At 40.4% G+C, this 232,326-nt stretch overlaps 2 protein-coding genes and 1 pseudogene across 2 annotated transcripts; 1 reads left to right on the forward strand and 2 right to left on the reverse strand.

Annotated features, from left to right (window-relative positions):
• Positions 1–60,829: 60,829 nt before the first annotated feature.
• Positions 60,830–119,860, reverse strand: SPATA48 (spermatogenesis associated 48). Its single transcript, XM_004739397.2, has 9 exons — positions 119,096–119,860; positions 110,925–111,022; positions 89,548–89,624; positions 84,958–85,096; positions 82,985–83,052; positions 77,335–77,376; positions 75,917–76,024; positions 66,283–66,390; positions 60,830–61,059 (listed from the first exon to the last, which is right to left on the reverse strand). The coding sequence occupies exons 1-9, from the start codon at positions 119,652–119,654 to the stop codon at positions 60,936–60,938; spliced, it is 1,323 nt and encodes a 440-aa protein (XP_004739454.1). The 5' UTR covers positions 119,655–119,860; the 3' UTR covers positions 60,830–60,935.
• On the reverse strand, positions 91,197–92,160 carry LOC123394805 (annotated as a pseudogene).
• A 2,587-nt stretch (positions 119,861–122,447) lies between the features above and the next one.
• On the forward strand, positions 122,448–229,014 carry LOC101693045 (zona pellucida binding protein). Its single transcript, XM_004739400.2, has 8 exons — positions 122,448–122,616; positions 124,102–124,182; positions 135,366–135,491; positions 144,376–144,525; positions 156,673–156,891; positions 170,253–170,329; positions 193,349–193,526; positions 228,831–229,014. The coding sequence occupies exons 1-8, from the start codon at positions 122,487–122,489 to the stop codon at positions 228,923–228,925; spliced, it is 1,056 nt and encodes a 351-aa protein (XP_004739457.1). The 5' UTR covers positions 122,448–122,486; the 3' UTR covers positions 228,926–229,014.
• The last annotated feature ends 3,312 nt before the right edge of the window (positions 229,015–232,326 follow it).

A 232,326-nucleotide genomic window follows, 5' to 3' on the forward strand; every position in this document is an offset into this window, starting at 1 on the left:
GACTTTATCCATCCATTTTGTTCCTTTTTATTTAAGGAAGGACCTAGGAGAAGCCTTTTAAAAACAAAATGAGCCTGTCTCATTTTGTTTGTTAAAGTCAGAGTTCAGTAAATGATAGGATTCCTTTTCTAATCACTGCTTTAACTGGAATTAGTGACCAAGAAGCAAAATGTTTGCACTGTCAACATTTCTGAGATTGTAACCACATGGTATTATTCATTTGATTTCTCCATTGCAAATTGTATACACACACACACACACACACTACATACGCACATGTAAATGTTATCAGTGTGTGTGATTAAACTAAATTCTACTTTTGAATTCTGAGATGGTTCACAGACACTATCTGGGATCATAGAGTCAACATTGTTGTCCTGGGTGATGAACGGAAATACTATATGGGAATCAATTTCTTGGGTTGATCATTTACTATCTTCATAGTATTTCACCCATATATTTGAAGACAGGCATCTTAACTTCAGCTGTTTGATTATCTTTATACAAGCTACAGATGAATGTTCATTGCTGGTACTTTGGTGCATAGCTGGAGGAAGGGTCCCTCCTCTACTTCTCCCACTGGGGAAGGGGCCCTGAGTTCCCAGTGAGAGTCTCACTGTTCAGATGGCCACACCCCTGCCCACTTTCCATCCGGGTGCCTCCCCACAAACTAATCTTCTTTCCATTTCCTGCTGAGCTTCACGATTGCCTAGTCTCTGCCAGTGTTACCCCACTTCCTCTATTTGGAGGTACTCCTCTACCCTTTCCTAATTCATCTTCATGACGTGTGTCAAACTTTTCTACATGAAGCTGTCATTAATCCACTTTCCTCATGCAGGGAGGTAGAGAGGTGGGCCTAGATGGTGTTTAGTCTGCCCACTAGGATAAGCAAACTAGAGTAAACTACAGTGCTGAGAATGTGGTCTGGGACAGGAGAAGGCCAAACAGGAAAGTCCAAGGTCACGTCTCAGTCAGTGTTTTAAAAACACTGTCAGCTTCAGAGTGGGATAAGCAGGAGGTGTTAGGATCTAGTGGTAGATAGGATATAGACCATGAAATGGGTGGGATGGAAACATATAGAAAATTGGTTTCCAGAGACTAGGTTCAGTCACCTTGTGAGGTGTTCAGAGGCCAGGCCTCAAACTCCAGAGGTGCGAGCTCTGATGTAAACAAGAATTTTGGAGGACAGGATAGGAACCAAAGAGACCCAAAGTCACTGTCCACAGACAGGTGCACACGGGGTAGGGAGAGGCAGCCCCTGAGAACCTGAACAGGAGCTCTCCATTCAGCCCAGTGAGGGGAGAGATGATACTAAGTTCAGCCTGCGTGGGTGGGGAGAAGGAAATGGCTGCAGAACTTTGAGCACTGAGTTGCTCAGTCAAAAGTGATTTAGGAACTAAGGATGAGCTAGAGAGTGTGCATTTGCGTATAGGTGATTAAATTGAATCTTAAGAAAATATTGGGAAAAATACAGCATTGTGTCAGGAAAGGAGGCTCACCATCACCAGCTCTGGTCACTCAGTCCTTTGATGGCATTTCCAGGTCAACGATGAAGACCTCTTTCAGGTTGGAGAGTGTTGTCAATGCATCTCAAAGTACCCACATTCTCAGAAACAAATTCATGATGGTCAAACTCATAAAAAGCCAAATCATAATACAAGAATAGTTTTTTTTTGTTAATTTACAGTAAGAAATATTTCTTTCTAGTGATATTCATGCATGCTACCCAAATTAGTAGCCATCAGGATATGATTAGGGCACAGAATGATATTTAAGGAACCTGGGAAAACCCCCAGGTCAATTCTTGATACCATATAATTCTCTTGAATGTGAAAGCCTTCCCAGTCCCTTCTATCTGCTGACAAGCACCCACTCACACCTTGCCCCTCCTCCCTTTAATAAACCTTCTTCTCTGATATGTCACTACCATTGGTTGGACTACTGACCCTTCATTTGATTCCTGCATGGCCATGCTCTGTCTTGCTATACTTTACGGATGCCCTGTTTCCTGGAGACTAACACAGAGCAGTCATCTCCATTGAGTCAGGATTCAGACCATGTAAATTGGAAGCTCAGCTTTGGTCCAAGGACATGCTATTTTAACTCTTCTGCATTGATCAGGTGGGCAAAATATGACACCAGTCTGTCATAATTTGTATCCTTTGAAGACTTTCTGTCCTCAATAATTTTGGTGAATGGCAACGGCCAGATAGAGAGATGGACAAAAAAGCTCATGAAGTTAAAATTCTGGAGGTAATGCAATATTTATAATGGTTTTGACTTTCATGAACTCTCATTTTGTCTTCACTGTATTTGTTGTGTGCTTAATTATCACATTAGAACAGGAATTCCTCAAGGCATAATAGTTTATTATACCTCATTGGGCTTCCACTCCAGATTCTACAGATCCTTCCTGACCTGGGAACATGTGGCTGCCCTAGCAGGATACAGAGACTTGACCTGAAAGTGCACGAGGACCACAGAAAGGAAGGCAGACCCATCACTTGGGAATCTTGAAAGAATGCAGATTCTGAATCTGTCTGAGGTCTGAGACAGGGCTCAAGGATCTGCATTTCTATCCAACTCCCAGGTAACAGAAGTGCCACTTGTCTGCAGCCCTTGCAGAGAAGTGGTCTGCAGACTTTACAGACCTGCAAACCACTAGACAGGGGTCTAGTGGTTTGGAGACTCACTCTCCCGAGGGATTACTTCAGTTTCCTCCATCGTCAGCTTTGTGCCCTTGGGCAATTCCTTTCATCTCTCTGAGCCTTATTTTGGTTCTATAAAGCAGGAATGCTCCTCACTTCTCAGACTCTTGTGAGGATGGAGGTCATGAATATTTAATGCCTTTGATAATGTCTGTCATTTACAATCTTTCCTTATAGCCAATTTCTGGTCCTTATAGCTAGATGACCCCACAGGAGGACATGGGGCAGCTGTCCCTAAGGTTTTTTCAAAAGCTTTCAGTCTGCTCATGCACCAGCTAACCCATTGGTTTGTTGCCAGCTTCTGCTCTCAGTGGGGGTCACCGTTCCTCTAACCCCTGGAGCATGGTTCCCAACACCTGGGCTCTTCCTGAGCCTGGAAATTCTGAACACACCTGGCTTGGACACTCAGCATGTACAAATACTGTTGAAAGGTGCCTTATCTTTGTGACATCATTGGAAGAGGACAGACAATCCCTTTCTCCCACCACTGCAAGGCTGCTACCTGGGGATAGTGATAAAGTCTGGCTTCCAAACTGAATGGGTTTATGTTCATTTTGGGAATACATTTTCCTTCCCTGGGTGATTTACCCCTCTGAGAAGTTGGTTAATAGTCTGTCTTTTCCCCCCAAAATGGAGACCCAGATGCACTCTGGGAAGTGGTTCCTTTCTAGCATTTAAAGACCAGCCCAATTTCATTACCACGTGAAATGTGCAATCCCAGATTGCTGAGCAGAGCTTTGGCCACAGGTTTCCTGTGTACAGTAAGACACTAGAGTCTGGCATTTCTGTTTGAGAGAGTGCAGGATGCTCTCTTAGAGAGAACAAGGGGAAATCATCAAGTTGTCCATGATTACCAAAGGATATGTAAGAAATATGTTGTCTAAGGTGGAAATTGCTACCCTTGGGTAACAGGAAAAAGCTGGCCATTACATTATAAGTAGGAAACGGGAGGTAATGAAATAGAGGCCGAGCACACAGTGTAACCTCGATAAGAAGTTTGCATCACCGCTGCTCGATTCATCCTTTCAGATGGCCCTTCTCCAGGCCGTTGAAACTCAGTCTCTCATATCCATCGGTGAAATGAACAAAGAGATTTGTCCGGTTGTCGCTATTGTTATTGGAAGCTAATACCAACAAAGTGCTAGCAAAATATCCCCACAGCGTCCTATGAAATGGAAAGCACCCTGACAGACCCAAGCAGACCTGTGAGTGTCCATGTCTCTGAAGCACCGTGAGCTCTGAGGGCTGGTGCAAGTCACAGGGAAGTCGCTGTGGATCAGTCTTAATGGACTCAGGCGTCAAATAGTCAGCTTACACAGTCAGGGGGGATGGAGAGGCCATGGTAAAAATGCCTTCCCTGTGTGTGGCTTACAGCTCAGCTCCCTAAAGAGTTTGGGAGCATAATGCCTGGTTTGTTCCCTGGGTGTCCCAGCCGGCTGGCTGCTGGTAGGATTTCTGGCAAGAAATTAGGCACAGTGAACCATGCTCCCAAGATATTGGAAAAGCAACTCTGCCATAAGTGTCCTGAGAACATAAGGCTCTATTCACGTGAGGTCCATTCTGAGCAGTCATTACTACAGAATCTGTGCTGGCAAGTGCCGTGAAGACCACCTCCTCATTTTGCCCCTTTAGAACATGGGTCTCAGAGAGGGACGGTCTTTGATTGTACAAGTCGGGATGAAGGCTCCTGACCCACAATAGGTTCAGTAGGAACCCTGACATCACACCTCCCAGCGGCCCCTTCCCTGCTCTCACAGCTGTATAAAGGGCGGTGTCCAGTGGGGAGATGGGGGTGAGGCTTCCCCGGTCCCCAGTTCTGAGGCTGCCCTTCACAGAGCAGTCCACTGGACCAGCATCTTCTGGAATTATGCAGTGTACCCCCTAGGGCGGACACATTGCCTGTGCTTGGAAATATCTGGCCCAACTCAGACACATCAAAGTCACAGGGGTCCCAAGCATGATACAAGTGGTTGGAGGGAGCTCCTGCTTGGCAATGAAATCCAAGGGATCAGGCCTGGGCTCTTGACAACAGAACTATGGAGGCCTGAGGGCTGACCTGGGCCCGGGTGGGATCCATGCCCAAGGCCTTCAGGTCCGGGAAGGGGAAGTTTGGGTCAAACTGGGAAGTGGTTTCCCCAGTGCCACTCAGAGCATCACTGGGTGAGCCAGGGTGAGGACCCAGGGTTTCTGGGTGCTGGGCCCACACATTCTCCCCATGTTGCCTTAAATGGTAGTGAGAACAGTGCTCTGGGGATGTTGGCTGGAGACACTGATGGCCAGCAGCAGAGATCACCTCTAGCTAGCTGGAGAACAAGAGGACAGTTGTTACAGTGTACACAGGCATCTCTCTCTCAGCTTATAGGAATCTAGTTCGGTTCTGTCTCTCTCTCACCCAGACACATACCTGTGCATACACATTTCTGGCCATCTCTGACCCCTTGTTCCCCTATAGACCACTGCCATGGCTGAATAGTTTTTTTTCTTTTTCTTTTTAAGGTTTTACTTATTTATCTGAGAAAGAGAAACCATGATGTGGGAGACAGAGGGCGAGAGACAAGCACACTCCCTACTGAGCAGGAAGCCCACGGAGCAGGGGCGTCATACCCAAGACCCTGAGATCATGACCTGACCCGAAGGCAGACACTTCACTGACTGAGCCCCCCAGGCAACCAATGGCTCAATATGTCTTAAACCCAACCACCCCAAAACTCTTCTGATGCCATCTCCACATGGAGGCCCAGTTCAGAGGTGTCAGTCCCTGATCTGACCTGTGGTTGTAGGAGGACTGGCAAGACATCATCCAGAAAAGGGGACGAGGGAAGTTGCAGTTGAAAATCCTGGAAGCTGAGAGCATAGAATTATAAATGAACCCTGCAGACACTTCTGTAGGTGTTTCTGTATGTGGGGGTCTTCCTCCTACCCCCACACTCAAGGCAGCCTCATCAAGTCCGTGTCCTCCTTGGCCCCGTGTCTCTATCTTCCCCACTCACCTGATAGGAGCCCAGGGCCTGGAAGAGGGAACAGGAGATGTGGCCTCGTCCCTGCTCAGCTCTGCCCGCTGTGCTCAGGGCCCTGCCAGGAGCCTCAGGGCACCCTGCCCTCCCTGTAGCAGCTCCCGCACTAACAGCTGTGGGGCTCCTTCTTTGCTGTGGGGAGTCTGGGGCGAGCCAATGTGGGGTGTGTGGTGTCCGGGAAAGAGGGAAGCAACCTCTTTACTTACACACTGTGTGCCTTTGTCTCAAAATAACCTCAGACTCCACCTAAAACACAGGATTTGTTGTTCATGGTCCCTGAAGCCTGAGGGCGGGGGAGAGGAATGTGAACTGGGGACCCAGGAGTCAGCCTGATTCCCCTGCATGGTCAGGAAGCAAGCTGCATGGTGCCTTCAGGCCTCCTTGGCGGAAACTTTGAGGTGACCTGTCCTGTTGCTTTCAGCAACCTCCTCCCTGGTTCTTGTTCTGCCTTTGGGGTGAGAGAGAGAGTCAGTAAGCTAGTGGCGGGCGGTGGGGGAACAGAGGGAGAGTGAGAATCTCATGCAGACTCTATGTTGAGCATGGAGCCCAACATGAGACTCGATCTCATGACCCATGATATCATGATCCGAGATGAAACCAAGATGTGGACACCTAACAAGCTGAGCCCCCAAGGTGTCCCTGGGTCCATCAGTCTTTCTAAAGTGAAGCTCAAACTTTGTCCTCCCTTGTTTGAACACTGCCATGTCTCCCCAGGCCTTCCTCCTCCAGGATGGAGGCTCAAATCTGACAGAGCTCTGAAGCCCCATGAGAGCTGGTTGCAACTACCCTCCTGCCTGCTCCCCTGTCTTGCCCCCGAGAACAGGAGCCAGCACCTGGCAGAACGTCCATCCCAAACTGTTCGTCCCCTGTCCTGCAGATGAGGCCCCTTGCTTCTGATGTCCCAATAGCCACAACTGCTCAATCCTGTTTCAGCAGCTGGGTCCCTCATTGAGGGAGATGGCCCTGAGTCATGAGGGGACGTGGTTCTTTCCATCCTGCTCTGCAGGTCCCATTCAGATGGGGGAATTGTGGAGTGTTTGCTCACCAAGAACTTGGTCGCTATTCTAGCAATTAAAGGACACATGACCACATTTCTTCATTCTAACTGCTGTTAGTAAGACCCCAGGAGGTATGTGCCAGGGTCTGAAATGGCAGGAAGCTGTGTTTGAGGTCATTAGAAGGTCATGGAGGGGCTGAGATGTTCACATAAGTGGGATTGATGCCATTGCTACTCTGAGCCAGCCTTTACGCAGTGTCTGTGACAGATGATCTCAGAGGGACCCAGGGGAAAATTGGGGAACCACAGGGAAAGATAGGGGGAGTTTTGTGACTCCTAATATGTGAGAAAAGACAAGCCTCAAGGGAAAAAGATATAAGGGGAGAGGCACATCCATCACCCATCTGGTGATAGGCAAGGTCCTCCCCTACTCTCTTTGTGGCAAAGATGACACATCTGAGCCACGTGCCATGGGCCACTTCTCAGTGACTGGCCCAGCTCCCCAGATCCCCTTTGCACAGAGAGGAGCTTGGGAGACCCCAGAGAGCATAGGGGTGTGGCTGCTGTTCAACACCTGGGCCGCAGAGCGTCCTTCCCAGAGACACATCCCCCGGACAAGCACCTTGGCTACTTGATGGCGTGTCCCTTCCCTCTTTACCGAATTCTGGTAGCTGAGCATCTGCCAGTCCATGCTCTGGGGCCCATGTTCTGTGGCCCTCCTCACTTGTACACCCACCGATCGCCTCCCCCAGGGTGCTCACCAGGTCTCCTTGGACTTGAGGATGAAGGCTCTGCCTGACCTTGGCCTTGAACGGGCAACAGGAGGTGAGCAACCCCCTCCCTGACCCAATCCAGTGAGGCCAGGTCCTGAGTTAGTAAAGTAGCTCATGCTGCCTTCGTTGACTTTGTGGCCTACTGTGAACCAGGAAAAGTGATAATCTCACTTCATCTGCCATACCTAGTACAGTTCCCTGTTTACAGATGGGGAAACTGAGGCCACATCCTAGAGCATGGTTTCTGGGGAGTCTCCTCCAGCCACTGGGGTCTGATGATCCACTCCTCATTCCCCTGATTCCCCAGGAATCAGGAGTGAACAGATTCACTCTCTAAAGCCCTTTCTGGGTTTGATGCTGCCAAAGAAGGGCAGCCTGTATGCCGGGCAGACAGAAGGGATGTGCTAGAAGGAGGAATGAACCCATTTGAGACCAGGCACAGGAAGAACCCCCAGTTCCTGGTACAGAGAGCATGTCAGCACTGTGCTCTGCATTCTGTGTAGACCAAATGACTGGTTGTGTATGTGACATTAGGGTGCGGGGTGGTGCTGAATTCATATAGCCCCTGAAACATTGAGGAACAAAGACAAGGAATGAGGAGGGACAAAGCAGGCACATGTGGACAAGCCAAGAATAGCAGATGGGCTGAGCTCTCGAGCCAGGAGGAGAGCCCAGATCCCGCTGCGTTAAGCAGAGGCTGCTGGGAGGAAGTGGAGGCAGGTGGTGGAGACCAGGCGTCCTCCAGGGTTGGGCAGTTCCCCTCGTGTAGAAGCCAAGGTACGGATGTGGTTTCCAACTCTCTGGAGGCCCCAGAAGATGTGTATCCTGGCCTCATGCATGCTTGATTTAGAGATAAGCACTGGGCTGGAACCGGAGGGAAGGAGGGAGGGGTGCTGGGTGGGGGTCGATCCCCACTCCACCCAGTGGCTCAGGCGGATTCCCTGGCGCCCTCTCCCCTCTTCCCTCCCCCTCCATCCTGCATCAAGTTGCTATTTCCAGTCAGGCTCCGAGCACCTGCCCAGCTGAGCCCAGCCAGCCAGAGCCTGTGTAGGGACCCCAGACAGAGACCTCTTGCTGTCACTGCCACCATGACGGTGCTGGCTCTCCAAGCATTGGGAAAGTCCCTGGATTAGCAATGAAGGGGCTCAGCCTGAGGGGCCCAGGTGCACTGGGGGACTCAGCGCCTGCTTTCCTCAGCCTCGTTTCTTCCACACCATCCTTGAGTCCTATTTGCTGGCACCCTTGGTTGCCAGCACTTCCTTGTCATTCCTGAGCCACAGACTGGGGTGGGGCTCAGCCCACCGTGGCCTCCCTCTGAGCTGGGCTCCAGGAAGTCTCCATTCCAGCCCGGCCTCATGGACCCACTCTGCACCCTCTATCCTCACCCTCCTTCCTCCGATTGGTACCTCCTCTTCATGCACATGTCTATCTCCACCGGTACAGTGTCCCCTTCAAGACAGTACCAACTCTCTTCATCTTGTCATCACCCGCCCACTTGCAAAGCCCTTGCTGTCAGCTAGAAGTACTGGAACCCTCCAGGCTCTCCTCCGAGAGTCAGCAGCAGGCACACGGACTGTTTTTCCTCCCACGGGGTCCCAGGACATGGGAAGCCAGACCAGACATGTACCTCTCAGTGGTTACTGGCTTTTCTACCATATCCCAAATGTATCCTCCCCAGGACATGAGACTGCAAAATCACCCCCCAAATTACTCGAAACGGCAGCCTGGAGAGTATGGTCACCAACGCAGGAGCAAGGCTGGGCCAGCAAGACAGCAGGCATGGACCGAGAGGGGGAGGGAAGGCAGAAGGGAGGGAGATGCAGAAGGTGGAGGCCGGCACATCACTCTCGGGGACAGCACACTGCACCCACCTCGTCCTGGTCTTCACTTTCCTCAGCCTGGGAAGAGCCCCTGGCCCGTGGGGGTAGGTGATGGCAGCTCACTGTCTCTGAGAGCACGGAACATGTATGTTACAGTGAGTCCCGCTGTGGGGGCACCCCGGCTTCCACCTTGTCCCCTTGGTGGAAGGGGGAATGGAGCAAACCTTGTCAACTTCACATCTTTCCCTGAGTGTGGCCGCATTCCCCTCAGTCTGTCCTGAAGTGAAGGCGGCCCACCAACCTGGCTACTGGAATGAGGAGTTGAGTGCAAAGGACCCACCTCAGATGCCCTCTCTCCCTCCCAGTGGGGACCATGGGCATTACATTGATTGTTGTGGAAGCATATGGACTCCATGTGTCCACATCATGCATACTGTTAGTAGAGGACATGGGCTAAGTCATTAAACAAAAGTCATCAGGGACACCTGGGTGGCTCAGTCAGGTAAGGGTCTGCCTTTGGGCCAAGTCGTGATCTTGGGGTCCTGGGATCAAGCCCCTGCACTGGGCTCCCTGCTCAGTGGGGACTCTGCTTCTCCTTCTCCCTCTGCCCCTCCCCCTTCTCACTTTCTCTTACTCTCTCTCTCTCTCAAGTAAATAAATAAAATAAAAAATAAAGTCATCAATACCAAGCAGAGTTTCCCACATGGAGCCTACTCAATCATGCTTATCATGTGAATGAAAGAGAGGTCAAGCTACCCTTTTATTAAGGAGGGGTGCACATGAATCCACAGTAGAAGGGGGCACATGGGGAGCGGGGCAACACACACGTGCATGTTCACCTTCACTGTAGACCGCTCGTTTCTTCTCCATCCTACACACATGGCTGGCCTTCTAGATTCCACGCACAGGCACTGCATGATTGTAAGTATTCACTTTATTAATTATAGTCCTCCTCAACTGGATACCATTACATAGGTTTGTAATTTTCTTTTATAAATATTAATACCAGTCATTATTCAACATTATGAAATAGCATATTCTAGCATTTAAAAAAAAAACTGAGCTATTTAAGTGCCCAAACTCATTAATGGTACTTTAAAAAAATCAATTAGATAAGTTTTTTTTTTTTTAAATTACTGTCTGCGGTTGAACACAATTCCCAGTATTGGCCTCCCCCTTCACAATATAAGTGTTTACAATCCACAGGCTCTCTTGATCCCTGATACACCCTGTGAGGTGGCATGATTACAAATATTCGTTCTGCATCTGGTAGGTAACTTAGTAACTGCTCATTTGATCCCAGCTTCTGAAAGAAGACAGCCAGGTATTTATTAGGACATTTTAAAGAGGGTAAACTGAGGCCCAGGTTGAGGCACCTTGCCTCGCCCATCTGAAGGAGAATCAGAATGCATCTCTGGCTCGAGGGGGTCTCCCCAGGTGCCACCCCTCGCTGACCATGCTGTCTTCCAGCATTCGAGAAGAGTAGTGCCACCAGTGGTCTTGGGTAAGAGAGTTCTGGATGCAGCCGGATACAAGAGTTGCTTGGCCAAGCCACAAAGTGTCTTCGCTGGCTTGTGCCGGGCACACAGTGCAAAGCAGACACCACAGAGATAGGGGAGACCTGCATAGTTCCTCCCTGAGTTTGCATACATTCAACTTGACTTGGGTCTCAGACCACGAAATCGCTTGCTGATAGCAGAATTCAGCCAAAAGCAATGGCTCCCTCCAACCTCTGGGAGGTCAGTGTCTGGGTGGTCAGGTGCATTTCCTAGGAACAATGAGGTAAGGTTCCCTGTTGATCAGCAGAATGGACAACAGTTAGGACATGTTCTGGAGGCACAAAGATCCCAACCCCAGCTTCACCACGTTCTGTGTGACTCCGGGCAAGTGACTTCATGTCTCTGAGCTTCAGTTCCACATATGGACATGTGTTATTCCAAAGGTATGTATTTCACTGGGTGCCACGGGAGCAACATAAGGTGATGGATGCCAAGTACCAGAACCTCACAAGTCCAACCGTTGGTCTGTGCACCACAGTCACGGGAATGCAGGGTGGTGTCGGGACACACAGCCATCAGACAAGGCCTCGAGACCAAGGCCAACCCCCTGCACCCTGTTATTTGCTTCTTCAGTGTGAAGTGTGACTGACATAATATCTGGAAATATCTCTTCTGGAAATATCTCTCGTTAGTAGGAGGAGTGCATGGCTGCCTCCAGGCAGCAGCACCCCTTACCACCGGGGCATCCTTTGTACAAAGTTCGGACTCTCCCCATCACCACTGCGACCCCTCCTTCGGGGTCTGGCCACAGTCAGTGTACAGAGAACAATGTGTGGAAAGGACTGAGCTGACCTCAGAGGAATCACAGAATGTCTACGCAGTAGGGGGCATTGCAGGGAGACCAAGGGAATGATGGAAGAGGCTGTGCGGTCGCTTGGTGGGTCCCGCTGAGCTGTGAGCACCTGCAAAACCTCAATGCTGACACACCCAGAGATGATGACTTCCCTGGTGGAGAGCACACAGACCTGGAGAAGCGCTCCTTTTTTGAGTCTGGCCGCCTGGCCCATGGTCAGCATGTGACAGCAGTCGCCCTTCGCAGGAGAGATTTTCGAAGCCTACATCCCCTGAGGGTAACAGCCGAAGGTCTTTCCAGTAGGTTTTCATGAATGTACATGTTTCCTTTGGGTCCTCCAGCCCCATTCTAGGGTTCCACACTGGCTGTTCCATGCGACATTGCCAACAACACCCCTCCTACCCCGAAATCAGCCATTTCTGAGCCGAGTGCACAAACACTGTTTCTTCATTGGTGAAATGCACGCCTAATTTTATAGTTAGGGATGATTGCTAAAAATGCAACAATGTATCAAGGGCTCTGTTGTTTCCACCATATGTTATTGAGCCAGAAACCATGACTTTGCTTTTATGTCTTCGCTTTCCCCACCTTGCTCTTTTCTTAGGAAACCACCTCAAATCTGTTTAAAGTCCTTTCTAAGATTCTGGGACTGTATTCAAACACATTTGGTTCCTGAAAAATAGACACTAGCCCTTTAAGAGGACAGTGTCCTCTGAAAAATAGACAGTCAAATTCAGACAGTTGCCTATCAAGGAGGCACACCTCGGCTCTGGTTACGGCCACAGGATCAGTGGCAGGAGGAGCTTCTATCTGTCCTGCCATGTTTCTCATCCTGAAGATGGAAAAGAGAGCCGCTTCTGATCCAGCAAGACAGGGTTGTATGGTCCCTGGGGGCCTCATTCCACCTGCCACTGTCAGAAAGTATCCAGGACATGTTGGTGGCACTGGTAAAGAGGGAAGGGGTGGCTTTCATTAGTGCCAGGGACATCAAGAAAGAACTCATGGCTCCAGTGGGGAGAGATTGAAGGCAGATGGAAAATGGAGGGGCTTTCTCCTGTCAGTGTGTCCCTGGAGAAGGAGCCGTCTGTGCAGGGGACTGGGTGGGGACTGGGTGGGGACTGGGCGGGGACCGGGTGGGGTTGCCCACGCACCAGTGACCCAGGAGCCCTCACTGTATGTCCACACTTCCCACTCGACCTTCCATGAACCGAAACGTGGCTTTTGCCAGAAACCTCAGCTTGATCTGCCAAAGGTCTTGGATGACATCATGGGGCCATCTCTAGCTGTATGGTGCCGACATCATGCAATTGATCTTTTCTGGGCATTTCAGGACAGTTCCCCTTTTACCACCCATCCCCCTCTCCAGCTCATCTAATCCACCAGTGGGTTCTCACAGCCTGACCCTCGCTTCAGCAATGATCCAAGCCTTCATTTCATCTCCACTGCTGCAAATCCCAGTCCTCTCTCCACGGACCGCAACTGCGGCCTTCTCCTGGTTCCCCCACTCTCATTTTGGCCCTGCAATCACTTCTCCATACGGTGAGCAAAGTGGGGGCCAGACACAACCCTTGGTGATGTAGTTGCGTCAGACCGACCTAAAATCCTCGGCCGCCCCATTCTCAGAGTGTACCCTGTAGCCCCAGCCGGTCCAGGAGCCCCAGCTGAGGTCCCTGCTGGCTCCCACATCCTTGCCTTCAGCCTCTAGCCCAAGGGCTCCTCACTGCTGTTTCTGGTGCCTGGAATAGGGGCTCTGTCACTCAGTCTTACTCGAACATCTCTTCATTAGAGATGGTCCCTCAAAGAGGCAAGGACCTGGGGGACACCAGCCCTCTGTCCCTCCAGCCTCTCCGAGTCTGGGGCAGAGAGAAGAGTTGTGTTCACTTCCTCGGTGACTGCTCTTCTGTCCATGTCCACCTGCTCTCAATAGAACCCGACCTCCCAGGCAGATTGGGCCCAGGGTCCCCCAGGTGTACCGCAGTGCTCAGAGCAGGGTCGGCCTCAGGGTGCATCTCCATGGGTCTGATGGGGGCATGTGATGGGAGCAGCTGATCCCTCCCATTCCTGACCTCAGCTTCCACGGGGCACCCCAGGCTTGTGGCCAGGCTTCTCCTGAGCTCTGGCCAGGCACCTGAGCCCATCTGGGAGGCACAACGTGCCCCGGGACTTCCCTCTTTCGGAGTGCAAAGGTCCCTGTGGCCTGGCTGCTGCTCTCACAGCCCTTCCTGTTGGCCTTCTTTCTTGCATTCGTGGACCCAGGCATCCGGGGGCCACCCTGGGCACTCTGAGCACCTCGACTCTACATCTCTTTGCTCTTCACCCACATGGAGGACATGGTCCTGAACCCAGAAACACAAACTACAACACATTTCTGGAGGGTTCTGGTGTTTGCGGTGTGATGCACGGGACAGATGGTAATGGTGGCACTAGTGTAAGGGGAGAAATATCACAGAGTGTTGGTGGGGGAGAGCAGAGGGTCCCTGGCTTAGACCTGGGGGTCGGGGGTTGGTCTGGCCACCCCAGGTCCCTCTGTCTGTCCCTGCCTTCTGTTCATGGTTGTGGGCTCCATCCTGCTCCCCCTACACAGGAGGGGGCCCTGACCTCCCCATGCAGCCAGCCTGATGACCCGTGTGTAGACAGCCTGGAGCTGCTGCCCTGTCCAGTGGGTGCACATGCAGACGGCCACAGCTGGCCACCTGTCACTGAGCTGGCCCTGCACAGACAGCCTTATGTCTATTTCTCACTTGCCCTCCCTCCTCATGCACCTGCCACCACAGAGGCTTCCACCATAGGCTGCTTTTCTGCCTGGAAGAACCTCACCTTCCTCCCCAGCAAGCAGGTGTTAGTCACACCGACTTCAAACAGGACCCAAATGTCACCTCTCTTTGAACAGTGCCCCCTCTTCCTGGCCCACCCGCCCCCGCCTTGAGCAGGAATGCCCAAGTTCCTACGGGGCCCCAGGTCTCCCCACCCGCTGCAGGAGTGAGACAGGCTTACTACCGACCATGGGGCGCTCAGTCACCCGTGACAGCCCCGCCCCAGAGAAGGAGGGACATAGGACTGCAGCCCTGCTCACTGGCTGACCTTGGTACTCTTCCAGTGCCATGCCTTGGTTTCCCCACCAGGCTGGAGGTTTGTCCACAGGGCCAGGACTGGCAGATGCAAGAACCCAGTCACCACTGCCACCTGCTGGCCGTCTACCCCTCTGGCATGCTGAGCTCCTGCTCCATCTTTCCTATTTTTAGGTTGGCACAATCTCCACTCTCTCCCCAATCTCAGGGTAAGAAGAATTATCGAGGGTAAGGGGAGAAAATTTCCTCCCCATGATTTCCTCTCCCATGCTGCCACCCTAACCCATTCACTTTCCATAGCAACAGGTCCTGGCGGAATCAGAGCCTGGTTTTGTGGGTGCCTACAGCACTGGTCTGTTGTTCACACTTAGAAATCCCCCAGAGGAGAAGGGACACTTGCCAGCAACCCCCTCAGCTGAGAGCCTGGGCCCTGAGGTCCAGAGCAGTTGGGGTTAGGTAGGAGCAGTGTCATTTGTCCTGTGCAAGCCTTTGATAGCATTCAGTTTCACTTAGGCCAAAATGAAGACATTGTAAGAATGTGTATAATAAAAGCAAACCCAGCCAGCAACATGCTTGATCTAGGCCCTCAGATGCGAGAATCAAGTTCCCCTCGAAAGCCAGGGCCCTGCAGGCAGACTGATCAGACTGTCTGGAAGAGCAGCCGACAGGAAGTTGTAACTGGTCTGTGGGTCTCCTGGAAGGGGGGTGCGTCCTCACCAGGAAACTCTCCTGCCTTAGACACAGTTTTGCACTCTTGTTTTTCCCTCGTGTGCGTTCATTGCCACCAGATGCCTTTGGGAATAGTCAATAACCCCAACGTGGAAGTGCTGCCTGATGCAAAGCCTTGTGTGTGCTCTCTGTCTCCAAATTGTAGTAAGAAGTGGATGACACTGAACCTGGCACTGGGGGATATCTGAGGCAGCCAGCACAGGATTTAGATGAGCATTCCCTAGTCTTCCTGGGAGACACCACAAAAGGGACTCCTGGAACAGAGGCAAAGTTACGGGCTCCAGGTTAAAGCCACAAAAGAAAAAGGGGGTCAAAGATGGGCCCAAGCCTCCCAGGTAGGGGCATTACTCTGAGGTTAAGTCTTATCTTGGGACCCCACTTTGCCACCTGCAGGGGAGGCTCAGGGGATGTCTCTGCAGACCACCAAGGGAGATTAATTCATTCACTGATTCATCAGGTAATTACTGAGTGCGAAGGACAATGCCAGATGCTGGCAATAGGAAGTTGCGACAAGACCACCCAGTTCCTATTCTCAAAGAGCATAGAGCCTCATAAAGCAGATGAAGATTGATCTAAACATCACATAAATGATTGCATAATTACGCTGAGAATGCTACCAAGAAAAAATGACTTCTTACATGAGAACACAAAACAAAGGAACTTTATGTGGCCTGGGGCCTGCCAGACCTCCCGAGGAAGGAAGCTTTGCACAGAAAATAGAAAGATCAGTGAGAGTTAACTCAGTGAAAAGAGGGGAGAATGCCCCCAATAGAAGGACAGAGGCTCTAAGTCCCCAAGGCAGAGGGAGAGAGGCCTCTTTGAGGATCTGAAAGAAGGCTGGGTGAACTGGAGCAGGTAGTGCTAGACTGGGTGTCCCCCACCTGATCCCCAAGGGCCTGGGTGGGTGGAGGGGGTGGAACAGGAAGCCCTGGGTGCTTTCCTCCTCAAGGATGCATGGCAGACAGCTGCATGCATGGCAAGACAGGCATCTGGTGTTCGTGGAGAATCATACAGGCAGCACAGAAGTCCGTCACAGACAGCAATATCCACCTAGCATGGAGTCTCGGATGTGACAGGCGCTCTCTAAGACTGTGGAGTTAATGAATGAGAAGTTCCTCTGCCTGAAACTTGGGAGATGGTCTCCAGGGGAGGGATGCTCCCAAGTACTTCCAAGTTTTCCCTCGCCTCCCTTTGTCCCTGGGGTGGGTGGGGATGCTTTGGGATAGCTCATGTCCAGGGATATTAGTTGAGCTGTTTTGTTTCTGGTGAGCATTAGGAAGCAAGATACAATGTAAACACACATTACCTCCCACCCCCCTGACTTTCTGATCTTTCACTCTGGCTTGTGTTCTGTACTAGTTTCACCTTGCTGAACGCTATCCCCCTTCTCTTTACAGAGGTAAGAATGATGTTTTAGGTCTGGGCTGGAGAACCCAAACTCAGAAAGTGGCTTATTCCCCATGCTTCCTTCCGTGTGGGTACATGGTTTTCCTGGAGCCATTCCTCATGGCTTTGAGACTGATGTTGGCATACAGGGCTCCTCATGGAAACTCACCACTGTGGGAAGCTTGCAGGGGTCTGGGTCAGAGATTCAGGAGCTGTTCATGGATGTGGCCAATCTCCCCCTGTTCTATTTTAATTTCAAAGACTATACATGAGAACAGAGGGCACCAGAGGGGAGAGTCCAAGAGCTGAAGAAAGCAGCCCCACGTGTGGAGGTGTGAAAGAAGTTTCAGAAACAGTAAACCTCAGAGGGGCTCAGTAACCGTCTTGAGATCACACAGATAGCTCTTCTGAGTGGGGATGTAAGCTGAGGTCATGCAGGCTCCTGAGCTGTGTTCTGATGGCCACTCTGGTAACCTCAAGGGGAAAAAATGATACAGACACAGCTTACTGCATGCTCGTGGTGGATTGCAAAACATGGGCACGGATTCCTTCTAAAGAAGTGTGTGTGTGTGTGTGTGTGTGTGTGTGTGTGTGTCCCCTTGCAAGGTGACTCTGAAGCATCTGTTTCCCACCTCTGGAAGTGGGGGCATCCTGGGATGGACCATGATCATAACTGATAGTGAGATGATTGGAAGTGTGATTTTGCAAACTCCAGAAGCTAAGACCTGGGAGATCTTGTGATTTTTGCTTTGACCTCTTGAAACTCTGTTCAGAGACCACCGAGTCAGAATGCCTGGCTCATCCTCTGGAAACTGTCTGGTCACATGGTGAAAAACTGAGGCCAACACCCACTGCCAGACATGTGACCCCCAGCTCTGCTGACCTTGCAACTTGATGAAGCTACACAGCTGAGTTGAGGCCACACAGTCCAGAAAGCGGAGTCCAGCGGTTCTCCAGTCACCCCTCACACCCATGAGGTTGTCTAAAGCCACTAATTTTAGAGAGGTCTGTTATGCCTCAGTAAACCACTAAGACATCACCCCTTTGACATTCAGGACTCTCCCCTGTCATCTTTTTCACCCACGATGACCCTGCAGGTTATCCTTTTCCCCTTTTACAGATAAGGAAACAGCTTCACAGAGAGGCTGCAACTCCATTAAGAGACTAGGGCTAGAGTTTGCACTCATGTCTGTGTGGCCCTGAAGGCTACTCTTTCCACAATTCACTCACTTGTCACAAGCCACTGAGATGGAGGAAAGGAAAACACATCATCGTGCCAGAAGCAGAGGCTCAAGTCCCCATATGTAGGTGTCCTTAATTCTTCTGACCACAGAACAAAGGTCAGAACTGGGGAGTTAAGGAAAAATGCAGGGGTCCTCAGGACACTGCAGAGAAAGGGATGGACTTGGACTTGTGTTGACTTTATTAAGCAGACCCACAGGAGTCAAAGGCTATTGTGACTGAGCCCCACAAAGCTGGTACAGCCCTGGGCGGGTGGGTGCCAGAGCTTTTCAGAAAGCACTGGTGGGATTTGTATTAGTTATGATTCTGCTGTGTAATAGCTCTCTCCAAACCAGGCAGACAACCAAGGGAGGCTTGAAACTGCAGGGAAGTTGTCAGCCGGGTGGGAACATGGACGTCCCCTGCATGTGGCTGGTGGCAAGAGGCTTCCGTCCATCACCAGGAGGCTCATGACACAGCAGCTTGCTTTTCTGGGGCTGGGGGAGAAGGGGGAGATGAGAGGGGCTGGAGGAGGAAGAAAGGTCAGCATCTTTTAGAACTTAAACTTGGAAGCTTCCTACCATCCCATTATGCTGCTGATGACAGACCTTTCCCTGCCCATTGTGATGTGGGGCAGGGGCACGGTGGAAACGTAGGAGGGGGCGCGCTGGGGTTCTTGGAATGGCCACCTACCCTGGCTCCTAACAGCCCCCCAAGCATCAGCCACATCACCATGTCCATTCCTTCACGGGGGAGGATGTCAGCAAAGGGGTTCCAAATGATTTCGGGAAGTCTGAGGGTCTCTGCCCCCATCAGAGGGCTCAGCTGGCATTGCTACTTGTGACTGACTCACAGTGATGATTTTTACAGGCTTTCTAAAGAGGTACCTCTCTTCCATCTCATAATGCCATAACACACAGTGGAGGCTTAGCTGATAATTCAAAGCGAAAGAAAAAAAAAGTCAAAGTCAAATGACACAATGGACAATTTCCACAAGTTTCTAAACGTCTATGACTCTGCCAGCCTCAAAGGATTTAATGTTTTCCAAAAGGAAGTAAAGTCATGATTGAGCCTCAGTGATCTGGCAATTCTACCATCTCGAGTCTTTCTTCACAAGGTTGATGCCGCTCCCGGGACTGCCCCTTCCATCACCCATCCTCCAGGGGTCATGATCCCGCCTTGTCCTCCACCCTCTGCCAACCTAAGTAAATCTGTTCGTTAAAGGGGAAACATTCCCCACTCCACCTGTTGATCTGTGATCAAAGCATTGCAGGAGGCAGAATTATTCAGATAAAGCCAAGCAGACCAGAAAAAGAAAGGGAGAAGGGGTAGCACAATATGAGAGACGAGCTGAAGAAAGCCTCTGAGACCAGCCTGCTGCTGGCGTCATCATCTGTCTGTCTGTGTGCCCTGGACAAGTCTGTGTGCTCCAGGCCCTCCCAGGAGGGCTCGGCACAGAGGAGGACCTGGGACTCCAGGCCTGCGGGTTGTTCACAGAGCAGCTGGGTGTCCAGAGGCCAGAATGACCGTGGGGACACTGAACACCTTCCTGAGAAGCTTCATGTCCTTAACAACAGAGCCCACATTTCCAGCAAGGTGACACGTGCTGTGACCTCTTAGTATGGATGAATGTACTTTGTCTAGAATCTAAGACTGAATTATAACTAGAATTCCCGATACAGAAGAACAGTCATGGTTAAACACTGTGTAGGAAAATAAGGAGCTTCGCCGTTAAAAAATAAATAAATAAATAAAATCAGTGAGTACATTCGTATTGTTGTGCAATAGTCACCACCAACTACCTCCAGGACTTTTTCCCCAAACTGAAACCCTGTCCTCATTAAATACTACCCCCCCTTTCCCCTCTTGCTGCCCCTAGCACCCACCATCCTCCTCTACTGGTCTAAGTACCTCATATGACGAAAGCAGGCAGTGTTTGTCTTTCTGCAGCGAGTTTATTCAACTAACCAAGTCCTCAAGTTTCATCCAAGTTGTAGTAGGTGTCAAGAGGTCCTTCTTTCTTTCTTTCTTTCTTTTTAGACTTTATGCATTTATTTGAGAGAGAGAGGGAGCTCACGAGCATGGGGGGTGGGGCAAATGGAGAGGGACAAGAAGACTGTGCTGAGCACAGAGCCCAAGGCAAGGATCCATCACAGGAGCCTGAGATCATGACCTGACCTGATTCAAGAGTCAGACGCTGAACTGACTGAGCCACCCAGGTGCCCGTGTCCTTCCTTTCTAAGGCTGAGTCGCATTTCCTTTGTGTGTATAGAGCACATTTGTTTATCTGTTCATCCCCTGATGAACATTTGAGTTGTTTCTGCCCTTTGGAGATTGTGGATCCCAGTGTGTAAATACACGTTTCAGACTCTCTTTGCAATTCTTTGGAGTATAATCTGGAAGTAGAAGTCCTCGATCCTATGGGAAGTCTATATTTAATCTTTTAGAGGAACTGCCCTGCTGTTTTCCACAGTGGTGGCATCATTTTACGTTCCCAATAGCACGGAAAAGATTACAATTTCTCCCAGTCCTTGCCAATACTTGTTATTTTATCTTTACGTGTTTTTATTTTTTTATGGTAGCCCCCTCATGAGTGTGGATCTTCTTTGTTTTATAGAATAGAAAACCAAGATTTAGTAAATTGAAACAGTTTTCTTTCTGTGGTGTTGCTAATCAGCGGCAGAGTTGGGAACCGTATGGGATTTTCTTCCATTCTCTTGCCGGGTTAACAGTGCCTAAGCTCGGGCTTACCAGGCTCCTACCCCTGGGAGGGAGCTCTGCTTAGTCTACATCGGGCTGATGAGGAACACATAAAAATATCTCTATCAGGTACCAGGGAGTCTGCGATCGGTTCGGTCAAAAACGAGTCAATAACCTGGACCAGATAAAATCAGAATAACTCCTGACCTTTGGTGCAAATGCCAAGGGACCCGAATGTGGATAATTTTGGAAGCCAACTGAAGAGTTGAATTATTACTTGTCTCAATGCTTCCTGCTTTCAGTTGGGACTGGAAATGGAAGCGCCAGGCCCTGCCAGGAAGTCTGCTCTCGTGGTTTTACTGGTCAGGGCTAATTTAGGAAGTGCTGGAAATCTCGCAGAACCCCCTTGGGAAATTTTTACCTTGTTTTCCTGCATAAAAAGTTCCACTCAGTTAAAAAACCTCAGAAATGACATCTGGTCCTTCCTACTGGCTTATCTGGGTTCAGCCTTGTGTTCTTTCCCGGTGCAATTCAGCGTTGGGTGGCACAGCCCGGGGACCTGTCCCCCGCAGGGGCTGGGCGGGGAGAGAGCCAGGCATTCCGCGGGCTCTCGCACACATCTTCCCCTCTCACCCACACGTTGCCCAATGGAGTGCCTATTAATGTTTGCATGTCACCCTGGAAGACCTCGAAACTCCAAGAAGGTGCGTCAGTTGATCCAACATCGCCCCTGCGAAAGAAATGGTCACGACATGAAGCTGGCAAGATGGCACCTTGGTCCTCACCCCTCTCTTGTTTCAGAAGTATCGCAAATCATTCCTTTCTCAAAGGAGGTGTGAATTCTTACCACGAGGGGTGGAAGTTCAAATTCCATCATCAAACAGAAAATGTACACGAGCATTAAGTCCAAACTCAGACCACCACCCTGGCCCAGGATCCCACCAGGAGATCACCTCCACCTGCAGCCACACTGGGTCCTCTCTGCTCCCAGACAAACCTGCACATCTCTGCTTCCCCACGTTTCCTCAAGCCGTTCCTTCACACACCACATCCTTCTGACCTTTTGAGGCCCTGCCCAATGGATCGTGAAAGAAGCCATTCGCCTTCTTTCTTTCCAATGCCCACAGTTCGTGAGTCAGACCTTCTGTGTGTCTCCCTGGGAGCTGCCCCCGGGTCTTATCTGAGCTAAGAGAAGGCATGCACCCAGAACACGCTCCCAGCACAGTGATGACTCGTTGGGGTGTTTGGAAGAGGATTCCATGAATTATGAGTGAAACAATGAGTGGAAAAGATCTATGCAAATTTAGGGGGAAAGAAAATGTGAGCTTGAAGCGGAAAATGAGTCAGCTTTAGAAATTAAGATTTGAATGGTTGAGAGTCGAGGCCAGAGGACCCTGGGAGGCAAGAGTGATGGAAGTAGGAAGAGGTGAGTGAGAAGGAGGCCAGCCTCCGCCCTAGCAGCACTCCCTGCCCCCGCCACCCCGGGAAAGGCAGGGGCTCCCGCAACACGAGACACACACAGTGGACAGACTACAGATCCTCATCGTCTTTAAGGAGTCATTTGGCATTCCTTTGTAAAACAGAGAGCAAAAAAGGAAGTGCATGTTACCCTGCGTACCTGCTTAAAATCAGCCATTCCTCATTCATTTATGCAATAAATCTCTTTGAGTGTTCACCATGTTTGGTAAATAGACGGGTTTCTGCTTTCATAGAACAAGTAGTTGAGCCCAAAGGATCCAGATCAAGACCACACTGTCTTTTTCCTCGACGTCCGTTGAGGAAAGATGCTTAGCAACGGGCAGATTTGAACAAATGGATTAATCGTTCGATCCTGGACAACGGCGTACCCCCGACTTAGTCTGAGTGGTACCAAAGCTGTCATCACAGTCGCTGGTGGGTCCTGAGTAGGAGCAGAAGACCGAGGGATAAAATTCCAGCTCAGTTTTCCTCCTTGAAATCAGTTTTGATCACTAAGACCTGGCTCCCATGACAGAGTAACCCAATTCTATTCCTTTGAAAAATTAACAAGGAAAACTTTTGTAATTGTTCTTGGGATACTCTTATTACAAAGGGGTAAGTGACCCTTGGCATCTTCTCTTATTTTGCAATTCAAATATATTCTAGGCTATTTGGAAAATGTATGTAAGGTTTTTCAAACACAATTTATATGTCCAGAAGCATCTTGAGCTGAAAAAAAGAAAGTAGAATCAAAACATCAACTTTTCTCTGGAAAACAAGACACCAAGGCTGGTGGCTGCCTCTCCATTACTCATGGCCCAATTTCATACGCCCACTCTGCAGGGCATGAAGTGCTGGGTGCCCACAGAGGTGGGCGGTGAGTCAGAGCAGCTCTGATCCTGTCACCCACCTGGGTCTGGCTTGCCTGTGTGACTCACCTGGGGCCAGCCCCTGGGAGCCTCCGTGGGCCCTCCTCAATGGGGCAGGAACTTCCTGTCACTCCATTCCCAGGCCCTAGGCTGCTGCACACACAAAGCACAGCCCACAGACCTCCTCTCTCTGGGTCAGGGATGAATGAGCTAGTTTTAAATGGCGATCAGTTTCTGGAGGTCTCAACAGTCTTGGGGGCAGGTGCTATCTCTTTTCTCGGAGGCAAAATGATTTGATCAGCTTTCCAGTGGTGTTGGGGCTTTCAACGGAAACAGCGTTTGGTAATAGTGGGAAACATCTATTTTCCTGGACACATCTATTTTCTGCCCAGGTGACAGTGATGATGAAAAGTCAGTCGTTCCCCCCTTCTGTGGTTATGGAGGCAGAGCCGAGGTGGGGACAGGTTTTGGGAGTCCTGAGGATGAAGGAGTAGGCCCAGCCAAAGGGCGGCAGTGTTTGGATTGAGTGAGAGCCACAGGGGTGAGGCGGAACCCAGCCAGGAGTGGGAATTGCTGACACCGGCTTTAAGTTTTCCTTTCGACATTGTAATCCTCTTATGTTAAGTGCAGACCTGAGGACAGTCATTAGAAATGACAGTCTCAAGTTTAGCTGTGCCTCGAAGCTAAAAGGGATCAACTTTGACAGTGATTTCATGGGAAGCAGACCAGATACTGCTGGAAACATGGAGAGCTGACAAGAGCCGACAGCCCCTGTCAGGGTCGGTGCCAGGGAAAGGAAGGCTTGGAGGCCGGGGCTAACCTGCTGCTGGCTTAGGGGCTGGTGGAAAAGGTGGAAAAGGTGTCAGGTTACACAGTCCTCATCATTTGATGCAGTTCTAGAAGTCCATTAAAGATCAGAGGTCAAGACGTCCTAAATTTAAGGTCTACTCATAGCCAAGGCTGGTAAAGAAACAAGCCTAAGAGCACATCCCTGAAGGTCAGCTCAGCCAGAAAAGCAGACACGCCCAGAGGTCTGAGGAGCCCTGAGAGAACTAGAGCAGGAGCGTGTGGCCGAGGACACCTGGGGAAAGGAGAAGGGCCAGTCCACAGCCCTGCAGACTGCCTGGGGCTGGAATTAGTCCATATTTAAATACAACTATATGGCCTCAGCATTCTGACCTTTCCACCTAAGTTAATCACCCAGACGTACCACAGAAATGGAATGTCTGCCTCTTTACTTGCTGTAACTATTCATGACGTGAATCAACTTCGCTGTTATTATGACCCGTTTTGGGGTTATAAACCACTCTCGGCTCTTATGTGAAGGTGTTTTTTTCTTGTTTGTTTTTAGATGAGATTAGCACTTAAATCAGGAGACTTTTCATAAAGATGACCCTCCAAATGTGGGTGGGCCTCACCTAACCAGTTGAAGGCATGAGGAGTAACCACCTGAGATCCCTGCAGGAAGAAGGAACTGTGCCTCCAGACTGCATTCGGACTTGAGCTGCAACATCAGCTCCTCTCTGGGCCACACGCTTACTTATTTTCCCTATTGGTTCCAAACTGGCCAGCCCCTAAATTCACATGAGCCAGCTCCTTAGAGTAAATCTCTCCCTTGGAACATACACATCCTACTGGTTCTGTTTTGCAGAGAGCTGGCTAATACACCCAGCATCTGTTACTTTCCCTGGTCTGTCTTGTGCCTTTGATTGTACTTTTCTCAATCTTTGTCTCTCCTTGTCCTCCTTTACTTAGGCTAAGACCCTCATGTCCCCTTCCCTATGCGTCCACCTTGTTGGGACACCCTTTCACAGAGCACGATCCACCCGGCACAGGCAGAGCTATGCGGAACCGGGGCTCTAAGCTTGAACTGCGGTGAATTAGTACATGCCCTTGGGCATACCAGACTGCAGGACTCTTTTTATCTATAAAATGAGAGGCTTGGTCCGAATTAGAGGTAGTTTAGGTTGGAAGGTCGTAATGTAGGTTGAAATCTTAGAAACTGTGTTGGAAATTTTGTGTTTCCGGGGGAGAATGTCCAGTGTTTTCATCAAATTGGAATCATTTGAATAATTAATCTGGAGAAATAGAAACAGCCTTTTCATTATTATAACTATTTATTAAGTTTCAGGAAAAGGAAACATTCAGTAATGTTTGTGCGTGTGTGTGTGTCTCTGTGTGTGTGTGTGCATGCAGGCGCGCACAGAGTTAACTCGTACTATTTCGGAATTTTGGTCTTGAGTACATTGAATGAGTAAGAATTTAAACTGATAGCAGTAAGAAGAGTTAAGAGGTAATATTTTAAAAGCTGTGAGGGTAATTACATAATCTTGAGGATGTGCAACAGCACAGACACATGCCCTCTCCCCGTCATAATAGAATCACCCCCAAAGACAGCTGAACAGTCATCCCTGGAATCTTGACCATGAGTCATTACAAGGCCCAACGACCTTGGAGGGTGTAACAGTGACTGCTAATCAGTGATCTTAAATAGGGAGAGTACTCCAGATTTAACCATGTCAACCCTTAAGAGCTGAGCACATTTTCTGGGCAGAGGCAGGACATGCCACAGAAGGGGAAGTAGAGTGAATTGACGTACGCAGGGGACTTGACTTTTGTGCGGGGACACACCTGGAAGCTGTGAGCAGGAATTGGGCAGCATCGAGGAGCAAAGCCTAGCCCCACTGACAGCCATCAAGGGATGGGGGACCTCCATCCTACAACCACAGAAACCGAACTCTACCAACAATCGGGGTGAGGTGAATGCAAATCCTTCCCCTCTCCCCCTGCCAGAACCTCCAGCTGACTCCCTGATTTTGGCCTTGGAGACACCTGAGCAGAGACCAGAGTGGACTCTGCCCAGTCCCTCCAGTTGACACCCCCCCTTCCCCATGAGGACTCTCCAGTGTGCGAGGATCTCCAGCAGAACCCAAAGGGCATGCTGTGTGCTTATCTAATAAAACCTCTTTAAAAAAAAAAATATATATATATAATATATATTTAATTAATTTATTTATTTGACAGAGAGAGAAAGAGCAAGAGCCAGAGCATGAGCATGAGGGAGCCAGAGAGGGGGAAACAAGGAGCCTGATGCAGGGCTCCATCCCAGGACCTGGGATCATGACCTGAGCCGAAGGCAGACGCTTAATGACCGAGTCCCCCGAGCGCCCCCTAATAAAACCTCTTGACACAATATTGTGTCGACAGAACTCAACATCATTTCCATTTTGGGAGGGCTTCTTCTGCAGGCCTCTGTGGTCCCTGATGCCTGTGCTTTCACTCTGATCTCAGATCGCTTTCCATTCTCTTTGCTTGATGCGGCCATGCGGCCTCTCATCTAGGTCTCTGTCTTCCTGACCTGCTCTCAGCCGAACTGCATCCAGGTCTGTGTTTCCGAATACCATATTGCTGGTTATGCTCCTCTTCTGATTGTCCAGATCTGGGCTCTCCCGGGGGAAATCTCAGCTTCCCCCCGCAACCTTCCTCCACCCCACTCTCCCAGCACGCCTATGGGGACACATCCTGGGCTTTCACACTTATGGCCATAAGGATGGAGCTCTCGGTTCTCACCTGTCTCGAGAAACAGATTCACCAAGTAGCTAGGGCCATAAATAAGTATGACTCTTTTCTTTTTCTTCCCTTCTTTTCTGGAATTTGCCACAGCTTTATCAGGACAGGATTTCATAGCCTAAAAGTCACTTATTTAAATTGTACAATTCAACACTTGTTTTTTGTTTGTTTGTTTGTTTTGTTCTTAGTATATCCAGGAAGCGGTGCAGCCATCAGCATGATCTAAGTTTATAACCTTTTTATCACCCCAGAAAGACACTTTGTACCTCCTGGGGAGCACTCATCATACCTCCCGCCCCTCGTCCCCCAGGCCCCCCAGCAACGAGTCATCCACATTATGCTTCTACAGCTGTACCAGTTCTTCACAATTTGTAAAAGTGGACTTATATGATACATGACCTTTCGTGGCTTCTTCCACTTAGCAGCATGTTTCGAAAGTTCTCCGTGTTTTGCGTGTAATGGCACTTTATTCCTTCTATAGCCAAATGATATCCTGTGATTAGAGCACATTTTGTTCATCCATCCACCTGTGGATGGGCGTGCTGGATTTTGGTCCTTTTTGGATCTTGTGAATTGCCCCTTTTGGCAGAGTATTGGTGTTACAGACTTTGTGGCACACGTGATTTCCTTTCTCTGGCTACATACCGAGGTGTTGCGTCCCTGGTTCATGTCTCGATACCGTGCTTGCCCATTTGAGGAATAGCCAGAGAGTCTGGCAAAGCATTTGATCCACTCTCCGTTATCACCAGCAGTGTGGCGATTCCAACCTCCCTAAATGCTGGCCAGTCTTTGCAGTCCTCTGTCTTCTGATTCTAGCCATGCCATACGTGTAACTGTTTTGGCGTGTGTTAGGAACTGAATTTGTGCCACTTCTTCTCCCATCCCCCCCAGAATTCCCACATTGAAATCCTCACCCCCAATGCCATGGAGTTAGGAGGTGAGGTTTTGTGGAAATGATTAAGTCATGAGTGTAGAGCCCTCCTGAATGGGACCAGTGCCATTGTAGAAGAGACCCCCAGGAGGGTCCTGGCTCTCTTTCTGCCATGTGAGGACATAGCAAGAATGTGGCCATCCATGCACCAGAAAGCAGACCCGCAGCAAACAGCAAACCCTTGACCTTGGGCGTCCAGCCTCCAGAATGGTGAGAAATAAACGTCTGTTGTTTAAGCCCCTGCTTTCTAGCATTCTCTTGACAGAGCTAAGACAGGGGGCAGAGCCTTCCTGTTCCACTCCCCACTGCCCAAGTTGTGGAAATATCCATATGAGGGACATAGTTACCCCGCCAGCAATGTCTCTTGAATACCTCCTCTGGGCAAGTCATTTTGTTGCTATTCCGAAAAAAGGAAATGATTAAGGCATGATCTTTGCTCTAAAATAACTTCCAAGCTTGTAAACGAAATGCATTCACACTGACTGGTGCTTGGGGTCAGGTCATATAAAATCCAGTTGAGGGAACCAGTGGCAGTTTCTTCTGGGACTTGGCATTTGAGCAGATGCTGGAAGGCTGGAGTAGATTTCAATAGCTGTGGATGGAAGGGACATGAGAAACTATTCACCCTTCTGCAGGGTTTGGCTCCGACGGTTTGGATAAAGTCCAGGATACTAGTAATATCTCGTTGCCTGACCTTGGAAGCTGCTCCTCATGATGTGTGGCCACCATGACTGCCAGGTTGACAGCCTGGACAGTGAGGACACGTGGGCGTTCATTTGTGGTTCAATCCCTGATGCCTTCCCCATCTCACGTCTTACCTCATCATCCAGCTTCCCTGCAACACTGCTTCATCTTCGTCCAGTCCAGTCCCCCATCTCACACCCGGACTTCACCTGAGGCCTCCATCACACAAATGAGAAGAGTCATAATTAGAGTTTCTCCTGGAAGATCACATAGGTTCTGCCCACCGCCACCACAAGGAGTCCTATCAAAAGGTCTTACTTCAGGTTCAGCGGTGGAGGGCATGGAAGGAATTGCTGAGCTGACAGGGAAATTGCCCTCATGGAAGGTTCTGGAATGGGCGGAGGTGGACTGGCACTATGCTCCTATGCTCGGAAAGACTGGTGTGGGGACAGTGAAGGATGGTCAGAGAAGCCAGGTGAGTGGCCAGGTAAGGAGCTGCCATCCCAGTGCAGGTAAAGTTCACGAGACTATAACTAGAGCAGCAGAAGGCCATTGCACAGGGAAAATAGGATGAGACTCTAGATGGACTGGATTTCAGGGAGGGCTGGGAAAGCCAGGAAGATTCTCAACCACCTTTCCCTCATGTATACTATGAGATTTAAGTATGGGAGATAATATAAGATTTTGCTCTTACATATAATTGGGCACTAGTATTTAAACAACATCTCACTGATGTTTAAATTGTATTTATTTAATTGCTTCCACCCCAACTTCGTGTGGCAGAGGTAGGAATCCACTTTGGAAAAGCTCTTGGTGAAATCATGAGTCCTCTGAGCAAAATCTGTTAGAGTGCAGGAGGATACAGTGTGACATTCGTTGGACTTCAATCACGGTCCCATCCGTCGGGGTCGAGAGCCCCATTTAGGTGAAGAGCTCAAGGCCATTGGGCGTGAAGCGATGAGGACCTCAAGCCTCTCTAGCTAGGGTTTAACTAACACCACTGCTGGGAAAGGAGCCAACTCAGCTGAAGGTCGGGGGGCTGAGCTGATGCTGGCTGCTTTGCTGGCTGCCCAAGACCAGGGATGAAGGCAAGCCATGCTGGGAGCAGTGGATGCACGTGGAAGGTGAGCCAAGGAAGGTATGATCAAGGGGCCCAGGTGGACACCCCTGTGGCCCCTGCCAGTGCCCAGAGCAGCCCAGAAGCCAGTGCAGAGTGACGCAGCCCTCAGCGTGGACAGAACTGGTGTCTAGCTACAAGCGATGGCATGGAGAGGACTGGCCACGTATCCTATTCTCCATCCCTCTGCTTGGAACATGGACATGACAATGGCCCCCTGGACCACGTCAGCTGCAGCGGGGAAATGTGGATCTTCTTGCTAATAAGAGCAAGGGGAAGCTTACGCAATTCCTAGGAAAGTGATTTAACTTATACCCCAGGCTGATAAAACTGGTCATATTCAGATATCAAAGAAGAAGAAGGAGAAGGAGAAGAGGAGGAGGAGGAAGAAGAAGAAACTATTTTCTACTCCAATATGTACAAATAACTTTCTTCTTCAGACCCAGTTAAAGGACCACTGTCACTCACAACCTATGGAAGGAGGCGTGTATTCTTAAATTTTCTGTTTTGTGAGGGAATTACCCATGGGTCTTACAAAATGTTAAGCAAGGACAGAATTGTGATACGACTGTGTGCTGCCTTGCCTTCCCCCAAGGACGCCCTCCTCCACTCACTTGGAATCCAGGCCTGACCTTCGGGTCCCTGGACTGGTGCCAACAACCCTACCCGCCACTGGATAAATGAGGCACGCCTTCCGTGGTCCTTTGTCCTGGGCCTGCACCATCCTCCTTATAATGGCCGTGACTTTCCTTCAAGAAAGAGAGGAGGCAAGCCTGAAGAGCGGTCCCCAGGTCGATGATCACAGTGTATTGTGTGAAATCTCAGCCATATGAGATCGTTTCACTGGGCTTCGGCCATTTATGCGGAAGGGATGCGTGAGACTCAACGATACGAGAAGCCAAGGTCGCCTCCTTCCTCACGTTACGGGCAGCTCGGAAATCGTTCGTCAAATTGTATTTATGGTTAGGCAGGTTCACGCAGTGGCTTCAGAGTCACCCGTCTGGAACTATATTGGAAATGGAAGACAAGGGAGCAGGAGAATAATACAGGGTCAGTTAAGGCTCCGGGGAAGAGAGGAGAAAAAAGCAAAATCAGAAAGAACATTAAAAGGAATCAGAATTTATTTTTCTTACCGATTTAAAATACCAAGGGAAAGGAGTGCATAGACACAAAAGTCTCCACCAGCACGTGGACAAAGCAAACCCAGAAATACATTGGAGTACCAGGCTGGTGTTCACTGCCATCAACTCGGGGGTCAGCTCTGCCTGGCTGTTGGGCGTAACTCTAGCTGCATGTGTCGTGAAACTGATGTTAGTAGCCCAGTTTCACAGGTAGTGACAGTGGGGTGAGGGAGTTGACCCGATCTGCCCAGATTCACCCAGAAGCCACTGATGAGCTGGTATTTGAGCCTCGGCTTCTAATTCCTAAGCTCTGCTGTTTCCACCGGACACTGCCTCTGGCGTATGGACAAGGACGGAAACGCTTTGCACATGCCGGCCCTCCCTGGACCTGTCACTGCACAAGTCACGTGCAATAGCACTGAGCCCTGGCATGGATGGGGGGTGGTCAGGTCCTTCTTTCCAGAGAACCAGCCTGGATTTCCAGCACTTCTAGAGGGAGGCAGACAGAGGCAGGTACTGGCAGCAACTCTGATAGGAAACTGGCCATGGCAGAGGCCAATAGGTGGGAGCTAAGAGCAGGTGTGGGACACTCCTGTTACCAGGTGAGAAGCAGTCAGAGCTACTCATGACCCATCAGGAGGACTCACACGCAATTAGGCAGTTCTTTTCTCAAAGATGGTAACTCTCCAGGTTATAGGAAGATCAAGGGTTGTCTCTTCCAGGTGGGACATTCACATAGGGCTTTGCAGTTTACAGAGTGCTTTCCTGCACAGCAGCTCCTCTAGTCCTCCTGGAACTCAAGGGCTCACTGCTGAGAGCCATTTTACCAAGGAGGAAACAGAGGCCCCCAAACTGCTGGTGAGTGAAGGAGTAAAGTCCAGAGCTCTTCTCACCTTACTAACCTCGTGCAGTGTTCACCATTTCGTGCACATGTTTTCCTAAACATTAGTGATATTTCTTTGCAGATAAAATCCATCCCAATTCCTCAACACTGGGTCTGGAAGGTGAGCAGTGTGCTCCACATTGTGGTGGGCGGGGTCTTGGGGAGGATGGGGGAGCCGTGGTTTAGGTCTTCCCCAGGAGAAGGTGCTCCTAGTTCTTTGTTCTCATTCTGCATCTTGAGCAGAGGATGCCATATCAATGCCATTACCAAACAAACAGCCTGATGAAGGTTTCACGGCTGATGTTATGTACGATCCCGATTCACGTATCACATCTCTTTCCTGAGTACCTGCTACACGCCAGACACATGTGCCAGGGAGTATATTCAGCCCCACAGTCACCCTTCCAGTGGGGCCACCTGTGTCTCCAGTTTGTAAATAAGCCTGAACACAAGGACGTTGAGTACTCCCTGGGCGCGGCCAACAGCCGGCCTGCCCGGACTCCTCGATGGTCCCACTGTTCCATCGCAGGGAGTGGGGGATGGGAGACATTTGGGAGAAGCCCCTTCTCACTCGTTGGGAAGAAGTTATTTGTTCAGGAAACGTAACTTATATCTCCGTGTTGGGACAGGCTTCTCTGTCTCTAACCCACTGTCCCACCACGGCTGTCCCCGAGCTATGGCCACATGGCAGTGGGACGGAGGTTCAGGGGTCATGGCCACGAAGTATTCACTCATGTTTATTGAGAATGCACTATTTTCCTGGATTGTGTTCTTTGTTTCCCAAGACGGGTATTATTATTACTCCCATTTCACAGACCAGGAAACCAAGACTTTCAAGGGTTAAAAATCATGCTCAAGGGCAAAAGCCCAGGGATGAGTAGAGCTAAGATCCGATGCATATAGCCTGTGTACCAGACCGATGAGAGGTCAGAAAAGAAGGAGGTGGAGTTTGTCTTAAGGATAGCAAGGTCAACAGGACTTGTTGCCTCCCAGAACAAATGCGGGCAGCGACCAGCTTATGAGGGCTGGAATAGGAAGTCGTTTTATAAAGCTGTAAGAAGTTGTTAAGGATGGAGAGAAATGGTTGGCCTGTTGGCACCCCAGCACTGCCTTCCAGTGAAGAGAATGTGAGCATTTTAGAGCAGGTGTCCTACCAACTGTGGCTTCCTTGGTCTGGGAATCTGCAAATCCAGAGGCAAAATGTGGGTGTGAAAGTTATGTGAGTACGCAGAGGGCAGACTGAATTCAAGGCTGAACCAAGATGGTCATGGGGAGAGGGATGCAGGACACAGGGGGACCAAGGGTGCAGAAAGGGTCGTCTGCGTTTCCGTCTGCAGGCACCGTGCCGATGGCCGGTGAAGGATGGTGAGTGTAGCTGGGGATGGTCAGTCACCGAGGGCTGTGTGCTGAGGAGTGTGGTGGAGGGGCCGGTGATCTAAGTTTTGTTCTGAAGGATCGCTCTGGTCTCAGGGCAAGGCTAGAACACATGGTGCCCGTCCACCACTGTTGTGTTAACAGCATGGGTTGGCTGTTGTTGGGTGTGTTAGGAGGAGCTGTACTGAGCTGAGAGTAGCAGTGAAGATGACAAGGAAGGTGATTGACAGGCAAGGTGATGGCCTGGCTGCCCTCAGTGGCTACACGGCAGGGAGTAGAAGCTGAGTTCCCACCAACCCCAGCAGCCCATGAATGTCACACAGTGGTAGCTCTCCAGGGTGGGGGAGACGGCTAATGTTTCCTAAGCATTTTCTCATTGTGGCTCTTTATATTAGACACTGTGCTGGACCTCATGATGCCTGATCTCATGAATGTCTTGCAGCAACCCTAGGTGTCAGCTGCGTTTTGACCATGTCCAGCCCATGGATTGAGCACAGACATGGAGGTGTGGTCCTAGCAAAGTCGGGAGAAGCATTCCTCCTCCGGGATTTCCCTAAGAGGCAAGTGGAGCATGTGTCCGGGTGAGCCTGGCATCAGGGATGAGGCACATTCTCTAAAAGGAGAGAGGTTTGGGGTTTTTGTTTGTTTGTTTGCTTGTTTGTTTTTAACAGGTCCATGTTTTTAACAGGTCCATGCCCAAGCCATGGGGCTTGAATTCATGACCCTGAGATCAAGACCCGAGCTGAAATCAAGAGTCAGACACTTAAGCCACCGAGCCACCCAGGTGCCCCTAAAAGGACTGAGAATTTTAATAGGTATGTATCATTAGTACTAGCGGTTTACTGGATAATGGGAGATGGAGGGTCTCAGGAGATGAGCAAAGTCAGCTTGGTGCCTTCGGTGGTGCCTACTCTCACACAGGAGGCAAGAGTTTGTGTCGACAACAGGGGAAGTGTGTGGGACAACATGAGCCATGGAGGAACTGAGAAAAGGAATACCCTTTCAGCTTCTAGGCCACGGCCCCACCAGCTGAAGGCTGGGAGTAAAGGGTAGCCAGCAAGTCGTTGAATGTCTCTGGGCATGACTGACACTGTACGCTTAGACCCTGCTTCTCCCGGATTTTGAGTTCTCTCTCTCCACAGCCATCGGAAAGGAAATCACCATTCTTTCTTTTTTTTTTTTTAAATTTCCAAGATTTTATTTATTTATTTGACAGAGAGAGACACAACAAGAGAGGGAACACAAGCAGGCGAAGCGGGAGAGGGAGAAGCAGGCTTCTCGCTGAGCAGGTAACCCAACGCAGGGCTCGATCCGAGGATCCTGGGATCATGACCTGAGCCAAAAGCAGCTGCTTAACAACTGTGCCACCCAGACGCCCTGGAAATCGTCGTTCTTATTATGGCTACACATTCCCAATCAGGCTGTGAGGCTTTACCAGCTGAAGGTCCCTGGTCTTCTTCCCTCTTAAGACAAGAGATTATAGACACATGTACGATTAGTATTAGTATAAATCATTAGAATAGAATGAAAACTTCTAAAACCTCTTGTTCAAAATTGTAGTATTTTAATAATTTCTGAGCTACCAAACGGAATTTATTTAGGCTAGTTTAAAGGCTAATTGATACCATTTCAATTTCAAATTGAAACACTACTTATAATGCATTGTCATTCAATGTTAATGTGTTAATGTTGAAACATAATTTGAGACTCTTGGAATAAGAGCATCGTTAACCCCATTATTGCTGATCAATGTACCGAGATGTTGAAACCCAGATGCTTGTCCAGTGTGATGGAACACATAGTCTAGTAGCTCCAATCCCGAGAATTTCTGGAAGTAGAAGGAACCGTCTAAATACATTGGCATCTAACTCTTGGGTGAGGAAGAAATAAACAAGAAAACACACAAAGTGCCTGGCCTCGAGCCTGGAAGGCAAACAACACTCAATAAACAGCTTCCATTTCTTGAGTAGATTGTAACTTGTACAGCTCTTTTCCAAACGTTGTGTTTATTTTTCTTTTCTCACTGGATTTAGAATGTATAAGACACAAAGCATCTTAGGATACATATTAATTACAATTGCCACAGGCTGTGGAATGCTCTGTACATGACAGGTGCCCACTCCTCTTACCCAACAGAGGAACCATCTTGCTGGCAACCCCACAGAGTAGGTATCCTTATGCTTTTTTACATATGAGGACACTGAAATTTTTTTTAATTTTTTAATTTTTTTAAGATTTTATTTATTTATTTATCTATTTAGAGAGTGAGAGGAGGAGCAGGGGAAGACAGACAAGCAGACTGTGCTGAGCACAGAGCCTGACACAGGGCTCCCTCTCACCGCCCAGAGATCGTGACCTGAGCCAAAATCAAGAGTCAGAAAGGTAACTGACCGAGCCACTGGGGCACCCCATGTTTTTAAACTGAAGTGTAGTTGACACACAATGTTACATTAGTTGCAGGTGTACAGAGTGATGATTCCACACTAATCATGTTACTAAATGCTCATCAGGGTTGGTGTCACTATACAAAGTTTTACAGTATCATTGAGTCTACTGTCTATGCTGCACTTGGACACTGAGGTTTCGAGTCCCCAGACTCACACGAGGTGCCTATTAAGTGGCCGAGCTGAAATTTCATCTGATCCTGTAAGTCCTTGTTTTTAACAGTGACACTGCCCAGCACCTGGAAGGATCCCCGAGGATGGGGAGCCAGTTTCTGCCTCTGGTCAATGTACACGATGCTCCGTAGGTTTCAGAAGATAGAAGTGTTCTGTGGGACAACCACTGCCCTTCCCACTTCCCTTTGCCTCGGGCCCCTTTCACCTGAGGGGCCCCAAACCCCTCACTGTGACCGTTTCCCTGAATTGACTCCCAAGGGCTTCCTCACTGTCATCGAGGTCATGGTAAGGTCCCAACGCAGCTGACTATCAACCTCATGAGCAAAATTCTGAAGGACTCCCGAGGACTCCAGTGTCAGGGTTCATGTGTCTTAGTGTTTTTAACCATCTCTTCAACAGCAAAGCCCACCGTGACTGGGTCTCTGAAACCTACCCACTGTCATCTTCTCTTTCTGACAGATTGAGGAGGCAACACATAGGTGTTTCCTAGCGTGGACCCGTCAAGCCTGGTTTTAACTGACCATGGAACTGACGTCTTTCAAGAGCGTGTTATATAGCACAGCTCCCAACGCTGGGCACGTGCTCCTGCAAAACTCAGCATCTGATATGAGAGACTTGCCTGATGTGTAGCGCAGACGTGCAGGTATAAGCAGTGCAAAGCCGTAAGAGAATTACTGTGATCGCAATATTTCATTTTTGTCGAGCCCTAGGTGGTAAGTATTGAACGAATAATCTCAATCCATCCTCACAGGGGACTGTGTGAGGAAGGTAATGTTCCTGTACCACCTTAAATGGGAGGAGACTGATATCTACACAGGTACACGGACTTCCTTACTATCATTTGGCCATCAGGAGAGAAGGTCTGCATCTGTGTCTCCTTAGTCTGACTGCAGAGCATGAGTCTTTAATCACAGCTTCACACAGCTCCACGGTGGGTCCAGGGCAGGGAGAGACAGAGAAGGCTGCTTGGACGAGACAGTGTTTGATGGGAACCTTAAGTCTTGAGTAAGAAGTGGACAAGGGAATCAGAACAGATGAAAATTCCTAGCTGAAGAAACAGTATGCACCCAAACCTGAATGTCAAGGTCATCTCATGTTTTGGGAACCTCGTGTGGTGTTACTCAAGTGAACTTCCTGGTGAGGGTGGGGCAGTAGGGCAGGGAGCGGAGGGGAAGTGGCAACGCGATGCGGGGTGAGGTCACAGAGGCCCTTGTGGGCTCTGCAGAGCCTGGAGGTTTGGTCCTGCTGGCTATGGCAGCCCTTGAAGAAGGTGGGGCCTCAGAAGCGGAGGGATCGAATGTGTGTGCAAGGGGGGTTGCTGTGCCGTGTGCACAGGCAGCAGGAGTGGGGTGGGCTGTAGAGACCAGGTGCGTGGGTGTGGGGACAGAGCAGATGGCTCCTGTGCTGGCCTAGGTGGGGCAGGATGCGGGCTTTGAGGCCGTGGCCAGAGGGAAGAGGATTGACCCATCAGGGCCATTTCACGGGCAGAATGATCAGTACCTGGTGCCTGAGTGCATGGGCGCGTGCGGTGGGAGGTCGACTAAGGTTGCCGTGCCCCACGTGACATGCAGCAGAAACTGACTAACTCGAGCCAAAGAGGGGAGTGCATCTGACGGCTGCCGGCTAGCACAGCTCAGAGACGAGAAGAGTTGGAATCCCTACCTCAGTGGAGCATGAAATTCTTGATCTCAGGGTTATGAGTTCAAGCCCCACGTTGGGCTTAGAGATGACTTAATTTAAAAAAGAAGGAAAAGGGATCACTGGATGGCTCAGATGGTTAAGCATCTGTCTTTGGCTCAGGTCATGATCCCAGGGTCCTTGGACCGAGCCCCACATTGGGAGAGTCTGCTCCTTTCCCTTTGCCCCTCCCCCTCAAACTGCTCGTTCTCACTCTTTCTTAAATAAATAAATAAATAAAATCTTTAAAAAAGAAAGAAAGAAAGAAAGAACTGAGCCTTCTTACAGGCAGGAAACCCAATGGTAACATGTTGCAGCTCCTACTAAATCCAGCAGGGACACGGTTAACCCGGACTGCTGAGCCATGTGCCCTTCTGTGGGGCAGAAGTCGGGAGCCACACTCTGGGACAACCTGCCACGGTGGAAAGAGGAAGCTCTGCCTTGTGTCTGTGCGGTCGGTTGGGGGCGGGGGTGGGTGCAGGGTCTGGACAGCCGGGAAAGCAGCAGCCCAAACTTATGGGAGTCAGTAACACTGTCGATGGAACATGAAGTGATTTGAGAGACTAGACGTGTTAACATGGGTGCCTGCGATGCATGCACCTCCTACAGATAATGCGTGGAGGGTGTTAGATGAAATGATTTTTACTGGATGTCTGAAGGCGCCTCGCAGAGCGTCTGACCCGTAGCAGGTGCCGGTAACCGTTTGTGAGTAGATATCTGACTGGCGGAGGGAAGGACCCAGTAGGTGCTAGAACCCAGACTGCAGCAGTAACTAACGAAGCAATGCCAGTTGTTCCAGCTGGTTTTGGGGTGGTGCAGGTGGATCTAGGCCCAGCGGTGACCCAGCACTCCCACTGGCATAGCCTGGCAGCTGAGAATGTGGATGCCGGTACCAGCCGTCCTGGGTTCAAATTCCAGCTCATCCTCTTTGAGCATGTTGCTTTATTCTCCATACCCGGGTTTCCCCCACTGTAAAATGGGATAATAACAGCATGGGGTGTGTGTGCGTGTACGAGTGCACACATGCGGGAGCACATGTGTGAAAGGAATCAATATACGTGAGAAGCTTAGAAGCGCGTGAGCAGAGGGTAAGTCTCTGAGGTTATTAGCTATCAGTGTTAGCTGTAATGGGAGCTGTATTCAGACATGTATTTAATAGCCTAAGTCCCAAATATCTCTGAAGTAGAGACAGGCATAACTACTCCAGAGAGGGCCAGGAGTAGCTACCATCATCTGGCCCCAAATCTCCCTTCATGCTGCTCCCAGACTGTTTCCCAGACCACCATTTACCATGTCGCATCGCCTGCGTCTCTGCTTCCTTTTTTGTCCCTCACAGCTTAAAAAACGACTCACAGGGGCAAGTAGGTTCTTAAATAAAATCATGTAGAAAAGTTCAAAGACTTGAGTGCTTCCCAGGCAGAGACGTGACCATTTAGCAAGGGCCGAACGCCCCTCCTCCCATCTAACCCCAGTGTCATTTCTCGATGTTTGGCCTTTATCTTCCCCGTTTATGGAGCGGCCCTTCATCCCAGGGGGGCTCCGCAGTCCCCACAAACACCCCACCGTTGCCAGGAATGGAGGAATTCGGTGTCCACCCTGAGCCATTGGGAAGGATGAAGCCGGGTGGAATTCCAGAACCTTCTCCGGCGCGACCACTGCAGAGGCCCCCGGGGCCCCCAGCTTCCTCCGCAGAGGGAGAGGGGGAATTTCCGGCTGGGACCCTTGGGCAATCCCCCGGCTGTTACCCAAACAGTCACAGGGCCGGCCGCGGACACAGGGTGCGAGGCCTTCTCTGAAGGCGCATCCTCAGAGGAGATGTGAAGGGGGCAGAGCGACTGGATAAAGGGAACTTCTGGGCTGGCTTTGTCCAGAAATTTCCTGTCGAGTGTTTCACTTCACGTTTAGGAAAGGATTGAGGAACTCTTGGGAATCTGGTTAACAAGGTTAGACCGGCTGAAGAGAAATTCTACCCCCGAGTCTCCCTCCCCGTGGCCTCCCACAATCCGGCGTAGAGGCAGGAGCCAGTTTCCAGAAAGGCCCTCGGCTTCCCGTCTTGTCTTTGTGCCTCAGCTTTGTGGTGGTCCTCGCATGCACTTGGCATTGTCTCCCCCCAGCCCCCACCCCCTCCCAGGGTGTATAAAAAAGAGAAAAAAAAAAAACAGGAAATACAGGAAGTGGCCCCTCCGCCTGCATGCCCTGGGCTCTGTGGACTGCACCGTCCCCAAACGCTTTCTCAATGCTTCCAGCGCTTTCCACCAAAAACCTTCCCCGACCCCCACCCGAGACAGGCAGGTGGAAATAAAGCACCAGGCCCAGCCAGCTAAGAAAATACTGGGATATCAAGCATGGCTGAAAGGGCGTGCAGGAAGAGTACACGGTGTTCAAAGCCGGTGTCTTCTCGGCCCTCCTCCCTGGGTTTTTAAAGAGCAGATTTGGGAAGACCGGAGAGAAAGAAAGAGTACGGGATTTTCTTTTCATTTCATGGATCCTTAACCCATATTTAATGCAGACTCCGGATTTTAGACACAGCAAGTGTGCTTGTAATTATTTCAAACAGTTAAAAAAGCTAGTTAATGATGTTCAACATAAGTAATCATGTTAAATAGTAAAATTTAATTTCTTAAAAACTTAAATCCTCATATCTTCTGGAATGCATTGTACTGTAGGATGTCTGAGTAAATTAAATTCTCTCCCGCACACTAAAGCATCAATTTCCTTATGGTAATTATCTGCTAGATTGGATCTGTCAGAGGCAGGGAAGCAAGCCTGACATTATACCCTCTTTACAAAAAATGATTACAAAAAATTAAGACGAATGAGTAAAATTAAGGCCGCGGCTGGTAAGCCTCCATAAAGCTCTCATGGATCACTCTACATAAGATACCATTGTGCTGGGGACTAAGCTTTTAATGACTAGCCGTATAATCAGGGAAGTCCATTAAAGGACAGGAGAAGTAACCGATCACAAAGATAACAACCAGAAATGATTTTCCGCCAAGGAGAAGCAATTTATTATACACAAAAACGCATTTCTAACGGAAGTGTCTAGAGAGAGGAGCAACTCGCTGGAGATGGCAGAATTCCTGTCCTGGGAAGTTGGACAAGGGGTTGGTGGGGGGACACTTGGGGTCTGGCGGGCTCTGCAAGGTCCCCTGGGGCGCTTCGCAGGTTCAGAGACCGGAAGTCCCCTGGGACTACAGAGCATGCTGGCCTCCTGGGGACCCCTGCCTCTGGGATCTCTGGCCTGGATGTCTCAGGAGCCGCTGATTTGGACACAGAAAGGCTCAGTTTGAGGCTGGACTCACACTGGCTGTGCCGCGTCGTTAATCTGCTGGGTAAAGCCAGCCATGTGTGAAAGCACTCAGGGAATCTAATTGCTTGGCTATCACGGCCTGCACATTCCTGTAATTAACTTGAAGGCTAAGGAAAAAGAAAAATCCCCATGGAATCCCAAGGAGAGCTGCCCTGTCTCCAGATGTCAAACAACAACAACAACAACAACAACAAAAAACATGACTTGGCATTCAAGGCCCTGGAGCGTCCACCACCCGTCACCTCCAGCTCTCCCCTCCTCACCCTCCAGATTTTTCTCTCTGCCAGCCCCACGCATCCCTTTGTCTGGGCTTCTCCCTCTACCTGTCCATCTCGAAGGACACCCGCGTCCCTCTGTATGATGGGATTGTTGCTTCTGTCCCTCTCCAGCAGCTGTCTACTGCATGATTTTCTGCAAGTTACCCATCTTCCCGGGACCTCAGCTTTCTGATCTGTAGAATGAGATTGTTATGACAACACAGCCTCTTGGGTTGACTGTGTGCATTAAGGATGCACTGGGCTCGATGTGCGGTGGGCTGTACGGAGCCCAGGTGGGGTTTGTGACAAACCGTGGCCTCACCTGGCTCTGTGGTGCCTGTGCCCATCACGGGCCCTGTGAGCAGAGAATGTGTTTCATCATAGTTTCAGCACCAAATACAACCACTGACAGGTAGTATGTTCTTTAAAGGATGGTCCAATGAAAATGGAAAGGATTGACATTTTTCTCATCTTGAGTGAAAACCAGGGGCAATGAATTCTCATGTCAAAGCCTCAGTTTACCAGCATTTTGAAAGCTCTCGAGGAGCTGGTCTGTGCCTTCTTGGGTGTCGGGCACTCGGGATTTGCTCTCTGACACTGCACTGTGGGAGATGATTTCTCCTTGATCACATTGGGAACCCAGATCGCTTTATTGGCCAGGGACACACAGGGCAGTTCTGAGGTGATCCCTGGGAGCCAAGGCAGCCTTCTTTGGGTGGCCCCTGGTGGGGCTTAGTCTTGCTGAGCCTGCTCCCGCCACCTCTAAAGAGTGTGCCCAGTCCAAGGTCTCTCTACATTGCTCGTGCCCTGCACACAGTGAGAGCCTTTCCGTACCACAGAGATCCCTGCTGATTCTGAAGCTGACTTTCTGCATGATAACTTCTCTCTGGTGTGCTCAGGGAAAAAGAACTGCTTTCCCTGAACTTTGGTAATATTTCCATGAGACCATTGATGAAATTATAGTGCCGGCTAACTGGATATGTGCCTGTCTCCCCAGGTAGCTAGCTAGGGAGAGAAGAGTCACAGGGTGTATTTTCTATTCTCCATTTACATCCAAATGTTCTGGAAGCCTGTCCTGGTGTAACCCAACACCCAAGAGAAAATCAGTGTACTCTCAGGTGACCATGAATATACCAGGCTTTCAAGAGATGGTGCACCTGTGCAGAAGTTGTGTACCTGTCCAATGGAGCAAGTGTCCTTCCCTCTTAACCCTGGCACCCAGGACATTTGCTCATTCCTCTCCAGCCTTCTCCCATCTGTCTTACTGCCAATATGGCTCATTTCTCTTAGCACAAGCTTTTTTACTGTGGTAAAATACACCTGACATGAAACTCGCCATCTTAACCATTTTAAAGAGTACGGTTCAGTAATGTTAAATACATTGACACTGTTGTGCAACTTTCAGAGCTTTTCCATCTTGCAACACTGTAGCTCTGTCCCCATTAAACAATAGCTCCACTTCTCCCACGCTCCCAGCTCCTCGAAGCCACCACTCTGCGCTTCTGTCTCTATACATCTGGCTTCTCTAAGTACCTCGTTGATGGAGTCACACAGTATTTGTCCTTCTGCAACTGGCTTATTTTACTAAGTGTCGTGTCCTCAAGATTGCTCCATGTTGTAGCACGTGTCAGAATGTGATTGCTTTATAAGGTTGAATAATATTCTAGTCTATGTGTATCGAACCTTTTGCTGTCCATTCATCCTTGGGTAGACACTTGGGCTGCTTCCCCTTTTTGGTTATTGTGAACGATGCCAGCACGCATGGGTATGCCATTACCTCTTTGAGAGCTGCTTTCAATTTTTTTGGATATATACCCAGAACTGGATGGCTGGATCAAAATTTTAATTTCTTGAGGAACTGCTATAATGTTTTCCATAGCTGCTATCCCATTTTACATTCCCACAATAATGTGCAAGAATTCTCATTTCTCCACATCTTCAACAACACTTGTTTTTTTTGGGGGGGGGTTGTCTTTTTTGTTTTTGTTTTTGATAGTAGTCATCCTAAAGGGCATGTGGTAACATCTTACGGGGGTTTTAACTTGTATTTCCCAAAGGAATATTTTTATGTGCTTGTTGACCATTTGTGTATCTTAGTTAGAGAAATATCTATTCAAGTCATTTGCCCATTTTTTAAATTGAGTTATTGTGGTGTTGAGCTATAAGAATTAGTTATAAATCCTATCCTTATCAGATACATGATTTGCAAACATCTTCTCCCATTCTGTAGGTTGCCTTTTTCACTCTGTCAGTTGTGTCTTTTGATGCACAGATGTTTTTAAGTTGATATGGTCCCACATATTTATTTTTAAAATTTTTTGTCAGTGCTTTTGGTGTTTGGCCCACAACATAATTGCCAAATCCAAATTCATGAGGTGTTTTCTTTTAAAAGCTTTCTAGTTTAGATCTTATATTTAGTTTTATTTTATCCATTTGGGGAAGTTTTTAACATGATGTAAAGTCAGGGTTCAACTTTGCTCATAGCAGAAGTTTTGTCCTGACAAGTTTTAGACTTTCCCCCCCCCATTTATAAGACACAACTTCCCCGTAAAGGAGAAGGAAGTTTAAAGATGAAAAGAATATCCTCACCCCCAAACTACTAGAACTCATACAGCAATTCAGCAACGTGACAGGATACAAAGTCAATGTGCAGAAATCAGTGGCTTTCTTATACACTAACAATGAAAATAAAGAAAGGGAAATTAGAGAATCGATTCCATTTACTATAGCACCAAGAACCATAAGATACCTGGGAATAAACCTAACCAAAGAGGTAAAGGATCTATACTCGAGGAACTACAGAGCACTCATGAAAGAAATTGAAGAACACACAAAAAGATGGAAGACCGTTCCATACTCTTGGATCGGAAGAATAAACATTGTTAAAATGTCTATACTGCCTAGAGCAATATATACTTTTAATACCATTCCGATAAAAATTCCACTGGTATTCTTCAAAGAGCTGGAGCAAATAATCCTAAAATTTGTATGGAATCAGAAGAGACCCCGAATCGCTAAAGAAATGTTGAAAAACAAAAATAAAGCTGGGGGCATCATGTTACCGGATTTCAAGCTTTATTACAAAGCTGTGATCACCAAGACAGCATGGTACTGGCATAAAAACAGACACATAGACCAGTGGAACAGAGTACAGAGCCCAGATATGGACCCTCAACTCTATGGTCAATTAATCCTTGACAAAACAGGAAAAAATATACAGTGGAAAAAAGACAGTCTCTTCAATAAATGGTGCTGGGAAAACTGGACAGCTATATGTAGAAGAATGAAACTCAACCATTCTCTTACACCGTACACAAAGATCAACCCAAAATGGATAAAAGACCTCAACGTGAGACAGGAATCCATCAGAATCCTAGAGGAGAACATAGGCAGTAATCTTTTCGAGATCAGCCACAGCAACTTCTTTCAAGATATGTCTCCAAAGGCAAAGGAAACAAAAGCGAAAATAAATTTTTGGGACTTCATCAAAATCAAAAGCTTCTGTACAGCAAAGGAAACAGTCAACAAAACAAGGAGGCAACCCACGGAATGGGAGAAGATATTTGCAAATGATAGTACAGACAAAAGGTTGATATCCAGGATCTATAATGAACTCCTCAAACTCAACACACACGAAACAAGCAAACATATCAAAAAATGGGAAGAAGATATGAACAGACACTTCTCCCATCAAGACATACAAATGGCTATCAGACACATGAAAAAATGTTCATCATCACTAGCCCTCAGGGAGATTAAAATTAAAACCACATTGAGATATCACCTTACACAGTTAGAATGGCCAAAATTAACAAAACAGGAAACAACATGTGTTGGAGAGGATATGGAGAAAGGGGAACCCTCTTACACTGTTGGTGGGAATGCAAGTTGGTGCAGCCTCTTTGGAGAACAGTGTAGATATTCCTCAAGAAATTAAAAATAGAACTTCCCTATGACCCTGCAATTGCACTCCTGGGTATTTACCCCAAAGATACAGATGTTGTGAAAAGAAGGGCCATTTGTACCCCAATGTTTATAGCAGCAATGGCCACGGTCGCCAAACTATGGAAAGAACCAAGATGCCCTTCAATGGACGAACGGATAAGGAAGATGTGGTCCATATACACTATGGAGTATTATGTCTCCATCAGAAAAGATGAATACCGAACTTTTGTAGCAACATGGAAGGGACTGGAAGAGATTATGCTGAGTGAAATAAGTCAAGCAGAGAGAGTCAGTTATCATATGATTTCACTTATTTGTGGAGCATAACAAATATCATGGAGGACAAGGGATGTTAGAGAGGAGAAGGGAGTTGGGGTAAATTGGAAGGGGAGGTGAATCATGAGAGACTATGGACTCTGAAAAACAATCTGAGGGGTTTGAAGTGGTGGGGGGGGGGGAGGTTGGAGTACCAGGTGGTGGGTATTATAGAGGGCACGGATTGCATGGAGCACTGGGTGTGGTGAAAAAATAATGAATACTGTTTTTCTGAAAATAAATAAATTGAAAAAATTAAAAAAAAAAAGAATATCCTGAGGCACAAAGACAGTCTCACTCTGCCAATATTGGTATCCACAACACCCAGCTAAACAGACCTTTGTAGAATGAGTACAGATTTCTATGGGGATAAAGACCAATGCATGCAATGGGCTTGCACCACAGTCTTCCCAGCTCGAATGCTTTGTGTGTAGACCAGAATCTTGCTCCATAATGGGCATTTCTGCCTGGTGAACACCCCCATCATCCTTGTGGGCTTGGGGTGTGAGGGGAAGTGCCCTTTCTGATGTCTGAAATGGGTGATCAGAGTCCATACACCAAGGCAAGGCCCTTGAGACTGGAGAGAGTACAGGTAAGTTGCTAGCTCAGTGCATAGGAATGAGACCAGAAACAGGAAGGAGCCAGAGAGTGGAGAGCTGTGAAGACCTAGGAGCCCGTCAGAACAGGTGGAGTGGCCGTGGGATGACTGCCATGAAGCCCATTATTCCTGCCTCTTGTGGGCACCCCTCCGGAGGCCAAAGGGCACCAAGTCCTTGGATCCTGGGAAAGATGGCATGGGCAGTCCCAGGGAATGGAGACCTGAGCAAGCTGGCCTTGGGGTCTGGCCATGGGTTCTTGAGAACAGCTGGCATAGAAACATAGCTGAAGCTGACTGGATACCCTTGGGTTACTTTTCTCTCTGCTACCCCACCTGCATTCCCCAAAGCCCCACTCAGTGACCCATTGGGTGGGTCTTGGTCAGGGCCTTAAGATTGTGACCTACACCCTGAAAATATAAGAACTGATGTCCATGTTCAGCAAAACCCCATGACCCGGCTTTGTGGCCAGCACACGCCCTATGAACTCCGCCTGCAGGATTCTGTTTGGGGAAGTAGATGCATGATCAGAAAAAACACACAGATGTCCAAGTAATCATCAGTCACTCATACCTATAAGCCCATCAGGCACCTAAGGTATGATATCTTTCTTATGGGTGCTTCCTAGTTGGCTGATAGGGTCAGGAAGATTCTAGTTACTCATGGTATCCTCAAGACAGAGGTGGGAAAGGACTTAGAAAATCCTCAGAACCAACCTCCTCAATCTGCGGAGGGCATCTGAGGCCCAGAGGTGCCCTGTGACTTGCTGGAGATCATGCAGCTTGCTGACAGTCGACGTCACTGACTGAGGCCAGATTTCGTTTCTGCTCCTATGATTCCTTATCAGCCAAATGGCAAGATGTAAGGATTTCTGAGGCTAATGTAAAAAAAAAAAAAAAAAAAAAAGGCAAGCATACTTACTAACTTATTATAGCAAATCCTTTGCCTAAATAATTCTGTATTATTTACCTAAGTTGTAATTATTTAATTGGCTGAAAACAACATTTTGACAGGATAGCTGTGCATACACAGCACTCAATCATTGTGTAGCAATCTCACTAACAGAGAAGCACAAAGTGTGCTTCAAAGAGAACTCCAGAATGATCTGGTATGTTCAGACGAGATCGTGCCTGCAACAGGATATCGAGGGAGCAGGTTTCCAGCAAATGACCAGATGGGGACTCTTCTTTTGAGCTAAAATATCCGAAAACCAGTTTCACGTGGAAGGCTATGGAAAGATATGACAAGAACCACCCATGCATGACCTGGATGTAAGAGAGGGACCTCGGTGGCATAGGAATGTTTGCAGAACACAGCTGGAATCAAGTCATCACAGCCCATTTTGCCATCAGCGTGCAGCCTCTGGAGTCAAATGCATTATATTTTTATTGGCTTCCTCTCCTGATCAGCTCTCTCTGCCAGACTCAGACGGGAAACTCCCCTATTTTGTTCTAAAATAAGCTGGCACAGTAGCCCACTGTAGGGCGGTTTTACATGTGTCCTGCATTGTGACTCTTCACCTGCCGACAGCCCAACCTTTACCTGTTCTCACCTCGTGAGCACCTCCAGTGTGCAAACCTCGTCAGTCAGGACACAACTGCTGTCAATTCCACGTAAGATTTCCAAAGGCCCGTATATGTGGCTCTAGATCAGCATTCTTTTCAGCCAGGTATGTCCCAGGGCCCATTTCTCTCTCGATGCAGAATATACGGTTCCCTTTTCCTGGGATGGGGTGGGTTTTTAATAAATGTTTCCTAAAGTCGTGACAGATTGAAGTAAATAAATTTGCAATATTCCCCGCTCATCTTCAACATCCTAGGACTCGTGTTAGATACGATGGCAGAGGTGGAAAGCAGATGCCATCTTCTATCTTTCATATACATGATCTTCAGATGACTTCTCCCAACATCAGCTGTGTTCCCAATATGTGTTAGGCAATGTCTCTCCCTTCACAGGATGTAGTTCCCAGACTTATGGGCCAAACAAGTATACAGGTAAACAGTTATGAAACAATCCATTAAGTAGATAGCTGTAAGTACAAAGTGCACTACAAATGAGAATCAGTAATGGATTCCCCCAGGGGGTTAGGAAGACCTAGGATATTACCATTGGGTCTTTAAGTTTACGGTGAGGAAGCTGGCAAGGAAGACAAGAGAGCCCATAAAAAAGTGTAAAATGAACGCTGGCAGCCTGCGCAGTGGCAGTATGGGATGGCTTGGTGGCAGGGAGAAGATGAGCCTGGAAAGGAAGGCAGGAGCCATGTCTCGAGAGACCTGCTGAACTCAGCTGAGGGCAAAGGATTTGTTCTGGGGTTTGGTGGGATTGCGCTGAAACTAGAAGAATTCCTATCAAAAAGTTAAATGAGCAGATGTGTGTTTTAGAGCCAGCATCTAGCAACAACGAGGAAGGTGGATTTACAGAGGGCAGAACTGGAGTGAAGGAGGGAGGAGGAAGCAGAGAGCACTACCGCAGACCACTAATTATGAAAGCGTCAGGAATGGAATGAGGATGGCCTGAGCTGGAGGCAGACCAAAGGTGGCAGTGGAGAGAAGAGAAGTTAAGACATTCGGAGTGTTGGGTCCGTTATCAAAGGAACGAGACTGAGATCAAGTTACGCAAAGCCTTATTCTATGCCAAGCATTAGAAGTCAGACTGACCAGCCAGGGCCGCCTCCGAAGAGAGCGACCCACCCCCCCCTTGGTCTTACAGGCTAGTTTTTATAGGGCACAATCGCAGACATCTGCATACGTGGCTTTGGCTGATTGGATGTCTCCTACTTGTGTGTTTTAGTAATGGTTACCTGGAACCGATACTAGTAACTGTTGAGGCATTTATTAAACAACAAAATGGCCTTGTTTTAGTTATGTGTTTTAGTAATAGTTACCTGGAACCGATATAAACAGAATGGCCTTGTTTTAGATGTGTGTTTTAGTAACATTGACCTGGAACTGATATCAATAACTGTTGAGGCCATGCCATGAGAGTGGGTCGCCCCTGCTGTTACTGCCTTGTGGTCAGTCTTTCTATTCAAAATGTCCTATACCCCAATTCAAAGTGATGTTATTACACAGTTCTTGACCATCTTCATTTAAAGTCCTTATGCTGGCATATAGGGATCCTTCAAAATCTGATGCTGGGCTGACTTCTGTTATTTCTTACAGACTCCCTCCATCAGCAGTTCTCAAAGAGTCATCTGGGTGACCTTGGGGTACCCGATATTCTTTTGATATGCATGAGGTAAAATCACAGATGGACAGAAGATCCATTTGGAATGTGGATCTGGTTGAAGGATCCAACAAGAAAAGCAGAAACAGGGACATAGATATATATACATGTACAAATACAGATGTCCATGTATATGGACACACACATTTTTAAATTTCACATTTTTTTTTTAGAGAGTGTGTGTGCATGTGTGTGAGAGAGAGAGAGAGAGAGAAAGAAAATGAGAGGGGAGGGTCAGAGGGTGAGGGAGAGAGAGAATCTTAAGCAGGTTCTATTCTCAGCACGGAGCCCAACACTGGGCTCGATCTCACAAACCCTGAGATCATGACCTGACTCAAAATCAAGAGTCAGACACTTAACTGACTGAGCTACCAAGGTGCTCCACTCACACACACCATTTTTTGGTGAACTTGCTACAGAAGGGTGTTGGCCAAGCAGCCTGCACCAGGCTGTCCCCTCTCTGATGCTGCTGGAGCCCCCAGCCCACCAGCAGGCCATTGGGAAGGAAGATGAGGAGGAGACCAGTACCCACAGGGCAGAGTTGGAGCCTTACAAGGACACACTGAAACCCATGTCTGTTCTCGTGGTCTCTGATCTTGGGGGTGTGGGTATCCTGGGGAAGCCCCTTCCTCAGGTAACTCCACACACATAGCCCAGGAGTCAGAGAGACAGAGGAAGAGCTGAGCAGGAGGGCCTCTATGGGTAGCATTTGCTTCATTAGTATTTGAATAACTGGAAGACAGTGCTACAGAATGATGGCAGAGCAGTCATCACCTGCATTCCACCTCGAACTCTGGGGAGAAAATTTCCCTTACAGCTCATCCCAAGGGGACATATCCTAGAACAGAGACTCTGGGACCCAGAGTCTCCATGTTCACAAAATGGGGGAAGGACCCATTGATTTTCAGTGGAGCGTTGTTCTACTTCTACATGGCATCTAATCTTGAAGAAACTACCACTTGATTTTCTAGATAGAATCAAAGAAAAACATCATGGTTGCCTGAAAAGGCTGCTAAGACACGCCTCTCCTTACCAATGGTGTGTGTTCACATTTTCCCCATACATCAACCAAAGACAAATCTATTGCCATAGATTTGCAGTCCAGAAGCAGATGCAGGAAACCTGCTGCCTTTTAGTAAATGAGACACTAACAAGATTTGCAAAAATTAAAACAAAACTCATTAAATTTCTTTTTATTTTCTTTCTTATTTTTTTGCAAAGTACTTATTTTTCATAAAGAATGGGTTGTGTTAATGCATAATGACTTTATTTCTATGGCTTTAAAATGAATTAATAAATATTTTTAAATTTGTCAGTTCTAACTTCTAATATAGTAAATATCGATGGTATGAGCCACATGAACAAATTCAGAATCTTAATAATTTTTAGGAGTGTCAAGGACTTCTGAGACCATTGTTCTGGAAAACTACCAGCCCATGTGATGGAGGAAGTCATCAAGTTGGGTCTCTAGTCCAGCCACATATCTTCCTTCTTTGCTCTGGCTCCCATGTTACCTGGAAGGTTCTCCCCTCCCCTTCCCTCCCCTTAGTGAAGTTCGTGGCATTATTCAGGGCTCAAGGTCATGAGCCCCAGGAAGCACTGTCTATTCTGTCCTCTGGTAGACGTCTTTAGTTATACCTGTGGCACCCAGAGCCTTACCTTACCTATACTGTTTGTCTCTGCAGCTGAAACACAGCACATCATACCCCCCTGTGAACCTAGCTGTGCTGGAGTGAGCCCCCCACAGGTGTGTTGGCTGAGTAACTGAATGTGCCCTCAGATCTGTGCCCAAACCTGAGACATACACAGGAGTTTTATTAAAGACGAAGGTGGAGGGTGCTCATCAATTCAGGCCAGTGGAGCCTCCTCCCTGAGAATCAGGCCGAGGACAGTCACTTTTCCTGAAATGGAACACACAGAGTCAGAGGTCACTGTTCTGAAGGAATCTGGCAGTTCCACCTGACTTATCAGAATTGTTGGGTATTTTCAAAGAAGTGTTTTCTTCTCCTACAGTCAGATTTTAAATGAGTGGTACTTGATTACCCATAGCTCACAATAATTTGCAATCAGAATAGCAATCATTTGAGCCTGGCTCAGCACAGGCTGTGGTGCTGACCAACCACAGAGGCCATGGGTGCTGAGGAAGCCCCCCCTTGGGGAGAATTCTCATCCCACTGTGAGTTAACGTGCTACCCTGCAGACCTGTCTGAAGTCTAGGTCTTCATCTGTGAACTGTATGAAAGAACACATACCTTTAGAGTAGCTGGAGCAGTTAAATGAAATAATACTTGGACCTGGCACACAGAAACATTAAAAGGTTGTGGCATCCTCGCTTCCCTTCCCTTCCGTCTGCCCAGCCCCTCACTGAAACTGCAAACTCTAATTAGTTTGTGATGTTGTTTGCCTCTTCACTTGGCAAATTCAGAGGAAGTATACTAAAATTATTCAAGAATCCTGAGCATTAGGTCCAAATCAGTGAGGTTGTACTGGATAGAAAAGGAAAATATTTAAAAATTGACATTTGAGATCCTTCTTTATTTTCATTCAAGTTTTAACTCCATGTCCTCATCTTATACAGTTTTTCCCAGCTGCCCTGACCTACAAGTTTCTTTCTTTTCTCTAAGGCTATAAAATGTGCACAATCTACACTATGCAATTTAGCCCTTAGTAGAAGAACTTGATGTGTTCTGTGTCCCAGTAAAATGTGTGTGCACAAGGAGACTGCCCAGAGTCCTGGTGAACCATCGTCCCTCCACCCATCCATCCGTGCATCCATCCATTCACCCATCCACGTGTCCCTCCATCCTTCCATCTGTCCATCCATCCATTCACCCATCCATGTGTCCCTCCATCCATTCACCCACCCATATGTCCTCCATCCTTCCATCTGTCCATCCATCCATTCACCCATCCATGGGTCCCTCCATCCTTCCATCTGTCCATCCATCCATTCACCCATCCATGTGTTCATGCATCCATGGACCCCTCCCTCCATCCATCCATCCCTCCATCCTTCCATTCATTTATTTCACAGACATTTTCAAGTATTACCTAATACATGTCTGGCTAGGTGCAGGGCCCTGGTTGATATGAAGATAGATAAAACATGGTACCAGACCTCAAGGATGGGAAAGAGAAATACATAAATGTGCCTTTTCATTGTATTTTGCATTTGTATTTTCATTGTATTTTGCATACAAAACCAAAGTAAGACAATATGAGGGTCACAGGCATAAGCGGACTTATTTGACAGATGTATTAAAAGCCAAACTGGGTGTAGGATGACTCTCAACTTCTGGCTTTGGCACACGGGTGAGTCATGGTGTCACTGGCTCATCAGGATTGTTGAGGTGGAGCAGGATCAGAGGCCATAGGATGTGGACGGCGGGGGCTGGGCAGGGTGGGGGAAGGGCTGCCTGTTACATGGACAGCACATACAACACAAGAGGGGGAGCTACGATCTGTTTCAGAGGAGAGTCATTTTTAATAATAACAATGTTATTATGAGTTGAATGTCTCTACTGTGCCTGGTATTTATGTATGTTCTCTCCTTGAATGTCCTCAACAACACAGCAATTTTTCTGATACAAAATGTGAGCATCAAGGATGTAAATTTCTTGCCATAAATCAAGGAGAGTACCAGAGTCTGTGCATCTCCCCAGCCGCAATGAGGGGACACTGACTTTGATGTGGACCAGTGTGTCGGCTGCAAGGGTAGGGCTTAAATGCACAGCCCCTTTCTAAGGGAAGAGATCAAAGTCTTCATGGGATATCATGTGAATATTTAGAAAGTTAGAGAAAGAGGAAGATAAAAGATTCAACCAAGAGTAATCAAATATCAAATACCACATTCGGTGGCCAGACCCCAGGAAGGGCAGTGGTGAGATTCATGGTCCCTCCGTACACAGCATGGTTTCTTCCCTTTTGATCCTGGTGAAGACCCTGTCCTGCCCCTCCCTGTCATCACCCTCCACTTCAGCACACACCGCAGGAAGTGAAAGTGAGCAACTCCCTCACAAGGGGTGCTTCTGATGGAAAGGGCACCTCTCTGTAGAGCCTGTGAGAAAGGAAGGGGGGGTTGAAGTTTTTCTAAAGAACAGAACCTTTTTCAGGAGCCTGAGTCTCCTGGCACCCGCAAGGACAAACCATAAAGAATTCAAAGGAACTATGATCAAACCACAGTCAACATTAACAACATCACTCCCCACCTTAGCTAACCTCACCTTTTAAGCAGAAGAGGTCAAGGGTTTTGCAAAGGTCCCTGTGCTTTGGAGAATTACGAGGAGCTGTCACCTTCCTGGTTTGATGGTCTCCATGTCTGAGCTCTTGGGAGCCTTCCCTGGGGGCAGCCAGCATGCACCTTACATAGGGTGTAGCTGTCCAGCCAACATTCTTGGGCCTGGCACAGCCTACCACAACAGCCTTTACAGGAGTCAGTCTCCAACTGGAGGAGCTGGAGGGCTCCTCCATTGTTCTGTGGAGCCAAGAGCTGAATTCGCTGCACAAAAGATCAGAGCTACCCAAGCAGCAGCAGCAGAACTCGTTGGGTGATACGGAGCCCTATCTGTGTTGCTGACAGGAATCACATGTGGGGGATGTTTCCAACAGACTGCCCCTGAGGAACATTGGGAGCAGGGCGCACCCACACCTGTTCTTTCACTATGCACCCTGCAGGCCCTTTGTCCTCACACACTCCTTCAAGAAACAAGTTTGCTCTGGTGCCCTAAGCCGGGACTGACATCCTGGTCATTCAAGTCACCCCTTCCCCTCTACCCAGGGTGTGTGGACATCAATCACCTGTCCCCTTGTGCTCAGAAGGCCTCCTTGAAAGTTCATAGTCCCCGTGTGCATTTCACTGCTTTGTGTGTAAGGTTGACTCCAGAGAAGTCCTTTTATTTCTCAACTGGTAAATTCATTATGAAATAATTCTTGGAGAGATACAGGCCACTGATTTTCTGCAATTTGCAACACCACACTTTAACTTGCGCTGAAAGCTGAGCCTTTTGGTCCTCTGTTTTAGAAGTATATTAATATTTCTGTGACCTTTACCAGATGGCAGTTGAGACATAGTCTTTTAAATAACAAAACTAAGAATACCAATAACCTAAAATACATATTACTGACCCTAGTTTGATGAGCAAATTAGGAGAGATAAGTCTTTTCCTAAAAGGTAAAGAAAGTCAAAAGGTCTTGTAAAGTTGAAGTAGAATGATTAGAGATACATGAATGGATGGATGGGTAGATGATAGATAGATAGATAGATAGATAGATAGATAGATAGACTGATGGACAGGTGAATGGATGGATAGATGGATAGAAAGATGGAGAGATAGACATATGGACAGATGGATGGATGGAGAGACAGATGGATGGACAGATGGATAAACAGACGGATAGAGAGAGATAGATGGATAGGTAGATGGATAGATAAATCCATGGATACATAGATGGATAGATAGACAGACAGACAGACCCTGTTATTTTCAGACATGGATCCAGATTCATCTTCTGGATATGCAGTAGCTCTTTATATACTACTGCATTCTATACTGTATTGTAGGTAATTTCCTTGATTACACATTTAGTCTGCATCTGGATGACAATAAATGTGAGAGCAGAAAGCCTCCTGGGAGAGTGCTGGCATCTGTGCTGCCACAGACATGCCAGCTCCAAGCATGTCACCAGCTACGGGGTTGAATGCCTCTCCATTTGCACTGGGGTTGGCCAAGGCAGTCAGTACCTCATAGGGCCAAATCTTCCCTCAAGACATGGACTTAATTTTGAAGCCCTACACCTCCTCCCTGGTGGGTCCAAGTGGCTAAGTGCCAGCATTTTCTCCCACCAGGTCTCTGCTGTGTGCAGAGTTCAGTGTAAGGTGGACAGAAATCCCAAGAGCTGAGACCAAGCGGAGGCCACGCCAACCAGAGTCATGGTGAATAGAGAGGACAGAAGGGCCAACATTCCCTTAGAAATGTCCATGTCCTCCCCCGGAATCTAGAGTGGCTGTGATCAAGCTGTCTTGGTCTTGTTCAGTGTTTGAATACGGCATCTACGGTTCACAGTGGTCTCAGAGCCATGTCATGAAGGACACGCAAGACAGCTGGCTGAAAATGTGACTACTGAGGGACCCTCTCAGGGAAGACTTTTGTTGCCTTTATCATCTTACCTAATTGCACATAGATGAACGGCCTACGCCATTAAATGTTAGGGGGTATTTACCCGACACTCCAATTTGTGTTTGGACTCTCTGCTCTGCAGAAATCAGACCACATGGTTCCAGGACCTCCTCTTTCCACTCCAGCTGAGTTTTCCCTTGACTCTGCTTTGACCTGCACAGAAGCTCACAATCCCACCTGGGGCCTCAGGGCTGCACTGGGAACTGGACCACCCCACCCCTTCCTTGATCCTAAAGCAGATCCAATGGACTCTCCCTGCCAAGGACCCCGTGACCCAGGGACCCCACACCTGCCCTCCACCCTCCCCACTGCATTGCCAAGTCTCTTCTATGTTGTATCTCGTGGCTCTGCCAACACAGGAAGAATAGATTAACACTGACACTTTATGGCTTTACCTCCAAAGTGCAAAGGCAAGGAAGTAAAGCTGTTCTCGTTTACAGTTCACAGGGTAGAACCAGTGGGGTTTGCCCTCGAAACCCACTCTGGGTGTCTGCGTGTGGGGGTAACACTCAAGAGATTTTCCTGTGTGTTGTGATCCGTGGGTGTGATGAACGAGCAGCCCGACCTTTCGAAGTCAGTGTTCGCTGTGTGTGGGGAACTAGGTTTAAGGGATAGGAAGTGCTCTGGTGTTCACACTTGTGAGTACATTCAAAACAAACTATCAGCACACCCAAGGGCTTGATAAAACTGCAGGAGAGCATCTGAATACCATTTGGAGAGAAAGCCCAAGGATCTTCTGTAATGCAAAGTCAGAGAAAACCCTGAGACTGTGGGGCCTGGATCAGAACACTCGGCTTCATATGCGGGTTTATTGAGAATTTATTGTGCTCTCATTAGATGCCCAGCGCCTTATGGACTACCAATTGCTGCTCCCACATCCCAATATAATGAAATAATTCCCCCTTTTCAGAAGGACTATTAATATGGGTAAACCTTGCAAGGTCTCTTATGGTAAAGATACAGAATTAGTTCCGCTGAATCATTCCTTAAATGTGTGTGTGTGTGTGTGTGTGTGTGTGTGTGTGTGTGCGCACCTGTGTGCACAAGCACCTTTCTTGTGATAGGAAGTCATATTTTTATTTGGAAAAATGCCACATATTTTTTAATGCAGCATAATGTTTTGGAGAAAAATGGACTCGACTGACTACACGAAGGGTTTAATTTTTGTATTTTTGAGAGATTATGCATGTTGGTGCTCTCTGGAGCCTCCTCAGCGCAATCAGTGTTTAATGACTTTTTCGACTGCCCCCCTTGGCTTGTTGACACAGACCCCACAATATCGGCAAGGACCCCGTGGGATCCTGACCACAGGCTTGGCACACACTGCTGTGTCTCGGGGGACTTGTGGAAGGACTGAGTGGACTCGGGAAGAGTGTGGATCACCTGCCCATGTTAAGTCAGGTAATGAGATTCTCCGTACTCTCAGGGCTACTGTTAGACCCGTGTTTATCATTGTAATCACAGCATCATTTCCATTGTTCCATCAGGCCAGTGTTATTTTTCTCCCAGAAGCTATGGCTCGGACCTGGAGAGCTGGTTGGTGCCCTTTCAGAGCGATTGTAGAACCCCTCCTCTGAGTCAGAATGCCTCCTTGCCTCCCAGGGATTATGTGAGATTGGTCAGAGAAAACCCCACCTTCAAAGCAGATATTTTTAAAAAATTGACCTTGAAGCTATATATTTTCTGTAGTTAGTTGTAGCTATTTGTCATTTTTCTTCCTTAGCAGGTTATTGATTATAATGCAGAGCTCAAGATTCCCAGAGATGAAAACTATCCAGCCTGCTTGGGTTTTGTGGAACAACTGGGTGTAATTTAGAAAATTCTCAATTATTAGAACATGGCCCCCAGTGGTCAGGTTGTTCCTGCTACCGGATCGTTGGCGTCTCTAACCCCAACCACCGGCTTCCAGCTGCACCTTCGGGGCGGGAGGGTGACCAACCATGAAGACCCACCCCATTTTCACTCTACTGTCCTGGAGTGGATTTCCCTTCCATGGCTCAGTGCTCCATCTAGTGCGTGAAACACATTGAACATGTCTAATGTGATCTGTGACCTACTGATTTCCCCCTAACAGTCAGGCATCTCCCCCTATCACAAAGATCTTAAAATTAAAACAGAAAAATCTGAAACTGTGTGGAAAGGGGAAAAAGCACGTAGAAAAACAGTGGTTCTCAGACATGCCACGTCCCAGAATGACTCAAGAGGCTTCCTTGGGTAACAGCTTTAAATGCAGAACCTTGAATCAAGTTTATTAATGTCTCTAAGTTCATGTACTGATTTAATTCAGCCTTGAGCTTCCTGGCAGGCATGGGAAAATGGAAGCACTTTCCATTTTAGCATTTTCCATTTAGGGCACCTAAGTAATTTCACACCTATCTATATTACAAACCACCAAATTTTAGAGAAGATGGAGGTGGGTGGCTTACATAATTCTCACACTCAAGACACCTGCTCTTCAGGAGAGCAAATGTCTCCTTGGTACTAAATTCATTAAAGGAAATATCTGATAGTTTAGGGATATAGGTTTTTTTTCTATAACTTCTCAAATTTTCCAATTTTAAAGAAATACATGTCAGTATAACAATATAAAAACACACAATTACCACTAATGTGTTTTATATCTCCCCACATTATTCTGTGTATACCCTTTTAAAATGAAATAGAATAACTAAATACATACTGTTGTAAAATCTGCTTCTTACACTTCCCAATAATTGCATGTACATCTTTCCGTGATAATAGAGACCTCCATTATCTTTTGAATGCACTATTGTATCTAGTATATTCATGTACTGCAATTTATTAAATTTTCTCTCAATGGGCATAAAGTTGTTTCTAATTTTTCTGTCATAAATTGCCACGCCTTCAATTTCTTTATATAAACGTATTTGCTCACTGGTGTAATTCTTTGCTTGGCAAAACCCTAAAAGCAAAATTACTAGGTTTGAACCTTTGCCAGCTGGTAAAGCTCTGGAAACAGTGCTGAATGCCCTCCAGAAAGGTGTGATCAGTGTCGGGTCCTACTCCTGGAAAACGAAGCTGTGGCTCTTTTCTTACCAGTACTGATTGGCAGGTAGAATGTGAAATACTACAGGCATGTGTCTAGTACTCCTGAGATGATAATACATCATTTGGTCTTCGGCCACTTGTATTTCATATTTTTTGAGTGTATTTATTAATATCCATTGTCTTGTTTCTATTGTTGTAATCTCTTTTCCCCCATGATGAACTGCTTTTATAGTGAGGATATGAATTTTTGTCTGACATATTTTGCCAACAGGTTTTTCTTTAAAAATTTTTGGTGGTATTTTTCAAGTTAAAGTAGTTCATTTTTTTCTTCATAATTTCTGGCTTTAGTGGACTCTGGAAAAATTTTCCCACCACCTCATAAAACTAATTCTCTCGAATTCCCAGGTAACATGCCTAAGGCTGTCAATTATCCACTTAAAGCTCTATTCCAGAAGCAGTTTACTTTTGATTTATGGGAAAGACCTGATGTATTTTTCTGTTTTGTTTCCCAAGAGTTGTTTCCGGATCATCTGTTGAAATAAATCTATCCTGTATTCAGGGGGTTGAGATGCTTTCTTTATCTGTTTCTCTCTAGATTTCATCTTCTCTATCAGGAGTATCATACTTTTTGTATTATTGAGTTTGAGTAACATAGTTACAATATTACATTGTAATATCACTATCTTCTAGAATAAGCTTATTGGAATGCATTATCTCTTATGGACGAGCTCTCTAAGACTTTTGAACGCTATATTCCTCCTAAGTGTTATGGAAACTGCAGGGGTTCTCTGTGTTTGGGTCACCCCTAGGGATAAATAAAAGCCTAAAGAGTAAAGCTGTAGGAAAGCCTATGTTCTGGGGAGAGAAGAATGAGCAAGGGGCTAATCCAAGAAGGCACAGGTACATCCATTCCCAGTGCATCAGACTGACCCAAGATCAGACTTCAGAATCTGAAAAGCAGATCCATATCCATTGGGTGCTCTTCCTTGATTTTTACAGTTTTCTTTTAAACAGCTAATGAGGGAAACTGGAATAATACAACCGACAGTCATAGGTAAAGGCCAGGAATTTCTAGGGGCTGGGCTGGTACTTCTATGTTGGCCTCGGATTCAAGATCTACGGTGAGCAGGATTTTCATTTTCTCTTCACAGGAAACAAGTCTGGGCTAGTTATGGTGCAACTGGAGAGCTGCCATCTTTCTTCTGTTGGATGTGGCTTGAGAATGCTGCAGACAAAGCCAACATTCCTCTAGAAGCAGCTTCAAAGGTGCTCAGGGCTCCGAGAGGTGTCCAGTCACCTGCACTGTCAAGGATGGAAGTCATTATCTTAAGCTACAGAAGGTGAAGGTCAGATGCTGCTGGGACTGTGCTATAGAAAGGCCCAGAACAACAAACAGGTGCCCCTGATTTTGAGCAGTAACACCTCCTGACAGAGTGACCTGCCAGGGATGTTTACCGCAAAATGTGATCTCTGGCCCTTGCATTAATTGACTTCCTGTACAGGGCTAATCCCTCCCATTTGCATTTGGGTGAGAATCTTCCAGAGATGAAGATTTTTGTTATGGTCTGATTTTTTTTTTTTAAACAGATTTGCTTGTTCTGAAAATAATTTGGCCACAACACTGGGTTCAGTGAAACCATTCCTTTTCCTTGAAGGCAAGTCCACTTCCCAGAATGAATGGTCACAAGCCTTCCTGTTCTTTCTGGAAGAAAGGAGCTCATAAAGATGGTCTGAAGAGCCAACATCCAGATCTACAGATGTCAACTGAGGCGATACCCAATCCCCAAACAAAGAGCTGATTTTGCCTTTTTGGAAGAATAAGCAGGGCTTACACATTGGCTTAAAGCTCCATAGGATCACTATCTCATTCAGAACCATTTGGAAGAAGAAAGCAGGAAAAACAAACAAACAACAAAAAACCTGAGAAATACCTCTAAAAGGTCTAGGAAATAGGGAATTTTTTTGTCTTTTTTTCTGTTTCTGTTTGTTTTGTTTCTGAATAGCTGTGAAGGCTATCCAATCTGTAGAGAAATGGAGCCACAGTATCTCTATTTGGAAAGCCTGGGTTCTAGTTCTAACCCTACCAATTATTAGTAGCATGAACTGAGATAAATACTGCACTTTTCCTTGCCTTCGTCTGGCTGTTCATAAAGTAGCAAGGATCTTAATGCTCAGAGGATCCCAAAGCAAGGACCATAGAATGCTTATTATGGGTTTTCAGGATCACATGAGCTTAAGGTTTGGGAAAGCACTTTGCAAACTCTGACGGGATCCACAGATATGTGTACACAAATAGAAATAAACTTCACATGTATACAAGTAAAGCTACATTTGCCTGGCCAGAGGGACTCCGCATAGCCCATGTAGTGATTCTGGAGCTGGTGCAGTCTTTGGCCAAGACCCAGGCAGCCCACACACCAACCCTAAAGTGGATATGACTGCTCACTGTTGCCCTGTGAGCTTCATGGAGCCTGGGGGATGCTTCTTTTTCTGAAAGAGAAATATTTCGGCCAGGTAAAGGATGGCTTTGTCCTTTGTTGTCATAGAAGTTGTCCCCATGTGATGCCATATGTGGGAAGAACATACCCTTTTCACTCTCAGCCACTCAGTCTTCCCATTAAGAATATATGGGGTTTTGATTGGATAGTCTGTGTTCACAAAATATGTGATCTGTCCTCTGCAGTTTTAATCACTGCATTAACATGGCCAAGACATGAAGCCTCTAGGTAGACTTGGCATTCCAACTCTAAAGAGGAATCTTCTAAAATAGAATCGCTGCTACTGACGGCTTCCAGAAAATCTTGGCTGCCATCATGGAATGGTGGCACTCCAGGGCCAGGTCAGGTCAGTGACTGAGGTTGGAGCCCCAGACACTCTGCCTGAGGCAAAAAAAAAAAAAGCACCAGACCTCATCTGATCTGTATGAACACACCCAGAACAAGCCCAGGTCTTTTATTCCCCCATCACACCAAAGGCAGTGCCTCACCAAGACTGAGATTTCTAAGTCCTACTCAGAGGGCAGGCCTTTGTCAGTAGCCTACAGTTTCTTGTTGCTTCTTATTGAAGGGATTGTAGGGTTTTACATTTGTGACCATTTGAGACAGTGGTGCCTGGTGACGGAAGACATCAACCTTCATTTCTTTCCGTAAGATGCTATAACAGGGTGGAGAAAAAAAAAAAAAAGAAAAGAAAAAAAAGAGCCATGAAATAGATGTTAAAATATATAACCTGATCTGTTTTCCCACTAATGATACTCATGTTCAGGAGAGGGAATGAGGGTCAGGAGTGCTCATAACAGAAAGGGAGACTGGGGATGATTAATCCTTGTGTGCATTGTTTCATTTGTTTCTTTATTTGCATTCGGCTCCATTTATTGCATTATATGCATCATATTGTAATCAGTTTCATTGACTGAAAATCCGTTCTGTGCATAGAATTATAGTCAGTGCTAAGAATGGATAGAATAGAAAATGTAGTCAAAAGGAGGTACTCAAATGTTATAACAAAAAGTCCCTATGGAAGCAAGCCGGGGCCAAGAGGCATAGAGAGTCACTTCTCTGGGCCAAGAAAGATACCCCCAGAGTCTGTGTCAGTGAGGGGTTAAGTGAGTCATGATGAAAGCAGGGTGGTAGATAAAGAAGAGGTGCATGGAGACAGAGGTGGGAGGCCATAGGGGATGTGGGGAGAGGTTCAGGGTGCGGGTGGGACGGGCCACATATAGGGCCGAGAGTGGGTTTCCCCCTGCCAGTGGGGTTAAGCTGACTGCTCTCACATGACATCCTTAACCTCACATGTCCTAGTTTGCTCTTTTAGCCAGCAGGAGTAATGTTGTCTACTAAGTCTGTTGGAAGAATTAAAAGAAAATAAAAATATAGAACTCCATGCAAATAATGGTTTCCCAACCCTGTTCATACCCTGAGGCAGTCTTCCCGGTATGGACACAGGTCATGCCAACTCTCTTGAACAACTACATTTTGCTGTGAATTTGCTGCTGTTTGAATCACACACATTCCGTGTGGTGTTTGTATGTGGCAAAAGTTACAGAGCCACAGCAACTCAGACTAAAGTGGCTTTTTAAAAATACTATGATTTTTTAAAAAGATTTTTATTTATTAGAGGGAAAGAGAGAGAACATGCACAGGGGTCGGGGGGGGGGAGTAGAGGGAGAGCGAGAAGCAGGCTTCCAGGACTCCAGCATCGCGACCTGAGCTGAAGGCTGACGCTTAACCAACTGAGGCACCTGGGTGCCCCTTTTTAATGCTATGGTTATCATGAAGTCATCATTTTTTTAGTATGTTGTGGGAAAAGTCTGTTGAAGGACCAAGTCAAGCTTCTGCGCAGGTGGTATTCTGATGGGAGGGAATGCAGAGGAAACTCTGAACTGTCCTGGAAACAGGAATGAGGAGAAGCCCCACGGGCATTCCCTTGCTCTTGAAATTGGAGATTCAAAATGTCAGTGTCCTCTACTCCCTACATCCCTGCCCCTCACTTCAATCTCCTCCACTAATCTCTTTCCTTGCTATTCCATGTCTCACTTCAACCTCAATCTAAGGCACACTTGATGTCCTATACCTTGCTTAAAGTGTGTTATTGGGACCACATGGACTGCAACCCCTTGGCATTGACATTCAAGACCTAAACGCTTTAATCACAGACCACTACTGCAGCCTCCCGGGCACAAGGATCCACAGCAAATGCACCAGCGCGCCCTCTACATGAAGAGGTATCATTGGTCCCTTCTCTCCTGGTAGTCTCCCCTGCCTACATCTGGCAGGCAGGAGCATTGTTGACTGGCAGTTTCAGAATGCAGACTCAGGGAGGGAGAGAGTGGGCTGGAAGGGCGTGGAAGCAGACATGGCAGTGGAGACTGGGTGTCCGCCTCTGAAAGAAGCTTCGAAGTGAGAGGAAGGAGGGCAGAGAAAGGGATGGCTTCTCAAAGGGGGTGTCTGTGATTTCTACAGGGGAGGTGGCTGGGGTGGGAGGCAGTAGACTTTCTTCTCAAGCGACAGGAAGGGAGCTGGGTTGAAGAGGACCTGGTGCTCGCACGGAAGACCAAGACCTTGTCTTTGGCGGGAAAGGAGACAGAAGCGATGGTGGGAGGAGAGATTCTGATGTTGGGGGCAGGGAGGGGAGAATTCACCAGAACACCTGGAGATGGGCTTCAGGCACCGGGCAGTGCAGGCTCCCAGCAGCACGGGGGTTACAGAGCAACTGTGAGGCTGAGTACCAGAGCCTGGGCTCAGGAGTGCCCAGAGCATGGCCTGCGTGCAGACAGTCTCTTAGAAACAACAGGAAAAACACAGCAGATCAGTCAGACACCATCAGGAGGAAGTCAGCTCACTAAGCTCTCATGATACTCATCAGAGAGAGACTTCAACTCCCACTTTCATGGAGAATTTTCAGCAAAAATACATTAAAGAGTGTCACAAAAATTGAGAGGTGATACACCAAAGGTCTGATGTTCTCTGATCTCAAGGGCCAGGGAGGTCCTCGTGCTACAGAAAGCTTTTTTTTTGTTTGTTTGTTTGTTTTGTTTTTTTAAGATTTTATTTATTTATTTGTCAGAGAGCGAGAACAAACAAGGAGCAGCAGGTAGAGGGAGATGGAGACGTGGGATGCGATCCCAGGACCTTGGAGCATGACGTGAGCCAAAGGCAGGCACTTAACTGACTGAGTCACCCAGGCACCTCAGAGAAAGCTTTTTAAAATCTGAGTGCCCCACTGTGTTTTCTCACGGCCAAGCCTCAGTGCCTGTCACGCACCTCCATTAGGGGTGGGCACAAGAATGGAGATCTGGAGATCTGACTCAGCAGAGGCTGGTCACTTCCTTGGGAGCGACCCTTGAGTTGCTGCCACTATCTGTGTTTCAAGAGCCCATGTGTACCCCAAGAATAAGAACCCCAGAGAAGCCACCACAGAGGGTCCTCGGTCCCCAGTCTGAGACAAGATGACAAAGCTATGTGCAGCACGTGGGGAGTGATGAGTGTGGGGCTGCCCAGGGCATGTAGCAGTAGCAACACTGGGGGCAGCGGGAACAACAGGAGCAACATTAGTAGCTGTAGTAACAGTAGCGGTAAGTAACAGTAGGGAATGGTTTTCCACTTGGAAAAGCAGATTTCTTTGAAATACAGTGGAACATGGATCAGCTAGATCACATGGTTGGGGAAACATGCTAGACCCACCAGGTGTCGGAGCTGAGGTCGAGACATGTGGGGAGAGAAGATGGATCCTGAAAGAAGGATGTGAATGTTCCCATGAGCCCTGGGAAGACACCGGCCCGTCTCTCCTCTGTCCTTAACCACCCAGACACAATGTATGATTCTAGTTTTGTGGACACTATGTCTAAACAACAGACATCAGAATGTATTTAATTTGCCCTCCTTACTTCAGGACTTCTAGTGAAATAAAATACATGCATTATCTAAATTTCCATCAGTCCTGCCTTTGCAAATGGACCTGTGACACTGGAAAACGTGCCCTGCTTTTCCCTCCACTCAGTCGCTGCCTGAGGGACCAGGTCGTGCATACAGGGTGTGCAATGATCTGGGCATCTCATACACAGGTCCACACAACGCCCTCCTCTGGTTTCACGGCTGCGTGGTGAGGTGCTTCCTGTGTGGGATCCCTGGGACCAGTCCTTTCACACACAGCGTGGCCTGCAAATATCTGTGAGACCAGGGAGTCTCTTCCTCCAAGGGTCACAGTATGACCTGCTTCCTCTGTGAAGCCTTCCTTAGCCCCCTACGCAGATCCCCTGGACTCTTCTGTTTGCCTCATTGTCCTGATCTGTAAAATGGGGGGAAAAGAGCACCACCGTCACAGGGTTTCTGGGTTGGTGACATGAGTTTTTGAGTACAAAGCACTTGGACAGCCTGGTGTAGATGAAGTACTCACCCACATGAATGACAGTACTCGGGTGATAGGCATCATCCTCTACTATCACTGTTTTCTTGTTCAGTGCTAGAATGTGAGCTCCTTGCAAACTGGGACTAGTTTTTGTGAGTTCCAGGAGCACCATGAATGTCCATTGACACAGGGAAAGAACATACAGATGAACCAGTAAAGTCATGAGTGAATGGGAGAATAAACAGCTGTACGGGGGCACCTGGGTGGCTCAGTGGGTTAAAGTCTCTGCCTCCGGCTCAGGTCATGGTCCCAAGGTCCTGGGATTGAACCCCAAATCAGGCTCTCTGCTCAGCAGGAAGCCTGCTTCCTCCTCTCTCTCTGCCTGCCTCTCTGCCTACTTGTGATCTCTGTCTGTCAAATAAATAAGTAAGATCTAAAACAAAACAGCTGTATGAACTGACCATTAGGGCCCAGAAGGCTCTCCCCACTTGCTGCCTTTTGGAGCATATACGAAATCCAGTGGGATGGCTTGGAGTCCACCTGTAGGTCACCTCCTCCCAAAGCCCTCCCTGATTGCTGAGGTAACTCAGCACCCTGGCCAGACTACACCCGACTACACTGTCCCGCCTTTTATTCTTCAAAGCACACAGCATGCTTTCAAATCATTTTATTTCTTCAGTTACTTGTGTGCTTTTGTGCTGTCACATCAGAACGTAAGCTCTTGAGAGCCAGGATCATGCCTGTTGGGCCTTCGTGCTCAGGGCCTTTAACGGTGCCTGGCCCAGAATGCATGCTCAATAAACATTTGACAAATGAACAGATGCTCTACCGAAAGGAGAAAAGGAGCCCTTTGTGGGAGAGCTGCCTCCCAAGCCCTCCAAAACACACAGCGACCTCCCGGGATAGCTTATGTATTTGCAGGAGCCTGCCACTGGACCTGGTTAAGACCACATTTGCATTTCCAAGACTGTGTCATCTTATTTGCAAGCCCAGGACGTCCGTCAAATGTGTTCAGATTTGAGTCATAATGAACAATAAGAAACGCGCTGCTTCTCTCTGGCAGCTCCAAATAAGAGTCCGCGAGAGCCTTCTGTCTGACGTCTCCTGCTTTCAATGTGGAAAACGGTGTTTAAAAATATATGTGACATTCAACAGAATGTTGTCTCTTACAGAAACTAAGGCGGTGATTCACGGGGAGTAAATATGGGGTGCATGCGTTGGGCTCCAGGCATCCACGCATGTTCTGCTGGTTATGCGGAAGGGTGACATGCGTGCAAAGCTGTGAGTCCGAGAGGTAAAGATGCTGCTCACCTAACAGGCTTTAAGCATCTTTGCATGCTCCTTTTAGCAACAGCAGGAACGTGAACACCTCTGTCTTCTGGACTTGACACCCCAGTTTTAATATGATGTAAATTTACTCTTTAAATTGTTCTTTAATGGAATAACCATAATGAGGATCCACCCCGCCCCCTGGCCTCCCGACCACTCCTAGTGTGTCTGAGCACATTGAGTAATAGGACTTGGACTTACCGGTGAACTTCTGAGTCCGGTGATGGGGCTGTTGATGGAATGTCAGAATTGGCAGGCTGTCTGGCTGTGAAATGAACCTTCCCGGTGTATCCTGGAATATTGGCAGAGCTGAAAGAAAGAGTTAAAGATGAGAACAGAGGAAATGAGAAGAGGCATTTGTGAAATAGCCCTGGTCGCCAGCACCCACATACGAAAGTACAAAGGATGACTCGGGAAATTGGGCTGGCAAACAGGAAAGGGTGCAGGTGGGGGCATGCCGACTCGGAGATGCAGATAGCCGCTCTCCTCTAGGACTGAAGAAACTGACTTCCAGCCCATGTTTTTCCTATTATTTGAATTTGCCAGTATTTTACATACATGATTCACCCCTGAGCTGTTTCCTAATGGAGGAGGACATGGATTCTTTACAGAACCCCAGACCTGTGTTCCACACATGACTCTGTCTTGCAGACTCCAATCCTAGTGGACACGCAACTGTGGGTTTTTTGTTATTTAGAGATATTTTTAGAGATATTATGTATTTATTTGGGACAGACAGATAGAGCAAGATAGTGAGAACAAACTGGGGGAGCGGCAGGCAGAGGAAGAGGGAGAAGCAGACTCCCCACTGAGCTGTGAGTCCTATGCAGGTCTCGACCCCAGGACCCTGGGACTACAACCTGAGCCGAAGGCAGGTTGTAGGGACTACAACTGACTGAGCCACCCAGGCCCCCACAGAGCTGTCTTTACAAAATAATGTTTTCTTACCACCATTGTTGTACCACATTCTTGATTTCACATAATTTCTTGAAACTGCACAGATTTAAACAAGCACTGGCTTGTTCAGTTCTATCCCGCTTAACTCTGCTGCCTTCTCTGTCTGTCCTTATCCCACCAGTGAGGGGGAGAGAGACCACACGGGAACATATGGGAAGGTGTTTCACAGCAGATATAATCTCCCTACATGAAAGGCAAGCCAGTATTCCAAAGAAGTATCTTGATAAGCAGTTCGGAGGCATATGAATAATAACTAATATCTTTATGGGCTCAGTCCCTGCTGCTGCTTACGACCTGTGGCCGTGGCCTCCACGGCCAGGGATGGTACAGAATTTAACGTGTATTTCAAGGAGCAAGAACCCAGTACGTGCAAAGCCTGATGCTCGCTCAATTAGTACCCGGTCTTTGTGGACTTGAGCTCCTAGTGTCCTGTTGGTGCTGGAACCTCAGCTTATCGTGTGTGTTCGGGAGGGAGAGGGATGGCTGCCGTCATCATTCATACACCAGCGGCGAGGAAAGGGCCAAGACCACAGGCAGCAACTTCCAAGTGAAGCTTATCCAGCACGGGCAGCTGAAAAGATGTTCAGACAGTGGTTTCCAAATGTCCCCACACACTGAAAATTCATGGGGATTTTTCGAAGGTACCCATGCCTGACTCCCAGCCCCCAGACATCCTGATTTAACTGGTAAGGGAGTGTGACCTGGGATGTGGGGTCTTTAAAAGCTCTCCAGATAATTCTAGATAAGTGATGCTTCGAAGTTTGGAAATCCCCGTGTCAGAGCTACATTTTCAGGTTTGTTGGAGGGACCCGGGTGATCAAATGAGCATTGCTGAATTCTAGGCAGTGCCCTTTAGGATTTCCTGGAATTTTCTTGAAGAAGTGTGGCTGTATGTCAGAGAGGTAACCAAAAACGGGGCAAAATTATTCATGTGTCTGTCTTTCCCCCAAGCATTCTGTAAAGCTTCCATGCATGTTACAGAGGAAATCCCCTTCCTCTGTGTGAGATGTTTTTTTTTTTTTTTTTCCACTGCCTCCGAAACACCTGCAGAATTACAATGCCTCTAAAGTCACGGCCTTCCAGGAGAGCAGTTAAGAAGTGAAAGATGGAGGCAAGTGGTTTGTCCATCAGGAGGAGAGCTTGACAGAGGACATCATACAGCTCTATGTGCCTCGTGGGAGAGGTAATTGATGTGAAGGGATATTTTACACTACATTATAATGATATGATGTTACCTTACATCACATCCAATAACAACAAACCATGAGCCAGAACACTATGTTAAAGATAAGCCACTTAGGCTTAAGAAATGAAATCAGTTGCATAATAAACCAATTTTGAAGTTTGGGCAAATATTTGAAAGCAGAAGTCCTCACCCATACCGCTTCTAGATCTATTCCATTTACCACCTGCCCTTTGTAGGCACATCACGGGGGGACTTTTTTCCCATCTTCAATGCAACATGTTGACCTCCGATCAAGAAGAGAACAGTCTCTGGGGGACAGTCTAGAGCCTTGTTGCTGAGGGTCGACGTGGTTTTCTAGGGGGAGGAGACAATCTGTGAAAGGCTCTAGAATGTGAGGGCTTTGAAATGCACCTCTGGGTGGGTCCCATGGTCAAAGGCCCCCCTGCCCCACTTAAGGGGATCCGAAACAAGCTGGAACTCATTTAAAAATAAGACAAGTCTCCATTGTTTGTCTTTGCACCAGAGCTTCTAGGCCCTTGGGCCCTTCTGGTGCACCCTGATTCTGGAGTAAGCCGGGTACGTGGGAAAATATTATCACCTACATTTGCGACTAACTGGTTTTGTTCTATCTAGTGAAATAAAATACAGAACAGAGAACTTTAGACCATAGCTTAGTGAGCCTCTCAGGAAAGGGAGCACAGAAGGTGTGTGATTCCAAGCTAAACAGGAAGAAAGAGCAGGTTGGGTGGAGAACACAGGTCGTGTGCACGTGGGCTGGAATCTTGGCCTGCACACAGCCTCCTCGCTGTCCCACGGATGGGAGGCCCGCTCACCGAGCCAGCTCGGTTTCCCAGGGGCCATTTGAAAGGCTCGAGGGAATTGACTTAATCCTCACAAGAACCTGTGTTGTAGGTCCTAGAATCATGCCTCTGGTGCAGGTGCAGGAACGGAGGCTGCAGAAAAAGTCCAAGGAATGTGTCCAGAGCCTTGGGGGCCTGCGGGGGCAGAGCCACCCCACCCAGAAGGCCGGATGGAAGGACCGAGGCAGGAGAGCTCTGCTGCCTCCAAATGGTCGCATTTACTCAGGGCGTGGGTTCACACGCAAGTTCCAGTCGATTCGATGATCCGTCATGGAGAGCGGTTAGTGTCGGGTGCACGTCCAGGCGGAAATCAGCCAGGCCTGCTCCTGACTCCTTTCACGTTAGTAAGAACGGTTTTAAATGCACGTGCAGAGATTTGAAGAGCCCAAGTGGGGTGAAGACCACCAATGCAAAGTTAAGGAGAGACGGAAGGGGGTGAATGGGAGGGATACAGAAAGAAACTGGCATGAGGTCAGAGGCAGAGGACAGAGAGGGTGGCACAGAATCCTGGGACTGCGCCTACCAGCCGCAGGGCCTTAGACAACAGAACTGACGCTCTTGGAGCCACACTGTGCTCTGGTCAGGGGACTGTCGTTCCCCTGGAGGGGGCAGCAAGGGGAGGGGTCACGGCTGGCCCAGAGCAAGAGGGTGGGGCGGGGTCAAGACTGGGCCTTCAGGAGCGGGGAGAGAAGGGGGCTGCCGAGCTTCGAGCTTCGTTGGGGAGCCCACTGCTGGAGGGGAGAAGGAAGGAGGGGCTTTGAGCTCGGATGTACTTGTTTTGATTGTTGGGAGAGAAATATAAGTAAGACCACAATCATTTTGGACACTGGGTTTTGTTCCTCAGAATTGAAGCTATTTGGGCCCCAAGATCTTCCCAGAAATTACAGTTTTATTGTTATCCTTATCCACAATAACATTGCTGTTGTTACCATTTACTGTTAACTCATTTTTCCTCTGTTCTTAGACTCTCCTAGAAGGGAAGGGGACACAGAAATAACCCAGAGGCTTCAAACGCCAACAGGGCTGGAGTCTACACCTGATTCCGAAATGTGTCCTTGGGGGCAGGGCACGAGCCTGACCTGGGGGTGAGGGATCCCGTCTCTCAGCCTCTCCTGAAATGAATGCTCTGGGGCTCTTTACATCATGCTCTCCGGCCTCAGCCTCCTCATCTGTAAAATGGGGACCAAACCAGTTCCCGGGCCTCATCACATTATTTTGAAAAACAAATGAAGGAGTAGATGTGAAAGTCCTCTGAAAAGGCAGAAGTGTGGCTAAGGTAAGGAACTACTATTCATAGCCTCATTCTTGAACCTGGGTTGTGGTAAGGTGTGTGTGTGTGTGTGTGTGTGTGTGTGTGTGTGTGTGTGTGTTTAAAGGTGCGGCACACCTTGGTGCCTGGCAGGAAGGCCCCGCCTTCTCCCATCCCAGACCTTCTTGAGCACCTGTCTGAGGATCCATTTTGGACAATCACTGCTTCTTTCCAAATGCTTCATCGCAGAGATGATTAAGGTGAAGTCACAGTAAATATGAAACTGTGTATAGTCCTGAAATGAAGGACTACAACTCTGTGGAAGGCAGCCCCGTGGGGGGATGGGGCCTGGTGGGTTTGGGAAAACAGGCCCATGGCGTCTGGAAAGCACCAGGTGTGGGGGCGGGAGGCACGGGTCCATGGCCAGCTTCCACCTCGCTGGGTTCACTGGGCTGCGTCAGCTGGACGAACACCTCTCCTTCTCTGAACCTGTTTCCCTGCTGGTAAAAGCAGGGCTGGGCCAGGTGAGAGCCACCACCTAAGACCCCAGTTACATAGCTCCAACAGCTGGTTCTTGGCAAAAGAAAACCCACTTCCAACATTTCCTTAGGAAAGAGCAGAATTGTGTGCCTTTAAATCCTGCCTTGGCACAGACAGGCTGTTCCCGATCATTCCCACACTTGGTGCTTTTCACACCGATGACCCACGAATGCAAAGCACTATGGAACCATATGCAATCATAGGTAATTACTAAAAGAAAACAAGCCTCTCGTCAACCTTGCTCATGAAGCTCTTGCTAAGAATATAGCTCTTGCATTCAAGAGAAGCATAAAAAATCAGATTTGGAGGTCAAGGGGTTTCCCTAGTTAGCTTTTCCTTATGTTAGTTTTTGCCTTACTTTTTTTGCTTGACACAGATTCTAAGTGAGAAGTGACTTTGTATTTTTTTTTTAAGTCCTGAATAGTATCCTGATGCAGTAAATAGTACGTGTTTCCCGAAGGAATGAAAAAGCCATTTTTCCTGAGCTTTAGGATTTCCTGTTGAACTCAATGGATATTGTGGATTCACTTAGTTCCTAAACTAGTCTCAAGTTACAAGTTGAACTACAATGCAAACTGCATTAATACTTTGAGTTCCTCAACTGTAAATGTTTTGTCATATCCGAGCACTCCTACAAATCAAAAAATACCTCAATTTTAATGAGAAAACTCTGTTTTTAGGGATTTATTCTACATAAATGCATGCATAATTGTGCAAAGATGTATGCAGAGGTATTTATTGTTACATTGTTCACAATAGAAAAAATGTGTACTAAGCCCTTGGCTTCTGTAAACTATACTATAGCCTTTCAGGCAGCCATTGGAAAGATTTTAATAGTCCTGCATAATGTCAGGGAGACCGTGCGTTGCGTATTTCAACTCTATACCCATCACAAATGTACGCACACAACAATGCACACGGACCTATACTTTGCAGATGCTCATGTGTGTGTGTGGGGGGGAGAGTAAGAAATATATCGAGTTTTAATTTTGGGGTTGAAAATGGAAGAGATGTTTACTTTCCACACTTTAAAATTATTCGAATTGTTTTTTAGTGAAATCATTTGGATTAAAAACAAAAAAAAAAAAAAGATGTCGGGTGAGTTTTAACCCTAGCATCAAAGGAGAGCACAAACATGCAGAATAAATACTTGTTCTGTTATAAAAAATTTCACTCCCAAAAAATGAGTTTGCAACCTGCTTAAGAATGTTCAGGTGTTTTGACTCCAAAATTCACTTGGAGGAGTCTCCCTTAAATAAACAATCCCAAATCATAAAAAAGAGTCACATAAAAAAGTGCTTGTAAAACATTTTATATAAAACAACATTATCTATAAAAAAGCATTGTTTATCATAACAAAAAAAAATACAAAGGAATTGCATATGTCACCTAGTCACGTAAACTAGTCAATGACAAACACATCTACACAAATAAAAATTATAAGGAGTGCATAATAAATGTACCCACAATACTGTTGTAATGTTAAGGTGGTAAATTTTTTTATAATTATAATTTATAATTCAAATTATAATTTATAATTCTAATTATAATTATATAATTATATATATTATAATTATAATTTATAATTCAAATTTTTACTAAAATTTATATCTGTATACAGAATAAAACATTTTTATAGTGGTTATCTTTAACTTATGGAATTATGAGTTATTTCTTTTTACAATTTTTTATTTTATTATTTATTCATTTGATTTTTTTTTAAATTTTAATAAACATATAATGTATTATTAGTCCCAGGGGTACAGGTCTGTGAATTGCCAGGTTTACACACTTCACAGCACTCACTAAGGTGGTAAAATTTCAAAACGTAGTATGACCCAAGCTAGTAAATATAGGAAAGCAAGACTAAAAGTGCATAGGACAGGTGGGACTATGTCAAAACCTTAATAATGGTTGTGTGTTTGTGTGACAGTGTGGTTAAATTTTTTATTGTGACCATTTTCTCTGTGCTTTTTCCCCCTTAATGATCAGATTTAGTTCTATAATAACTTTTTAAGCTCTTTTTTAAACGATTGGTACAATCACTGGCAATTTGAACACCCTGGCTGCATCAGATGACTTGGTAACCAGAAAGCAGAATCTGAAATTAAGGAGGGCAATTTGAAAGATGGTCACTCTTTCGGGAGACTGGTGATCCCAACAGTGGAAGCACCTGAAGGAAAAGACAGTGACCTTGAGCCTCTGAAATCTGGCTTCTGTTGATGGAGTGAAGAGTGCACTCAGCCACCACAATTAAGTCTCACGAACTATGGGGAGAATCCTGATGGTAATACCATGAAGACATTTTCCTTTAAGAAAGTTTAAGATAAGGAATTAAGAGAAGAGTCATATTTGCTTTGGTATAGGATGGCACGCTATATTCTGAACTTGACGCAAAAGTAGTCAAGTTTGTGCATTTCTGGGTGTGGGATTTTATGTAAATGGCATCCTATGGTGGTGTCTTTTAGCTCAATGTAGTTTTGAAAAAACAACAAAATATTTTGTTTAAGGGTCGGTATATATGTAGTAAAACTATCAAGCAAAGCGAGTGAAGGCTAAGCATGCAGTCTGATGGGAATGGCTTCGGGGCTGGGAAAGGGGACCCAGAGGATGGGTTGGGAGGCTCACAAGTGGCTTAAAAGATATTAGCAAAATGTTATCTCTTTATCTAGGCAGGAAGGCTCACGCATTTATATGTTATTTTACTTTATATGTTACATAGGCCACTACATATTTTGGTACCTATCAATATTCCAAAATAAGCGCAAAGCATTTCTTTGTGTTAAAAGGTTACAATTACGTGAAAAACTAAAAGCTGATGGGAAGAAGAAACTTCGCGAACTTGGTGGCCCTCTAGTGCCGAAATCGCACAAGTACAATACACGTCTTCTTTTCAGAGATCCAAGCACCCTTTCACTTCCTTAAAAATAAAAATCAACAGCAAGACCAGGGAGAGTGGCATGGTCCCAAAGTTACTCAGGTTAGATGGTATGTCTTACATCAAATTTTTAAAATACTGCCCGGCTGCTCGTCACTCTCTTTGAAGAATGACCCAAGACCATATGTTTTAATTATTTGGCAAGAATGTTTCATAAAATGTTTCACAATTTAAAGATACATTTCAAAAGAAAAACAGTATTAAATTTTTATACCTCTAGGATCTTTTCTAATTGGTTTCACCCCCATGTCCTTCTTTTAACATCTTTAGAGTTACTACATTTAATAGCACTAATTTCCCTGCAAAATTTGAGGAAGAATCACACCAACAGATCCTTCCTCAAGGTTCAGCTCAGACATCACACGCAGCCTTTGGGTCCCACGAGTGAAAGTGGTCTCTCTGTGCATATGAGCTTCCGAAACACGAAACTAACTTTTCTGGGGACTTATTTCAGCCTGCTTTATATCGTGATTGCTTGTGTACAGCCCTAATCCATCCCTCCGATTCTTAAGGTACACAGGATGAAGTCTCTTGTCTTTTTTATCTTTATGTTACCACAGTTCTTAACACGGCACCTGGAACGTTTTATAGGCTCTTTTGTCTTTTCCTTTGAGTTCCTTTTCTAGAGATTTAAGTGAGATAAGTCATAACTGTATTTTAAAACTGAGGTTATATTTGAAACATATTTTCTAGTTTGGCCAAGCAGTCAAAAGAATTACGTAGTCAGAATAGGTAACCGAGGGGACTGTGAGATTACTGTAGGATACAGGATTGCATCTAACCTGCCATGGTGAAAGGCAACTTGTTGACATTTAAAAGGCACAGTTGACATTAAAAAAAGGGGGGGGGGCGCCTGGGTGGCTCAGTGGGTTAAGCCTCTGCCTTCGGCTCAGGTCATGATCTCAGGGTCCTGGGATAGAGCCCCGCATCGGGCTCTCTGCTCGGCAGGGAGCCTGCTTCCCCTTCTCTCTCTGCCTGCTTCTCTGCCTACTTGTGATCTCTGTCTGCAAATAAATAAATAAAATCTTAAAAAAAAAAAAAAGAATCCATTAACATTGAAAATACTGTCATGATTCAGTTTGGCCTTGCATGAAATGTGCAAGTCTGTCAGTCATCATGGAAACTGAAGGGATCATATCCATGACATTCAGTGACTCAGTGGCATAATGGAAAGAGCGTGGGATTTCAACTTCCAGCAGCACCTGGTGCATCCTAGGGAAGCAATTTCCGAGCCCTAGTGTTCCCACTGGTGAAAGCAAACATACCTACATACTATACATAAACAAGCCATAAATATTTATATGGCTTAATATGTTACAAGTCAAATATATTTTTATATTTATATACGATATATTGTATATAACTTTGTATTATATTATTTTATATTGTATATATTTTTTTTAAATTTGTCAGAGAGAGAGAGGGAGAGCGAGCTAGCACAAGCAGACAGAATGGCAGGCAGAGGCAGAGGGAGAAGCAGACTCCCTGCCAAGCAAGGAGCCTGACATGGGACTCGATCCCAGGGCGCCGGGATCACGACCTGAGCTGAAGGCAGCTGCCTAACCAACTGAGCCACCCAGGCATGCCTATATTGTATATGTTTTATATAATGAATAATGTTATGTTATATGTTATATTATATAAGCATATTCTATAGACTATACTACATATTATTGTATATATTATTTGTATATGATAAAACATATGTGATATATTTAGATTATATATTATATAAGATTATGTAGGTGTATAAGTATACAATAAGTGTATATATAAGATTATAGATGTGTATAAATATTTATAAGTATATTATTATACAATTTTACAATATATTTTATATAGTTTATGTGAGTATATTTTACATATGTGAAATTATATTTTATATGGGATATAAAACACATCACATGAATGTATATCCAGGTGCCCAGGGGAGTCAGTGCACAAAATTGTCATCCTGTCTGTGACAAGTGCTTTTGTGCAGCTGGTGTCTTTCTTCTCAAGCTATGTCCATGGTGACAGTCCTTTATATCTCACTTATGGTAAAGCCCATCATGGTATTCCATCTTTAATGGTAACGTAAGGGAGTGATTATACATGGAACTCACCGACTTGTGTTTGTATAGAGTGTTTTAGAGCTCCGAGGCTTGGTGACAGATGTGATGTCTCCAAAGGGGTCATCCACGTCATCAGCATTTGTGGACTGCACGTAACCACTGTTTTCATGACAAGAAAAGAAAACGTGGGTTTCTTGATAAGAAAAATGGAAGAAAAGATCAACAGGGTCCTAACATCCAAAGGAAATCTTATTTGCTAAAATAGATCAAAAACTGAAAAACCAAAATAAATTAATAATAATAATAATAACAACCATGATGATGGAATAATTTGCCTTAAAAAAAATGAAGGCAGGAGATTTTCCCATTTTCAGAGCAACAGTTTGGAGGCCCTCATGATCTTAAGTTTGGGCCAGAGTGGGAGTAACAGATGGGTTGGGATTTTGTGCCAAGAATCAGGCCGTCTCTGCAGCCTGTGGTGGCTCCTTCCCTGGAGACAAGGATCAAGCCTGGGGCAGGGCAGAGACTGGCATCCACCAGAGCCACTAGGGCTCCTGCTGGGGAAGGAAACCTAGTTGGAAAGACTGGTTGCCTCCATCACAGAGCAGTAATGAGGGAGGGAGAGGGCAAAGATGAAAGACCCATATTCTCAGATTCACTTGGTTCCATGGTCCTATGACCCGAATATTTATGTTCCTCCTGTATTCCTGTGCTGCTATTCTAATACCTGAAGGGGATGGTAGGAGGAGGTGGAGGGAGCGGAGGTGGGAGAAGCTTGGCGTGAAGGTGGAGCCCTCCTGAGCGGGAGTCACGTTCTTCTAAGGAGCTCTCTTTCCCTTTCCACCCTGGCAGCACCCATGGGGAAGTCTGGGACTCGGGAGAGAGTCCTCTCTCCACCATGCTGGCACTCAGATCTCGGGCTCCAGGCCCCAGAACTGTTAGAAAGAAATGTCTATTGTCTATAAGGTGACATTCTGGGTTAGCAGCCCCAAGGGACTCCAAGACAGGGCCATTCCTCAACCCGAAGCAGACAGACCCCTACAGGCTGGACGACGCATGTCTTTGCCAACTATGGAAAGCCAAGTTTAAATCTAGACAAGTAAGAAGAGACATTTCCTGCACTTCAGTGTTTGTGGGCACGTCTGTATCTTCTGCATCGAGTATCAAAGCCTTTCTGCTTGACAACACCCAATATTAGTAGCACCCAGTGTATTTTACTTCGTAAAATAACCAATTTGGGGAAACAGAAAAATACCACTCCCCCTTTCTTTCTTTTATCAAAATCGTTAACAGATCTGTGATGAAAGTCCTGACATTAAGCAGGCTCTGTGCTGGCAAAACATTAGAAATCTGTTTGAAAGTGTTAGTTGTCTTAAACAGTGAATTACAAACATGAATGAGCTGAAGGCAGCTACAATTTAGATGTAAATCTAGTCATTTTTAAGACATTAAGAAACACTCTCACTTACGTATAAAGAGGAATGTATTTGCTTCTGGAACTTGGACTCACGCTTAGAAAAAAGAGAGAATATGGACAATGGACATTAACTTCATAAGCATCAAATTATTACAGTGTTTCTCTTATTAAAAGAAAAGCAAAGTCTTCAGACATACCTCATGGGAATTAACCTCTTAATGTTTGTAACTAGAAACAGAGGTGATTTAAAGATGGAGTTTTAAGTGAAAAATTAAAAAGCAGAACAAATGGACTCCAAGTCTTGAGGACTTCTGGCTTGCTCCCTGTGGCCCTATTTTAAAGCCTCTCCTCTTGGCTTTCTCCTTTGCTGTAGGCTTCCTTCGAAACTAAATGGGTAATATTTGACAAAGCTGAGCCCCCAATTTTCTTCAACACAAGGAATTTTCATGTTGAGTGGCTCCTCCTGACCAGCCAGTCTAATTCTCCATGGTAGAGACGAAGCAGCCAGGGCACGAGGTTTGGTCATTCACATGAGATCACAATTACTTATGAAATCTCAAGGAGATCTGGGTTTATTTTCTATTTTCCCTGCTCTAGCCCCAGAATCAGCCATTTCTCCAGGGGTCTCATAATTTCTTTTACCGAAAAATGGTGATTAAAAGCCAACATCTTAACATAATAAAAAAATTAATGAATTTTAAAAATTTTAAAATAAAGGTCAGCATCTGGGGGCGCCTGGGCGGCTCAGTTGGTTAAGGGTCTGCCTTGGGCTCAGGTCATAATTTCAGGATCCTGGGATCAAGCTATGAATCTGCTGAGTTCCTGCTCAGTGGGGAGCCTGCTTATTCCTCTGCCCATCTCTTCTCTCTCTCTTTTTCATAAATAAATAAAGTTTTTTTTTTTTAAATAAAAGCCAACATCTGGGGGCTAGATATGCTCATGGCTGTTGGGGTAGAGGTCCCTGCTCCTGGGTCCGCTGAGTGGACAGAGCTAGGGACGGAAGTCAGTGTAGGAAGTGTGTAGACCCATATACTGATGTGTATTTCTGTATCTACTGTTTGTAAATAAATTACAGCAAACCTGAGTTCATAGGATCCTTCCTGATCAAATCCAACAGCACAGTTCATTCATAGCCTTTCTTCCTTACTTATTTGTATTCTTCCTGACAGCATGAAACCTGCTTCCTGTTACTGACTAAACGTGTCATTTGTTCAAACCCATACATGTAAGAAGTGTTAGAATCGCCACCCATTTCCCAGGGAGACACAGGCTCTATCCAGAGCACAGTGTTTAGATACGGTTCTTTTCGTCTTTGGCCTGACATTATTCGGTCCAACTACTGTTTCCAGACTTATTAAAACCCAAACTTATCTAGGACCACCCACTTAATGTAGTTATGTCATTTATTTGTAACGTAGAATGTTTTGTCAACATGTGTACTCCGTTCTGGACCCCGCCGACATCCGGCAGGTTTGGCTGTCCGTGTGGATTTGTGCATATATGTATATATTTATTTCACTTCCCATTCACTAAAGTTTGTTCTTTAGAGAGCATGAGCAGGGGGAGGAGCAAGGGCAGAAGAAGAAGCCGACTCCTCACTAAGAGAGCCGGATGCGGGACTTGATCCCAGCCCAAAAGCATAATGCTTAACCACCTGAGGTCCCCCGGCGTGCGGTGAAGTAAGTCCTTTTTAATGACTAGCTCTATGGGCTTCACAAGTACAGAGTCAAGTCAGCCGTCCAGAGCTGTTCGCTACCCTAAATGTTTCCTTTAGAAGCTCTCTGTAATCCCCCTTTCCAGCTCCCACTGCCATTGCTCTAGTCTCATCCCAATAGTTTTGCCTTTTCTAAATGTCCTATAAATGGACCCATACAACACGTGGCCTTTTGGGTCTGGCTGCTTTCCCTGAGCAAAGCGCACTCCACACACGCTGTCGTGGGTTGCATTTAGTTTTGTCATTGCTGAGTGGTACGCCATTGCACAGGTGCATCTAGTATGTTTATCCAGTGCATGCCTGCCCACTGGCCTGTTGAAAGAGATCTGGGTGGCTTCTAGGTTTGAGCATTACGAGTTGAGCCTCATAGATGTTCCAATATGGTTTTACCGTGGATTCCTGGGAGCAACATTTGCACAGAGGAAGGCTCCAGGGTGAGCGCCACTCTCAGGAGTCTGGACACGTGGCGATACTGACTAACACATACAGCTTTTCATTCATCAGATGATTTCCTATTTAAAAAATGCAGTGAGGGCACCTGGGTGGTTCAGTCGGTTAAGCATCTGACTCTTGGTTGTAGCTCAGGTCCTGATCTCAGGGTCATAAGATCGATCCCCACCTCAGGCTCTGTGCTCTCTTCTTCTCCTTCTGCACCCCCCCCCCCCAAAATCTAAAATTTAAAATTAAAAAAAAAAATTAAAAATTTTAAAGGGAATGAAGTCACATAAATGGGACAAATTTTATCCTCTGGGTGGATTATTTGTTATTTCACCACATGCTATATAAATAAAAACATTCTAATAAAGTGTTTTTATTAGTACTCACATAATATTAGGGTTGGCACTGATGATTTGCGTGTTTGTTCTTTTAAGAGATATTTGAATGTGACCACCAACAGTTTCAAAAAATTTAAAAATTTTAAAGGGAATGAAGTCACATAAACGGGACAAATTTTATCCTCTGGGTGGATTATTTGCTATTTCACCACATGCTATATAAATAAAAACATTCTAATAAAGTGTTTTCATTAGTACTCACATAATATAAGAGTTGGCACTGATGATTTGCGTCTTTGTTCTTTGAAAAGATATTTGAATGTGACCAGCAACAGTTTCAGCTTGCTGTGAGTCTTTTATATTTTGTGCAAGTCTTAATCTTTTAAGAATTATTAAATTCTCATCTCAGTTTATACATTGGAATCTCTTTTTTATATTAGGAGGTATTACACATTTGGGAAAACATTTTGAGTAATCTTTATCAAAAAGTTTACACTATTTTTAGAATACGGCTTGAGAAAAACTAACTCGGTTGACAAGACAACATTCTTCTCAGTGTTTTCACCATTTGCAATACTAGACTCAGCAGTTAAACGTGGTGATGATTTTGCCTATTTTCACTTGATTATTCTTTTTTCTTTTAATGATATAAAAATTCATTTCTAAAAGACAATATATACAATTTTATTGCTGTCATACAGAGATTTGAAAAAAATGTTGTCTTTGACATTATTTTTCCATAACTGAAACTTATCAAGAGCTCTCATCCATTTTGTTGACTACAGGTAAAAATCTCCTGGACTTAGCAATTAATTGGGGATTAGGTAAATATAAAATTAAATATACAAGATGAACCTTCCCATTGAGGTGACGATTGACTCTCTAGGACACGTGTTTTTCTTAAGCATTATCTGTCTGTCTCACACAATTCTTTATAAACATCTGTAGTATGTTTTGCAAAGTACAGAGATCTGCTTAGACTTCTGTATGACTCATTATATTTTCTATTCTATTTAATTCTACAAAATGGTGATTGTGACTCACCACCAGTGTTGCCACCAACAGGCTACACTTCACTCATTAACTACTTCGTGGAGTATACTCATTAACCTGTACTAGCGTGATTATTCAGTCATCTGGAGAAATGGATCTCTCATTCACACTCTAAACCTGAGTTGATTTCCTGTGGTTTCAAGAGATAACTGTGAAAAGCGAAGTGTTTTTTAGAAAAAAAGTAAAGAAGAATAATATATTACTTCAGGTAGTGAAAGATCTATTTAAAAGCCTATAAAAATAATAAGACATGGAAGAAAATATTGATGATTTCAGTTATATTAAAATTCATAACTTCAGTTCAGCAAAGAACAGTATAAAACAGAAAAGTCAAAGACTAAAGGAGATATTTTGATGCATGTTACCAATAAACAATTTTTTTGCAGAATAGTAAACATAAAAATTTATGCAATTAATACATAAAAAAACAAGGAATCCAACTGCAAAGGGGATAAAATATGTGAACAGGTAAGTTACAAATGTGAACACCCAAGTAAGTCATAACCAACAAAAAAAAAATGAGTATTGGCTATCAGGTAAATAGAAGTGAAAGTGATAATGAAATACGATTTCATGCTCATAAGAGTAGAGTTTTTTTTTTTTAAATGCTGGCCATGATGTGCAGTCATGGGAACTCAAGCATTGCTCATGGTTTACCCCATGGATACAATTCTTCTGGATAAGAATGTTTTGGTATCTAGAATATAAAGAAGTGCATCCTCCTGAGGCAGCCATTGTAGGCATAAGTATGTACATAAAATCTAGAAATATTTTTGAGCTTGGTACATGAATAAATGAGGACACTGTTTCCAACTGCAATAAAATCATAAAAGGAATTATATTACAAGAAAGATAAATAAATTGTGGTATATCCATACAACACAAGCCTGTCCAGCAAGGAAGGTCAGCACCTAGAGACCTATGTGCCAACTTGTATGCATCTCACAAACACAGCGTTGAACAAAAACATTCAATACACACACACACACACACACACACATATATATACACATACATACATACACACACACACCAACACACACATATACATGCCAATATATTGAGTTTATAACCATGGAACACAATGCCATATCTTGGTTAAAAAGAATGCATATGTTTTAAAGTCTTACAGCAATGTATGAAAAATGAAAAGTCAAATTCAGAATATTAGTGATCCCTAAGGAAGCACAGAGAGACTCACCATCATGTTGGTAATGTTCTATTTCTAAAACTGGGAAGTGAATACACAGATTGCATCATATTCTTATTTGCATGTTTCGTACATATTAAATATTCAAAAATAAATTTAAAACATAAAAACAAAGGATAACCCGGATTGTGGATTGTAGTGAGAACAAAAAATAGGGAGAAATAGTGATATTTTCAATGACGGAAACAAGAGATTTTTTACAACTAAATGCACAAAATGACTTTTATGGAAGGATTAATAAATAATAAAACCACAGTTTCTAGCATAAAATAAAACACAAAATAACTATCTGATGCAAAAGTTGATAAAAAAAGTTATAATCCCTTGGAGTCCATGGATTTCAGACTATAATTCTTCATATCAGCGTATTCATAAGGCATTCCTTATTTTTAAATGATTTTAAATTCTTGGTTTTCTTTTCTTTTTTTTTCTTTTTAAGAGAGAGAGACAGAGACAGACAGTGTGTGGTGGGGGTAGGAGCAGAAGGAGAGAGAGAGATTCTTAAGCAGGCTCCACACTCCACAGGAGCCTGACACAGGGATCAATATCAGAACACTGAGATCAAGACCTGAGCCAAAATCAAGAGTCTGGTACATAACCCACTGAGGCACCCAAATGCCCCATTCATAGTCTAAATTGTAAGGAAGGTTAAGAGAAAATAAGAGAAAGCAGGCAACACTGAGAACAAGTGAATGGGATTGGGTTCTCTTTCCCATCACAGGGATGGACCAGAGGATTGGTCCATCCCAGGACTTTGGGTTCAGGCATAATTTAATGCCAAAGAATATGTTTCAAAATGACCAATTTTCCAAAGATGGAAAAATATTTTAAGTAGCCGAGAGATCCTCACCCCCTCTTATAAGCCATGGATGGGAGCACCAGACATATCAATGAGAGAACTGTGATAGGGAAACATCTACTGATGAGCACACAAAAGGAAAAAACTTACAAAGTAATGGGCTTGACCGGTGTCGAGAAGGATCTTGTTTGAAATCTGTCCCAGAGTCCACCAACCACCTAAAATCAGCAGCAAAATGAATGACATATTTAATGCGTAAGTCACTGTCATGTCTTGTCTAGAAGCCACAGGGCTGCTAACTGTCCCTACAGCATCACAGGCAAGCTCCAGGCTCCCAGCAGAAAGCACTCCCCAAGCCTGCTTTGCAACTCAGGGATTTGCCCCAGAGCCCCTCCTGGTCTCTACCCTGCTCTCGGACCCTTAGTTTCCGTTTGTCTTTGCAGGGCTGGAGTCTGTCTCATCACCCACCTCGTTTGGACTGAAGGTATGATTTTGATTTTCATCCCAAAGCCTATACTCACTGCTTTTTGGTCCACCCTCGGCGGCCCCAGGCTGGTCTTCCTTTTCCTGCTCTGCCTATACCCTGAGCTTTGAACCTCATCTTGCTGGGAAGGACTTTGGGTTCTGGTGTAACTAAATGCCAAAGAATATGTTCAAAAGTGACCAATTTGCAAAACATGTAAAACTATTTTTAAGTAGTTGAGAGATCCTTAAAAACAGCTGTAATAATCCAGACACGTTTTCTGTCCTCCGACTGAGTTTAATTTTAATTTCGATGCGCACATCCTGTGCCAAGACTTTATCTTGGAGCCGCATTTCCCCCTCTGTTGCTGCCATTTTGCTCTGTAAAAGCTGACAAAGTTTTTCAAAATCTTGTGGGCTTCCTACCCTGTGGTTCCGAACCTCTTAGGAGTCCGTGTTTAGCACCATATTTATATATAATTATTTTCTTTACTGTTATGTGTTTTATGTAGGAAAGAGTGTTGTTATGAGAGGTGGTCCCGGGCTTGTCAGACTTCTAAGGGATGAGGAACAGAGCACAAGGGCGAGAGATTCAATGCAAGTTAAGAGTTGCTTTGCAAGCACAGAGTCAGGGTTGAGAGGGCAAACGTGAGGTCCGACATAAGACCCAAAGGATTCAGGGGACTTAGCCTGGGGGGGGGGGAGGACTGTGGTAGGGAGAGGAGCACTGTTTGGAGGGCGGGGCTGGGGGAGCAGGAGGAACCCAAAGTGGGGATCAGGCTGAGGAGGTCAAGTGCAAGTAATAGAACTGGGGACATGTCCTGTCAAAGCACAGGGATTTCACTTTCTCGAAAGTCATGGGTTTTAATCGGTGGAGGAATATGAAGTGATTCACACGTTAGGGAAAGTACCCTGGCTGTGGTGCGCATTCAGAAATTCATGTGCTAAATTCTCGATGTTTGGAAATGAAAAAAGAGGGTTGCCTGTGGGGGGCTCTGTTGGTTAATCATCCGACTCTTGATTTCAGCTCAGGTCATGATCTCAGGGTCAAGAGATCGAGCCCCATGTCGAGCACTGTCCTGAGCATAGAGCGTGCTTCTATCTCTCTCCCTCTGCCCCTCCCTGCCCTCTCTCTCAAAATAAAATAAAATGAAATAAAATATAAAATAAAAATGAAAACAGGCATCTCTGGAGACAACTATGCTTTGTTTTACTAGAAATAAAACCTCTATGATTCATGGGTTTTCCCATTCTGTCTCAGAATGTAGAGGTTAGATTCAATTTCAAGAACTGTTCTCAACACAGGTTCTCTAACGGAATCATAACTATTTCTCCATCCCTCAGTCCTCCTTGGGCACTTTTAAAATAAACACGGTCATTGCAAATGACTTTTGAGACAGAGGCAGTCTTTAAATAAATGTTTGAAAAGCCCAATACAGGTAACATCAAAGTATCTGAGGCCATTGATGATTTTTTGTGATTACGGTGTTTTCAATTCCATAAATGTATGTATTTACTGTTCTTTCAATATTTCTTACAATAAAATGAGAGGTCAAGTTTTGGGCTTCAATTTAGAAATAAATGCGTTGTTGCAAAAACGCAACTTTATATATATGGGAAAAGGCATTAGGCACAAGGAATCGAGGTCCTTAATCGCTGACCTGGGTTATTGCTGGGGTCCCTTCATATCTCTTCAGTGTAAAACACTGTGAAACCAGGTCAGCAGCTTTTTCCACTGTTGTTTCCTCTGGATCGAGTTTTGGTGGTAGCATCTTGTCCCAAGGAACAACTTCATAGGCTCTGTGAAATTATGAAATAAGGATATTTTACGAAAAGTATGTATTCAAATGGTATGAGTGTTGTATACCATGTGGCAGGTGGAATTCTAGGGCATCCCTGAGACTCCTGCCCTCTGGTGTATGTACCGTGTATAACCACCTTCCCTCCAGTGTGGGCTGAGCAAAGGAGTATGACAAGGTATCACAGCTGTGATACTCTGTATGCCAACTTTAAATGGCCAAAGGGTGGTGTCTATATAATTAAGGTCCCTAATCGGTTGAACTTGAGTTCATCAAAATGTGGATTCTCCTAAGGAGGTCTGACCCAAAGAGGTGAGCCCTAAAAAGAGACAAAGGCACAGTAGACACTTTGCAGCTGTCCTTCAAGAAACATCTCATGAGGGGCACCTCGGTGACTCAGTCGGTTAAATATCTGACTCTTGATTTCAGTTCAGGTCGTGATCCAGGGGATCTGGTGATGAAGTTTAAAATATAAGGGAGGATTGGTGGGGTGAGGTCCGGAGCTGATGACCAAAAAGGAATTCTTGAGATGTCTTTGGTGCAAAATGGTGGTTTATTAAAGCACGGGGACAGGACCCGTGGGCAGGAAGAGCTGCTGCCCCAGGGTTGTGAGGAGTGAGTGGTCCATTGCTTGTTTGCAAGTTGGGAGGGGTTTAGGGATGATATAACACTCTAAGGAATTTTGGAAGCAAGGTTTCTAGTACCTTGAGGGGCTAGCTATGGTTGGGAAAAGATCATTTATTACTGTCTAATAAAACCTTAGTTATGAGACCCTTCAGATGTATATCGGTGGGCCTTGTGCTTGGGGATGATTGCCTACATGTATCTTGGAGGGTTTAGAGATAAAGGAAGTTTCCAAAGGAATTTTTATATGTTAAAGTAGACTTACAGGATCCTGGCTGGGACGGGGGTGGAGGGCGGTCAGGCTCCCCTTTTCCCTTAGCAAAGTGTTAAAGTGGAGGCAGTTGAGTCCCTAGAGGGAGGTCACTCTGCCTGTTTCAAGGACTTGAAGTCAGTGGGCTCTGGATAGTAAGGATATTTAATAACTGTTCTTGTGTCTCTGTTTCCCACATCAGTGGGGTTGAGCCCCAGGGTGGGCTCCGAGCTCAGCGGGGAGTTTGCTTCTCCCTCTTGCTCTGACCCTCCCCCTGTTCCTGTTCTCTCTTTCAAACAAATAAGTAAAATCTTAAAAAGAAAGAAAGAAAGAGGGAGGAAGGAAGGAAGAAAGAAAAGGAAAGAAAAAGAAACACCTCCTGAGCCCAGCATCTGGAATGAACTGAATTCTGCCAAGAATCCGATCACTCCCAGAGCTCAAGGACCCAGCCCCAGGTGACATTCTGATTCCAGCCTGAGAAACGCTGAGTGTTGACCCCAGGTGGGGCACACCTGGACTTCTGACTGCAGTCATGTGGCTTAAAGTTGGTAAAGTGTGGTCATCAGTCACATGGCAATGGAAAACCAATGCACTGAATTATATGTCTTATAGTAAGTTTGCACACAAAAATGGATTTGACTTTCGCAGCAAGGCAGAAAGACCATTCATTAACTTACAAATAAACAAACTCTGGCTTAGAAAATGAAATTTGTTTGCTTAAGGCACTCAACTACTGATGGTCCAAGTCAGGACGCAGAAGTGGATTCTCCGCCCCTGAAGAGTGAGTCCCATTCCCACTGCCCTACAGCAGGGACCCTGATTATCAAAGTCTGGAGCGTGGTACCCGGAGTCCAGCCATCTTGGATTTCAAGCTTTGAAAGTTCTGTTGTTTTGGACACACACACACATGACAGGTGCTGCTAAACAGACTCCAGTTTGATCCTGAAGGAAAACCGAAGAGCCCTTATTCCGGCGGCGGCATCACGACAGGATAGATGGATAGACAGCCAACCCTGGCACCCAACATCCTGCCCGTACCCTCCCAGCCTTGCCGCAAATGCTGAATGCTCCACTCTACCCCGTCAGCCAGACTTCTCCTTCCAAACAACCCCACTCCTCTCAGCTGGCAAACACATAATTACCAGTGATCCCAGTCCCTCAACAAATACCTATTCAGCGATCCCTATATTTCTAGCACTATGCTTGGGATAAAAGCCTGGATAAGAAACCATATAAAAGTCATATTTACTGCATAGGAATGATGTGAGGGTTTATTAAGTTAATATTTGTGAACCTAAGTAGCACAGTGATGGTCCCACAATGTGGCAGCTCACTCACTCTGAAATTACTGTGTCCTAAAGAAAAACTAACTCTTATAAGATATTTTTAATTGTAGCAAAACCTTAAATGGTGCATTTTTCTTTCTTTCTCTTTTTAAATATTTTATTTATTTATTTATTTGTCACAGAGAGAGAGAACAAGCAGGGGGAGTAGCAGGCAGAGGGAGAAGCAGGCTCCCCCACTGAGCAAAGAGCCAGATGTCAGACTCTATCACAGGACCTGAGCCAAAGGCTTAACTGACTCAGCCACCAAGGGGCCCCTAAAATGGTGCAATTTTCAGACATAATACCTGAATGGTAGTGTCATAAGAAATTCACCTGAATTGAGTTAAATCTTACAAGACGCATCTCTGTTTGAGCTTCTGACGCATTTCACGAATATTTTATGGGAAAATACCTATTCATAAGTGAATTTCATGAACTCTGTTTGTGATGGGTGTGCCATCGGTGTGAAAGGAAACCGTGAAGCCCAAATGTGAGGCACGTCTGCTGGGTTCAGCCCCCGGGGAGGGAAGGATTTTGGGGGGAATCAAGGGCTTTGTGGTGCCTACACACATTGTCTGTCCCTTGTGCTCACGGCAGCCACCCCCCTGTCCCCACTTCTCCACTCTGTGTTGCTCTGCTGACTTCAGAGTTCACTGGACAGCTGCAATCATCTCTTCTCGGGGCTCTCCGTTCTTGACCCTTTGCACAGTTTCACTCCCTCCTCCCTGAACACCCTTAACATGCGTGCCAATTCACACGTGTTGCTACGCCATGACCCCTCCCCTTATTCCTCTGGCTCAGACTGCTCTTCCCAACCCCAGACCCATACACCCTGCTACCTGCTTGACATAGTCACTTGGATGTCTGATGAACATCTTTATATTTGTATTCAGCAGGTTGAAAATGGACTTCAGACGTTTCCCTCCAAACCCATTCCCCTGCTGTCACTGTGTCAAAGGAATGTCAACCTCAGGCCATCCGGCTTTTAGTTCAAACCCTTGGATTGTTCTTGACTCTTATTCCCTTGACACTCATTACCTCCAACCTGGAAGTTGTGTTGACTCTACTTTCAAAATATATCCAGAAGCCAACTGTGGCCGATAGTTTCCCGCCAACCTCCAGCAAACTGTCCTTGCCTGACCTCTACAGATTCCCACGGTACCCTCCCAATTGGCCTCCCCTTTCTGCCCCATCTGGTTGGCTGGGAGCACAGAGGCCACCATGTTGCTTTCTGTAAGTCTGACCTTACCACTTCTCTGCTAAACCTTCACTTCCCTCAAGTGAAAAAGCCCTGGCGTTTACAGTTGCCTAAAGTGCCCCTGGACATCTGGTTCCAGGCAGTCTCTGCTTTTTCCCATCTTCTCTTCCTAATTCCCCTCCTGTACTCTGTTCTAGACACCCCGGCTCCTTGTTCATCCCCAACCCTATGCACACTGCTAACACAGGTCTTCCTCCTGACTCTGGATTCCCTCTGCCTGGAAAATGGTCACTCCAGAGTTCCGCAAGTCACTCCCATTTGTTTTCTGAGCTTCTCTCAAATCCCATCACGGGAGGAGCCCCCTCGCCCCCGACCTCCTCCATGAATGATGCCTCCCACCCTTACAGGGGGCACTCCGATGCTCTCATTCCATTCCACCTCTTCTCTTTAATGCTTCCACAGACTCATCACCTTCTAAGATACGAGCTATTCACATGTTACGTTTGTGCTTATCGTCCATCTCCCTTTCGAATGACAGCACTTTGAGAACAGAGATCTTTGTCTGCCTTATTCCCAGATGAACTCCTAGCCCACGGCACAGACACGCAGCAAGGACTGAATATGGTTTTTGAGTAAATGAACTCCTTCAGGCTTTCTCTGCATTGGTTTTCTGCGATGCCATACTCCTATCTCCTCCTCTCTCTGACCATTTCCTTTGTGCTTTGGTCTTATTCTTCTAACAGACATAGATTTTCTTTAAGACCCTCCCTTGACCTCTTTATTTTAGCCATCAGTGTGAGTGAGTAAATATCTGCATTTGATGTTCTCTGAACGACTCACTGAAGTCCGGACACTGTGGACACAGAGAGGACCTGTCATGAAAGATGTCATAGAAATACTTTTTAAAATTTTTTTTTTTAGTTTTTACCATTTTTTAAAAGTTTTATTTATTTATGTGGAGGGGAAGGGGCAGAGGGAGAAAAGGGAGAAGGAGAGGGAGAGCCCCAAGCAGACTCCCCACTGAGTGCAGAGCTACACTTGGGAAAAATGCTTACTTTTGAGTCGAGGACTTGTAAAATGAGTCCTTTGAACTGTATTTTCTGTCTGGTTGTAAAAGCGGTTCCCGATCCTCCTAGAAGGGGCAAATAATGTGTTAAAGGAGATCAGATAGACACGGGAAGTGCTCACACTTTCTGTGCACATGGTTTCTTGTTCCTCTGTCCCTACTTTTCTCCTGTCCTAGCACCCTGTGGGTGGCCAGGTTTAATGCTCCCCTACTTTGCCCAATTGCTTTGGATATATACATTCCCTACATAACCTCCCAGGAATTAAGTTAAAATCGACAAATTGTGTATTCAAGTTAACGGAAAATCAATTCTTTAGGAGAAAGGTCTTGAATTTTAAATGTTAGCAAATGATGTTTTCAGCACCATGCAATTCAAACATCTTAAAATGTTTGTCTTGTCTTCTGAAGATAGGACATTAGGTCTACCATGTTTCCCGCTTCCTACCTTTCATCTCATTTAATTAAAATGACTTATTATTATAACCATTGCCATTACTATCTTTAAAGAGTATCTGATTAAATTTTCCACAATATTTTATCAGTGGTTCTTTGCCAGCTTTTCCTTCGTGTATTCTATTCATTTTTGTTTTTTAACCCTGTATTCCTGGTTCCATTCTCTTTGGCTGAAGTTCTAGTTTCCAGTATTCTTTCAAAGACATGAACCTCTGCTACCTCAGTTGTTAACTCATCCTCACCCTTCAGTACTGTTCTGGATAGATTTAGAATTCTAGTTTAATGCTAATGTTTATGTCATAACCTAAGTCTATCTCATTGACCTCTGGCCTGTTGTCATTGCTTTGGAAGGACACTGATAAGGATGGTTGGCTCCACGTTCCCCCACTCCCATCCTCTGCTAATATTTAGGATATTTGTCTTGGGTTTCCTTCAAAGAAAATTTGTTTAGGAGAAGATCTTTTTTCATCTGGCTCATGATATGCTATGCTTCTTCAATCTGAGAATGTATAACTTTCAGCAATTTGGACAAGTCTCCATTTTTCTCTTTATTGTCAGTGGATTCAATTTATTTTCTTATGAAGCTCCCATAGACAAATACTAGACTTTCTCGCTCTGCCCGCCAAGTGTCCTAACATTAGCATCTGTTCATCCCTAACACCCATTCTCACCCTATGCACTTTCCAGCTTACCACACTTCCTTCTTCCTGTTTCTAGTCTCTGTTGAAACCTGGTTGTTACATATTTTTTTAATTTCACCAAGGCTACCTCTAGTGAAATCACTGTCATGGTTCTGTTAGCAGGATGAGTGATAGATATATATATATATATATATATATATATATATATATATAATTTAGAAGTGGTTTTTTTTTTTAAAGATTTTATTTATTTATTTGACAGAGAGAAATTACAAGTACACTGAGAGGCAGGCAGAGAGAGAGAAAGAAGGAAGCAGGCTCCCTGCTGAGCAGAGAGCCCGATGCGGGACTCGATCCCAGGACCCTGAGATCATGACCTGAGCCAAAGGCAGCGGCTTAACCCAGTGAGCCACCCAGGCGCCCCAGAAGTGGTTTTAATTTTTTTATTGGTGAATGATTTTGACATTTTCGTAATTTTGCTGTGGAAAATGAAGTCCTGCCTTATGAGAAAGAGAAAACTCCTCCAGACCACTCCCTGGCATCTTTACGTATCAGAGTAGGTCAGCCAGGGAAAGTCCTGACCCTTCCACGTGGCTCCTGGTTCAATCATAATACTGGTAAGAGAGGGCTTAGTTGTGTGTCTGCCAAGCTCTGCCTCGGTGATTTGGGGATTTTTCTGGTTTTGTACAAGATACTTTTGCCTCCAACTGCAGTTGTAACCTGCTCCTGCTGTGGGTTTCGCAGGAGACAGAATGGCAGGAAGCGGGGCAGGCAGCTGTGGGGCACTGCATTAGCATCTCCAAATTTCAACATCCTGTTCCAAGTGTCTGCATTGAAACCTTGGTGAATTCCCTCATTGATCCTCACCAAAAGTACAACTGGCAAGTTGTACCATCAGACAGTTCCCACCTCCATGCTAGAAAACCCAAAGTCACCATCTCCTTCCACCCAGATGACCCACTGCCCTGGGTTTCTGTCTTCAGCCACAGTAGAGCTTGTACTGGCAAATCCCAACCCAACTTCCATTGTTCCAAAAGCACCAGCCTCAAGCCTGTGATGAGGAAGTTGGTTCTGAAGCACAGTGTGTCCATCCCACAGCCATAGGATCTGCTCCTTCTCTTACCACAATACAGTCTCCAGGGAGTTGTTCTTGAACATGGTCTAAAGCCATGTAATAATTCCTAGGCAGGGATTTGGGGGAAGCTGATTCCTGTGCTCTTCCAGCCCACTAGTGATGATCCCCAAGCTGGAGGAGGCGCTCTTCCATACTCACACACCAGAGAAGAGAGGCAAGTTCCTTCCATCTTGAACTGCCATGATTCCTCTGATGCAGCTACCTTGCTCTACACCCGTCCGCTCCAAGTTTTCTACCACTTGTTCTCTGGAGGACACTGCCATGGTGTTTCATCAGATTCTCCAACAGGCTGCTCAAGGACCTCATTTAGGTCTCCTAGCAAAGTCACAGCAGGCCTTACATTATTCCCCAATTCTGCACAGGTATCAGTCATATGATCTCATTCATAGGTGGAATTCAAGAAAATTGAAGGCGGGGAGGGCGGAGAAAGAGAGAGAGACAAACCAAGACACTCTTAACCATAGTGAACACGCTGATGGTCACCAGTGGGATGAATTGTACTGAAGGATGTTTGAAAGGTAAAGACATATTTTCACTCCTGGGATAAACCTCACTTGATCATAACACATTGCCCTTCTTATAAATGACTGGTTTTGGTTTACTAACACTTTGCAATAATTTTTGTGTTTCTGTATGTGAAGAACGTAATTTCCTCTTTTTTTAAAAAGTTCTGTGTCTGGTTCAGGAATATTAGGTTAAGTTGGACTTCTAAAACTACTCAGAAAGTGTTCCTTCTTCTATTTTCTGAAATAACTTATATTAGATTGATGTGATTTCTTCCAAAAATGTTTGACAAAATTCAGCAGTGAAATCAACTGATCATACAATTTTCAGTGTGGGAAGACTTTTGATCAGAAAAATTAAATTTCTTTAATAAATAGAGAGCATTCATGTATCCTATTTCATTAGTATCAATTTTAGGATGTCATACTTTTTAAGGAATTTGTTCATGTAATTTAAGATGCTAAATGAACTGGCATACTATAGTTTATAGTATTTTCTTTTTTGCTTTTAGGATCAGCAGGAATAAACTCTTTAATTTTCTCTGTTGGTAATATGTGTTATCTCTCTCTTTCTTGATTATACTAATAAAATATCTATCACTTTCATTGATCCTTTTAAAGAAATAACTTTTGGCTCTAAGTTTTCTCTCCTGTATCTTTCCTTTTTTTCATTGATTTTTTACTCTTATCTTTTTAGTCCTTTTTCTTTAACCATTCTGGTAGTTTCTTAATCATTAATCTTTAATTTTCAGAACTTACTGGTTTCCTAAAATAAGCATAAAAGGCTAATTTTTTTTCTTTTTAGCAGAATTTTAGCTGCATTATACAAAATTTAATAGGTAATAATTTTATCATTGTTCGGTTTAAAACATTTTCTAATTTTTTTATGATTTCTTTTTTAACATACAGATTATTTAGAAGTATGATTTTTAATGTGAAAGTATTTGATATTTTCTTAAGCATCTCATGGTTACTTATTTTTAACTTAACTCTGTGACAGGTTAAGAACAAAAGTAGAATTATTTCAATACATTTAAATATATGAAGACTTGTTTTATGCTCCAACATAACACTATGGTGAATATATCATATACACTTGATACGTTTTGTGTTCATTTACTTTCAGCCTATTTGCATCTTCAATGTGTAACTCTTGTAAATCCACATATAGTTACGTCTTGCTTTTTTATCCATTCTGATAACCTCTGCCTTTCCATTCAAATGTTTAGTATATTAAGATTTAATGTAACAATTGATATATTAGGAATTATATATAGAATTTTATTGTAGTTGTCTGTCTTTATGTCCTTATGTTTCTGCTCCTCTTTTCTGCCTTCTTTAGATTATTTAAATGAGTGGGGTTTTTTTAGAATACCAGTTATGTCATAAATAGTCTCCTTAACAATAACTAGTTATGGCACATTTCAGTCTTGTTTCAGAGGTTTCATTAATGTCTTTAACTTTCCACAGTTGACTTGGAGTTAACATTGTACCACTTCACATAAAATGTGCAGACACTACAACCACCCATCTCTGTCATTCCTTATTTTACAGCTGTCACATGAGCTATATTTACATTCCTAATATGCTTCAGAGAACAATGTTAGATGTTTGTTTTAAACAGTTATATGTACTTTAAAGAAGTTAAAAGGAAAAAATGATCTTAAAGACCCAAGATTTCTTGTAGTGAATTTCCACTGGCTATCTACTGCCTTTGTTTTTTCTTGTCTTGCAAATTTCTTTACATAGCTTTTTAATATGTTCAATATAATCAGGCCCCCAGTTATATCCACGTCCTAGTCCCTGGAAATTGCATTTGTTAGCTTATACGGAAAAGGGTAATTCAGGTTGCCAATGGATTTAAAGTGTTAATCAAGTGACTTTAAAATAAGAAAACCATCCTAGACACTCACATGGGCACAATGTAATCCTAGGGTCCCTAAAAGTAGAAGGTCAAAGCAGAAGAGTAGGTCAGAGTGATTCCGTCTGATGAGGGAAGAGCTCAACCTACCATCGCTGGCTCTGAGGATGAAGACAAAGCCCAGGAGCTAGAGGCTGAAGACTCCAAGGACACGGATTCCACGCGACAGACTCTAGAAGATATGCAACCTTGCCAGCACCTTGATTTCAGCTCGGCGAGACCCATTTCTGACTCTGACCTCCAGAAGTCTAAGATGATAAATTTGTACTGTCTAAGTCACTAAATTTATGCCAATTTCTTCTTCAGTAGAAGGCCAACCCAGGCTTCGTCTTTGAAAGTTCGAGTTTCTAGGTATAGTATTCTGGTGTGGCGCATTTTTTTTTATCAGACCGTAAATATTTTGCTCCATTGCTCCACTGTCTTCTTGTCTGATGAGAGGACTGTGAGGTTTCAACTTACTTTTCTCTTGCTACTTTCAAAATTTTCTTAGTATCTTTTGAACCTGAATATCTGATGCTTGGGCTTTTTGAAAAATGTTTATACTGTTTGGAATTCAATAAGCCTCTTGAAAGCTGTAAATGTATATCTTGCATCAAATTTGGAGACGTTTCAGTAACTGTTTCTTCAAATATTATTTTCTGTTACATTTTACTTCCCCTTTTATTCTTGGACTACAATTAGTGTATTTAACTTTTTCATCCTGTTCCATGGGTCCCTGGGACTCTGTTCATTTATTTATAGTTCCTTTTTTTCCACCCTCTCCAAGTTCTACTTTAAAATCCTTCATACTTTCCTTGTCATATCCTTTATGCTAAGTAATCCCATATCATTTCTATTTTAAGATTTTGAAATTTTAGTTTTAAAATTTCTCTTTGGCTCTGTTTTTGCATTCTATTTCTTTGATGAAAGTTCCTGTCTTATGATTATAAGTATATTCTCCATTATGGCACTAAGCACAGTTACAATAGCTGTATTAAAATCTCTGTGTGATAATTCTAGCCTCTAGCATGTTCCCATGTGAGCTTATCCCATTTTCCATGGTTTTTTGTATGTTGAGTAATTTTGGATTTTATGTTGGACATTGTACCTTTAATGTTGAGGAGGCCCTGGATTCCGCATTATTCCTGAGTGTGTTTTGGATAATAGCGAGATCTTAGATCAGTACCTTGTTAGCCTTTGATAGGACTGATCAGAATCTGTTTTGAGCAAGGAGAGCCCAGACATCAGCCAAACATGTGGGCTAAGTTCATATGTGGAACTCTGGCTCCCTCCCTGACTGTCTCCCTTCTTGGATTCTTTCCTTTAATTCTTGGTGTATGCTCCATTCTTTCATCTCTTTAGGTCAGAAAGACAGAGATTTCTACTGAAATTTTAACTACTCCAGTTGCCTGAACGTAGCCAAACTCCAGGCCACAAGGGGAAAATCACCCTGAGTTCATCCTCTAAGTTTTAACTCTGAAATTTACCTGATTTTGTTCAATCACCGGAGGTCTTGACCCAGTGGATTTGTGTTTCATCAGAGTCTGGGGTTGTTACTGGTGGGAGGGTTAGTCTTTTAGGAGCTTACTCCACCACAGAGGAAACAAAAATATTTAATGATTTCTTTAAAGATAAATGCTTGATTTTAAAGAATTTGCTTTGTTTCTTTTTCATATCTGCCTGTTCTTTTCCTTAAGTCTTGTTCTTTCCTTAGAAATTCAGTTTCATGAAAGTTAATGCATATACAGATGGCTCTATTATCTGAGGGTCCTTGGGTAAGATGCCCCCCTTATGTTGGTCTGCTGACACCTTCTCACAAGAGACTTTTTTCACATGCAGAGTATGATTTTGACTGTGGTTTCTTCTAGAGATAGCTTTTTTCTGTGGGATGCTACATGTCAATGCCACTTCGTGGAAATGTTGCTGTGGAGCATTGCTTATTTTTTCTGGGTACAAAGCTTTTCTTCTTCTTCTCCTCCTCCTCCTCCTCCTCCTCCTCCCTTTCCCCCTCCTCCTTCTCTTTTTTTTAATTTTAGGATATGGTAGTCCCACACTACATGTGTCCTAATAAATTGTAATCCAGGTATCCCCGTGGTACAGAACAAAGTTTCTTTTTCTTCATGGATGATATATGGTATTTTCCAATTTATTGTCTGGGTCAGATAGCCAACTTCCCACCCATGCGTAAAGATTTGTTCAAATTCTTGCTCATTGCTGAGATAGCCCTTTGTGGTACCTGAATTTATACAGAAAACTCAATTCCAAATATCTATCCTGAGATCTGAGACTCCCATTCTTATGTAGGTATTAAAATCCTAGCCTGTATATTCTTTGGTTTCAGCCAAAACCAGTTCATTCCCCATTTCTACAGTTAATAAAAAAAAAAAAGCCCATTTTTATTTGGACCCATGACCTTAGCTTAAAGATAATTCTTTCACAATTCCTTTGCAGCTAGTGCAATATTGAGTTCAGCCAACATCATTTAAAGTGACGTGTGCATTTTCTGGAACAAGTTCTTAGAAAGAGGAGGATGTCCCTCTCTGATTTTGCTTCTATCCTTCTAACCTGATGTCCAGAAGAATGAATCTAGGAGAGTATGATACACTAAAACCACAAGATAGTCCAGAATCTATGGATTATGTAAAAGAGAATTAAACATCTATAGTGTCCCCATCACAGCATATTGGGGTCACTGTTACCCAAAGCTTCCCCCATGAAAAATGTAATTTCAGTGGCACAACCATTTTTAGAACTAAATTTTCTCTTCCTTTCTGGAAACTACATCTTCTCTCTTCTTTTGCTTTTCAGCTCAGCTAAGTATTGGTTTTAAAATATGTGTAGCACTTTGATACATCTGTAGCACCTCAATATATCTGAGGTGATAGGGAGGATTTGTGGGAAAAAAAAAAACAACAACCTTATTCTTTGACAATTCTGAAAGGAAGCTTCCTAATCCTGAATTCTAGAATTCCGACATTTACATACAGGAAAAGGTATAGATTTTTACTGTACAATTTAATCAATCACTTTGACTTAAATGAGAAACTCATATATATATAGCCAGTATATCAGTCGAAATACAGAACATTTTTGTCATCTCCCCAAATGCTTCATTTCTGCTCTCAGCTGATTTTCACTCCCCATTGACAGCCATGACTCCATGTTCTATTACTAACACTTAGCTTTGCCTGCTCCTGGCTTCATGTAATTGGAATCAGAATTATGTATTTTTTCGAAACTGGCTTTTTTTTTTGACTTATTAGTATTGCCTTTATAAAAAAAGATTTATTTTATTTATTGGGAGGGGAGGGATAGAGGGAGAAGGACAGAGAAAATCTCCAGTAAACGGCCCACTTGGTGCAAATCCTATTGCCAGGCTTGATCTCATGACCCTGAGATCATGACCTGAGCTGAAACCAAGAGTTGGATGCTTAACTGACTGAGCTACTCAGGTGCCCCTTAATATTGGCTTTTAGTATTGGTGAGATTCTCTCATGTTCTGGTTTACACTTTTTTATTGAATATTTTCCATTCCGTGATCTGTTAATCCATATTCTTTTCTACTGATTTTTTGTGTACATATTAATTGAGCTGCTACATACAAGTGTTCCTATACAAGTCTCTTCGTGGACATGTACTTTGATTTTATTGGGTAAATACTTAAAGATGGAATTAACGGGTCACGGTGTAGGCGTGTCCCTTTATAAGGTATGCCAAAGGTTTGAGAAATCCATTTGCTTTCTGTCCTCACCAACATACGGTGTTGTCAAGCATCTTTTTCTTTTCTTTGAAAAAACATTTCAAATTATACACATATTAAAAAAAGAATTCTTTGCCTCTCTTTTTACATCATACTAGCTCCTTGATGGTTTCCAAGCATCGTAATTTTAGTCTTTCTCTTCGGTACTCAGTACTATTCCATTTTGATTAACATTTGTACTTCCTTCACAACTAAAAATGAACACCTTTTCATATGCCTGTTGGGCATTTATATGTCTTCTTTTGTGAAACATTTATTTCAGTCTTGAGGTATTAAAAAATATTTTTGCTATCAAGTCGCGTGAGTTCTTACCCCCACAGATCTTGACAGATTCTGCAGGCACTTTCTTTCCGTCTGTGGCTCACACTTTTACCTTCACAGTGGTCCAAAGAACAAAGGACTTTAGTGTTGACAGAATGAATTTTTTTCTAGACATAGTGATTTTGATGTCCTCTGTAAGAAACTCTGCTCACCAACTGCAGATATTTTATCTTGTATTTTGTTGTAGGACTTTCTTCGTGCTAGCTTTTCTGTTCAGGTCAATGGCCAGCACAAAGTAATTTCTGTGACGGTATGAGAAAGGGGTACAGGGCTCCCTACCACATGCATGTCCAGCTGTTCAGAGACTGTTTGTTGAAAACACTGCATGTAAACCAGTGAACCGTCTTGTTACTTTTGTGTAAAAACTGTCTATTTCTGGACTCTCAATTCTATTCAGTTGATTTCTCTGTTATTACACCAAAACAACACTGTCTTAGTGCGGCATTGCTGTGGGTCTTCAAATCAGGTAGAATCACTTTCCTATGGCATTACTTTTTTTCAAGATGTAAATTAATGTAAATTTCAGAGACAAAAGCAACTTTGTATTAAAAAGGCACAGAATTATGGTAGGGAAAGAACTGCAACTATTTGGAGCTTAATTTGAATATTGATATCTTAAAAAATACTGAGTTTTTCACTCCATGAAAATAACATTATGTCTGAATTTATTTAGATCTTTTATTTGTCTCAGCATCTTGAGATCATTTTCAGTGCAGATCTTTGAACATTTTTTATTAACTTTTTCCCTAACATTATAGTTTTTAAAAATGTTATTATAGGGGCTCCTGGGTGGCTCAGTGGGTTAAAGCCTCTGCCTTCAGCTCAGGTCATGATCCCAGCTGGGACTGAGCCCTGCATGGGCTCTCTGCTCAACAGGGAGCCTCTCTACCCCCTCTCTCTGCCTGCCTCTCTGCCTGTGATCTCTGTCTGTCAAAAAAATAAATAAAATCTTTTTAAAAATGTTACTATAGTGGTATTTTTATAATTTTATTTTTCAATTTCTAAACACTAGAAAAAATGATTTCTTTTTGATTTTGGCCTTCAATCATTGACTGAGATGATTTATATATATATATACATAGATATATTAAAATTCTGTTAATACAATAAATCACAGGCATTGATTTCTGAATGGTAAGCCAATTTTGCAATCCTGGGATGATCTCTATTTCATCATGATGTATTATCTATTTAATACATTGCCAAATTTAACTTAGTAAAATTTCCCAAGGATTGTTTTGTTTGTTTGTAGACATATTAGACTGTAATTTTTTGTTGTAATATAGTTTACATTTTGGTGACAGAGCTCTATTTTCCTCAATGGATTATTTGGATATGATGATATGATTTCTCCCTTAAACATTTGATTTTATTCCTTAGTAAAACTACCTCCACCTAGTGTTTCCTCTGTAAAAAGTGTTATGATAATCCGCAAAAGTATTTTCACAGACATAGGTCCACTGAGGTTTTCTCCTTGTGTCAGTTTTGGAAAGTTGTGTTTTTACACCATTTGTTCATTTTATCTACATTGTCAACCTCACTGGCTTAAAGTGGTTTATAAGACCACTCTTTAAAAGAAAACAGATTGTACGGAGTTGTAGTGTACTTGCAATGAATGTCATCCACTCCCACATACAGTCCAAGGAGGTTGTGCAGTCGTGTACAACCATGAAGTGACTGTAACAGATTCAGAGCATTGACATTTTGCTGAAAGGTTCCTCATGCCCCTTTGCCATCCATGTCTCCCTCTCCTCCCAGACCAGGGCAACAGCTGATCCATTTTTTGTCCATCTTATTGGTTTGCGTTTTCAGAATTTCATCTACATAGAATCCATGGTACATCATGTTTTGTTTCTGACTGTATTCACGCAGTATAATGATTCTGGAAGTTTGTCTTGTCGCAAGGCTCATCACTACGGTCGATCTAACTGCTGACTACTATTCCATTGTACGGATCGGCCACCATCGGTTCACTCTTTCACATGCACATAAACATTTAGTTGGTTTCCATTTTTAGACTGTCACGAATAGAGCTGCTTTCAACATGTTTATGTCCAAGTTTTCACGTGGACATGTATTTAAATTTGTCTCGGGTAAACAGCTAGCCATGGGGTGGCTGTCTACGGCCGGCACAGGTGTAGGTTCACCGTCTAAACAGTGTTCAAGAGTTTCCAAACTCGTTGTACCATTTTGCATCCCAATGCTCTGTATCCTTGTCACACTTGGAATTTCCAGTTGTTTTAATTTTAGATAGGGTTTGCACTGAATCTCCAGGCCAGTTGGAGAAATAGTAATCCAGCAACAAGTCTTCTGACCCAGGAGCCTAGTTTATTTTTCTTTTATTTAAGTCTTTGCTAATTTATTTCACTCAGTAATGTACCAAAGTTTTCAGTTAAAAAAATGCATGGTTTTAAATCAAATCTTGTGTGGTTTTTGGTACTATTGTTAATGGAATGTTTTAACCTTTCATTTTCCAGTTGTTTGCTTCTGATATGTAACATTACAATTGATTTTTATACAATAACAATAAGCCTTTGCGTCTGATAAATTTGATTATTTCTAACACTTGGTTTGAAAATTTCTGAGGACTTTTTACAAATATGATCAGTCAGGGGCACCTAGGTGGCACAGTTGATTAAGCATCTGACTCTTGATGACATCAAGCCCCGCATCAGGCTTCATACTGACCACAGAGTCTGCTTGGAATCCTCTCTCCCTCCCCCTCTGCCCCTCCTGCTCATGCTCTTTCTTTCTTTCAAGTAAATACATCTTTAAAAAAAAAACAAAGCCCTAAATATCATGTCATCTCTACATGAGTTGGAATTACTTCTTCCTTTCCAATATTTATGATTTCTATTTCTTTTTCTTGCCTTTCTGCAATAGCTATCCTCTCCACTAAATAGAAAATGACAGTGGTAATAGCAGGCACGTTTGTCTTTTTCCTGATATTAAGGGAAAGACATTCAGTCTTTTTCATTATTTCCTTTAGCCTCAGGTTTTTCATAGATGCCCTATATCAGATTGAAGACGTTCCCTTCTAAGTCTCATTTGCTGAGAGTTTTGGTCTAAATGACCATTGATTTTTTTCCCTTTTGTTAATAGTACTCTTGGTTGTCTCTGATTCTTTGCTTCTCTGTATCTATTTTATAAAGAACCTGTCAAATTCCACATAAATACAGCTAAGCTATTGATTTGGATTGCACTGAAACTACAAAACAACTTAGTGCTTCCCATCTTACTCTTCTTTTTCTATTTTACATTGTTTTCTTGCAGTCAGCATATAATTGGGTATGGAATTTTTTTCTCTAGCATAAAAACTGCTGACTTTCAATTTCCTTATATTAAATTATATCCAACATAACATCTGACATAACTTGGTTTAAATATAGTTTTATTTATTGTTTATTTCTTCTGTTCTTTTCCTTTTTATGTTACTTTCTTTTGTATTGTTTGAGGTTTTTTTTCTTTTTTAAATTTCATTTTGTCTCCCCCATTAGCTTATTGCCTATGATTGATTGATTGATTGATTGGCTTCTGTTATTACTGTCACTGTAAGACGTATGTATCTTTAATTCTAGGGTTTAAAGTATAATAGTATACCACTTCATGAATAGTGTAAAAAATTATAATAGCATAAGTCTATTTTCATCCTGACCTCCCTTGTGCTATTGTTGCACAATTCAGCTCTGCATGTGCTGTACCCCCCAAATACATTGCAACTATTGTTGGCTTAAACATTCAATGATATTTTAAAGAATTTCAAAATGAAAGGCAGTGTTTTCTATTTACCCACATAGTTACCATTTCTCTTGACCTCAACTTCATCCCATTGTATAAACTCAAATTTCCACGTACACCATATTCTTTTGTCTGAAGAACCTCCTTCAGGTCTGTTGGCAATATGTCCCTCAGCTTTATTTTCCTGAAAATGTCTACTCTGCCTTTCTTTTGGAAATTTACTAGTGATGCTTTTTTTTTTTTTTAAGATTCATTTATTTATTTGAGAGAGAGAGCACAAGTAGGAGAGGGGCGGAGCAAGAGGGAGTGGAAGCGGGAGCATCTCGGGAAGATTCTTGCTGAGCCTGGAGCCCCGTGTGGGCCCCATCTCACGACCTGATCATGACCTGATTCAAAACCAAGAAGAGTAGGATGCTTAACAGCCTGAGCCACCCACGTGCCCCACTAGTTAATGTACTCTTAATTAATGTTTTCTGATATTTAAAATACATGTCTCCATATTCTTCCAGCACACACAGATTCTGACAAGAGCCCAGTGTCATTCTTTTTTTTTTAAATTAATTTATTTATTTGACAGAGAGAGATCACAAGTACGCAGAGAGGCAAACAGAGAGAGAGAGAGAGAGGAGGAAGCAGGCTCCCTGCTGAGCAGAGAGCCCAATGCGGGACTCGATCCCAGGACCCTGAGATCATGACCTGAGCCGAAGGCAGAGGCTTTACCCACTGAGCCACCCAGGCACCCCAAGCCCAGTGTCATTTTTACATGTATTCCTCTGTATATAATATATTTTTTCCTCTAGCTGTTTTAAGATGTTCTTTTTATCATTGTTTCCCATAATTTATGTGCATAGTTTCCTTTATCTTTATACAGCTTGGCACTTGTTGATTTCCTTATGTCTGTACATTTATAATCATTTAGGAACAACACTGGCCATGGTTTGCCCATTTTTCCCACTTTCTTTTTTTCTGGGACTCCAATTACAGGTATATATATATATATTTTTTTTTCAATTACAGGTATATTAAACAGCTTGATATCATCCTGCAGCTAACTGATACTTTATTTATTTGTTTTCTATTTCATTTTGGATGGTTCTTGCTACGTTTTGAACTTCACGGGTCTTTTATCCTACAGTATCTGGTCTGCTCCTAAAACTATGCCCATTTATATGCCATTTTGGTTACTGTGTCTTTCATGTCTTAACGTCCTCTTGAGTCTTGTTTACATCACACATTTTCCCCATCTCCACGGTTGTGGTTTCCTCTACCATCCGAACATACAGAACGTATTTGTAATAGCTGTTTGCACATCCTTGTCTGCTTGTTTCTTTGTATCTACCACTTCCAGGTATGGTAATAATGATTTATTGTTCCTCCTGACTCTGGGTGGTATTTTCCTACTTCTTGGCATAAAAGTCATTTTCCTTGGAATATTTTGGATCTTGGGTTATTGCTTCCTAAAACTTGTTTTACTCTTAAATAGTGTTAGATTTTTTTCCAGCACAAAGTTAAGTAATTAAAATCAGGGGGTATTTGAGGGGCTTCTTTTAACCTATTCAAGCAAGCCCATAGGAACCATTAGAGTAGGGCTAATTCAGCCTGACTACGATAATGATATCCTTCTAAACAGTTTGCCTGATATCCTGTGTTCTACAAGTGGGGACCTGGACCTGCCCCATTAAAGCCTCGGAGGACGGTCATGCTCGTGCAGTCCTCTAAAGAACATCTTCCTCCACTTCAGCAGTTTCCTTTTGTCAGTCTACAGATCAGTGTTCGCAGATGTACACACTCTCTTCCCCAGCTCTCCAGAGCACTGGCTCCGCAACTCCCTCCTTTCTGGAACCCCAATCTTAAAACTCCAGATGCCTTGGGTGCTCCAAACTCCAATCCCTGTCTTCCCAACTCAAGAAGGCATGGCCTTCCCTTCCACGACTGGCTCAGAAACTGCCTCCAGGCAGTAAGTTGGTGAAACGCAGGGTTCGCGTGGTTATTTTCCCTCCTTTAGACATTCTAGTCCTTCACTACCTTTTGTCCAGTGTCTGGAAACCATCATTTCTCTTATTTTGTCCAATTTTCTATATGTCAAGGCAGAAAAGTGGGTAGAACAGCTGATACTCCATGTCCTTTGCTTCCTTAATGTCTTTTTTTATTTTTTAAAAAAACTTTATTTTGTACTTTTTTTGGTTTATGTTGCTGTCTGTTGTCTAGCTTCGGAGAGGAACTTTCATCCACCAGGAAGGATGTTACTAGCATCCAGAATGTTGCCTGTGACCTTACATTGCACACAACGGTCTTCCATGGCAAAGAATTGATCCAGCTGAATCCAGCTGAAAATGTCAATGGTGCAAGGCTCACAGACCCTGGTTGAACCAACTAATTCCAGCCTGACCATTGCTTTTCTTTGTTTTCCCTTGGGGGATTCCATATATATATGGAATGTATATATATATATATAGTTTCTTTTTTGCCTTTCTTCCATCTCAACCAGTTTCACTCAGGTATTTTTAACTGATTCTCCATCTTCTTTTCTTCTGCTGGATGTTTTCTTGCCTTTCCTCAATGCCCCTTGTTTAAAACTTTTAAAAGATTTATTTGTATTAGAGAGAGAAGGTGAGCAAGTGTGCAAGTGGGGGGCAGGGGGAACAGAGTGCAGAGCCAGATGCGGGGCTCGATCTCACAACCCCAAGATCATGACCCGAGCTGAAACGGAAGTCAGATGCTTAATTGAGGCATCCAGGTACCCCTGTGCCTCCTTAAATTTTTATTTGAATCTTGTTTCCCTTGGGCACAGTGTAATTCTTAATTTCTGAATGAAATTTCCATTTCTTTCACTTTTTTCACTGTCAATTTTATTTGGATTTATTTTCTTAAATTTCTGTGTGAAGGCAGCTTTTCATATCCTCAAATGATTGTTTGAAACATGTAATTCAGTTTGGAATATTATAGTACAGTTTTCTTCTGTTTTATAGTTGATTTGGTGTTTTGTATTCTTATTAAAGTATTTGTCTCTTCTTTTGATTCTTATTTTCATTAACGTATTTTGATTCTTGTTTTCTGTTTTGTTACCATTTCTTGGAACAGATTTATCCAGTTCTCTTCCATTCATTTGATGGATTTGGTGTGGTTTGAGCTATTTTTAGTTCAATGCTGCCCCCTTCTGTCAGTGTAGCAAAGTGCAGCACTTTCTCTAATAAGTTGTTTTCCTGCGGCAGATAATTGTGACCAGGAGGGTTGTGGAACTTCCACTCAACTCATTCTTTTTGGCTTTTAGAATATTGGTTTTTCCTCTTTCCCTCATTTTTTTTTAATTTTTATCACCCCACCTCCAAACAGTGACTCTTTTGTTTGTCAGAGAGAGAGAGAGAGGGCACAGCAGGGGGAGCAGCAGGCAGAGGGAGAAGCAGGCTCCCCACTAAGCAGGGAGCCTGATAAGGGACTCCACCCCAGGATTCTGGGATCACGACTTGAACGACTTGAGCCAAAGGCAGACGCTTAACCGACAGAGCCACCAGGCATCCCTGACTCTTTCTTTCAAACTTCTCTAACACCATCAGTGCCGCTGAAAAACTGCCACTTCAAATCAGGTGTGCTTTTCAGACTGACAGTCTGCTTTATCTTCCGTCCGTGGTCGTTAGATGAATCCTAGGGTGACTTCTCTCTACCATGCCTTTTTTTTTTTTCCCCCAAGATTGTCCTCATTTACCAATTAATTAATTAATTAATTAAGGGCTCAAAGTATGACTTGTTAGGGTTTTTTGTTTTCTTTCTCTTCTTTTAACTTGCAGTAATTTGAAGTTTAGTATTTCTCTTCTAAATATGTTGAAAGTTTTTGTATGCTAATACTTGTCCTATTCTGCTTTTAAGGCCATGTAGGGGAGCACAGTTTTATGGAGCTGCCATTACATTTGGCTCCTTAACTGCTACATTTGTTTGTTCTTTTGAACAGCATTGGCAGAAATTCATCAATTTTTTTCAATAAACTAACTTCTGGCTCTGGTGATTTTTAAAACCATTTGTTTTCCATTTCCTTATTACTTTATCTTTATTATTTTCTTCCTCCAGCTTAAAAAAAATTGATTTTGCCATGTTTTTCTAGCTTGCTCAGTTCTTAAATTTTTAGGTTTCCTTCTGTTATAACATACTCATTTCAGATTACATATTTCCTCTAGGAATTATTATAACTCATTCTCACAGATTTTGCTACAATATTACTATTATAGTTCAGTTCAAGTAATTTTCTAGTTTCTTTCATGATTTTTCTTCGGCCCATTACTCACTCATGAACATATTTTTACATTTCCAAATACATAATTTTCTAGGATGTTCTGATCTGTCATAATTGTCTTGTGGTCAAAGAACATATTTGTATGATTTAAGATATTTGTGAAATGTACAGAACTGATGAATCTATTATACATCTGAAACTAATATAACACTGTATGTGAATCACAGAAATTAAAAGAATAAACAAATACGTAAGGCAAAAATTAAATATGTATATATATTTGAAAAATTTCTGGTTGTTTTATGGTACAGTATGTGGCCATTTTTATTAATGGTCCTTGCAAAAAGGTGTATTTATATTTATCTATTAGGTCAACTTGCTAATTGTGCTTTGTTATTCTACTATATTTAGTTTTGTCTATACTAAATCTACCAATGTCCTGTTTTCTTGTTAATTGTCACACAGTTTATAATGACTCTGATCAGTAACAGTCGTGAACAGATAATTCAATGTCTTTTCAGATTAAAAAAAGAAATCTATGTTTAGCGTAGAGGTGACAACAATCCACCTAACATTCTGAATGCTATATCCTAATAAGTATTGAATCTCTGCCAAATCAACTGCTGCTACATCATCAGTGTAATTTCTGTATCTTCTCTGAAAATTACATGTGAATGTAAGTCATAATAAGAGCTATGTTAGAGACAGAACCAAGAATCAACTAAAACCAATGGATCTACTGTCAAAAAGAAGGGATGCAGAAAAGCAAAGTCCCATTAATTTTTCACTTGTAGAAAGTATACTAAATCAGAATTGGCAATAATTCATTTAAAATATATTTTATTGGGGTGCCTGGGGGGCTCAGCAGGAAAAGCCTCTGCCTTCAGCTCAGGTCATGATCTCTGGGGCCTGGGATTGAGACCCGAATCAACAGGCTCTCTGCTCAGCAGGGAGCCTGCTTCCCCCCGCCCCCTGCTCACCTCTCTGCCTACTTGTGATCTCTGTCTGCCAAATAAATAAATAAAATCTTAAAAAAATAAAATATTTTGTATTGTGCCCTTCTCAGTGATTCACAAGATCTGTCACAATCACCTGTGTCCTGTGGATAATGCATTGATACGGTTGCTGGATAATGTGTGGGTAAGATCGGTCTTCCTCTTGTAGGGACAAAGATTCTGAAATCTGTGTGTTCTTACTGTTCTTCAACAGGGAGACCATTAATTCTTCTGCACCCATGTCTAAGTCTCCTCTAGCAATATCTGAAATGGATGCTTCCCCCTTTTCTGGAGGTTCATATCACTAGTCATCATCATTTTGGTAGATCATAGGTATCATAGCATCATCTTTCATTGGCATCTGGATTTTTCTTCAGTACACCATTTTTTCCACTTCCTGATTAGTCTTTATAGGCTGCCACTTCTGTATGTTATGTATCTTCAGTTTCTTTATGAAACGTTTGTTTTCAGAAATGTATCATTGACACTGTTTTCTCAAAGTCAATCCTTATAATAGCTTTTCTCTTGCGGCTGTGTCTTTTGTCTCTTTCTGTTCTCTACATGTTTAGTGTGTGCTGTTTCATAAAGGAGGGGCTAAATTTGCTATTTGACTTCAGCTTTAGTGATCTTGGAATCTGGTTCAATGGGAACCTACTGATGCTAGATACTTCTTAGGTTTGGTTACAAGACATTAAGGACATCTTCCTTTATGTCCTAAAACCTTAACATCATTCACATTAAGATCCTTCATCATAGTCAACATCATAAATGCTTCAACTCCTTAGAATTTCTTCACATTTTGCTAGAGCTGATAAAAGATGACGGCCGAGTCCAGATTCCAAACCATGCAATTACCATGAACAATGTGAAAAATTTCAGGAGTTTCCGATTTCTGTCCATTCATGTGTCTTCCATGCTTTGGCTCTCTTGAAAATTGTGCTGCCACTTTCCTTGGTGCTGGGATGAACAGTGACTGTCATTGCTGTGGTATGTGGTGCTTCTGGGGGGCCTTAGTTCCCAGTGTAGAGAAGGGAATGTGAGGGTACCCTCCAGGAAACCCCAGAATTGAGCACATGGTGGATATGGTAATTGCATCTGTGCATGTTGCTTCTGTCCTACTCTCCTATACATCTGGGATTTTGAGTAAATACATGTTCTTCTTTTTCCACTGTATCCTTGATGTTTCTTATTCCATTTCTTGTGTATTTGTGTTTGATCCTAAATGGTATTTCCTCATTTCTCTACCAATCCCCCAATTCTCTGTGTCAGATCTGCTGCACTGTGCACTTACCAGGTCTTTGCTTGTTATACTTTTCCGTTCTGGAACTACTTCTCCCCCCCCCCCAATTTCTTAACTCCTCATTTTGTAATATTTAATTTCTTTACAGAAACCCTGAACTCATCTTTTCTCTCCTTGCATATCTTCAATGTCTAGAATCAATTTGGGTCCCTTTTTGTTTTCTCTCTTTCCTGCTGATTCTGAGTCACGGTGTTCTTTCTCTTTACATGTTTAGCTACCGTTGGTTGTATACCGGACATTATATTTTAAAAGTTATCGATGGAAATAATTTAAGGCTTAATTAGACATTATCTTTCTGCAAAGAAGTTTTGTGTCTGCCTGCATCCTGGAAAGGACAGCATCCTAAGATTCCCTTAATGCCAGTTCAAGACACGAAGTGTTCTCATTTACTTGGACCAAGCCAGGCTTTAATCTGCTCAAGGGCTTTTTTACTATTGATCTAGCCTTTCTTCTAAGCCGCAAGCTTTCAGGCATTCATCCCAAAGCAGTGGATTGTTTTCAGAGATCAATTCCAACATTTGATCTTTTACACCTATGAGACCACGACATCCAACTCAAAGTTGTAGTTTTCCCTTCTAGAATGGTAAATTCCTGTGTGGCCAAAGTGGCCTTGGGTGCGAGGCTTAATTTTTAGAGTTTCCTACTTTTTGTTGACCTAGTAACGTCTCTCTCCATTATTAGCTTTTGGAAATTTTAAGAAAAAAGAAATATTAATCTAGTTGTTTTCCATTGCAAGCATTGTCCCATTTACCTGGTTAAACTTCCACTACAAGAAGTAAAATATCCAGATTTATTTTCGGTAACAAAAAGCCTAAACTTATTTTAAATTTAAATAAGTCTGTGAGTAAGCATTTGCATGACAAGCACGTACTTCAATATTCCAACTCTAAAATAAATAACTAGATAAAGCATGGAGACTTGCCATGAATTTGCAGCTAACATGAAAAACAAAAGGCACCAGTGCCTTCAATTTCTTATAATGTTTACTTTGATTTGTTCTCAAAGGACTTGCCTGCAGGAGCAATGGATTCTTTGAAAAGTCTGAAGATAGAATAAGTGAAACTATTAAGTACACATTTTCTTTACCCTGGTGACAAAATTCTGCATTTTATCTGAGATTGGAATAGCTCAAAATAGGACAAATTACCCCTATTTCTAAGGCCAAGATTTTCTTATAAAGAAAAATCTATAGACAAGGAAAATCAGAAAACCCTGGCATGGGTGGAAGGCATCTTGATAAAGGAGGCATTGATGACATGTATTTTGAATGAATTTTTTTTCCATATTCTTGTACTGTATGGTACGGCTGCTGGTTGCGGGAGGTATTCTCCAGCCCCCTCTGTGGGAAAATTAGAATGGGAAATTGTGAAGGAAGCGGGGGGGAATTAGAAATAAATCTAACACTCCAACCACAGATAAATTCACAGGAAGATCAATTTTTGGAAGGGACTTAAGAAATGGATACTGATTCCTTAAAGTATTCATAACTTCATTGCTAATGGGTATGGGGTTTCTTTTCGGGGTGATGAAATGTTCTATAATTAGATTATGGTAACATTGCTTAATACTGTATCTTATAAAAAAAAAAAAAACACTGGACACTCTAAACGGATGATTTCTCTGGTGTATGAAATATATCCCAATAAAGCCTTTTTTTTTCCAAAGGAAAACCTTGAGATATCTATATATCTGTCGACGTCTTCAACTCATTTAACTAGCATGGCTTTAGAGACTGTTCAATCCACATACAAAAAGGGTGATTAACACAATCCTTAAGTTCAGAAGGATACCTAGGTGTAAATTTTGGTTTCATACTTACTGTGGGGTTTCAAGTCAATTAGTGAACGTCCCTGGGCATTAGCTTTCTCAGATAAAGTGGAGATAACAGCACCACCTTGCCCAGAGGCAGGGACAGAAACATGATTTTTGCTCAAGTTGTGCACTCTAGGAGCACTCTAGGTGAAGAGCAGGGTAGAACCAGGACAAGAAACTAGGGACAATGTGGTCTCAGCAGGACTCAGCTTAGATTTACAGGTTTCCTCAGGGAAGTCAGTCGGCCATGGGTCAAAGTCTCAGGGGACCGTGTGGCAGGGTGCTGTCCTCCGGGCTGCTGGTCGTCTGCCATTTAGGGGCCACCACTCGCTGCTACCAGAAGAGCATGCCCTTGCCAGTAAAGGACACTTGGGTTGGGCACTACTGGCATTTACCACGCCCTCCTCCCCATAGTCTGGTTGTAGGAAGGCGCAAGGTAAGACACACCACGCAATCACTGTGAGGGGCTGCATGGTGCCTGGCACAGAAGAAGTACTTTATGAACGGCAGCTAATTTTTGCAGGGCTTCGAATATCAGAGGCACAAAGAAACTAATTACAAATATTGGGTCAGATAATCTCACCGTACACGTTGATTCTTCATCAAAGGCATACATGTGACTGATTGAGCATACTTCATGACGAGGTGGTAGAGGAGTGACTTTCAGCGGACTTGTCCATCCTGAAAACAAAAATTTATGTGTGTTGGGTTAAAAACGTGATAACGGTTTTTTTTGTTGTTGTTGTTGTTCCACCAGAAATACTTCCTACATGAAAGCTAAACTGTATCATATTATCTGACATGTCCATGGATTATGTAACAACTTTTATTAGCAGTGAGAACCGAATTGCTCTGGAACATGCATGTTAAGGAATAGTAGCAGTGCAGTTGTTACTACTCATTACTTGAAGAGGTCTGCTGAGTACTGCGAATCTGCAGATGAGCATGTGGGTGTATTGGGGGTGGACGCAACACAAAGGAGTCTGTTACTAGGCAGAAAATGTATCTAATGACAGAAGTCCTAAGACACTAGCAAATCGGCACACAGATTATAACAAGTATTTACTGTGCTGTAAATGGAAGTAGATGCACACACAGAGAGGGAAAGGGGTTCCCGGTTTTGTGGTGCTCATGAACAAATGGAAAAGATAGTCCCATTTGTAGATAATTTCGTGTCGTGTAGCAACTCTAATCCTTGTGCTCCAACTGCTGGTGGAGTGCAGAGGAAGAATACTAGCCCAGCCAGACTGTGGGAAGTTAAGAACAGCTTCCTGAAGATAATATTTGCTTTAACCCTGATAAAGGGGAAGTCAGAATGGTCGGAGTCTGAGAAGGTCTCGACACCCCACTGTGGACTTGGAAGACGGAGGAGACCATGTGAGGAGGAGCATCGGTAGCCTCCAGGAGCAGAGAGTCCCTGGCTGTCTGAGACAAGGAAACGGACACCTCTAATGCAAGGAACTGGATTCTAAATGAGCTTCAAGTGGACTCCCCCAGACACTGCAGGTTTGGGTGGTTAGATCCTGAATAGAAAACCAGTTGAGATTAAAAATAGAGCTACCCTCTGACCTTGCAATTGCACTACTGAGTATTTACCCCAAAGATGCAGATGTAGTGAAAAGAAGGGCCATCTACACCCCAATGTTCATAGCAGCAATGTCCATAATAGCCAAATTGTGGAAAGAGTCAAGATGCCCTTCAACATACAAATGGATAAAGAAGATATGGTTCATGTATACAATGGCATATTATTCCTCCATCAGAAAGGACGAATACCCAACTTTTATATCAACATGGATGGGACTGGAAGAGATTATGCTGAGTGAAATAAGTCAATCAGAGAGAGTCAATTGTCATATGGTTTCACTTACTTGTGGAGCATAAAGAATAACACAGAGGACATGGGGAGTTGGAGAGGAGAAGGGAGTTGGGGAAATTGGAGGGAGAGATGAACCATGAGAGACTGTGGACTCTGAGAAACAAACTGAGGGTTTTGGAAGGGAGGGGGTGGGGGTTGGGTGATCCTGGTGGTGGGTATTAAGGAGGGCACATATTGCATGGAGCACTGAGTATGGTGCATAAACAATGAATCTTGGAACACTTAAAAAAATAAAATTAAATTAATTGAAAAAAAAAAAAAACAGAAAAAGAAAACTGGTTGAGTGTGCCCAGTCTTCTCGCAAAACCAGGAGCTAGTAAATGGGTTTTGTGTTGGACTGCTAAGTCTTTGTCACCAGCAATAAGAGAAAATATAGAAGCAGAGGCAAGAGATCAAGGCAAAGTGAGAAAGGCAGTGCTGAATCCCATGATTATTTCAATTTTGAGAATAAGGATAATTCTGTGACCCAGCTGGCTGAAGGAAACCCTCCAGCCGACTACCCTCCAACAGCAGCAACAGCTTTGAAAAAGAGGAAAATAGAGAAAAAAAACAGAACTTAGGACTTGATATTTAAACCAGAGTAGGAGATAGGGAACAGGACAACAGATTACAGCTAAGCACCCCAGGGTCAGGACATTCATTCTTGAGTATGATGATGCCATTTCCATTACCTCGTTTCAGTATCTACTGTGTGAAACAAAGCCCCCCAAAGGCTAGTATGTTAAAACAACCATTCATTGTCTCCCAGGACTCTGAAGCTAGTCAGGGTTTCCTATGTCATGTGGTGTAGGTTGGGATCTCTCAAGATGTCCTAAATTATCTCACTCACTGGCTGGTGAGTGGGTGTTGACTATTACCAGGGATCTGAGCTGGGCTTCCTGACCAGTGACTTGTTATTGTTGTTGTTATTTTTTTTTTTCCCTTATGGGCCTATGTTGAATTTTTCACAAAATAGTGACTGAATCCAGAAAAGGAATCCCAAGGGGCCCAATCCCAATGTGGAAAAAAAAAAAAAGTCTCCACTTGCAGCATGGGTAGAGCCCAGAATCAGTGTGGGAAGGAAACAGACCTCATCTCATGGCAGGAGGGTGGCAGGAACACACAGGAAGGAGTGAACCACCGAGAGCCACGGAGAGCCACACCCTCTTCCTCGTAATCCACAATCTCACTTCACCACTCTCATGCCACCAAACAAATGTCAAGTCCCTTGTCAAGGAAAGTACCGTACCATTTCTTCACGTACTAGAGATCTAACATGTTTGAGACTGTGATACTTTCATCGTGAGTTGGTTTTGTGTGTATCTGATGAAACTGAATGAGTTTGTAACAGTTGCCATAAAACGTATTTTTCCATAGGCCCTATTATTTTTATTATAAAACATTTCCGTAATGTAGTTTTAAAGAAACAAAACCTTAAAAGAGAGATTGAAGGACTATTCTATGTTTATTTTCTTATTCGTGTGTTTTCTCTCCTCTAACGGTTAGAAATACATGTTTTCAACATCTACAATATTGTTTTTAGGGTTTCTTTCTCAATATAGTTCAAGGTAGGTCAATTTTGTTATTTTAAAAGAACCAGTTTCAGGTTTAGTTGATTTTTTTTTCTACTTTTCTGTTTTTTACTTTATCTATTTGCACCAAATATAGACCTTCAAAATATATGATGCAAATATTGACCAAATTTAAGTAACTCTACAGTAATAGTTGGAGACTTTAATACTCCACTTTCAGTAATGGATTGAACAACTCGACAAAGATCAGTAAGGAATACAGGAGTCAAACAATACTTTGACACAGAATATATGCACAGAACACTTCATCCAACAGAATACCCAAGTAGAAACAATATTTTTCTCAAATGCACATGGAACATTCTATAGAACAGATTATATTGTAGGCCACAAAACAGGTCTTCATAAATTTTAAAAGACTGAAATCATGTAAAGTGTATTTTCTGATCACAATGGAATCAAAGTAGAAATTGATAAAATGGAATGAAACTACCAATGTGTGAAAATTAAATACCATACCCTAAACAACCAAAGAAATCCTGTGGAAAATTAAGAATATCTTGAGACAAAGGAAAACAAAAACACAGTACAACAAAATTATGGGATTCAACAAAAGTAGAGCTAAGAGAGAAGTTTGTAGGTATAAATACTTAATTAAAAAAAGATCTCAAATTAACAACCTAAATTTATAACTTAAAAAACTATGAAAAAAAAAAAAAAGAAAGAAACTGAACCCAAAACTAGCAAGAAGGAAATAAAGAGCAGTGTAGATATACACAATATAGAGAAGGGGAAAAAATAAAAACCAGTAGAATCAATGAAATCAAGAGTTGTTTTTTTAAATATAAAAAAAATGACAAACATTTAGCTAGACTCAGATGACTCAGAAAAAAACAGAGGACTTAAATAAACCAAAATCGCAAATGATAAAGGGGACAGTACAAATGATTTTTGTTGGAGGAGGCCATCAAGAGGACGTTACTTCCTGTGAACTGGACTCAGGCATGGGGGGCTTCTCGTCCACTCCCCTGTCCTTCAGATGGACCTTCTGCCCACCATTCCCCCAGCAGGAGCTGTTTTAAAATGTAGCCCAGAGTAAGATGTTGTTGAGACCATCTGGATGGTATAGATAACTGAACCCTGTGAAGGTCTTATAAAAACTTTTAGGATTCCAATGGCCAGGTGTAGAGATCTACTTGTCTTGTAGCTGCCCAAGACAAGACTTGTATATAAGTTCTCTTGCTTATTAACCCTGCCACTTACCCATCTGGAGTGGCCTGCCTCTTTCTTTGTTCTCTCTTTGCCTTCCTTGTATGAGGGCCAGTTTTGGATTTCACCCAAAGAATTCTTGAGTTTGCAAACTAACAACTTTACAGAAATAAAAAGGATAAGAATGTACCATGAACAACTGTGCACTAACAAATTCTATAACCTAGATGAAATAGATTCCTAGAAACATGTAACCTACCAAGACTGAATCATTATGAAACAGAAAATATGAACAGATCTGTAACTAATAAGGAGAATCAATAATCAAAAACTTGTTCTATGAAGCCAACATTAGCTTGATACCAAAGTCAGAAAAAGACACTGCAAGAAAACTACAGATCAATATCCCTAGTAAATATTGATGCAAAAATCCTCAAAATACTAAAAAACAATTTAACAGCACATTGACAGTATTAGACACCATGACCAAGTGAGGTTTATCCCTTGGATGCAAGGAGTTATATTTGTGCATTGTTGGTGGAAATTCAAAACAGAGTAGCCACTATGAAAAACAGTATGGTGGTTTCTTAAAACATTAAACATGGAATTACCATGTAATAGAGAAATTCCACTTTTGGGTATATACCCCATCGAACTGAAAGTGGGGTCTCGAAAAGATATTTGAATCCCTTTGTTCATAGCAATGTTACTCACAATAGCCAAAATGTGAAGCAACTTGTGTCCACGGACGGATAAACAAAATGTAGTATATACATAAAAAAGAAAGTTATTCAGCCTTAAAAAGAAATTCTGATACATGCTACAACATGGACATTGTTATCCATGAAGGCATTATGCTAAGTGAAATAAGCCAGTCACAAAAAGACCCATACTTTTTGACTTCACTTACGTGAGGTTTCTAGAGTAGCCAAATTCTGAGACAGAAAGTAAAATGGTGATTGCCAGGGACTGGGAGGACATAGAAAGTTAGTATTTAATGGGTACAGAGTTTCAGTTTTTTAAGATGAAAAGTGCTAAGGAGGTGAACGGTGGTGAAGATTGCTCTTATTGCCAATGAACCATACACTTAAAAATGGTGGATTGTTATGGACCTCCCCTTCCCCAATTCACATATTGAAACTTTTACGGGATGGCCAGGTGATTCAGTCGGTTAATTGTCTGCCTTTGTCTCAGGCCCTGATCCCAAGGTCTTGAGATCCGAGCCCTGTATCAGGCTCCTTGCTCAGCGAGGAACGTGATTCTCCCTCTGCCTCCTGCTCCCCCTGTTCATGCTCTCTTTCTCCCTCTCTCTCTTACAAATAAATAATTTTTTTTTTTTTAAAAGAAACACTTACCCCCAAAGTGATGGCATTTGAAGGTTGGGGGTATTAGGGAGGGCATTAGGTTTATTTACCATCTGGAGGGTGTGACTCCCGTGATAGGATTACTCTCCTTATAAAAAGAGGGAGAGAGGCCAGAGCCCGTGTGTATCTCTCTCTCTGCCCTGTAAGGAAACAGCAAGAACCAGGCCCTCTGCAAGCCAGAGAAAGGGCTCTCAGCAGGAATCAAGTTAGCTGGTAGCTTGATCTTGGATTTCCCACCCTAAATAAATGCCTGTTGCTTAAGGCACCCAGTCTGTGATTTGTTTTAGCAACTGGAGCTGAGACCGTGGCTTAAAAAGAAAAAAGCAGGAAGATATACAAAGAGTTATGAGTATTTATATTAGGAACCTGAGCGCAGGGAAATCAGTGATGTGACCACCTTTATTTTTCCTGTCATAAGGAAGACGTGCTGTAAAGAGAGGCAAACAGACCAACGAAAGGTTTGAATATAATTAGGGTAAGTTTAGAGTACTTGGTTGGTATCTGAGAAAGAAAGCCAACTAGGAACAAAAAATTACTGAACCCAGTTGTCCAGACAAAGTTGGAATAAAGCAAGAAATTGGCAATATAATCTTTTATATCTTTTTGGTATTTATGAAACCCCACTGAAAAGCATACTGATGTGTGATATAATTAATTTTACAAAGGCATTCTTATAAGAATGTGTTCAAAATTATGTGTATTTAGGTTTGCTAAAATTTTAAAGTATTATTTATAATTAATGATTATTTCTAAGATCTACAAAATCACTGAAAACCTAGGACAAGTTACATTGAACTGAATCCATGGGCCACCAGTATTACTTTTTGAAACTGTAACAGCTAATATTAAATAGCTACTATTAATTGACTGCTTTAGCCAGGTTCCAGTAATTTTGTTAAGAGCTTTACCTGTCTTTATTCATTTAATCCTTACAGTTTTATAAGAGCAGTACTCTTTTTGCCAAGGAACTGAAAATTCCGGACTTTCTAATAGCTTACATTTATTGGTGCATTCCTTCATGTCGGATATCTTTACGTGAGTTATGTTAAATAGTCTCCACTAATATTTTATGAAGTATTACTAGTACATGAATTTACAAATATGGATACACAGGCATAAAGAGCCCTGGGTCATAGTGCAAGTAAGCCTTCTGTCAGGACTTAAGCCCAGAGGGTCTATAGAATTCTGTTGTACTGATCTGGGTAGCAAGTCCTATACTTCAACTGAATTATTGATGTAAAGTCTATTAACTCCATTTTTGTTGTATGTTAGCTTTAATAAATTATTTCTTCAACTTCTAATTTGCTGTAATAATGTTTTGAGAGTCCAATCTTAGGAAAACTTACAAACTAAAACATTGCTCTTAAAATTACACTAGGCTAGGGTTTACTGCTTACAAGGAAAGTGGTATATTTGTCTAGAATAGGACTACTAGAAAAAACAACTTCAGTTCCTTTAAAGACACATTCTTGACACTGACCATTATTTTACATTGAAACATTAGCAAAAGAGTGAGTTCAAGCTCTTTTCCACAGTCGGAATCAGTAAGATATTCTATGTCTGCAAGACTGACCTGGACTCATCAGTGGTTCAAAGCAAAATTACATGAACTTTTGGTAATACTGTATTTCATTAGATGGCATTTCCAAGAGATTAGAAAATACTTATTTGTTAAAATAGGTCGTCGAACCCCATTCATACCCTTTATAAGGAAATTCCAAACTGAGGGATTTCCTGAAGCACATGTGCTAAGTCCACAGCTGAAGTGCAAAATTAAAAGCATAACTCTTATCATATGCTTGTATCTCTCCAAATTGCTCTGCCTGTTCAAAAGTGGGTATTTGCAGGGTGGGGCTGGGAAGAGAGGTCCTTCATTTTTATTTTCTTTTCCTTTATTCTTACCCCTTCCAGGTCCCAAGTGATTATGGCCCCTCTTCATGGAGAAAGGGCAGGGACCCATGGATCCCCACTGCTCCAGCAAATTGTGGTGTCACTGTTTCTCCACATACTGTCGCTTTAGGCCTCTAGTCTATGGCCAGGTGCCTAAGAGCAGTGGAGGGGGGTGAGGGTCTGGCACTAGAGGAAGCGTAGGATCTCTTGCTGCAGCATTTGATCTTTTCCTTTCCACATACTCAAAGATGTTAACCTGCTTGCAATCCCTGCTTGCCAGACACACTTCCATACAAAAATACTCCATGTGGCTTTCCTTTGGAAGTGTTTCTCACTCTTTCTGTACCAGGCCAGTGACACTCTCTGGGAGTTCTCATGGAGAAACCATGAGGTATAGCTATCAGTAAGGGATCATTGATTCTGTGTCCAGGGCTATGGAAGGGTTGCTTTCTAGCAGACCCCCAAATCTACTTTCAACGAACGATCTACCCATTTCATTTCAGCTCCTGTGATCTAGCACTTTATAACCACCAGAGATTTGTTTTTTCAAGGGAGTTAGACAGATATAAAGGCATGCTACACAATTATCAAAACTAAACATACATGGCCTTGTGGAAAAATTAGGTTATCCACATGTCTAGAATAAATTATCTGAAATCCACTTTGTGTTGGCCACTTACCCTAATTAATGCATTTAAAAAATTCTTTTTTTACAAACAGGTTTATAAAAGGCTAATCATTCTTGCTAGTGTTTCCTTGCAATCTATGACTTAAAAATAAGAGTTCCTTATTGGGTTCTTCATAGTTTTATGTGAAATTTTCTGCTAAATACTCATTCTTATATCCATGCTCTTCTTTCTTGTTTGAATTTTTAAAAATTATAAAGCCCATGTCACGTTACCTCCAAGTCTTGCTCTGATAGAAATGTCTGGTATTGCCCTGGAATTCCATCTCCTGTCTTGTTTTAGTTCTTCTAATAAAATGGTTTGTCTTTTCAGTGTTGTTTGAAATCCTGTGTCTGGTCTGGGAACTCGATGTTGTGGTTTCACATCACTGAAGTCCACTAGACTTGGTATGGTTCTGCCAATGCCAGGCTTTAAGTCAGCATCACCACCAGGACTCAAAAACCCTGAACAGGAATCACCCAAGGGCACATCATCCCGAAGTGGAAATAACGGATAATCTCGCCCATATGGTGGGGGATAAGGATAGTGTAAATGGTAGTCCGGCAAGACTGACGGGGGATAGGGGTGAAATTTAAGAAAAGTAGGGTTGCATTTCTTTTCAATTCTGCCATAGTTATGTCTGTCTTCAACTCCCTTCACAAAAGGCATGTTCATTTTCCTTAAGAGATTATAGTAGTGTGGGTAATCTGTATTCTCAACAGCCTTTTTTCCTGAAAGGACGGACCTTTCAGAGATACTTATCTTTCCAGGGGTGTACTGTGAATCCACATCCATGGCCTTTCTTTAGACTTTTGGATGACTGTAAATTAACTGCTTCTGATGACTCCTTTCTATTTAACTATAAAACTCACTATTTGCAATAATTGAGGATTGGTTATTAACATAAAGTTACTGAACTGGAAATATTGAGGTTTTTTGTTTTTGTTTTTTTTTAAAGGCAACTATCTTTTCTCTACCAAAAGAAGTATAGGACATTAAGGGACCAGGACAGAAAAACAAGACAAAAGAGAGCCCTTGTTGCTTGGCAACAGCTAGAACTCTAGCACATTGGACTATTTACTCTATATGTCATAATTTAATTCTTAGGAAAAACAAAAATAGCCTTGTTAGTGATATTTTCATGAGAGTTTTCTTCCCACCATCCATTTGTTACTTACTTTCAAATGTTTCCATAAGTTGGTATTTTTTAAGTAAATGATATTCATTAGAGTACAAAGCAGTTAATCAAGAGAGAATGTATTTTTAAAGTATATATGAGTAAAAAATTAAGTATTTACCTTATAGATACAATAAATTACAAAAATCACTACCTAAATAAATGTAAACTCGAATGCAGTGCAAAGAATGAACAGGTCTTACACTCAGTTAACTCAGTGACCTATTTTTTAAGAAAAATAATAGTCAAAATACAATTTATCTTTCAAATGCCCTAAATTACTTTACCTTTTGGCTTCCAATGTATAGAATAAGAACAATGGGATTTTTTGAACTCATTTCAGAAAACTACAATAAGGTATGAGCTATTAGCTCACATGTAAAAAATATATATATTGGTCATTTAAAAGCTCATTTCAATGAGATAATTTGGACTTGCATGAAAACTGCTACCACAGGAATTATAAATATTGGAATTTGGGCACAGGGCTCACACCAACTCTTCTGGAGTAAAACAAAGCCAAACCAAAACCTATGCAAACATGAATGAGAAACCTAGTTGCGTATTTCCAGCATTTGGCTTTCCCTCTTCAGATCCACAGCACACATGAAGTAGTCTCCAGTGTAACAGCCTACTCTTGGGTTGAATGCTGGGAATTTACACAGTGCACAGTAGGAGGGACTGATAAACTTCTCGATGGCAGAAATAAAAAAATCAATGAAGTCGAAAGTCCATTTGGTATTGTGCAGGTTTACCTGTTCATACAAATTAAGAAGAGCTTTAGCAGTATGTACCTAGACATAGTGATTGGGCTCTATTCAGTAAAATACGTTATTTATTCGATGTACTCAAAGGAACTGCAAGGTCTTGACCAAAATGCTGGCGAGATCCAAACCAAAATAAAGCATGCTCAAACACAGTAAATTTATTTTTTAAAAGATTTTTATTTATTTATTTTAGAGAAAGGGGAGACAGAAGAGACGCAGAGAGAGAGGGAGACTCTCAAACAGACCCATCAACCCACCCTCTCCCTGCCTCCCGCAGGACTGATCCAGGACGCTGACCTCATGACCTGGGCTGAAGCCAAGAGTCCGGGGCTTCATCAGCGGCACCACCCAGACGCCCTTCGAGCACAGTCAATTTAATTCAGAACCTTACACAGACTAGAAAGAATTTCCAAAGATGTAATCTAATCAGTGAATAAATCGTGCTGCACAATTTACCAGTTAAGACACGCATAAAAAGAGCCAGAGAACTCAAGGACCGTCCCGATCCCGATCCCGGATCAGAACGAAGCCTATTCCTTTCTGCTCATTCTTTCCTTCCTCCTTTTTTGGCTCCTTCCCTCTTTTCAAAATTCATCACGACCTGGATGCGCACCGTATGAGATTAAGATGGTGTCAAAACAGACGAGATCTTGGCTTCCAAGGCCCAGACACAGAACGGGGACGGCGGGTCGCACGGGCTGCGATCCGCAGGCACCGAAAGCCGTCGACCTTCCGCACACACAACCGAACAAGCGAGGTGGCTGCGGAGGCGGTCAGGCTGTCCACTTTAAACCCTCTCCTGGAACACGGCGCCTCCGGCGAAGGGTCCCGCCGGTCTCCGCGGGCGAAGGGAGCGGCGCACGTCACCGCGGGGCATCTGCATCCAGCGCGCACACCCCATTCTTCGGTGCGGCGGCTCCCGCTGGCGCTCGTCCCTGGGTTGTAGCTCATCCCCGGGGGAGCTCGTCCCCGCCTAGCCCATCCTTCCCGCTGCAGGGCCGCCAACGCGCGATCCTCCGATCACATCCCGGCTGGAACGCGGGCGGGGGTCGTCACGTGCTCCTCGAACTCGGGAGCAGAAGGCGATCTCCCAGGCCCGGTCAACCTCCTCTGCTCGGCCCACGCGGCCTGTCTCCGGGCCCACAGTCCTCCTTTCAGCCACACTGGGGTGCATGCACTTACGCCCCACTCAGGTGCCACCAATCCCCGGAGCACAGTGGGTTAGCCGGGGCGTCGGGGGTCAGGCAAGCCCCCGCAGTCGGGTCCCACAGGCCGCTGTTCGGGGCGGACCCCGCTCATGACGCCCGGTCAGCCTGCTCCGGAAACGGCCTCCCGGGGCCCACGGGCGCGCACTCCATGGCAAGGTGCGGGCGGCGGGGTCCGCGGCGCTTCTCCCGCACTAGAACCTTCGGCAGGGCCCCCTGGGCAGCGCCCGGGTCCCGAAGGCCCGAGCACGGGTCGGCACAGAGCGCGGAGCGACAGCCCTCGATTGGCGTCGAGGGGCACGGGCCAGGACACACGCCGCCGCGCTCCGTCCCGGCCCTCGCCTCCGCCCCGGCGGAAGCGGCGGCTCGTCCTTCCGGCCTTCCTTCCGGTCCACAGCCCTCCGACTTCCGGCGGGCAGGTGGGCGCGCGCCGCCTAACGACCTTCTGCGCCGACGGTCGGCAGGCGGCGGCGAGCGAATGGAGGCTTCGGCCCCCGGCCGGCGGCGGCGGCGGGGCTGGCGGCGGGCTCCGGTCGCGGGCTCCCCGCTCTTCCGGGCCGCGGTCGTCCTCCTGCTCTCCGCCTTCGTGGCGCGGGCGTCCCCGTCAGGTGAGGCGTCGGCGGCGCTGCCTCCGCGCCTTGGGGCGCCCCTCCCGCCTGGCCCTCAGCGCCATCTATCGGTCGTAGTCATAAAATGCGGGGACGGCTGGGGAGGTCGGGGGAGATGTTTCCCGCCGCCTTTCGCGTCCTCCCTCGTGTCCAAAAAGTTCCATCGTGTTTGCAGATACGCGCGTACGTGCGCGGGAGGGAGGGCTCAGCCGCCGCCGGGTAACCGGGACGGTGTTGGCTGCACGATTGTGTGCTCGGATGTTAGGCTTTGTGAAAATAAAGGGTCTCCTGGCGTCGCATAGCAAAACCAGAGAGATTTGGTCGGAATGCCAAAAATGGCGCAGAGCCGGGGAGACGAGAGCGCTTCTCCGGGAACAGTCAACGTAGGGGGATTGCGGCCGGGGACGCGGGAGGGGGAGCAAGGAGGACGGAGGTGGGGCGAAGCCGTGGTCTGGGCGTCGGGCTCCGCAGGTTCCGTTCTGAGTAGGGGATAGCGGGTGGAGAAGGGGGTCCTTCCCGATCGCGGTCCAGGGTCTTTCACTAGTGGGGTAGTCGTGGGGGTGGGGGTCCGCTGGCTTTAGGTCCAAGCACAGGGCAGACCTGGAGTAAGTGGGTGATACCTTGGTTCCGAAGCGCTGGGTAGGCCGGACTGATGTTCACGTAGCATTTCCCAGTCCGTGCCGCCTTCCTTCGGTCCCTGCAACACCGCCGGGACTGACCAATGTGGTCTCTTCGTGCGGGCGAGGAAAGCGGAGGTTCTAGAGTTTAAGGTGACGTTCCCGAGGCCAGTAAGGGGCTTTCTGACTTTCGGTACACCCGCCTCCCTCCCTGTTAAATGCCCCTGGGTGGATGTTTCACTCTGTTTTTTATGCCGCCCGCACCGCTGGGCCCTTGCGCGCTCTCAGGTCCATTTGCTCATCCAGCAAGGATGGAAGATTCTCAATACATCCTATTCAACTCTCCTTACTCAGTTTGTCTTACTGCAAGATGCTTGGTGCTGATTCTTGATACGTTGACATAAACATTGATCCTACTGTCAAGGCATCCGCCTATCAGTGGAGTTTATAATCTAACGAAAAATCATATACATTGTATACATGTGTAAGAACTGTAGCATAATGCAGCGTAAACGGCCCTGAAAGAGGTGCTGGTGATGGCGGGAAGGGACTATGAGAAGTGGTGAGGACAAACAGAAGGTTTGCAGGAAGAGGGTCTTGAAGCTTGAGGGGTTGGGATTTTGAAACAGTATTCTAAGTGGTTGTAGAAAAAGTCCCGACATGAGCTGCAGTCGGGAAATCAGTGAGTAGGTTAGTTTCACCGCAGCACGAGGGGGAGAGTGATTGGAGGGGAGATGCTGGATGTTGGAAGACATTGGCTTATGGTCCCCCTCCAACCGAGATCAAGTATGCTATGATGCTTTACCATTTGGTATCTTGGAATTTCTAATGAGGCAGGTTGCTGATAATTTCTTTTTGTTTTCTATAGTTGGATATTTGATTCGATTACCGAGAGGTTTTCACTTGACCCAAGACGCGGTGAAAATAGTGGGATCATCAAATTTTCCAGGTATTAATAAATAGATGTTCAGTGCTTTTAAGAAAGTATTTAGCATTTGTTTAAATTTTATTGATCTTGTCCAAAAGGCTAATGTTCCCCAGACATCCCAGTCTCCTAAGGCCTTTTCCTTCTATGAAAATGGATTATAGTTATTCCCATATGGTTTGGTTGATCCAGCTCTGATTCTGTTTGCTGTAACTGCTTCAGTGTGTGAAAATGATTCTCTAGAAGTTACCTAATTAAAGTTGTCTAGTGTTCCTGCTTGTTATTATATGATTATTATAATAATATAATAATATATAATAATTATTATATGATTATTAATAAACATATGTAGTTGAAATAATGCTGAAGTATGTTTCAGATGGGATCTGTATTATTAAGATTTTGGATTCATAAGCTTTTCCAGTAGTCATATGAGAGGCATGGTAATTAAAACTTTCTTGGTTGTGTTTTTTTTTTGTTTTTTGAGGTAAATTTGCATGCTTAAAATTCCTCCTCTTTTTTTTTTTTTAAAGATTTTATTTACTTATTTGACACAGAGAGAGGGATAGTGTGAGAGAGCACAAGCAGGGGGAGCGGCAGGCAGGTGGGCAGAGGGAGAGGGAGAAGTAGGCTCCCTGCTGAGCAAGGAGTCTCATATGGGGTTCAACCCCAGGATGCTGGGATCATGACCTGAGCTGAAGGCAGATGCTGAACTGACTCTGAGTCACCCGGGTGCCCCAAAATTCCTCCTTTGGAGTGAACGTTCCAATAGTTTTTAGTATATTGCAGCGATTTAGTACATAGCAAGGTTTTGCAGCGATCACTGTGTGATACGGCAGCATTTTTATAGCTCCAAAAAGAAATGCCATAGCCAGTAAGCAATCACTCTCCAGTCCCTGGAAACCACTAGTATACTCTCTGTCCCTATGAATTTCCCTGTTCTGGACATTCTATGTAAGTGGAATCATACATGGTGTGGTGCTTTGCATTTGGCTACTTTTACCGAGTATAGTGTTTTTGAGTTTATTCATGTCATATTCCACTTTATGGCTGAATAATATTCCATTGTATGGATATACCACTGTTTGTGAATCTGTCAGTTGATGGAATTTTGGGTAGTTTCCACTTTCTGGCTGTTACGAACATTGCTGTTACGAACATTGCTGTTACCACCATTCCTGAAGAAGTTTATGTGTGAACCTACATTTTCAATTCTTCTGAATATATACCTAGAACATAGAGTAACTCTATGTTTAACCTTCTGAGGAACTGCCAAACTATTTTTTTAAAGATTTTATTTATTTATTTGACAGACAGAGATCACAAGTAGGCAGAGAAGCAGGCAGAGAGAGAGGAGGAAGCAGGCTCCCTGCTGAGCAGAGAGCCCAATACAGGGCTGAATCCCAGGACCCTGGGATCATGACCTGAGCTGAAGGCAGAACCTTTAACCCACTGAGCCACCCAGGCGCCCTGCCAAACTATTTTTTAAAGAGCCTTTACTATTTTACTTTCAGACCAGCAGTGTGTGAGGATCAGATTTTACAGCAGCCTTGCCCATACTTGTTACTGTTTATCTGTTTTTATTATAGCCATCCCAGTGTGTGTGAAGTGGATTTTGAAGTGGTTTTATTTTGCATTTCCATAATGTCTAATGATGTTTAAGACCTTTTTATGTGTTTAATGAATGTTTGGTTATCTTCTGTGTGGAAATATCTGTTCAAGTCCTTTACCCATTTTTTAATTGAGTGTTTTATTATTGAGTTGAAAGTTATTTTGAATACATTCTGGATTCTAAACCCTTACTAGATATTTTATTTACAGATATTTTCTCTAATTCTATGGATTGTGTTTTCACTTGAAAAATTTCTTTCTAATTTTAAACTTTTAATTCTAGCATAGTTAACATGAAGTGTTATATTAGACTCAGGTGTACAATATAGTGATCAACAATTCTGTGCATTACTTAGTGTTCGTCACACATGATGAGTGTGCTCCTAATCTCCTTCACCTATTTCCCCCATCCCTCCACCCATCTCCCCTCTGGTAACCATCTGTTTGTTCATTCTCTGTAGTCAAGAGTCTGTTTCTTGGTTTGTATCCATTACTTTTTTTCCTTTATCCATTTGTAAACAGCCCAAATGTCCATCAGTTGATGAAAAGATAAAGAAGATGTGGTGTGTGTGTATGTATATAATCCACAATGGAAAATTACTCAGCCATAAAAAAGAATAAGGTCTTGCCATTTGCAGTGCCAGGGATGGGGTAAAAAAGTGTATTATGGTATGGGAAATAAGTCAGAGAAAGACAAACACCATATGATTTCACTCAGGTGGAATTTGAGAAATGAATAAATGTGTTTTCACTTTTTAAATAGTGTCCTTTAAAGCCCACATTTTAGACTGATAAAGTCTGATATCTATTTTGCCCTTTGGTACTAGTGTGTTAGGTGTTGCCTACTCAACAGTTAAAAGTTTTACTCCTTTATTTTTTATAAGAAATTCATAGTTTCAGCTGTTATATTTAGGACTTTGATCCATTTTGGATTAATTTACAAGATTGAGGTCAAACCTCATTCTTTTGCTTGTGGATATCCAGTTGTTCCAGCACCATTTTTTCAAGATACTTTTTTATCCCTGTTGAATTTTCTTGGTGCCCTGCTGAGAAGCAGTTTGCCATAGATGTTTGGGCTTTTTTCTGGACTCTGATTCTATCTCATTGATCTGTCCTTATGGACAGTACCATACTGTCTTGATTTCTGTTGCTTTAAAGTATGTTTAGAAATCATTAAGTATGAGTCCTTAAAATTCACTGTTTCTCAACATTGTTTTGGCTATGCTGGGTCACATGGAACTCCATATTAATGCTAGAATGAGGTTGTTCATTTCTGCAGAAAAGCCCATTGGGATTTGAGTTGGGATTGTGTTGAAGTGTAGATCAATTTTGGGATTACTGGCAAATTAATCACATTAACTTTTCCAATTCATGAGCTTGGGAGTATCTTTCCATCTACTAAGATCTTCTTTAATTCCCCTCCGGTTTGTTTTATAGCTACTGGTATATAGGTATTGCACCACTTTTGTTAAATTTATTCCTAAGTATTTTATTCTTTTTTATGCTGCTGTAAGTGGAAAGGTTTTATTCAGGTTTTGGATTATTCATTGCTGTTATTTAGAAATATAATTGAATTTTTCAAATTGTATTCAGTCACCTTCCTGAATCATTTATTATCTCTATTCTTTTTTCTTTTAAGGTGGTGGGGGAGTTATTTCTTAGGATTTTCTAGGTATAAGATCATGTCATCTGATGATAGAGATAGTTTTATTTTTCCCTTACCAATCTGGATGCCCTGTTTTTTTGATTTTGTTTTTTTTCTTGCCAGTTGCTCCAGCTAGAACCTTTGGTTCAGTACTGACAACAACAGATATCCTTGTCTCTTACTCCTGATCTTAGATGGGGGAAGATTTCAGTTTTTCAGTATGAAATATTTCAGTCTGAAATATCAAATATGACTTTATCTGTGAGTTTTTTGTAGGTAGATTTTATTAGATTGAGAAATTCCCTTCTGTTCATAGTTTGTTGAATGTTTTTATTGTGAAAAGATGTTGGATTTTGTCAAATCCTTTTTCTGCATACATTGAGATGATTGTGTATTTTCTGTCCTTTGTTCTATAGATATAATTTGGTATTACATTGATTGATTTTTGTATCTTGAACAAGAAATGCAATCCTGGGATAAATCTTGATTATGATGCATAATTCTTTTTGATGCTGCAGGATTGGCTGCCACTATTCTGAGGATTTTTATGTCTGTATTCATAAGGGAAATTGTTCTGTAGTTTTCTTATGTTGTTTTTGTCTGATTTTGGTTTTAGGGTAATAGTGGCTTCATAGAATAAGTTAGGACATGTTCCCTCTTTTTTTTTTTTTTAAAGAGTTTATGAAGTGTTGTTAATTCGACTTGTTTGGTAAAATTCACTAGTGAATTCACCTTGTGCTGAACTTTTCCTTGTACAAAGATTTTTAATTATTAATTCAGTCACCTTACTCATTGTTTTCATTATGGTTTTTGATGAGAAATAAGGTACTAATTTAACGATCATGTGTATTTAACAAGTTGCTTCTCTTGCTGCTTTCAAGAGTCTGTCTTTTCAGACTTTAACAGAAGATTATGATGTGTCTAGGTATGGATTTCTTTGAATGGATCCTAATTTGAGTTCATTGTTCTTTGATATGTAAATTTGTGCTTTTCATCAGTTTGGGGAAGTTTTATCATTATTTCTTCAGCTATTCTTTGTACTCTTTTACTCTCCACCCTTATGTGGAAGTTGTATTATGCATACAATGGTGTGCTGGGTGGTTTCCCACAGGTCTCTGGTGTATTGTTCATTTACCTTTAGTTTTCTTTTTTCCTTCTTTCTTAGACTGGATAACTCCAAACTGACTTATCTTGAAGTTGTCTGATTCTTGTTTCTGCCAGCTTAGGTCTGCTTTTAATTCTTACAGTGAGTTTTTCAATTCAATTATTTTACTTTTTATTATTTTTTTAAGTTTTTTATATTTTTTAAAGATTTTATTTATTTATTTGACAGAGAGAGATCACAAATAGGCAGAGAGGGAGACAAAGAGAGAGAGAGAGGGAAGCAGGCCCCCTGCTGAGCAGGGAGCCTGATGTGGTACTGGATCCCAGGACTCTAGGATCATGACCTGAGCTGAAGGCAGAGGCTTAACCCACTGAGCCACCCGGGAGTCCAAGTTATTGTACTTTTTAATGCAGAATTTCTTTTGGGTTCTTTTTTTTTTTTTTTAATAACTTCTGTTTCTTTATTGATATTGTTTGGAGAGAAATCATTTTCATACTTTTTTTTAGTACCATAGACATAATGTTCTTTAATCATATTTAAAATAACTGATTTGACTTTTCTTTTTCAACATTTCTTTGGCTATTTGGGGTCTTTTATGTTTCCATACAAATTTTAGGACTATTTGTTCCAGCTCTGTGAAAAATTTTGGTGGTATCTTTAAAGAACTTATCAAACTCAACACCCAGAAAACAAATAATCCAGTCAAGAAATGGGCAGAAGACATGAACAGGCATTTCTCCAAAGACATGCACATGAAAAATGCTCCACATCACTTGGTATCAGGGAAATACAAATCAGAACCACAAAGAGATAACACCTTACACCAGTCAGAATGGCTAAAATTAACAAGATAAGAAACAATAAATGTTGATGATGAAGAGAAAGGAGAATCCTCCTTTTATACTGTAGGTGTGTTTGAAAACTGGTACAACCACTCTGGAAAACAATATGGAGTTTCCTCAAGATGTTAAAAATAGAGCTACCCTATGACCCAGCAGTTATACTACTGGGTATTTACTCCCCAAGATATAGATGTAGGGAAAAGCACATGCACCCCAATGTTCAAAGCAGCAATGTCCATAATAGCCAAACTGTGGAAGGAGCCGAGATGTCCTTCACCAGATGAATAGATAAAGAAGATGTGGTTCATATATACAATGGTACTCAGTCATCAGAAAGGACGAATACTTACAATTTGCATCAACATAGATGGAACTGGAGGGGATTAGGCTAAGTGAAATAACTTAGTCAGAGAAAGACAATAATATGGTTTCACTCATATGTGGTACATAAGAAAACAGTGCAGAGGATCATACGGTAAGGGAGGGAAAACTGAAGGGGAAGTCATCAGAGAGAAAAACCATAAGAGACTCTTAACTCTAAAAAACAAGAGTTGCTGGAGGGTAGATGGTTGGAGGAATGGGATAATTGGGTGATGGGCATTAAGGAGGGCATGTAATGTGATGAGCATTAGGTATTGTGTGCAACTGATAAATTATTGAACACTACATCTGAGGCTAATGATGTACTATATGTTGGTTAATCGAATTCAGATTTTAAAAAATGAAATAATTTTAAAAAATGAAATGATTTAAAGTATTTGTTCAGTAAGTCCCAAATTTGGGTTTTCTCAGGGACGATTTCTGTTGGTTGCTTTTCTTTTCCCTACCTATGACAATACTTTCTTGAGTATTGAGTATAATTTCTTGATGAAATGTTTCATATTTTTAGTTGAAAACTAGACTTTCAACGTAATTTAATGTGGCAACTCTGGAAATCAGGTGTGAATGTTATTAATGTCTTGTTATTGTTGGTATGTTTAATGATTTTTCTGAATGAATTCTTTAGTTTCTATATCATTTGTGATATGTAGCCACTGAAGTCACTGCTCAGTTAGCCTAGGCTGATAGCTGGATGGAGATTTTATTGACACCTGGAACTAGTTAGTCTCCTAGTCTTTGCTGAGGTTCTTTGTGTGCTTGTGTGGTACACTCTCAGCATTTAGCTAGGCATTGATTACTTTTTCCTTCACTTGTCTGCTCTGCAGAGCATCAATTTCAGCCAGAGGTGAGAACTTATATTCTGACCTGACTAAGCATGCTGGTCCTGGGCATGTGCATGTGGCCTTCTGTTTATCCAGGGGTATGTTAGAAGTTTTCAGAGCTCCTATGGACTTGTCATTCCCAGATTTTCCTCTTAAGCATTTTGTTTAGCCTGTTTTACCCCAAGCATTACCTTCTGCATCTGGCATTTGCAGAGTTAAAAGAAAGTCTCTAGTTATTTTTGAAAAATACTCTTTGGGAAGAGGTTTTGTATGGTGGTTGTGCTCCGAGTTAAGTCATGTGAAGACAGCTTTTGAGTGCTATCTTCTTAGAAGCTGCCAGAGAGGTCAAATAGTGACAGTTCTCTGGGAAGGAGGCTTTGAAGTCCCTCCAGCCCTGTCTGCCCCTCTAGTGGCTGCCAAGCTGCTGGTTCTTACAGTGATTGGCACAGTGGTTATCAGAGCTAAGGCCGACTGGGGAGGAGGAGAGGGAGATGGCAATGGGGGAACTTAGAATGCTAGGAGCCCCCCAGGCCCTTGTAACAAAATACCAGAGACTGGGTGGGTTAAACAACAAAATTTATTGTCTTCCAGTTCTGGAGGCCAGAGCTCAGTCATGGAGGTAGGGTTGATTGTGCCTGAGGGCTGTGAGGTAAGGGTCTGTTGCACTTCTCCTTCCTTGGCTCATAGGTGCCCATCTTCAGCCTGTGTGTCTTCACATCATGTACCCTCTGTATTTCTGTGTCTCCAGATTTTCCCCTTTCATAGGACACCAGTCACTGGATTTGGGCTCACCCTAATGACTCATCTGAAGTTGATTACTTTTGTGAAGACTGTGTCCAGATATGTTCACATTCTGAGGTATAGGGATTAGGGCTCAAATGTATGCATTTGGAGAGAGGCATAATTCAGCCCATCTGTGCTAAGATTCAGTTGTTTCTCTTGAATAAGTTTTTCACTGGTTGTCACACTTTGATTAATTTCCAGAATTCTGAAAATGTTGATCCTGACAATTTCTGCCAGTTTTTTTTTTTTTAAGATTTTATTTATTTATTTGACAGAGAGAAATCACAAGTAGATGGAGAGGCAGGCAGAGAGAGAGAGAGAGGGAAGCAGGCTCCCTGCCAAGCAGAGAGCCTGATGCGGGACTTGATCCCAGGACCCTGAGATCATGACCTGAGCCGAAGGCAGCGGCTTAACTCACTGAGCCACCCAGGCGCCCCATCTGCCAGTTTTTATATTACCTTTATGAGGGAGATAATTTTTTAGAGTTCCTTCCTCTGCCATTTTCACTGATAGCACAGCTTTTGTTTTAGAACTACAGCCTTTAAGTCTAAATTGTAAAATAGACCCATGATAAATACGGAGAACAAACGGACGGGTGCAAGAGGAGAGGCAGATGGGGGGAATGAGCAAAATGGGTGAAGGGGAGTGGTAGATGTGGGCTTCCAGTTATGGAGAGAATGTGTCATGGGGGTGAAAGGCACAGCACAGGGAATGTAGTCAGTGGTATTGTACAAGCATTGTATGGTGATGGATGGGAGCTGCACCTGTGCTGAGCACAGCATAGCACAGAGACTGGTTGATTCACCGTGTTGTGCACCTGAAACTGATGTGACCTTATGGGTACACTTCATTTAAAAACATGAACATGGGGGCGCCTGGGTGGCTCAGTGGGTTAAGCCTCTGCCTTCGGCTCAGGTCATGATCCCAGGGTCCTGGGATCAAGCCCTGAGTCAGGCTCTCTGCTCAGTGGGGAGCCTGATTCCCTTCCTCTCTCTCTGCCTGCCTCTCTGCCTACTTGTGATCTCTATCTGTCAAAGAAATAAATAAAATCTTAAAAAAAAAAAAAAAACATGAACATGAACTACAGAAAAAAAAAGATTGTTCTGGGAGTTTACTTTTAACTATATTAATGGTATACATCAATAGGAGGATAAATCGACATATTTAAAGTTACCTTATTAGGGATTATGTCTAACTGTGTATTTTTGCTGGTATCTGAGCATATTCCCCACAGTGGCCTTGTTTGATTATTGATTAACTTCTATCTATTGTTCTGTAAATGTCATCTTCTTTTCCATTACATGGCTTAATGTTTTATTGAGGTACTGGGGCATTATTTACTTCTATATGTTGATCTTGTGTGAGGAAACTTCTGGGTTCAGTTATATTTTCTTTGATTTAAACACGTACAGAGGTTAGTGGAGGCTAGAGGAAGGGCAGAACAGGAAGGACATACCTGTGAGGAGTTTCCACAGGTGAGGCAGGGTTTAGATAACTTTAGATAACTCGCTGAGTCAAGCCACACAGGAGTGGTTCAGTGCGCTGCTTTAGGACGGGCTGAGCAGGCAGGCTCAGGGAAAATGGTGTGAGAAGAGATGTAATAAGAGTTATGTAGAAGACAGTTGGTGCCCAGAAGAACCAGTAAGTCACACTGAGGAGAGACAACTGTCTACATTACACAGGTATCCAGGAAGTCAGAAGAAAGAAGTGGAAATTAACTGAGGCGAGTAGGAAAAAAATAAAAGAAGGAATTAGTGAAAGAGACCAGAGAAGAACAGTAGGTTTAATGGAACCAAAAACTGTCTTTGGAACAGTTAGTAGATGGGCTTTTGATAAATGTTTCATGAATATCAGAAGTATAAAAAGTATTATGAATAGATAAAGGTATGCTGAACTTTATAAATTACAACTTAATACTTTGAATAATTTTATGCTACATAAACTTTAAATGAACAAGTCTAATAAAATATAAATTTCTAAAACAGACTTGATTAAGTTACATGTTAGACTAATAATGAATTATGTTTTCCTGATTGGTAATCAAAAATTTGTTTTCCAACTTTTCCCCATTGCCAAAAAAAAAAAAAAAAAAAAAAAAAAGGTGTACCAGGCTAAACAGTTTTCCAAGGACAAAAAACAGTTTCCATATTCTTTCAGAGAAAATTTATAGGAGAAAATCTGCCCAGTTCACTTTATGTGGCTATTATAACCTTAGAGACCTTTCTTAATAATATTAAATTCTAAGTAACTTTGAAATTGGATACTGAAATTGGAAAAGGACAAAGGATAGTATAACAATGACATGCAACTGTATTTCTGAATATAGGTACAACTATCCCAGGATTAATATTTGAAAATTGAATCCAACCATATTTATTTATTTTTTTTAAAGATATATTTATTTATTTGAGAGGCAGAGGGGAAGAGAGTGCATTCACCCAGGGAGGGGAGTGGCAGAGGGAGAGAATCTCAAGCAGACTCTCCTCTGATTGGAAGGCCCATGTAGGGCTTGATCTCATGACCCATGAGATCATGACCTGAGCTGAAACCACTTAAAGTACTGAGCCACCCTGGTGCCCCCTGAATTTAGCAATATTTAAATAAAAGAGCATGATCAGTTAGAATTATTCCAGGAAAGCAATACTTATATCAAACATTTCATTAAAGTATTCAAGAAAAAGAATGACCACCTCATTCAGTATAGAAAAAAATTTGTTTTTTTTTTTTAAAGATTTTATTTATTTATTTGTCAGAGAGAGAGCGAGCGAGAGCGAGCATAGGCAGACAGAGTGGAAGGCAGAGTCAGAGGGAGAAGCAGGCTCCCTGCAGAGCAAGGAGCCCGATGTGGGACTCGATCCCAGGATGCTGGCATCATGACCTGAGCTGAAGGCAGCTGCTTAACTAACTGAGCCACCCAGGCGTCCCAGAAAAAAATTTGTTAAAATTCAACCAGTTAATGATAAAAACAAATAACTAAGAATACAGGGGAATTTTCTTAACCTATTTAAGAATATCTGTCTAAAAACTACATTCGGTAAACGGCATGCTGTATGGTGAAACTTAAGAGACAGTCTCTTTAAAGTTAAGAAAAATTTCAGTTCTCAAGTACAAGTACAGTTTTTGTTTTACTGGATCACAGAAAACTATATTTAGTGAATCAGTTGAGGGGATAGCATGCAATTACTAAGGGGTTATAGAACCTTTTCTGAAAGCTTACTTACATGTAGATTCAAAATAATTGAATCTTTACTGTATTCCTTTTGTATCTCCTAAAGAATACTATTTTTGCCTGTTTAATGATCAGTATTCTTTAAATTTTGAAGCAAAGTGGGAGGGGCACCTGGGTAGCTCAGTTGGTATCTGTTTTTGACTCTGGTCATAATCTCTCAGGTCTCTGGGATCAAGCCCCATCAGGGGCTCCCTGCTCAGCAAGGTGTCTACTTCTGCCTCTCTCTCTCTGTCCCTCCCCCTGCTTGTGCTCACTCTCTCAAATAAGTAAACAGGTCTCCAAAAAAAGTGAGAAAAATGCTTAATAATTAAAGTCATAGCATGTATTTATTGACTTTTTAATCATTTAATTTTTAAGTTCAGTATTTTGTGTCACATCACTGTGAATAATCTATTATTCCTCTAATCTAAATGATTTTATTGATTGCTTTCAGTTCTGGTAGCTTTGCAAAACTAAGATAAAGTGTTAATAATTTGTAATTGTCTTAATCCTTTGTAATTAAAATAATATTCTGAGAATAAAATAAGTTAGTTTAATGAACTCTTCATAAAAGACCAATGCATTATTTTCAGATTGAGATACACACACACACACCCAAATAAAATGCATGTGTGTATTTTGAATGTTAGTTAATACATGGAATGTGAAGAAATTTAGTTTTTATCAAGTAATTGCAATAACCCAAAGAAAAGTTATGAAAGCATGCAGCCCAAACTACAAAAATGTGAGGCATTTTAGAGCATGAAAGAATATAAAATATTATTGGAACATTTTAATGTTGTATTTTCAGTGAAAGTATATGTTATGCTTCATCAAAAGAGTCCACACGTGTTATGTGTAACGCCACGACTGCGAAATTCGGAAATGATAGATCCATCATTCCAATGGCATGGACCAAGAGGAAAAATTATTTCAGGTAGGCTTTTGTTTCAATTATCATAATTACATTAATGTATCTGAAATATATGCAGAACAGAGAGAGTATTCGTATCTCTTACATATGTATGTTTCCTCAAGTTTTTTTGTTTTGTGTTTTTTTTTTTTACCCTGTGGCTCCCTTTGGAGTGAGAGTCTCCATGTGTGTGGAGTTCTCTCGGCAGCTGTATTCCACAAAAATGTGACTTTTTTTTGAAGTTACTAATGTCATTTTCATTACCCCAGTCAAACTTTTCTTAGTCAAGTGTATATAAAGAAGCAGATATAATTCTGTTTTTGTTAAAAGTACAAACGAGCCCTTTGAGCTACAGATGTACAATAAGGTTTTGTTTGTTTTTCTGCAGTCCCACTTTGGGACAACTTGAGACTTTATTTGTAGTTAGAGTCTTATATTTTCTGGTTTTCTATTTCTTTCTGACTAAAATCCATGTGGATTATACTTGGATTAAATATTATTATCCATTAAAAAAAGACTAAATTTAACATTGAGTATTTTAGTATTAAACATAGGCATTTAGATAAGCTGCATGGTTTGACCGTGATTGTGTATTAATATGTTATTGGTGCTGTGCTTACAAAAGAGGGACCGTAGTACTCAGGTGTTCATCTGGAGGAGAAGGTAGACTTGAAACTCTGGATGGTTGCCTTACATTTTTCAACACACTTTTGAGAAAACAGGCTCTTACTGTCATGAAGATACTTCTTTCCACATAGAGACTGCTATTGGTATGACTCATGTGATCAGCATTTTCTCTATTCAACTTATTTTGTTGCTTTGAAATGCATATCTTACTTTTATTCTGATTTTTCATTTGCTAAAAGCTGATTTGTTTTTGCAGCATAATTTAAAAAATATTAATTAGCTTAGCTGTTCTTGTTTTCAGCCTTGATGAATACCCTGCTTATATGAATTTTCATCCTAAAGATCTGTTCAATGAAACACCTAATTATTTTTGCATCCTTTCTGAGGAGGTTTTATTTATTACTTTATTCACCACATTTATTTATTTTCTTTCTTTCTTTCTTTCTTTCTTTCTTTCTTTCTATCCTTTTGGTATTTTGAGAGAGTGCCTCTGTACAAAAGCCTTCAGGTTTATTTTGTTATGTTGGTTGGGGGGAAGAAGTTTATTCATATCAAATATTTGCTCAGTAAACAGTCATTGGAAGTATTTGTTTTGTAATATGTTAATTCACATTTTTATATACTTGAATGATCTCAGCTGTATATTTCTACAATATTTATGCAGATTCTAAAGTAGCTTAGAATTAAAGAGGTACTCCTCTCTTTGGGTGAGGTGGTCCTTCAAAGTGAACTACTCAGGTCTTAATTAGGAAGGCAGCTATGCTCACCACTATACCACCAAGCCCGCTTCAGGTCTTAATTAGGGAGTGGCCACTTGGTGGGTACCATTGCACTAGGCTTTGTGGGAAATTGAAAGATCAAACCCAGCATCTCTGCCTGACTGTAGTAATGCAGGAGGAGGGGATTAGCAGAGATCAGTAGCAGAAATCCTGAGACTATGCACTTAAAAATCCATGAAATGGGCCAAGTATAAGAACATCCAGTACTGAAAATGTAATTGGACTTTATTTTTACTGCAAACGTGTGTTAAATATATTTTATGTCTGGTGTTAAAACTCTGTAAGTTCATGGGGCGCCTGGGTGGCTCAGTGGGTTAAAGCCTCTGCCTTCGGCTCAGGTCATAATCCCAAGGTCCTGGGATCCAGCCCTGCATTGGGCTTTCTGCTCAGCAGGGAGCCTGCCTGCTTCCCCCTCTCTCTCTGCCTGCCTCTCTGCCTACTTGTGGTCTCTGTCTGTCAAATAAGTAAATAAAAAAAAATCTTTAAAAGAAAAAAATAAATAAAACTCTGTAAGTTCAAAACCGAAGTGTTCAAGTATTGTTCTGTTTTAACAAATGTTACTCCTTTGATTTGGAGATTGAAATCTGAAATATTTTTTTCTCTAAGATGCCATGCCAGTCTTGTAGTTTATCTTGCAAAATATAATATATGATAGAATTTTGACTTCTTCAACTGGAAGCAATAATTTAATTTACTCCCTTTCATAGTATAAGATAGATGTTGAAAAATGTCATTATAATAAAATTATATTAATAGTGTTTTTTTATTTATAAAAACTATTCTTAGAAAATTCTGGTATTCTGACATCATGATCATATTTTAGTTTGCAGTACATCATTGCATCATAATTCACTGTCTACCAGTTTTAAAGATCATTTGCTGTACTATCATTATGATTTCAGAAAGAACTGGAAATGTTGTCTAATTTTCCTAAAGCTTAAAAAGTGGAGAATCTCTTTAGAATGAATCTAGATTAAAGTGCACTGTACTTAGTTATCTTTTTATGAATATTCCAAAGTTAGCTTACCTAAAATTGGATAAAAGAAATCATGTGATTATGTAATTACTTGCACATTCTCCTGGAGAGAAATACTCAGATTGTTTAGATGGGTTGTAAAATATAGCGGACCAATCTTAGATTTGGTCTCTTTCTCTTTCCCCACCTTCTCTCTCTCTCTCACTCAGTCCCTACTCCCCCCACCATTTCTCTTTCATTTTTTTCTTCTTTCTTTCTTTTTTCTTTTTTCTTTCTTTCTTTCTTTCTTTTTTTTTTTTTTTTGAGAGAGAGAGCACATGAACAGGGGAGGGGCAGGGGAAGAAGGAGAGAGAGAATCCCAAGCAGGCTCCATGCGCAGCATGTAGCCAAACACAGGGCTCGAACCCATGACCCTGAGATCATGACCTGAGCCAAAATTAACATGTGGACACAACTTCCTGAGACACCCAGGCACCCCTCCTTCAATATTTTTTTTATTTACAAATGTAATACATTTTTTGCACAAAGACCTGTACCTCTTACTCCAGGCTCCCTTCCATTCTCATGAATTAACTCGTTCTGGTGTGTGCACTTCCCCACTTACCTGAACATATATTAACACACATATGCACATCTGTTGAATTTTACCCTGTAACTACACTCTTGTTTCTAATGAGATCATAGATTTTTATTTTACTTTACCTTGATATATTTCTATGGAATGAAGCAGTTCATATATACAAAGTTATATAAGATACATGCAACTTATGACACACAATAAAACAAACATCCCAGAACCTAGTATTCAATATATACCATTACCAAGACTGTTGCACCTTATAGTAAGTTGCTTACAAATCCTGTTCTTCTGTCCCCAAACCCCTGTTAGGTAAACAGTGCCCTGACCTTTTACAGTATTACTCCCTAACTTCTCTTTGTGTATTTGTTGTGTACTGGCATACAGCCACACATACACATACTAGTTGTTTAGTTTTTTGGACAGCCCTCTTCAGTAAGTACAATCATTCCCTCCATTTTATATGTGAAAAAACAGAGGACCTGAGAGAATAAGGTACTTACTTAAAGTCATGTGCCTTTGAAGTCTGGCTTCAGATTTCACAGGTATTATATAAATGAAGTAGGAATAGAATTTTCCCTACTCACCATTTTGTGACTTTTTGTATTTTGTATCTTAAATAATTTGTCCAATTTAGAATCTTCTTTCAACTGTGAAATTTGTGTACATGAAGTAGTTTGTGATACTTTCTTTAATATATTCAGAATCTGTATGATGTGCCCCATTCTGCTTGATACTGGCTGTAATCTGTTCCCTTTCATTTTGGTCTCTCTTGATACAGGTTAAACAATTTTTTCAGTCATTTCAAAGGACCAGCTCGTGGTTTGATTTATTTTTCTCTGTTATTTTTTGTTTTTGATTTCATTGGTCTCTGTTTTTGTTTTTTATTATTTTCTTTCCTCTGTGTGATTTGGGTTAAGTTTGCTTATCTTGTGCTGGTTGTGGATTCTGGGTTGACAGTTTTTTTTCTTTCAACATTCTAAAGCTGCCTTTCTGGATTCTTTTTGCTTACATGTTTTCTAATGACAAGTCTGCTGTAATCTTATCCCAGTCCCTCTGTAGACATTGTGTCATTTTTTTCTAATGGACTTCGAGATTTTTTTCTTTGCCTTTCATTTTCAGGGATTTGAATATTATATACCTTTTTTTTTTGTTTTTTTATACTTTTTTCTGCTTAGTGGTCTCTAAGCTTCTTGGACATTTAGTTTGGTATTTGCCATTAATTTAAAAAAAATTCTTAGCTATTATGTCTTCAAATATTTATTCTGTCCCATGCTGTCCCTCCTCTCCTGAGATTTCTATCATGTAGATGTAACACTGTATGGTACTGTTCCACAGCTCTTGGATTCTTTCTTCTTGGTGGTGGTTGTAGCAGTATTTTATTTTTTCTCTTCGTGATTCAGGTTGGGTTGTTTCTTTGGACCTGTCTTCGAGTTCATCAATTCTTTCCTTAGCTGTCAAGCTTTTTACAAGCCCATGAAGAAATACTTCATCTGTGTTATTGTGGGATTTGTGTGTGTGTTGTTGTTGTTGTTCATTTTGTTTTGCTATTCTGCCATTTTCATTTAATTATTTCTTACAGTTTCAGTTTCTGCTGAAATCTCTCCTATCTGGTCTTATATATTATCTATGTTTTCCATTAAATATTTTGGTACATTTGTCATTGTTATTTTAAATTTACTGTCTAATATTTTTGATATCTGTGTCATTTAAAAGTACCTGGATGGCTCAGTGGGTTAAGCCTCTGCCTTCGGCTCAGGTCATGATCTCAGGGTCCTGGGATCGAGCCCCACATGGGGCTCTCTACTTGGTGGGGAGTCTGCTTCTCTCTGCCTTCCTTTCTGCCTAGCTGTGATCTCTTTCTATCAAATAAATAAATAAATAAATCTTAAAAAAAAATGTCTGCCTCTGTATATTGCTTGGTATTTTGGAAATGTGTCATTTCTTACTTTTGTACATGCCTTCTAAGTTTTTGTTAAAGTTGGATATCTTAAATAAGACAGTAGATAATAAGTATTTTTATGTTTTGAGATCACCACCTTTTTAAAAATAGTGTTATGTCAGGGTGCCTGGGTGGCTCAGTCTGTTAAGTGTCTGCCTTCTGCTCAGGTCATGATCCAGAGTATTGGGATAGAGCCCTGCATAACTTCATTACAAATTATTGATCAGCAGGGAAGTCTGCTTCTCCCTCTCCCTCTGCTCATGTATTCTCTCTTCCTTGCTTAAATAAATAAAATATATATTTTTTAAATAGTGTTATGTCTTCAGTATTACGAGTTTGTGTTCATCTAGTCAAGAATTTGTCTGGGTTTAATATTGGTTGTTGCAGTGGTTATTGAAAGCTTCAGATAGCTTTAAAGATGTTTTAGGTGTAGTCTGGTTTATGAGAAGTTATTTTTCCCCAGTGTCTGATCTTTCTTTGGCTTTGATTTCTCCTTAAAAAAAAAAAAAAATTCTCTGGAAAGAATCTCTTTCTTGCAGTTCTTCTAATTTGATTGCACTGCATTTTTACTAGATTCTTATTACTGATGGGAAGCTGGGGGAGAAGGACAGTCTCTGATGTTCAGTTAAGCTTAGCTTTTGGCAGGTATGGTATCCTTGGGTCTTGGCAGGGCGGGGTGGGGCCATCACAAATGCTTCTCCACCTTTAGGGTTGGCCTAATACTTCTTGCCGATTCTTCTACAAGGATGAGGCTCTTTTTTTTTTCCTTCCTGTATCCTTCCCTAGTGGTACCAAGTTTCCATAGTGCCCCATGTGACTATTTTTGTTCCTTTTTTCCCTGTAGATTAAAGCATTGTTCTTACCAGGAAGTGGGAAATGGGCATGGGTAGATTTTGGCAGTTTGCTAGACCCATCCTTTAGCCAGAACCCAATGGGAGTCTTGCTCAGGATTCCCCTCACCTTCCATTTGACCACTCAGTTGTTGCTGAAGGTAGAGCCTGTAAGAGGGTATAATACCCCCGCCTTCCCCCACCCTAGTATCTGGTCCTCAGAAGCTTGACATGTTGACACTGGTTGACACTGGCTTTTAGCAATTCACTGAAAATTTTTAGCGGAGTCTTCTTAAATACATGGGTCCTTGTTCTCTTTATAGGTTACTGTCTATCTCCAAATTTCAGGTTTGTTGTAATCCCACTGTAATCTTTTGATAGGTTCAAGAAGAGTTGTTAATTGAAAGTTTGTCTTTTTCCTAATTGTAATAGTGGAATCAATGTACTCATAGTCAATTTTCATATCTGAGCAGAAACCAAAAATGTAAACCTATTTTTAAAAATTATAAGTGTGGTGCACCTAGGTGGCTTGGTGGGTTAAGCCTCTGCCTTTGGCTTAGGTCATGATCTCAGGGTCCTGGGATTGAGCCCTGCATCAGCATCGGGCTCTCTGCTCAGCAAGGAGCCCGCTCCCCTCCACCCCTGTCTCTCTGCCTACATGTGATATCTCTCTCTCTGTCAAACAAATAAATAAAAATCTATGTCAAAAATTAATAAATAAAAATATTAAGTTGTAATGAAATTGTGCATAAATTTTGCCATGTAATTTTAGAGCTCTACGACATGGACTTCTGGCAGTATAGTCCAACTCTGAATTTTTAGATGATCAAACTAAGTTGTAGAGAAGAGGTACTGACTCATTCAGTTATTCATTGACTGTACGCTGTGTGAGTTGTTATAGTAGTGTCCCTCAGCATCATGAAATTCCATTCAAACTTAGTTACTCAAAAAGTCATTTTTTAAGTAGCGTTATAGAATGGGTTTTCTATTGGCTGTGGAATCCTCTGGGTATCTTTTCAAGTGTGCCAATTTAAATTTTTTTAAAAATAAGGTGAGAGGGTATTTTGTTATGGATCATATGCAACTTGTTTTTCTGGCTGTCCTAATATTTAACATTATAGTAGGCATTCAGATATGTTTTAATGCACTTATTAATTTATACTTCTGAATTGGGAAAATTTCATTACAAATTATTGCCAAGAATGCATATCTTCATTGACAACATGATATTTAATATCTATGGGCACTTTTTTTTTCCTTATAGTTTGAGAAGAATACATGTTAATTATTTATTTTTAAAAATTTATTTAAATTCCAGGTAGTTAATAGACAGTCTAGTATTAGTTTCAAGTGTACAATTTAGTGATTCAACACTTCCATACAACACCCAGTGCTCATCAAAAGTGCCCTCCTTAATCCCTCACCCATTTCCTCCATCGCCCCACCTATTTCCCCTCTGGTGACCATCAGTTTGTTCTGTAGAGTTAAGAATCTGTTTCTTGGTTTGCCTCTCTTGCTCTCTCTCTCTCTCTCTCTCTCTCCCCCTATGCTTGTTTTGTTTCTTGAATTCCACATATGAGTGAAATCATATAGCATTTCTCTTCCTTGACTGACATATATTAGGCACCTTTTATCATATTTACTATCAAGTATTTGTCTCTGCTGAAATATATAGCAAACAGTTGAAAACTTGTTAATCTGTTTTAGAAAAGAGATGTTATGATAAATCTGTAATCTTTCATCAAAAAATATTCGTGAAGAAATAGGCATTGTAATACAAACAGTCCCAATTTATAACCTGTTTTCCAGCTTCATCCAGGATATGGAAATAGGAATTCTTATGGCATAATTCTCTATGTAAATTCCTTGAGGGAGAATATATCCATCTATCCATTTCTCCTTCAGTATCTGAAGTAGAGCTTTGCATGTACTAGAAACCCAACACATTTTTATTGAGCAAATTAATAGTGAAAATTTCCTAAGAACATTCATCTTTTGTCTTATTTTGAGGACATAAATTTATTCAAAATAAACCTCAAATTGAAAAATATAATAAGTTGTTTACTTAAAGAAGAGAGGATAAGCATTTGCTAGGTTAATACTTTTCATTCTAATGAATGGCATATTAAATTGTTGGGTGAATTTCAATGTAATGGTTTTCAGATGCACAACTGGTTATGAACTTTGAGAATGACAACTTGAATTGCTTAAGGATTTGTAGATTTTTCAAATACTTTAACAGTTGTTGTATTTGTCACAGGAAAACAATCTTGTGAGGTATGCTATCATGTATTATGATTCGTTGTTTCACAAATGAAGAACCTAGACTTTAGAAAGATTAAGGGGTTACCAGAGGGTTAAACAGTTCATAAACAGTTTCTCTCAGTGTGATACTGAGGTAATGAAGCACATGGAAGTCAAAAGGACTCTTACACCCAGTCCTAACTCTAAACACTGCAACTCTGTGCTCTGTGCTTGGACAATTAGGGTGATCTGATCTGTTTTCTTTCTTGAGCAGCCCTTTGGGTTGTAACCCAGCCTTTGCCTGCTATCATGTGTAATGACTAGAAGTACCTAGTTGTTAGTATCTTGGGTTAGCTTTTGTTCTGGGTGCATTCCTCCCTTTCACATGTACTTTGTAGTTTGTGAGCTTACGGAAGGCATAATTTAGCTATAAAATACACATATACATAATTATAGTGTATGCAGATACCTACTGTTTTCATATATATATGAATATCTGTTAGTGCTCACAGCTGGGCAGGGAGATCAGGAGTGCATTAAGTACATGGAATTGTTAGTTTCTTACTACTTAGGTGCCACACAGTTGGTGAACTCAATTAGTAAAAATCAGACACTAAGGTGAGGTGATCCTGATGGTGGGTATTGAGGAGGGCATGTTTGCATGGGGCACTGGGTGTGGTGCATAAACAGTGAATCTTGGAACACTGAAAAAATAAAATTAAATTAAAAAAAAAATCAGACACTAAGAAGGTCATCCTGTCACATGCTGTCAACAAACACCAGGCGCAATGACTAAGTTAGGCCCCCAGCTCCTTTCAGTGATTCTGTAGGTAAAATCTGATGTTTTTAACTCTGTTTAGAAAACACTTTGTCATTTTATCTCAGTGTCATATCGTTTAAGCAACTAAATACTCTATCTTATTTCTTTATTAGAGAACAGCACTGCACAAGTGACATCCACAGGAAGCCTCATATTCCAGAACTTTGAGGAGAGCATGAGTGGAGTGTATACATGTTTCCTGGAGTATAAACCTACTGTGGAAGAAATTGTTAAAAATCTTCAACTTAAATATGTTATATATGGTAAGGAGTGCATTTCATTGTATTTTTAACATTTCTTAATGTTTTCAAGTATTTATGTATCTTTAGGTTTGTCTTAAAAGCATTTTGTCATTTTTTAGTCTTTTAATTAAAGAACAATTCCTCCTTTCCTGTGTTTTACAAAGTACTCTGTAAAGTGTTAGTGGTGAGGGCGGGGCTTGTTTTTTCAGGGGATAGTTGACAGGAACACATAAATTTAAGCTGATGAATGAAAATGGGAGTTACAGAAATTATGTTTTCAAATTATTATAATATAACCTGTACTGCTTTTAAATCCTGAAATTTCATGCTTGATGGCACACTGCTATCCCCCTAGACAGGAGCATGAAATGCCACTGTATAATCCTTTTCTAAAAGCAATTTGATCTCTGGAAGTTTGAGATTGGGAAGGCTAGGTGGGTAATGGAGTAGCCAGGAGAACAGCCTGAGCAAAGGTGGCTTATAGGTTCCCTCTCATGGGGAGGCCCACCCATGTTGGAGAGGTAGTAGCCCTCCCCCATGCAGGTGTCTGATCTCCAGCACCTCTCAGTGTGCTACCTCAAGACAGCAGAAGGGACTCTGCACATAGTAATAAGCTAAGGACCTGGACAAGGAGAGATGATCCTGAGAAAGCTGAGTAGGCCCAGTATAATCACAGGGTCCTTATAAGAGGAGGCGTGAGAGTCAGCAGCGCATAGAGGACATGTCATGGTGGAAGGAGAGGTCTCAGTGGTTCTCTTTGAGGATGGAGTAGGGGCCAAACACCAGGGAGTGCAGGAGGCTTCTAGAAGCTGAGGATGGCAGACAGTTTCCTCTAGAGCTTCCAGAAGGAATGTACCCTGATTCTAGCCTTGTAAGATTCACTTTGGACTTCTGATTTTTAGAATTTCAAGATGATAAATTCGTGCCATTTCCAGCCACTACATTTGTGATGATTTGTTACAGTAGCAATAGGAGAGTAATGTAGCATCTTTGTTTCAACTGAGTTACAGAACAAATGGCAGAATTATTAGTGGTTTCCTAATAATTTTTGGTCACTGAATAAACACTATCCCATATATCCAAAGAAAGACATCATTTTTAAATGAGAAATCATATTTACTATCATTTGCAAAAATTCCTGAATCAGTCATGCTTCACTTTTGTTACATAGTTTTCTCCATCTTGTTATTTTATAGGTTTTGTCTGTACCGAATATAATTTCTGATAAGAGTGTATTCACATAAACTGACAATTGTAGCATTGCCTTAAATGAATGCTAGTTTATGGTAAATGATGAGCATAGCTAATCTGTGCCAAGCAGTGCTGCATTTTTACATGTAATTCTCATACCCATAAAACGCTTGCCTCTGCAAGGCATTGTCAGAAGTGCTTTATTTGTATTCAGCTAATTTAATCCCCACAACAGACTGTGCAGTACATACTGCTGTGGTCTGCCTGTGTACAAACACTGAGGCATAGAGGGGTTAAGTGAATGTGGGGAGACTCCGATGTGAATCTAGGAATTCTGATTCGGGAGTGTGTATTCTTACCTTAAAGTTAATTTTGTTATACAGGCACAAAAGCCAATTAGATTCCCTTTTATGTTTTTAGTATAAGTTCTTTAGTATACATGTTTGGTATATAAATGGTGTTTTTATATTATTTTTGTTAGTATAGCTGACATAAAATGTTACGTTAGTCTTAGCTGTACAACATAGCGATTCCACAACTTTAAACTTTATCCTGTGCTCACCACAAGATACACATGTATTTTCATATTATGGAAACTAAATTGTTAGTATTTCTGTAAGAAGAATTCTATAAGGTAAAATCTTCTACAGAATATTCAGTGTTATTTTTGATAGAATCTGTCAGTTTCCTATAAAGTGTGGACCAATTTATATCCCTGCCATACTATATGAAAACTTGATCTAAGATAGGATTTTTTCTGTTGGCTTGTGTTTGGCTTATGCTGAGTAAGCTTCCCTGAATTAGAGGAACTGAATTCACTTATAATTACATTTTTATATATGGAATGTTTAAAATTTTAGAAAGTAACAAAAATAACATAACATCCAGAATTACTATGAGATTTAAATATGGCAAGACCATAGATTTATGGTGACTCATTCCTTTAATATGCCCATCCTTAATTAGTAAATTTGAGCATTTAAAAGTATTTTTGTTACCTAGTGGATTACGTTGCCTTTTTAGTTTTGATGCCATTTTCATTTTGGATGACTTGCCTTTTTCTTAGTAATTTATAGGGTCTTACCAGTCTGCATATCAATCCTTTATCATACTGCAGTAGCTTCTGCCTATCTCTCAGTATGGTGTTGTTTATACTCCAGAAGGTTCAAATGTTGTTATAGTGAGAGCTACCAGATTTTTTTTTTTTTTTTTAAGATTTTATTTATTTGACAGAGAGAAAGAGAGATCACAAGTAGGCAGAGAGGCAGGAAGAGAGGGAGGGGGGAGCAGGCTTTCTGCCGAGCAAAGAGGGGCTCTATCCTGGGACCCTGAGATCATGACCTGAGCTGAAGGCAGAGGCTTAACCCACTGAGCCACCCAGGCGCCTGCCCAGATTTTTTTTTTTTAAGATTTTATTTATTTGAGAGAGAGAGAAGGAGAGAGTGAGCGAGTACCCACATGAGAAGGGGGAGGGTCAGAGGGAGAAGCAGACTCCCTGCTGAGCAAGAAGCATGATGCGGGACTGGATCCTGAATCTCCAGGATCATGATATGAGCGGAAGGCAATCACTTAACCAACTGAACCACCAGGTGCCCTGATTTACCAGCTTTTTGAATTGTGATTTTTTTTTTTTTTTGCATTTGATTTTTTTTCTGAGATCATTCCTTATACCTAGAAAATAAAAGTTTCCTATATTTATTTGGTTGGCCTGTGTTTATTTTTTTATTAAAGTATTTATTTATTTATGGCAAGTAGGGGAAGGGGCAGAGAGAGGGTGAGAAAATGTCTCAAGCAGACTCAGAGCTGAGCACAGAGTCTGACATGAGGCTTAATCTCTTGAGCCAAAATCAAGAGTTGGACACTTAACCGACTGAGTCAACCATCACCTGTGTTTTTTTAAACATTTTATTTCAGGATAATTATAGATTCATGGGTAGTTGCAAAATATGATCCAGAGATCCTATGTGTGCTTTTACTCAGTTTTCCCCCATAGTGACATCTTGTGAACATATTGCACATAATCAGGCCAAGATACTAAGTTCATATTGTACAGCAATCTGAGTCAGGTTCCTCCAGTTTTATAGTCCTTTGTTGTGAGTTTGTGTGTGTGTTTAATTCTCTAAATTTTATCGCAGGTGTAGTCTCCTGTATGCACTGCTACAGTTAGGATACATAGCAACACTAGCAACAGAAGTATACTTTGGGTTGTCCTTTTTTTTTTAAAGATTTAATTTATTTATTTAAGAGAGAGAGAGAGAGCACAAGCCTGGGTGGAGGGGCAGAGGGAGAGGGAGAAGTGACTTTCTACCCTGAGATCGTGACCTGAGCCGAAGGCAGACACTCAGTGGAAGGCATCTGTGTGTTGTCCTTTTATACTCTACCCATTTCCCTCTTACCACCTCATTGTGACTGATAACCACCATCTTCTCCAATTCTGTAACTTCATCATTTTAAAATTATTATATAAGTACAGGAATAGCATACGTAATTTTATGGGATTGGATTTTCTTCATTTGGCTTAATTCTCTGGAAGTTCATCTGTATGGTGGTGTGCATTTATCATTCATTTCCTTTATTCTGAGCTGTACTTTGCAGCCCACATGTGCCACAGTCTGTTTAACCCCTCACCCGCTGAAGCACGTCCGGGTTGTTTCAGGCTTGGGGCTATAACATGTAAAGTTGCTATGAAGCTTGTGTATATTTTTTTTTGTGTAGGTACATGCTTTTATATCTGTGGGATAAATGCCCAAAGTGCATATTGGATGTGGACATGTGATAGTTACATATTAGGTTTATAAGAAATTGCCAAATTCTTTGCCACAGCGGCTGTGCAAGTTTACATTCTGCCAACAGCTTCTCTATGTCCTCTCTGGTATTCAGTGTTGTCATTATCTTTTATTTTAACCGTTCTGATGGGTATGAAGTGATATTTCACTGTGGTTTTCGTTAGCGTTTACCTAATATCTGTGGACGTTGAACATAATTTATGAGCATATTTGCCAACTGTATACCCTCTTTGGTTAAATGTCCGTTGATATTTTTGCCCATTTTCTAATTGGAATTTTTGATGTGGTATTATTGAGTGCCTTGATTTTTTTAAAATACAGATTTCCATATATATTCTTTGGTAGGTTATGATATTTGCAGATTTTCTCTTCTGGTCTATATCTTTTCAGTGTCTTAATGAGATTTTTTTTCCCCAAAGGGAGGGGATCCAGAATATATTTTTTTAACTTTTAATTTTTTTATCTTGATCCCCTCATCTGTTTTTTCTAACCTTCACTACCTGCCTGTGGCAGCCACCAATCTGTTCTCTGTTATCAATGAGGTTTTCTTTTCTTTCCTTTTTTTTTTTTTAAGATTATACATATAGGAGAAATCATACAGTATTTGTCTGTCTTTGTCTGATTTATTGCACTTGGTGTAATGCCTTCAAAGTCCACCCACATTGCTACATGTATGCACGCATGTGTGTGGTCAAATCCCAAGATTTCTTTAGCCATTCAACTGTCACTGGACACGGTTTCCTTATCCTGGCTGTGGTAAGTAGTGCCACAGTGAACATGGGGCTGCAGATATCTTTTTGTGTTAGTGTTTTTTTGTGGGGGCTAAATCTAGAAGTGGAATTGCTGGATCAAAATGTAGTTCAGTTATAATTTCGTGAGGAACCTCTGTACCGTTTTCCATTGGCTGCTCCAGTTTGTTTCCTGTGTTGATTACAGCTCTTCTGACAGGTGCGAGGTGGTATCTCATTGTGGTTTTGATATGCATTTCCCTGATGATGATGTTGAATATTTTTTTCACGTATCTGTGGGTCATCTCTGTGTCTTTGGAAAAATGCTTATGTAAATCTTCTGCCTATTTTTAATTGGATTGTTTGTGTTTTTTGCTGTTGAGTCGTATTAGGTCTTCAGAAATTTTGGGTATTAACTGCTCATTATACATATGGTTTGCAACAGTTTTCTTCTATTAGTAAGTTATCTTTTTTATTTTGTTGATTATTTCTTTTGCTGTACAGAAGCTTTTTAGTTTTATGTAGTCCCACTTGTTTATTTTTGCTTTTATTGCTTTTATTCTTGGTATCAGAAAAATTGCCAAAGAGCTCATCACCTATATTTTCTTCTAGGAGTTTTATGGTTTTAGGTCTTACATTCAGTTCTTTAATCTACTTTGAGTTAATTCTTGTGTTTGGTGTAAGTTAGTGGCCCAGTTTCTATCCTTTTCTATGGGTGGTCCAGTTTTTCCAGCACCAGTTGTTGAAGAGACTATCCTTTCCATCATCGCATGTTTCTCTCTCTCTCTCTCTCTTTTTTTTTTTTTTTTTGTAAATTAATTGACTGTGTATGTAAGTCTCTTCCATTTATCTGTTTTTTTTTTTGTTTGTTTTTTTACTTTTTTCATTACTGTAGCTTCATAGTACAGTTTGAATTCAGGGAGTGTGATGCCTCCAGCTTTGTTTTTTCTCAAGATTGCTTTGGCTATTTGGAGTCTTTTGTGGTTCCATATGAATTTTAGGATTGTTTGTTTTATTTCTATAAAAAATGCTATTGAATTCTGATAGGAATTTTATTGAATCAGTTGATAGGGTAGTCTGAACATCTTAGAAATATTCTTACAGTCCATACACATGAATTATTTTTCCATTTATTTATCTTCTACAGTTTCTATTCCTTTTTTTTCCCTTTTTTTCCAAAGATTTTATTTATTTATTTGACAGACAGAAATCACAAGTAGGCAGGGAGGCAGGCAGAGAGAGAGAGGAGAAAGCAGGCTCCCTGCTGAGCAGAGCGCCAGATGCGGGGCTCGGTCCCAGGACCCTGGGATCATGACCTGAGCCGAAGGCAGAGGCTTTAACCCACTGAGCCACCCAGGTGTCCCTACAGTTTCTCTTCTTAATGTCTTGTAATTTGTAGTAGTTTTGCAAAGTCGAAGTTTTTTTAATTTCATGAGGTCTGTTTTATCAGATTTGGTTATTAATCATGCTTTTTGGTATCAAGTCTAAAAGTTCTATGCTTAGCCATAGCTAAAGATGATCTATTTCTTCTACAGTCTTAGAGTTTACTTTTAATGGCACAAATTTTCTGTTAATTTTTGTATAAGGTTTGAGGTTTAACTTTTTATATATGGATATACAGTTATGCCAGCTTCACTTCTTGCAAAGTCTGTTCTTCCTTTGATGAATTGTTTTTGTACCTTTGTCAAAAACCAGTTGAGAATACTTGTGGGGGTCTATATCTGTGTTCTCTAATTTCTTTCCTTAATCAATAGGTCTTTTCCTCTGCCAGTACCACACTGTCAATTAATATAACTATATAATATAGAAACATTCAATACCAAGTGGAGTGATTCTTCCCACTATCCTTTTTTTTATGAAGATTGTTTTTGTGTTTTTCGGGACTTCCTCTTTCATATCAACTTTAGAATATCTTGAATGTACCTACAAAATGTCCTGGCAGAATTTCTATGGGAATTACATATACTCTGTAGATAAATTTGGAGGAGAAATGTCACCTCTACTATAGTGAGTGTTTCAATCCATGAACATGGCATATCTCCATTTAATTAGATCTTTCTTAATTTCTTTTATATGTTTTTAAAAAATCTATTCTTATTTCTTTCACGTACATGTTAAGTATATACCTAAGTATATTATTTTGTTTTTTTTTTTTTGAATAATTTTGGATGGCATTAGGTTTTAAATTTTGGATTTCAAATGTTTATTGTTAATATATAACCAAGGATTTATTTGTGTCTTAATCTTATAATCTGTTTTCTTGTTAAAGTTACTTAACAGTTCTAGAATCTTTTATTTTGTAAATTCTTTGTGAGACAGTCATGTCATAAACACACAGAGGCAGTTTATTATTATTTTTTTCAATTTGTATGCCTTGTTTTTCTGACTGTGATGACTAGGACTTCTTATATTTTGCTGAATAAGAATGGTTAAAGCAGACATTCTTTTCTTCCTTGTAAATGTGATGTTAACTGTGGTTTTTATGTAGGTTTTCTTGATTAGGTTGAGGAAGTTTCCTGTACCAAATTTGTTGATTATGTTTGTAAGTATGGAAGTTTGTTGGATTTTGTCAAGTGTTTTTTGTTTTTTTCTGCATTGAGATAATTATGTGGTTTTTATTTTGTAGTGTATTACATTCATTGGTTTTTCAAATGTTTAACTAACCTTGCATTTTGCAATAAATCCCATTTGGTCATGATGTATAATTCTTTCAGTACCCTGCAAGATTCAGTTTACTAGTGTTTTGTTGAAAATTCTTGCATCTGTATTCATAAGAGATTGGTCCAAAGATTTCTTGTGATAAATTTTTTATGTGGTTTTGCTGTCAGGGTAATAATAATATGAATTGGGAAGTTTTTCTTCATTTTCTCATTTTGGAAGAGTTAATTATGAATTGTTAACATTTCTTTAATGTTTTCTAGAATTTGGCGTGCTTGGGTGGCACAGTGGTTTAAGAATCCGACTCTTAGTTTTGGCCATGAATTTCTTTTTTTTAAATTTTATTCAGTGTAGTCAGAGAAAATACTTTGTACTTCAGTCCTTTTAAGTTTATTGAGATTGGTAGCTTAGAATATGCAACATCTTTGAGAATGCGCTGTGAGTACTTGAGAAGAACATTTTGCTGCTGTTGGGTGGAGAGTTCTGTAGGTATCTGTTCTGTTTTGTCCCTGACATTACCCAAGTCTTCTATTTATTTGTTGTTCTCCTACCTATTTTTTCTATTATTTTCAGCATGGTATTGACGTCTCTAATAGTGTTGTCTATTTATTTTTGTCAGGTTTTGTTTTGTTTTGGTGCTTTGTTCTAAGGCGTGTCTATGTTTGTAATTGTTCTTACTGAGAGATTGTCCCTTTTATCTTAATAAAATGTTCCTTTCTTTCCCTAGGAACTTTTTTTTTCTTTTAAAGTCCATCTTGCATGATAATTGTGTGGCCACTTCTGCTTTCTTGTGTTTGTATATGTGTAGTGTATAGTTTCATTTTTCATTGTAGTACTTTCAGTTTATTTGTATCATTTAAGGTAACATGTGACTCATTTAGACACCAAGTAACTGATACTGCTTTTTTAACCCAGTTTCACAGTGTCTGCCTTTTAATTAGATAGTACCATTCTTTCACATTTAACATTTTTATATAATTAGATATATACACTGTTGTTTTGTTTCTTGTTTCATGAATGTTCCTCTGTTTCTCATTAATTCTTTTGAAGTAAATGTATGTTTTTAATGTAGCATTTTAATTTCTTTTTTTTTAAGATTTTATTTATTTATTTGACAGAGATCACAAGTAGGCAGAGAGGCAGGCAGAGAGGAGGAAGCAGGCTTCCTGCTGAGCAGAGAGCCCGATGCGGGGCTCAATCCTAGGACCCTGGGATCATGACCTGAGCTGAAGGCAGAGGCTTTAACCCACTGAGCCACTCAGGTGCCCCGCATTTTAATTTCTTTAATGATTTTTCACTGTATATTTTTGAGTTACTCCCTTATTGATTGCTCTGAGACTACGACATGTATCTTAGCCTACCACTGTCACCTTGACATTTATACTAACTTATTTCCAGTGAGATATAGAATGTCACTCATATATATATATATATATATATATATATATATATATGTATACACACACACACACACATACATATATTCCCTTTTCCTGCTTTTTGTGGTATTAATATTATACATGTTATATTTGTAAATGTTGCATAAGTAACCATACATAGTTATTTTATATAGTTTTATGTGTTTCTGAGAAGCCAGAGCTAGAAAGGAGAGAAAGTGTGTGTTTATAGGTTTTGTTTAATCAGTCTTCTTGATGATCATGTTTTATTTTCTTCATTTGCTCCCACGTATCAAATTAACCATCTATAGTAATTTCTGTAGCCCCACACAGGGGACCTTTGGTACATTGTATACAAATTCTTTTATACAACTGCTTTTTAAATCCATAAAGAGGAAAAAAGTAGAAGAAATATGCACTTATACGGTCTTCGTAATTATATAATTACCTTTACTAGAACACTTTGTTTTTGGGTGTGGATTCATATTATTGACTGAGGTCATGGTCTTTCAGTCTGAAGAACTTCTTTTAGCTGATTCATTTTTTAGCCAGATCATATCTGCTAAGCCCCTTGGTCCATTTCTCCTTTGCATGTTTTCATTTTTCAACTGCAGTGTGTCCACTTGGTTCATTTTTTTATAATTCTAACTTTATAGATATTCTTTATTTAATGTGAGATTGTCATTATGTCTTCCATCTTTAATAATAATCTTCTTGAGTTATGTTAACATTTTCTTTCTTTTTTATGTGCACAAGCCGGGGGAAGGGGGTAGAGGGGAGAGAGAAAGATTCCCAAACAGGCTCTGTGCTCAGTGTGGAACCAAACATGAGGCTTGATCTCATGACCCTGAGATCACAACCTGAGCCAAAACTGAGTCAGATGCTCAACTGACTGAGCCACCCAGGTGCTGGTTTTAGCATATTTATGATGAATGGTTTGAAATCTTTATCTCTTAAATCCCACGTCTGATCATTCTCAAAAGTGGTTACTGTTCCCTCATTTTTTCCAGTACGTGAGTCATATTTTACTGTTCCTTTTCTAGAAATTGGACTTTTTAGATAGAGTATGAACCCTGGGTAGTAACCCATACCCCTGCTCTCCCCAGCCTTGTGATAATTATTTCATGTTTATTTGCTTAGCAAGTACCTACATCATTTCTGTGAAGTTCACTCCTCACCCACCATAACACGAAGACACCCCCCCCACCCCCCGCCCCTGGTTTGTTTTAAGAAGGTGCAGCTTGGGTGTACCCAGAGCAGTTTGATGGATCTTTTGTTTTTGACAGTGCCGTAGACATAAATTCGTCTGAACACTAATCCAGTTAAATTTGGGTTCCTTTGAAAGCGTATTCCCCAGGTCTGTGTTTGAGATTTTTTTCTGACCCCATGGTAGCTCCTCCCCACTGACTTTCCCAGTGTTGTTCTCAGACAAGAAAAGGAGAGGTTTTACTTGCAGTGAGCAAAGAGAACCTCAGGGCTCTTACCCACACTGGTGTCTCCTGGAACAAGAAAATTGGGGAAGCTTTAAGCTGAGGGTGCATCCATATTTATGAAGGGGCTTGCTCAAGGGGGAATACAGGTTGGAGTTGGGCAAAAAGTCATTTAAGGTGGCAGAGTCCAGGTCAGTATTCCGAGGGCAGGCAGGGGCAGGCATGGGCATGTATAATCAGTTCTCTGGCCTGGGTGGGTCCAGCCTCTGAGTGCTCAGAGGGGTTTAGATCCGGTGAAGTTAACGCAAGAGTGTGCTTCAGGTCAGACCTCACTTTGGAATCAGTACTGGGAGTTTGTATGGTTTATTGTTTGCTTACAAATTTTTTGTTTCTCTTTCCACAAAGATTATTTCTGTTATCAGAAAAGTAAAGGATGATAATTGAACATTTGCTGGCTCTGGTTACTGCAAGAAAATATTTAGCCTTCCCTAGTTTCTATACACACTTCTTCTTCCCCTGCCCGGGCCTCAGCCACCAGCCGGTGGAGGCATTGAAGGTTGTGTTGCTGCCAGATGTCATTTCACCTCCTGGGTGGTACCTTATTTCCCATACTCTCACCCAGGAGAATGTGTTTAAATAACACTTTGCATTCCCTGAGCCACAGTGTGCAAGTTAACAAAGAGAGTGGCTTGGATCAGATCTCTCAGCTTTTTTGTGGCTTTGAAGTTCTGACACAGTTAAAAGTTGGTGAGTACAATCCAGTAAACTGCTATCTGCTCATGATTAATTGAGATAGTTGTCATAACTAACTAGCACTGGGAATTTTGTCACTAATTTATTGTTTCTGGTATGATTTGGCTGTCTCCTGGTCTGGCACAGGCTGTTCATTCCTGTATGCTTGCCTAAGATGGCCAGGGCCTGAAATTACTGTTCTTATGCCCAGAGAGATATGACTTTCTTTTTCCAGGAACCCTTCCCTCTTTCTGCTTATGTTAGGACCATTTTCAGACATTATAAATGGCTGTTTTCTAAAAATAATTGATATTGCTTTCATTGGGAAATGAGCTTGTACCGTTTTTCCACATGTCATGTCATGCTACTGTAATTGTTTTAATATTTTTAATCATCATTACTTTATTGGATACGCTATTTGTTATTTAGTAGTATTTTATTTTAAAATATTTGATAGATTTTTCATTGTTGATTTTTATTTTGATGTCATTATGTCAAGAATGTGGTTATATAATATGTATATAATTATTTTGAATTTCCTATGATTTTTGTATTTTTCCTCTCATTTCAGTGGGATTTTAAAATGGTTAGGGAGGAAAGGTTCTCAGTTTCAGATATTGTAATGGAACTCAGTAAAACTGGTAGATTTATAAGAAACATACCAGTTTTTGCCTATAGTTGGTAATTACAGGACTGTTGTTTGTTTTAAGATGAATAGTTAAACTTTGAGAAATTTCTTTCCTGTTTGAGGAAGAATAATGTATTGGTTAAGGACACAGATTACGTATGAGGCAGGCTTCTTGGTTAGAATCTTAGTTTTGATTTTTTTAAAAAGATTTATTTATTTATTTATTTTGAGGGGTGGGGGAAGAGAGAGAGAGAGAACGGACATAAGCAAGTAGGGGGGAAGGGCAGAAGGAGAGGGAGAGAATCTCAGGCAGGTTCCCTGCTGAGTGCAGAGCCTGATATTGAGCTCATCCTCAACCCTGAGATCATGACCTGAGCCAAAATCAAGGGTTGGACGCTTCACCGACTCAGCCACTCAGGCACCCAGAATCTCAGTTTTGATACCATAGGCATGGGGCATGTGATGACATAATCCCTGTCTCCCTCAATCCCTCAGTTTCCTCAGGATGGATATAAAAATACTATGATCTTATTTCAAGTAACAGTTTCATTTTAGTAGTTGCAGTATATTTTAATTGTTTAAATAGCCACTTTTGTGTTGTTCTTTAATTTTTTACAGCTTATCGTGAGCCTCATTATTATTACCAGTTCACAGCTCGATATCATGCAGCTCCTTGCAATAGTATCTATAATATTTCTTTTGAGAAGAAACTTCTTCAGATTTTGAGCAAATTGGTTCTTGACCTTTCATGTGAAGTTTCTTTACTGAAGTCGGAATGCCATCGTGTTAAAATGCAAAGAGCTGGTTTGCAAAATGAATTGTTCTTTACATTTTCAGGTAAGTATATATAGTTCTTTAAAGAAAATGAATTCAAAACAAAAATGAATTACCTGCAGAATTTTTCAAAAGTAAATGTTACAGATCTGAATATGTTTCATGTTCTCTGCTTTGACTTAGTTCTGATAGGCCCCAACATAAAATTCTGATTCACATACTTAATGAAAAGGTAGCACTTTCCAATAACTAAACCTTGCTGTGGTAATTTATTAGAGAATAGAATTTGGTATAAAGAAATGCCTACCTTGATACTTAGCTGGAAAAGCATCTAATTCTAATAACATGAGTTAATATTACAGACCAGAGGGACCATTGTAACAGCTTACCGTGCTTTTCCTAATAACACAGAGTGGAGACCCAATGTATTCTAGAAAACAAAGAATTGATTTTGTACCTACATGTATATCTATAAAGGGCCTGTTTATGAATAAATTTACACTGTGGAGTAACGATTCACATGTTCGTATTGGGTCCCTCTGCCCCTGGCAATAGGACTCCATCCTCTTTCCATCTCAGATGATACCGCTTGCTGTTGTCCTTCGTTCCTCTACTGCTGATGTTTGATTGTACTCACCCATTTCTCCAATTTTCTGGTTTGTTGTTGTTGTTTTGGCCATCTAGAATTGAATTTTTAGACACAGTTGAGATATGTGAAGCTTTACAGGAGAAAAGGTGTTCAACCCCATTTGCACTGTCTTTTATCTTCTTTAATGCTTTCCTCTGACTTCAAAAGAATTTTGGAAGTTAGTCTGTAGCTTCTGAGACAAAGTATCACAGTTAAGATCTTTCTTTAGCCCTTCAAGGACTCACTATTAGCATTCATAAGAGTTATGAGGCCTTTGTACCCAGTGTGTTTAATAGGGGCTATTAATAGGCATTTAATAATCCTTACAAGACCTCGGAAGTAAAGTTTAACCCTCAAGAGAAGAGAGATGATATACAATAGAAATGAGGCATAGTGGGCTCGAAATGCATTTTTCTAATGACTAATGATGTTGAACATCTCATGTGCTTATTGGCCATTTGTATATATTTTTTAGAGAAAAGTATATTCAAGTCCTTTGCCCAATTTTTGCTTTCTTTCCACCTTTATTGAAATAAATGGGCATATAACAGTATATAAGTTTAAGAAGTACAACATAAGGATTTTGTATGTGTATGTGTGTATCCTGTATATACACACGTGTGTATATATGTACAACTATATATTAATGATTACAACAAAGTTAACACATCATCTCATATACTTACAGTTTATTTTATCTTATTCTTCTGTGGTGAGAAATTTTAAAATCTATTCTTTAAGCAGTTTTCAAATATACACACATTAATTATCAACTATACTCACATTATATCTTCTGTAATTCACACTCTGCCTTATATCTGTGTGCTTACACTTTTTATAACTACAAGTTTATACTCTTTGTTTACTTTTATTCATTTGCCTCAGGTCCCACCTGCTACCCCAGCAATCACTAATCAGTTTTCTGTTCCTGTGACTAGTTTTAGTCTATTCTGTATGTTAGTGAATTCATAAGTATTTATTTCTCTGTCTGACTTGTTTCACTTAGCACAATGCCCTAAAGGTTCATCCACTTTGTTGCAAATGGCAGAATTTCCTTCATTTTCAGGGCTAAATGCTGTTCCATTGTGTCTGGAGACACACACACACACACACACACACACACACACACACACAATTATTTCCTTTACCATGAAGAACTTTCCTAGTTTGATGTAGTTCACATATTTTTTGTTTTGTTTTGTTTTCATTGTTTGTGCTTTGGGTGTCCTATTCATAAAGTCATTGGCATGTTTACTGTCAGGGACCTTTCTTGCATGTTTTCTTCTAGGAATTTTATGGTTTATGTCTTAACATTAAAATCTTTAATTCAATTCAAATTAATTTTTGTGAGTGGTGTGAGATAGGAGTCCAGTTTCATTCTTTGCATATAGACTATTTGCTTTTCCCAGTACAGTTTGTTTTAGAGACCACATGTTCTTCACAGAGTATTCTTGGCTCCTTTGACTTTATATGCATGAGTTTATTTCCTGGGCATTCAGTTCTGTTCCATAGATCGTGTCTGATTTCATGCCAGTATCCTATTGGTTTTGATTACTATACTTTGTAATATACATTGAAATTAGAAGTGTATTGCCTCCAGTTCTCCTCTTTTTCAGAAGTACATTGGCTATTCAGTATCTTCTGTGGTTCCATAAAATTTTTATTTTTATTTTTTTAATATTTCTGTAAAAAATGCTGGTGGAATCTTGATAGAGATTATATTGGATCCATACATTGCTTTGGGTTGTATGGACATTTTAATAATGTTGATGCTTTAAATTCATGAACATGAGATATCTTTCTATTAATTTGTGAGTCTACAGTTTCCTTATCAGTATATGTTTGCAGTGTACAGATCGTTTACCTTATTGTTTAAATTTATTCCTAAGTATATTATTATTTTTGATGTTATTATAAGTGGGATTGTTTTCTTTTTTTTTTAAGTAATGTGTCATTATTGTATTGAAATGCAATTGATATTTGTATGTTGATTTTATGTCTGTCAATGTTACTAGATTCATTTATTAGGTCTGACAGTTTTTTTGATGGCGTCTGTTGTTTTCTCTATATTTTGAAACACATCATCTGCAGACAGAGATGGTTTTACTTATTTGTTTTTGATGCAAATGCCTTTTCTTTCTCTTTCTGTTTGCTTGAGCTAGGTCTTCTAATACTATTATATTGGAATGGTGAGACTAGGCACCCTTGTCTCGTTCTTGATCTCAGAGGAAAATCTTTAACCTTTTACCATTGAGTATGATGTCAGCTGTGGGCTTGTAATATACAGCTTTTATTATGTTGAAGTACTTTCCTTTTATACCCAGTTTATTAGGAATTTTTATTGTGAATGGCTGTTGAATTTTGTCAAATACTTTTGTATCAATTGAGATGATCATGGGATTTTATTTTTCTTCCTAACAATGGGATGCATCACAGTTGTTGATTTGCATATGTTGAACCATCCTTGCATCCCAGGGATGAATCCTATACCCATTTCTGGGATGCATGGGTGGTCCAGCCAATTAAGCATCTGACTCAATTTCGGCTCAAGTCATAATCTCAGCATTGTGAGATGGAGCCCCATATTGAGCTCTGCACTCAGTGTGAAGTGTGCTTAAGATCCCCCCCCCTTTCTGTGCTCCTCCCCCCACCCACTCTCTTTCTTTATCAAATAAATAAATAAATAAAATGTTTTTAAAAAAAGAATGTATGCATTTCTTCCAGGTTGTCAAGTTTTTGGTATATTGTTATTCATAGCAGTCTCTAAGGATCGTTTGTATTTCTGTGGTATCAGATTGTAATGTTTCCCTATTGTTTTAAGATTTTACTTATTTGAGCCTCTCTTTTTTTCTTATCTAGCTAAAAGTTATACATTGGTTTTTTTTTCAAAGAACCAGCTATCATTTTTCTTAATTCTATTTTTTCCTATTCCATATTCTGTTTATTTCTCCTTTAATTTGTATAAGATTTTAGTTCCAGTTACTTAACATACAGTGTTATATTCGTTACAGGTATACATTCTAGTAATTAAACACGTCATACATCTCCATGCACTCATCATGACAAGTGCACTCCTTAATCCCAACCACCCATTTAACCCATCCCCTACCAACCTCCCCACTGCACTGGAAAAACAAATATTGTTAAAATGTCTATGCTACCCAAAGCAATCTATATGTTTAATGCAGTCCCTATCAAAATACCAAAATACATTTCTCACAGTAGAACAAACAATCCTAATATTCGTATATAGCCACAAAAGACCCCGAAGAGCCAAAACAATCTTGAAAAGGAAAGGCAAAGAAAGCTTGGAAGCATCATAGTTCTGGAATTCAGGTTATATTACAAAGCTGTGGTGATCAAAACAGTATGGTACTAGCGTAGAAGTAGACACAGAGACTAATGGAACAGATTAGAAAACCTGGAAATGAACTCCTAACTATATAATCATTTAATCTTCGACAAAACAAGAGAGAATATCCAATGGGAAAAAGACAGTCTCTTTAACAAATGGTGTTGGGAAAACTGGACAGCTACATGCAAAAGAATGAAACTGGACCACTTTCTTATACCATATACAAAAATAAAATCAAAATGGATTAAAGACCTTAATGTGAGACCTGAAAGTATAAAGTTCTAGAAGAGAACCCAGGCAGTAACTTGTTTGACATTGACTGTAGCAGCTTCTTTTAAGAGATGTCTCCTGAGGCAAGGGAAACAGAAGGAAAAATAAACTTTTGGGACTTAATCAAGATAAAAAGATTTGCACAGCAAAGGAAACAATCAACAAAACTAATAAGCAGCCCATTGAATGGGAGAAGACACTGGCAAATGATGTATCTGATAAAAGTTTAGTATCTACAATATATAAAGAACTTGTAAAACTGAGCACCCTAACCAAATAATCCAATTGAAAAACTGGACATTTTTCCAAAGAAGACATCTGCTTTAATTTTTATTATTTCCTTTCTTCTTACATTGGGACAACTTCCCCACCCCCCTTTCTTTTTCTTTGAAGTGTAATCTTAGATTATTTATTGATTTTTTTTGTATACTACTTTGTTTTCTTCTAAGAATTTTGAAGTTTTACCTCTGCATTTAGGTCAAAGATTGATTTTGAGGTAATTTTTTTATGTACTGTCAAATACGGGTCCTGTCTTCACTGACGTGTGGATGTTCAGTTGGCCCAGCAGCATTTTTTGGAGACTGTGGTCCCCCTCATTGAATTGTGAGTGTACCCTTGTTGAAAGTCGGGTAACCACAGATATATGGGTTTATTTCTGGACTGTCCTATTTAATTTTTTTCCATTAAAGGGTGTTGAATTTTGTAAAATGACTTTTCTGCATCAAATGAGATGGTCATATAGGTTTTTTGGTCCCTTCATTCTGTTAATGTGGTGTCTTACAATGATTGATTTTTGTATCTTGATTTATCCTTGCATTCTGGTAGTTAATCCCACTTAATCATGGTATATTATCCTGTTAATGTGTTCCTTAATTTGGTTTGCTAGTATTTTGTTGACTTTTGCATCAGTGTTCATTAGTGGTATGGATCTTAAACTTTCTTATAGTATCTTTGTCTGTTGGGAGCTTTCACAGTTCTCTTCCCATCCTTTTCCATTGTTGTCGTCATAAAATTATGACTTTATAAATTGCCCCAAATATAAAGTAAAAATTATTTTAAATGAATTTAGTCTCTCAAATTATGCAGAAAATAAAATGTGAAGTTACAAACCAAAGTTACAGTAATACTAGCTTTTAGACATTTTTAATAGCTTCTTAAATCATGTAAAAAATTGCTGTTAGATTCTAGTCTTACAATAATACTAGCTTTTAGCATTACTCACGTATTTACCTTTATGGAGACCTTTTATTCATAGTGCTTCACGTTACTATCTTGTGTCCCTCCCTTTCACCCTGCAGGACTCCTGCATTTCTTGGAGGGCAGGACTAATGGTAACAAGTTCCTCAGCTTTTGTTTATTTAGGAATGTCTGAACTCCCCCTTACTCTTGAAAGACAGTTTTGCATGTTACAGGATTCTTGGTTGATACTTAAAAACAAACAAAAACAAAACCAAAAAAAGAACAGCTTTTAGTACACTGAATATATCAGCGTATGACATCTGGTCTCTCAAATTTTTGTGGTGGAGTCAGCTCATCTTACTGAAAACTTTTTGTATGTGACATGTTAGTTCTCTCTTCCTGCTTTTGGGATTCTTTGTCTTTCAGAGGCTTCGTTATAATGTGTCTTCCTGGGAGTCAGTCTCTTGAGTTCACCTTACTTGGTGTTTGTTGAGCTTCTTAGATGTTTCTATTCATGATTTCATCAAATTCAAGAAGTTTTCAGCCACTATTTTCTTAAAATGATTGCTCCAATACTTGCTGTCTTTCCTTCTGGGACTCCATAATGTATATTTTGGTTCATTTGTGTTCATTTGATGATGTTCAAAAGTTTTCTTAGGTTCTGCTCACTTTTCCTCAGGCTTTTTCTTTTTCTCTGATTTAATAATTTCTAATGATCTGTTTTCAAGTGGGCTGATTTTTTCTTCTGCCTGATTACATCTGCATTCAGATCATTTTAGTGAATTTTTTGTTTCCTGTCTCTTTATTTTTTTAAAAGATTTTATTTATTTATTTGACAGAGAGAGAGAGAGATCACAAGTAGGCAGAGAGGCAGGCACAGAGAAAGGAGGAAGCAGGCTCTCCGCTGAGCAGAGAGCCCGATACAGGGCTCGATCCCAGGACCCTGGGATCATTACCTGAGCCGAAGGCAGAGGCTTAACCCACTGAGCCACCCAGGTGCCCCTCCTATCTCTTTATTAATACATATTTGCTCATACATAATTTTGACTCTATCTACATATTCTGTAATTCTTTCCCCGTCCTCCAGGGGGTTGTTTTAAAGTCTTAGTCCAATAAACTTGACGTCAGGTGTTTTTCAGGGATAGTTCCTGTTGATTTACTTTTTTCCTTTGAACAGACCATACTGTTTCTTCATATGTCTTATTTCTTGAATACTGGGCGTTTGAGTCTAATAGTGTAAGTGTAAAATAGAAATAAGATTCTTTTCATTTTCCAGGGTTTATTTTATTGTTTTGTTTATTTTTTTAAATCAGTGTAGGCTGTCTCTGTACTGAAGGTCCATGTGAGGTATAAACTTAAGTTCTCTCAGTTCTTGTCTTTCTTTTATCTTTCTTGTTCATATATGGTCACTTCCTATTTATCCTATAAATGTCGTTTTTAGATACCATTCTGTTTAATTCCTGGCTACCCAAAAAAATAAAAGAGAAAAATGAGGCAAAAAAGGGGCACTGACGCTTTCTGGTCTCTACTAGTCATCTCTCACATCTTGTGTGAGAGGGACTTGTGACATGAAAGGATGTGCAACAGTAAGGGCCGCCTGCCTCTTACCTGCATCTCTGTGAAAGAAGAAGCAGTGAGCAAATTAAGCACACATCTGATATTTGGAGGTCAGGGTTGTTTTTTTGTTTTAACTTCCCCATCCTGGCTCCTATAAGCTATGTACAGGCTATTTCAAGAATACGTGCACAGCTGCCGGCCATGGTTCTTTAGGTGTTGGATGGGGAGCCACTACTGTGCTAAGAGCCAAAATTGACTGAAATTAACAACTTGCCGTCCAAGCCTTCTCTTGGAAATTGTCATAATTCCCATAGACTTCCGAATTCCAGAAGTTACATGGCACAGATTCTTCCACTGAAATTGTTGTGTATGAGGGGAGACTTCTACTCCGCCATCTTCTCAGAATCTTCTTCGATGTAAATCTTACCCTTCCTTCTCTATTAGTAAGGAGTATTTTATCCCCTTGCTTCTTTAAGGATTTTCTTTTTGTTTGATTTTCTATAGTTTAGATATGGTAGACCCCTGTGAAGATTTTTCAGTATTTATTCTGCGTGTTGTCTGTTAGTTTCCTGGAGCTCTGCTTTTGTCTGTCATTAACTGGAAAATTCTTATCCACTGTTGCTAAAAAGATCCTTTTCATTTCATTAATTCTTTTCCCTCAGGTGATTCCTATTGTATGTACATTGTAACTTTTGCTAGTGTTCAACAGTTCTTGGAAGTTCTTTTCCGTTTGTTTTTTTCCCATGATTTTTTCACTTTGCTTTTCAGGTTCAGAAGTTTCCACTGACGTACTTCAATCTCCAGTCCAGTCTGATTTTTTCCTCAGCCACATTTAGTCTCCTGATGACCTCATGGAAGACATTCATTTCTTTTATGGCATTTTTGATTCTGGCATTTCCTTTTGAGGCATTCGTAGAGTTTTAATTTCTGTCCTTACACTACCCGTCTATTCTTGCATTGTCTACCCTTTCCATTTGAGCCCTTTGCCTATTGTCATAGTTATTTTAAATTTCCAGTATAATAACGTCAATGTCTCTGCCATTTCTGAGTATGATTATAATACTTGTTCAGTTCCTTTTTTTTTTTTTAAGATTTTGTTTATTTTGTTTTAGAGAGGGTGAGAGTCGGAGGGGGAGGGCCAGAGGTCAAGAGGGAAAGAGAGGAAAGAGAGTATTTGAAGCATATTCCACACTGGCCTTAGAACCTGACACAGGGCTCAATCTCATGACCCTGAGATCATGACCTGAGCTGAAATCAAGAGTTGGACGCCCAATAAACTGTGCCACCCAGACACCCAGCTTGCTGTGTTTTTTGAAACTTTCTTGCCTTTTAGTATTTCTTGAAAGTTTTTATTGAAAACTGGAAATGATATGCCTAATAGTAAGAACTGAATTAGGTGTGTTTTATTATAATATTTTTTGCTTCTCTGTTTAGGATTTGGCCTCTATTTACTATTTATGAGAACTATTGGTTTTAGAGGCTAAAAATTTCTGTGATACTCTTGATTTTGTCTCCTTTGTTGTCTTTGAGTTTCCCTAAAGTCTTCTTCTTAAGTATGAGATTTAAAATCCTTCTGTTGTAATCTCTTGGTTTATAAGATACCCTGTTAATGTGGTGGTAATTTGTAGAGGTAGCAAAAGCATTCTGTCTCCCCACAACCAGATCTCAGGATTTTAGACAGCATACACCTTTTGTGTGAAACCTTCAGCAGTGTTTTTCCTCTTCTTTCTTGATTTTCACTGGTAGTTGGAGTTGGATATTTCCAGTCTGCAAGGTCATTTAGACTCTGGTAAACCTCAAGGTGCTTGAGCTACAGTAAAATATTTCTCAATAAGACAAGCTTTCATTGAAGACATCTGAGTATTTTTGGTGCATTTCAAAATGTTTATTTTGTTCTTCCTCATGCTAGAAGCACTAGGGGATTTGTTTTTAGTCCCCTACCTAAGAACCTTTTGGGACTGATGGGGGCAAAAACTCATGAAAGTGTGGAGGTCCCTGTGATCTGGAATTTTTTTAATACTTGAGCTTTCTCACTGCAAGCCTTCAACAGATTCCAAGTTTCAGGTTTTCCTAGTGGTGCTAGCTCCCCTGGCAGGCTCTTGCTCTGGGGCTTCTCCTCTGGGTAAGCAATAATTCTCCATAACTACCTCTTTTTCCCTACAGTGGTGTGGGCAGCAGTATTCTTTGAGACCTCAGTTATCTGATGAATCAAAAAGGATTTTGTGAGTCTCAGTTTATTTACCTCTTTTCTTGTGAGGACAGTAGTGACAGCATTCAAGTGCCTTTAGTATTGGAGTATAAACCGAAGTTCTCTTTTACCTTTTTTTATTTCTTAATGGTTCCATTACTGATTCTTCTTCTGTTTAATTGACTATAAAATAGCATTTTGATTTTATTTTCATTTCTTTTTCTGACTATATTCTAGTTATTTTCTTGGCAGCTGTCCTGAGTTTTACAGTTAATAACTTCTGTATGTAATTGTATAGTTTGAATACCAGCCTAGTTTGAACAGGGTACCAAAACTCTGCCCCAGTATAGTTTGTTCCTTCCTTCCTGTGATGTTCCTGATAATAGCATTATTATCCATTGTTTAACCACTAACATAGATTTATGATTATTATCTTACATATTTATTTTTAATCATCTACATGAAAAAAGAGTTAAAATAATAAAAATCCAATAATATTGCCCTATGTCTGTGGAGCTGACTTTACCACTGCTCTTTATTTCTTTGCATAACATTGGACTACTGTCTGTTGTCCTGTTACTGGCTAATGTTGCAAGCATTGTGTTTGGTATATTTTACTTTCTTCTTCATTTCTGAAAGATACTTTTCCAGATACAGGATTCTTGGTTGACCGTTTTTTCTTTTAATACTTTAAATGTGTTATGTTATCTCACTGCCTTCTGATAGCCATTTTTTTTTTTACAAGAAATCTGCTATTATTCTTTTTGATGGACTTTGCAGTAAGTGACAACTTCCTTTTCTTCTTCTCTCTCTCTTTCTGCTTTCAAGATAATTTCTTTGTCTTTGATTTTTGCCAGATTTATTATAATGTGTTTCACCGTTGAATTCCTTGCCTTTATCCTCCTTGAATTCCATTGATTTTTTGGGGAGTATGTAGATATATATCTTTTCTTAAATTGGGACATTACTGGCATTTTTCAAATGTTCTTTAAGTTTCTTTCTTCTTTTTCTCACCTATGACTCCCATTATGCATATGTTAGTACCCTTGATGTGTCACAGATCTCTTAGGCTTTCATTTCTCTTCCTGCTTTTTCTTTCTGCTCCTGTAACTTGATAATTTCAGTTTTCCTATCCTCAAGTTCACTTATTTTTTCACAAAATCAAATTTGTACTTGAAAGCCTACAGTGAGTTCTTCATTTTCATTGTCGTAACTGCCACTTTCAGAATTTCTTTTGAGTTTCTTTTCCTTCACTTTATTAATATGTTCTATTTGTTGAGAAATTATTTTCCTCTTTGTATTTGTTAATTACTTTCTTTAGTTTTTTGAATATATTTAATATAATAGGAATTCCAATTTCTGTGCTTCCTCGGGGATTGTTTGTTTGTTTGTTTGGCAGTTGGTTCATACTGTCTTCTTTCTTCATATTCCTTATAATTTTTTGAAAACTGTACATTTTTAATAGTCTAGGAGGTAGTAATCATGAAGTCAGATTCTTCTACCTCTGTTGTGTTTGTTTTTGTTGCTCATGTGAGTTGTAATAATTTGTTTTAGTGACTTATCTAAACTACCTTTGTAAGACTGTTCTTTGTTGTACATGATCTCTCATGTCCTTTAGCTTGTTAGCTAGTGTTCTGATAAAAGTTTCTTCAGGTGCTGTGCATAAGTCAGCTTCTGTGGACTTAGCATTTTCTTCGTTGATGTAAAAATTAGGTGTCAGCAAATTTGATTCTTACTGTTTTGTGTCTTTGTCAGCCTTTCTATGGTAGGATATCACTTGAAATATCCTACTTCACCATTTTTCAGATATCATTTCTTTTTCATTTTTAAATTTTGTAGAAAGTTTCATATAAAAAGACAAAAAAGCATGCATAGTTTTATACAGGATGAGCTTGGCCACCTAGCCTAAGTAAAGCATGTATATCAAAGGAGGCAGGGGTTCAGAAAGAAAAGATGCTTTCTTAGCTCTAGAGAGCTAATTGAACTGATCTAGACAGCATAAGTGTTGTTTGGTTTACCTAAAAAGGTGGTGGGGGTGAATATTGCCTGTTGGCTGTTACCACCTTTAGTACTGGAGTATAACTTAAGCATTCTAGATGTTAATGACTTGATTAACCACTCTCCACACTGACTCTAAAGACTGGATAATTTTTGTGGATTCTGTTATTGTTTCCAACAATTTTGCTTTAGTTTAATGAATAGATTTTTTTTCTTTTTTTTTTTTTTAAAGATTCATCTGTTTGACAGAGAGAAAGAGAGACAGAGAGAGAAGGGAACACAGGCAGGAGGAGTGGAAAAGAGAGAAGCAGGCTTCCCACTAAACAGGGTGCTCAATGCGGGACTTGATCACAGGACCCTTGAACCATGACGTGAGCCGAAGGCAGACTCCTAAAAAATGAGCCACTCAGTTGCCCCTAAATAGTAGATTTTTAAAAACGATTTTTTTTATTTGAGAGAGAGCAAGTGAATATGAGCTGGGTGAGGGGAAGAGGGAGAAGCAGACTCATCTCCGAGCAGAGCGCCCAATCATTACCTGAGCTGAAGGCAGTTGCTTAACCAACTGATCTGCCTGCATACTCCAATAAATAGTAGATTCTGATGGATTTTTAAATTTGCCTTAAACTTTTATATAGACTCAAATTAAAAATAAAATTGTCTGATCTGATCTCATAATCATATTATGATAAAGAGGTAGATTCTGGCCTACTGTCTTCTGAAATACTTTGTAATGAACAGTAGTTTCAAAAGACCTTAGATAAATAATATTTTAAATATTTGGCTACATTTTTAAAAGTACTTTTTTTAAACTTCATTGTATATTTTTGGTACATAAGTCTAGCAATTTTCATTTCCTGGGTCTAGTTTTATGATGGTCTCATTTTAAAAGGATTTAAAAGATAGTCCATAAAGAAACAAAAACTTTTTTTAACCTTATTTACAGCCCTTCTTGGAGGTCTGCTTCAAGTTAACACCTGTTTTGTTTGGTTTTATGAAATCACTGTGATGTACTATATTGTCTTTTTGTGGTATTTTGTAATACTTTATGATATCAGTTGAGAGGGCAACAGGGAAATTTCATGATGTGCACTGTTTTGAAGAGATACTAAAAAAGAATATTGAAGTAATGAAGATTTCCCATTATTCCACAGTATATTCTGCATTATTAATACTTCTGTGGTCAGTTTTATTATTTTCATATCAGTGCTTATCCATCCAACATATTTTATATAATGTGCTAGGCAAATGTTGATAATATAAGCCAGGATCTGTCTTCTCATGTAGAGAATTTGGGGAAAGTAAACTTGTCACAATTGTTTGTGGTTATATTATATAGAACTTAAATTGTTAAGATTGACATTTTAAATCCTATTTTCACAGCTAGGAAGGAGACAAAATCATAATAGCCTCTTACTTTACAGAGCAGAGACTGGATCTCAAGGAGATATTAAATAATATGCCTGTGTTTATTAGTGCTAGACCTAGGGATAGAAATCAGATTTTTAAAATTTTTTTAATTTTTGAATTTCTTTTCAGATATCTTTTTATGTATTTTCATAAATAATGGGAAGTAACAAGGCTTTAGAACTGTGGTAATTAACTTGATGAAATAATCTAGAAAGATTATTTAATCAAAATCCTTAAGTCATCTTTTTCTTATTTCCTCTTTGATTTTTATGTCTCACGAGTTTTTATGTCTTCCACATTGTACAGTTAAGTGGTATATAGTTATTCCTAGTAGCCTTTTAATGATCTTTTGAATTCCCATTTTACAGTTATATAATTTTTTTATTTATAATTTTGTTGGTTTGGGCCCTTCCTTTTTTCCTTGGTTAGTTTCACTAAGGGATTGTAAATTTTGTTTACTTTTCAAAGAAGCAACTCTTCATATGGTGAAGTTTTTCTATGATTTTTCCGTTTTCTGTTTTATGTATTTCTGCTCTAATCTTTCATCATTGTCATCGTCAGGCATTGTTATTTTTACCATCGTTATTATTAACCCTTAGGTTCACTTAGTGAAGTGTTCCTGATTTACATAAAACAAATCTTTGGCTTACATTTATAGCTGACTAGTATAGTTTAACATTAGGAAATTGCTTAATTATTACTGGATGAGGAATATTAGATAAATGATCTATTGTGTATTTCAAAAACTGATTTTCATTTGTGATATAGACTTTGGGCCCTAAAATATAAATAAAATAATAAAAATATAAAATATAATGATAAAATATAATGTATTTTTTCAGTTTCATCTCTAGACACTGAAAAAGGACCTAAGCCATGTGCAGACCATAATTGTGAATCTTCCAAAAGACTGTCTAAGGTATGTTATGTGAGGCTGGAGAAATTTAAAAAAACATGAAAATGCACAGTGTGTAAGTAAGCATCTCAGTAGTTATTGAGCACATCAAATCTACCCCTCAATTTAGGAAATTCAACAGTAAAAATAAAACTTCATCAAATAATAAATGATAAGAACTTAATACAGTTAATATTTTTATGAAATGCTTTAAAATTTAGTATCTTGTAACTGTGTTAAGAAAGGTGATTTTTCCGTTTCTTTGGCCTTATTTGCTATTCCATGTTAATTTAGAATTATTAATCAAGTAGAATTCCCTAAGGATTACCGTTACCCTACCCTAAAATGATAAAATTTGATCTACCTTGTTTCTTAACCATTTTAATGTTCTTCTAAAAGCAGCATCCTGTGTCTATGCTCAAGGCAGAAATTAGGCTGAGCCTCCCAGCAGCAATCTACTTTAGTTTTCTCTTTCATGTTATACTTCACATACTGTTTACACTGTAACTTATGGCAGTTTTGTGTCCTATCTGTGGTTACTCCCCTGTGATCAGAAGCACTTTGTAAAAAAATATTATTTTTAGGGGAGCCTGGGTGGCTCAGTCATTAAGTGTTTGCCTTTGGTTCAGATCATGATCCTGGGGTCCTGGGATTGAGCCCCATATTTGGCTCTCTGCTCAGCGGGAAGCCTGCCTCTCCCCCTCCCCCTGCTTGTGTTCCCACTCTGTCTCTATCAAATAAATAAAATCTTTAAAAAATGTTATTTTTAAATATTTGGAATTTAAGATTACTTATTACATTATGATAGTTGTCAAAATGTCCTTATAAAAGTATAGGTATATTGCATGTTCAGGTCCACAACCATCACTTTGCCCAGTGAAACTGACAGGGGTATGATTTCTTAATTTGTGCCTCCTGAAATATAGCTACCTCATCAATCTGTGTGTTATCTGGTATTCCATTTAGAAGTTTTCCTTAGGGGTTAACCTTCATCTCTGTGATAGATTTGATATTTATTTATTTATTTATTTTTACTTTGGAAATAGGGTTTTTGTTCTGGGGTACCAGAGAGTAGTCAGTCTTATTTTTTTATTCTTATTTCTTAATCCATGGGTAATGTGCTAATCATCCTTTCTTTAATTAATAGCACATCTTTTAGATTCCTACCAATCTTCAAACTTCTGAACAGTCATAGTCCTTCAGTTGGTGTAATTTCTTTGGTGATGTCGGAATGTGTGTTCAAGCAGAGAAATTAGGACTAGGGAAGGAAACAGAGACATTTTATTATTTTCCTTCAAGGTGATTTCATGCTGATATCCATTTGTAGTTTTCTTATATCATTCAACAGTGAGAATTAATTTTATTTGTACTTCTTATATTGAAACAAAAATATCAAATTCTGCATTCCATGAAACTTGCAGTAACAAAGGTGTGCAGTTTTATTAATTCCTTAGAATATTATGTAGCTGTATTACATTGCTATCAACAAACATTCTGCCCTATGATTTTCCTGTCATTTGGATACTTTTTCTTTTCTTCCTTTCTTTTTTTTTTTTTTTTCTATACATCTATCTGCCTTTTTCTCTTCTGCTTTCCTTCCTGCTTCCCTTTTTAGCTTTTCTGGGCATAAGATGGTCTCTTTTTGCCTATTATATTAAAATAGATGGGTGTTTTTTGGTTGATGGTAGTGGAATAGCAGTATAATAGTTAGCACAATAATAAAATGAATTCAAAATCTCCAGACCAGAGTATTTTCACAGAAGCATTCCAGGGGCTTTGATTTACAAATCTGAAAAATTATTTTGTATTGTTGGCTTTATTGTTCATTTCATTCAGTTTTCAACTTTAGGGCCTTTTCGTTTGGTATTAGCTTCTTATTACTAAATACACTTTGAATTTAGCAAGGTCTAGGTAACCTAAAATGTTCCCCCAACTACGGGAAATTCAGACTTACTTTGCCGTATTTGTCCCAGGGGAAGTGTATCTCTTTGAAGATTTGATCCAGATATATTCTGTTTCTTCTTTGATGCACTGGTTTTCCACTCTTCTCTTCCAGTGATGTATTTTTCAGTCTTTATGCCAGTGCCACCCTTTGTTCATGCCTGTACCTTTACAGCAAATCTGATGTCAAGTAGTATAAGTATTTTATCTTGGTTCCTTTTCAAGATTTGTTAGGGTCCATGATCAAAGGAATGAGACTGATACAAAGCGAAGGTCAAGCAAAGCTTTATTTCACGCCAAGCATCAAGAATGACACTGACCGGTCAGGGCTGTCTCTTACGAAAAGGTGACAACGTTGACCCCGGCAAGCCCACTCCCAATGTGGCTGCTCTGGACAAGGCCTCTCCCAGGATGAGACTGTTACTAATGAGGTCGCTCCCTGGACAGGGCTGCTCCCCAAAGAGGCCACTCTGGAGGAAGCCTCTTTCCCACTGATGCTGCTCCCGCAGGGCTGCTCCGGGAGGAGGCCTCTTCCCAGACGAAGCCGCTCCCTGGAATGACGCAGCTCCAGTGAGCTGTGGCTAGGATGACAAGGCCGCTCGTGGCTCGGGGTGGCCAGATCTAGGCCATTCCCTGCAGTGACGCTGCTGAGGGTCGTGGTGAGTGGGTGGGGCCGCTGGCGTCTCGGAGCACTGATGGCTGAACCGTTGGTGTCTCAGGACTGCAGGCGTCTAGGGGCTGCAGGCGTCGGTACTGCTGACAGCTGGACTGCTGATGTCTTGGGACTGCAGGCGTCGGGACCGCTGACAGCTGGACCGCTGGTGTCTCGGGACTGCAGGCATCTAGGGGCTACCAGAGGTGGGACCGCTGGAGGTGGGACCACAGGCAGCTTGAAGCTGCAGGCGGCTGGAGGCTCAGGACCGCAGGAGGCGGTTATAGCTCTTACAAGAGCTGTCACTCCTCTTCTGTTCCCGCCGACTCTTCCGCTCCCCCTGACTCTTTAGCTCCCGCTGACTCTTCTGCTCCCGCCAACAGCTCTCCTGCTTCCTTTTTCTGACAGCCTCACAGACCCAACCTTTATAGGAGTGGTTGAGCCCCGCCCCTACACAGGCAGCCAATTGAATCCCAATTCCCCCAGTACATACATACGCCTCACCGATTGGACATCTCCATCCGGCCTGCCCTGCCCCTACATCCTGAATCCACAAGCGAGTTCCTCTGGAAGGGGCACACCCTCACAGATTGTTCTAGATGTTCTCGGTCCTTTTTAATTAAAGATTTTTTTTTAAGTCTCCATGTCAGATTTCTAAAAACAAACAAATAAAAAAATGCCCTGGATTCTGATAAGAGTTACCATGTATCTATAGGTCAATTGGTAAGTAATATTTTAATAATATGTTTTCCAATACCTAAACATGTCAGTTCTCCCTGTTTATTTAGGTTTAAAAAATTCACCTTTTTATTATTTTTTCTTTGGCAGTTTTTAGTTTAAAGGGCTTGGATTGCACATTTTCTGCTCGATTTGTTCCTAAATATTTTGTGGGTTTTAATTTTTTTAGGGCTGTCTTAAATGGACTATTTAAAAAATTCATTGGCCAGTTGTCCGTAGATGTTTGCATGGTACATATTTGCATATTATATTTATAGCCACTTGTTAAATTCATTTCTTACAGTAGTTGCTTTAAAGACTACTTAGGATTTTCTGTGTAAACCATCATGTCATCAAATGCAAATAAGAGACAGTGTTTCCTTTTTTTCTGATTTTTATGCCTTTTATTTCTCTCCTGATCCTGTTTGAATCTACAGTATGATGTTGAATAGATGAGGTAAGAGTAGATATCCTTTTCTTGTTCCTGATCTTAGGGAAGCTACAATTTAGGCTTTCACTATTAAATATGCTGTTAGCTCCAAATTTCATAGATGCCTTTTAGCAGATCAAGGAAGTTCCCCTCTATTCCTCATTTACTGAGAGATTATGTTATGGATATTTGTTCATTTGGTTCAAATACTAATTCTGCATTTATTGAAAAAACCCACATATGTCTTCATTACAAATTTAACAAAATATGTGAGACCTTTAAACTAAAAACTGTAGTTTGTTCTTTTATTATTATGAAATGTTCCCTTTATTTTTTTTAATTAATTTTTTTCAGCATAACAGTATTCATTGTTTTTGCACCACACCCAGTGCTCCATGCAATCCGTGCCCTCTCTAATACCCACCACCTGGTTCCCCCAGCCTCCCACCCCCGCCCCTTCAAAACCCTCAGATTGTTTTTCAGAGTCCATAGTCTCTTATGGTTTACCTTCCCTTCCAATTTCCCTCAACTCCCTTCTCCTCTCCATCTCCCTTTGTCCTCCATGCTATTTGCTGTGCTCCACAAATAAGTGAAACCATATGATAATCTCTGCTTGACTTACTTCACTCAGCATAATCTCTTCCAGTCCCATCCATGTTGCTACAAAAGTTGGGTATTCATCCTTTCTGATGGAGGCATAATACTCCATAGTGTATATGGACCACATCTTCCTTATCCATTCGTCTGTTGAAGGGCATCTTGGTTCTTTCCACAGTATGGCGACCATGGCCATTGCTGCTATAAACATTGGGGTACAGATGGCCCTTCTAATTCTTGCTCTCAAATTTTATCTGAAATTAATGTTAATTCATTTGTCTAATGCTTACTGTTTCCAAGGGGTATATGTTTCTAACCACTTAATTTCAGTTCTCTGTGTCTTTATATTTAAAATGCATGTTTCTTATAGATAACATATAATTAACCCCTTTGTCTCAATAAAAAAATCTTTAATTGGAGCATTTATTCCAGTAAAATTTAATGTAATTATGATACAGTTGGATTTATGCCTACTGTTTTACTATTGTTGCCTAATTTTGTTCCCTTTTTTTATCCTCTGTATTTTTAGAGTTTCATTTTATCTATCTACCCATTTATTTATATTGAGATAAAATTGACATATAACATGATACTGGTTTTAGACATATAGTGTTATCAGTTTCAGGTATACAAATAATGATTTAATACATGTATATATTGCAATGCTATTACCACATTAAGTTGACATCTGTAAATACACAGAGTTGCACATTTTGTGTGTACAGCTGTACAAGGTAAGTAAGTCTGGGATGTCAGGTACACCACTTTGACTCTGGTCAACAACATTGTATTGTATATTTGGAAGTTGCTAAGAGAAGTAGATGTTAAAATTCTCTCTGCACACACTTCCCATGTTTTCAGTTACCCATGGTCAACTATAGTCCAGAAGCAGATGATCTTCCTTCTTTTGTCAGTAGGTCATTAGTACCCTAATGCTGTGTCACAATGCCTGCATTATTGACCACACTTCTTCTCATCATGTAGGGACCTTTGTCATGTCACATCATCACAAGTAAAACAAGGGGACAAGTGCAGTACGAAAAGATATTTTAAGAGTCAGAGATAAAGAGATTACATTCATGTAAATTTTATTATTGTACATTATTATAATTGTTCTATTTTATTATTATTGTTAATCCCTTACTATGGTATACTTGATAATTTAAACTGTACCATAGGTGTGTGTGGATAGAAGAAAACATGGTATTATGGGGTTGAATAATATTCACAGTCTCAGGCACCCACTGGGGGTTTTGGGACATATCCTCCATGGGTAGTTGGGGGTCAACTGTAACTGGAAGTTTGTACCTTTAATTACTTCTTTATTTTCATTGCTGATGTGCATTTTGAAATTTTTTATTAAAAATCAATTAACTAACTTATAGTGTATTATTAGTTTTAGAGGTAGAATTTAGTGATTTGTTAGTTGCATATATCACCCAGCGCTCATTGCATCAAGTGCCCTTCTGAAAGTCCATCACCCAGTTACCATATCTCCCCTTCCCAGATTGTTTCCTAAAGTTAAGAGGAGTATCTTGTGGTTTTCCCCTTCTTTGATTTTATCTTATTTTATTTTTCCTTCCCTTTCATTATATTCATGTTTTGTTTCATAAATTACACATATGAGTGAAATCATATGATACTTGTCTTTCTCTGACTGACTTATTTCACTCAGCATACAACCCTCCAGTTCCATCCGCATTATTGCAGATTTTCATTCTTTTTGATGACTGAATAATATTCCATGGTATATAGGTACATTTTTTATCTGTTCATGAGTTGATGGGCATGTAATGACTTTTTTGTCACTTACTACATTTTTTGCCTTAAATTCTATTTTGTCTCATATTAAGCATGGCTTCTCCAGCTTTCTTTTAGTTTCTATTTACATGGAGTATCTTTTCCTGTTCCTTCAGTTTAATTTTTTGTGTTTCCTTAAACCTGAAGTCAATTTCATGTAGACAGCATATAGTTCGGTCTTGTTTTATATCCAGTAAACCACTCCATGCCTTTTGATTAGAAATTCTAGTCCCTTCACATTTCAAATAAGTAGTTATGGAAATAGCAGCATTTTTTTGTGTGGCTTTTTTTTTTTAATTTCCTTTCTTTCTCTCTTGCTCACTTTCCTTGCTCCCTTCCTACAATGTTATGTTTAGATTCTTTTCTCTTTGTGTGTTCTTACTATAGGTTTTTGCTTTGTGGTTACCATGAGAATTATGTACAATATTTTACAGTTGCAACATTTTATTTTAATCTGTAATGGACTTAAATTCACATGAATTCTGAAGCTCTTTACTTTTACTCCCCGTAATGTTTTATGTTTTTATGTCCCTATTTAAATCTTGTCTTGTGTACCCATTAGTAAGTTGTTATATTTATTATAGTTATTTCTACTGTCTTTTGACCTTCATACTATATTTAGCAAGTGATTAAACTATTAACAGTAGATTATTCAGAATTCCACTGTAGATTTACCTTTTCCCTTGAAATTTATACTTTCATGTATTTTCCTTTTACTAGTTAGCATGTTTTCCTTTTATCTTAAGGAACTCCCTTTAACATTTCTCATAAGGCCAGTTTCTCATAAGGTGAGGAACTCCTTCAGCTTCTGAATGTATGCAGAGCTCGCTCTCTCCTTTCATTTCTGTCATACAACTTTCTATGGAAGAGCATTCATGTTTGGCAGTTTTTATCTTCTAGCTCCTTGAAAATATTGTGCCATTCCCTTTTGGCCAGAGTTACTGTTGAAAACAGTAGTAGTCCTGTGGGGATTCCCCTGTCTATAGCAAGTTGTTGTTCTTTTGCTGCTTATAAGATTCTTTTTCTGTGTTTAGTTTTTGATAATTTAATAAATGTGTCTTGGTGTGGGTTTCTTTGGGTTCTTCTTCTTCAGGTCCATTTGTGTTTCCAGGATCTGGATATTTTGTTTCTTTCTTAAGATTAAGGAAGTTTTCAGCCATTGTTTCTTCAGATAGCTTTCTGCCCCTTTTCTCTTTTTTTCTTTTAGGGATCCCCATAATGTCTTTGACTCTTTGTTGTCTTCATGCTTTGTGATTTTTCCAAGCAACCTTCTTTGATGTTACAGGTTCCCACTAGTTGAGGGTGTGCCAACATCTGTCAGGGTCCCAAAGGGAAGATCTCCTCAGTACCTATATGTAGGGTGATTGGAAGCCAGGTCCTTAGGATGCAGCATTTAAATTATGCACACCTACCTGTTTCAGGGGAAGAGGGAGAGGTGAGATTTTCTGATTGTTCCCTCTGCAGCAAGCCTTGGGGTTTCTTTTCTGTTGTCCCATTGAATCCCTGAACCTGAGCCCTGCTGGCCACCATAGCCCAGTAATTAAGGAGTGCCCATTTAGTGGCAGCTGCAAAAACCAGGGACTAATATTTACAGGAGCTCCTTCTCAGGAGATAGCTGTCCCAGACTGGGAGAGAGGGAGATACACAGGTTGTACCCCCAGCCTCTCTGGTCTCCAGAAAGTATGCAGTTGTCCCCTTGATGTATGTTATGTTGGAAACCTTCCTGTTAGATTGCAGCTATTAAGTTAAGCAAATGGGCCTCTCAGAAGTTTTAATTGGCTGTTGTCCTCATTGCTGTATACTCTTTGACTTATTTGTTTGAGTGGTTGCTCTAAAAATTGTGATATACATCTTTTTATCATTTCACAGTTCACATAAAATGTGTATTTTGCCCCTTCCTGCTAAATATAGAAATGTTGCCATTTTATAGCTTCATTTAAACCACCCTCATCTTTTTGCAGTCATTCTATCCACCTATATTATAAAAATACTTTGGAGGCATTTGCTGTAAATAGTCATGCATATCTTAAAGATATTTAAAGAACAAATAGTCTTTTACATGTGTAGTACCATTTTCTATGTTTTTCCTTTCTTCTGAGGATCAAAGTTTTTATCTGATACTATTTCCCTTTAGCCTGAAAAATCTTCTGTTGCATTTTTTGTGGTTGTGATCTGCTTACAAAGGATTTCTTCAGTTTTCTTTTACCTATAAATTCTATTTGTTTTTATTTATTTATTTTTTAATTTATGAAGAATATTTCATTGGTTAGGGAATTTTGATCTGGGAGCCTACTTTTTCAACATTTTAGGTTCTTTTTCACTCTCTTCTTGCCTCTGTTGCTTCTGATAAGTCCATTATTTACATTTTTTTAAAAGACTGACATTTATTTTAGAGAGAGCAGGGGTTGGAAGCGAAATAGCAGAGAGAGAGGGGGAGAGAGAGAGAGAGAATTTTAAGCAGGCACCACACCCAGTGTGGAGCCCAACCTGAAGCTAGATCTCATGACCCTGAGATCATGACCTGAATGGAAACCAAGTCAGACACTTAATTGACTGAGCTGAGCCTCTGAGGTGGCCCTACAGGTTGTTGTTTTAATGTGTTGGTTTTTTTCTTTGCTTTCAGTATTTTTTTTTTTCTGTGTCTTTAGTTCTTAGCAATTTGATTATGGTATGCTTTGGTTTGGTCTTATTTGTATGTGGTCTATGTGAGATTGGTTTGTGGTTATTGAATCTATGATTTCATGTTTTTCATCAAATTTTTGGAAAATTAAAGCTATGATTTATTCTATTTTTCTTTTTTCTCTCCCACACTCCATTCTCTACCATCTCCATATTTTTAAACATCCATGTGGTTTAAACTTCTCATAGCAGATGGTTTGTTTCTGAGACAGGGGGTCACCTACTGTAAGAAAGCCATAGGAAGTGAAAAGCATAAACCATAGGCCTTTTCTAACTCAGTTTGGGAGTTATTTGGCATCTTCTGTGTTGTAGTATCTTGGTCAAAGCATTCATAGGTCTGCCTCCTTTAAAGAAGGAAGTTCAAGCACCATTACCGTATGAGATGCATGCTGTAGAATTTGTGGCTTTGTTTTAAAATTATTGTAACAATTATACAGGGACACTCATACATCAGTTTTTTAAAGATCTTTTTATTTTATGTGGAAATACTAAGAATTTTAAGTAGACCTACAGTTGTAAAAATATTATAGGGGAATCCCTTGTCCATTTTGCCCAGTTTCTCCCACTGCTAACGTCTTGCAAACATACTGATAAAGAACAGTATCAGAAGCAGAGATATTGACATTGCTAAAATCCACTGCTCTCATTTAGCCTTGGCCAGTCTACTCAAATTTGTTTCTATGTGTTAAGTCATGTATCCACCACTGTAGTCCAGATACAGACAGTTGCAGTCTTGCAACTTTGTTTGCAGTCTTGCATATTTGTTTCTATGTGTTAAGTCATGTATACACCACTATAGTCCAGGATACAGACCGTTGCAGTCCCACAAGGATCCCTTCTTGCTTTTTAAAGCCATGCCCACCTCTTTCCTGACTCTGCCCCTGCTCCCCCTTTCCTTAACACTTGACATTCACTATTCTGTCCTCTATTTTTAAAGTTTCAGTAATCATAAAGAATGAAACCTTACGGGATTGGCTTTTTTCGCTCAGGATATCCAAGGTGGTGCATGTACCAATGTTGGTTCCTTTATATTACTGCGTAGTGTTCCATGGTGCATATACCACAGCTCATTTAGCTTTTTATCTGTTGTAGGACATCTGGACTGATCCCAGTTTTTGACTGGTAAAATTATAGCTTTTGTGAACTTTGGTGTACAAGTTTTCATGTGAAAATAATTCACCATTTTGGCTTACTAATTCTGGATCATATTATAGTTAATTTTACATTTCCATCAGCGGTGTATGAGTGGTCATTTCTCCACATTCTTATTGGCATGTGGTATTGTAACTATTGTTTATTTTATCCCCCATGGAAAAGTAATTTAGTATTATCCCATTATGATTTTAATTTGCATTTCCCTAATTGCTAATGATGTCGGTCGTTTTTTGTTATGCTTATTTGCCACCTGCACATCCTTTTGATGAACTATCTGCTGCTCATTTTCTATTGGAATTTTTGCTTATTTCATGTTCAGTGAAAAGGGTTCTTTATATATTCTAGATTGAGTGTTTTTCTCATGTGTTGTTTGTAAATATTTTCTCCCGGATTTTAGCTTGTCTTTTCTTCTTCTTCACAAGGGTTTTTAAGGAAAGAAGTTTTTAATATTTATGAAGTCAAGCATCTCCATTTTTTTTTTTAACAGGTTGTGCCTTTTTGGATCAAACCTAAGAACTCTGTATAGTCCTATATTCTGAAGATTTTCCACTCTTTATTTTTTATTTTTTACATTTTACATATTTTTTTCTTTTGTTTTTACAATACAGATGATATCTGCAATCATTTTGAGTTAGTTTTGCTTTATGTATGAGATTTAGGACCAGCCTATTTTTGTTGTTACTGTTTTGCCTGTGGATGTCACATTTCTCCCAACATCCTTTGTTAAAAATGCTGTCCTTTCTCCATTGAATAGCTTTAGTTCTTTTGTTCGACTATAGTTGAGAATATTTGTGTGGCTCTATTTCTGGGTTCTTTATCCTTTTCCCTTCTTTGTGTTTATGCCTCTCTCAATACCTCCCTGTTTTATCTACTGTGGCCTTAATGATGGGCCACTATTCTTCCCATTGTATCCCTGTCTTAGCAAGATTGTGTTATCTATTTTAGGATCTGTGCATCATTAAATAAATTTTAGCAAAAGTCTGTGTATGTCTACAAAACCCTTTGGGATGTTGGTAGGAATTATGTTAGTCAGTCCTGCACAGGCATACCTCATTTTATTACGCCTTGCTTTACTGCGCTTCACAGCTACTGCGCTTCTTTACAAATTGAAGGTTCCAGACTTCAGTGCAGGAAGTCACTGCAGATGTGGTGGAAGCAGCCAGAGAACTGGAACTGGATATGGAGCCTGAAGATGGGACTGGATTGCTACAGTCTCAGGATCAAACGTGAGCGGAGGAGGAGTTGCTTCTTACGGACCCGCAAAGACTGGTTTTGTGAGATGGAATCCGCTCCTGGTGGAGATTCTGTGAAGACCGTTGAAGGGACAACAACAGATTTAGAATATTGCAGGAACTTAGCTGATAAAGCAGCGGTGGTGGAGTTCGAGAGGACAGACTCCAACTTCGGAAGAAGTTCTGTGGGTAGACAGAACTTTGGTACAGGCTGTACCAAACAGCCTCCCATGCTACAGAGAAAGCATTCGCAAAAGCAAGAGCAATCGACGTGGCAAAGTTCACTGTTATCTTAGCTTTAGAAATGGCCATGGCCACACCATCCTTCAGCCACCACCACCCTGGTTAGTCAGCAGCCATCAACATTGAGGCAGAGCCTTCACCCGCAAAAAGATAGGACTTCGTGATAGCTCAGATGATGGCTAGCATTGTTTAGCAAAAGGTATTTTTTAGTTAAGATCTGTACAATGTTTTGTTTAGACATACTGCTGCCATTGCACACTTAATAGACTAGAAGATTGCATAAATATAATTTTTGTATGCCTGGGGAAACCAAAAAATTTGAGTCAGTTTATTGTGATACTGGCTTTAGAGTGGTGGTTGGGGCAAAACCCATAGTATCTCTGATGTGTGCTTCTGTATAAAATTGGGAATAACTTAGCTTTTACTGTGTTCTTTCTTCCAATCCATGGACGTGATCTCTCTCTACATCATTTTAGGTCTTCGACATTTTTTTTAATCATCTTTTTTGTATGTTTTAGCATACATAACCTATACATTTTAATAAGTTTATACTAAGTGTTTCCTTTTCTGTGGAACAGCATTAAGTAATCTGTATTTTAATTTGCTCTTCGTCAGTGTATGGTAATGCATTTTTATCAGCACGTGTTTACCTTGTTTCTAAGGTACCTGCTGAACTTAGATAAGAGCTCTAGGAGGTTTTTTGTATTGTGGAAGGTTTCACATTCCTTGGGGTTTTCTTTGCTGACAGTCATGTCATTTCCTAATTGAGGCAGTTTTATTTTTTCCTTTCCAATCTGTATGTTTGGGTCTTTACTGATTTTTTGAATTACTGAAGTGGCTAAAACATCCATGCTGTGTTTAATATAGGTCGTGAGAGTAGATACCCTTTCCTTTTTTTTGAGCTTATGGAGAAAGCATTCATCTTTCCACATGAAGTACTATGTCTGCTGTAGGTTTTTTGTAGATGCTTTTTGTAAATAATTCTGAGACAATTCCCCTGTAATCTTATTTTGGTGAGATTTTGTTAATAATAAGTATTGGCTGTTGTCTAAGGCTTTTCTGAGTTAATTTTTGAGATCATAGGATTTTTCTTCTTTTATATGCGGATATGTGGATGACATTGATTGGTTTTAAAATAATGAAGCGACCTTGCCTACCTGGAATAAATCCCACATGGTCATGCTGAAAATGTCTTAGACATGGTTGGATTTAGTTTGTTCATACTGTGTTGAGTTCATGAACGATACTGGTCCCTAGTTGTTCTTTGATACAGACTCTGACTGGCTTTGGTTTTTAGGTAATACTAGATTCACAAAATAAAGTGGGAAGTTTTACCATCTCTTCTGTTTTCTGGAAGAGATGATTTAACTTCAGCATTAGTTTTTAAAATGTTTGGTAGAATTTTCTTGGGAAACTGGGAGATTTTTATTTACCGAGCTTTTTCTTACATATTTAATTCCTTTAATCGTTACAGAACTATTCAGATATTTGTTTTTATTTCTTTAAAGATTATTTTTATTTATTTGAGAGAGAGTGAGAGTTAGAGAGATCACAGAAGAAGACGGAGAAGCAGGCTCCCTGCTTAGCTGGGAGCCTGACACAGGGATTGCCCAGGACTCCAGGATCATGACCTGAGCTGAAGGCAGATACTCAACCGACCAAGCCACCCAGGCACCCCTAAATATTTGTTTTTATTGTAGTTGAACTTTTAACTTGGTAGTGTTTGAAGAATTGGTCCATTTCTAATTTGTCATATGCTTGAAGATAAAGTCCTGTGGAGTTTTCTGTTATTGACCTTCAGCACCTGTTGGTAATACTCTCCATTTCATTGCTAATCGTTCTGTTTGGTCTTCTCTGTTATTTTTGTCACTCTTGCTAGAATTTATTAATTTTATTGATCTTATGAAAAACTAGCTTTGTGTGATATTGACTTTATTGTTTTCCTGTTTTCAGTTCCATTAAATTTGACTTCCATCTTATTTCCTTTTTTCTATTCTCTTTCTTTTTTGTCTTCCGGTTCTTTTTATAGTTGCTTGAGATAGGGGCTTTGTTTAGTGTTTTTTTTTATTTCCTTGCCTCATATAAAGGTTTGTGCTGTAAATTTCCACTCAGCAGTGCTTTAGCTGCATCTCACATATTTTCATATATCATTGATTTTATTTTTCTAAATTTTTATTTAAATTCCAATTAGTTCACATACAGTATAATACTAATTTCAGGTGTAGAACTTAGTGATTCAACACTTCCCTATATCACCTGGTGCTCATCATGAGAAGTGCACTCCTAATTCCCCATCTCCTGTTTTCCCCACATCTTACACGCTGCCCCCCCCCACCCCTCTGGTAACCAGTAGTGTGTACTCTAGTGAAGAGTCTTGTTTCTTGGCTTGCCTCTCTCTCTTTTTTTCCTTCACTCCTTTGTTTTATTTTCTTTCTTTTCTTCCAGGATTTTATTTAAATTGTAGTTAGTTAATTTGTAGTGTTTTGTTGGTTTCTGGAGTAGAATTTAGTCATTCATCACTTATATATAACACCTAGTGCTCATTGTAATACATGCCCTCTTTAATCCCTGTCACCTATCTAACCTATCCTCCCCTACTGCCCACTTCCCCTCCAACAACCATCAGTTTGTTTGCTATAGTTAAAGCCACTTATGGTTTGCCTCCCTCTTTCGTTTTATTTCTTAAATGCCACATATGAGTGAAATCATATGGTATTTGTATTCTCTGACTTATTTTGTTTAGTATAATATTCTATAGCTCTGTTCATGTTGTTGCATAGGGGAAGATTTCATTCATTTTTATGGCTGAATAATATTCTATTGTGTATATATACCACATCTTCTTTATCCATTCATCTGGCCAATGGGCATTTGGACTGTTTCCATAATTTGACTATTGTTGATAATGCTGCTATAAACATTGGAGTGCATGTATCCTTTTAAATCAGTGTTTTTGTATCCTTTCACTATTTGCAGATGACATGATAAACTGTACAGAAAATCCAAAAGACTCCACTAAAAAAATTGCTAAAACTGATACATAAATTCAATAAAATCACAGGGTACAAAATCAACACACAGAAATCTGTATTTCTATATAACAGTAAGGAAGCTGCAGAAAGAGAAATCAAGGAACCAGTCCCATTTCTGATTGTACCCAAAACCATAATATACTTAGGAATAAACCTAACCAAAGAGGTAAAAGATCTGTGCTCTGAAAACTATAAAACATTGTTGGTGAGAATGCAGGGGTGGTAGAATACCTCTCTGGAAAACAGTATGGAGCTTCCTCAAAAAGTTGAAGGTAGAGCTGCCTTACAACCCAGCAACTGTACTATTAGGTATTTACCCCAAAGATACAAATGTAGTGAATGGAAAGGGTCATTTTTGATATGCGTGCACACAAGGGGCACACACTGGAATGTCACTCATCCATCAGAACTAATGAAATCTTGCTATTTGCAATGATGTGGATGGAACTAGAGGGTATTATGCTAAGTGAAATAAGTCAGTCAGAGAAAGAAAAATATATGTGAAATTTAAGAAACAAAACAGGATCACAGGGGAAAGAAAGGAAAAATAAAGATGACATCAGAGAGGGAGACAAACCATAAGAGACTCTTAGAAAATATACTGAGGGTTGTTGGAGGGAAGCTGGGTGATGGGAATAGGATAACTGGGTGATGGACATTGAGGGCACGTGATCTGATGAACACTGGTATTACATGCAATTGATGAATAACTGAACTCTACATCTGAAACTAATGATACACTATATGTTAATTAACTGAATTTAAATAAAGTAAGATAAAAAACACAGATAAATGAAACTGAAAATGACATAAACAGACAACTATTCCATGCTTATGGATTGGAAGAACAAGTATTAAGATACCTATATTACCTAATGTAATCTACACATTTAATACAATACCTATCAAAATACAATGAGCATTTTTCACAGAGCTGGAACAAACAATCCTAACATTTGTATGGAACTGAAGAAAACACCAAATAGCCAAAACAAAACAAAGCAAAACTGGAGGCATCAACATTCAAATTTTATTATAAAGCTGTAGTTATCATGACCTGTGGTCCTGGCACAAAAACAGACACATAGATCAATGGAACAGAATAGAAAAACCAGAAATGGACCTACAACTGTACGGTCAGTTAAAACTTGACAAAGTAGGAAAGACTATCCAATGGAAGAAAGATAGTCCCTTCAATAAATGGTGTTGGAAAAACTGGACAGCAACCTGCAGAAGAATGAAACTGAACCACTTTCTCACATAATACACAAAAATAAACTCAGAATGGATGGAAGACCTAAATGTGGGACAGGAAACCATTAAAATCCTAGAGGAGAACACAAGCAATAACCTCTTTGACATTGGCCACAGCAACTTCTTACTAAATATGTCTCTTGAGGCAAGGGAAACTAAGCAAAAATGATCAGGACTTCATCAAAATAAAAAGCTCCTGCACAGTGAAGAAAACACCAAAAAAACTAAAGACAAAGGACAGAATGGGAGACGATATTTACAAATCACATATGTGATAGGATCCAAAATATATAAAAAACTTACAAAACTCAGCATCCAGAAAACAAATAATATAATTTAAAAATGGGCAGAAGAAATGAGTAGACATTTTTCCAAAGAAGACCTACAGATGGTGAACCAACACATGGAAAGATGCTCAACATCTTTGTAATCACAGATTATGGGGAAATGCAAATAAGGTGCAAACCAGGGAAATATAAATCAAAACTGCAATGGGATATCACTTTACACCTGTCAGAACAGCCAAAATTAATAGCACAGGAACCAACAGGTATTGGCGAGGATGTGGAGAAAGGGGACCTCTCTTACACTGTTGTTAGGAATGCAAACTGGTACACCTGCTCTGGAAAACACTATGTAGTTTCCTCAAAAAGTTAAAAATAGAACAACCCTATGATCCAGGAATCTCACTGCTGGGTGTTTACCCAAAGGGTGTCATTGATTTCAGTTCTTTTCGATTTGGTGAGCTTTATTGGAAGGTCCAGAACATGATCTGTCTTGGTAAGCATTGTTTGAGTACTTGGAAAAAAAAAATTGCTTTTGTTGAGTTTCTTTTTTGGTATTTAGGTTATGATAACATTGTTTACATCATTTGACAGTCTTTCTCGTTTTCCTATGTAATAGTTCCATCAGTTGTGGATAGGACATGCTAACTCCTAATTTCCTCCTTCTCTAGGTGCTAGCAGCCAGCATTCAACTTTTTGTTTCTTTGAGTTTGACTCTTTTACATGCCTCATATAAATGGAATCATATAGTAATTGCCATTTCGTAATTGGCTTATTTCACTTAGCTTAATGTCCTCAAGGTTTATCCATATTATACCATGTCTTAGAAGTTTCTTCCTTTTAAAAGGTTGCATAACATTCCATTGTACATAAATGCCACATTTTGTTATCCATTCATTTATTGATAGAATGAGTAACTTTCACCTTGTAGCTCTTAAGAATTATGTATTTATAAACATGACTGTTTATGGAAAGTTCCATATATCTGTTAAGTGCATTTGGTTTATAGTGTTGTTCAAGTCTGGTGGTTCCTTATTGATTTTATGTCTAAATGTTCTGTCCATTATTGCAGTTGGAGTACTGAAGTGTCCTAGTATTATTATATTGATGCTATTTTTTCCTTCAGTTCTATCAGTATTTGCTTTATATGTTTATATATTCTATGTTTGATGCAGATATATTTATAATTATTATATCATTCTTTTGAATTGACTCTTTAATCATTATATAATTACTTTTTTTTATGACTATTTTTTTTTATTTGTGTCAAGGTGATTTTTTCCAGATATAAGTATGGCATCCTTGCCCTGGTTTTCATCGATGGATTTTTTTTTTTTCATTCTACACTTTTAGCCTATGAGTTTCCTTAAATCTAAAATCGCTTTCTTGTACACAGCTTCGAGTTGGGTCTTATTTTATCCATAAAGCCACTCTGTGTTTTTTGACTGGGGGTTTTAATCTGTTTATAGTTAAAGTAATTATTGTCATGTAAGGGCTTCCTCTTTCCAGTTTGTTAATTGTTTTTTGTCTGCTGTATAGGTCATTACTGTCGTCCTTTGGTGCTGACTTCCTTTGTTATTTGATGGTTTTTTTTTTTTTATTATTGATATGCTTTGATTCCCTTCTTCAGCTATTTCCTTTGTGGTTATCATAAAGCTTATATATAAATCTTAGATTTATAACAGTCTATTTTAACTGGATAACTTAACTGTACATGAAAAAAATCTACATTTTTCTATCCCCCCCCCACACTCCATTATTGATGTCACAGTTCACATCTTTTATATTGCGGATCCATTAACAGGTTTTTGTAGTTATGTTTATTATTAATACTTATGTCTTTAACTTTTTTTCTGGCTTTAATTAAATTTTCTGTGTCACCCTTATAGTGTTATGTTATTTTGTATTTGTGTATATATTTACATTTACCAGTGAGATTTATACTTCCATTTTTTAAAAGATTTGTCTTAGAGAGTGAGTGTGTGAGAATAAGGGGCAGATGGGGTGAGGGAGAGGGAGAGAGAATTTTTAAGCACATAGTGCTGAGCACAGAGCCCTATGTGGGGCTTGATCCCATGCCCTGAGATTACATCCTGAGCCCAAACCAAGAGTCGGATGCTTAACCATATGTGCCACGCGGGCATCCCTATGCTTTCATTTTTTTAATGTTGCTATTTAGCATCCTTTTATTTCATCTTGTTGAATTCTCCTTAACACTTTTTGTAAGGCACTGTTCTCACTGAAATGTTGGGGCTTCTGGTCGTATCAAACTCCTTCGGTTTTTGTTTGCTGGCTGAAGATCTCAGCTCCTCTTCTTCTTCGTCTTCATCTTCGTCTTCGTCTTCATCATTGTCTTCATTGTCTTCTTCCTCTTTGTCGTCATTGTCTTTGTCTTCGTCGTCATCTTCGTCTTCTTCATTGTCGTCATCTTCTTCCTTGTCGTCTTCGTCTGTCTTCGTCGTCTTCTTCATCTTTTTCTTTGTCTTCATCTTTGTCTTCTTCATGGTCATCTTCTTCGTCTTCTTAGTCGTTGTTGTCGTCTTCTTCTTCCTTCCCCATCTCCTTCATTTTTAAAGGGCAGTTTTGATGGCTGTACTATCCTTGATTGGTAGGTTCTTTTTCATTCTGCACTTTAAGTGTATTATTACACACTTTTCTGGCCTGCAAGGTTTCTGCTGAGAAATCTGCTGATAGTATCATAGGACGGGGTGTATCCTTTATTTGATTGGTTGCTTTTCTCCAGCTGCTTTCCTAATTCATAATGTTTCTTGGTGTCCTTTGTGCAACTCATTTGCGATTCTTTAAGCTTCATGAACCTGGATGTCTGTTTATTTTCCCGGGATTAGGAAATTCTTTGATATTATTTCTTCAAATTAGCTTTCTGTTTCTTTGTGTTTTTCTTACTTACGGGATCTCCATAATGTGTGTGTTGACTTGGTTGGTGTCAAATATGTCCTGTAGGCTTTCTTCAGCTTTATTTCTTTTTTCTTCTCTGACTGGATAATTTCAAATTATCTGCTTTTGAGTTCACGGATTTCTTTTCTGCTTAATTGAAACTCTTAATTGAATTTTTCAGTTCAGTCATTATATTCTTCACACCAAAATTTCTTTGGTCCTTTTTTTATGGTTTTTATTTCTTTATTGGACTTTTCATTTTGTTCATTTGTTGTTTTCCTGATTTTGTTTATTATCTCTCTGTGTTTTCTTGTGTCTTACTGAGCTTCTTTAAGATTATTTTGAATTCTTTGTTAGGCAGTTCATAGATCTTTGTATCCTTGTAGTCTGCTGTTGGAGCTTTTTTAGTTTGCTTGTTTCTGTTGTCATACTTCCATGATTTCTTTGTGATCCTGGTAACCTTGTTTGGTGTCTGTACATGTAAAGAAATTGTCACTTCTTCCTATCTTCATGTTCTTGCTTTAGGAGGGAATGGCCAGAGTAGAGATTTTGTGGGATAGGGTGGAGTTTCCCAAACCTTTTATTTGGAAGCACCTCCTTAGTTTCTCTAGCTCTTTCCTGGGGGAATGTCTAAGAGTTGTATTCCTTCTTCCATCCTGTAGAGCCATGCTGGGTGCTGAGAACCATAGCAAGTGTTAAGAGCAACTCAGTCGTTTTCTCCAGGGCAATGTCCTGAAATGCTAGGACTTTGTGTGCCAGCTCCCTTCTAAAGGAGGTATTTTATGATTTTGCTCCTTCTCCATAGCTGTAGAGTCATGCCAGCTACCCTAAAGGTCATCTTCCTCTTTTCCCTAAAGCAGTGCACTTAGATTTTGGACCAGTGGGTACAAGCACCATTTTCCTCCCTCTTGAAAGCAAATCATTATGTAGTAATTTACAGAGAAGTCTTTGCTTTCCCCATTGTTCTACTCCAGCCCTTTTCCTTTTCCTTCCCCAGCTTTGATAGAGAAGCTTTCTTATTATTTCCCCTTTGTAGCTGAAGTTTTTTCTTCGTTCATTGTTTTACTTAGTCTTTTTTTTTTTTTTTAACAGATTTAAGGCTTTTCCCCCTTATCTCTGTAGGCTAGCAAATTAGAATACTCTGGAGGATGCTAAATTGGAACATCCTCGAATACTAGAATTAGTATCAAATGAATAAGGAATTTAGCTACAATTACATTTGTAGTTCTCTCCTCATCTTTAGCCTCTCTTTCTCTCTCTCTTTTTCACTCTTTTTCTTCCTGTCTTCTTTCCTTTCTGTTCTCATTCCCTATCATTGTTGAAATATAGTGACACAAGGTCTTAGTCCTCTTATGTTCAGTGAGGTGATTTGTAGCAGGAGGTTTTTTCAGGATATCTACCGTACCATATGGTTGGAAGTGGAAATCTTTTCCTGTAGTTTTAAATGTCATTTTTGTACTCCTACTGCCTGTGGCTTGCTTTTTTCAATTAGAAATATGCTACTTTAAAGTTTTTAAATATAACTGTTTAAATCTCTCATAATTTCAAAACATATAGTTTGCCTTTAGTGTTCTTCTTAAAAGCCTAGTTTTTCTAGTGCACATTGCAATTCTTGTGGAACAACCACCACTGCAGTGACATTGCTGAATGAAGAGTGGACTCTCTTGTCTTTTGCTTCAGGATTGAAGTAATCCCCACAGTACAAAGTTAAAATTTTCTCTTCTGAAGTGCTAGGATTCAGTATGTATCTCTGGAATGGATTACAACTTTCATAGAATTTAAATTGTTACATAAGCTTTTATTTTCTTCCTGTTGGCTTTGGTTCTGATTTGAAATTGAGCTTTATCCAAAAAAAGAAAGAAAGAAGGAAAGAAACTGAACTTTATCTCAATAGTTCTGTGCCCAGTTCACTGTCATGTGTACATAGTATCATGTTACAGTGATTCCACTATGAGAATGACAGCTTTATGTTTCTGTTTACAATACTTTTTTATAGTTCTCCTTTAGGACCTTCTCATATGAGATATGATATCTATTCTTTCATTTGCTCCCAGAGCACCGGTATCACTGGTCTTTTTTATGCAAACTCACAGTTATTTCCATTTTATCCAAGATACCTTTAAGCTTCTGTCTTCTTTATTTCTTAATTCTATCCCCATTTGATTATCATAGTTATTTTCCACAGAGATTTTCAAATATAGGTTCTAACCAAAGATTTCTAGAGGACTCTAACTTACAGGTGTAATATCTGTAACACCTGTAGATACTAGCTCTCCCCTAGTGGATAGTGGGGCTCTGGTTGGACTGTGGTCTTGTATTACGTATGATATGTTTTGCTTGTTGTAGAATTCCCATGATGTTAAGTAGTTACTGCTTTCTAAGCTTTTGGACAAATGTACAATAAATATTAACGCTTTTCCAATCACCTTTATTCACTACCTAACTTGGCATGGTCAATGGAACAGATTGTGTTATTTAAAATAAGCTACTCAACTTCTCTCTTACAGAATTCATGTATTTTACAGACTACTCATTGTTGAAACAGTAATGGCTTCTTGTTCTAGTCCTCTGATTAGTGACCAGTCACTGTAGAATATGTTCCTTCCATAGATGCTTAATCATTGTTTGAAGTACTCTGGGGGGTAGTGAAGGGGGGAGTAGCATGGGCTAGAAACTCTGATGTTTATTCAGTCAGATTAATTCTTTATATCTTAGGCCAGATAATTAATTTATGGAAAGTTTCTATAATTATGATTTGTTCTTACATCATCCAAATTGGTTGAAAGTGTTTTACATTAAAATCTGTAATCCTTACCCAGCTGAGAGAATTTGTCAGTTTCACCCTCTGGTACAAATAATTAGCCCCATGCTAACCATAAACATACTAAATATAAAGAATGTTTTGCCTTATTTTTATTTTTGTCAAAGAAGAGATCTATCCCTTATTTTTTTTAGAGGTAAAATAAGAAATAGTTATCTGATTTATATGATCATTTTTGTTCCTATCAGGTTTTCCCATATCTAGCATTGTTGATTCCCACCCACCCCCCCTTGGAAGTGGGATTAGGAAGCTGAGTGATTATGATTGTGTCTTCTGAAACTTTTAATTGTGTCTTGCATTTAAATATGGTTAATTAGATAGCAGATTTATGTCAAATTAATTCTTAAGCACTTTCTTAACCCAAATTTATGTGTTTGACCAAATGAATAGCAACAAATTTACCAAGATTTATCAAAAGCAAAAGCAAACCATTTAAACTATAAAAAGTTGGTGAGTAATTGACTAATAGAATAAGAGTTGTATATATACTTTAAATGCAATAGTATTGAAAAACATTTGTACTTACAATTTTCATGCAAGGAATGTAATTTGTTAGACATTTGAAGAAATCAGTAAGTTGAAGTACACCTTTGGTGGCTACAGACTGCCATGAGTCCATTCATTCATGTTCCTGACTGCATTAGAAGTTAGAACAATAAAATTGAGGAGAACTAACTGGCTTATAGAGGGTTTGAATTCATGACCCTACCTCACACTTTAACACTGAAAATCATAAGCCTCTTAATTTTAGGAGTCAAGTCAGAATAGTTATTACAAGTAGAAAGGCAATTAGTTATAGATCAGGGTGATGCTTTAGTTAGTTTATAAATTTAATTTTGGAAGAACAGAGCTGGAAATTTTAGTATTTACTGTATTTCCTCTTATTTTTAAACCTAATTTTTCTTTGTGGAAAGAGTGGAGGGTATTCCTTTTTAGGGGATATGCTTTTAAAGTTAAAGTATATGTTTTTAAATACATCAATTGTTGGAGTATGTTTCTTAGAGTATGTTTAATTTCAAAGAGCTATTTTGATTTTGCTCATATGCCATATATTATTCAAAATCCAAAGGGATCAAAATGTTGGTTATATATCTGAATGGTTTCTTTGGGTTGTATTTGAAGTACATTTGGAAATTTTATATTTATAGGTGAAATCTTTTAATTTTTATATGTGTTATGTATATCCATTGACTATAAGTAAGAACCTCAAAAATTTGTTTTCACTGCTTCTAAGTACATAAGCACCCTTATTTGTTCTAAAATTACATTTATTTCTGATAATAATTTTCTCATATTGTATTTCAATTTTAGGCTAAAAATCTTATAGAGAGATTTTTTAATCAACAAGTAGAAGTTCTAGGCAGACGTGCAGAGCCATTGCCTGAAATATACTATATTGAAGGTACTCTCCAAATGGTTTGGATTAATCGCTGCTTTCCAGGGTATGGAATGAATACCCTGAAACATCCAAAATGTCCTGAATGCTGTGGTATGTAATGAACTGTAATTTCATGGTTTATATTTATGAAAACTAACTTCTTTTCATGATGCCTAAGTGAATGCCTATTATTTATTTTTACTGTCATTTAGATATATCTCTAGCCTATTTGAAGCAGTGTTTGAAAAGGCTATGTGAATTTGAAGATCTAAAAGGAAAAAAGCTGGCTTGATTTCAGCCTTTGTAATAACATTATGGTAAAGGGATGGTAGCATTAGGCAGTTGTCTGGGAGGAAGTTCAAAGAATAGTTGTGTCACTTAGAGCTACTTACCCTAGGAGGAGCCTAGTGATGTTATTGTTTAGAATCAGTCATTGACGAGTTTACATTTGTATAGTCTAGAGGAGATATATTTTTACCTTTTTGTAAATTAAGCACAGGAATTGTTCTATTACTGATTGTTTTTTCTGACTTTTGATCCTAGCTCTAAGGAGTGTGAGCACTCTCTGGCTTTCATCTGTCTTTTCTGTTAACAGAGTTCTATAGAGGCTGTTTAGGATGAGTTAATTCATGGATTCAGTGTCTTTGAATTTCTGTTTTCAAAAGTTGAATGAGGCAGATAATCTTCAGTTTTATTTTATTTTATTTTATTGTGTTCAGTTTGTAGTGTTCATTGATTCATTAGTTGCGCATAACAGCCAGTGCTCATCACCACATGTGCCCTCCTTAATACCCATCACCTGGCTGCCCCATCCCCCAACCTGCGCCCCCTCTAAATCTTGTTTTAAAGGCTTTCTAATATCAACATCAATAAATTAGTACCATTGTCATTCAGTCTTCTCTGATGGTTCCTTTCCCCTCTCCTTCTACAATCTTAAGTTAGATCAAAATACTTTTCATATAATAGAGCACTAAATATTCTTGCTTTGCTTTATTTAATTGGCTAGATTTCACTTTGGTGTTATTTTTTCCTTCAGTTCTGTCAGTATTTTAGTTTTTTTCTCTGGTTAGTTTTTGTTAAAGGATATGAAATTTGACAAAAATGTACTTGAAAACTTATCTTAGGAAATATGACACAGATGTAACAAACAAAACACATATGCCAATTTTAACTATTTTCATGGTCTGTAATTATGTATATCACTTCAGAGCACAGATAATGATGAAGAAAGCCTGGAAAACCAAACAGTGAACCAGAACCTGGTAGTTTAACTGTCTATTAAATGAATTTATATTTTTACTTAATAAAGACCTAAGATAAACTAAAAAGTTTAATGTTTGTATCTCATTAATTCCAAAAGTTTCGAAATAGTTAAGCATAGCTCTTTCAAATAAAATAACAAGATTCTCTGAGAAGCACAGAAATTTCATTACTAAAATTTTTGTGCATTTATAAAATTGTGGAGAATAATACAGTTACCAGATTTTCTTGTTTTGCCATGTAATTGTAATGTTCGGTTTGTTATGCACTGTACTGTTTGATGAAGTTATTCATCAGTTATTTTACTCCTGATGACAGAGCATGTAAGGAAACTTACAAGTCTCAAAAATATTTTCTGCCTACTATTTTGTTCTCCCAGAAACATGGTCTCTGCCCACCTCTGTCTGTTTAGAGACAGGAGAGATTCATCCTTGGAACAGTTAAGGAACAAGAGGTCTGCTAATCTGCAGGGAAGATCGTGAAAAGGAGATAATATTAAGGAAACTGAGTTACAGATGGCCTGGGTCACAGGGAATGTGGTTGAGATATTGCTTTGAAACGATGTTGGACTTGTTGTCTTTGAAGGTGCAGGGGTAGCATTTACTTTCCAGGGTAGGGCCTGAAGGAGTGTCAGGTTTCTGGGAGAGTTTTGCATAATTTGGGCTAGAGGAGGAGTAGAGAAGAGCTGCGGGCTTAGTGGGGTTTAGAGAGCAAAGTGGAATAGCTCAACTTTAATGTGGCAGCAGGAGCCACATCTTTTGAGTAGAGGACAGAAATAAATTTATTTTTTTAATTTTATGGGATAATTATCGTTGCTCAGTATACTTATTAACTAGAGATTTGCTAAATTTCATCTCACGCCATCATATGGTAAATATTTTAATTTAGAATCTTCTTTGTGTTGTTATTGTCTGTTAGACGAATGAAGTGAGACTGAACTTGCTTTTTGAGCAGAAATCAGTTAAGTCTAATGTGACCATCATATACAGTGGTTTTTGTCTATCTTACACAGTGGTTTTTGTCTATCTTACAGGAGGCCATCACTCAATTTTTAGAGAACTTTTACTACCCAAAAAGACATTTAAATCATTCTTTGAATTGGAAGGCAGTATAAAATATTTGCCACTGGTTACAGGACAAAATTAACGTATTAAATGAACTTCATTTGCGTATAAATGGACTACTAGAAGGAGCAAATAAAACCTAGGAGGTACTTTGTAAAGCCACTTACTTCCAAAATGAAAACACCATGAGTTTATGTTTAACAAAGGAGATTGGTCAGGACAGGAATGTTCATTATGTGAGAGAAGGTTATTTACTTTTTCAGCAGTAGGCGAAGTGAGTAGTGGTGTTGTCTTTTCTTTTGGATGTCTTATTTCACTCATGTAATTTTACTTGTCCATGACAGATAAAGATTACTTGCTTATAAACTAGTAGAGCCTTAACATTTCTACCTGTGTAGAATTTTTCTAATTTTTGTAACGTTTTAAATTAATTTTCACTGTGAAATACTTCTTTAATTTCACATTTAGCATTGCTTATTATATGCATGATTTTGTCAATCATTTTGGCCCTGAAAGAGAAGATTCTAATTAAATTGTGAATCATAGACGTCTCTTAATTTCATTAATTGTATCCTAAGCATAATACAAAACCAAAGACCAGCTAGAGTATTATACTGTTTTCTGATTTTTTTTTAAAACATAAGATTCTGAAATATTTCCTGGTAATTTCTGTAGTTTCTGTTATTTCTATATAAACCTGTATATCTTGTTTTTTATGTTTATTTTATTCTTATCACCTCAAAAATAAACAAAAAAAAGAACACCTGTATGTTAAATAACATTTTTGACATAATAATCACACTTCACCTTCTTTTTCTTCCTCTTTAAATTATTGCAGTAGTTTTAAAAGTCTAATATAATAGACTAATATAATATAATAATATAATAAAAATACCCAAAGATTTTTGTCAAAATAAATCAATGTATGGGAAGCAGACATCTACATCTGTAACAAGTTTTCTAGGTGATTCTAATACATGTGGAGGTTAGAGATTCCTGAGTGTTAGTGTGGGCATGGCAACAGCTGGTAAAGTGCTTTCCTGTTAGTGTTGGTCTGGTAATACCTCAGGGAAGTGCTTTAATAGTAGTAACATTGGTAAGGCAGTACCTACATAATAAAACTTCCCTTCTACTAGTGAAACATTGTTTTTCACGGACTTCTGAGGATTGATTGTGTAGTTTAGTAATAGTTTATACAGTGTTGTTAATTTCTGTTGCTTTCTTTATAGATAAGATTTGCTGTTGTACATTCAAATTTGGGGAATCCCAGGAAGAATCAAGCAAGGAGATCTTTGATAGTGGTATAGTGTCTATGTGAGTGGTCAGAAATAACTAGGTTACAGGTTAGAGTATTTAAACATCTTGAGATGATTTTGTTAAGTGATTTTAGTAATAAAGTCCTTATGTACTTTAATTATGCAGTGAAAGTGAATTGTTTAATAGATATAGTTGCTTCTAAAAGCGCTCTTAGACTCTGAAATTTATTCTGCTTAGACATGCAAACCCTCAACCTTTGTTTTAATTTTAAATCCAAAAACCAAGAAAAATAATGATTAAAAAGAAAAAACTGATATTGAGAAAACAGTTGAAGGCAAGAAATCTCACTGTATACACAGAGGGCGTTACAGTATGATAAAAGGATAAATCTACCAAAGATGATAAAATAATATAATATTGCTAAATTTGTGAATGCTTAATAAATAACATGTTTTAAATACAAAAACCAAAAATTGTCAGAGAAGTAAAACTGGAATGCCAAGCCATATAGAACAACAGTGAAATTGGAACCAGTCAAAAATCACTTCCAGAGGTGTTGTAGACATAATACATAAAGAAAAACTGTAAATATTTTAGAATATAATGTAGGAAAATATCATCATGTCTTTAGGATCAGAAAAACAATTTCTGAAAAAAAGCACAAAAAATCACTAATTTTATTTTTTAATTTATTTTATTTTTTTTAAATCACTAATTTTAATAAGTGATAATTTTTCTACTAAATTAAGTATTTCTGTTTATCAAGACAGTGCAGAGAGATAAAAGATAATCCACAGAATGAGAAAATTTATTTGTAGTGGACATAACCAACAAAAGACTAGTACCCAGGGCATATAAATAAAGAACCTGTAAAAAAATTAAAAAAAAAAATTTTTAAATAGGAAATTTAACAAGTTTACTTCACAAAAGATTAATTCCAGATGATCAATGGATATGTGAAAATAGGTTCAAACTTTATGTAACTAGAGAAATATGAACTAAGAACAGAATGAGATCCTACTGCCACAGCTGTGAAATTGGCAGAAAGTAAGCAGTTGTGACCAACTAGGTGTTGAAAAGGGTGCAGTGCCCCTGGGGAGCCGCTACGCCCTGCCTGCCTGAATGGAGATCCTGCCACTTTGGAACACAGCTTGGCAGTGCAATAAATGCGCAGTACACCCACTGCGTGACTGGCATTCAGCTCTTAGGGAAAGCTCATCTTTGTATATTTCGTAATAGCCCCAAACCAGAGGCAGCCCAAATGTCCATTAATGGTAAAGCATATGAAGAAACAGTGATCTGTTCATACAGTGGAATGCTTCACGAGAGTGGCAGTCAATGAGTGGGGATCACAAGCATTCGCATACATTTTATAAACGCAGCTCCTGGGAAGGAAGCTAACTACCACAGAACCTACAACTGAGGCATAGCTAACCACTGTTACAGAGATTCATTCATGAGACACAGCAGAGGAGTGTTGACTTCTGGAGAGATGGAAGGGAGTATGATTCGTGGGGGCACAGGAGGAATTTTGGGAAGATGCCAGTTTTCTGTGTTACAGCCTACACTGTTTCTAGATTGGTTTCTATGCAAATATTTGTCATATTGTACATTTATATCTTGTTTTTTTCTCTCCATGGGTTATATTTCATTATAAAATGTGACAATATTAAATTTTTCCCTCAGCTTGAACACCATTGTTAAAGGCGCTGTGAAGAAAAAAAATTAAAATTGCAAGGAGTTTTTTTCTCTAATGATTCAAACTTATGATTTCTGTGTAGTGTCACTTGATCTTTGTCTTCATAAATTTATAATTTTAATAGAGCTATTAATGATGGTTCAGTGGGAATAATGAAATTATTATGAATTATTTTCTATTAAGTTATAGTTCTGTATTACTCTGCTGTCTTTGTACTAGTTTTATTTATTTGAAACAGCTAACAATAAAATTGTTTTAGCATTTTGTTTATGTGGACCTTTAGATTATTTTTTGTTTTTACTACTATGTTAAAGATGATTTATAATTACACTTAATCAACTTATATATTTTCAGTGATTCCTTATACAAATTTACAGAAATGTGAGCACTACTTTTAGAAAGTGAGCATTTTGACTTGGATATTTTTTGGTGTGTTATTTTATTTCAGATTAAAGCTTTTACCCTATTTTAACCTCTCCAACAATAAAGGTGTAATTACAGACTTGTTGGAACTTCTTTTATTGGACTCGGAGCATCACTTCCCAAAGAGTAAAAAGCAGACCCTAAGGGCCAAGTAAAGCAAGGCCTGTGTTACTCACGTCACTGCATGCTCCGGGGGCTCCCACCCTCCCACTCGAGGCTCCTGAACCAAACAACATTCCATGAGGTTTTCTTCCCTTTTCCTTCCTTTCTTTCTCCCTCACTGCCCCCCACCACAGTTAAATTCTATTTTGTGTCTTTCTCCCGAATTTATTTCTCTGTCTCTATTCCTATTATAATTATCTACTTTGAATTCCATTTTCTGTGTGTGCCTGAGACAATCATCTTCTCCTCCTAACTGCCATCCCTCGTCTCTTCAGTCCACACCTCACATTACTCTCACTTGTACTTCTAAATTCCACATGCAATCCCTTCATTTCTTCGCTTCCAAACCTGTGGTAATAAAACCCTGGCTTCAGAGCATAACTTGCTGTACCTTCAATGAGCCAATTCCTGCTTAGCTTTCAGCAACTCATAAATACCTTTATTACAATAATGGCATCATTTTATGCCTTATCCAACCAGAAATGTGTTAGAATCTCGTAATATGTATATGGTACTTATTATTATTAAGTGTAAGGCCCTAGGGATACATTGATGAATGACCTAAAAAGTTACTTCCTTGATGTTTAAATTCATCAGGTCAAACAACTCATAAAGAGAGAAGTGAATAAAATCATCACATGTGGTGATAGGCCCAGTGAAAAACATTCAACAAGGTGATGTGATATACTGTAGTTTATCAGTTGGGTCCAAACAGAAAACAGACGCCTACTCACTAGTATTTTGAATAACATTTAATGAAAGTGCCATTGTTAGAGGTTTGGGCAGAGTGAAGGGGGGCAGTAAGGTATGTTGAGGCATCTAGGACTACAACAGCTTTAAACATTTTCCATCCCTAGTTTTGAAGGATAAAGAGGAGGAAGGAAGGTGCAGAAACTTATAAGGGCTGGTGCTGGAGAGATGGACTGCCTGGTGCAGGCTATGGGCATATGATGAGGCAGTCACTACAGAGAACCCACAGCTAGCAAGAGGGGAACACATGCCCTGCACTGCAGTCCTCTAATGGAGCCTCTCTGGCCAGACGCAAAGGGAAGGGACCTGTGTGACGGAGTCTGTTGATGTCAGTTCTAGGAGAAGGGAGGGAAATGCACTAGGCTGAGGGTTCAAATGAGACTGACCATCAGGGAGAGTAAGTAGGGTTTGGACAGAGGACTGAATGTCTACATTAATTGGACTTCAGGGAAGGCTTCACTCAAAAAGTGACTCTTGAGTTCAGCCCCGTGTGATAAGAAGCAGATCATGCAGAGATCTGTGAACTGAGTTTTCCTGCAGAGAGAAGACACATACAAAGGCCAGACTTAGCATGGCCTGCTTAATAAGGTACTATTGGCCATGACCATAGAGAATGCGATAGGTTTAGTGTGTTTAAGAGGCACAAGAAAAAAAAATTATGCATGGATTGTAAAAGCTTGGAGAAGTTGAGAGGAATGAAGTGTGACTCTTATGTTTAAGCATAAGTGGGTGGTATAGCATCTCTCAGTTGGATTGTTTTGTATTATGTAAAGTAGTACTGTATTAGGTAAAGCAATCTGATTTCATTTCACAGAATGCCCAATTTCACAGGCCCATTCATTGAGAAGTTCATGCTTTGCTGTGTGCTCACTTGTATTTGTATAGGTAGATATGTTTCTGAGCACTTCTTGTTTTGTTACAATACTTACCGATCTCTTCACCAATTAGTGTAACTTCATGAGTTTTGATCTCTGATAAGGCAGGTCCTTTTGCATCATGAGGCCATTGCACCTCCATTTAAATTTTTCAGTCAGTTTGTCAAGTTCTACAAAAATGGCTATTGGATTTTGATCATGACTTCACTGAATCTATAAATCTATTTGGGGAGAATGGCCACCCTACCGATACTGTATCTTCCAGTTAATTAATGTGTGTGTGTGCATACATGTGTGCTTATGGGTATGTTTATGAATCTTCATTTAAAAATCTTCCTTTACATCTTTAGTGAATGTCTCCCCATTGTAATTGTTCTCAGTGGTCTTACAAATATTTTGCTTCTTTTTATATCTAGGTGCTTGATAGTTTTAGAACTTTTTGTTTTGCTATAATAGTAGGCTTCAGGAAAGTTAGAAAAATGTACAAAGCTTTTGGGATACCTTTCACCAAACTTATTGATGTAGACAATATTTGTATCCCCCCAAAATTCATAGGCTGAAACCTAATCTCCAGGGGAGTGGTGTATCGTGGTAGGGCTTCTGGAAATTGACTTTTGTAGATGATGTAAGGTGAGGGTCCAGTGTTACTCACTTGCATATGGGTATTCAGTTTCCCAGAATCATTTGTTAAAAAGACTATACTTTACCCATGGAATGAACTTGGCTTTCTTGTTAAACATTAGTTTACCATGTATGGGAGGGTTTATTTCTGGGATTGCTCTTCTTTTCCATTGGTCTTTGTGCCCATGTTTATGCCACACTGTTTTGGTAACTATAGCTTGGTGATAAGGTATTTTTTTAATTTGTTCTTTTTTTTTTTTTTTTTTTTTTAAAGAGAGATCAAGCAGGGAGAGGGGCTATGGGAGAGAATACCAAGCGGGCTCCACACCCAGTACAGAGCCCCATGTTGAACCCAACACGGGGCTCTGTCCTAGGACTCTTGAGATCATGACCCAAACATAAATCAGGAGTCAGACACTTAACCAAATGAGCCACCCAGACACTCCAGCTTTGTAATAAGTTTTGAAATCAAGAAATGGGATTCCTCCAATTTCCCCTTTCTTTTTCAAGATTTTCTAGTTACTTGTAGATACTTGAGTTTCTGTATGGATTTTAGGATGATGTTTGGTTTTGTTCTGAAAAAAAAAAAAAACTGACACAATTGGGGTTTTATTTGATAGGGATTGCATTGAATCTATAGATTAATTTGAGTAGTATTAGAATATTAACCTTAATGATATTAAGTCATCTAATCCAATAATACAGATCTTTCCAATAGTTTTTGTTTTCTTTAATTTCTTTCAGCAGTGTTGTATAGTTGTCATTGTACAGATCTTTTACCTTCTTGCTTAAATTTGTTTCTGAACATTTTATTCTTTTTGATGATATTGTAAATGATTTTTAAAATTTCCTCTTGAATTGCTCATTGTTGATTTTAGAAATGAGTGTATCGACTTAATATGGTGCAACTTTGCTAAATTTGTTTATTGGACTCATAGGGGTTATTTTTAGAGTCATAAGATCAGATCTATGTACAGAAATAATTTTATTTTTCACTTTCAGTTAGATTCCTTTTTTTTTTTTTCTTTTTCCTACCAGGTTACTGTGTCTAGAACATCCAATATGTTGAGTATGAATGGCAAATGTAGACATCTGTGTTGATTTTGATCTTGGGGATGAAGCTTCAATCTTTCATAGTTGAATATGATGTTAGCTGTGTGTCTTTCATGTATGGCTTTCAACATGTTTAGGAACTTTTCTTCCATTCATAGTTGATTATTTTTGTCATGAATGAGTGTTGACATTGGGAAGATGTTTTTTCTGTATCTGCTGAGAAGAGCATATGTTGGGGTTTTTTCTCCCTTTATTCTGTTAATTTGGTGTATTCCACTGATCAAATTTTCATACGTTGAATCATTCTTGCATTCTGGGAATAAAACGCACTTGGTCATAGTGTATAATCCTTTAATATGTTGCTGCATTTAGTTCCTTGTATTTCATTGAGTATTTTTACATCTATACTCATAAGGGATATTGGACTGTATTTTTCTTGTGCTGTCTGATTTTGATATCAGGGTAATGGTAGTCTCTGGGGGTTTTCCTTCATCTGCAAACTTCTGGATGAGTTTGAAAAAAGAATAGGTGTTACTTCTTGTAAACTTTAGTAGATTTCACCAGGGAAGCTGTGTAATCCTGGGCTATTCCTTATGGGAAGGTTTTTGGTTATTGATCCAATATCTTACCAGTTATATATTCAGTTATAGATCTATTCAGATTTTTTATTTCTTTATGTGTCATTTTTAGTGGAGCATGTGTTTCTAGAAATTTTCCCATTTCATCTAGGTTATTCAGTTTGTTGGTGTATAGTTATTCATATATAATTTATGTAATATGTAAAATCAGTAGTAATGTTCCTACATTCACTAGTATTGTGATTTTAGTGTCTTGAGTCTTTTCTCACTTAGTCTTAGTCTGCATGAAGTTGTCAATTTTGTGGATCTTTTCAAAAGAACCAACTTTGGGTTTTGTTGATTTTTCCATATTGTATATATTATATGTAGTATATATATATGTATTATACTCACCTTTAAGCTTTATTATTTCCTTCATTCTGTTTGCTTTCTGCTCAGTTTGTTCCACTTTTCCTAATACCTTAAGCTTGTTTATTAATTTGAGATCTTGCTTCTTTTTTGTTGTATGTGTTGGTGGGTATAAATGAAACTCTTAGTACATATTTTCCTGCATCCCATAAGTTTTGGTATATTGTATTTTTAATTTTATTTCTCTCATAGTATTTATTTACTTTGTGTTTGTTAATCAATACATTGATTGTTTAAGAATATATTGTTTGATTTCCAAATATTTGTGAATTTTCCACTGTTCATTCTTTATTCATTTCTAGCTTTACTCTCTTGGGATTAGAAAAGATACTTCAGTGATTTCAATCTTTTAAAATGTATTGACTTCTTTTTTTGTCTCCCAACTTATGGTCTGTCCTGTAGAATGTCCCATGTGCCTTTGATAAAAATGTTTATCTAGCTATTCTAGTGCAGGCTTCTGTGTATGTCTCTTAAGTCCTGTTGGTTTATAGTTTTGTTCAAGCCCTGTATTGATATTTTGTTTGGTTGTTAACTGTTAAAAGTGGGGTTTTCAAGTCATTATTTTGAATAACTCTTTTTCCTTTCAATTCTATTATTTTGCTGTATATATTTTGGGACTCTGTTGTTAGGTGCGATGCATACATGTTTATAATTGCTCTGTCTTGTTGATGAACTGAATTGTCCTTCATCAATATGTAATGTCTCATCCTTTTATTTTGTAACAGTTTTTGTCTGAAAGTCCATTTCGTCTGATAATTAGGTATCCACCCCAACTTTCTTTTGGTTCTTATTTGCATGTTGTAACTTTCTCTGTTTTTTGTTTGTTTGTTTGTTTTGTTTTTTGTTTTGTTTTTTACTTTTAGCCTATCTGCATCTTAGGTCCATTTGGGTCTCTCATGGTTAACTGTAGTCACATCATTTTTTATTATTTGCTATGTGGTCTCTTTTGATTAAAGAGGTTAATCCAGTTATATTTAAATTTATTCCTTTTAAGGAAGGACCTCAGGTTTTTTATTATTTGTTTTCTGTGTTTCTTAAAACTTTTTTTTTTAAGATTTTATTTATTTATTTGACAGACAGAGATCACAAGTAGGCAGAGAGAGGAGGAAACAGGCTCCCTGCTGAGCAGAGAGCCCAATGCTATGCAGGGCTCAATCCCAGGACTCTGAGATCATGACCTGAGCAGAGGCTTTAACCCACTGAGCCACCCAGGCGCCCCTTCTTAAAACTTTTTTGTTCCTTATTTCTTCCATTTATACCTTCTTTTCTATTTAGTTGATTTATTATAGTGATACTTTTTGATTACCTTCTTGTTTCCTTTGTATGTATAGCAAAACTATTTTCTCTGTGGTTATAATGGGGATGACATATGACAACCTAACTTTCTAACAGTCTAATGTTAACTGATACAAACTTAAATTTATTCAAATATAAAAGCTCTACATTCCCTTTAAATTATTTGTGTCCCAAATTATATCTTTAATATTGTGTGCCCCAAAACAGAAATTGTAATTATTTTTATGCATTTGTCTCCTAAATCCTTCGGAAAACAAAAATGTGGTTACAAATCTAAATAATAATACTAATACCCATATTTATACTCCTCATATATTTACCTTACCAAAGATCTTTAATAGTTACCTGGCTTTGAGTTACTGTCTAGCATTCTTTTCATTTCTACTGGGAGGACTCCCTTTTACATTTATTTTAGGGCAGGTATAGTGATCTTGAACTCCCTCAGCTTTTCTTTATCTGGGAACAGCTTAATTTTTCCCAGATTTTTGAAGGGCATTATTACCAGGTATAGGATTTTTTTTCTTCAGCGCTTTAAGTATATCATGCCACTTTCTTCTGGCCTGCAAGGTTTCTGCTGAGAAATCAGCTGATAGTCCTATGTAGGATCTCGTGTACATGCTAAGATGGGGCACCTGGGTGGCTCAGTTAGTTACCAAGTTTCTGCCTTCAGCTCAGATCATGATCTCAGGGTCCTGGGATTGAGTCCCTCATCAGGCTCCCTGCTCAGCACAGAGTCTGCTGCTTCCTCTCCCCCTGCTTGTTCTTTCTCTCTCTCACTCACTCTCTCAAATAAATAATATCTTAACAAAATATATTATTTCTCCCTCATTGGGTAGACTGTTCTGTAAATATCGAATGGGTCAGTTTGGTTGTTAATGTTATTTAAATTTCCTATATCCTTACTGACTTTCTGTCTATTATATTAATAATTTCAAGAAGGGTATGTACCTTTCTTATGAAAGTGAATGAATTATGTATTTCTTTTTATATTCCTTTCAGGTTTTTTTTTTTTTCACTTGAAGTTCTGCCATTTTGTGCATAAATGGTTAAGGGTATTATATCCTCCTGTTTATGTTAACACCCTTATCATTATAAAATAATCCTTATAATGGTCTTCCTCTGACTAGTAGTTTGCTTAATGTTAACATTGCCAATTAAGTAATAAAGATTTCTTTTTGTTAGTGTTAATAGGTTTTATCAGTCAAGGTTCCATCAGAGAAATAGAATCAGTAAAATATATACTATATATTTAGAGATTTATTGTAAGAAATTGGCTTATGTGATTTTGATAGCTAGCTAAACAATTTCAAAGTCCATAGGGTGGGCCTGCTGGAAGGGGAGCCTCAGTTCTGCTCCTAGGCCTTTTAACTGAGTAGATCAGTCCCATCAGGGTATCACCTTTAATAAAGTCAACTGATTATAAATGTTAACCACATCTACACAATACCTTCACAGCAATGCCGAGATTAGCATTTGACCAAATAACTAGCAGGTATTACTTAGCCAAGTTGATACATAAAACTGACCTGTATGGGGCGCCTGGGTGGTTCAGTGGGTTAAGCTGCTGCTTTCGGCTGGGGTCATGATCTGAGGGTCCTGGGATCGAGTCCTGCATCGGGCTCTCTGCTCAGCAGAGAGCCTGCTTCCCTCTCTCTCTCTCCCTGCCTCTCTGCCTACTTGTGATCTCTCTTTGTCAAATAAATAAATAAAATACTTAAAAAAAAAAACTGACCTGTACACATGCTATGCTATATCGTTTACTATTTCCTTACTTTAAATTTGTCTTTGTATTTAAGATGTATTTAGTTTGGCAACATAAAATTTGATTCTGCTTTTAAAAAAAAAATCTAATCTGACAATATCTATCTTTTAATTGGGATCTTTAAACCCAGCTTAATGTGACAGTTGATATTGTTAGGTTTAAGCGTATCATCTCACTGTTTTCTATTTCCCATCCTATTTTCCCCTTTTTTCTCTAGTTTTCTTCATTTGATTAAATCAACTGAATATAGTTTATGATTGCATTAATCTTGCTGTTCACTTATTAAGTACAAGTCTGTGTTTTTATTTTAGTGGTTACTTTAGGCTTGTAGTGTATACCATCACCTCTTCACACTTACTCATCTTGTCTCTGGCAGTGTTTCATAGACCATTAATCTTACCCCGTCCACTTTTTCATCTCACACATCTTAGTTTTGACCTCCAAAAAACGCTTTTTATATCTTCCATATATTAAGATTTGAACTTACTGGAATACTGTTACATTAATTATTTTAATGTTGTTTTCTGCTAGTCCTCACTGATTATTCAGAGGAGATGGCAATTTATTTTTCTTTTTATTATTAGTCATATTTTCTTGCCTCTCATATAGTTGATTTTTCACTGAATGCCAGACATTATGTGTGTCTTGTTGCTTATTGAATATTTCTGTATTTCTCTATTTTGTGTGTGTATCTGTTTGTGTGTGTGTGTGTGTGTGTGTGTGTGTGAATTTTGTTCTGGCACACACAAATAAGTTGTTTGGCAACAGTCTAAGCATTTCTGATCTTGCTTTTAAGGTTTATTAGGCTGAACCAGAGTTCAGTCTAGGCTGATTATTCCCTGCTATTGCAATAATTTTGTCTTGACTCTGGCCATATGCCTCTCATTCATGAGGATTTGCATACTGACTCATGGTAATATGCACTAAAACCAGCCCAGCATCAGCACTGTGGATTATTACAATATAGTATGGCAATGGAATTTAAAAGCTTATGTCCTAAGAAGACAGTGGAATGCTATGTGTTTTATGACCAGCCTCAGGAGTCACCTTGTGTCACTTTTGCCATACTCACAAAGGTCTACTCAAGTTCAAAGGGAGGTGACACAGACTACTGCTCAATGAGGTTGCAATCTGAGAATGTTTCGGATGGGATATATGGTGTTTGCCACCTTTGGAAAAGTTCTTTGTATTTCCATATACATTTCAGAATCAGCGTGGCCAATTTCTGTTTTCAGTAAGCCTGATAGAATGATGACTTGGAGAGAATGTGGCTTTGTATTCATGAGCTGTTTTATTTTTTCATCTTTATCGTGTTACAATTGATAAAATTGTATATAGAATATACAGCTTGATATTTTGATATATGTATACATTGTGAAATAATTGCCACAAGCTAATTAACATATCCATCACCTCCCATTATCTCACATAGGTACCATTCATGTGTGTGGTGAGATCGCTTACTGTCTACCCCTTAAGTAAATTTCAAGTATACAGTATTATTTATTATAGCTACATTGCTATATTTTGATCTCTAGAAATTAATTCATCCTGTGTAACTGAAACTATAATATTTCCTCATTTCTCCCTCTTATCAGCCCCTGGCAACCACCTTTCTACCATTGGCTCCTTTGAGTTTGACTGTTTTAGATTGTGCATGTAAGTGAAATCACGCAGTATTTGTCTTGCTGTGTTTGCTTTATTTCACTTAGCATAATGTCTTCCAGGTTCAGCCATGTTGACACAAATGGTAGAATTTCCTTCTTTCTTAAGGCTGAATAATATTCCATTGTATATATAAATCACATTTTCTTTATTCATTTATTCATGGATAGGCATTTAGGTTATTTCCATATTTTGACTAAATATTTACAAACCATGTATCTCATATGGACTTAATCCCCAAAATATGTAAGGAATCTCCTACAACTCAATAGCATAAAATAAGTAATCCAATTAAAAAACAGGCAAATGACCAGAATAGACATTTCTCCAGAAGACATGCCAATGGCCCACAGGTATATAGAAAGGTACGCAAAATCACTAATCACCAGGGAAATGAAAATCAAAACCACAATGAGATATCATCATATTGTTATCAATAAGACAAGAAGTGAAGAGATAAGTGTTGGGGAGGATGTGAAAAATAGACTCTTGCATACCCTTGGTGGAAATGTAAATTACTATGGCTATTATAGAAACCAGTGTGGAGGTATCTCTGTTTCTCTAGGGCTTCTTAAATTTCTCATCAGTATTTTGTCATTTTTGATGAGAATGCCTTACATATTTTTACTCTATTTTACCTGCCTCCTTAGCGCAGTAGGCAGCGCATCAATAAATTGGTTTTTAAAATTGTTTTCAATTGCTGATTGTTAAAAAAAAATACAAATTTATTTTATATGTAGGATTTACTTCCTGTGATCTACTAAACTTAGTTATAGCAAATAGTTTGTGGACCCCTCTGATCTGCTATGTAAACAATCATATGGGTTAGCAAATAAAGTATTACTTATTCCTGTCAATATTTGTACCCCCTATTTCTAGTTTCTTGTTGCAGGGGCCTTGAGTAAATATTTAATATAAATTATGAAAAGAAATATGCTTATCTTGTTTCTAATCTTAGGAAGAAGATATACAGTATTTCACCTTGAAGTATAATGCTAACTGTAGTGTTTGGTTTTTACATGTTCTTTATCAGATTAAGAAATTCCTATTTAGGGGCGCCTGGGTGGCTCAGTGGGTTAAGCCACTGCCTTCGGCTCAGGTCATGATCTCAGGGTCCTGGGATCGAGCCCCACATCGGGTTCTCTGCTCAGCAGGGAGCCTGCCTCCCCCTCTCTCTCTGCCTGCCTCTCTGCCTACTTGTGATCTATCGAATAAATAAAATCTTTAAAAAAAAAAAAAAAAAGAAATTCCTATTTATTATTAGTTTTTGAGCTGTTTTATTATGGATGAGAGTTGAATTTTGTCAGCTGTTTTTCCACATTTATTAAAACAACAAAGTATATTTAATCTTTAAAAGTATGTATTGAATTTTACATTCCTTGGACAAACTCCACTTCATCATTACATGTTGTTGAATTTAATGTGCTATTATTTTAAGGAATTGTATATTATATTATGCATTTTATTATAATTTCTTTCTCAGTTTTAGCAATCATGAATAGGCCAGCCACTAAAAACAAATTGGCAGTGTTCTTTCTTACTTTGTATTCTGAAAAATCATATATATATGATACATATATAATGTATATATGTGTGTATATATGATACATATATATTTATATATGTATATATGATACATATGTTCATGTGTATGTATGTGTGTGTATATATATAAAGGAAAATACTATTAATCTATAGATAAAAAGGAAAAATACTATTAGTATGCATATTAATCGTTTTTTTCCTCAAGTATTTCACAGAATTTACCAATGAAACTGTTTGGGCTAGGAGCTTTATTTGTGGGGAATATATGTATTTATTTTGAGAGGGAGAATGCAATGAGTGGGTGGGAGGGTAGAGGGAGAAAGGATCTCAAACAGGCTCCAGGCCCAGCATAGGGAGTGATGGAGGACGCAGTCTCATGACCTGAGGTCATGGCCTGAGCTCAGATCAAGAGTTGGACATTTAACTGAGCCACCTGGGCACCTCGGGAAAATATTTTTTAATCAACTTTATTAAGGTGTCATAAATGCACACATTTTAATTTTAGCGTAAACATTTTAATTGCACAGTTCAGTGAGTTCTGACATATCTACTCATTGATTTAACCAATACCACTATAAAGATACAGAAATTTCTTTTCCCCAAATTGTTCCCTTTCACCGCTTCATAATCACTCACAACTACTTAGTAAGTATAACTGTTTATCCATTCAACTTGTCATAGGCATTTCGGTTGTTTCTAGTTTTGGCTATTGTGAATAAGCATGCATGAACATTTCTTTGTGAGTTTTTGTGTGGAGTTATATATTGTTTTCTCTTGGGTAAAATTACATGAGAGTTAAGGTGTAGGGTAACATGGTAAGGTATGTGTGAACTGTTAAGAAACGCCCATGTTTATAGAGTATTGGTTGGACGGTTTTCATCCATGGATGATCTCAGCAATGTATGAGATTTCCACTTGCTGCACATTCTTACAATCTTGATACTGTCCATGTTTTTAGGTTTTATCTGTCTCAGAGAACAGTGCTATCTCATTTGCAGTACAATTTACGTTACCATGCAATAGGTGATACCAAGTATCATCTTATGTTCTCTGCGAGCTCTCATACATATTCTTTTGTGAATTGTTCAGATATTTTCCTCTTCCCTTTTTATCAGGTTATTTTTCTTCTAAACATAGACTTACAAAGATTTATTTATATTTTGTGGAAATAAGTCTGTGTGTATTCTCTGTCAACTTTCTGAATGGTATCTTTCAAATATGAGAAGTTATAATTTTGATAAAACTAAGTTTCTCAATTTTTTTCTTAATGGCCCAAAGATACTGTGTTTATCTAGGAAATTTCTGCTTATCCCAGATTCATAAAGCATTTTTCCTATATTCTTCTAGAAATATTAACTTTGTCTAATGTGGTCTTGCTAAACACAGTTACTGTGCTGAGTTTTGTGTTTTGTTTTGTTTTTTTAATTTTGGGGATTTTTTTTTTATACCTAATCATGTCACATAGGAATAAGGGCAGTCTCACTTTTTTTATTAGTTCCCATCTCCTTTGTTATTATTGCCCACATGTTCAGAAAAGGGCTCAACAGAGTGGTGAGAGTTGGCATCTTTTTCCTCTATCCCTTGTCACAACCCACAGGCTTTCCCATTAGGTGTGACACTAGTTTGGAGGCTTTTCAGAGGTACCATTGATTGATGAAGGAGATTGTCTTCTATTCCTTGTTTATTTTTATTCTTTGTGAATGAGATTGAATTTTGTCATTTTTTTACACACTATTGAGATAATCATGTATTTTTATCTGTTATATTTTATGATGCATTGATGGATACACAGATGTTGAACTGACCTTGTGTAAGTTAATGGAATATAAACTACATGTGATCATCATTTATAATTTCTATATATCACCAGATTTTATGTGCTAACAGTTATGGATTTTTATATCTATTCCTGAGGGACTTCAGTCTGTAGTTTTGAGAATATTTATAAAATTTTAGTATTAGGGTGCTGCTATTTAAAAAATGAATCACAATCATTCCCTCTTCTTGTTTTTTCTAAATAGTTTGCGTAAAATTTATATGATTTTCTCCTCAGGTGTTTAATTCTTTTTGAAGCTATCTGTACCCACATGTTTATTTTTGTTTGGTTTTGCTTTTGGGGGAAAGGTGTGTGTGGGGCAGAGAATTATTATGGCTATTTGGAAATGAATCTCTTTTTATAATGGTATATTTCAAACATCTAGAAATATAGAGAATGATACTGTAAACAACTATGCACATATATCATTCCAGTGAATAAACAAATATGTCATCTATTCAATTTATATTGGCACTTCATATTCTAAGATTTAAAGCAATTTAAATACAAAACAGCTGAAACCTCCTATAAATTAGGTTTTCACAGTCCATTGTCTTTCCTTTATGCTCAGATATATCTGTTATCAGAATTTGGTTATTTTTTATTCCAATTCAGGATGTTTGTCTTCTAACTTTTTTATTACGGTAATCAATAATGACAGATAGCATTGGTTTGCGTGAATACACATTGTCTTCTTTAACTTCTGTAATTTGCTTTGTTTGGGCTCAACATTGACTTAGGATTAACTTCTCATTTTGAAATTATACAGTTTAATGACTTGGACATGCGTATATTCATGAAACTACCACCACAATCAAGAAAAGGATCTTTGTTACGATACTGTATTTTGCTTATGCCATGTTATGATTGATAGTACTTCCACATCCTTTCCCAAATACTTAATATGCTTTGTGTCACTATATATTAGCCTGCATTTTTATAACTTTCCGTAAGTGGAGTCATGCAGTATATAATGTTTGAATACTTTCACTCAGCAGAATGGTTTTGAGATTCACCAGTGTTATTGCATGTATTAATAGTTTGTTGTTTATTGCTGGGTAGTGTCCCGTTGTATGGATATACCACATTCTGTTTATCCATTCACCTGATGATGGACATTTGGGTTGTTTCCAGTTTTAGGCCATTACAAATAAAGCTGCTATGAACATTCCTGTACAAGTCTTTGTGTGGACATATGTTTTCAGTTCTCCTGGGAAAATACCTATGACTGCGATTGCTGGGTCATACGGTAAGTGTATGTTTAACTTTATAAAAAAAAAAAGCCAAATTATTTTCATAGGGCTGTACAATTTCATGTTCTACCAGCAAAGTTGGGGAGTTCTAGTTATTTAATTCCAAATACTTCCCAGAGCATAGTATGGTCACTCTTTTTAATTTAAGCACTTTTAGTGTGTGTGTATGTAGTAGTATCTCATTGTGGTTTTAATTTTAAAATTTCCTTTTAAAAAGATATTTTCAAGTTCCTATTGGACATTGGTATTTCATTTACACAATATCTGTTTAAATATCTTTCTCATTATTTAAGTGGTTCTTTGTCTTACTGAGTTGTAAGAGTTCTTAATATAGTATAGACAAAAGTCACTTTCCAATATACAGGTTTTCCCTACCATCTGAAATTTCATTTTATGCCACTTTGCTTTTATTAAAGACATACCTTAGAATAGGTTTTCTTTACCTAGAGAAGGTTCAAGAGGATTTCCTCTTCCATGAAGTGGTAGTTGCTTCTTTGCTTTGCACCATTTCAGCTTCCAAAGTGTTTCCCAGGTGTGCTCTGCTTTCAGATAGTGAGGGGAACTTGTATGTGCATGAATGTATTCTCCCAGACTGGCCTGCTTTTTTGTTTTGAGAGAAAAACACTGAAATCCAATTTACTAATTTTTTATCCTGAGGTTCTTTTGTTTTTGTGTTCTAATAAACCTTTACATATTCTACGATGACAGAGATTTTCCCCTGTGCTTTTCATTTAGTACTTTTGGGTTATACATTTAAGTCTGTGGTCCATTTGAATTAACATGTCTCTTTGGTACAAGGTAAGGTTGATGATCATTTTTTGGTTATCAAACAGATATCCTGTCCTGGTGATCTAGCACGACTTCTTGAAACACTTCTCTCTCTCCATTAGAATTTCCTGTACCTCTTGTTGAAATTCAGTGGTCTATCCTCATGTAGGCTTGATTTTGCGCCATCCATTAGTATCTTTTATTTCAGGAATACAACAGTGTTGATTCCTAAAGCTTCATGGTAAATGTTACCAAAATGCTTTGGTCATTCTACTTTTTGAAGTACCATATAAGGTTTAGAATTAGCATGCCAATTTCTGCAAACAAGCCTGCTGTGGTTTGAATAGATTACATTGATTCTAGACACAAAATTGATAATGATTATCATCCCAAACAAATACACTCTTCTGACAGTGAATATGGTTATCCTCCATCCGTGCGAATTAAATTTAAATTTGTCTCAAGGATGTTTGGTAGTCTGCATATATTTTCCTTGGATTTATTCTGAAAGATGGTATGGTTTGTTTTTTTTTTGTTCTTGTTTTTAGTAATTTGTTTGGAATATAAATGAAATTGTTTTTTATGATTTGATTTTTTTCAGTTAGCATATAAGAGTGCAGTGGATTTTTTTGAAAATGATATTAAATCATTTATTGATTGCATATGATATGATATTGTATGATACACAGGCTTTGTTCCCATTTATAATTTTATCTGATACCATAATTCAATTTAGGTATGTTACATAGGATATGCCAACAATCATATTGAATAACCAGATAAACCCTTTGACTTTGCTTGGGTAAATGGTGAACTCCAAGTCACAACTGATTTAGTGTGTCATTTCAATTATATCGAAGGTTCTGAAGACAATGGCTTCTGTGCCCGGGCAGGTTGTATATCAGTTTTGAATGGAACCTGGAATCATCTTGAAGGAATTCTAACTTCACATTGTTGGGGTAGTTTACCAGAATGGCTTCAGAGTAGCCTGAGTTTATACTACATTTTTCAAAAGATATAGTCTTTCAGCATCATGATCAGACTGTTAAATTTAGCAGTCAGTAGCATGGGTGCAAAAAAAGGTCTACATTAAAACCCTTTGTTGTAATGCTTTGCACTCTCAATGGAACAGAAACTAAAACAATCTGTTACACTATTCATGACAAATACAGTCCTTGAGTTTTTTTCCATGCATGTGAGTATTGTCTGAAATATGTCTTCTTTGTGGCAGTTAGGACCTGCCACCACTGTGTATACCTGTCATTCTCTGCTCTCCTCCCCTGATCAGCTTTTTTAATTGACATTAATTAAAATGCTCCACCACTGTCATAGCTCCTCTTTCTGCTCTAACCACCATAGCCACCTTTGTTGTGTGGTTTGCCAGAACACTGACCTGTACCATGTTAGGGGTTAGGGCTTCTGCCTCCAAAATTTCCCTTATTCCTTGGGTTCAAAATGAGAAGATTGATTGTTGTAGTTGACAGAATCATTGCATTCTCTCTCACTTCCAGAATAGCTTCCATCATTACAATGTCCATGATAACCATCCCCAGTGCTTCCATATTCACCACCACCTTGACTGCCACCAAAGCCACCTCGTTTCCTGAAGTTTCTCCATGAATACCACCAAAGTTTCCAGAACCACATCGACCTCTTTGGCTGGATGCAGCACTAGCCATCTTTCACTTAGGTAGGGCTTATCTTACTTCACAGTTGTGATCATTCACAATATGGTGTTTCTGAATGATAATCTTGTCTGCAGAGTCATGGTCATCAAATATTACAAAAGCAAAGCCTTTCTTCTGGCTATTATTTTAGTCATGATTTCAATCACTTCAGTTTTCCCATACTTTTCAAAATCTCTTGGGTGATGTTCTTCAGTGTCTTCTTTAATGCCACCAACAAAAATCTTCTTCACAGTTAAGTAGGCACCAGATCTTTGCAGATGTTCTCTTGAGACAGCCCACTTTGGTTCGACAACTCTTCCATCCACCTTGTATGGCATTGTGTTCGTGGCTGCACCCACCTCTTCTGCAGTGGCATATGTGACAGACAAAACCTCCCAAGTGCTTGGTGTTTGGATCTCTCATTACTACACAGTCCATGAACATTCCCCATTGCTTACCATGGCTCCTCAGACTCTTACTGGCTGTTCCAAAGACCAAACCACTGATGATGAGCTTCCACAGTTATCTGGGCTCCTTGGGAGACTCTGATTTAGACATGACAGCAGTGGCAGGGGAGATTTTAATGTGCTTATTCAGTGGCACCCACAGGAAGAAAGAAAGTACAGTTGATTAATAAATACTGACCTGGACCACGTGACTTTTGAATTCACTGATTAGATATCAAAATTATTTTGTGTACTCTGTATTTTTCTTAAATGAATAAATATACCATGTGCAAGTAAAAGCAATTTTATTACTTTGTCTTATAATTATGCCTTTTATTTTTTTACTTGTTTTATTGCATTGGCTAGCTCCTCCAATACAGTGTTGATTAGAAATAAAAAGAGGTATTCTTGCCCCCTTCCCAATATTAGAGATAAATAACTTTTTACTTTCAGTAAAAATAGTAGGATTTTCTTTGATGCTTGTTGTTAGTTTGAAGCAGCACCCCTACCATTCTTGGTTTGCTGTAATCATGAAAAGTTAATGAATTTTCTCCCACACTTTATCTGCAACTTTTAAAATAATCATATGGTTCTTGTCCTCCATTGTTAGGATAGAAATTTGCATTGATTGATTTTCTAATTTTGAAACAACTTTGCATTTCCAGTTTTTCTTTTGATATCTTCTTTATCCTATTGATCATTCAAGAGAAAATAAATTTCCATGTAATTGTGAGCTTTCTACTTTTTCTTATGTTGTGGATTTCCAGCCTCATTCTGTTGTGATTATAAAATGATTTGTATGCCAGTCTTTTTAGGGTCTGCATTGTGGCCCCAAATATTTTTTATCCTAGGAAACAATCCATGTACATTTGAGAAAAATGGGTATTCTGTCACTTTGGGTGGAGTGTTTTTATGTATGTCTGTTAGGGTTAATTGATTTAATTGTGTTGTCGGTCCTCTGCTGATCTTCTTTCTAAAACTTGATCCACAGGCTCCTGGGTAGCTCTGTTGATTAAGCATCTGTCTTTGGCTCAGATTATGATCCCAAGGTCTTGGGAGCAGGGAGCCTGCTTCTACCTCTCCCTCTGCCTGCCTCTCTGCCTACTTGTGTGCATACTTTCTCTCTCTCTTTCTGTCAAATCTTTAAAAAAATAAAACTCCATGATTTGAAGTGAGGTAATGAAATCTCTAATTATTACCATAAAGCTTTGTCAATTTCTCCCTTAATTCTGTCAGTTTGCTTTATATATTTTGTGTTCCTAGTGTCTGTTGTATATATTTTTATAATTGTTATATCTTGGTGAATTGACCCTTTTATAAGTGTATAGTTTCCTTCTTTTCCTCTTATAACAGTTTTTGACTGTTTCTATATTAGTACAGCCATCTAGCTTTTTTTTGTTACTATTTTCATGGAGTATCTTTTTCTATTCTTTCATTTTCAACCTGTTTGTTTCTTTTGATCTGAAGTGAGTCTTCTCCGGGTTGTATATAGTGTTGTGTTTTATTTATTCATTCTGTCAGTCTTCTACCTCTGACCATGGACTTTAATCCATTTGTGTTAAAAGTAATTACAGATAAGAAAAAGCATTTCTGCCATATTACTATTTCCAGTATGTTGTTTTTCTAGTTAACTCTGAGATTTGTTTTGTTTTTTAGTTTTTTTGTTTTTTTTATTTATTTGACAGAGATCACAAGTAGGCAGACAGGCAGGCAGAGAGAGGGGAGGGGGAGAAGCAGACTCCCTGCTGAGCAGAGAGCCCGATGCCGGGCTCAATCCCAGGACCCTGGGATCATGACCTGAGCCGAAGGCAGAGGCTTTAACCCACTGAGCCACCCAGGTGCCCCACTCTGAGAGTTATTGCTTGATTTTTTTTTTTTTTTCATGTTTTTTTTTTTTTGGTTGGGAAAGCCTTTTGGAGTTACCAGTACTTTTGCTGGTATCACTGTCTATTGATGTTTTGAAACTTTTGTTTCTCTTTATTCTGCAGAATGGGCAATTCCTGTTGGTATATCTTCATATTTACTGAAGTATTCTACTTTTGTCATTATTTTGCTACTAAATACTTCTAGGTTTTTTTTTTTTTAATATTTTAGTTTTGGGGTCTAGAATTTTATGTGCCTTAGAACTTCCATTTCTATGATTCAGTTTTCCAATCTGCTTAGTTATTATGATAATGTATGTCCTTGAATACATTTATGCTAGCTGCTTTAAAGTCTTTATGGTGAATTACCATATCTGTGTTATTTTGGATCTGTTTCTATTGATCTTTTTTCTCTTGACTATGAGTCACAGTTTTCTGTGTCTTTGAAAATCTAGTAATGTTTATGATATATACTCAACTTTATGGATAGTACTATGTAGCATCTTCTGGTTTATTTTTCTTCTGAAGATTGTTGATTTCTGTTTTAATAACATGCCAGATTCACAATCTGACCTCTGTCCCCCCAGCATAGTTATCATCATCTTGGTTTATTCAGGCTTCCAACTCTTGCTTTTTGCTGAGCTTCTTAAAATATCATTGACACATGTGAAGGTTATATATACGCAGATTTTAAAGCTCTTGATTCTATTTCACTGAATTTTTCCCATTATTTCTGGTGGCCTAAAATCTGTCCTTTCTTTTCATACCCAGTGAGACTGAATTTCTGATTAATTTGTTATAAGTTAGAATTGGAGTTTTCTTACTACTTGTTTTTGAACATTGTGGACTTTGTTTTTGGTACATATTCTTTGTTGTTATCATGTAGTATGTCTTATTGCCCCTTTTCTTTATTCCTTTCTAGAAAATATTTACCTGCCTCACAATCATTAAAAATTTTTTCTACTAATGAATTTGATTAACGTCAAAATTTTCTTAATCCTCAGATCTAAAATAAGGGTACATACCATATATATGTCTTTTAAGGGGTCCTTCTTTTGTTTTACTGATCTGTGGTAATTACTAAATTTATTAAATGTCTTGATGTCTAGAGAGGATAAACCACCTTCTTTATTTTTTTTTAAATGCTACCAGTTTTAAATTGTTCATCAAGTTATATAAGAGAACATTGTGGTTCATATTTTATTTGAGTGTATCACTGGTAAAAATTAACTTCGTTATTATTTACACAGTTCCTTTAACAGCATAAAGTTGGATTTTTAAAAATCTAGCCTGAGGATCTAATAGTAGGCCATTTTAATTGATGCACATTATTGTGGACTGTATTTGTGAAATTCATTCATATTTTTATGGTTATAGTATCTTTAAAAGTTTCTTATTCTGGGGGTGCCTGGGTGGCTTAGTGGGTTAAAGCCTCTGCTTTCGGCTCAGGTCATGATCTCAGGGTCCTGGGATTGAGCCCCACATTGATTGGGCTCTTTGCTTGGCGGGGAGCCTGATTCCCACCACCCCTGCCTGCCTCTCTGCCTACTTGTGATCTCTGTCTGTCCAATAAGTAAATAAAATCTTTAAAGAAAAAAGTTTCTTTTTCTATGTAATATTCTATTATATGAATATATTAAGGTGTATATATCTGTTTCGTTATTTGAAGTTGCTTTCTATTTCTGTTTTTTTTGCCATGATGAATAATGCTTTATGAATATCTTTGGTTATACATGTTAGTATCTAAGATTCTTCAGAGTCTTTACTTAATACTGGGTCAGAATTTATGAAATTCACTAAAATATATCAGTCTGTTTTCCAAATTTGGTGTATGACACTTTTGTAATAGCAATGTAGGAGAAATCTTGTATGCAGTTTTTGGCATAATCACACTTTACATATTTGTGACCTGATGACTCTATGTAATGTATCACATTAATACATAAGATAATGTTTCAAGCATATTTAAAGGTACAGTTTCATAGCATTAAGTACACTTACATTGTTGTATTAACCTTCAGCACCATCCATCTCTAGAACTTTTTTCATCTTCCTCATATGAAATTCTGTACCTATTAAACATTAAGTCCCCAGTCCCCTCTTCCTTTATGCCCTGACAATCACCATTCTTCTTTCGGTCTATAAATTTGACTACTACAGGTACCTTTATATAGTATTTGTCCTTTTGTGCTTGGCTTATTTCACTTAGCATCTGTGTTGTATCATAAGTCAAAATTCCTTTCTTTTTAAGATTGAATAATATTCCATTGTATGGATGGACCACATTCACATTCTTGGAAATGTGTGATAGGTTACCATCACACATTTTCAACACATTCTGCATTACTTTTCATAGGTTCACATTCCCGTATTTGTTTCACATTAGTTCACCTTAAATTTATGTACCATATCTTTTTTTATTTTATAATTTTTTATTTGAGTATAGTTGACACACAATGTTATATTAAGTTCAGGTGACTACACAGTGATCTGACAAGTTTATGCGTTATGCTGTGTTTACCACAAGTGTAACTACCATCCATCCCCATACAATGCTATTAGAATATAATTGATTATATTCCTTATGCCGTGTCTTTTATTCCTGTGAATTATACTACACCTTTTCTATCCACATGTATGTACCACATTTATATTTTATCCATTCAACTGTCAATGGAAATTGGAGTTGTTTCTACCTTAAGGCTATTGTGAATAATTCTGCAGCGAACATGGTGTGCAGATACCTCTTTGAGATCCTGCTTTGAGATCTTGTGCATAAATATTATATCTGTGCTTTTGGGCTTCTGTAACAAAATCCCAGCCTGAATGGTTTAAACAGTACAATTTTTTCCCCACAATTCTGGAGCCTAAAAGTTCAGGTTCAAGGTTTTGGTTTCCCATGAGTGCTTTCTTCTTGGCTTGCAAGTGGTATGGCATACCACTTTCTCATTATATCCTCAGGTGGTCTTGGTTAATATATGCAGAAGGAGAAAGAAAGTGGGCACTCTGCTGTTGCTTTATAAGGATACTAATACTATCAGATCAGAGTCCCACTCTTATTATGACCTCATTGCACCTTTATTACTTCCTAAGAGGCCCCATCTCTAGAGAGAGCTACACTGGGAGTTAGATTTTCACATACACATTTTAAAGATTTTATTTATTTATCAGAGAGAGAGCGAGAGCGAGTGAGCACAGGCAGACAGAATGGCAGGCAGAGACAGAGGGAGAAGCAGGCTCCCCACCGAGCAAGGAGCCTGATGCAGGACTCGATCCCAGGGCGCTGGGTTCATGACCTGAGCCGAAGGCAGCTGCTTAACCAACTGAGCCACCCAGGCGTCCCTCACATACACATTTTAGAGAGGCACACAACTTCAGTCCATATGCTTATACCCAGAAGTAGAATCACCGGATCCTATAGTAATTCAGTTTTAAATTTTTTGGAGAAACCACCGTACACAAAGCCTCCACCATTTTGTGTCCCCACCAACAAAGCATAATTCAGTCTTGCAGTTTCTCTGCATCTTGGCCAACACTCATTATTTTAAGTGGTTTTTGTTTTGTTTTGTTTTTAAGTAACTTGCTACCCTAATGTGTGTGAAGTGTCTTATTGTGCTGTTGATTTGCATTTCCTTTATGGTTAGTGATATTAATATCTTTTCATGTATTTATTGGTGATTTGTATGTCTTGTTTGAAGAAATGGCTACTTTTGAGCTTTTGCCCACTATTTAATTGACTTTGTTGTTGAATTAGAGTTCTTTATTACTATTATTATTTTGGATATTAATCTCCTTTGCATATAACTATGCTTTTCTTTTGTCCAAATGCTTTTGTTGTTACATAAACAAACCACTGCAAAATGTAATGTCATGCATCTTTTATTCTACATTTTATTCCAGGAGTTTTACAATTTTAGCTCTTCTGTTTGGATCTTTGATTTTTTTGAGCTAACTTTTTACATATAGCATAAGGTAAGAGTTCAAACTCGTACATTTCAATGTGGACATCTCCCTTACCTACTACCATTTGTTGGCAAGGCTGTCCTTACCTCCTTTGATGATCTTGGTACTCTTGTTCCAAATCATTTGAGAGTTTATTTCTTTACTAGTTTATTCTGTTTGTCTCTCTTTCTCTATATCAGAAGCAGACATGTTTGTTTTTGTAGCTTTGTAGTGTTAAAATCAGCAAGTATGAGATTTACAGCTTTGATTTTCGAAATTGTTTTGGCTTTTCTTTGTCCCTTGAGGTTTCAGTGAATTTTAGGATGGACTTTTTTCTTTTTCTGAAAATATTGTCACTGGGATTTTGATAAAATTTGTATAGAATCTATGAATGGTTTGCAGTAGCACTGACATCTTAACAATATTAAATATTCCAACCCATGGACATGAGATGTCTTTCCATTTATTTGTGTCTCCTTTGATTTCTTTCAGTAATTTTTAGTAGTTTTTGGTATACAAGTATTATGCCTTGTTGGTTATTTACTCCTAAATATTATATTTTTGATGCTATTATAAATAGAACTATTATCTTTTTTTAAAGATTTTATTTATTTTACAGAGAGAGAGAGAGAGAGAGAGAGAGATACAGTGAGAGAGGGAACACAAGCAGGGAGTGGGGGGAGGGGAAAGCAGACTTCCCACTGAGCAGGGAGCCAATATGGACCTGGGTTGAAGGCAGATGCTTAACGACTGAGCCAACCAGGTGCCCTAGAACTATTTTCTAAATTTTGTTTTTGGATTGTTCATTGTTAGTGTATAGAAACACAACTGATTTTGCATGTCAATTTTGTATCTTGTAACTTGGCTAAATTTGTTTATTAGGTCAATTAGTGGTTTTTGGTGGATTATTTTTTTTGCATAGAAGATCATACTGTCTATGGACAGGCTAATGTTACCTCTTTCTAATTTGAATTCTTTTTTTTTTCCCCATGCTCTAGCTAAGACTTCCAATGTTGTGTTAAAAGAAGGAGTGATAATAGTCATGCTTATCTTTTTCCTAATCTTAGAGGAAAAGCTCAGTCTCTTAAAGTTATGATACTGACTTTGGGTTTTCATGAATGCCCTTTATCAGGTTGAAGAAAATCCATTTTATTCCTCTCTTTTAAGTGTTTTTTTTTTTTAATTAAATAAGTATCTATTATATTATCCATTATCAAACATGGTTTAAATGATATGAGAGGAAATTCCCCAAAACACACAGAATTTTATCTTGTGGGAATTTTAGGGAGTGTGTAATCTAATGAGATAAAACTTTGAATGTGTGAAAATTTAGGTAGCAGTTAATGACCAGATGTGGTAAGGGCTATATGGGCAATAGAGTTTTGCTATAAGAACTCCAGAATGAGAAGAACATGAGATTGAGTTCTGTCATAGTATCCTGAGTGCTGACTATGTTTTGGTCAGTGCATTAAGCTCTGCTTACCCCATAGAAATATACATTTCACTGATTTCTTAACTTTTTTTTTTTTTTTAAAGATTCCATTTATTTATTTGAGAGAGAGACAGTGAGAGAGAGCAGGAGAGGGAAGAAGGTTAGAGGGAGAAGCAGACTCCCCGTGGAGCTAGGAGCCTGATGCAGGACTCGATCCCGGGACTCCAGGATCATGACCTGAGCTGAAGCCACCCAGGCACCCTCACTGATTTCTTTATCATAATAACTGAAGCTTTGCTAAAAGTCTGTCCAATGTTTTCGTAAATAACAAATATCCTTTTGATGTAGGAAGCATCCCAATTTTGTAATCAAGGAACTTGAATCTTGGCAGTCTTAGGGTACTTGCATGTGTTTATAAAGATGGTAAATGAAAAATTAGAATTTGAAACAACCAAACTTGACTCACTACAAAACTCTTTTTTTTTTTTTTTAAAGATTTTATTGATTTATTTAGTCAGAGAGAGAGAGGAAGCACAAGCAGGCAAGGTGTCAGGCAGAGGCAGAGAGAGAAGCAGGGTCCCTGCCGAGCAAGGAGTCTGATGCAGGACTCTATCCCAGGACCCTGGGACCATGACCCAAGCCGAAGGCGGTGGCTTAACTGACTGAGCCATCCAGGCATCCCTACAAAACTCCTTTTTATTTGGCTGCTTTGCCTTGTGCTCCTTTACTTATGTTCCTGTGGTATTTTTCATACCTATTGAGGTATAATGGACAAAATTGTAAGATACTCAAAGTGTACATTGTGATGACCTGATACATATATGCATGGTGGGAGGATTTCTCCCATCTCGTTCATCAACACCCCCATCATCTCACATACTTATCTTCTATTTACCTTTGGTGAAAACATTTAAGTAATACTTTCAGCTATAAGATGGATAAGTCTCAGGATCTGACATAGTAACTATGGTTGATAACACCCCATTATAAAATTGAAGTTCGCTTAGAGTTTTTACCATAACATGGATGTTGAATTTTGTCAAATGCTTTTGTGCATCAGTTGAGATTATTGTATGTTATTTCCCCCTGTCATTCAGTTCATATGATATAAGGAGCTCTTCTTAGGTTTCATATACTAAACTGTCCTTGTGTTTTAGAAATAAATCCAAAGTGACCATGGTATATAATCCTTTTAATATACTGCTGAGTTGGTTTAGTATTTTGTTGAGGATTTTTCCATCAATATTCAGAAGAGTTATTAGTACGTAGTTTGTTTTTCACGTACAGTCTTTGGCTTTAGGAATAGGGCAATTCTGCCCTTATAGAATGAGTCCAGAAGTTTTCCTTTCCTCTTAATTTATTGGAAGAGTTTAAGAAGGATTGGGGTTAATGTCTTTCTTTCTTTATAATTTATGGTAGAATTCATCTGTGAAGACGTGGACTTGGCCTCTTATTTGTTGGAAGGTTTTTGTTCTTTTCCAATTTGTTTTATTTTTAAAAAACTTTTAATAGTGGTTAAAAAACATAACAAAACCAACTGCCTTGACCATTTTTAAGTATACAGTTTAGTAGCCTTAACTTTACATTGTTGTGCAGCAGATATCTAGAACTTTTCATAAGCCAAAACTGCACACCTCTTGAAGAACAACTTCCATTTCTTCCTCCTTTAGCTACTAGAAACCACAGCTCTTTCTGTTTCTCTGAGTTTGATTTGTTTGGATAGTTCTTGTAAGCAAAATCATGTACTATTTGTCTTTGTAACTGGCCTCAGTTCACTTTGCATAATATTCTCAAGTTTTGTCATATTGCAACATGTTGCAGGATTTATTGTTTTAAGGCTGAAGGATATTCTGTTGTGTATATATACCACATTTTCTTTGTCCATTTGCCCACTGAGGGACCCTTGGGTTCTTTTCACCTCTTGGCTGTGGTAAGCAATGCTGCAGTGAACAAAGGTCTAGAGATGTCCCTTTAGGATCCTGCTTTCAGTTCTCTTGGCTCTATATCCAGAAGTGGAACTGCTGAATCATCTGGTACATGCATTTTTAATGTTTTGAGGAACCTCCATATTTTTCCTATAGCAGTTACACCATTATGCATTCCCACCAACTGTGCACAAGAGCTCCAGTTTCTTCACATCATCACCAACACTTGTTCTGTTCTGTTCTTCTTCTTCTTCTTTTTTTTTTTTTTTTTGATGGTGTCCATTCTAATAGGCGTGAAATGATATCATACTCCAGTTTTGATTGGTACTTCCCTAATAATGATGTTGAGCACCTTCTCAAATGTTTGGTCCTATGTGCTCTCTTCTGATTCCTCTGTATACTTGGCTGCTTTTTTTTGGGGGGGGGGTCTGTTTTTTAATATCTTCATTTCCCTGAGAGTCCACATAGTGCTTCTCCTGTGATCCTTAGGTGTTCTGTCCTATTCCTTAATATACCAGTCTCTAACCCCAGGTATCTGGGGGCTGTCATCACCTTCTGGTTCTCAAGAATGTGCCCAGGGCTTCCCATAGTCTGAGATTTGAACAAGCTCTGAAATAAGCAACATGGAGACTGAACCCCTCAGTTGGCCGTTGGACAGGTGGCTGATCCCATTTGTTTTGCTCTCTGGTCTGTGGGATGGAACCCAGCACTGGGCTGCCTTTCCTGTAGGTCTGCCTGGAAAGGAGCTGGGACAAGGGTGAGCAAAAGAATGCTACAAATTTTGGACTATTTAGAATATGACTTCTCGATTGCGTGTTCGTTTGGTTGCTGTTGATCTTTGACCAATTTCCAGACCTAGAAGGTTATTTTAGCCAGTCTCTAGTTGTTTATTTAATATTTCTATGGGAGCCTGTGGGACCTGGAGCTGTCCTCGTGCTGAAGTTTCCCTCAGTATATTATAGTTTGCTGTTGATTTTCATTCCCAAATTCTTAATTTCTTTGGATAGTTTTGGGTTTTTTTGTGGTTCAGTAAAAATGACGTTAGTTGGACATCTATTTTTTCTCTTTTATTCCTGTTTTTAATTGGTTTTCTGTCCTTTTCTCATGACTAATATGAATTATTTGTATCTTCACGATGGTATTCCATTGGTTATTTAGCTGCAACTGTGTCCCAGTTTTGTTGCTTGACTGTTGTTAATTTCATCATTTTTTAATTAACTTCTTAATTATAATACTACATGTACCCCATGTTTTATATTATGCTTGGTTATTTCCCTTTTTAAGGAAATATTCCCTATCCAAAATTCATGAAGATTTTTTTCTCTGCCTTCTTCTCATTTCTTTGTATGTCAGTACTGATCAGTGCTTCCCTCTCTTATCAAGATTTAATCAGGTTGTTCTCAAAACTGCAGCTGGGAAATATTCTGCTCGTGAGACTAAAACCTAGAAGATAATTTTGCTAATCTTCTACTTTATTTTTTTTAATTAATTTATTTATTTGACAGAGATCACAAGGTCCACAGGCAGAGAGTCAGGCACAGAGAGGGGTTGGGGGGAGGCAGGCTCCCTGCCGAGCAGAGAGCCCAATGTGGGACTCCATTCCAGGACCTTGAGATCATGACCTGAACTGAAGGCAGAGGCTCAACCCACTGAGCCACCCAGGCACCCCAGCTAATCTTCTACTTTAAAGTTAAATAACTTTTGAGAATTTTTCCTCAATTCCACATGAAGGAGAACATGATATTTTAGAATATGTTTTAGGAGAGAGAGATAAGGTCTCTGAAGTATTGTACATACTATGTTATAGAGATTTATTAATTCTGAGAACATTTATTAGATCATATTTATTTAAGTTGGGTTTGGATGATTTCTTGCCAGCGTCAGCTCCACTGGTGATACTGTATGTGTGTAAAGACTGCCTGCACATTTACGTTTCTCTTCTCCCTATGTGTTAACACATACCTTTTCTTAGCATCCATATTTGTACTTTAAGAAATACTAATATGTGTTTTGAAAGAAAGAGTACCATGATCACACACCTTTGAAAAATATCACATCATGACATTCTTACCCTGTACATTGCCACTTTAAATACTGTTATTACTGCAGCAAACAATGGACTTAACTTTGTTTAACCAGTACATATTCCTGAAACATGATTCCCCAAACAAAATATCTATTAAAACCAGAATGAAAAATACTTTCTCTGAGTAATGGTTAAACTATTTCCCAATTTGAAATTTTATTTTTTGAACGAGCGATATGAAATGAAATAATGTACCATGACCCAGATCCAAACAATGGCACGTGTCATTGATCATGGTGCCAGAAAAAGAATCTTCTCTGATGGCCCATAATAGCCATGCCTTAGATGTGCAACTGACATCCCTGTGAATCCTTGGCTGACCAAATTTGCAATAGGAAAAGGAGGAACAGGGTAATCAGAGACCCCAGCCCAGTTTGATAGGTGGGCATCACGTGGCCTCCAGCATGGGAGAAGTGGTCCCACAGACGGCAGAGCATTTATTGAGGCATGGCGGTGTTCTGGTTGCATTTTCATATAAGTCATCTGATTTCAGTCCTCTCATAATAGTGTAGTCTTCCTTGTTACTGGAACTGTTTTACAAATGAGGAAGCTAGAACTAAGAATTGACCACTTACCCAGAATCCAGAGTCAGTCAAAGAGAATATATTTGCCATTCGATTCTTTTTTTTAATTTGTTTTTTATTTATTTTCAGCATAACAGTATTCATTATTTTTTCACCACACCCAGTGCTCCATGAAATCCGTGCCCTCTATAATACCCACCACCTGGTACCCCAACCTCCCACCCCCCCGCCACTTCAAACCCCTCAGATTGTTTTTTAGAGTCCATAGTCTCTCATGGTTCACCTCCCCTTCCAATTTCCCCCAACTCCCTTCTCCTCTCTAACTCCCCATGTCCTCCATGCTGTTTGCCATTAGATTCTTTCTGCCCTTCTATACTTTCTGATAGGCAAAGATCACTGTGGTAACATATTCCTTATATACAGTTATCCATATTTTAAGGATGATCAGACTGAGTTAAGTTAGTAATTTTTTCCAAAGTTAATCTTTCAGCAAGGGACAGAAATAAGACATGAAGTCAGGAGATTATTAGAAATAAGCTGGGGGGAGTGCCTGGGTGGCTCAGTGGGTTAAAGCCTCTGCCTTTGGCTCAGGTCATGATCCCGGAGTGCTGGGATCATGCCCCGCATTGGTCTATCTGCTCCTCAGGGAGCCTGCTTCCTCCTCTCTCTCTCTGCCTGCCTCTCTGCCTTTTTGTGATCTCTGTCTGTCAAATAAATAAATAAATAAAAGAAATAAGCTGGAAGTCCTTCCCATATCTGGGGTATCTTTGCGTTGAAGGCGTGGTTGTTAGTGTGGGCCCTCTTCTGCTCTTTGGCTTCTGATGCAGTCTACCAGGTAACCTAGCTAGCTTTCTCAGCTCGACCTTGTGTGATCAGTAAAACCATGTGGGGTCACAGTCTTGGTCTAAGCCGGGAAGAAGTGAAAAGTTACAATTTGTCACTTATATGAGGTATTTAGAAATAGACACTAGAAGGATTGCTACTAGGCATTAGGGGAAGGGGAAATGGAGAGGTGTTTAATGATATAGACTTGCAGTTTTTCCCAGATGAGAACGTTCTGGAAGTTAGTTGTACAGCAACATGAATATACTTCACACTGTTGAACTGCACACTTAAAAATGGTTAAGATGGTAAATTTTATGTGTATTTTACCATGATTAAAAACAAAAATTATAAAAAGAAAAAAGAGTCTTTTTTGAAAATGTATTCTCCATGTAAAATTAATTGTTGTGGCATTTGAAGGAACTGGTGCTTATTAACTATTCTTTCTTCACAGTGATCTGCAGTCCTGGGTCTTATAACCCCCGCGATGGAACCCACTGCCTTCAGTGCAACAGCAGCCTGGCGTTTGGAGCAAAAGCATGCTTATAGGTCATGAGTTTGAGATCTCTAGTAGTTTGTTAAACACAAAAGTATATTTTTGAAATATTAATACATAATAAATCACTATTATGCCAAAATTAAATATATTAGATTTTACAAAATATGGTGTCATCATTTTAATTGAAACATTGTATATTGTATGTCCAAATGCTTCATGAATGGAGCATCCACTAATCTTTATCCATTAATGCCAGAACTACACATGATTTCAGAATATTTCTTGGATCACTGATTTTTAAAAAGGGTTTCAAATACACTCTATTGGTGTTAATCCCAAAAGACTTTTCCGGATTATTTTAAAACAGCCCATTCTCTTTACAGTATGTTAACTAATCTCAGGTCACCATGTTCTTTTATAATCACTTTAATTTCAGCTTGCTTCCTACCTTTGATTTAATTTTTTGAGATTATTTTCTTCTAGTTTGACCTTCCGTACTTCAAGATCACGTCTTACAAAGCCGGTGCATCTTTTCATTGCAGACTTTTAGCCACTATAGTATAAGGTCAGGTCCCAACAACTCAGTGGGTTTTTAATGTAGTTCAATGTGACCTTCACCTTTTTGGTTTAGAGACCTTTAAATTACCTTTCTGACATTTTAGAGTGGAATAATCATTGTATGTGCCTAAATTAACCTTTGAACTTTCACATTGTGGAGAGAGAGAGATTAGGCAATCTCTTGCCCTGAGGACACCTCTAGGGAGAAGTATCGAACAGTCATCACATCTTTTATTGTATTTCCTTTATCATTAAAGTGTTACATCACAGATGCTTCTGCTGCCACCAGTGTACCCCTCTCTCACACTGGGGTTCTGTATTTGAATATGAAAAATTACCCAAAATGTAAGGGTTTAAGTATTAGAAAAATACCTGAGCAACTTAGAAAATTAGTAGTTTCTCAATTTTTTGTTTCACTTGTAACACTTTCTAGTCTCTTGGACATTCCCTGTTTTTTCCCTTCATATTTCCTTTCTTAAGACATAAGCATTTGTAAATGGCAAATATTCACAGGTGGGGTCTAGGCACAATTTTGCATTGACAGGAAGAAAGTTTACTTATATCTAGGGTCTATTTGACTTTTTAAAATTGACCAGTAGATAAGTTAGTTTCTCATTTGGTCATGCTGTGGGCAAATATTACCCTGGAATTCTCACAAGTACAAAGGGAAGTGAAATGACATTTCTTTGTTAGCCATGGTGATCTTTTTTTAAAAAATTACTTGTAACTTTCATAATGATGACATAAATGTTTTCATAAGATTTTTAGAGGTCTTTTCTTTAAAAAGCCTTCTTGGCTCTATTAAGTCACGTATTTGCAATGATACTCTTTGGGGGCTATGGTTCTTCAGTACCTGTCTTTTGTAACTAGTAAAAGGCCTTCTAAGTCATCATCTGTAAAAGCAGTGTAGCTGCTAGAGCTCTTCAGATTTCAGATTGTGTAATAAGATGGAATGAAATGTATGTTCTTTAGTATTGCCTGACTTTGGGTTAACTCTTTTCCTGGTATTTGAAAATACTGAGGAATTTGACTTAGAAAACATTTTCCTGGGGATGAACAGTATCAGCTCAACAGCTAGTCAGCCTCGGGAAGCAAAACAGAATTAAAATGGTGCTGCAGGTTACTGAGATTGGAATTCAGTCAAGAAGAGAGGGTGATCTGGGATAGGAAAAAACCAACCATAGGGGAGTCATGGGAGTGAGGCATGGAAGGGCCCTGCGAGTATAAATATACTTCAGTAATGAATACTTCAGTAATGAAGTATTCAGTACTTCAGTAATGAAGGTAACCACTGCGTCTGCTAACATATAATGTAGACTGTTGGAAATTGTTTTAAGTGATGACAGTGTGTTAGGTGAAAATTACAGACTAATCCCTGAGAGACATTATTGTCATAAGGCAGTTGCAAGTGTTTGTTGTTTTTGTTTGCATCAGAATAATATCTTAACATTTATATAATGCCTTCATTTTAACCTATTTTTAACAGTAAAATAATGTGATGTTTACATGAACCTGCGAAGCTAAGGTAAATATGATTCCCATATTATATCTTATTAATCAGATTTGTTTCTTATTATAAACGTGTAAATGTGTATTCATTTGGTAATATGTAAAAAAGAGCCCTAACAAGGTTGATCCAGGAATGTCACTTACAGGGAGACTATCAGAAAGTAAAACAGAAATCAGGTGTGATATTATGCCTGATGGTATTAACATCCACATTCTATATAACAATGCAAATGGAATTAATGTTGATGACCTACAGGAGTGAAATGATTGAATAAATTGTGCTATTTCCATAGGATAGAATGTTCTGTACTATTCTTTAGAGTTTTGAATCAAATGAACCAAAATGTTAACAACAGTTGTTTTATGTAATAGGATCATGTGGGAAGTTTTTTTGGTATCCTCTGTTTCTCAAATTTCCTACAAAGAAAGAAATTACTTTTCAAAAACTTGGAAGCGATAAACATACTTGGAAAAATTAAAATAGTCAAAATTGGCAGAAGACATTATTGCTCACCTCTCCAGCATGAATTTGCTTCTGCCCCTCTTCCCAGCAAAGCACCAAGTTTGTTCACTGCAGAGAGAGTCCTTTCTTAACTGTCAGCCCATGGCTTCTTTCTGGAAGTCGTATATTGAAACCATGGACCAACCTGCGGGCACAGAGTGGAGAAGTCCAAGGAACCAGGGCCTTGATGATGGTGTTGAACCGCTGCCCAGGTTGTGTCTGAGACCCAGCCTGCCCTGGGCTTGCCCAGTTGTGTGAGATGAGAACATGCCTTGTGCCAAAGCAAGCTAGATTTTCTGTTTAACTCGCAGGTAAAAGGATCCTAACCGATAGAATATTCACTACAGTAGCAGGGAATGTGGCCTGTAATAGCAGAACCCAGGTAACAGCAATGCTAACATTTCCAGATGGTGTGAGCATTTTATTCATGCTGTAGATACCAGTGTTTTCCTTAATATTAGGTGTATTTTCCATGCTAATTTATTCAATTCATTAACATCATTTTAATCACTGTAATATTTGGTACACTTTAGCAAAGTTAATATGGCTACATGTTTCTAATTTGTGGATGTTTGTACTGCTTTCCAAAGTTTCACTGTTACACATAGCATGACAGCTAACTTTTTCTTTCATAATACTCTGTGATATTTTGAAGTCTTCTCTATGCTAAGTAGCCAGAAGAATACCAGATTTGGGTACTTCTGATCATCTGGACCATTTGCCAATCTCCTTCCTAAAAAAAGGTACCAGTTTGTACTCCTACCAGTAATATATCCGAGTGCACACTTCACTACACTCTCTCTGGCATCATTTTTTAAATTGTTATTTTAATACATGGAATAGTTTCCCACATTTTAATTATGTTGAGTATGGGTGAGTGCT

The sequence above is a fragment of the Mustela putorius genome, unplaced genomic scaffold, assembly GCF_011764305.1.
Source record: "Mustela putorius furo isolate JIRA1106 unplaced genomic scaffold, ASM1176430v1.1 tig00003845_pilon_pilon_pilon, whole genome shotgun sequence".
In the NCBI taxonomy this organism is placed as follows: Eukaryota; Metazoa; Chordata; class Mammalia; order Carnivora; family Mustelidae; genus Mustela; species Mustela putorius.

Bases quoted from the DNA above. Each gene is read 5' to 3' on its own strand.
- SPATA48 (XM_004739397.2), bottom strand. From the start codon at position 119,654: ATGGATGTGGATTCACAGTACACCCCTGGAAAGATAAGTATCTCTGAA. The intron at 76,025-77,334 runs GTAAGTGAGAGT...TCATGAAAACAG, and splicing joins AAATACATTCCTCTTTATAC to TGGTTACGTGCAGTCCACAA. The intron at 66,391-75,916 runs GTGAGTTCCATG...TCTTTCTTTCAG, and splicing joins CTCTATACAAACACAAGTCG to CTCTGCCAATATTCCAGGAT.
- LOC101693045 (XM_004739400.2), top strand. From the start codon at position 122,487: ATGGAGGCTTCGGCCCCCGGCCGGCGGCGGCGGCGGGGCTGGCGGCGG. The intron at 170,330-193,348 runs GTATGTTATGTG...TTTCAATTTTAG, and splicing joins CTTCCAAAAGACTGTCTAAG to GCTAAAAATCTTATAGAGAG. The intron at 193,527-228,830 runs GTATGTAATGAA...CTTTCTTCACAG, and splicing joins AAAATGTCCTGAATGCTGTG to TGATCTGCAGTCCTGGGTCT.